Source organism: Theropithecus gelada, chromosome 5 (assembly GCF_003255815.1).
Source record: "Theropithecus gelada isolate Dixy chromosome 5, Tgel_1.0, whole genome shotgun sequence".
NCBI lineage: Eukaryota > Metazoa > Chordata > Mammalia > Primates > Cercopithecidae > Theropithecus > Theropithecus gelada.
In genome coordinates, this window is record NC_037672.1 from 55,022,215 (window position 1) to 55,310,572 (window position 288,358).

General features: G+C 36.9%; 2 protein-coding genes and 1 pseudogene across 6 annotated transcripts in view; 2 read left to right on the forward strand and 1 right to left on the reverse strand.

The window, feature by feature from the left end:
• SLC10A6 (solute carrier family 10 member 6) overlaps window positions 1–3,845 on the forward strand; it is a 32,785-nt gene extending 28,940 nt beyond the window's left edge. The window contains exons 5-6 of the mRNA XM_025386496.1: window positions 1,484–1,641; window positions 3,631–3,845. Of these exons, the coding sequence (XP_025242281.1) occupies window positions 1,484–1,641; window positions 3,631–3,845 (373 nt within the window). The remainder of the gene's footprint in view (window positions 1–1,483; window positions 1,642–3,630) is intronic.
• An 8,819-nt stretch (window positions 3,846–12,664) lies between these two features.
• PTPN13 (protein tyrosine phosphatase, non-receptor type 13) lies at window positions 12,665–235,727 on the reverse strand. Of its 5 annotated transcripts, none has more exons than XM_025385716.1 (48): window positions 235,245–235,727; window positions 195,748–195,867; window positions 164,440–164,618; window positions 150,642–150,707; window positions 148,244–148,429; window positions 143,799–143,886; window positions 135,699–136,262; window positions 121,064–121,159; window positions 120,576–120,669; window positions 115,241–115,463; window positions 101,104–101,178; window positions 100,807–100,981; window positions 99,127–99,280; window positions 98,711–98,849; window positions 97,841–97,993; window positions 91,523–91,705; window positions 88,231–88,393; window positions 82,504–82,921; window positions 82,267–82,364; window positions 80,366–80,422; window positions 74,138–74,227; window positions 73,701–73,808; window positions 73,398–73,529; window positions 69,267–69,730; window positions 67,729–67,875; window positions 66,973–67,066; window positions 65,902–65,987; window positions 64,478–64,637; window positions 62,882–63,096; window positions 62,666–62,764; window positions 60,472–60,836; window positions 59,048–59,231; window positions 57,467–57,625; window positions 56,785–56,956; window positions 56,475–56,685; window positions 52,689–52,759; window positions 50,898–50,959; window positions 48,442–48,535; window positions 47,634–47,771; window positions 47,073–47,161; window positions 34,397–34,452; window positions 32,134–32,237; window positions 23,707–23,855; window positions 22,207–22,297; window positions 19,707–20,044; window positions 17,598–17,813; window positions 16,476–16,538; window positions 12,665–13,384 (listed from the first exon to the last, which is right to left on the reverse strand). In XM_025385716.1, exons 2-48 carry the CDS (start codon window positions 195,860–195,862, stop codon window positions 13,289–13,291), a joined length of 7,479 nt encoding a protein of 2,492 aa, XP_025241501.1. In that variant the 5' UTR covers window positions 195,863–195,867; window positions 235,245–235,727; the 3' UTR covers window positions 12,665–13,288. The 5 variants fall into 5 exon arrangements, with proteins under 5 accessions (XP_025241501.1, XP_025241502.1, XP_025241500.1 ...); XM_025385717.1 differs by having other exon boundaries at window positions 67,744–67,875; window positions 235,245–235,720; XM_025385715.1 differs by lacking the exon at window positions 235,245–235,727 and adding an exon at window positions 234,251–234,338 and having other exon boundaries at window positions 67,744–67,875.
• On the forward strand, window positions 108,788–111,566 carry LOC112624758 (annotated as a pseudogene).
• Window positions 235,728–288,358: the final 52,631 nt, after the last annotated feature.

Genomic DNA, 288,358 nt, shown 5'->3' on the forward strand with positions numbered 1-288,358 from the left:
TGTAGCTTAATCATACTGAGTTTTTGACAAAAGTCTGAAAGAAGTGAGGGTGGTTTGAGGCAAGTGTAGCACGCAATAGAGTAAGTAGAAATAAAGTATGAACACAGAGCTTGCCCTGTACCATTGACAGCAATTTCACCCCCTCATTACACACCCTTGTTACTTCCCCATTCCAGTCCAACTTAAACACAGATGCTTGTTTGTTTTCTGAAACACCTCTTTTATCTCCTCACTTCCATGTATAAACCCCTGCAGACTCCCTTTATAAATTGGAGACATGAAACTGCTTAACTCAGCCCTCAATGTCCTGCCCAGGTCTTCCCTCTGTTCCCTCCTTTGTCTTTTTCAAATGAGGTTTATTTCATTTTATGCAACCAGAAAACCAATAAAATATAGAAAAGTAGAAAGCAAAAAGAAAAATTATTACCAAACACTTTCACCAAAGACAACCATTTTAGGTATTTGGTCTTTATTTAGGGTTTTTTGTTTATTTATTTATTTATTTATTTATTTATTTATTGAGACCTTTGTTGCCCAGGCTGGAGTGCAACCTCTGCCTCCTGGGTTCAAGCGATTCTCATGCCTCAGCCTCCCAAGTAGCTGGGATTACAGAAGCGTGTACCACCATGCCTGGCTAATTTTTGTATTTTTGGTAGAGACAGGGTTTCACCATGTTGGCCAGGCTGGTCTCAAACTCCTGACTTCAGGTGATCCACCCACCTTGGTCTCCCAAAGTGCTGAGATTACAGGTATGAGCCACTGCGCCTGGCCATGTTTATTTGTTTTTAAGTGTTGTTTAGTTTATGTTGTTTCATATGTCTTTATATATATATGTTTTTCTTTTTGTAGAGACAGGGTCTTACTCTGTTGCCCAGGGTGGTCTTGAACTCCTGGCTCAAGTGATCTTCCCACTTCTGGCTCTCAGTGCTGGGATTACAGGCATGAGCCACCATGCCCTGCATCATATCTCTAACTCAACCTTCCCTTCTCATCTCCTCCAATCCTCTCCTCTGTGCAGATTGGCTTACAGTATATGCAATGCCTGCTGAATAGGCCACACTCACACCTGTCCCTGGCACTTTAATTTTTATAATATTTCCCCCTCATAAAAAGCTTCTTCTATTTTTTCCATCCTTAATCTCACTCCTCTATGAAGCCTTCTCTCACCCCTTCTGCCATTTTCTGAATTTCTACATCTGCGTGGCCTTTGGCCATACTTTGTCTTGTGTTGCTGCTGAGCCTTTCCTGTGTGTTTATTTTGTCTTTTCACTCAGATGCCTAGAGCAGGGTTTGCAAAACCCCACTCCACCGTACCTCTCAGAAGACCACCTGCAGAGTAGGAATTCAGCAAATAACTATGGAATGAGTACACATTTTCTGTGGCCTGAGGTCATAGCTTCTAATTGTTATGATGCATATGAGAAAATGTGAGAATAGTTCTTATTGCTAGTGCTTTACTCTTGAAACTTTTTCTCTTTGCTAGGTGCAGGACGATTTCCTTAGAAACTGGAGCTCAGAATATTCAGATGTGCATCACCATGCTCCAGTTATCTTTCACTGCTGAGCACTTGGTCCAGATGCTGAGTTTCCCACTGGCCTATGGACTCTTCCAGCTGATAGATGGATTTCTTATTGTTGCAGGTGGGTGAACTCCCATTGGGTAGGAAATAACTGACAGAAAATTGTTCACCCAACTTACCGACCTTTTTTTTTCAATCCAAACTTGCCTGTGCTGCCCCTGTGATGCATTTTTTTTTTTTTTTTTGGGATGGAGTCTGGCTCTGTCCCCCAGGCTGGAGTGCAGCACGTGGCGCAATCTCTGTTCACTGCAAGCTCCACCTCCCGGGTTCACACCATTCTCCTGCCTCAGCCTCCCGAGTAGCTGGGACTACACTGTGATACACTTTTTGAAAGCCTGACATTTCTGGGGACGATAAGGTGCATAGACAGGATAGTTTGGCACAAGTGGGAGTTTCATAGAAAAATATATAAAAAATCTGAAAATGAGCTTATAATTATAAACCAATATACTTCACAAAAGTGAATCCATGGCTGGGCGCGGTGGCTCATGCCTGTAATCCCAGCACTTTGGGAGGCCGAGGCGGGTGGATCACGAGGTTAGGAGATTGAGACCATCCTGGCTAACACCTGGTGAAACCCCGTCTCTACTAAAAATACAAAAAAATTAGCCGGGCGTGGTGGTGGTCACCTGTAGTCCCAGCTACTCGGGAGGCTGAGGCAGGAGAATGGCGTGAACCAGGAGGTGGAACTCGCAGTGAGCCGAGATCGCGCCACTGCACTCCAGCCTGAGCCACAGAGCGAGACTCCCTCTCAAAAAAAAAAAAAAAAAAAAAGAAAAAAAAGAAAAAAGTGAATCCACTATCAGAACTTAGACTTCGTAACTTGTTATGACAAGATCTCCATGAGCAATCATTGAGCTCCAAAGTGACATTTGCTGCTCTTAAGCGTTGGTTTGTTAGGTCTCATTAAAAGCCTTCAGGTCTCCCAAATGCCAAGTTATTTCAATGTTTCTGTGACTAAGACTTGTGCTGAATGGCTGTGAAATATTTTTCAAATATGAAATATTACACATATACAAATATTGAAATATATATGTGTATGCACATATGAGTGCAGCCAAATATACATTACTTTGGAGTTATTTATTATGTGTGTTCACAGAGGATAAATTTAAAAAATATATATAATGCAAGAACAGAAAACCAAATACCTCACTTATAAGTGGGAGCTAAACATTGAGTGCTCATGGACATAAAGATGGCAGCAATAGACACTGGCGACTACTAGAAGAGGAAGGGAGGGGGCAGAGGTTGAAAAACGAACTGTTGGGTACGGTGCTCACTACCTGGGTAATAAGATTATTTGTTTCCCAAACCTCAACATCACCGCATATACCCAGGAAGCAAACATGCACATAGACCCCCTGAATCTAAAAGTGGAAAAAGAAAAATATATATATTAATATGTTCACATACATATATATATTTTAATCTTGGGCCATGGTACGTTTTCACTGTTGTTAGGGAATTAGGTCTGAGTAAGACTCAATGATTACTGATAGAACTGATTATGTACTGATTGCTGATTGTTATTATTATGTACTGATACAGAAATAACAATCAATATAACAATATAAGGAATACCTGGGGCTTAATTTCCCCAATAGATAAGATAAATCATATTAGAGTCAAACTCTTGGTCTTAGACCCATGTTTTCATTCCTTCTCTTGGAGAGACTGAGGGAAGCATCATTTCTAGCTCATTCCCAGCTCCAGCCCAGAGCCCAGGAGTGTCCTACTCCTAGTAAGCACTTGCAGGATTTGCCAGCTGACTAAGTGAATGAGTGAATGAATGAATATATGAGTTTGTGAGCTGTCAGCAACCTGATGAATGAGCCTCAATCACAAATGGTTCACTCCAGACAAAAGAGTCATTCTGATACACCGAATCCTTCTGTTCCATAACTTTCTCTCTTCCCCCTTCTTTTTCCTGGGTGTTTATACATACATGATACCACCCAGACACCTGAAGGATTGACAAGTGTACAGTGTCACCAAATTAGACTCTTTGTTAAAGTGATTGTTAATACTTGTATGTTTTAACACTTAGCATATCAGACATACAAGAGGAGATTGAAGAACAAACACGGAAAAAAGAACTCAGGTTGTACAGATGTCTACCACATGAGGAAATTGACTTCTTCCAAAGAGACCAATGCCTTCTTGGAGGTGAATGAAGAAGGTGCCGTCACTCCTGGGCCACCAGGGCCAATGGATTGCCACAGGGCTCTCGAGCCAGTTGGCCACATCACTTCATGTGAATAGCAGGGACTTGCTGGTTGGACTGGCACCCTTCTTTTTCAGTGGCCAGTAAAGACAGTGTGCAGCTGACACATGAATCTTGTTGGTAGGGCCAGTGTGAATATTTAAGTGTTCAATGTTAGAATATTTATATGTATATTTTCTTTTCTTTTTTTTTTTTTTTGAGACAGAGTCTCGCTCTGTCACCCTGGCCGGAGTGCAGTGGCGAGATCTCGGCTCACTGCAAGCTCTGCCTCCCGGGTTCCTGCCATTCTCCTGCCTCAGCCTCCTGAGTAGCTGGGACTACAGGCACCCGCCACCACGCCCGGCTAGTTTTTTTTTTTTTTTGTATTTTTAGTAGAGATGGGGTTTCACTGTGGTCTCGATCTCCTAACCTTGTGATCCGCCCACCTTGGCCTCCCAAAGTGCTGGGATTACAGGCGTGAGCCACCGCGCCCGGCCAGAATATTTATATTTTCATGTGGATTGTGAATTGTGATAGGATCACTTTTGGAGATTCCCATTTCAGGGAGTTTCTTCTGAGGGTTAACATATCAATGAGCTGCCTTGTTTGTTCTTGTCTTCCCATGCAGCAAATAGTACCTGGCAGTAGGTAAAATCCTTCATTAGGGGAACTTATCCTTATGTTGTGGATTTTTTTTTTGAGACAGAGTCTTGCTCTGTTGCCCAGGCTGGAGTGCAGTGGCACAATCTTGGCTCACTGCAACCTCCACCTCCTGGGTTCAAGTGATTCCCCTGCCTCAGCCTCCTGAGTAGCTGGGACTACAGGTGTGTGCCACCACGCCCAGCTAATTTTTTGTATTTTAGTAGAGATGGTGTTTCACCACGTTGGCCAGGCTGGTTTCAAACTCCTGGTCTCAGGTGATCTGCCCGCCTTAGCCTCCCAAAGTGCTGGGATTACAGGCGTGAGCCACCGCGCCCAGCCATGTTGTGGATTTTAATTGAACAAGAATTAGGACTCTGAGGAGATGGCACCTCATCCTGCAGGGTGACGCAGACCTGCGTGACTTCTTGACTCTGGGCAGGTCCTCAGGTGCACTGAGAGGAGAACAAATAGCTCTTGTAATAAATGGGGCACTTTTCTCAAATGATTATTATTTTTAAGAAATTGAAAATCTTTTTTGATTATGGGTGTAATACAAGCTTGGAAAAAATTTAAAACACACATAAGGTTAAAATTGAAATGCCCTGTATTTTCACTCTCTAAAGATAGACACATATGGCTGAGCACAGTGGCTCACACCTGTAAATTCCAGCACTTTGGGAGGCTGAGGTGGGCAGATCACCTGAGGTCAGGAGTTCAAGACCAGCCTGGCCAACATGGTGAAACCCGATCTCTACTAAAAATACAAAAATTAGCCAGGCATGGTGGTGTGCACCTGTAATCCCAGCTACTTGGGAGGCTGTGGCAGGAGAATCGCTTGAACCCAGGAGGCAGAGGTTGCAGTGAGCTGAGATCATGCCACTGTGCTCCAGCCTGGGTGACAAAGTAAGACTCTGACTCAAAAAAAAAAAAAAAGACAGACACGTGTATCCTTCTAAGCTGTGTATAAACTGTATCATTTTAAAAACATTGCGATCATTCCATATATTGTTTTGTAAGTCACTTGATGACACATTATGGAACATCTTTGAGTGTCAGTCTGTGTTGACCTACCTCATTCTTTAGAATAGTAGTGATATGGAAGTATTCCATTGCATGGAAGGACTGTAATTTATTTAACCACTCCTTATTCACAGACACTTAGATAGTTTTCAGCTTAACAGTATTCAGTGCTACAAACACTTTTGCCTTTAGGTGCAAGTATTTCTGTAGGCTCACTTCCTATGACTTGAATTTCCAAGCCAATCGCTCACCGAAATGTAGGACAGATTGCTATCTGGCAATATTGTACAGCAGAGCCCGAGAGGGCCTGATTTCCTACAGTCTCACCAGTCAAATGAACGGTCAATTTTGATTGGTTAAAGCATCTCATTTAAAATTTCATTTAAAAACTGGGTGAACTAGAGCATTTTTCACAATCACTTGCCGACTTATGTCCTTTGCCTGCTTTTCTATTGTATCTTTTCCTTTTTGATGTATAGATTTTGAACCATAATGATAAGTGACAATGTGTCCTATGTCTTGTCAACATTTTGTCCACTCTTTTATCTTTTGTTATTCTATGTCTTTTGCAGTACAGAGTTTTATTTTTTAATATGTTCAGCTTATTAATCTTATTAAGAATTTTTTTTTTGGCTCTGATCTCTGCCAAATGTTAGCATATTTATATATTTGTGTGGATTGTGAATTGTGATAGAATCTTTTTTTGAGAATGTATTTGGCCCCTCTTCAGGGAATTCTTTCTGGGGGCTTACGCAACATATTTACTAGCTGCTGTGTGTACTTCTTGTCTTCCCATGCAATAAATGGTGCCTGGCAGTAGGTAACATCTGTCCTCTACTAGAAATTATTCAAAATATTTTCCCGTGTGTTTTTCTAATACTATGATGGAGCAAATACATACATATTTATTCTATTTTGAATTTATTTTTCTGTGTGGCATAATAGTCTAATTTTTTATAGTTAATTATCTAAACATCATATATTGAGTCATTATTCTTTTATCTACTGATTTGGAATGCTACCCTTATCACATCACTTCCTATATAATGTGTTTTTGTTGGGACTGTGGTTCCATTTTGTGTGTATTCCTATTTGTAAGTTTTGAAATGTGTGAGAAAGTGTTTTGAGATTTAGTGTTTATAATTTTATTTTGTAAGTATTCCCAATAACTTGTGGGTTAATGTGATGACAATGATTATTGTATTTTCCCACCAATTTAGAAAGCCTTTGTGGTAGTACAGAAGGAGCCCCATTAGGTCTTAGAGCCATGGCACTTTTATGTGGAAAAGAACTATGCAGATTTGTGACTTGTTAATTCTCAACTGTCGCTTTACTGTTCGGAGAGTCCCCTTTATCCATATGATAAATGTTTACATAATGAGAAGCTAGTCTGTGTTATGTTCAGGCACATGGGACATATACAACAGTAATGAGGCAGAAAGGGCTCCTGCCCTCACAAAGTTTATAGTCTAGTAGGGGAATAGATCACTGCAATGAACACAGTTAGGAGAGTTGCAAGTAACAGAAATTTCCAGTTCTAAGATGAGTATTTCCATGAGGTTTTTGGTTTTTTCTTTTTCTTTTTTTTTTTTTGAGACGGAGTCTTGCTTTGTCATCCAGACTGGAGTGCAGTGGCGTGATCTCAGCTCACTGCAACTTCCACCTCCCAAGTTCAAGCAATTCTTCTCCCGCCTCAGCCTCCCCAGTAGCTGGAACTACAGGCGCATGCCACCGTGCCCGGCTAATTTTTGTATTTTTAGTAGAGAAGGGGTTTCACCATATTGGCCAGGCTGGTCTTGAACTCCTGACCTCAAGTGATCCACCTGCTTTGGCCTCCCAAAGTGCCGGGATTACAGGCATGAGCCACCACACCTGGCCTCCGTGAGTTTTAAAGGATCCACAAAAATGAATTTCTAAATTGTTTCTCCACATAGACACCCAAAACAAAATGGTAAAATTCAGTGCTATTCTGAAAGCATTAACAATATGGTCAGTATTTACAACAGTTAGGACATTCCAAGGATGAGGGACACCAAAAGGATGAGGGATACCAAAGACCGTCCTTTAAGATAGAAACAACACACCAGAAGATGGCCATCTCCATAGATGGTTTGTAAACATGTTACTGACAAGAACTTGAAATAGTGAAGCTGTTCAGAAGGCCACATGTTATCTTTAGAACAAAAAATATAACTGGAAAAAAGTCCTATTTGAGTAAGCTGCATTCTAATTTATGTAAATAATCATGAGTTAATAAAACCTGGGACCTATGTGAAACTCAGAAGTGGGGCCAGAGAAATCATGTCAAGCAGAATGAGTCCATGTCTAAGAGGAAAGAGGCAGCTGGATGGTCATCGCAGCAGAGTGCAGTGGAGAGAACACAGGCTGTGTCAGGGCTACCTGCATTCTACTTTTTTTTTTTTTTTTGATATGGAGTTTTGCTCTTGTTGCCCAGGCTGGAGTGCAATGGCGTGATCTCAGCTCACTGCAACCTCTGCCTTCCAGGTTCAAGTGATTCTCCTGCCTCAGCCTCCCGAGTAGCTGGGATTATAGGCGCCCACTACCACACCTGGCTAATTTTATTTTTATTTTTCAGTAGAGATGGGGTTTTGCCCATGTTGGACAGGCTGGTCTTGAACTCCTGACCTCAGGTGATCCGCCTGCCTTGGCCTCCCAAATTGTTGGGGTTACGGGCGTGAGCCACCGCGCCTAGCGTGCATTCTACTTTAATAGCTAGGAGGCCTCTGGAGCTATCAGTTGAAGTCAGTCAGAGCTGAAATTGAATCTTTACCTCAGTTATCTGGGCAACTCTGGGCAAGTGACAATCCCTCTGGGGTTTAGTTTCCTCTCTTAAATAGGTGGATAACACATTCAATCCTGAACACCCTGAAAAGTAGGCAAGGTGAAAACACCTGGTCCAATACATAAGTGATCAATACTTGTTACATCCCCTTCTTTTTTCTTGTGTAGTCAGAAACACCCCTTGTGTAGAGGATTATTCAGCCTAACCCAGTTAATGAATCACATGTTGGTCTCTAGGCAACCTTCCCATCGGCCTTGGCATGTACTTTCCCCAGCAGGAGGAGCCCCCTCTGAATGTCCAGCCTTCCTCATTCTGCTAGACCCACCTATAGCTTCCTTGTAAGCTAATAAATCAGCAACATGGTTTATCAGTGTCCGTAGGAATATGGTTATATTTTGGTAGAGTGAATAAAACTATGTCTCTAAACCTGTAAAAATTGAAGGCCACTTTTTTCTTTTTTTGAGATGGAGTCTCGCTCTGTCGCCCAGGTTGGAGTGCAGTGGTGCAATCTTGGCTCACTGCAAGCTCCGCCTCCCGGGTTCACGCCATTCTCCTGCCTCAGCCTCCTGAGTAGCTGGGACTACAGGCGCCCGCCACCACTCCCGGCAAATTTTTTGTATTTTTAGTAGAGATGGGGTTTCACCACATTAGCCATGATGGTCTCGATCTTCTGACCTTATGATCTGCCCGCCTTGGCCTCCCAAAGTGCTGGGATTACAGGCGTGAGCCACCACGCCTGGCCTGAAGGCTACTTTTAAATACTTTTAAATACTTCCTATCAGTGAATCTCCTCAGTAGTTACAAATTCAGAAGATCCTGAATTTGTAAGATCTTGAAAAATTGGCATAGTGTTTGCTACCTTATAAGGAATGGTGGAAACTGAGGCAGAATTGGAAAGACACACACTGCTTGCTGGCACCCAGTATCAATTGCTGTCTTTGTCCTTATGAACAGAACCGAGATATTGTTCATAGCTAGACAGCAACATATCTAGGTAAAAATGACCTTCTTGAAGCTAGAGATGGGCATCTGACAGATTTTACTAAGACAGAAGAAGTCTGCCCTTGATTTCTGGGAAACTTTGCTTTCTTGCCCTAGTACTGTCTGACTCTTTCTCCTTGCCAATTCCTGCTTCTTTTCTAGAATGTGGATATAATAGGTGGAGCTGTGGCAGCCACTTCCAGGCCAAGGAAAGGCCAAGGATAATTACAGAGCTGTTGACATTCTTGAGCTATAGAATTAACTGCCTACTTCTGAGCAACTGCCTTCTTCTGAGCTTGGTTTCTTAAGGAAAGAAAATAAACTCTAAGCCCTCTAGAAAGGAAAATAAAAACTTGGGACCCCAGTTCATTCTGCCAAAAGGAAAAAAATGAAGCTGAAAGCTGAGTCATGCAAGAAACTGCATTTTCTTTTGTTCCTAAGCAGATAGCTACAGATAAAAGGTTAAATATCTCCACAGGTAGTTACTCTATGTTCACCTTATCTATGTGCTGAGTGCAAGATAAATACCTAACTATTTCCCTGCCTGCTCCTTTCCTTTTGCAACATATGGGTTCAGTAATGTGACCATACCCCTCTTCTTTCCCCTCCAGCTCACTTTTCTCCTTTAAATATTGAAGCCCTCAAATTCATCTTTGGAGAAAGGCACAGACCACAGACTGTTGCTGTGATTCTGTGTCATTTCTTCCAGGCATGTCCTTCACCTTGGCAAAATAGACTTCTAAATTGAGGCCTGTCTCACATACTTATTGATTTATAACTTGTAAGCCTGTTTGGTTGGTTTTGGTTACTTGCAGTCAAATACAATCCCAAATTGATACAGTAAAGTTTCGACTGGCTTTAAAATATTATGCAGGTCAGCCCATAATTTATTACATTTATCTCTACCATAACAATATTTCTGAATTATGAATATTTCTGAATTATGTAAAATGGAAAGACAGCCTATCATTATCAGGGTATCTATATCTGGAATATAGCTATATTAAGCTGTTTTTTAAATTTATTGGGTTTATCACATTACATATAGATAACTAGTCCTTTTTAAACCAAAAAATCTGGCAGGCTATCTGGGACCACTGATGTAAAATAATCTCTCAACAGCCATTTATTTCCTGTTTGCCATAATAATTCAGAATTATCTCTACTAATGACATGTACTAAAGTTTTGATTTTGGGATAAAATTGTTTCTAATTCTGCAATGCTCAGGACTATACTAAGATACTCAATCTTTTAGAATACGTAACTTGAGTTCAGTTTTGTAAATATATTCTACTAAATATGTGCTTCTCCTTCTATAGCATAGAGTTGTCACTGGCCATCATTTGGCCAGTTGTTGCTGATGGAATGAGTGGCAGTAATGTGTTTTGCATGTAAGCCTGGCTCATAAAACCTCTCCATAGGCAATCCTTCCTGGGGAATGGAGGCGATTCTCAACCTTGGAAGCTATGTGTTGATTATAGAACTTTCATCAGCCTGGGCTAAAAACTGAGCCAAATAGATCTGCATTGCCAAGCTGTTCACTTGTCCAGAACTGATAAACTAGAAATAAACTATTATGTTTAAACCATTCCATATCTTCAGTTTATATTTTCTAGCACTTAGCTAATACAAGGTGTCTTAAAAGCTGAATTGTACTTATTCATTAATTTGATATGAGTGTTTCCATGTGCCACCCCAGCTCCGTGGCCTCACCTTGCTTTCTAACCAGAGTAGCCCTAGCAAGTGGCTCATACCATTCCATGCTGGTGGAGCCAGATCCCAGCTGAGGGCAATAACATATTTACTATAATGAAGTTTCCATTCATAGGTCGTAAAGCTAAATCTGCATTTTCTTCCCCCCCGATTCCATTTCCTGGTGACATTCGTTCCAGAAAAAGCAACCTCCAGCTCCACCCTCTCCCATCTATGTTGACTTCGGATGGAAGCTAATCACCTCCAGCTGTACTGGCCCCCAGCACTCTGCTGGCCTAGTTTCACATGCCAGTGCAGGAAAACAAGGCCTCATGATTCCAACTCATTCAGAACAGAGATTTCCAAATGTCATTTAAAGCAATAGAAACCTTTTTTTTCAAATGAAATCTCCGGCTACAACCCAATCTATAAAACTCCTGTGATTAAAGTGGGAATGGTGGTGGTAAAGCTTCTCTTGCCGTATTCAGAGCCAATTCTGAGGTAAGACCCAAACCTGTTATCTGTTGGGGCTTTAGATAGTTACTGTGGAGCTTTATATGTTCATTGATACTGTCTTCTGCCTTCAAATAGCCCCAGATTCTCGGGAATACGTCCCAGCCAATTGCTGCACTTAAGTTTGGAAATTCAAGTCAACTAGCTCAGAACTGGTGCAGTCTTACGAGGATAAGCCAAGCAATTTCCTGGGTCTTAGAATGGTGTTGAGACAGAACAGAGTCTAGAGACAGGAAGCTCAAGGCCTTCTTGTAATTGGACTAAGAGGAAAACCCTGCCTTTCCAGGACCAAGTAATGAGGGGCCAAATGCCCACGCCCCTCTGAACCTCCCCTCCCCTGTGTCACAAATGGGTATGTCTGTAATTGGTCCATTCTGAAACTGTCATTTGCTTATACATCACAGGCAGGATGCTTCTGATTGGTTCTGGGCAGAATCCTGCCTCTGATTGGTCCTGGGCTGAATTCTTCCTTTGTGTAGGGTGTAACCTATCGAGGCCTCTAAAGGGTACTTAGGGATGTTACCATGCTCTTGTAATTCAATAAAAACCCCAGGAACATTATAATCAGGGCTCTTGAGCCACGTGCTCAAGCCCACTTCCACTCTGTGGAGTGTACTTTCACTTCAATAAATCTATGCTTTCATCTTCCACTGCTTTGTCTGAGTATTGTGTTCAATTCTTTGTTCAACATGCCAAGAACCTGGACAACTCACAGTCAAGAGCATCCATCTGGTTACAGTGTCATGGCTGAATGGAGAAATACTGTTAGAATTAGAATTTAGTGAAATGAATTTAGTACCGAGAACAGAGAACCACTAAGTTAAAGCAGCTTTGAAGTCAATCTCTTTTCCTTCCTGTTTGGCAGAACCAAATATAAACCCCCAGGTAGTATGATATGTTTTCTTCGATTAGCCCTTGGTCAGTTGAGTACTGTGGCTAGGACTTGAAAATATTCTGATTTATATATAAATTGGACTCAGTAACTGGGCACCATTCACAAAGAGGTAGAAGGAAGAAAGACTCTGAATTTCTGAGCTACTGTTAAGCCAGTACATGACGCCCACATCAGTACTTAGTGAAGATCTATCAGGATCTCTGACAACACCTCTACTCTCCACGGTTGTCATGACTGGGGCCAACTAGGGAGATGGGAAGTGGTGTCTAGAGGTCCTTGTCTTCCCGGGGGCCTAGGTGTTGTTGAAAAATAACACACTGAAAATGTCTAATTTGTCTGCACACAGTTTTGGCTTGTTCATGTTTTAAGGTGTGTTTTTATTTACAAAGTGAGATAATGCATTACAAACAGATGATACAGTAACAGATAACTGATAACTCCATTTTCATGAAAAAGTATATAAATATATTACAGGAAATTCTATATAGTAAACATTAGAAATTGATACAGTAAACATTTGCTACTTTTTTTCTATGCCAATATTATTGTCATTTAAAGCTTAAATACTGGTTTCAAGTATCCCCTATAAAATAACTACTTTATTAAAATACTGGAAAACATTTTTGCTATAAACAAGATTGGTGCATTAAAAATAGACTCAGCATGTCCTTGTAACAATGTCTGCTATCATCAAATGCTGCCTTTAATCATCCCTAAGATCTGCATTGTTTGGTTAGTGTTAAAATTTTGTAAATAATCATCATAGGTTAAAGTAGCTGTAAAAAATACAGCATTTCAATATTATTTATTGTCAAGAAGAATACCCCTCTAAGATAGAGGAGAACCTGCATGTTGTATGAGCTTGCTGCTCTGTGATCTTTCTTTTGGATAGAGAGCAGGAGTCTGCTGGAGGTTAAGGAGAGAAATGGAAATGCATCCAGAGGTTCTTTTCATGTCACTTTAGAAGCTGAGGCTGCTGTTTTTGCTCTTCTTCTGCTTGAAGACGTGTCAGGACATAAAGGATGACTTGATAGCAGAAAATATATTGATCCTATGGCCAAAAAAAAAAAAAAAGAAAAAAAGAAAAAGAGAACACAGTAGAACTTTAGATGTATAATGTAAATATTTTATATATATATATATATATATAGCTATACCACTATTGGAAGTGATATTTGATGAGTTTTGAAAAATACGGAAAAATTTTGTTAGAATGTTGAATGTAAGAAACGGGGTATAGGCCAGGCGTGGTGGCTCACACCTGTAATCCCAGCACTTGGGGAGGCTGAGGTGGGCAGATCACAAGGTCAAGAGATTGAGACCATCCTAGTGAAACTCTGTCTCTACTAAAAATACAAAAATTAGCTGTGTGTGGTGGCACACACCTGTAGTCCTAGCTACTTGGGAGTCTGGGCAGGAGAATTGCTTGACCCAGGAGGCGGAGGTTGCAGTGAGCCGAGATCGTGCCACTGCACTCCATCCTGTCAACAGAGTGAGACTCAGTCTCAAAAAAAAAAAAAAAAAAAAAAAAAAAAAAGCAGGGTATAGAATTGTGTGGTATTATAAAAATTATAAAAATATAGAAACCAGATTGGCAAAACAAAGAGAGAAGAAGCCTGACGGATAGGGGTGGAACTATCCCAGAGTGCTAACTGAAGTTGTCTTTGATTGGTGGGCTACTACAGTATTTTTTGTGCTTTGATCATACTTAGTGGTAAAATAACCTTCCTACATAATTTCTTCTGGATTTGTTGAGCTCATTTTGATGTTTTAAAACGTCAAAAAATTAATAGCTAAGAAGCGATTCAAAATAATTGTCTTGCCAGGCATGGTGGTTCATGCCTGTAATCTCACCACTTTGGGAGGCCGAGGCAGGTGGATCACCTGAGGCCAGGAGTTCAAGACCAGCCTGGTCAATGTGGTGAAATCCTGTCTCTACTAAAGTGTGGTGGCAGGCACCTGTAATCCCAACTACTCAGGAAGGTGAGGCAGGAGAATTGCTTGAACCCGGGAGGCGGAGGTTGCAGTGAGCTGAGATCACAGACTGCACTCCAACCTGGGCGACAGAGCGAGACTTCATCTCAGGAAAAAAAAAAAAAAAGTATGTATGTATGTATATATATATACACACACACACACACACACATACAGTCTTTAAATATTTTGGAACAAAAGCATGAAAATCAAAGTTTCTTTGAAAATGAACTACTTTGGTGAAATTATTTTCTATTAAGTTGATGGTGCAGAGATCTGACTTTTTTTGTTATTTGGGAAGGAACTGAGTCTGAAAATAAAAAATTCACAATATATTAAATGAAAAGTAATAAAACAACAACCACAGTTGAATCTCATTTAAAATAGCTGCATGTATGCATGTGCGAGCATGAAGGAGTGTGCACATGTGTTTAGGACAAAGAATATAAGAACATCTCCTAAAAATATTAACAGCTCTCTGAGAGTAAGAATACAAGTGGCCTTTTACGTTTCTTTTTTGCTTATCTGTATTTTCACTTTTCCACACATTCATCCTTGACTCTTTCTCTGACACCACATACAACCCATTAGCAAATCCACTTCACATCATGTTCTCTTTCTTTCACTCTGTCCACACTTACCACTCCAGCTGTAGCCACCCCTGCTTGTCACCTAATTGATCTCCTTGCTTATAATCCTGCACCTTCCTCCCCAGACTCGGTGTCATTTTAACATAGCAGGTCAGTAGTCCTTTAAAATGTGAGTCAGATCCCTGCCACTCCAGGCTCCCATTTCACTCAGAGAAAAGCCAAAGTCCTGGCTCCTGTCACCTTCCCTCTAACCTCACCTCGTCCTTCCCTCTTCCTTTCCTCATGCCCTGCCCGCCACATTGGCTGTGACCATACCTGAACACACAAGACCCTTGGACTTCCACACAGGTTGTCCCTCTGCCTGAAAGGCTCTTGTCCCCAGAGATCTACAGGACTCTCTCCTTTACCTTCAAATCTTTGCTTAAGTGTTACTTTGTCAATGGTGCTACCCTGTTTAAAATCGTACCCTCAACCTGCCATGACTGATTCCCTTTATCTATTTCACTTTTCTTTTCTCTAAAGCACTTATCACTTTCAGAGATCCTATATAATTTACATGTTTAATATGTTTATCATCTTCCGTCCTTATCAGTATCTTGCAAGAATATCTTTGTTATTCTAGCAAGGATCTTTGTTTTATTCACTGATGTGCTCCAGCACCTAGAAGAGTTCCTAATATACAGTAAGCACTCAATAAATACCTGTTGAATGAACAAATGAATTAATGACCTTCCTAGGTGTAAACGGCTGTGTATACCAATCAAAATGTTTTCCTTACCTAAAAAGTGTGATTAGAAATCAGCTTAATATTTAGAAGACAACTTGAATTTAAAAGGTTTATGAAAGGGAAGTAGGCAAATGCTAATTTTTAAAGATAGCAAATTTCCCTATTTTTCAGGAGGTAGAGAAATGTTAATTTATGGATATTTGAAAATAGCTTCTACATCCCCCACTCTCCCATTATAAACACAAAGGATTGTGGAACTCTTCAGTGAAGACAGACACTCTAAATAAGGCACTCTCTGTGAAGGACACAGTTGTGTCAGTGGGTGATGGTTTCCTCTCAGGCAAGAGAAATGAAAATCATCAACAGAGGACAAATGGACCCATGTATTCACACACTCCTTACAGAATGTCTTCTTGAAGCTAAGCAACTCCAGCCTGCCTTGCTGTGTTCCAGTCAATGCTGATGACTCCATTACCTCTCAGGGAATTTCTGTAGCAAGAATGTTACCTTCTATCTCTTTTTCAGGTTGGAAATAGGGAAGGAATGCCTTTAATTACATAGTATTTTGTACCATTCTCAAACTGTCTGCAGCATGCTATCCCATTCTCTGTAATCTCTTCAGTGCAGAGATTGCATTTTTAAATTAAAAGGCAACATTTTAAAAAGCTTGGAAGTATTTTTTTTTTCTGAATTAGTCCTCATGTTTAAAAAAAAGCCCCTCACTGCAGTAAATGTTTGGTTTTATGCTCTAACATGGGAACTCTCAAAAAAGAAAAATGGTTTAATAGGAACTTAAAAAAAAATTAGAATCTTTATAAAAATTCTCATTAGGAGGCCCAGCCATGACTCACCTCCGTCTGAACCATTCCGTGTCTTTGTAGTCTCATGCAGCGTACCAAATCAGAGATGTCAAACTGTCAGAGGAAACCACATGTGTGTTAGATTCAACGGGTAACTGGATTTGAATCTCAAAAGGATCACAGAGGGGAGGCTTATGTAAAATTCTGTATCCCACTCTTCTTCCCCTTCTGGTAGTCTTGGGAAACTCTCCTGGACAAAATGACTTGGCGAGTGGACTTTGTCATCACTTGGTATTCTTGTTTTTGATCTTTCTAAGAATTAGGAAAGGTTAATCTATTTGAAAATCTCCCAAAGAAAAGAAATTCTCTTCCCCCTGAAATGTGACTAATTTCTAATATCACAATTTAAAAAAGGTAAATTATTTTTCCTACACATTGCTCTTCCAATAAACATATTTCCAATCTGAAAAAGATCTTTTGACTTCAGCTGAGATTGAACAGTTGGAAATCAGGGAGAAAAAGACTATTTGGTTTCGTCCTACAAATTACTATAGCTACCATGTAAAGTGCTTTTAACTAAAATTCTTTAAGAGACTATGATTTTAATTACACATTACGGTAAGATATTCTAGTATTTTAAATAAGGTTTATATTAATTTGAGTTCAAAAGTAAGATTATACTCTTAGAGTAATAATTTTTTTATGTAGAGTAATTGTTTAGAGAGAAACTATTTAGCATTAATTTTATAATAAAATGTATATATTTTTACCCATAAATACAAAAATACAAGCTTTTTCATTTCAAAAAATACTTTCCTTTGTGCTTCAATTATTTCTATCTTTAACATGTGATAACAATACTATCTTACACCAGCCTAAAGACTATAAAGGGTAAAATGAAATACTGCATAAAAGGCCTCTGAGCACACAGTTAAAAAAAAACCAGTAAACAAGTATAAAACTGAAGTATTATTTTTTGTTGATCATGGCCTATGTAGTTTTGAATACCAATGTTTACAAAAATACAGTTTTCTATAATAATATAATAAGAAAATGAAGGCAGTCATATAAGTTCATAAGTTAAAAAATCCCAAGATCACAACACATTATCAAAAATTAGACTCCATCATTATTTCTGGACAAATGCTTACTCAGCCTGTATCTTGTACTCACATCAAGATCCTGACTGATTAATCCCAGAACCACATCTATGCAAATCAGGGTCCCTGAACGTCCAATGCCAGCACTGCAGTGCGTGATGATTGGGCCTGATCTGTGGATGTGTCTCATGTAGGAGATAAAAGTAAGCAGATCATCTGGTTGAGAAGGTGTATCATGGTCTGGCCAGGCAGTGAAATTCAGATGAGAAATATGGCGCACCTCTCTGGTCTGAAATTGTACAATAGAATAAGTGGATCATGACATGTTACATTGTTCACATACAATTAATTCTTTTCTTTCTTTCTTTCTTGAGATAGGGTCTCACTCTGTCTCCCAGGCTGGAGAACAGTGGTGCAATCTCAGCTCACTGCAACCTCTGCCTCCCAGGTTCAAGCAATTCTCCTGCCTCAGCCTCCAGAGTAGCTGGGATTACAGGCCCACGTTGCCACACCCAGCTAATTTTTGTATTTTTAGTAGAGATGGGGTTTTACCATGTTGTGTCAGGCTACTCTTGAATTCCTGACCTTAACTGAGCCACCCATCTTGGCCTCCCAAAGTGTTGAGATTTGGGAGGCATGAGCCACTGTGCCCGGCCACAATTAATTCTTAATATTCTATTGTGCTGTCAAATTTTGGCTTGTCTATGGGACCAGATCAAAGGAAAAGTGGAATAAACTAAATGGCTCCATTAAGAAAAACATGGAAGGCCTCTATCAAGGTTGCTAGAGCCACATTTGAAATATTGATAAAAACTACTTTATGGAAACCCTAAAAACAAATTACATTTTGATATGGATAACAACCTTTTTTGGTGATCCCATTCCAAATGCACCTCAGATAAAAGTCAGAGTCACTTCAACCCTACCTAATCTGGCCCTGTTTCCTCTTAGACCTCACCTCCTCCTCTTTTTCCCCATGGCCACTTTCGTCAAGTCAAATGATTCTCTGTGGCTTTAAATACAGTGTGCACAGTTTGGTCTCAGGACTTTTGTACTAGCTCTTTCTGACTGGAATGGTTTTCTCCTCAGATATTCCCTCCATGGCTCACTCAACTCATTCACATTTTTCTTCAAATGCCATTTTCTCATGCCTTCCCTGGCTGCTTGTTGAAAATTATGACATACTTCTCATTCTCCCCCAACCAATTGTCCTTCTCTGTTTTATTTTTTTCCCACAGCACTATCAGGACTGGTATTTCCTCTTCAAAATGTAAGCTCCATGTGGTTAGAAATTTTTTTGTCTGTGTTGCTGACTGCCAAATCTCTATAAAGGGGTTGAGTTCTATAAAAATGTGTGGATTAAGTGGATAAATCACTTGAAGAGTACTGAACAACTGTGCTAGCCTAAGTAATAGGTAAGCTAGTGTAAATCAATAAAAAATCATGAATCAAAAATTATGAAAGAAATTCTCAGGCTACATTTACATGACACCAATAGAACTGAATTGATATGCTTTGTTTCTATAAAAGTAAAATCACTGTTTCCTTAAGATAGTTAAATCTCTATGGGAAACATTACTCACACCTAGCTGGGATACTGTGCACAGGGGTGTAGTAGGGTGAGGGAGAACACAGCGTGAGGAAACAGTAGCAGCTTTACTTCAGGTATTGCCACTTATCTAATTCAAGCTATATTGATACAGTGGTTAGGTAACTGCAGTATGAATGATCTGAATAACAGTTGCTTATGCTAAAATTATCCATGTATTCCTAAATATGTTAAGTTGCCTTTATGAGGGAATATTTTCTACTTATAGATTTTAAAAATAGTTTTAATGAGTCTGCTTAGAGGTCTAACCATAAAAACACAAGTTTCCAACATGCAACTTCTGAGCCATTTTGTGCTATCACCAAGGATGATCATCACATTAAAAGTCCTGTGTTTTCATTTTCATTTTAGTACTGCACACACTGGAGGAAACTGGCAGAATTCATGAAGATGGTCACATTTAAACTTATACTACATAAAGAAAAAATAGCTAGCATTAGTTCCATTGCATGGGAACTAGGAAGTCACTGTCTTTTATCTAGAAATAACATTGGTGCAATCATGGAAAGAGTCCAGGCTTGGATTACAACTAGGAGATACACCTTGCAATATGGAAAGATTTAATTCACTTACCTGAATATCTTCAAGGGTCATTGCCCTCACCACAAAGCCCTTCAGCTGCTGCATTCTCACAAGAGCCAGTCGAAGTCTGTTGCTGACCATTGTTGTTTTGCCTAAGATGTTGGGCCAATAGCGCTGGCATTTGATTTTTTCTCCTTCTACTTCTTGAGTCATCATGGCTATCACTGTGGATTTTTGCTCCCAAATCATCTGCCAGAAGTCTCCAACAGTTGAAGGCAGTGGTCCTTGGCAGGCAATGTAAACGAACTCTTCCTTCCCAACTGGTATCTTAATGAAGCTGGCATTGATATAGCCACCTTCATCTCCAAGAGGCACTCTTGTAGCATCATCTGTGAATTTTCCACAACAAAACAGAGCCATCCACATTATGCATTTTAAACGAGTCTTACAAATTGCATGAGTCAAAGGTCATGAGAAATCCTCATAGTCATACATGAAAATCACCAACGTATTTTAATAGAAGTATATTTTAAAATTGTAGCACAGCCAAATTATATTTATTCTTTTTGCTCATGTTACAAGAATCTAAGGTGTCAGTTTAGTGAGTTTCTGACATATGAAATTTGGTATTATTTACATAGATTTAGTTGAAATTAAAATTAGTAAGTTAATAAATGCATTTAGAATTGCCTAATAAGTAACTAGAGAAACAAAGAAAAAGAACTGGTACTTCTCCATCATTATTTTAATGATGATGACAATAATAATAATAGCACTGAAAGGCAACGCCAAAAAATTTTTCATAGAACAAAATTTGGTATTACAATAACACTATTAAAGTATATATTGCAAACGTTATTGGCATAACTAACTCTCACTCACCTAATAAAATTATATTCTTAGCAGCCAAAACAATAAATTAACACAATAAATAAAATAACAGATCATTTTATTCTCCAGGCATAAAGGCCTTTATCTTTGTTTAATTATAATTTCATATAGTCAAAATGTAATTTTTTAAACCAGGCTGCCCCAGTGAAAAGTATGTATAAGCTATCATTCACTGAGGTTGTATTGTCTAAGATTTATCTAAGAGAATACATTTACATGTATTATATACCTTAGAAGTTATTTCTATTTCTATTTCAAATATCCATAAATTTAACTGGTAACTCCTGTGATTACCAAAGTAAAACCTTTTAATGATAGGTTTCAAAATCCCCTACCAATTGCCCTTTTCACTTGACTTCTATCTCTTAGTCCATTCTGGTCATTTGTTTTGTGGGAACAAATCCACTCATTAGTTTTGGATTTATGGCTTGTCCTATTCTGATTTTGAGATATTCAGCTGGCCATTTTGCTGTCTAAAATAACTCCCATATACTTTATGCCAAACAAAGATCTGATCCATTTTTTAAATGTTGTCTAAGATTCACTTTTTACAGGAAGCTTTCCAAAATGCATATGTATTTTCTATCTAGGTTAGAAAAATACAATTGCATTATTACTTATCACGTGACTTGTCACTATTGATTTTGTTTATTATTTATCTTTAGATTTATGGTTTCTTGGTAAAGACAGGGTCAGTGTATCATATGTTATAATTCAAAGTGCTAACATATATACATGTGGCTGGTAATTATAAGAATTTTCTAGAGGTATTTTGGCACATATATTCATACATAATTTTAAAAAATCACAGTGTGATTTTTTTACATGTGATTTTTACATGGGCAAAAATTACTGTTTTTCTTTTTTCTTTTTCTTTTTGAGATAGAGTCTCACTCTGTTGCCCAGGCTGGAGTGCAGTGGCATGATCTCGGCTTGCTGCAACCTCCACCTCCCGGGTTCAAGCAATTCTCCTGTCTCAGCCTCCCAAGCAGCTGGGATTATAAGCATGAACCACCACTCTGGCTAATTCCTGTATTTTACAGTAGAGATGGGGTTTCACCATGTTGGCCAGGCTGGTCTTGAATTCCTGATCTCAAGTGATCTGCCTCGCTCGGCCTCCCAAAGTGCTGGGATTACAGGTGTGAGCCACTGCACTGGGCCAAAATGATTGTTTTTATTCCCTTCTGGTATCTGAAATTCTAATGTAGGCTGGTAGTACCACTGTAGTCATATGCATGTACACAGCTATTCATTACTAGAGATATTTCTCTAAACTAAAAATAAGGGGAATAAATTGATGGTGGTTGTGATAAATGAATCCAACCAAGAAAATCCTCATCTAGAAGCCAGTTCCTATTTTTAAAAAGATTTTAAAATTAATGATTTGGCATCACTGACTAATTTCTAATACTGTATACTAGTAAAAATTCAGGTATTCTAACAAATATTTCAGGTTCCTCTAACTGATTTTCAGAATATGTACGTAACTTAAAAGGGAATTCACATGGAATATTTCAATGTATTTTCTACTGATATAAATCTGTGAATGTATGTATATGCACATGGTTATGTGAGAGATAGGTAAGTTAAACACAAAAAATTTTAATCCATTCAAATTATAATAATCACATATTAAATCTGAAGCCAAACTGGAACTTACAGGGAAGTATATTTTTATATCTGTTCTTCCTTCTGTTTTCCTTAGTTTGCCCAATTAGACACTGATCCAAAGGTTTTAATTCTTGAAGATTCTGTAAGCAAAAAATGGAAATAAATTTGTTGAGATAAGCAGTAAATTCAGTAATAACTGCAAATACTTTAAATGTGTAGGGTGCAAAATTGGTTGATGAGGGCTGATTCTAGTGTTAAATACAGATGTCCTAAATAAGCCTAAAGTCAACAGTGATTTGTTAAGTCAGCATTGAAATATATTGTTACAAGTATCTTCAATTGAACATGTTGCACTCAACTTTATGAGACAGAACTTTGTGTCTTAATTTTTAACTTCTGTTTAAAAGTGTTTATATTTTAGAAAAAAATACAATTTAAAAAACCCAACGCTGCCACAAAGTGATGAGTTAGAGCACAATTTATTGACAGTATTGTCTGTGAGGGTTATAGAATATTCCATGTGGGGTATTGTTGTGGTCAGATAGTCCTAGGTTCTAAAGTCAATTCTTGCTCACTTTTCATTCATTCACTCATTCAAAAAATATAATTGCATGCCCACTATATGCAAGGTACTGTAATAAGTGATGGGAATACAGTGGGTGAGCAAGAAGATAAGATTTTGGCTCTCCTGGCCTTTACAGCTTATTGGGAGAAAGACACAATAAAGAAGTAAACAAATATTGTAGTATATGTCTTGAAGAAACCAAAAAGCTGCTGTGGTAGATAAATCCTTATAAACACTGCTTTAGAAGGGTTGTGATGGAAGTTTTCCGATGGTGACATTTAAATCTAAGAACTTAAAGAAGAAATTATTCCATAGCATGGCAATGAGGAGAGGAAAATACCTTAACTACTGAGCCTCGGTTTCACAATCTATAATGGAATTAATATTTTGAGGAATATGTACAAAGCAACAAGCACATAGCGGAAGCTCTTATTAAAGTTAACTCCTTTTAGTGGCTACAAAGCTTAGGAGGTAGGCAAATAAGCAGATGGTTTGAGGAAGAGGGGCAAGGTCAACCTCAAAACCACTCTCTTTTCTAGTGCTAAATATGGACGGTGCCATGAGACCACAGGAGCTAGGGCTCTGAGCCATTGCTGCTTTGAACTAGGACACACATTCTTGGAGCTGTATTCAGTTAGAACCTACTGTTAATGATGAAACACGTCTACAATACACTAATTATAAAGTGGATGGCTGAAATTTATACTTGGCCTTTTTTTTTTTTTTAACATTTTTACCTTAACTATGAGGCAGGAAGGATAATCTTCAGGGAAATGTATCAAGTTCCAAGTAGTTAACATTTTAAATCACTATTATTGGAATCCTAATCAGAAAAATTAATTTTCTGCTAGATGTGATAAGGTGGTGCTTTTAGAGTTGGAAAATTTTCAAAATTTCTTCTAATCTTGGGCTAGTAAAGATACATTTTCCTTACAAACTAAGTGCATACACCTTGGGAGAGAATCATTGGCAGAAGCCACTTACCTCCAGCTCCTTAGAAGGAATTCCTTGATCTAGCAAACCCCGCAGGACTTGAATGACTGATTTTAAGTTGGCACCCGTGTATTTACCAGAGGGAAGCACTTTGACGACAGGGAGTACAGCGAGCTCCTCGTTTGTCAGAAAGGAATGATCTAATAGGAAGGACAGCAATTTAAAAACAGTTCCTCCAGAACAGATTTAACTAAGTGAACTAATTTCAGCCTATGTTCACCTCATCTTACAAAAGGGAAAGTCTATTTATTTATTTAGAGATAGAATCTTGTTCTATCTCTTTATGAGACAGAACTTTGTGTCTTAAATTTTAACTTCTGTTTAAAAGTGTTTATATTTTAGAAAAAAATACAATTTAAAAAACCCAACTCTGCCACAAAGTGATGAGTTAGAGCACAATTTATTGACAGTATTGTCTGTGAGGGTTATAGAATATTCCATGTGGGGTGTTGTTGGGGTCAGATAGTCCTAGGTTCTAAAGTCAATTCTAAAGTCAAATGTCGCCTAGGATGGAGTACAGTTCTGTAATCACAGCTCACTGCAGCCTTGATCTCCCAGGCTCAAGGGATCCTCCTGCCTCAGTCTCCCAAGTAGCTGGGACCACAGTCATGTACCACTCTGTGCCTGGCTAATCTTTAAATGTTTTTGAAGAGATGGGGTCTCCCTATGTTGTCCAAGCTGGTCTTGAACTCCTGGCCTCAAGTGATCCTCCTGTCTTGGCTTCCCCAAGTGCTGGGACAAGAGACGCGAGCCACTGCATCTGGCTAGGAAGGTCTTTATGTTACTTTATTTTATTTATTTTATATATTTATATATGTGTGTATGTATATACACATAATAAATATATATGTATATATGTGTATATATAAAAATGTGTGTGTGTGTGTGTGTGTGTGTGTGTGTGTATATATATATAGCCACTCTACCTGGCTAGGAAGGTCTTTATTTTATTTATTTTATACACACACACACACGGTCTGATTCTGTAGCCCAGGCTGGAGTGCAATGGCACAATCACAGCTCAATGCAGCTTCAACCACCTGGCTCAGGTGGTCCTCCCACCTCAGCCTTCCTGGTGGCTGGGACTACAGGTAAGCACCACCACGCCTGGGTCACCTTTTGTATTTTTTTGTAGAGATAGGGTTTTGCCATGTTACCCAAGCTGGTCCTGAACTCCTGGGCTCAAGCGATCCGCCCGCCTTGGCCTCCCAAAGTGCTGGGATTCCAGGCATGGGCCATTGTGCCTGGCCAGGAAAGTCTTTAAATACGCAACAACTAATAATATTTCCCCCAGAACAGATTTAATTAACAAATGAACTAATTTCAGCCTATTCTTACCTCATCATACAAAAGGGAAAGTCTTTAAATATGAGAGAATAAATAAGGTAATAGAATTAATAGGTAGGCTGATAACTACAATTAACACAGGGAAGTCTGCCCTAGCACACTCTCACACCCAGCTTTTAAGGAGATACCTCACTGACGTTCAGAAGTGTTTAAGGCTCTTGGCTCTCATTCATCTACAGTTTCTAAAGGAGTTTATGTTGTTTCTTTTTGCTTCTCTTGACTCAAATGGCACTTTAAAAACATTTTTGATAAGGGATTTATCATGGGCAGCCTGGGGACAGCTTGTTTCTTTTCCCTGCAAAACCAGCCATAAAAAGGTAATTGTACTTAGTTCTCAGAATTTCAGAAACAACATAATAGGTAGGCAATTTTTTAAAAGAAGTATTCTAGATAACAGTAAATGGGATTCTTTCAACAACAGAACTCTGTTACAATAAGAGAAGATGAATTTTTCTGAAGAATCCCAAACTTCACAATATTCTCTATTTTATGCTCCCCTGACTCCTTACACACATCACACAGACACACACACTAAAATCTTGATCTCATATATAGAGAAAGGCTTTATAAATGATGGGAAAAGATGAAAAAAATCAAAGCACATCAAACAAATACAAAATTGGTATGTGTTAAGACTAACAGACTAATATGTTTTATTTTAAAAAACAAACTTTTAGTTAAATAAATACCTTTAAATTGTTACAACAGAGTCAATGGAACCATCATTTTAGCAGATAATTGAGAATTATAATGACAATATCCTTTGCTTCAGTACTTTTACTCTAAAATGTGACCATAAGTAAAATATATGTATATACATTCTTTTTATGAACAGCTTGATTGCAGAAAATCAAACGTATTTTAGATATTTCTTAGCCTAGTTTTTCTTAAATTGGGCTCTGCTGACCCATGGAGGCAAGTATTTCTACATAAGCATTTAAAAATTTTGTTTTAATTTCAAGATAATATAAAAAGCACATTCTAGATCACCTGAATAACCAACTCATAACTAAACACTGAATTATTTCAGTGCCTTGAGTTGCAATGTGTTGCTCACCCTGGCACCAGTAGAGAATGATAATCTAAAATAATGGCATTAAATGTTATTCAAACTGTTCCATAAACATTCTCAGTGCTTCTTATGTTCTCAAATTTGAGAAATGCTGTCCTAAAGTTTTACAAGTATGCTTAGCTGTAATTGAAACTCTAATCTGCATAACATATGCAGCTTAAACTGTTACCCGCTCCCTCCCCACCCAAAAAACCCCAGGAACTCATTACAAAAAATTACCAAATTTAGTTCTATTACTACTTTTCATTTAAATTAGCTTCTAAGAACATGGGGAAAGTAAGAGAGACACTTCAGAAATTCCTTACTATGGGAGATTACTCTAGGAACACTGTTTTCTCTCTTCACCATCCATCCTTGGCACAAAGAACTCAAGGGAATTCTTTATTTGCATGGAGAAAGCTATCAGATCCCTGGTGTTTGATAGCTTTCTCCATGCAAATAAAGAATTCCCTTGAGTTCTTTGGGAGTTGAGTCAACTATCATAGAAGAGCTATGGGTCTGATTTAGTACCTGCTGTATGGAAATTATTTATAATTGAAGGCAACTGTTATCCTAGAAAAAGCAAGGGGAAACTTCTTGCTATAGACTGCACAAGTGTAGCTTTAATTATGTCAATCAGCTGACTAAAGCATTTTGATGATGCAGCTAAGATACAGGCAACAATGATGCTGGCACTGTGAGGGATACAAAACTAAAGACACCTCAAAAAGGTTAACATTTAGCTGGGGCAGAGGTTGGCTGGGAATACAAAATTTACTCATATCAAATAACAACCCTTACAGAACTGCATGTCAATGCAACAGGAACTTAAAGGCTGGGTGGATGAGCAAGGGCTACAGTGCTGGACATGCATGTTGTACACATACCAACAGTCTAGCCAAGTCAAGAAAGTGTTAATTAAACTGTTAATATCATTCATTCTTTCTTTTTTCTTTTCTTTTCTTTCTTTCTTTTTTTTTTTTGAGACAACCTCTTGCTCTATCACCCAGGCTGGAGTGCAGTGACACAATCTCGGCTCATTGCAACCTCTGCCTCCTGGGTTCAAGCGATTCTCCTGTTTCAGCTTCCTGAGTAGCTGGGATCACAGGTGCCTGCCACCATGACCAGCTAATTTTTGTATTTTTAGAAGAGACGGGGTTTCGCCTGTTGGTCAGGCTGGTCCAACTCCTGACCTCAGGTGATTAGCCTGCTTCGGCCTTCCAAAGTGCTGGGGTTATAGGCGTGGGCCAGCACACCCAGCCTAAGCTGTTAATTTCTTTAAAAAAAACTAAGACTTTGCTTTGAATGACAAAACCATGTTCTTTCATTATAGTAACACTTCCTGACATGAAATAAGAGGAATGAAACACTGGATAGAATTTCATTTCTCTATTGGCTCAGTAATAACATGCAAAGGCAGTAATAGTGAAACAGACCAATTGATTCCCGATCATAAAAGATAAGGTTGGGATTCTAGGATAATAATAATTATTGGCCAGGTGCAGTGGCTCATGCCTGTAATCCCAGCACTTTGGGAGGCCCAGGTGGGTGGATCACCTGAGGTCAGGAGTTAGAGACCAGCCTGGCCAACATGATGAAACCCCATCTCTACTAAAAAGAGAAAAAAATAGCCAGGCGTGGTGGCATGCACCTGTAATCCCAGCTACTCGGGAGGCTGAGGCAGGAGAATTGCTTGAATTCAGGAGATGGAGGTTGCAGTGAGCCAAGATTGTGCCACTGTATTCACCGGCCTGGGCGATGAGCAAGACTCTGTCTCAAAAAAAAAAAAAAAAGGGCCCCTTGACTTCTCCTTCCAGAATGGCAAAATTATGACTTCATATTTCCACTTAAAGTATGTATACATGGTCAAACTGAGGGGGCATGCCGAAGATGGCCTAATAGGAACAGCTCCAGCCTCCAGCTCCCAGCGTGAGTGACACGGAAGATGGGTGATTTCTGCATTTTCAACTGAGGTACCGGGTTCATCTCACTGGGGAGTGCTGGACAATCGGTGCTGGTCAGCTGGTGCAGCCCGACCAGTGAGAGCTGAAGCAGGGTGAGGCATCACCTCACCTGGGAAGCACAAGGGGGAAGGGAATCCCTTTTCCTAGCCAAGGGAAACTGAGACATACAACACCTGGAAAATCAGGTAACTCCTACCCTAATACTGTGCTTTACCAAGGGTCTTGGCAAACGGCACATCAGGAGATTATATCCCACACCTGGCCCGGAGGGTCCCACACCCACGGAGCCTCCCTCATTGCTAGCACAGCAGTTGGAGATCTAACTGCAAGGAGGCAGCGAGGCTGGGGGAGGGGCGCCCACCATTGCTGAGGCTTAAGTAGGTAAACAAAGCTGCCCAGAAGCTTGAACTGGGTGGAGCCCACTGCAGCTCAAGGAGGCCTGCCTGCCTCTGTAGACTCCTCCTCTGGGGACAGGGCATAGCTAAACAAAAAGAAGCAGAAACCTCGGCAGAGGTTAATGCCCCTGTCTGATAGCTTTGAAGAGAGCAGTGGATCTCCCAGCACGGAAGTTGAGATATGAGAACAGACAGACTGCCTGCACAAGTGGGTCCCTGACCCCTGAGTAGCCTAACTGGGAGACATCCCCGACTAGGTGCAGACCTACACCTCACACCTCACACAGCGGGGTACACCCCTGAGACGAAGCTTCCAGAGCAAGAATCAGACAGCAACACTCGCTGTTCAGCAACATTCTATCTTCTGTAGCCTCTGCTGCTGATACCCAGGCAAATAGGGTCTGGAGTGGACCTCAAGCAAATTCCAACAGACCTACAGCTGAGGGTCCTGACTGTTAGAAGGAAAACTAACAAACAGAAAGGACACCCACATCAAAACCCCATCAGTACATCACCATCATCAAAGACCAAAGGCAGATAAAACCACAAAGATGGGGAAAAAGCAGTGCAGAAAAGCTGGAAATTAAAAAAATCAGAGCGCATCTCCCCCTCCAAAAGAACACAGCTCATCGCCAGCAACGGAACAAAGCTGGACGGAGAATGACTTTGATGAGTTGAGAGAAGAAGGTTTCAGTCGATCAAACTTCTTAGAGCTAAAGGAGGAGCTACGTAACCAGTGCAAAGAAACTAAAAACCTTGAATAAAGAATGGATGAATGGATAACTAGAATAATCAATGCAGAGAAGACCTTAAAAGAACTGATATAGACAAAACCATAACATGAAAACTACGTGACAAATGCACAAGCTTCAGTAACCGACTCGATCAACTGGAAGAAAGAGTATCAGCGATTGAAGATCAAATGAATGAAATGAGACGAGAAGAGAAGCATGGAGAAAAAAGAGTAAAAAGAAACGAACGAAGCCTCCAAGAAGTATGGGATTATGTGAAAAGATCAAATCTACATCTGATTGGTGTGCCTGAAAGTGAGGGAGAAAATGGAACCAAGTTGGAAAACACTCTGCAGGATATCATCCAGGAGAACTTCCCCAACCTAGTAAGGCAGGCCAACATTCAAATTCAGTAAATACAGAGAATGCCACAACGATACTCCTCGAGAAGAGCAACTCCAAGACACATAATTGTCAGATTGATCAAAGTTGAAATGAAGGAAAAAATGTTAAGGGCAGCCAGAGAGAAAGGTCAGGTTACACATAAAGGAAAGCCCATCAGACTAACAGCAGATTTCTCAGCAGAAAGCCTACAAGCCAGAAGAGAGTGCGGGCCAATATTCAACATTCTTAAAGAAAATAATTTTCAATCCAGAATTTCATATCCAGCCAAACTAAGCTTCATAAGTTAAGGAGAAATAAAATTCTTTACAGATAAGCAAATGCTTAGAGATTTTGTCACCACCAGGCCTGCCCTACAAGAGATCCTAAAGGAAGCACTAAACATGGAAAGGAACAACAGGTAACAGCCATTGCAAAAACATGTCAAAATGTAAAGTCCATCAATGCTAGGAAGAAACTGCATCAACTAGCGAGCAAAATAACCAGCTAATATCATAATGACAGGATCAAGTTCACACATAACAATATTAACCTTAAATGTAAATGGACTAAATGGTCCAATTAAAAGACACAGACTAGCAAATTGGATAAAGAGTCAAGACCCATCAGTATGCTGTATTCAGGAGACCCATCTCACATGCAGAGATACACATAGGCTCAAAATAAAGGGATGGAGGAAGATCTACCAAGCAAATGGAAAATGAAAAAAAAGGAGGGGTTGCAATCCTAGACTCTGATAAAACAGACTTTAAACCATCAAAGATCAAAAGAGACAAAGAAGGCCATTACATAATGGTAAAGGGATCAATTCAACAGGAAGAGCTAACTATCCTAAATATATATGCACCCAATACAGGAGCACCCAGATACATACAGCAAGTCCTCAGAGACTTACAAAGAGACTTAGACTCCCATACAATAATAATGGGAGACTTCAACACCCCACTGTCAACATTAGACAGATCAACGAGACAGAAAGTTAATAAGGATATCCAGCAATTGAACTCAATTCTGCACCAAGTGGACCTAATAAACATCTACAGAACTCTCCACCCCAAATCAATAGAATATACATTCTTCTCAGCACCACATCGCACTTATTCCAAAATTGACCACATAGTTGGAAGTAAAGCACTCCTCAGCAAATGTAAAAGAACAGAAATTATAACAAACTGTCTCTCAGACCACAGTGCAATCAAACTAGAACTCAGGACTAAGAAACTCAATCAAAACTGCTCAACTACATGGAAACCGAACAACCTGCTCCTGAATGACTATTGGGTACATAATGAAATGAAGGCAGAAATAAAGATGTTTTTTGAAACCAATGAGAACAAAGATACAATATACCAGAATCACTGGGACACATTTAAAGCAGTATGTAGAGGGAAATTTATAACACTAAATGCCCACAAGAGAAAGCAGGAAAGATCTAAAATTGACACTCTAACATCACAAATAAAAGAACTACAGAAGCAAGAGCAAACACATTCAAAAGCTAGCAGAAGGCAAGAAATAAGTAAGATCAGAGGAGAACTGAAGGAGATAGAGACACAAAAAACCCTCCAAAAAATCAATGAATCCAGGAGCTGGTTTTTTGAAAGATCAACAAAATTGATAGACCGCTAGCAAGACTAATAAAGAAGAAAAGAAAGAAGAATCAAAGAGTTGCAATAAAAAATGATAAAGGGGATATCACCACCGATCCTACAGAAATACAAACTACCATCAGAGAATACTATAAACACCTCTACGCAAATAAACTAGAAAACCTAGAAGAAATGGATAATTTTCTGGACACTTACACTCTCCCAAGACTAAACCAGGAAGAAGTTGAATCCCTGAATAGACCAATAGCAGGCTCTGAAATTGAGGCAATAATTAATAGCCTACCAACCAAAAAAAGTCCAGGACCAGATGATTCACAGCCGAATTCTACCAGAGGTACAACGAGGAGTTGGTACCATTCCTTCTGAAACTATTCCAATCAATAGAAAAAGAGGGAATCCTCCCTAACTCATTTTATGAGGCTAGCATCATCCTGATACCAAAGCCTGGCAATAAACGTAATCCAGCATATAAACAGAACCAAAGACAAAAACCACATGATTATCTCAATAGATGCAGAAAAGGCCTTTGACAAAATTCAACAGCCCTTCGTGCTAAAAACTCTCAATAAATTCGGTATTGATGGAACGTATCTCAAAAGAATAAGAGCTATTTATGACAAACCCACAGCCAGTATCAGAATGGGTAAAAACTGCAAGCATTCCCTTTGAATGCCCGCCTGTAATCCCAGCTACTCGGGAGGCTGAGGCAGGAGAATTGCTTGAACAGGGGAGGTGGAGGTTGCAGTGAGCCAAGATCGTGCCACTGCACTCCCAGTTTCCGTTTCAAAAAAAAAAAAAAGCAAAAAATGTATACATATGGTAAAATAGCATATCCATATAGTCTGAAAATCATCACTTAAAAACAACTTATTTTCCCAATTCATTATTTTTGAGGAAAAAACTCATTACAATTCTTGCCTTTATCAGAATCTTCATAGTTTGTTCTCTCTGTTGGCAACTCATCACTTCCCCATGTTATTGCATCATCATCAGTCTTCTTTTCTTGTGACTTCTGAATTAAGCTATGAAAACAAAACACATTTGTAACCTTTTCTTCATTTTTGTACTCAAATTAAACATTACAGCCCTGAATGATTTTCTCTACAATTATTACAGTATTTTAAAATAGAATGTCTGATTAAGAAAACCAAATCCACAATTCTTAAAATTTATTGGTAGATGTAAACAACTGAGACGTAGAATGGTTTAATACAGTTTTAAAATTTATCCTTGGACAGATCCCAAGTCTTTGAACTTCAGACTGAAGGAGTCCATTTGAGGATGTAGAAGGTGGTGGTTTTATTTCTATCCTTCAACATGGATGAGTGATTACAATTGTATCAGCGTATAGCTTTCTCCTTCTTTTCAGCAGCTGCCCACTACTGCAAAATATCAATGTATCTTAATTTATTTAAAGAAGTCTCTGTTGACGGGTATAGCCTTTTGCTACAACAGGAGGCCAGAAGGACACTCCTGTACCTGGGCACTCACTTAATGTAATGAAACCCAGTACAAGTTCTCAATATTTTGGGAGTGCAAAACAGATGGTAAGGTGGATGGCTTTGGTAAGGTGGATGGCTAGGAGAGAGAAACTAGGTAGGAGAATGGTGTTTAGTGCTAAGGTGAGGTGAAAAAGGATACATAAAAGCCTGAATACATTTTGAACTTTCTGATATTTAGGGGGAACAAAGCAGAGTACTTTTATCCGATGACATTAGTATACACCAGGACATGGACTAATGCTCCCAAGATGTCAACAGGGCAGCAATTATGCTGCTTTTATGACAGATGTTTCCCCCTGTTCTAACTCACTGTGGGTGACAACACTTATTTTGCTGGGTTAAAAAGCTCTATATCCATGAAATGTCTGGGAAAGCTTCAGTAGAGAGTTCTCCTCTTGTGTGACAATGTTCCTGCTCATTCCTCTCATCAAACAAGGCAATTTTGTGAGCTTCAGTGGAAAATTACAAGGAATCCATCTTAGAGCCCTTATTTGGCTCCTTCTGACTTTTTGTTCCTCAATCTCAAAAAATCTGTAAAGGGCATGCATTTTTCTTCAGTTAATAATGTAAAAAAGACTGCATTGATATGGTTAAATTGGCAGGATCTTCTGTTTTTTAGGGATGAATTAAATGGCTAGTATCGTCACCTACAAAAGTGTGCTAAACTTGATGGAGCTTATGTTAATAAAGTTTATATTTTACATTTTTATCTTTTAACTCTATTTTTTCATGAACTTTCTGAAGTCCCCTCATATATATGAAGCCTTTCCCTCACATATATTTTGGTTAAAAAAGACCTTATTTTATAATTAGAAATTGTTTAAAACATATTTTTGTGGGTTTTAAAAAACTTTCTTACTTTTTTTTGTTTCATATTCTCTTTAAAAATTTGTAAATTTTTAAAGTATAGAAAAATAAAGAAACTGAAAAATAAATGACCCATAACCCAACATGAGAAGACAGTCACTATCATGATTGTTGGCACATTTCCATTAGTTCACTCTTTCATTCATTTTTTCCCATGGTTAAGAGAATATCGCTTTTTTGAAGCAATGGTATAATAAACACATTTTCACATGTCACTAGAATCTCCTAGTAACAAAAATTTTAAAACTTTTTTTTTTTTTTTTTAGACAGTGTCTCGCTCTGTTGCCCAGGCTGGAGTGCAGTGGCGTGATCTCGGCTCACTGTAACATCCACCTCCCGGGTTCCAGTAATTCTCCTGCCTTAGCCTCCTGAGTAGCTGGGATTACAGACACACGTCACCACACCCAGCTAATTTTTATATTTTTAGTAGAGACGGGGTTTCACCATGTTGGCCAGACTGGTCTCCAACTCCTGGCCTCAAGTGATCCGCCCATCTCAGCCTCCCAAAGTTCTGGGATTACAAGCATGAGACACTATGCCTGGGTTTTTGTCTTTTTAGTAGAGAACGGGGTTTCACCATGTTGGCCAGGCTAGTCTTGAACTCCTGACCTCAGGTGATCCGCCAGCCTCAGCCTCCCAAAGCACTGGGATTACAGGCATGAGCCACTGCACCTGGCCTGAAAAATTTAAAGCATTCTTAATATTCAACCATAGTTTCATAATTTACTCAACAATGCTTATTTTACTCAGAGCATTTATAGACAGACAGACAGATAGAAGCATTATGGATACTTTGCAAATTATTTTCTTACCTTTCACTTTTTACTTTTTCTTCACAATATTCTTCACAGCCATTCATTTTGGTGGGCTACAATAAAAATAAATAAGAATCAAATCAGCCCATTGTAACAAAAAAATCAATCTCATACTATTTTTTTCCTGTTAGTTATTTCCTATATTTACTGTTATTGCTCATCTTTATATTACAAAGACACATATGACATTCAATTAATACACTCCAAATAGTGGCTGAGACATCAGTGGCCCAACAGTCTTTGCTGTTCCCACTTAGTTATCTTCACACTCATCTTGGCTTTTCATTTTTTTAAAGAGATGGAGTCTGTTGCCTGGGCTGGAGTCCAGTAGTACAATCATGACTCATTGTAACCTCAAACTCTTGGGCTCAAGCAATCCTCCCCCCTCAGCCTCCTGAGTACTAGGGACTACAGGTGTATGCCACCATGCCTGGTTAATTTAAAAATTTTTTTTTTCTGTAGAGATGGGATCTCACTATGTTGCCCAGGCTGGTCTTAAACTCCTAGCCTTGAGTCACTCTCCTGCCTCAGCCTCCCAAAGTGTTGGGATTACAGGTGTCAGCCATTGCAGCCAGCTTGGCCTTCATTTCTTATCTTAAAAATATCAATAGGAAAGAGGTAAAGAGGAAAAAAGATGAAAGTGTGAATTAATGATTATTTAGATATGCACATTTGCATATGCTTTTCTACTACTTCAATTTTAAAATCTGAAGAAAGCTTTGAGAAAATCTTAGTAGTTTCAAATATGTTAAATTATAATATATTGCCCCTTTATCATTAAAGATTAATCAACTCATACTTTAACTGAGTATGGTATGTTTCAAAGATCCAAATACTGCAGCAGGAGCAGTTTGCTGCAATTAGAAAGAGACGCCAAATTGTATCCTTTTTTTGTTATACTTCGAGTTCTGGGGTACATGTGCATACCATGCAGGTTTGTTACATAGGTATACATGTGCCTTGTTGGTGTGGTGTACCCATCAACTCATCATTTACACTAGGTATTTCTCCTAATGCTATCCCTCCCCTAATCCCCACACCCGTGACAGGCCCTGGTGTGTGACGTTCCCCACCCTGTGTCCACGTGTTCTCATTGTTCAGCTCCCACCTATGAGTGAGAACATGTGGTGGTTGGTTTTCTGTCCTTGTGTGATAGTTTGCTTAGAATGATGGTTCCTAGCTTCATCCATGTCCCTGCAAAGGACATGAACTCATCCTGTTTTAAGGCTGCATAGTATTCCATGGTGTATATGTGCCACATTATCTTTATTCAGTCTATCATTGATGGACATTTGGGTTGGTTCCAAGTCTTTGCTACTGTGAACAGTGATGCAAAAAACATACGTGTGCATGTGTCTTTATGGTAGCATGATTTATAATTCTTTGGGTATATACCCAGTAATGGGATCGCTGGGTCAAAGGGTATTTCTAGTTCTAGATCCTTGAGGAATCACCACACTGTCTTCCATAAACGTTGAACTACTTTACACTCCCACCAACAGTGTAAAAGCGTTCCTATTTCTCCACATCCTCTCCAGCTTCTGCTGTTCCCTGACTTTTTAATGATAACCATTTTATTTTTTTTTACAGACTATTTCTTTATTGAAATAAAGATGGAATATATATGGAAAACTCCTCAACAAAGTACTAGCAACACAAATCAAGCAACATACAAAAAGAATAAGACACTATAACCAAGTGGGATTTATTCCAGGAATGCAAAGTTGGTTTAATATATGAAAATAAATTAATATAATACATCATATCAATGGGATAAAGGATGAAAAACCATGGTAATCTCAATTAATGCAGGAAAAGCATTTGACAAAATTTAATACCTTTCATGATAAGAAAACATTCAATAAACTAGGAACAGAAGGGAACTTCAGGCTGAGTGTGGTGGCTCATGCCTGTTATCCCAGCACTTTGGGAGGCCAGGGTGGGCAGATCACCTGAGGTCAGGAGTTTGAGACCAGCCTGGCCAACATGGTGAAATACTTTCTCTACTAAAAAATTTAAAAAATTAGCCAGGTGTGGTGGTGCGCACCTGTAATCCCAGCTATTCAGGAGGCTGAGGCAGGAAAATAATTTGAATTCATAGGGCAGAGGTGCAGTGAGATGAGATCATATCACTGTACTCCAACCTGGGTGATAGAGAGCCAGACTCTGTCTCAAATTAAAGAAAGAAGGGCACTTACTCGATCTGATAAAGGCTATCTTAAAAAAACCCACACCCAACATATTTAATGTAACTAAAGGCATTTTTCTCCTGAAATCAGGAACAAGACAAGGATGTTTCTCTCATCACTTCTATTTAAGACTGTATGGCAGGTCCTAGTCATAGCAATCAAGAAAAAGAAATAACAGGCATCTGGACTGGAAAGGAAGAAGTAAAACTATCTGTATTTGCAGGTGACATGAATGATCGCCATTCTAACTGGCATGAGATGGTATCTCATTGTGGTTTTGATTTGCATTTCTCTGATGACTAGTGACAATCAGAATTTTTTCACATGTCTGTTGGCTGCATAAATGTCTTCTTTTGAGAAGTGTCTGTTCATATCCTTTGCCCACTTTTTGATGGGATTGTTTTTTCCTTGTAAATTTATTTAAGTTGTTTGTAGATTCTGGATACTAGTCCTTTGTCAGATGGGTAGATTGCAAAACCTGTTCACTCTAATGATCGTTTCTTTTGCTGTGCAGAAGCTCTTTAGTTTAATTAGATCCCATTTGTCTGTTTTGGCTTTTGTTGCCATGGCTTTTGTTTTAGTCATGAAGTCTTTGCCCATGCCTATGTCCTGAATGGTATTGCCTAGGTTTTCTTCTAGGGTTTTTATGGTGTTAGGTCTTACATTTAAGTCTGTAATCCATCTTGAGTTAATTTTTGTATATGGTGTAAGGAAGAAATCCAGTTTCAGCTTTCTACATATGGCTATCCAGTTTTCCCAGCTCCATTTATTAGATAGGGAATCCTTTCCCCATTGATTGTTTTTGTCAGGTTTGTCAAAGATCAGATGGTTGTAGATGTGTGGTACTATTTCTAAGGCCTCAGTTCTGTTCCATTGGTCTATATATCTGTTTTGGTACCAGTACCACGCTGTTTTGGTTACTGTAGCCTTGTAGTGTAGTTTGAAGTCAGGTAGTGTGATGCCTCCAGTTTTGTTCTTTTTGCTTAGGATTGTCTTCGCTATGTGGGCTCTTTTTGGGTTCCATATGAACTTTAGTTTTTTCCAATTCTGTGAAGAAAGTCAGTGGTAGCTTGATGGGGATAGCATTGGATCAATATATTACCTTGGGCAGTATAGCCATTTTCACAATATTGATTCTTCCTATCCATAAGCATGGAATGTTCTTCCATTTGTTTGTGTCCTCTTTTATTTCATTGAGCAGTGGTTTGTAGTTCTGCTTGAAGAGGTCCTTCACATCCGTTGTAAGTTGGATTCCTAGGTATTTTATTCTCTTTGTAGTAATTGTGAATGGGAGTTCATGCATGATTTGGCTCTCTGTCTACTATTGGTGTACAGGAATGCTTGTGATTTTTGCACATTGATTTTGTATCCTGAGAGTTTGCTGAAGTTGCTTATCAGTTTAAGGAGATTTTGGGCTGAGACAATGGGGTTTTCTAAATATACAATCATGTCATCTGCAAACAGAGACAATCTGACTTCCTCTTTTTGTAATTGAACACCCTTTATTTCTCTCTCTCACCTGATTTTCCTAGCCAGAACTTCCAATACTGTATTGAATAGGAGTGGTGAGAGAGGGCATCCTTGTCTTGTGCTGGTTTTCAAAGGGAATGCTTCCAGTTTTTGCCCATTCAGTATATTGGCTGTGAATATGTCATAAATAGCTGTTATTATTTTGAGATACATTCCATCAATACCTAGTTTATTGAGAGTTTTTAGCATGAAGGGCTGTTGAATTTTGTCAAAGGCCTTTTCTGCACCTATTGAGATAATCATGTGGTTTTTGTCGATGGTTCTGTTTAATGTTTACTGATTTGTAGATGTTGAACCAGCCTTGTATCCTAGGGATGAAGCTGAGTTGATTGTGATGGATAAGCTTTTTGATGTGCTGCTGGATTCAGTTTGCCAGTATTTTATTGAGGATTTTTGCATCAATGTTCACCAGGGATATTGGCCTAAAATTCTCTTTGCTGTGTCTCTGCCAGGCTTTGGTATCAGGATGATGCTAGCCTCATAAAATGAGTTAGGGAGGATTCTCTCTTTTTTTATTGATTGGATTAGTTTCAGAAGGAATGGTACCAGCTCCCTTTTGTACCTCTGGTAGAATTCAGCTGTGAATCCATCCGGTCTTGGACTCTTTTTGGTTGGTAGGCTATTAATTTTTGCCTCAATTTCAGAGCCTGTTATTGGTCTATTCAGAGATTCAATTTCTTCTTGGTTTAGTCTTGGGAGGGTGTATGTGTCCAGGAATTTATCCATTTCTTCTAGATTTTGTAGTTTATTTGCATAAAGGTGTTTATGGCATTCTCTGATGACAGTTTGTATTTCCGTGGGATCAGTGGTGATATCCCCTTTATCATTTTTTATTGCATCTATTTGATTCTTCTCTCTTTTCTCCTTATTAGTCTTGCTAGCGGTGTATTTTGTTGATCTTTTCAAAAAAGTAGCTCCTGGATTCATTGATTTTTCGAAGGATTTTTTGTGTCTCTGTCTCCTTCAGTTCTGCTCTGATCTTAGTTATTTCTTGCCTTCTGCTAGCTTTTGAATGTGTTTCCTCTTGCTTCTCTAGTTCTTTTAATTGTGATGTTAGGGTGTCAATTTTAGATCTTTTCTGCTTTCTCTTGTGGGCATTTAGTGCTATAAATTTCCCTCTACACACTGCTTTATATGTGCCCCAGAGATTCAGGTACATTGTGTCTTTGTTCTCATTGGTTTCAAAGAACATCTTTATTTCTGCCTTCATTTCGTTATGTACCCAGTAGTCATTCAGGAGCAGGTTGTTCAGTTTCCATGTAGTTGTTTGGTTCTGAGTGAGTTTATTAATCCTAAATTCTAATATGATTGCACTGTGGTCTGAGAGACAGTTTGTTACAATTTCTGTTCTTTTACATTTGCTGAGTAGTGTTTTACTTCCAATTATGTGTTCAATTTTAGAATAAGTGTGATGTGGTACTGAGAAGAATGTATATTCTGTTGATTTGGAGTGGAGAGTTCTGTAAATATCTATTAAGTCCACTTGGTACAGGGCTGAGTTCAAGTCCTGGATATCCTTGTTAACCTTCTGTCTCGCTGATCTGTCTAATATTGACAGTGGGGTGTTAAAGTCTCCCATTATTATTGTATAGGAGTATAAGTCTCTTTGTAGGTCTCTAAAGACTTGCTTTATGAATCTGGGTGCTCCTGTATTGGGTGCATATATATTTAGGATATTTAGCTCTTCTTGTTGAATTGATCCCTTCACCATTATGTAATGGATTTCTTCGTCTTTTTTGATCTTTGTTGGTTTAAAGTCTGTTTTATCAGAGACTAGGATTGCAACCCCTGCTTTTTTTTTTGGTTTCCATTTGCTTGGTAGATCTTCCTCCATCCCTTTATTTTGAGGTTATGCACATCACTGCATGTGAGATGGGTCTCCTGAATACAGCACACCGATGGGTCTTGACTCTTTATCCTATTTGCCAATCTGTGTCTTTAATTGGGGCATTTAGTCCATTTACATTTAAGGTTAATATTGTTATGTGTGAATGTGATCCTGTCATTATGATGTTATCTGGTTATTTTGCCTGTTAATTGATACAGTTTCTTCATCGCGTCGATAGTCTTTACCATTTGGGGTGTTTTTGCAGCGGCTGTTACCTGTTGTTCCTTTCCATGTTTAGTGCTTCCTTCAGGAACTCTTGTAAGGCAGGCCTGGTGGTGACAAAATCTCTCAGCATTTGCGTGTCTGTAAAGGATTTTATTTCTCCTTCACTTATGAAGCATAGTTTGGCTGGATATGAGATTCTGAGTTGAAAATCATTTTCTTTAAGAATGTTGAATATTGGCCCCCACTCTCTTCTGGCTTGTAGGCTTTCTGCTGAGAGATCCATTGTTATTCTGATGGGCTTCCCTTTGTGGGTAACCTGACCTTTCTCTCTGGCTGCCTTAACATTTTTTCCTTAGTTTCAACCTTGGTGAATCTGACAATTACGTGTCTTGGGGTTGCTCTTCTCTAGGAGTATCTTTGTGGTGTTCTCTGTATTTCCTGAATTTGAATGTTGGCCTGCCTTGCTAGGTTGGGGAAGTTCTCCTGAGTAATATCCTGAAGAGTGTTTTCCAACTTGGTTCCATTCTCCCTGTCCTTTCCAGTACACCAATCAAATATAGATTTGGTCTTTTCACATAGTCCCATATTTCTATGAGTGTGTGTTTGTTTCTTTTCACTCTTTTTTCTCTAATCTTCTTGCTTTATTTCATTAATTTGATCTTCAAACACTGATATCCTTTATTTTACTTGATTGAATCGGCTACTGAAGCTCATGCATGCGTCATGAAATTCTCGTGCCATGGTTTTCAGCTCCATCAGGTCATGTAAGGTCTTATCTACACTGTTTATTCTAGTTAGCCATTTGTCTAACCTTTTTTCAAGGTTTTTAGCTTTCTTGTGATGGGTTAGAACATGCTCCTTTAGTTTGGAGTAGTTTGTTATTACCAACCTTCTGAAGCCTTTTCTGTCAACTTGTCAAACTCATTCTCTGTTCAGTTTTGTTCCCTTGCTGGCAAGGGGCTGTGATCCTTTGAAGGAGAAGAGGTGCTCTGGTTTTTGGAATTTTCCACTTTTGTGCTCTGGTTTCTCCCCATCTTTGTGGTTTTCTTTACCTTTGGTCTTAGATGTTGGTGACCTACAGATAGGGTTTTGGAGTGGATGACCTTTTTGTTGATATTGATGCTATTCCTTTCTGTTTGCTAGTTTTCCTTCAGTCAGGCCCCTCAGCTGCAGGTCTGTTGGAGTTTGCTGGAGGTCCACTCCAGACCCTGTTTGCCTGAGTATCACCAGCAGAGGCTGTAGAACAGCAAATATTGCTGCCTGATCTTTCCTCTGGAAGTTTCGTCCCAGAGGGGCACCCGCTTGTTTGAGGTGTCTGTCGACCCCTACTGTGAGGTGTCTCACAGTCAGGCTACATGGGGATCAGGGACCCGCTTGGGGAGGCAGTCTGTCTGTTCTCAGAGTTCAAATGGCGTGCTGAGAGAACCACTGCTCTCTTCAGAGCTGTCAAACAGGGACATTTAAGTCTGGAGAAGCTGTCTGCTGCCTTTTGTTCTGCTCTGCCCTGCCCCCAGAGGTGGAATCTAGAGAGGCAGTAGGCCTTGCTGAGCTGCGGTGGGCTCCGTCCCATTTGAACTTCCCAGCAGCTTTGTTTACACTGTGAGCTACTCAAGCCTCAGCAATGGTGGATGCCCCCCACTGGTCAAGCTGCAGTGTTGCAGGTTGATCTCAGAGGGCTGCACTAACAGTGAGCAAGGCTCAGTGGGCATGGGACCTGCTGAGCCAGACATCGGAGGGTATCTTCTGGTCTGTTGGTTGCTGGGTCTGTGGGAAACACGCAGTATATGGTCAGGGGTGTACCGTTTCTCCAGGTACAGTCTGTCACAGCTTTCCTTGGCTAGGAAAGGGAAATCCCCTGACCCCTTGCGCTTCCTGGGTGAGGTGATGCCGCACCCTGCTTCAGCTCACCCTCCATAGGCTGCACCCACTGTCCAATGAGTCCCATTGAGATGAACCAGCTACCTCAGTTGGAAACGCAGAAATCACCCATCTTCTGCATCGATCTTTCTAGGAGCTGCAGACTGGAGCTGTTCCTATTCGGCCATTTTGGAAGCGATCACCCCCAAATTGTATTCTTAAATGGTTAGTAAATTATACGATTGAACCTTTATCAGGACAAATTTTCTTAACAAATAGGAAATTCCCTTGAAGACTCTGAAGTATCTGGCCCCTGTCTACTTTTATAATCTCCCCTTTACCCACTAGGCTTCAAATTCATGGGTCTTTTAGTTCTTCAAAATCACTCATCCCTTCTTACCACAAAGCCCTTCTGATGGTGTCTTCTCCTCTTGAAGATGTTTTCTATCCACCCAATCTAAAGCAGGTTTCCTTGGTTATTCTTTTGTGTGTGTGTGTGTGTGTGTGTGTGGCACTTAAAAACAACAAACAAACTTCACAGACCTTAACGCAACTTGTAATTACATATTTATTTGTGTGTTTGATTTTTTCCTCCTTTCCTCTCCATTAGTAAGCTCTACCAAGGCAGGAATCATGTTGGTCTGTTCACCACTGTGTGCCCACACACGCTTATGTCTGAGACCTAGTTTATTACATCCATTTAATAAAAATGACACCTGTAATATGACCTTTCAGTTACAGACTTTGTAGAGTTAAAAAGTACCATAATTAAATTACCCTGATAATAATTTCAATTTAGTTGATGTAAATGTAGAACTTCTACAGTAGAAGGAAAAAGGTTTTAATCCACTGTCAACTAAAAGGAAATTTCCTAGACCTCATCTGTTTTAAGAAGCTGCTCATTTTAGTCTGGATTAAATTTTTTTTCCAACTAAAGTCATTTGCATTTCTTATTTCCCATTACAATCCTGGTCTAAGAATATAGCATGTGTATAATGATTTTAGAAAGTACAAAGCCTTTTATAAGAGTCAAATGCTGTTATAAATATGAAAATTTTAATAATACTATTATTAAATGAAAATGGTGAGGTAAAACTCAATTAGAAATAAGCTACAGTGATACCTGTGTTAACCAATTACCACTATTTTTGTAAAGTTCACTTGTGTATGGGGGAGGGTTGGTTAAGAAGATTGGCCTTCAGTTTCTTGTCAGTATGGACTGAGGGACCTTTGGAAGAGGAGGCAGCTGTGGTACTGCCTCACCGAATATATTTAAGAGTTTTTAAAAGAGTGGTCAGCCCATTTGAAGGTTATTTTACAATCCTAGTGCTCAAGGAATCCAGATCCAGTAACTTGAGTAGAGGAGATATCTCCTGGATCTAGGATGAACTACATAATTTGCAGTGCCAGGAGCCACATGCAAATAAGAGATCTCTTGTTAAAAACTTATTAAGAACTTCAAGTTGGTGACGGTACAGCACTATAGCATATTTGAAGTAGGAGGCTCTTATAAGCACAGGGTTCTGTGTGATTGCACTGGCTGAATGCCCATAAAGCCAGTCCTTCTGAGATCCAACAGTCAAGCAGGATTATCCTCAGGTGCCAGAGAGTCACTAAAAGTTTTTGCCTTGTTTTTGCTTAAGAAATTAAAAACACTACATAAGAAGAATATGTTTGAAGAAATTAAAACCATTAAAAAATAACCAGAATTAGAAAGCATATTGATTCATTTCAGTGGCAAGAGATGTGGAAAGAGCAAATTCCTTGGCATGGCATGTAAGTCACTTCATGAACTAACACCTTGCCTATCTTTTTAGGCTTAGCTTTCAAGACACCCTGTGATACCCTACTTGCAATGACTTAGTGTCCTGAATGTTCCAGGCTCATCTATACCTTCATTCCTCTGCTAAAGCAGCTCCACAGTATGTATAGAATGCTCTTTCCTAGCCTATCTTAACTATCAAACACCTTTAAGATGCTAATTCTCTAGAAAGCTTTAATAACTTTAATAACTCCTGTGTAGCCCCAACCATTTTCCCCCTTCTTTGTAGCTCCCGCTGAACTCCATATAAACATTTAATAGAATACGTTTCTACAACTTTTTAAAAATTACATTTACTTATTTACATGTGTACTTCTCTCAAGTTGACTACCAGAGTGGACAAGCAAATTTAGGACAGAAACCCTAACACCTCTTCTTACCCCATCATCTCCAGCAAAATTAGTCAAATAAGTTCAATAGCTAAATGGTTTTGAAACTGTAGACAATAATTTATAGTAATGTATATGATTAGCATTCATTCTTTCATTCTTAAATAAGACATAGGCATTGACCTAAAGTACTTCACTGAGAGGTACTAAAGAGTACAGACAATTACAATACTGAATGAGAAACACAATGAATGTATAAATAGATATCATGTATAATCTTTCTTCTATAAGAAGATATTTCTATATTCCTATACTTTTTAATACCAATGGTTAGCATCTTAACTTTTGGTACATGATAAAACTTTCAAAGTTACAGAATATACTGTTAGAACCAATTCAGTAAATAATACACAATTTGTTTAGGGTGATTTCAAGCACTTATAAAAGACTATTATTAGAAGTTCTAAATAATTCTTAAAACTAGCCAGTTCTAAAATATAGGTAATATTCTAGAAATATAAGATGAAACAGAAAACTTTTCCAGAATGCTAGCTCGGTCTTCTTTCAGCTAGGGGAGATTAGTCATATTTGCAAATTTTGTCTGCTTATGAATACAATTGTCATAGTGATTTAAACATGTTCCTAGAATTAGATACAAATAAAAATTTAAATGTTTTAATCTAAGATCCCTGTTACTCCTTTCCTAAATTTGTTCCCTCACTTTCTTTGCTTTGTTTACCATTATTTAAAATAGATTCTAAAGCAGAAGTCCCATTTATTCAGGAAGTACTAATTTAATATATCTAGCCCAAAATGTATTCTCAATGCATGTATTTGCAGGATCTATCTGTACTTCAGTGGCAAGACAATTATATAGTTCCTAATAATTTGTGTCCTCTTACTGACAAAAAGGAAATCTAAAATTCATCAATAGATGGCCAATTTAATAAATTATGGTATAACCTTACAATAAAATAATAGGAAGTCATTAAAATGTATGAGGCAAATTTATACATCTCACATGGAAAGAGGGTAATGATCAATTCTTAAGTGAAAACCAAATTCAGAACCATGTGATAAAATGTATATTAAAAAATTATGTATGTATACAAATATTTATGTTTTGATATGCACAGTGGAAAGGTAGAAATCAAAATTTTTAACAATAGCTACCTCAGATGAATAAGATAAATATGTTTTTAAAAAGGGACCTACTTTTTTTTTTTTGAGATGGAGTCTCACTCTTATTGCCCAGGCTGGAGTGCAGTGGCGTGATTTTAGCTCACTGCAACCTCTGCCTCCCAGGTTCAAGCGATTCTCCTGCCTCAGCCTCCCAAGTAGCTGGGATTACAGGCATGCACCACCTTGCCCAGCTAATTTTGTATTTTTAGTAGAGATGGGGTTTCTCCATGTTGGTCAGGCTGGTCTTGAACTCCCAACCTCAGGTGATCAGCCCACCTCGGCCTCCCAGAATGTTGAGATTACAGGCGTGAGCCACCATACCTGGCTGGGACTCACATTTTTGAAGATTCTGTTGGAAACTTTTTTACAATAAGGATGTAATATATTTTCATAATGAAAATAATAAAAAAAGATAACTTGAAAGAAGTTTTCTGCCATAAAACAGTCATAGCTCAGTATAAATGAGAATCTATATTATGTTAACAAGCTTTCTTTACTCTTTTAAAAGAAAAAGCATGTGACATGACTTTTCTTTTTTTTTGGGGGGGACTGAGTCTCGATCTATTGCACAGGCTGGAGTGCAGTGGCATGATCTCTGCTCACTGCAACCTCTGCCTCCCAGGTTCAAGTGGTTCTCCTGCCTCAGACTCCTGAAGGGCTGGGATTACAGGTGTGCACCACAACATCTGGCTAATTTTTTATATTTTTGGCAGAGACAGGGTTTCACCATGTTGGCCAGGCTGGTCTTGAACTCCTGACCTCAAGTGATCTGCCCTCCTCGGCCTTTCAAAAGTGCTGGGATTACCGCCATGAGCCAATGCGCTCAGCCTACATCACATTTCTGAAATGGCAATTACAGATTTTTACTTTCTTAGTTAAAAGACATTACAACATACATTTTAAGGGGCATTTTAATGTTACTATTAAATATTAATAAAAATGTGATAAAGTCATGATTTAAAATGTTCAGAAAACCTTTTCTAAAGAGCCTATTTTTACTGTAATTATTAATATTCTGATTATGTGAAAGTGCATCTTAAGAAAAACCACTAGCGACTGTCATATTTTGAGATATCTAATATTTGTATGATTATTTTTGTAGCTTGAGAAATATATACTTATCAGTCATAAGCTTCTGTGTATATATATACACTATTTGTAAATATTTAATGAACAGTTATGTATGTATGAGATTGTGTGTAAGTACAAGCATGCATGATAACTAGTGTAAGAACATTCAAACCAGCACAGTTTTAATTTTGAAGATATGAAGTAGGAAGATTAAGAAGGATAATGAGAAGAATTATCCCAGAATATTAAGCAAGGTCAGATTTGTATACATAGGGTGATGCTGAGTTTGAAGAATCTTAAATATAATTTATCCACTATTTCATGCTTTTCCTTAGTCTAATGTCCTAGAAGATCCTAAGTTTTAAGGTTTTAAAGAATAATTTAGAAAGTTTAGCATTACATTTTTGAAAACCAATTGTTTTTTTTCCTATTTTTTTTATTTTGAGAAAATGTGTATAATGATTCTTTCACTAGGATAGGATGACACTTTAATGTAACACATGAAATTAATCTCTGTTTTCCTCCTAAATTTAATTTTTGAGTAAAACAGGAAATAATCTCTGATTATTTCACCTTCTGGGTTAAAACCCATAATTCTAACAAGTTGACATATCCTAGGTTGTTTAGGTATTACTGTTACCTCAGTAAGATACTCAGGTAAAGGTGAACCATCGCAGTCTGTATCTTCTGTTCTCTCTGCTGATAACTTCCCATTCATCTTTAATGTACCTGAGAGAGGAATATAAAGGCCAAGATGAATTAATAAAACTATTGAGGAGGTAGAAAAGTTTTCATTTGCCTGCAAAAGAAGGCAGTGTATAAACCAATATCGATAAATAGTTTCAATGTTTTAACTAGAAAAATTAGGAAGAAATGATCAAGTATATATCAGTATAAAATTTCTGGTTATAATTATCTACTAAAATTAAAATGAGAATGGCTGGGGGAAAATGTTTGGACTAACACTTCTAGAAGTAAAATTCATGATATAAATGATACATTTGGAGATCTCACTAATAAGGTAACCCACTTATAAATATGGAAAATAAAAAAAAGGAGATAACAAATTCTGTTTCTGAAATATTACACACTAATGAGGAATAGAGGAAGAACTAATGCATTACATATTTACTCAAAAAATGCTCCCTAGAGATGTTCTTGTACTCCATAGTATACCAATTTATTCATCTGGTTCATGTACCTGGAACACAGGAGTTTCCTGCTGCATTATTTTGGTTTAAAATATTCTGGGCTTCCTCATCCACAACATCCAGCAGAGACTGGATAACTTCAGCTTCTTGGGGATCATCATAAATGTCATCTTCTTGTATACAGGATTCTTGAAAAATAATAATTTACATGGGGTTTTACTTTAAAAATATTGACACGAGAAAGGGACAGGGCATTAAATAGAATTTGCTAGGTGCTTTCAAATTTTAAGCAACCAATTTTAAAAGTAGCAATGACTGGAAAAGTAGTTTACACTAATGTGATCCAGTCATTTTTAGTTCTAAAACTACCCTGGCTGCTATGATGAAAGACCACACAAATGTAAATTACAAAGAATAAACCAAAATCAATGTTGGTGATATGGCTTTTCACAAGGCATTAATAATTTAATGTTTATTTTCTTAAATGACTCTCAATGTATTAATTCATGAAAGAAACAAAGTTATGTTACAAAGATTAAGGATATAATAGATCAGACAAAACATCCTGAAGACATTTTTTCTAAACTATTAGGTAGCCTGTGAATTGCTACTTCACAAAATATAAGAAACACTGTAGAACACAGCAGCTATCTTTTCAATCACTTAAAAAAATTAGTCTCAGAGATGAGAATGAATACTGGGACTTTCGTATATTGTTCTTTTGTTTATTTGAGCAATAATCTTTCCCTTTAAAGCTACAATAATATATAAAGCAAAGAAAAGAGGATACCTATTTTTTTTAATTACCTGAGTTATTAGGGCATTTAGAGTAATTAGATGACTGATTTGGAAAACTACCTTTGGACAGAGCCAAGTTTGGTGATCCCTTTATCTGATAAGTAGAACATTTTCCTTTGGGGTACGAGATTTCATTTATTTCTTCCCCATCAACCTAAAGCATAAAACCAAAGCAAATCATCAGACAGTATTTTACTAACTTCCAGGATTGGGGGACTGCACATTGTCTCTCTCCTCTTCTTTCTTAGTACAAGATCCATCTTATGTCTCTCCACCTTAGATCAGTGTTTGAAGGAAATATCAGTGCAATGAAATGTGCATAGGGCATGGGGCTTCCCATCATTAAATATATCTGGAAACACTAGGTGAAACAACATTAACTCAAAATTTTATTCCAGGAATTTTCACAGTCCTTGCTAATATAAACTTTGAGTTGCTAAAAGAGAACTCTATTATGTAGTACATCTTAAAATATCTGACTGAAGACATCTCTTTTTTGAAGCAATTTTGTAAGACTTGTTTTTCATACAATTTAAAAAAAGTTTAATAGGACTATTAAAGCTTAGAAGTTGAGGGAAAGAGAAAATACCAACTTTTCAAGTACTTCTGAATCTATTACATGGATATAGTCTCCAATTTAGTGACCTGATAATCTATTAGGTACAAAGATCTTCAAATCTAGTCTAAGTCTCAAATAAATTTAAGAAAAACAATGAATTCATAACAATAAAATAATTATTGAATAGAATGTAAATTTTGAATGCAATGTTCAACGGTCTATTACATGGATATAGTCTCCAATTTAGTGACCTGATAATCTATTAGGTATAAAGATTTTCAAATCTAGTCTAAGTCTCATATAAATTTAAGACAATTTTCAAAACAATAGAATAATTATTGAATAGAGTGTACATTTTGAATGCAATGTTCAACTGTGAAGCACTTCATGGAGCATACTCTATCAAAAGAAAAATGACTTGAAAAAAATGCAAAAATAAATGCTTGGAATAAATTAAAATAATTTTATACAAATAAAAGGTTGTGCTTTATTCTAAAGGTTTCACTCATTCTATTAAGATAAAAAGTATACATGGTAGATGCAATAGAATTTTAAAAAATAAATAATGGTAATATAATATCAAAAAGCTTCACTGGATTATGAAACTCCATTCTCAATGAGAAATTAATAGTATAGATATTAGCATTCAACGACAGAGTATTGTCTGGGAGATTTCCTGGAAGATTTTAACAAAAAAATGCTGACAGCCATGAACAGCAAAAGTCCTGGTTTCTAGGGTTTTATGTTAATTTAACAAAAACTCTACTCTTCTTTCTTTCAACAACATGCTGATTATTTAAAAAGAAGAGCACTATACAGTGTGAATACTACTAGAAACACATGAAAATTCAGTTGCTTTGCTATGTGAAATTGAAGACATTCTGAATAATGTCTTCATAGTGAGTGAATAGTGAGTGTTGCTGTAGCTCAATTTCAACACATACAAACAACAAAAAATTTTTGTTTTTGTGTCTCAGTCATTACTGCCTTAAAGTGTTCTGCTGTAATTATCTTTTCATGGCTTGCTAGACCAAGTCACAAGTGTGAGACAACATAATGAAATGAAAGGTGTAGAATTTTGGAATTCTGGTCATGAAATTATTTTTCTCCTTCCACACTAAAGCCAGCTCATGTTGACATAATAAGACTTTCAGGTTAATAAAAGAGCAATCCCTCAGTGCTGCATTTTACACGGCAAGCCATTCCATACTGAAGTTCAGAACATATTGTATGGGATGCATGTGGAATAAAACAATTCCATGAAATGAAGATCCAGCTGTGATCATTGTAGAAATGTAATTACATACCAGGAGGAAAATCACAAAAAGGGATGTTAGCCACATAAATGGGCAGATAAGTAGACTTAAAGAGGGCATGAAATGGAATTTAACTATGTATTAGTTTTGTTAAGTCACCCCTAGATTTCTCTGTGCTAATCTTAAATGATTAAAGCTGTCTCATTTAATCATTTGGTAAAGCATTTTCTAAGTCTTTCAAAAGCAAGTAAACCTATTATTTTTTTATTTATTTGCTACTTCTGTTTTTTCCTCACTGGCTGCACGGATTTGAACTTGAAGGTTACTGCTCGCCAAAACTAGCCCAAAGGAACAATTCCACTCTTAATTACATTATTCTGCTCTTTCCATGGTCTAAGAGACAATCAAAAGAATTTTACATATTAGTAAGAAAAATCTCCGCACTAAAGTTATCTATTTAACTGGTTAGTGTATTTAAAAGCTGAGTGTGTGCCAAATGACGTACGGTTACTTATGTGAGGCTCTATGTTGTATGATTTACTTAGCAAGGCCTATCAGTTCAGTAAAATATAGCCTTACTATTAATATGAATATCTAAAGAAGACAAATATTTAAATATGAAATCAATTTGGTTCAAAACACAAACATGCTGTTATTTAGATAAGGAGGTATGACATGAAAGAGGGTGGACTTTTTCTTACCGTGGAGAGTGAATCATTAGGAGTGAGGGCAGGCTGGCTGCAAGATCCCACACTGTAGGAACCTGAAAGGACAATATAGGAAGTAAGGGGATGAGCCAATCCAAACCACAAGAGGGTTATCAAAATAATTAAAGAAAACTCACATTTCTGGGATGTTGTTATTTTTATTAGTATACTAAAATAATTCATATTACAAAATGATTAAAAACCAAATAAATGGAATATTATTTGATTCCAAAGCTTTAATATTTTGGGGGTTTATCCCAAGGAAAAAGCTAATTTCTTTTCTTTTCTTTTTTTTTTTTTTTTCAGACAGAGTCACGCTCTGTTGCCAGGCGCGATCTCAGCTCACTGCAACCTCCGACTCCCTGGTTCAAGTGATTCTCCTGCCTCAGCCTCCCAAGTATCTGGGATTACAGGCATGCACCACCATGCCCAGCTAATTTTTGTATTTTTAGCAGAGATGGGATTTCACCATATTGGCCAGGATGGTCTCGATCTCCTGACCTTGTGATCCGCCCGCCTCAGCCTTGCAAAGTGCTGGGATTACAGGCGTGAGGAAAAAGCTAATTTCTTAAAAGAAAATAGTTCACATAAAAGCTAGTTTGGGCTGAATGATTTGTGTGAGACACTGATTATAATTTCTCCCTTTGAACGGGTGAGCCATCACAGGTGCTTAACTATGTTCAGTTTACTATTTAAAAGAAGGTAGTAAGCTTTTTAAAGTCTGATTTCAAAAAGACTATCAATTCAATACAGGAAAATAAATTATGGATAAAACAGAAAAGAACTTTTAATATATTTTTAAGTCAAATGTTAATTTTAATCCTTAGCTATCATTACAACAATTCAATATATTAAAAAAGGAGATTATGTTTCACTTACAGCTAAAACATCACATATTTAAACATAACTTCATTCATTAAATTATATTTTCAAGAGACTGAGAAAAATATGGTAGAGTTTGGAAAACTTTATAAGAAAACAAAGAAAGAAACAAATATAGGTAAGTACATTTAAGAACCTCTATTTGGGAATGACCCTAAAATAATTCTGCCTAGAAAGATAAAAACTGAGATGGAATTTTTATAGACAAATCTTTAGAATTCTGTGGATGATGTTACATAGAGTCCAAGAATGGGTTTTAATATTCCTTGCAAGAAAAATATTATTAAACTTCTAAGAAAAAATAAAAAATATAGCAATAATACACCACTGGTTCAAAATAATCATATTGGCATAGTACAAAACATAATAGTTTATTATTTGTAATCTCTCTCTCCTGTTTCCCTAAATGCTTCCTTCCCTGTTTGCCCTACATAACCACCGAGCTGCTGTCACTATAATTTGCATTGTCTACAACTCTGTAATAGAATCATATAGTATGAACTATTTTTTTTGCTCTGGCTTATTTAACTCAGAACATTTATTATGAGGTTATTTTAATTACTTTTTTTGCTTGTATCAATAGTTCATTCCTTTTTATTGCTGTGTGGTTTTTCATTGTTTGGATATACTACAATTGGTTTATCACTTCAATAGATTTTGGACATTTGAGTTGTTTCAAATTTTGGCTATTACAAGTAACCTCTAGAAACATTTCTGTACCAGTTTTTATGTAGAATATAGGCTTACTTTCTTCAAGTGAATAGCTGGCAGTGGAAAAGCTGGATTATATTTTAGGTGTAAGTTAAAATTTTTAAGAAATTGTCAAGCTGTTTTCCAAAATGGATGTGCCATTTTACATTCCCATTACCGTAGTAGAGTACAGTAAAATGAATATATCCTTACCATTGCCTTTGGTTGGCTTTGGAGCTGAAACAGCAGACCTCTTTGAACTGGGGACCACTGGAAGATCATTTCTGTGTTGTAAAAAAAGACAACTGCAAATTATCTTGGCACATTGTAGCCTCGACCCCCCAGGCCCAAGCAATCCTCGTGGCCTCAAGCAATGCTCCCACCTCAGCCTCCCAAGTAGCTGGGACCACAGGCATGTGCCACCATGCTCAGCTATTTTTTTGTATTTTTTGTAGAGATGGGGTTTTGTCATGTTGCCCAGGCTGGTCTCGAACTCCTGAGTTCAAGCAATCCACCTGCCTAGGCCTCCCCAAGTGCTGAGATTACAGGTGTGAGCCACCACGCCTGGCCCGGGAGATATTCTTGACCCAAAAAAGGTTAAGAATCACTTCTTTATGTAGTTTTTCTCTGGGCTTCAGTTTAACATATCACCCTATTTCCCCTTCTATTGAAAACACTGCTAATATTCATTATCTAATAACTCAGTTCACTGTCACTTAGTCAATAGTTCAAAGATAACTTAGAAGTCACAGATCATTAAGTTTTATATATCTAAAGCCCTTGATACATGTTTTTCTTTTAAATTAAAGTGAAAATCTAGATGAAATATTTCTCTTCAAAGGACTATAAGAAGAATTGTGCCACCCAAAGTACAAAACAGCCAAAAAGATAGCACCTTAGAAATAGAAGATTAGTATGCAATCTTATTGTTGCTGATAATTGAGAGAAAAGGGGAGTTGCCTAAGGTGTACAGTATTGGCAGAGGCAATATATTTCAAGTTCTGAGTACCCTTGTATGTTCTTGCTGACTAGCCCCAAAATGCAAGGTCCTGACCTTTTTTTTATCTGGGCCACTTCTTAAGGTTGTATCTGCAGTGAGCAACCATGAAGGATGTGGTAACTTCTCTCCCCCAACAAAAAACAGGCTTTCTTACAGACTGCTATAAAATGGTGGGTTCCCAAGGCTCTTCTTAAAGCATTCCTCTCCTATAATACAACCCATTGCATGTGTACAAATCCACAGGCCCACATATGTCATTTTTATAGGACCTAGAAGACATGTGGAACTGACACGGATGCCATGCTCACGCTGCTTGCTATGCATTAGTAATAGTCTTTTATCTCTGATTCAGGAGTTTTATGTCTTCTACCAGCATCCATGTAACAAAGACAGGCTAGCTTATTAGCTTGCAAGTACAGTAAAATTCCAAACCCTTTATAGTTCCCTTTATGGAAGGAGGTCATAAACCAAGGAGTATGAGGAGTCTCTAGAAAGTGGACATACAGATAATTACTACAAATATACATCCCTCCATTATTGCTACCCTATGGGCTTTAATAAAAGAGGGCAGACACACACAATGAAGAGAGAGCTAGACGAAGAATGAAGGAGAAAGTAATTATGACTACCATGACTGTATTTTTGGTGACTACAGCTAAGATAAAAGCAGAAGGACAAAAGAAAATTACTTCAAGGCTGGGCTGCTCTACTAATTTTGAGGCAAAATATTCAGTTGGACTTAAAGTTAGCAAAAATATTAATTTTCACAGAAATACTTTCCAGGTTGTTTGAAGAATTCCCTCCCTAATTAACATTCAAGTAGACCTATGAAAACAATTGTATGCCAATCCAATTTTTAGATAATATATGAAGGAATCAAGTCAAAGACTATGTTCAAGGGGAAAAAAAGTACACAATCTAATTTACAGGTTCAGAAGGAATAAATAAGTCTATAATCAATGATTTGATCAACAAGTCCCCATACATTAAAAGAAATAATTCACAAACAAAAATGTGAATTTCCCTTTATATAATTTAAGTCTGTAATCTAGAAAGCCTGGATTCCTGTAAATTGTGGTAGGCAGAATAATACCCTTCCAAGAAGTTTATGTTCTAATGATTCTGTTCTAATCCTCAGAACCTCTGAAGATATTACTATTTATATGGCAAAAGAAACTATAGATGTGATTAGGTTCAGATTTTGATATGGGGAGGTTATTTTGGATTATCTGGGTGGGCCCGTTATAATCACAGGGGTCCGAATAAGTGAAAGAGGGAGGCAGGAAAGTCTGAGTCAGAGAAAGAGATATGGCAGCAGAAGCAGAGGGTGCTGCAGTTGCTGGCTTTGAAGATGGAAGTGAGCCATAAACCAAGGTGTATGGGGAGTTTCTAGAGGGTGGAAAATAGATTTTCTCCTGGGACCTACAGAAGGAATGCAGCCCTGCTGACACCTTGATTTTACCACAGGAAGGCCCATTTTGTATTTCAGACCTTCAGAAGGTTAATATAATAAACTTGTGTTATTTTAAGCCACTAAACTTACAGTAATTTTTTACAATAGTAATAGGAAACTAATACATTTTCTCAATCTATTTCCATAGTAAGTGAAAGCAAAGTTGCTATTAGCATTTTTTTACAATGTGAAACTGTATAAGGTTGAGTAGATGTGGTAGTTCTATGCCTCAGGGGTAGCAGGCATGAGGTTCCAGTAGGATTAATCCTATCCCAGCTCTGGGAATGAGCCAGGACTGGCTTAAGCCAATCAATACTGATGGTCCCCAACTTACAATGGTGCAGCTTTATGACGCTGTAAAAGTGACACGCATTTGGTAGAAACCATACCTGGAATATCCATACAATCATCCTGTGTTTCATTTCCAGTACAGTATTCAATAAATTACATGAGATATTCAACATTTAAGCTTTGTGTTAGATGATATCCTATCCAACTGTAGGATAATGTAATGTAAGTAATGTAAAACTGTTTATAGTAGGCTAGCCTAGGCTAATAAGCTGTGATGTTTGGTAGGCTAGGTATTTTAAATGCGGTTTTGACTTATGATATTTTCAATTTACCATGAGTTTACGGGGATGTAACTCCACTGTATGAGGAGCACCTGTATATTCTTATCCCTTGCTTCCAACTTAGAGATTGACCTTAATTTAGGCAAAATGCTACTTCCTTGAATAGCAGTGATTGGTGAGAGTTCTGTTTGAAGACTGCTCTAGGTGATGTGATGTGGTATATAGGTGGGAAGTATGAAAATCATGTAGTCATTTGATTATCATAAAGAAAACTGATACAGGGAGGAGGAAATAACTAAAAGTAGCAAATAAGATAGAGCCCTGATCAGATTTCACCTGATGACCACCTTATCTCTAGAATTTTAAAAGTCCAATATAAACCAATAAATCTGGGGCTGGGCAGGGTGGCTCAGGCCTATAATCCCAGCACTTTGGGAGGCCAAGGCGGGGGGATCACCTGAGATCAGGAGTTCGTGACCAGCCTGGCCAACATGGTGAAACCACGTCTCTACTAAAAATACAAAAATTAGCCAGGTGTGGTGGCGGGTACCTCTAGTCCCAGCTACTCGGGAGGCTGAGGCAGGAGAACCGCTTGAACCTGGGAGGTGGAGGTTGCAGTGAGCCAAGATTGCTCCACTGCACTCCAGCCTGGGCAATAAGAGTGAAACTCTGTCTAAGAAAGAAAAAGAAAAATTCCCAATAAATTCCCTCTCTTTAAACAAAAGTTGAGTTCTATTTTCTATTACTTGCAAGTGAAAACATCCTAACTGATAAATGTGGTAACCATTCTATTATTCCCTTAGTGTTCTCAAAATCACCTATGAAGAAGTCTGTTTTAAATAATTTATTAAGTCCTGCCAATGTAGTCTATGAATTACTAATTCAGTAATATAATTTCGGAGAATGTAAGTATAATCAATGACCTGATATGCACACACATGCACAATCAAAACTCATAAATAATTGCAGAGTACCTTGTTGCTTTCAATACCAATGAAGGAAATGACATGTCTAATGCTCTGTTAACTTCCTCCAAGGTCATTCCTTGTGTGCTGACTCCATTCACATAATGGATGACATCTAATAGCTGGAGATTACCCTCAATGGCTGCGATGGACCTTGGATTAATATCACTAATATATACCACTTGATAAAGGCTGTCATGACCTCCAGATAAGGAAAAACCTTGAAAGAATAGAAAATGTTTGTTTTCTCAGTCATAAGAGTACTTACTCTTAAGCTAACCAAGAAAATCATATTGTACAAAGTTTGACTTTTCATTACCCAACTCCTCTTTGTTGCACGTTAGTGTTATGTCCGGTAGCAAATGAGGCAACATTGGTATTCTGGGTAATTCCAGAACTCGTCCAATAAGTAATCTGACTGTTTTGGATGCAGCTCTGAGCAGATTAACTGCATCTGTGTGAGTCATATTAGTAACATCCGTATCATTAACCTACAAAACCAAGAAAGGAGCAAGTGAGAATCACAATGTTTAGAAAAGAGAAGCTAAATTGCCAAGAAAATATAATAATCTTCCTAATTTATAATATATATTGGCTAGTAAGAGATTCACAACAGTGATCTCTAATTTATTGGTAATCCTCTTTATTATGGAAATCATAGGCACAACGATCAAGCCATTACAATGAAATAATAATGTTAAATCCCTAACAAATGCATCATTATTTTGCAAATCCAGGAAATTCATCCTCTAAGTAATTTAAACTCTTTCTGGCCCTGAGACCTAAGATTGCTTGTTTTATGCCATAACTGAGATTAAAGGGACTTTCAAATTAAAAATAATTTCCCAAACTGTTAACGATATAAAGGCCTTTACTTTTAAGTGGTGGAAATAGCATAAACCGAATAGAGAAATACAGTATTACAATAATTCAACCTTCTTTTTTTGGCTTGGTCTTTGTCTACATTTACACAAATAATCCATTCCTCTTAAATGTCTCACCTTTATGAGCCGGTCCCCAGGTTTTAGCCTTCCATCACTTTTGGCTGGATCCTGTATGACATCATGAACATAACAACCAATTCTCTGATTGCCTTTGGTTACTGTAAAACCCAGGCTTCCTTTTTCTGATTTAATTAAGGTAATGAGGAGTTCTACTTCCTAAGGGAAGAAAACAATACTTTCAGGTTGTGTATTCTGCACTATAGACAAACAGAAAGATGACTATTATTTCACTTAACAGAGGAGAAAGTCAAACCTTAAAAGGTTACTTAACTTGTCCAAGTGGAGAAGTCAAGTCTGTCTGACTCTAGACAGTCTGTCTGATTCTAGACAGACTGTCCCCCGACTGCATCCCATGTAAAAGTTAAGTTTAAGTACAACATTATGTGTTTGTCTAGAGACAGCAGAGACAGAATTTACTCATGCTTTCATTCTTATATTTTTAGGATAAATAAGGACACAATAGTGGTTATACTTTGATGATCACAGAATACTTTTTGGAGGAAAGGTTCAGAAAAAAAATTCATATATTTCTAAAATGCAAAGAGCCACATATTTCTAAACAGATGCAAAGAGTCACAAAAAGATTTTTTTTTTTTTGGTAAAAATATGAAGTCTTTTGGTGATTATCACAATCTTATTAATTTTGTTGTATAAATAAAATATACTTTTAAAAGATTTCAAATGAGACACAGAGGTTGCTTACAAGGGTGAAAGATTTCTAAGAAAAATTAAAGATTATTTTTACTTCATTGCTAAGAATGAAACTGAAGATGTAGATGCTGCACACCCCTCATCTCCAATACACACATGCACAATTATAGGCCAAAAAAAAAAAAAAAAGTACCTGGAAACTTAGCTCCAAAACGTTAACAGTTTTGGGGTAATAAGATTATAGTGGCTTTAATCTTCTCTGTTTAATAATTTTTCTACAATAAACATTTATTACTTGGATAATAAAAGCAGTATTTAAAAAGGCCAACTTTCAATCAATGTAAAGGATATTATACTTGGAAATTTTGTTTCCAGATCTTATTTGTAGGTTTAGAAGTTCTAGGATTATTATTACAACGTAAGGGATGCCATCTGAGCACACAAAAAAAGTGTGGAGGAGAAAAAAACTTACATTCAAACTTGGTTAAAAATTAAATAGGTAACTCATCAGAATTTGAGAAGCAGACAAAACTAATATTTACTAAGGGTCTCCTCTGTAGCAGATACTATAGTAGGTGCTTTACATATGTTATTTCATTTAATCTTCACCACAGTTCTGTGAGGTAACTTGCTCCATTTTATAGTCAAAGCTACCAAGACTCAGAAGAATTAAGCGATTGGTCCATAGGAGTCTGCCAAATTGTCGCAAGTCAGTGGTAGAATCAGGATTTATACTCAGGTCGTTTTGCCTTATTTCTTAATTTCTCAGCATAGAAACATACCAGATATGTTATCCATTTATTAGACACAAATATGAAGCTATTTTAAAAGATAGCTTTTTCCCTAAAGGGAAACTTTATGAACACACCTTCTTTTAAAAAATATGGATTTTTTTTTTTTTTTTTTAATATAGAGAAAACAACTTACCAGCTCAAAGTCTTCAAGGTGATTTTCCAAATCATTTTTCAAAGGCGTCCAGTTTTCTTGTCTAGTTGGTTCAGAAATGTGATGTATATGATACTTATCCATCGAATTAGAGGAAGCAGATTCTGATTGGGGTTGATAACTCTGCCCAGGAGCCATATCCGGTGGTAGAGGGGAAGAAGGATTACTACAGAGACAAAGAAGTAAGACTATTTTCAGATACATTTCAATGTCAATATGGTAAGTTTGTGCCAGAAACAGAAAATGCTTAACAAATATTCATGTCTGATTTGAACTGAGATCCCAGTTACTTTTTGTATGACTCTGGACTATGAATTTACTCCATATCTGTTAAATGCTAAAATAACAATAATTTATTCCCTGTCTAGGTTCTTTTTTTTTTTTTTTTTTGAGACAGGGTCTCACTCTCTTGCCCTGGCTGGAGTGCAGTGGTGAAATCGCGGTTCACTGCAACCTCTGCCTCCCAGGGTCAAGTGATTCTCCTGCCACAGCCATCCGCGTAGCTGGGATTACAGGTGTGTGTCACTATACCCAACTAATTTTTGTATTTTTAGTAGAGATGGAGTTTTGCCATGTTGCCCAGGCTGGTCTCAAACTCCTGAGCTCAAGCAAGCTGCCTGCCTTGGCCTCCCAAAATGCTGGGATTACAGATGTGAGCCATTGCACCGGCCTAGGTTCTATTTTGACGAAGCTCTTTAAGTTGCATAAAGTCAGCAAGATAGGTTAAATAGAATTCTTTGATTTCTAGTTGTTAATTCAAAGCTGAAGCTAATGTTATCAGAAGCTTAATGTGTGTTTCAACATAATAAGGAAAAGAAGAAAGAAGAATAAAAGTCTGACTCCTGTGGTTATTTTGGATAAAATATGAAGGAAAAAAACTTGAACAAATATGGTTGGATGTGGATAGATACAAAGACATAAACAAAGAGTAAAATGTATGAATAATTATGTGATGTATTGATGTAGTCTTTCTCCTTGTATGCTTCTATGTTTTCAATCATTTCTTCTTTTCCCCATCTTCTTTGTCTTACCTTTTGCAAACTCTCTGCCCTTATCTCCCCTCTATATTTCTGTTCCCTACTCTCCCACTGTGTTACTGCCTAAATAAGTCTCTTCTGTTTCTGTTTAAGTAGTATGATTAATGGTGCAATACAAATAACTTTCTTAGTTACCAGTAAATATGCTCAAGAGGGAAGAAAGACTCAGGCTGACTGACTAGAGAGCTTATTGGTTTGCTAACTAAAACAATCAGTCACAATAGCTAGACATCCAATAGAGTCATCCTCTGCCTAACCACTGTGAAGGTCACAGATGCATACATTTCATTCTTAGAGAAATGCATGTTGCTGCTACTGCTAATAAAAACAACCAGTTGCTTTGAGCTGTTCCCATTATATTGATGATACCTGTCCTCAAACTCTGGTTTACTGGGAATTTTCTGAGGATAGTAAAACATGGTACAAATGGTATCTTCTTGACTCTTGGGTGCTTCATGATGACTCTGTGCCTGTGATACCATGCTGCTTAGAGTCTGATGCAAAGCTGAACTCCAGGTCGAATTTGATATGTTTGCTGGAGCTGTCACTAAGTCATCTTCTCCACTCCCACTGCTGTCACTGTAACTGTCTCTTCTGGATGGGGACTTGCAGTGTTTCTTGCTTTTGTCAGACATTTCATTTTCATCTGAGCTGGTGCTTTGCTCCACACACGATGGTTGAGAAGAGTCTTTACTGCTGTTTGGAAGTACTTGTGCTGGAGACTGAAGTGGGGTCTGTAATGGACACATTTAAAGAGATTCGTGACCATTCTATGAATTTTAGAAGCATTTATTTGAAAATAAACCATTGAACAACTTTCTACTAAAATATGCATTGAATTTTCTGATAATAAAAGTAATTTATGTTCACTAGAGAAAATAATATATAAAACAGTTAATATTGTACAATTTATATCTTGAGTTAGAACTAGAGTAATATGTATTTTGTCTCATATTTTCAAAAATTAGGGTTCTATCATAAATATTTTCTTAAGTCCTTAAATATACTTTAAAACAATTTTAATACCTGTATAATGGTCCAGTGGATGGCTATACCTTTATTTCTGCCTTCTCCTTTTATTGGACATAGAGTTGTTTCTAGCTTTTCATTATTAATAGGAATCTAGAAGAACCTCTTTGTATGTAAATTTTTACCCGAGTTTCTATTACTTTGTAATTTTCTATACTGCCAGAATATAGCACATTTTTAATAGGTTATTTAAGTATTTCCAAATTGTTTTCTAAAAACTGATACCAACTTATATGCACATCAAGAGAGTTCCATTCACTTTTTCCTATCTGGTGCCTCAAATCAATGTAGTTTTTTAAAATGCTATTTATAATGCATCTCATAGAAATGTTATTTTCCTATTAATGTTCTCCTAATAATATTATTTTCCTCTTCCCCCATAATAAGGGTTAAAACTTCTGGCCCAGATAATCCTGCCTTTCATACCCAGGAGTCACTATTCACTGGTAGCAGAAGGCTATTTTAAGTAGACAGGCCAAAAGCAGTCTTTCTTTAATGAGAACAGTATCATCTATGTCTATGTAACACTGAAACAGCAATAATGAACATAACTAACTCCACTTTTGTTTAAGAGGCCTTTATCCATTTCTGCACGTAGACAAGGATAATTTTAGAGCACTGAGATAATATGCAAAAACAGCAATCATGTAGTTTTAAAAAGTAACTCTGGGATCAAAGAAGAAGTATGTAAACAACTATCTGTGTTATGTTAAAGATTTATAGGAGCTTTGTCACCTGACTAAGGACAAAGAGGTTCCCAACCTCCTCGGGCCTTTGCTGGCACCCAGATGTCTGTGGTCTTCGGTCACCTCTTGATCTCAATCCCCTTCTCTTCCTCTTGCCCTTAACTTAAAAAGAGACTGAAATCTATACTGACTTGAGATAGTATTTTAGGATGACCATCTTCTCAGTTTGCTGGCTTTCCAAATAAACCTGCTTCTCTTCCTACCAACCCTTGTTTCTTGTGTACGGCTTCTGAGCCGTGAGCAGTCAAATCTAAATTCGGTTACATTCAGATTCCTACCTGTCAGTAAATAATTTATAAGTCACCATTTTGGATCCCTCAGCTATTCTTTGATGTAAAAAAGGGAAATGGATAAACATATCCCTTTCTCTGTGACTTTGTGTTAAAAAAGGCTAAAATTCTGAAGAATTCTCATTTTAATCCAAACTAGCTCAGAATAAGAATCACTTTTCCTTGTTTGGTTCAATGGAGAAATAGACAAAAGGTTTTTGTAACATTACTTTATGTATTTTTCTGTTTCTATTTATGCTTAGGAAACAAATCCCCAAAATCTTAGAATTGCGGAATTGGAAAGGGGAGAAGAGAAGGTGAAGTAAATTACTTTATATTATTATACAAATATGGAATACATTCAAAGAAGTTGTCACATACAAGATAACATGCCTACCTAAAACAAGTAGCCAGGTATGAAACCCAGGAGAACAATTCATGATGAAACCACACAGCTGAATTAGCTAGTTGCTAAGTTGATATGCTATAAAAATGTAAATTACTTTTCATAAGTCTCACCAAAAGCGCAGTATCAATTTCCGGTAGCACACCAGGTGGAGGTCTGCAGAGAAGCAAGAACACTTCTGGAGCAGTTCCCCTGAGAGCAGATATAACTTCCTGGGGATACCATGAATGACAAATGAAGGTACAGTTAAACCAGCATTATGAAACCATTTTGAAAGGCCAACCCATCTCATCATTAAAAATGCTATACTCCACATGCTAGGGGCTCACCTGCTGTGATAGTCCTTTCAAAGAGGCTCCATTCACTTTCAAGATAACATCTCCTACATCAATTTTTCCACTTTCTGCTGCTGGCTGTCCAGGAAAGAGCTTTTTAACCCTTACAATGCTGGCATTAATTTGCTCCGGTATAAGATTATCTTCTCGAGAGAAACTGAATCCTAGACCTGAGCTATTTTTAAACAATTTTACCTCAAATGTATTTTCTGGAGAAAAATATATAAAAAAATTGAGATATTGTTAACATGCTGTGTTTACATATGAACATACAAACATATATACTTCTAGACACATTTTAAAAAGTCTATTTTCCCATATTTACAGCTCTGTATGTACTTACTGCACTCTTATAGTATACTGAAGCCGTATTCTACAGTCTATTTCCATCATTAAGAAATCTTATCAACTAACTGCATGAACTAAGCTGTTTGATTAGGAAGGAGAATTCTGAAAGTAGGATTCTGAAAATGGAATTATGCATCAAACTCATGTATTTTAAAAGACACTATGGTTGGGCACAGCGTCTCATGCCTATAACCCCAGTACTTTGGGAGGCTGAAGAAGGAGGGTTGCTTGAACCCAGGAGTTTGAGACCAGCCTGGGCAATACAGTGAGATCCAATCTCTACAAAAGCAAAACAAAACAAAGTATGACAATAGATTAAAAAAAAAAAAGGGGAAATTCCACGGAAGGACAGATATGGGAGAAATTCAGGTATACAGTGTGAGAAAGATGAAAAGAAGAACAAAATAAACGTTAGAGGAGGTTATGTGGAAATAAACTGACATTGTAATATTCTGGGGAGGTGTAATTTAACTTAGATAAATTGCAATATTTCAATAAATTTCTTATCAGTTAAATAAATTAAAAGAACAATAACCAGAAAATAATTTAAAAACATATTTAAAGTCTTTGCTCATGGTTGATTTGGGTGTTTAAAAAAAAACCAAACTGATTTAAAGAAAGAATGATGGGGCTAGATGTGGTGGCTCATGCCTGTAATCCTAGCATTTTGGGAGGTTGAGGAGGGTGGATCACCTGAGGTCAGGAGTTCAAGACCAGTTTGGCCAACATGGCGAAACCCTGTCTTTACTAAAAATACAAAAATTAGCCAGGTGTGGTGGTGTGTGCCTATAATCCCAGCTACTCGGGAAGCTGAGCCGGAGAATAGCTTGAACCCAGGGGTGGAGGTTGCAGTGAGCCAAGATTGCACCACTGCACTCTAGCCTGGGCAACAGAACGAGACTCCGTCTCCAAAAAAAAAAAAAAAAAATCTAAGGGTCAAGGTTTCACATGGGTTTGAAGGCATCTTTTCACTTACTAAATTTCATTTCGAATTTTACAACAATTTAAAGGATTTTTAAAAGACCATAATCATGCATGACTTCATTATCCAAAGTCTTTCAGACTATGAGCTGCAAATATGTTTGTCTTTATTCAGTATGGTGCTATGTCAGATTATTATTTGCCCTTGGCAAGAATAATGAACAAAACTAGGGCATTAACTGTAATCCAAAATGTAAAAATCAAATTTTGAATAAGCGAGGAATAATTTCAAGGTGAGATTGTAGTCTCCCAAGGCCTGACCTTCAGTGACAAAGCTGTAGTCTTTGACCTGAGTTGTTTTCTTCACTTTTTCTGGGCCTTGACCTTGGGCATTCTGATCTGAAAGGGTACACTGTGGGGTCACCGGGATGTGTTCTTTAGATGTTGGAGATTGTCCCTTTTCTAATAACAGATGAACCACCTGGATAAAATAGCATTTCATTAATTAAGAAGAATGTTAAGAAAATAGATACATTTTCAGGACTTAACAGTATAAAATCATTTAAAGTAACTACCAAATTTGGTCCACCAAATGAAGAGGGAGAAAAAAAATACAGAGGAACAAAAGCAAGGGGTTAAAGGTTCCAAAATCAAGTTTTTATTACATTTCTGTATAGAAAGATAAATGATTAAAAATAATCTATTATAAATATAATACATGTTAGAAATGTATGATAATGGCCAGGTGCAGTGGCTCATGCTAGTAATCCCAGCACTTTGGGAGGCCAAGGTGGGCAGATCACCTGAGCTTGGAAGTTGGAGACCAGCCTGGCCAAAATGGTGAAACCCCATCTCTACTAAAAATACAAAAATTAGCCAGGTGTGGTGATGGGTGCCTGTAATCCCAGCTACGTGATAGGCTGAGGCAGGAGAATTGCTTGACTCTGGGAGGCAGAGGTTGCAATGAGCCGAGATCATGCCATTGCATTCCAGCCTGGGTGACAAGAGCAAAACTCCATCTCAAAAAAAAAAAAAAAAAAAAAGCCAGGTGCCATGGCTCCTGCCTGTAATCCCAGCACTTTGGTAGGCTGGGGCAAGCAGATCACTTCTTGCCTAGGAGTTCGAGACCAGCATGGGCAACATAGGGAGACCCGCGTCTCTACAAGAAATAAAAAATAAACTAGCGAGGCATAGTGGCACGCGCCTGTAGTCCCAGCTACTTGGGAGACTGAGGCAGGAGGATCACTTGAGCCAGGGAAGTCAACGTTGCAGTGAGCCGCGATTGCACCACTGCACTCCAGCCTGGGCCTCACAGCAAGACCCTGTCTCAAAACAACAACAAAAACTTCCAAAGACCATTATAGATAATTTGGTAGACTCCCTGACTCAAAATGCACTTCAACAAAATAAATGTTATGTTCAGGCTAAAGAATAAGAGTGAAAATCACTAGAAATCAGATGTTTATACAACAAATTTAAAACGCAATTTCCACCCCTCCCCCATCAGATCTCTTTGGTAATGTAAACGCTAAATATGACATAGAAAGTCAGCTTCCTCAGTAAAAAATGTCTTGTAATACTTGCATTTCAATTTGGAAGGAAAAAACAACTCAGATAGTTATATACATCAGACTTGGTTTCTGGATTAGCTAACAAATTTAGAGATCTCAGTGAGAACTGATTTTATTCACACATTGTTTTGCTCTTCTAAGGTACTGTAAAAGGTTGGTGTAATGATCTGTTACCTGTCCTGTATTTCTCAGTGTTTCCACAGCTTGCTTATGGGTGGCTCCTTCTAGACTAACTCCATTGACAGCTAGGACGCGATCACCTAAAAATTAGGCAGTTATTTTGAAAGAAACAAATCATAAATAAAAATCCTACATGTTCTTTTAAATCTTATGGCCTTATTTCTTATTACTTAAATCTTATGGCCTTATTTCATATTAATTTGTTTGAGGAGAGACTCAGGCAAACTCTGGAAGAAACTGTGTTACAGAGTTTCTTTAATATGTTATTTAATTTATTCCCTAATTTTATGGCTAATGTTAAGTATATTTTAGAAAAATAACTTTACAAAAATAAATTTAAATCAAGAGAAAAGATAAGTTGAACTATAAATATTTAGAGATTGGAGGAAAGTTCCTAGTTAGTTCTTACTAGAACTGTAGACATCAGGCTGGGTTCAGAGGCTCACGCTTGTAATCCCAACACTTTGGGAGGCCAAGGTGGGGGGATCGCCTGAGGCCAGGAGCTCAAGACCAGCCTGGCCAACATGGTGAAAACCTGTCTTTACTAAAAACACAAAAATTAGTTGGTGGTGTGTGCCTGTAGTCCCAGCTACTTGGGCGGCTGAGGCACAAGAATCACTTGAACCCAGGAGGCGGAGGTTGCAGTGAGCCGAGATTGCACCACTGCACTCCAGCCTGGGTGACAGAGCAAGACTCTGTCTTGAAAAAACAAAACAAAATAAACAAACAAAAAAACAAGTGTAGATGTCAGTGTTTTTACAGCAATTTGCTTCATAGTACATGTAAAATATGAATGAAAGCACTGTCTAGATATTTTCTTTCCTTTTTAAGTTTTTTAACTTCCCACACAATGTTGATGTATAGATATCTTCTGATACTAGAAAATAAGCTGGGAAGAATAGTTTTTGAAATGGCATCAAAGAGTTTCTTAATGCTACAGTTTTATAATTGAGTATGTTCTTATTTCATATTATAAATTTGAAGATCAGTTATCAACTTTATAATTCCTTATCTATTTGCTATAATATTCATGTACATAATTCCTACATAATGTAAACACTATACCTTTGTGAATTCTACCATCAGACTCTGCTGCTCCCTTGGGAATAACAGCTTTCACATAAATGCCACCATGTCTGACACTTGTATTCACACCTCCCTAAAGAGAAAAAGACAAAATAGTATTTTATAATATGAAAAATTTTGCACTCTCTTTCAATTCTCAGGCCTAGAAAGGATTCAATTCATCAGCCAAAGCAGTGGCATCCCATCAGCACATGCTGATGTACAGTATATTCATTAGTATACTAATGAGGGATAGTATCTTCATCTATAATTCAAAAATAATTTTATCAAATAGCCTATACTCACATTCTAACTACCTTAAAGATATATATATATATTCCTTGGGAACTTCTAATTTTAAGATACTAACATGTTTACAAGGTATTATATATTATGGAGAGTATATAGAAATATACAGTCTTTAATTACTAATAATGTAGTTTAGAGATATATAATCTATGCTCATGTAGAAACTGTCAAATATCTAAAAAGCATTGCATTAATTTTATAATTTGCAAGTTTTATATTCAGATAAAGCAAGTATTAAATCTATGGAGAAAAAAGTAGTGTTTGTCTAATTTTTTTAAAATCACAGGAGAAAGTGACTAACAAAATTTTTAAAAAAGTTTTAAGATATAATTCAATTTTAGGATTCTGGAAATATTTGATGTGTCCCTTTTGATGCAAAATAATTCAATTAAAAAGTTGACATACAATAGGCTGCTGGAAATTAAAGAAGAGAAAACATTTGAAAACCTTGTCAAACAGTACCGTGACACTTATCCCCAAGCTGTTATCATTTTTAGCCAGTTCAACCTCAAAGATATCTCCAGGCTTAGGAGGTGATGAAGAAAAAGTTTTAAAATTCATTTTATTGGATGTATTCACTGAAGAGGAAGATTCCTTAACAAAAAAACAAACAAACAAAGATTTCTTGTTAGAGTCAAAATGAATTATAATTTTTTTAAAATTTATTTTTTAAACCTAGCTCAGGACAAAGCTGACTAGAGTCAAAATGAATTATTACCGAAAGACAAATATGTGTTTTTGGAAAAATTAAGAAAAAGCAAGATATTAAAGGATACAGTATAGTCAAAGAACATAAAGGTTGGAAGAGATCTTAGAGATCTTCTAGTCCAATGTATTCATATTTTATGGTTGAGGAAACTGAGTCTAGAGATTAAAGAGCTTGCTTCAGGTCAAACTGCTAGATATGGTAGATGGAAGTCTATACAGAACGCAGTTCAAACTTGGCTTTTATATAATCCTGGTCCAATGCTTTTTATATTCCTAAATTTACAAATTAGTTTTATTTCCTTTAATAATCAATATATATCAAGCAGTAGCTTTTAACCCGAGCCTCTAAAATGAGGTTTCATGTTTACATTACTTATATTAATCCAATAATATAAACATGGGAACAACAGCTAAGCCCATTTAATAAGAGTATAACTCTTATGAGGAAGGTTGATTTTTCAGTAAACGAAAGGCGTAAGATTTTTTTCTAAAACTGCTTGTGAATTTGGGTTTAAATTTATATCATTTCTAGGAATAAGCTACTTTCTTTCTTCCCTTCCTTCCTTATCTCTCTCCCTCCTCTCCTCCTTTCCTTCCCTTCTTTCTGTTAGGGTCTGGCTCGATCACCTGGGCTTGTGGGCTCAAGCAATCCTCCCACCCAGCCTCCCAAGGAGCTAGGACTACAGATACATGCCACCTTGCCTGGATAATTTTTTAAGAAATGTTTTGTAGAGATAGGATCTCCCTATATTGCCCAGGCTGATCTTGAACTCCTGGCCTCAAGCAATCCTCCCACCTCTGCTTCCCAAAGTGTTGGGATTATAGATGTGGGTAACTGTGCCCAGCCAGAATGAGCTGTTTTCAATGTCGTTATTATCATTCATTCAGAACTTCAGAATAATTTAGACTATAAATAGTAAATTCAAATGTCCATTATATGAAATATTTAGAAACAATTTTCAGATATTAAAACTCTCTTATTAATATAAACATTAATATACCAGAGACAACTGGTAAGAAAACAATCATAATCTGCATATTCCTTCTTTGGGTTATTAGACAGCAACTTTGCAGAGTCATAGCCATTTAAAGTTATCATCCAAAGCTGTGGATTTCTCTGAAAGTTAGCATCAAATGCAGTAGCAATTAGAAGATATAAACTATTTCTTTTTTCCAGAATAATGAAAGTATCTTGTAGATTATTGTGCTCTGTAATGTATTTGCTGCTATTTTGCTTTGTTAAATGAGAAAACCAAAATATTAAAATTAAACTATGCCTTTTTTGGTGTTTGATGATCCTGACTGCTGGAGTAAGTGGCTTCATCCATGTCTGAATCTCCACGGTCCGAGTAATCAGTTGCATCAGAAATGCCTGGCTTTTTAGTTTTGCTTTGGTTACTATCAGTGGAAGTCTTTTTCTCAGTGGCTTTGGATATTATAGATGGGGAAGGGCTGCCATGCTGTGATTCCTGCCAGGTTTGGTCACCTAAATGGCTGACAAAGAAACCATTGACCTGGCTCTGAGATAAGCTGGCACTCTCGGTCCTGGAATCTTGAGAACTCAGGCTTCCTTCCCGAAGGCCCCCAGACAGCCCAAAGGAGTTCTCGGAGATGTGCCTCAGGGTACCACGTGACCAGTGGTGATCCTTGGAAGAAGAATCTGTAGCACTGTCTTGCATGTAGGAAGACTTCTTCATGTAGTTTTTCATCCCATTGGTGAGATGCACAGGAGTAGAAGGCACTAAAAGTCAAAATCCATCAATGAGAGTAACAAGTTAGTGACACACATGCTTGTGCTTACACACATACACAATGTTTCCTGAAGGTTGTTGGAAGGATTTTATAAGGATAGCACATGCAAAACACCATCAGGTCATGTGTTTGGTAGACTTTCTTTGTCTCTCTCCTTCGGTCATTCTTGTGACAACCTCTATTGAAATGCATACCCTTTTCACCTTAACTGCCCATTTCCATTCTCCAAGACCCACTTCAAACCAGTATCCTCTGTGAAGACTCTACTGATTCCATAGATAATTTCTATTTTCTTAGTATCCAACATACTTTGTCCTTATTAAATAGTTATTTGCACACTTACTTTATATTGACCTACTAGATTGCATTTTTTTGGACTCCAAGTGATTATCATGGAAGGCAACTCCAAATTGCTTATATATAGTTCTTATCAAAAGCCACTTTAGGCCAGGCGCAGTGGCTCATGCCTGTAATCCTGTAATCCCAGCACTTTGGGAGGTCGAGGTAGGCAGATCACTTGAGGCCAGGAGTTCGAGACCAGCCTGCCCAACATGGTGAAACCCTGTCTGTACCAAAAACACAAAAATTAGCTGGGCATGATGGTGTGCACCTGTAGTCCCAGCTGCTCAGGAAGCTGATGCAGAAGAATCACTTGAACCCGGGAGGCAGAGCCTGAAGTGAGCAGTGATTGTGCCACTGCACTTCAGCCTGGGTGACAGAGCAAGACTGTCTCAAAGAACAAACAAACAAAAAGCCACTTTAGAAAGCTTTCTGAAAACACAAACCACCGAAGGCACATGTAAGGGAATTAAAGATGGGAATTTATAAGAAATTAAAAATTTTATGTAGTAATTGACGACAAGGGAAAAATTAAGAGTAATGAGCAACTAGAGAGAAAATATTTCTGACAACAAACAATAAACAAAGAATTAGTATCCCTAATATACAAAGAGTTGCTAAAATTCAACAAAAAAGAGGTTTTCAAAACTCCCATGGAACAAGGGATATGTAGACTGGAAATTCAGAGTAAAATACAAATAGTAAATATATGAAAAGTCATTCTCACTATTGCTCAGGGGTCTGCAGTTTAATGCAGTTCTCTACTTATTTGTCTGACAAAAATGAGAATGACTGATAATTTCAAGCACCACTGATGGTATGAGGAGAAAAGCACTGCTATATCTACTTGGTTAGTCTATAAATTGGTAAAACTTTTTGTAGTCCAATTTGGTGGCACTTGTCAAAATTTTAATGTACATACTCTTTTATCTAGTTCCAGGCAACTAACCTCTAGAAATACGTACATTTTCAATGGTGTGTTAAAAAGCGTATTTATTGGAGTAACATTTATAATAGAATTATAGCTAACTTGGATACATAACAATAGAAGAAAAGTTAAATAAGTTTTGATATGTCTATAACATAAATATAATGTTGCATTAAAAAGATATGCATGCACATGGATAGCAACAGAATATGTTAAGTAAGCAGTTACAGAATGGCATTTAGAGTATAAGACAGATTTTAAAAAATAAATAGTGTACATATATGTTGTTTTATATATACACACACACACACACATACATCACATATATATCTATTCTACACAGAAGGCTACATGTACGCCAAAAAGTTTCCCTAGGAAATGGGGTAAGGGGACTTTGACTTCTTATTTCATACGTTTTGTATATATTGGATTTATTTTTAATAAATGAGTATGTATTCTGTAACTTTAAAAATTAGCAAACAAAAACAAAACTAAAAACCTTCCTCTTTGGTGCCTAACAATTAACAGGGGTAGCTAGAATACACATTGGTAATTTTCTAAGTTCTTTTGGGTTTTAACTCTTTTCAAAGTGACACTACAAAATAGTTACATACCATGATAAGATTCACCTAGCTTTCTGAAGAAACAATTTCACAGATGTATACTTTTAACGTTATGCTTTTAATTTTTATTTAACATTGACAGAAAAAACAAACCACACAAAACTCTGCTGATAAGAAAAGCCTCCTCTGATCCTCACAATAGGTAAAGTTCCTCTGTTATATGCCCTCTTGGCACCTTGGGCTTCTTGTTAACACTTACCATAGTTACGATTAAAAATCTGTCTAGTCAGACAAGAATACTTGCCTCCCCTGATAAAGAGTAAGTTCCATTAGGGCAGAGTTTTTTTATCTTGCACATTACAGGCACTGAAGAAATGAATGTTGAACATTCAAATGTTGAACAAATGAATAAATTTTCTATAAACATCTATTGAAAGCATGAGTAAGATGGAAATCCCTTAGAGCTTTATTCAGGGGGCAATACATTTATTCTTAATTCCTATGATCCTTTTGGTTAAAAAATGGTCAATAATGGGACCCAATGAAAAATTTCTCGTCTTGGCTGCTTTAAACTTAGAAGTATGTTACAACATTTCCAACTGCAGTTGTCTTCCTTTGCCTAATGTGACTAAATTATAATTAGATTATATAAGGCTCCTGTGGGCAGTGGTGGTGTCTTCTATTTCCCGTCTATCCATTGTGTTTGCTCACAGTAAACAAGTGTGTAACATATTATTTACATATGTACATATACAGACATACAAAATGCATATAATATTCAGTAAGAAGAAACCATAGTCAAAATGACTTATCTATATTTTAATAAGATTTTGTCACAACATACAATATGCTCATGTTTTTCATCTTCTATTTTATCGTAAGAATCCAAAGCTATGTCTAAAATTCACTATCTAAAATTGTTTTTTGGCTAATTTTTTTTTACTAATTCTTTTATGTATTTCACAGTATCTTTGGCATGAAGGTAACTTACTTGTATCTAGCACTTCAACGTTTTTGAAGAACAATATTAATGACAGCTAAAATTCACATTTAAATGCTTCATATGCACCAGGCAATGTGCTCATTCTTTACATGCATTATCTCAATTAATTTTCATAATCTATAGGATAAGCATGTTTATAGTCACCATTTGATATATGAGCACAGTGAGACTTAGAAGGTTCATGTGATTTGCTCGAGGTGTACAGTTTTAGGTGGTAGAGACAGAATCTGACCCTGGATTCTGTAACCCTCTCTGTTTCCCACTGCACTGTTCTATGCCACAGGGGCTATGTGTGCTTCTTCCACAAACACTGTGCTACCGCTTGATCCTCATAACAAATAACTCTGTGCAAGGCAGACAAAGCAGGACAAAGATCACTGTCTACTCTTTAAGTAAAAACAAAAGAAAACTATGGCTCAAGAAGACTTAAGTCATACACCTAATAAAAGGCACAGGTGAAGCTCAAATGCTGGTCATCTGATCTTCATCAAGTGCTTTGTCTCTAAACTGCTAAAGACTGGCATAATGAGACAAAATGATATATTCTTGTTTTAAAATTTCTGGGTTTTGGTGATTGTTCTTTCCTTTTCATAATCTGGTTCAGGACAGGACTTTAGATATAACTGTTATGTAATATTAACTACACAATGATAAATGACTCTATCTCTGATTTGAGAAAGGAGATGGAATACACGAAATAATCAGAGTTTACTTAAGTTGCATCAATTTTGTACACAATGAATCCACTTTTGTGCAAATACCACTAAAAAGGAATGAGACAGAAAAGTGACATAGAATACATAAGAGACATTCACAACATTACCTTTGGATATCTTTTCTTTTGGCTGAGAGATAACAAGTGTCACATCTTCAGGTGCATTTTGCAAAATTTCAATTGCAGCATGGTGGCTGACTCCCTCCAGACTCACACTATTCACAGATATCAAACGGTCTCCTGTACAAATAGAGAATCCAGTATTTTCAACAACAAAGATACATTTATTCTGAATCTTAGAAATATCATCTCTTTCTCAATGTTTTTGTTTGGCCTAAGTTCCATTTTCTCCACCCATGCAAATTTATGCCTGTCAGAAAATACTTAGAAAATTACCAAAATGTAAAGTACCTGGCTTCAAGCATCCATCCAAGTCAGCTGGTCCTCCAGGGGTAATTGAACTGATAAATATGCCTAGGTCCAGTCTTCCCATCTTCTCCCCACCAATAATTTGAAATCCTGTAAAACAACACATTTAAAAAAGAGTTTCATATTGCTGCTTGCAAAGACTAATGATTAGCCTGCCTGAAACACAGAAATGTGGGGACTGTTGATACCAAATGATTAATAGGTAACACATATTAAATTTGGTGGAAGTATTTCTTGTAGGCATCTCATATTTGGCATTTGGTGGACTGGGTGGGTAGGGTGATGGGCTTGTGAGTGGGCAGCCAGTCAGTATCTTGAGATCAGAAGTGAGCTGGTGCTGCAATGCCAATGCTATGCTATAGACTTTTCCTCTGAATCCTCAAGAATCATAGACCTTCAAGAATCTCACAGTGACTTACCCAAGCCATACTTTGCATCTTTTTTCAGGTTCACCAGGGTGATCTCCCTTTCTGGTGAAGATACTATGCTCCATCTTTTGTGTAGCACATCTATTGGGAATTTATAATTTAAAAATAAATATAACATGCTCAGGCATTAAGACTGTCAGTTTGTTTTAACAATTTAAATGTTAACAAAGTATGTTAATTGCTCAGTCACTTAAACATATATTTTAAGTTTACTGATACTGTTAACATTTTATATTTTTATAGTGATTTATAATTTATAAAATGACTACGTATTACATTTATTCTTCATAAGCTATCCTTTTGAAATAAGTGTATTTCAGTTACAAATGATTAAATAAACCTCAATAGGTTAAATGATTTGCACAAATTTAGTCAGCTAGTACAGGAAAGAGCTGAACTTTTCAATTTAGGTTTTCTGTCTGTTACACCACAATCGACTCCCTGAATTTGACAGTGCTCAATATATTAAAACATTCCTTCTAATTAATGGTTGACATTTAAATTTATAATTAGTAAAATATTCTTAATAGGTTCTTGAGTCAAATAGCAAGAAGAAACTAGATTTTTTTTTTTCTTTTTTTTTGAGACAGAGTCTTGCTCTGCTGCTCAGGGTAAGTGTAGTGGCACAGTCACAGCTCACTGTAGCCTCGACTACTGGGCTCAAGCAGATCCTCCCACCCCAGCTTCTTGAATAGCTAGTATGACAGGCACGTGCCATCACACCTAGCTAATTTTTTATTTTTGTAGAAATGGAGTCTCTCTATGTTGCCCAGGCTGGTCTTGAACTCCTGGCCTCCAGTGATCCTCCTGTCTAGGCCTCCAAAAGAGCTGGAATTTCAGGTTTGAGCCACGGCACCTGGTCAGAAACTGGATCTATTTTTAATAGTCCTGTTAATAATTCCTTGTCTAGCACATGTACTCTCAAAGGATCTTCATTCATTTCAAATTCTATTTGTGAAACAATCTTGCAAGTAAAGGGATTTTTAACCATTGTTTTGCAGATGAGGAGTAACACTTTGTGACCTGCTCAACATAATAACTAGTATCAGTGCCCATTAAAATGCCTGAAGTCAGTACTTGATAAATCCTAGTTAAATAAATTGAATGAATGTCATCATGAGAACTAGAATTTATTTTTTCTTATTTCCACTAGGTTTTTTAAAGTAGGCTAATCATTCACAAATAACTTCTTAAACCAATAAATATGACACTTAATTGACATGCTTATCAAATTAATTCATCCACTTTGCAATTCAAGCATTTACACAAACACACACACACTTCCTAACATCAATTACAATGACAGTTCAAATTGGTCTGTGTGTGAAGGTGTTGGCGATGGTGAGTTTGTTCAACACATTCCTAAGGATATTTTTGTAAAGTGAATCTTCAAATTCAACTCTACATACTTCTCAAGTATATTGAAGCTTTCTAAAAATGAGAGGTTTTGGTTTCACTAAACTGTAAGCCAGAATTTCCTTAAACCTTGGTATGCATTTTTGTAACAACCAAATCAGTATGAAAACAGACTTTATTTCTGTATGTGCAACATATAACAACCCACGGACTTAACACTATATTAATATGTCACAAAACAAATAGTAATTTTGTCACAAAACTTGTATTGATGCTTAAATGATGTAATGTGATACTTCATATTGTATAAATAAATTCTTTTAATTTCAAAAGACAGTAACAACAATAATTTCCTCTCAGGAGTGAATTAGCCTTCTATCTCAATACTGTTTTGGTGCAAGTTTGCTAGCTCTCTGTAGAGTATATATTCCTATTCTGTTGTTTCTTTTTGACCCAAAGTTAGTTATTAGCAATAAGAGTAGTGGTAATTCGGCATTTCTAATGATTTTATTAATTAAATTACAAAAAGTATCATTGGACAATGGTGTGAAATACTTTACATATTAGGTAATCCTAAGCAAAAGCCCATCCATTATTTAATGCCTTGCTCAATGAGTTTAAGTATCCAAGATCCTTTTATAAAAAAATAGGCAATTAGCTCTATTTTTTAGCTAGAACGAATACAAAACAACACAGAACAAAACCCATACGATTAAATAAAACAAATAAGGGGGTGAGGTCACATTAGGAATTGAAATCAGTATAGCCTTTAAGTGACCACACTGATGAGGTGGTAAGAGAGAACATGTTAAATCAAAGTGCTTTGTAAAATGATTAAATGATGATCATTGCTTTAAATTTCCATTTCCTCCTTCAAGTTTCACATTTAATCACCCACTGTTCAGGAATTGGGATACTTGGACACTGATGAAATCCATTATTCTATGATAGATACTTAATATGTCCATTAGGCATACAGTTCCCAGAAAACAAAATTCCAAGCAGTAAAGACAGAATAAAATGAAAGAAGAAAGAGAAAATGGCTTAAGGAGACTAATGGCTGAGTTGCTCTGGTTCTCATCCCAACTAAGAATAAAAAGGCACTAAACTGTGGTAGGTTTTAAACATCCCGACAAAGTCATCAAAAGTTGAAAATACCCTAAGTCAAAAATGCATTTAATACATCTAACCTACTAAATGTCCTAGCTTTAGCCTAGTCTAACTTAAATATGCTCAGAACACTTGTGTTAACTTATAGTTGGACAAAATCATCTAAAACAAAGCTTATTTTTAGAATAAAGTGGTTACTATCTCATGTAATTTATTGAATACTGTACTGAAAGTGAAAAACAGAAGGGTTGTAAGGGTACTCAAAAGACAATTTTTACTGACTGCTTATTTGTTTTGCACCACTGTAAAGTCAAACCATGATAAGTTTGTGACCATCTACAGTTTGTGGTTTGGACACTTCAGGAAGCAACATGACAAACTTAGCTAAAAGTTACTTTTCAATTGCTGTATAATAATTACAGTAAAACAAGAAACATTAAAATCAATTTTACGTAATTCTTGGAAAAGTTTTACATAGTTTTGTTTTTACTCTTATAAAGGAAAATAACGACTGTTATTTTTTAAGTTGAGCAACTTTTGTTTTTGAAATCACAATTAATCAAGGGATTAGAATCCTTTCCTTTTTTTTTTTTTTTTTTTTTTTTTTTGAGACTGAGTCTGGCTCTGTCGCCCAGGCTGGAGTGCGGTGGCCGGATCTCAGCTCACTGCAAGCTCCGCCTCCCGGGTTCACGCCATTCTCCTGACTCAGCCTCCCGAGTAGCTGGGACCACAGGCGCCCGCCACTTCGCCCGGCTAGTTTTTTGTATTTTTTAGTAGAGACGGGGTTTCACCGTGTTAGCCAGGATGGTCTCGATCTCCTGACCTCGTGATCCGCCCGTCTCGGCCTCCCAAAGTGCTGGGATTACAGGCTTGAGCCACCGCGCCCGGCCAAAAAAAAAAAAAGAATCCTTTCCATATTACCTTTTCAAAGCGTGAGATTGGACGAATCATGACTTTTTTATCTTTTCTTTCAAATTTCAGGCCGGGCGCGGTGGCTCAAGCCTGTAATCCCAGCACTTTGGGAGGCTGAGACGGGCGGATCACGAGGTCAGGAGATCGAGACCATCCTGGCTAACACGGTGAAACCCCGTCTCTGCTAAAAACTACAAAAAACTAGCCGGGCGAGGTGGCGGGCGCCTGTAGTCCCAGCTACTCGGGAGCCTGAGGCAGGAGAATGGCGTGAACCCGGGAAGCGGAGCTTGCAGTGAGGTGAGATCCGGCCACTGCACTCCAGCCCGGGCAACAGAGCGAGACTCCGTCTCAAAAAAAAAAAAAAAAAAAAAAAAAAGGTAAGAGTGAATATAATACCTTCATCCTTGTTCTAAGTGATGAATGATTTAATATTAACTGATGTTGATTTATAATTTTCATCTAATAATCCTGACCAGCAGGAAAAACACTGAAATTAGAGTAAGAGGTCCCATATTTGACACATGGGCAAGTAATTTTACTTTTTGATCCTTAGTTACACTATTTGCAAAAACATGTTTGCCATGCTTTATTATGTGAAAACTTGATTCTCAACAGAGTACTAATTCAGGCTACTTGGCCAGATTCAAAGAGAGTTTTGAGGAAAATATAGCCTTGTTTGCAAGCTAACTGAGGCATACCTCTATATGAAGGTGGATTGGCCCTACTGTCCAGGGCAGGTGAGATTTTAAGGCTTCTGAAGGTTTAAATAGAGAAACTACCCAATGTAAATTCATGCTCTTTGGCTATCCAATGTACATTCATATTCTTTTTCACCATAACCTAAGCTAAAACACATTAAAAATTCTCATACTTGAATAGGTTATTATCTAGCTTCTTTCAAAAGTTTAGCAGGGAGAAATAATACTTAGGCATGATCACATTATGAGGAGGTCTAAAGAGTAGATTAGAGCGTAGACTCTAGAAACAGATTGCCTTTGTTCAAATCACAGCTCTACTACCTGCTAACTTTGTGACCTTTTGCACAACTTAACTCTCTATGCTTTGGTTTCTCATTTGTGGAAAAAAAAAAAATAACATTAACGCTCACCTCATAGGATTGTTGTGGGCATTAAATAAGAAATAATAAAAAATGCTCAGAACAGTGCTTGGCACACAGTATGTACTAAATAACTGTTACGCAATAATTACTACCATATGGACATGTTAATAACCAAGGTATTTCAGGTACGCAGGCATTCTACTACCATATGGACATGTTCATAACTAAGGCATTTCACGTATATAGGCATTCTACTACCATATGGACGTGTTTAACTAAGGTATTTCACATATACAGGCATTCTACTACCATACGGACATGTTAATAACTAAGGTATTTCAGGTATACGGGCATTCTATTACCATATGGATGTGTTAATAACTAAGGTATTTCAGGTATACGGGCATTCTATTACCATATGGATGTGTTAATAACTAAGGTATTTCAGGTATACAGGCATTCTACTACCATATGAACATGTTAATAACTGAGGTATTTGAGGTATACAGGTATAAATTCAGTTCATGTAAGGAGTTTGATCACTAGAAAGCTATATAACAGGATTACCAATTTAGGTCCAAGCATAAGTTAAATAATTTTTTCTTTAATGATAGGCCCTCATATTGAGGACTGATACATTCAAAAATAAAATGAGAAGGAAAGAAACCTTACCTTCATTTGCTATGAGTATTTAAGACATTGTGTGTAGTTTTACTTTTAAAAGCAATTTTAATTCCAAGAAAATTTTTTCTCTCTTAAAGAATTAGTATGTGTATTTTAATTAGAGAATGAGAATTATACAAAATAGCACTCTGGTGTTTGACAGTTTTGACCTAAAAAACCCCAGTAATTCTATATAGTTCAGTCTTATGCCTTCTGTTTTACCCTGGCTATAGGAATATTGAAACTAAATTTACAACTTCATCAAGTTTAGATGTATTAGTAATTTTAATTAACAGAATGGCTTCTTTCTTCATCAGGCTTTTAATTATTTCAACTTTAGGAGTCTAAGACTGAAACATTTTTGGAGGAAAGTAGTGTACAGATAGTAGTAAAACATTTTCTACTCATGAAGTTGTCAGAAAGATCAAATAAGATAATGTATATGAAAATACTTTGCAATTTAAATTCTAAAAATTTTGAAGCCAGTGATGTTCAAGTCACTGGACATTTCTGGTCTTCTCCCTACGATTTTGTTTCTTAGATTCCTTCTAAACTATAATCTCAGCATTTAAAGTCTTCAAAGTCTCCTCATAATATTTAGCATAAGATTAAAAACTGGTCCTACTTAGTTCTCAAACTTCACCCTGGCCCCCACATGCCACCATACTGAGACTCCTGCAGTTCCCTAAATCTCTTTTCTCATGATTCCATGTCTCTGACCATGCTATGCCCTTGATCTGGAATGCTTATCTTTATTGTTCTGTCTGAATAAATCCTCCTTTCCCCCCAAGATTCAGCTCAAGCATCCCTTTAAAATAACTGCCTCAGTTAAAACTCTTTTTAATAGAAATTATCTCTCACCTGAACTATTATCTTAGCTTCCCAATTAGTGTCCTTATATCTAATTTGTCATTTCATCAACATTAGCCTCAGTCAGAGGTCCCATTACATCACCATGATGCTGAAAAATACAACTCTCCTTTAACTTCAATGTAAGATTAAATCCTTGGCATGGAACTCAAGACTCTTCATTGTTAGGTCCAAGACTATCTCATTAAGGTACAAGAAAAGAGAAAAGAAATGATGGAAATGAGGGGAAAAATGTTTTGTAAACCTACCATTTTCTTTTAAGGGTACTTGGGATGAAGAATTTCCAGAACTATGCATAGTCATTCCTGTGGCAAAATTAAATTATTAGACATTTCATAAGATGGTCAGATGCTAGATATCGAAGTAATTTCTTCTGATAAGTTCATAAAAATCAATAAAACAATAAGGCAGCAACATTTTGTATTTACATTGAGAAAACATCCTCCAATGGGCATTTTCACTATTTTAAATAGTAGCTAAGAATAATAACTTATTTTGCAGCATAAATTTAAACACAAACATATTGTTTCTGAAAATATTTTGATATATCAAACATGAAAATGATGAAACTGGAATGAGTTTTTCATTTGTTCAAGTGTTAAAAGAAAATTCATTATTCAAATAGTAAGAATGAATAAATACAAAATGCAGAAAAATTTCCTTTTAAGAGTGTTTTATGTTTTCTGTAGAATATTTACTATCTTCCTTCTGATATGTAATGAATTTTCATGTAGACCAAAGCCTTCTTAATGAAAATAGTTTAGAATGTATGAGGTCCCGTTATATGTGAATATACTTCGAAAAATATTTCCTAAAAGATCAATCTCTTAGCCTATTTTCAACACATAGTTACCTATAGAATGAAATCTTGCCTTTTATCTAAGTTTTTTAAAACTGACTGAAATTAAATTGATGATAGTATAATCTCTGAAAGCTGCGAAAGCCTACATTAATAAAGTAATGTTGCTTCCATAAATATTTATGTATTATAATGCAGAGTTCTCTTTTGTCTTCATTTACTCCACATACCCTGAATCCAATTATAGAATATAAAAAGGAAACTGTGGTTAATTAGAGATAAATTAACAAACCTTGGGCCTAAGAAGAGAGTTTAGTAGTATTTCGTAAGACAACAGAAGGGAAACAATCCTCGTTTCCCTTTCGTTTCCCATGCTGTTTCATATTTTGAGTAGTAGTTCAGATCTCTGTGCTTAAAAGATCGACTCCAGTGCATTTCCCTTTTAAGGTGCACAAGACAACAGGAAACCTGAACTATTTATCTTAAAAGGTAGCGTGTGTATGTGCATATATATAGATATATATGCACACATGCATGCACACACACACACACACACACACACAACCTCACTTAAATAATATGCCCTGCTATCTGGGAGAATTTGAAGAAACTGAAATCAACTTAAGCATTTCTACCTATACATCATAGCATATTTCATAAAATTATCTAAGGTTTTAGAGACAATTTTGTTCCTGCTAAGCTGAAAGCATCCTAAGTAAGTGTTTCTCCAAAACTATAGCATTACCAGAGTTCATTCACATTGGCTTGAAAGGAAAAGCCAAAAAAGGTAAAGTAATGGCACACGACAGTCTTAGTAAGACTGTCACGGCTACTGTGACCAAGAGAAGCTAACAGACTGGGCGCGGTGGCTCAAGCCTGTAATCTCAGCACCCTGGGAGGCCAAGGTAGGCAGATCCCTTGAGTCCAGCAGTTCAAGACCAACCTGGGCAACATGGTGAAACCCTGTCTCTGTAAAAAAAGTATAAAAAGCCAGGTGTGGTACTGCATGCCTGTAGTCACAGCTATTCAGCAGGCTGAGGTGGGAGGATTACTTGGGCCCAGGAATTCGCGGCTGCAGTGAGCCATGATCACTCCACTCCATCCTGGGTGACAGAGTAAGACCCTGTCTGAGGGGGAAAAAAAGAGAAGCTAATAGTCTGTACCATGAAGCAATCACTTGTTAAATCACGTGTTAATTTGATTTGGTGCGTTTTAAGTAGCCTAAAATTTATATTCAGTTTTGGCAATTAGGACATGGAACCCAAAATAATTTGATAATTAAGATGATCTTGTTCACTTCCCTCTGAGCATGAGGTACGGGACAAAGAAGGTAAGCTTGTTTTTGCTGACCTAGAACATATGCTTGCCCAGGGTCTTCAATGGATGAGGAGTCTGATTCATGTTTCCTCCTTTCAGGACTTCTATTTAAACTCGCAACAGACTTTGAACTGAAGAGGGAAAAGGAAGGTAGGAGGGAAGTGTTAATGTAAAAAAATATGGTGAAAATAATAAAACGTCAAAACAAAAAGAAATGTATGAAATGTAGAATTTACAAATATGTAATTGGCTTAGTTAATATGTTCTTACTTATTAAGTTTTGTGACTCCTGCCAAAGATTCTGCATCAGATCTTGACATCTGGTGAGAAGGTTTTCCCACCAACTCTGCAACGGTTTGTGGTGGGGGTTCCATGTTAACAATGACATTTTTCCAATGTGGATAGAGAGAGGCCTGACTGAGATCATGGTATGATTTACTCATCTCTCTAGGCTTTTCCTCCCATGAAGCTTTGTCATTCTTCTCTTTTGAACTGTTCTGCAATGGCTGGTAAAGCGACAGCTCTGAGCAGGATAGCCTCTTCAGAATCTCAGCTTGAACTGATAAAGGTCGAACAGCAAGTTTGTTGAGGGTGCTGCTGGCCAGACTGCCAGTGCTGATTGCTCGTCCCATATTAAATCCTCTAACAGACTCTGCTTGGAGATTCAGGCTCCTAAACGAAGCTCTCTCTACAAGGAAATAGGATTGCTTTACATGATGGAAACGCCACAGTACCTTTATGAGAATAATTATGTTAATAAAAAAGCAGCATGTAGTTTTTAATCATTTTGATTGCCAGCATAAGTAGGTAGCTTTCAAAGTGTGGCAATCAGGGTTTTAAAAAGGAGGGTTGAAGATCTGGTTTTCATACCATATCTTCATCTCATTAGCTTTCTCTTAGTTGCAGCCTACTCAACATTTCCTGCTTCATCTAATGATTTTCTTGGACTCAACAATGTTTGGGGGTCAGGCTTGCTGACACCAAATTCCTTATAGGTTTCATTCAGAAATAAGAATGACATTTAACACAGAAATTTTCAATGCTAGTACTGTCTCTGCTAAAATATCAGCACCCAAGAAAAGGGAGAGGGAGAGGCAGAAATGAAACCTGGATGGGCTGACATGGTGAACACACACCTGTAAAAGCTATGCAGAGGAGTTTTGCCCAGAGAGTTTTTAAAGCTTAAGGCAGATTGTGGTGATGGTGAATTGCATAAATGGGTGAACTGTATGGTATTGAATTATATCTCAATAATGCTGCTACAAAAAAAAAAAGCATTTATGGCAAATTATTCCTTTTGTTATTTCACTATTATGCCAAACCCACCTTCTCACTGGGCTGACTTAATGATTTATCTGAGGCAACAGAGGAATGGGAGAATCAAACAGTACTAATCTGTCTGTTTTAGTATCTGTAAATTAACATGATCAGGAAGCAGGGCACCTCTTTATGCTTCAATTTCTTTCACTCCCAAATACACATCCAAAGTTGTCTTATAGAGGCTAAATTTACAGATACTTTATAACAAGTGTTTGGCTATTCTATTTTGTAAGAACCAGTGTCACAGTGATATTTTAATATTTGAGGCTAATAACAAAAGCATTGCAGTATATGTAAATGAAGAATAGGAGCGCAGGATTTCAAATGATTTAGTTTTTCATGCAGTTAGTGACCCACATCACAAGGCACTACCTTTGATCCCCTCTGGAAAGCAGCAATTCTATGTTGTTGCATTCTACATGGAATTAAGTTTGACTGCTACATACAACAACTGGGAACTTCCTTTTATAAAGAAAATGTCTCCCTTGAAGAAAAAGGAGGAGGAGAAAGAGGAGACAGAGGAGGAGAGAGGGAGGGGAGGAGGAAGAAAGAAAGAAAATATCAAATGATTACTGACTTAGATTCTTGGATTGTTTCATTTATCTTCTACTTCCTAGGAAGATTAATAATTGATATTTTCTCTCAGGCACAAAGAGGTAGGAAAACATTAAAGGTTTTTAATCTTCATGCATCAGAATTAAGTTTAAAGAAACATGCCTTATTGTCACTAGGAAAATTCAATTATCTCTCTCTGAAATGGAAGTGGGCACCAAGTTACAACAAGACCTTAAAAAACCAAAGATTTTTAAAAATACACCTTCATTAAAAATTCCCATAATCAAGCCGGGCGCAGTGACTCAAGCCTGTAATCCCAGCACTTTGAGAGGCTGAGGCGAGCAGATCACGAGGTCAGGAGATTGAGATCATCCTGGCTAACACGGTGAAACCCCGTCTCTACTAAAAATACAAAAAATTAGCCGGCCGTGGTGGCGGGCGCCTGTAGTCCCAGCTACTCGGGAGGCTGAGGCAGGAGAATGGCGTGAACCCGGGAGGTGGAGCTTGCAGTGAGGGAGATCCGGCCACTGCACTCCAGCCCGGGCGACAGAGCGAGACTCCGTCTCAAAAAAAAAAAAAAAAATTCCCATTGTCCCATTGTCATATTTACCTCAAAATATAAAGTATTTATTACAGCAAACAACACTATTCTATTTTCATTTACTTTATGAGTTGCCTGTAATCAAACAAGCAAAATGAAGTCTTCAGAAGGAAATGCCTTTACACCCAACAGATTTCTCCATCCTTAAAGAAAATATAGACCAAATTTTGGCAGGAATAAGGATAGCTGGCTCAGTTTAGTCAGCTTTGTGAACATATTAGGGAATAAAAATATATTCAAATCCATTTGTAGCCTACTCTTGGATATGGGATGGGATCATAAACCAACCATTTATCTGGTGTTTCCTACTGCCTTTTACCTGGAAAGAACTGCAACATGGATTAGAATGAACTTGTATCCTAATATTAATGTTTAAAATTTGAACACAAAGGCTTGCTAGCTCCATACTTAGTCTGCAATTCATACTTCCTAATCTGTTTCTGCTCAGTCCCTGCTACCATTTTGTGATTCCTTATATCATCAGCTTAATCATATTCTCTTTTTAGGAGAGGGACTTCATTTATTCTCTTATCCCATAGTACTGTGCACTTACAAACAGTAAATGCTCAATAACTGATTAATCTTAAATCCATGCAAATCAGTTCTTGGGAAATTCATCAAACAGAAAGTGTACTGGATTAGGAATTAAGAGATATGACCTCTATATATGACATGAGGGCAAAACACTATCTTCTCTGAACCTGTTTTGCCATTAGTAAAATTTTGAACTTAATGACCTGTAAGGTTCTAGCACCAATATTCTATGACTCTAAAGAAGCAGCATACATTTGTTAGCCCATTAACCTCCCACAGATAACACCAGTTGTTTTCACTTGTAGTACAAATAAATAGGCAGACAGTTACTTATAAGCCAAGGGGAAAGATACAGATCACACCATCTTAAAGTGCTTTCACATATGAGAGCAAGGATACATAGCTGTTGTGATCCTGGGGGTAAACCTGTGATACATATATATATACACAACAGTATCCCCAGCCCCCACTCCATGGATGAAGAAATTGAGATTCCAAAAAGTCACTTACTTTGCTAAGGTCATTCATTCATCTACTACTACTGCTGCTGCTCCTGCTGCTACTATTACCGCTATTACATAGTGTAGCAGCATATAGTATAGTAGTAGTACTGTCTTCTAGTGGTAAAACAATGTTGATGATGGTGATGACAATAATGATAATGAATACTTCAGTAAATATTTACTGAATATTTTTTTGCCAGGTAGTTTTAAAGGGCTCTACATGTATGAATTCATTTTCATTTCACAACTTTCTGATATAGGTATTATCTTACGGTAATCATTTTATAGATGAAGTAACTAAGGCAAAGAGTTTAAGTAGCTTGCCCAAGGTTTTAGGGCTTGTAAGTAACACAGCCTAGTTTACCACTGGCAATTTGGCTCCTGAGCTCATGCTCTTAACTGCTATACTATATTGTTCTTCAGTATAAGAAATGTTGAGGATGAGAGACTAACTTCAAACTTCTGTCTTCTGATTCTGTTCACTATACTACAACCATAACGAAGTAACCTTCAGTTGTTATGGATTGTACTGAATAGAATATTAGTCAAAGTAAGAACGGTGATGGCTCTAATAGGTCTGATATTTCACTATACTTTGAAAATATATAAGAGCATATAAACTTTCTAGCAGAGCAAAGCAGAAAGAGAATAATGAGATTACTTTATAGCAGTGGTTATTGTATTTTAGCATGTGTAAAAATCATTACTGAGTTGGGAGGCCAAGGCGGGCAGATCACGGTCAGGAGTTTGAGACCATCCTGGCCAACATGGTGAAATCCTGTCTCTCCTAAAAATACAAAAATTAGCCGGGCATGGTGGCAGGTGCCTGTAATCCCAGCTACTCTGGAGGGTGAGGCAGGAAAATCGCTTGAACCAGAAGGCAAAGGTTGCAGTGAGCCGAGACTGCACCAAAACAAGATTTCGACAAGAGAAAAACTCTGTCTTAAAAAAATAATAATAAAATAAAGTAATAATTACTGAGGAAAGCCTGTTAAAAGTACATATTCTAGGGTCCAAATTCCCAAAGACTATAGCTCTCTGAGTTTTATGTAAGTTCCCGGAATCTTCATTTTAAATCAGCATACAACCTCTACCCCCATCATGATTCTGAAAGGTTGAGAAACATCTAGTCATAGGTTGCCATTGCCCTAGTCTGCTCTTATGGGGAAAATATTTTCTGAATATGAAACAGTTTGGGTAAAGAATTCATAGGACCCTGCTGCACAAGGTCATCAGTGCTATTCCATTAAATTTTTAAATCACATACTTCTGACTGTTTCACTTATACCTGTAATAATTTACTATGCAGAATTAAATTTTGTATAATTTTAATCTCTAATTGCAGAAATCACCAAATCAGTTTTATCTCTCTGAAATTTAAACATTTCAGTTCTGATTGAGATATTTTTTCAGAGTCAGATTAGTTTCTTCTGCTGACTCTTTTTCAAAAGAAAGTAAAACCATTCTCCTGACCATTTATATTAGGCACTATGATTATCCATCTCAATCTCAGAACAGGGATGCACCCAAGTAAAACAAATAGGTGGTAAATCTGCCACCCAGAAAACTATCCAGTGTGTCTCTTCACTGTCCTGTTCTGGATGCATACTTCCCCCATCGTCTGCCTTGTTTCCTATATTCTTTTCCTCATCTCTAAAGCCTTTCCATTTATTTTCAAACTACTTGCATTATTTTTATCCTTCATATCCAATTCAAGTGCCACCTGTCCAGTACTCTAGTCTCTGATTTCCCTGTTCTAACAGTATAGGTCATAAAGTCTGTACAATATAATCTGTTATTGAAATCCTGAACTTTTATTTTATTTATTTATTTTTTTGAGACGGAGTCTGGCACTGTCACCTGGATTGGAGTGCAGTGATGCGATCTCAGCTCACTGTAACCTCTGCCTCCCAGGTTCAAATGATTCTTCTGCCTCGGCCTCCCAAGTAGGTGGGATTACAGGTGCCCACTACCACACCTGGCTAATTTTTTGTATTGTTAGTAGAGACGGGGTTTCACCACGTTTGCCAGACTGGTCTCAAACTCCTGACCTCGTGATCCACCTGCCTCGCCCTCCCAAAGTGCTGGGATTACAGGCGTAAGCCACCATGCCTGGCTGAAATCCTGAACTTCTACTGTGTATTACTGTTTCAAGCATGTTGGTCTTACCTTTCGAAATATTGGATAAGTTTACTGAGGGTAGAGAACATGGCCCAAACTTTTATAATGTTTATATCAACTAGCCTTTCATTGCTAAGCACAAAATGGACATTTCAACAGGTACTCCCGAGGAGTCTTCTCTCAGGGTGAACATGAAGCTGAAATAGTGGTTTCATCTGTGACACCTTTGTAGACTTGATTTAGCCATTTAACATGTATATACACTGTAAGTTTTCATCCTAAACATGGCAGTTCTTTTAAAACTTGATGGCAAAAATTCTGCATATTCCCAGGAGTCATCTGAAATAGTCTGTTTCTCCTTACCAATATCTTGGGCATCTTGGTTGCTCTGTCTTGCTCTCATCTGTAGCTGGAACTTATGCTGGGAAGAGCAGAGGTGCAGCAGGTACTGGCATACCTTACCGTTGTCTGTCTGGAAGGCATGTTTTATTCCATCTGATGTATTTTGCAATGTGATTTTCTTTTTCTACAATATTAACCAAGGGTATTCATAATTACAATAAGTAGAGATATTATTTATATTTCCTGTTATTAGGCACTGGGTGTTGACTTACATCTAATATAAATATAATCCTATATAGTCATGTATCACTTAACAATAAAGATATGTTCCAAGAAATACATCATTAGGTGATTTCGTCATTGTGCAAACATCCTGAAGTGCACTTATACAAACTTAGATGGGATAGCTTACTACTACACACCTAGACCATATAGTGTAGCCTATTGCTCCTAGGCTTCAAACCTGTATAGCCTACTAAATACTGTGGCAACTGCTTGTGTAGTATATATCTAAACACAGAAAAGGTATGGTAAAGGTACAACATTATAATCTTATGGGACCACCATTGCTCATGGTCAGTTGTTGACCGAAAAGTCATTACATGGCACATGACTGTATTATTATAAACAAATGCAAGAAATAAATTAATTTTGTTTGCCACTTTCAGAAATTGTAGCCTAAATCTAGATTGTATATATCAGTCATCAACAAAGGAAACTGATTCCTTTGAGAAGATTATTGATATTTTGAATTTATGGTAATGTTTACAAACACCAAAACTGTTTGGAAAGGAAATAATAAATATGTGTTCTACTCTATTGGGTAAAGAAAATGAAAGTTTAACAAGATTTTTTTTATTAATATATAACGATAAGAGCTGTGATTCAGTCAAGTAGAGGCTGGGTGGCACAAAGGCTGAATAGAAGTTGTGGAAAATTAAAGAAAATGTGAGATGGAGAGGTACTGGTAACATAACTGCTGGGTTGAGAGATAAAACACATTCATATTTAGAGATAGTGATTTGTGCCAAATATAGGGAAAGCAGGAGTATCACCAAATCAGTTTCATCTCTCTGAAATTTCTTGAGAAATGAACATCTCTTGTGGAAGAGAGCATACTCAAATTTGTGACCTATATGGTGAGGCTTGCTGGTGACCCATGCCTTAAGAGACCAGTGTTCAACATGTCGGGGATCTAAGACTAGTATCACTGGAGAATCACTTAAGTTCAGTTAGACTGTACTCTAGCTCTTGGCCACTGTGCAGATTATTCTACTTCATGTCCTTTGTCTTTATTTCAAATGTGGAAATAGGCATGGAAAAGCCAAATTTAGTAGGCTTACAAGAGTTGTAATAATAAGAGTATTACCCAGACTTCAATCATGTCATCTTTACAATTTCTAGCCTTGGTTATTTATAAATTTTTCAATGGACTTTTCTTACTTGTATAAATTCAAAGAAACTTTAGAAATAAAACAATGTTGCTAAATTCTAGCTAGATATTGTTGCCAATTAAAGCTCCAGGATTAAATCTGTTTTCTTTGTTAGAAACAGAAATCAGTAAGTATTAGAGAGGAGCTAAAGATACAGTAGCAACAAACTAGTATCTTGATTATCAGTAGTATACCAAGTAACTCTTCAAATACTTGGAGAACATTTTTTCTTTCCTAACAAACAAACCACTTAACCACTGTCAAGGAATTTGCAAAGACACTGAACTCCATAGTTGTAAAACTCTCTCACTGATTCAAGCATTAACATGAAAGAATCTTCTTAATTGATCAGTCAAAAGAACTACAGAACCAGTACCTATAATAAAACACCCAAAGGCAGCAAAGATCACACACACAAAAATGCAGAGATAGGTTAGAGGTTCATATTAATTATGAAAAGTGATAGTATAGATGATTTAATATCTAAGAAAGATGTATAGTTTTGAAACACATACGAAGAATATTTGATTCTCTCCAAGTGTTAATGGATGGACTGGATAAGAAATGTGCTTGAGAGAACTCAGTTGTGAGATATGAGAAGACAAATGGTAACTTTTCCACTTCTCCAGAGGTTAGCAGAAATAAAAAGGAGGGTTAAAAAAATAGAGTTCTGTGTTAGAGAAAGAACTTCAGGATAAATGAATGCTATTAAATATAGGAATACTTTGAGTGGGAATGTGAACCATTCTCTATTCCTGCAGATCTTTAAAAATGAACGAATCATGGCTAGTTCTATATATGGGCGTCAGTGTGGTAGCTTGGCAAATTACATAGAGCTGAATGCTGTGTGATTATCTGACTTGTCGCCTTTTCAAAACGGTCCAAACTGGATTTCTACTTAATTAATCTAAGGTTTCCTTCAGACGTGGGCTCTGCCAGCATTTCCACTGGGGGAAGGTAAATTAAACCCAGGTAATTTCCTGGTCCTGACAATCTTGAGAAGATGTGGGTGGTCCGGAGAACATATTATTTGGCAATCTTGTGATATCTCTTGGTTTCAATCAACTAACTATTAGGTCTAGAAATGGTCTCAGTGTTGAAGATTATCCAGATTCATCCGGACCTTGGTAATTATATAAACACTGTTTTGCTAAGACTATACTTTAGCCTAAATATGAACTAAAGGTATCAGTAGTTCCTGAATACCACTAGGAAAACAAACATCTGAACATATTAATATTTTTTATTCATCTCTGAAGTTGGCCAATGGAACTGTAATGTTCAGGTATCCCAACTAGGTCCAAAATCAAAATATGCCTTTATCGCTAACTATCTTCCATAAGCATATTATTTTCTAAAAATCATTTTCTAACTTTATCTCTATAGAGAGCTCTACACCAAAAATCTAAAACTGCAGAAAGTCCTGGGACTAATTCATAAAATCCAGTAAGTCTCTGTACCTCTGAGATTCAAATAACAGTTGCTATGAGGGGGTTTACTATTGGGCCAGACAAGGTTCACTAGGGTTAAGATAATTATCTATCTTAAAAATATTAGGAGGATTTCTCCATGTGAGACGTTACAACCCTAAAATAAGTTCTGACTTATTCAGAGAATTCAACCTGGTGTAATTTAACTAAAGTTAATTGAGTATATAACCAGTCAGGAATGTGTAATAATCTTAAAAATCACCTGTTGATAAAACAGACATAAATAAAATCTCAATAATACTTTCTACAACTACAAAGGAAGAGTTAAATAGTATTAAGATGTATTATCCCCATTGAATGGCAGAGTCTAAGGAAAGTCTGTTAATATGTTATACTGGAAGTTGGTAATAACATTTGAAAATATAATGAAAAGAGGTTAAATGGACATACAGAAAAAGATATTTTCTTGGTTTCCCTCCATGGAAAGCGAAGGACCAATGTGCGCACTCCATTGTGAACTTCAAACACAAGGACACCTTTAGAACAGACTCCAAGCAATATTCCTGTTTGTGACTTTTTCTCAGGGTGCACTCGGTGAAAATGAACTCCATATTCTGTCAGTCTTTGGCAGACCTGTTGGAATAATACCATACCATAGCAACACACTTTGGTAAATGGTGACATAAAGCTGTATGATATGGTTTAGCTGTGTCCCCACCCAAATCTCATCTTGAATTCCCATGTGTTATAGGAGGGACCCATTGGGAGGTAATTGAATCATGGGGGCAGGTCTTTCCTGTGTTGTTCTCATGATAGTGAATAAGTCTTATGAGATCTGATTTTAAAAAGGGGAATTTCCCTGTACAAGCTCTCTTCTCTTGTCTGCCTCCATGGGAGACATGCCTTTCACCTTCTGCCATGAGTGTGAGGCCTCCTCAGTCACATGGAACTGTAAGTCCATTAAATCTCTTTCTTTTGTAAATTGCATTCTCTCAGGTATGTCTTTATCAGCAGTGTGAAAATGAATTAATACAGCAGATGGGTACCAGTAGAGTGGGGCATGGCTGAAAAGATACCTGAAGATGTGGAAGTGACTTTGGAACTGGGTAACAGGTAGAGGCTGGAACAGTTTGGAGGGCTCAGAAGAAGACAGGAAAATGTGGGAAAGTTTGGAACTTTCTAAAGACTAGTTGAATGGCTTTGACAAAAATGCTGATGGTGATATGAACAATAAGGTCCAGGCTGAGGTGGTCTCAGATGGAGATGAGGAACTTGTTGGGAACCCATTGGGAACTGGAGCAGAGGTGACTCTTGTTATTTTATTTTATTTTTTTCAGCAAAGAGATTGGCAGCATTTTGCCCTTTCCCTAGAGATTTGTGGAACTTTGAACTTGAGAGAGATGATTTAGAGTATCTGGCAGAACAAATTTCTAAGCAGCAAAGCATTCAATATGTGACTTGGGTGCTGTTAAAGGCATTCAGTTTTAAAAGGGAAACAGGACATAAAAGTTTGGAAAATTTGCAGCCTGACAATGTGATAGAAAGAAAATTCCATTTTCTGAGGAGAAATTCAAGCTGGCTGCAGAAATTTGCATAAGTAGCAAGAAGCCAAATGTTAATTACCAAGACAATGGGGAAAAGGTCTCCAAGGCATGTCAGAGACCTTTGTGGCAGCCCCTCCCATCGCAGGCCTGGAGGTTTAGAAGAAAAAAATGGTTTTGTGGGCCAGGCCCAGGGTCCCTCTGCTGCATAGAATCTAGGGACTTGGTGCCCTGCATCCTAGTCACTCCAGCTGTGACTAAAAGGGGCCAAGGTACAGCTCGGCCTGTTGTTTCAGAGGCTGGAAGCCCCAAGCCTTGGCAGCTTCCACATGGTGTTAAGCCCGTGGGTGCAGAGAAGTCAAGAACTGAGGTTTGGGAACCTTCGCCTAGATTTCAGAGGATGTATGGAAACTCCTGGATCCCAGGGAGACATTTGCTGCAGGGGCGGGGCCCTCATGGTGAACCTCTGCTAGGGCAGTAGGGAAGGGAAATGTGGGGCTGGAGCCTGCACAGAGAGTCCCAATTGGAGCACCACCTAGTGGAGCTGTGAGAAGAAGGCCACTGTCCTCCAGATTCCAGAATGGTAGATCAACGACAGTTTGCACCATGCATCTGGAAAAGCCACAGATACTCAACACCAGCCCATGAAAGCAGCCAGGAGGGGGGCTATACCCTGCAAAGCCACAGGGGCAAAGCTGCCCAAGACCTTGGGAGCCCACCTCTTGCATCAGTGTGACCCAGATGTTAGACATGCAGTCTAAGGAGATCATTTTGCAGCTTTAAGGTTTGACTGCCTTGCTGGATTTTGGACTTGCATGGGACCTGTAGCCCTTTTGTTTTGGCCAATATCTCCCATTTGGAATGGCTGTATTTACCCAATGCCTGTACCTCCATTGTACCTAGGAAGTAACTAACTTGCTTTTGATTTCACAGGCTCATAGGCAAAAGGGACTTGCCTTATCTCAGATGAGACTTTGGACTATGGACTTTTGAGTTAATGCTGAAACGAATTAAGACTTTGGAGAACTGTTGGCAAGGCATGATTGGTTTTGAAATGTGAGGACATGAGATTTGGGAGGGGCCAGAAGTGGAACATGGTTTGGCTGTGTCCCCACACAAATCTCATCTTGAATTTCCACATGTTGTAGGAGGGACCCAGTGGGAGGTAAGTGGATCACGGGGACAGGTCTTTCCCATGCTGTTCTCATAATAGTGAGTAAGTCTCACAAGATCTGATGGTTTTAAAAGAGGGAGTTTCCCTGTACAAGCTATCTTCTCTTGTCTGCCACCATGTGAGACCTTCCACCATGATTGTGAGGCCTCCCCAGCCATGTGGAACTGTAAGTCTATTAAACCTGTTTCTTTTTAAATTGCCCAGTCTTGGGTATATGTCTTTATCAGCAGTGTGAAAAAGGACTAACACACTGTATCAATGTAGTTTAATGTGGAAAGGATAATCTTTTCAACAAAGGTTACTGGAACAACTGTATATCCACATGCCAAAAAAGTGAATTTCAACCCTTACTTCACCCTACATACGAAATGTAACCAAAAATGGATCACAGACCTAAATACAGGCACTAAAAGCATAAAACTTAGGAAGTATTTGTGACCCTGGGTTGGGCAAAAATTTCTTAGATGGAACATAAAAACCATAAACTAGAAAATAAAAAAACTGGAAACTTCATTAACATTGAAAACTTGCTCATCAAGAGTTAATGTTGGCCGGCGCAGTGGCTCACGCCTGTAATCCCAGCACTTTGGGAGGCCAAGGCAGGCAGATTACTTGAGGCTAGGAGTTTGAGACCAGCCTGGCCATCATGACAAAATCCTATCCCTATGAAAAATACAAAAATTAGCCAGGGGTGGTGGTGCACGCCTGTAATCCAAGCTACTCAGGAGGCTGAGGCAGAAGCATCACTTGAACCTGGGAGGTAGAGGCTGCAGTGAGCCAAGATTGCACCACTGCATTCCAGCCTGGGCAACCGAGTGAGACTCTTAAAAATAAAAAAGAAGAGTCAACGTTAAGAAAATGTAAGGCAAGCCACAGACTAGGAGTAAATATATGTAAAACATATATCTGATAAAAGACTTGTATGCAGAATATTTAAAGAACATGTACTTCTCAACAGTAAGGAAACATATAACCAGTTACAAAAGGGGGTAAAAGGTTTCATTCGACACATCAATAAAGATGGTATATAAATAGCAAATAAACACATGAAAAGATTGGTCAACATAAATAGTAATGAGGCAAGTACAAATTAAAACCATAATAATATACCACTACTCACCTATTTCAAATGTTAAAGTGAAAAAGACTGAAACTACCAAGTGTTGTCAAGGATGTGGAGCAACTGAAATTCACACACTATTGGTAGGACTGTAAAACTGTACAACGATTTTGGAAAACAGTTTGGAAGTTTCTTACAAAGTTAAACATGTACTTACCATAGGTCCCAGCAATCCTATTGCTAGATATTTACTCAGGAGAAATAAAAATTGTGTTCACAGAAAAATGTGAACTGGAATGTTTATAACAGCTTTATATCTATCAACTAATGAAAAGAATAAACAAATTATACATTTGCACAAATAAAAACTACTCAGAAAAAAAAGAAAAGAAACTACTGATATATACCACACCATGTATGAATCTTAAAAGTATTATTCTAGGCCAGGCACAGTGGCTCACGCCTGTAATCCCAGCACTTTGGGAGGCCGAGGCAGGCAGATCACAAGGTCAAGAGATCGAGACCATCCTGGCCAACATGGTGAAACCATGTTTCTACTAAAAACAAAAAAAATTAGCCGGGCGTGGTGACACGTGCCTGTAGTCCCAGCTACTCAAGAGGCTGAGGCAGGAGAATGTTTGAACCCGGGAGACGGAGGTTGCAGTGAGCTGAGATCATGCCATTGCACTCCTGCCTGGCGACAGAGTGAGACTCCGTCTCAAAAACAGAAACAAAAAGAAGTATTATTCTAAGTGAAAGAAGCCAGACATGAAAGACTGTATATTATTTTTTACATGACATTCTAGAAAAAAAAAATACTACGGTAATAGTAGATCAGTAGTTGCTAAGGGTTAGAGGTAGGGGGAGGGGACTGACTATAAAGAGACATGAGAGAACTTTATGTATTCGAAATGTGCTATATCAGGAGTTGGTAAGCTTTTTCTGTAAAGGGTCAGATAGTAAATATTTCAGGCTTTGTGGATCATATGATCTTTATTGTAATGACTGGACTTTGTGGTTGTAGTATGAATGCAGATACAGATGATATATAAAAAAATGAGTATGGACTAGTTCCAATAAAACTATTTATAGAACAGGCAGGCCACAGTTTGCTAACCCTTGTTCTCAAGATTGTGGTGCTGAACTGTATATATATTTTTATATTTTATTTTACTTTACTGTTTTATTTTATTTTGAGATGGGGTCTCATTCTGTTGCTTAGACTGGAACCCAGTGACAAGATCAAAGCATACTGCAGCCTCAAACTCCCAGGCTCAAGTGATCCTACATCAGCCTCTCAACCAGCTGGGATTATAGACATGCATAACTATGCCCAAGCTCAATGGCATATATATTTTAAAAACTCACCGAACACATAAAAATGGTAAATTTTATTGTATATAAATTATACTTCAGTAAAGCAGATTTAGAAAAGAGATTTCAAAAGCAACATAATATATAGCAAAAGTGAAGCCTTAGAAGGTTGTGTTAACAAGATAAAACTTCTTAAGTTAGAAGAAAGATGCTGAAGTTAAAGGGAAATGAAGTAACAGAATATATTATTAGGCCGGGCGCGGTGGCTCAACCCTGTAATCCCAGCACTTTGGGAGGCCGAGGCGGGTGGATCACGAGGTCAGGAGATCGAGACCATCCTGGCTAACATGGTGAAACCCCGTCTCTACTAAAAATACAAAAAACTAGCCGGGCGTGGTGGCGGGCGCCTGTAGTCCCAGCTACTCGGAGGCTGAGGCAGGAGAATGGCATAAACCCAGGCTGGAGTGCAGTGGCGCGATCTCGGCTCACTGCAAGCTCCGCCTCCCGGATTTATGAAGACTCCGTATCAAAAAAAAAAAAAAAAAAAAAAAAAAAAAAAGAATATATTATTAGAAGGAATAGGGCAACCTAATATTCATTAGGCATGCTAATTACAGGGAGAAAACTGAAACTTAGAGAAGTTAAATACATTGTCCAAGGTCACTCAGCTAGTTGAAATAAGAATTCAAATGCAAGACTGTCTGCCTGCAAATCCTCATGCAAATTCTTTTCACTGCGCCAATCTGCCTTCTACCTTTATTAATAAAATTATAATGTAACTTCTTACTTTCTACAAGTATAAAAATGTAATAACTAAGAAAAGTGTAGGTCCATAATTTAATATCTTTAAATTTAGACTCAAACAGAACAAACCATCTTGCCTTTCTTTCTTTCCATGAACACTAGATGAAAGGTAATGTAACTCTGTGAATAAAATCCTGTCATAAATTTTCACAGGGCTGGGAAACTTGGTTTCTTTCTATATGTAGCAGCAAATGGAAGGCATACTGTTACATCCTAGGAAGCTAAAACAGAAGAATGTTCTGAAAATTTGTCTTTTCAATAGAACACTATCTTATATTTGCTATTTGCATTGGAAGTTTACATGGTACTATTTTTCTTGATCATAAATGCACTATTTATCTGAGGTCATATAGAAGCTGGTTATAGGTCTAATAGAACTGTAACCTAATAAGTCATTTTTTTTCTGACTCTCTACCCCCATCTACATTAATTGGCATTTAGTGGGAAGACCATTTTTAAAGGATGTAACTGAATTTTAAGCCTTTTGAGAAAAAGCAAAACAAATAATTCTAGAATCAGTAAGAACTTGCCTCTCTTATCAAGCCATTCACCAAATTCATTTGCTTCTTCTGTATAATGTATTTTGATTTTGAGTATGGAATAAGATAAAAGCATAGGATTAACAGCCAGATAGAGATGGGTTCAAATCATATTTGCCCCATGTCTCTGGGAACATTACATTTCCTCTTTGAGCCTCATTTCCCTTTTTTACAAAATGGGAATTAAAATATCATGATTTTAGTCAGCAATAAATGAGATGAGATTATGCACAGTATCAGTTTTTGGCACTTGAACTCTTAGATATGTGTCCTCTAACACTTCTTGCCTACTTGAAAAAGATATAAAGCTTATCATTTGTAATCTTGCATGCTTACCTTTAAAAATTCTAACTCTGTCTCTTTTTCAGAAGCTCCTACATAGGTATTATGCAATTTGGGTAACTCTTCTTTGATAAAGGATAAATCTAGTTTCTCCATCACTCTGGCGGGCAAATAGTGCTCCATTCTAAAGTAAGACACACCATGAACCTAGAAAAAAGAATGTTTTCATAAGCAATTGCTTGCCCTTTATTGGAATAAATCCTCCTCTATCTTAAAGAAGTTCTTGCTTTGGCTAAGAGATGAAGTACTTCTATTTCTACATCTCTCTCTGAGGAATGAGTTTTAGAAGAAATGCGTCAGTCTTTCTTTTTTTATTCACTGAGATAAAATGACTGAACTGATTAGCAAGCTTGACGAGTGTGACATTCAAGGGCCTCATATCACTATAGTTTAGGATGAACGTTGTGAAGGATACTGCTCCAGTGGCACAGCTTCTAGCCCCTTGCCTCCTCTTAGATCACTTTTATTTAGAAACATCAGGCTTTAAGTATACTGTGAGTTCTCCATACAGTAAGCTCTGCCAGGCTGCCAGCCCATTATGTGGAAGGCAGAAGATCCTTTTAATTTATATTTAACTAATAACTCCTGTGTCTAGTCTCTGTAGGTTAGAACTTGGGAGAAGGAGTAAGTGGTAGATATTCCTAAACTCCAAAACAGGATAACTTTAAACAGGAAAAAAAAATCCCACACTTCATGATTTTATATAATTGATATACATGGAGTGCTTGGTCATTTTGAGGTACCAAAGAAGCCTCTAAATCTTCAGATCTAAACATCAAACACGTGAATTATGTTTAGTTATTAACTATGTTAAAGGTAAGAACACCAAACAAAAATGGGCCTGGAAAAAAACATAAATCCTACCTCTGGTTGATAATCTCCATACTCAGCCTGGAGAGCCAAGGATGCCAGCAATAAGGAAGTCTCATCATCACAGTGCATCCTTTCCTCCAAAATATCTTTTCGAAGCTGAAGGTAATACTGATGACATGTCAGAGTATGTCTAAAAAAACAAATACACAGACATCTTGGTCTTTGATTTTGAATACTACGGTGATTTTTATTATAGGCATGTAAGGTTAGTTTCCATGAGTTTATTATTAAGCTTATTATTAAGCTTTTAAGGCATAAGGATTAAAGAAACTGTGTTGAAGGAAATATTACTTTTATGATAAAGCAGACATTATCATTGATTGGAATCAAGTAATTCAGTATCAGTAAGCAAAGGGCCAAAAGACCAGTGTCCAAAAGGAGCAAAAGAGAAACCCTTGTGTACTCACTGTATTAGACTAACATCATCCACAAAAAATTTAATTCTGAAAAACAAAGTAAAATTAACAGTGGCTTTGGTCTTTTTCTTTGGTTCTTCTTTCCATCCCTCTGGGGCCACTTTGGTTAATTTTAAGTCAGGATCAACAAAGAAATATTCATTATCTAAAACAGAATGAAAAATATTCAGATAAAATAAAAACTACTTTAGTGTTTTCTTCTGATTTCTTCACTTTTTGGTCAGACTTGCATAAAAGAGTATCATATGAGAATATAAATACAAGACTGTTAAAAATGTGGCAGGCAGGGAGCTCTGAGACACTCCATTTAGATGGGAGCCAATATGGCCCACTCTTTCAAGAATGGCGGCTCTAAAGACATACAGTCCTAGATTCAACACCTGGCTACAACATTTACTATCTGTATGATACTGGATATATTATTTTACCTCTCTAGACATCAGTTCTCTTGTCTTTAAGATCAGGATAGTGGTAATCCTCGCTTTACAGCATTGTTATAAGGATCAAATGACATAATGAATAAAAACCCTTGTTAAAGCACACAGTATATGGTAAACATTTAATAAATATTAGCTAGTACTTATTATTATTGAGCTACCAGCTGAAACCTGGGAGGAATGACATTCATCATTTTATTTTTTAATGTCATTAGTTAACTATTATTTACTCTCTCCAAATAAAAGAATTACTCAATACAATTTGATTTGAGCAGAATCTATAAGAAATTAGGTATAGTATAAACAGAAATTTGGATGAACTGAATCAGCTTCATGTAGACAATACTGACTGATTAGTCTAAAAGTAAAATTAATAGTGATAGAACATCAGTAGGTACTAATTGACTATTTATTGGATGAGTCTACAGCATAAATTATTCATTTTTAAGGCACAATAATTCAATAATCTATATTGAGGGAAATATTTCTTTTAGGATACAGAAGATATTATGAGCTTATAGAGTTTTAGGATCCTTTAACCTGTCAGTTGTCATTTATGGTACTTTGCTGTCTAAGCTTTCCAAGTTAAATTCTGAGGTAAAGAGGAATCTGAAATATTAAAGAGTAACTTACAAATATAATGATTTATTTAAAAAGGAGACGAATTCCAAAAAGTTTCTTACTGCTCTGGCAACTCTAACTAGTAAGTAGGAGAGGCTTCTACTGAACCTGTGTCTTAGACCACCGTGGTTGTGAACATCATGGAGTTAAGTGGATACAATATTTAAAAGATATGTTAAATAACTAATTATAATTGACATTTTAAAAAGTCACTATGATTTTAGGATAGTAGGCTAAATAAATTGATGTGGAAATTCAGAAATAGGGTCTTGCTATATATTCAGACTCATATTAGGATACTAATTTCTAGAGTATACATGTAGGCCATTAACATAGAAAATGGTCCCTGAAATATAATTAAAACCTATTTTTATATAACCATAGCAAAAAATTAAAAAAAACTTCCCAGTCAGATACAGAAGGTGCCTAACAAACACAGCTATTAAAACAATGAAAGTATCTGAGAGAAGAAAGGGAGTTCATAACTCACTTCTACTGACTAGTTCATTTAGTTACTAATTGTCAAAATGAGGTCAGGCATGGTAACAAACATAGGAAGTCAGCTTGTTGCTAAGTTTCTATACTGTACTCTGAATACAAAATGTCTTGGTACCTTTGAGGGTAGCTAAAGCAAACAAATGATGCTCTACTAAGCCAATATGCGCCACAACCATATCAAACACATCTTTACATATAGTTTTGGTATCACAGGTCAGTTCCAGTCTCTGCCCGTTCAGAAGCATTATGTTTACTTTCCTTCGGTTATCCTCATTCTTCCCTTTCTTAGTCTACAATTGAAAAAATAAATGGCATTCATGAAAATAAGCATTATTAAAATTTTAACTGTTTTTTAGCATTAAATTACTGAAATTATTTTCTAAGTGTGACACAAATTGGTTTTATTACTTACAAGAATAGACCGTGGCAAATCCAAAGATATAAATGGTTCAATTGTCATTTTCACAAACTCAGGGCCAAAGAAATTCTGCAAATCACATAAGCAGAATCAATAGTTTTTACTATTTATTCTAGTTTTTTCCTTGAAAGGAAAAATAATGTAACAATAATAAATTACTTATGAAACTATAAAATCACCACATTAGAACTAGGTGATCTAAAAAAAATGTTGAAGCTTTCATGAAGACGTATACCGGAATTTACCAAGAACAGAAATAAATGGAGTATGCTTTACATTAACTTTAAACAAGTTTTTCCCCATCTTTGTTTTCTACTATTGATGCCGATGTCAAAAATAATGCCTGACTTTTATACTGTTTTACAGCGTTTTCACTATTTGGCATCCAGATAGACTCAGACTCAAAAAAAAAAAATAGTATTCAAGAAGTAATAAAGAGTTATTAAGCTCATATAAGGATTTGGTTTAATATTGCTAATGTATGAAGTGATTGAACAGAATCTCATTGTCTTAGAAAGTGACATTCAGCCTAAAATAGATCGTAGGGTAGGTGTGGTGGCTCACAACTAATCCCAGTGCTTTGGGAGGCTGAGGCAGGAGGATCACTTGAGGCCAGGAGTTTGAGACCAACCTGGGCAACACAGTTAGAACCTGTTTCTACAAAAAATAAAAAAGTAGCTGGGCACTGTCGTGCATGCCTGTAGTTCAGCTACTTAGGAGGCTGAGGCCAGAGGATAACTTGAGCCCAGGAGTTCCAGGCTGCTGTGAGGTATAATCATACCACCACACTCCAGCCTCGCCAACAAAGTAAGACCCTGCCTCTAAAAAAATTAAAAGCAAACAGACAAAAACAAAAAAAAACTGGTAATAGTTAAAAGACGTCTACTTTGTGTCTATATATATTTACCTGTAATCAATATCTTGGAACCCTATGACACTGTACTTTTTGTTTTAAATAGTGGCAACTAGGGATAGTATCAGTCACGTAGTCTCTGACCCCTGTTAATGTCACCAGCAAGAAAATATCTCAGGAAATAAAGGACCCATGAGATGGGGAAAGTGGAGTGCAAACTCTGTACTTACTGCTTCTCAATCTATGATTTCCCTTTTCTCCTCTTGTATATTCTGGGGTTTTGGCCAAAGGGGAGAACTAGTTTAGGAGACAGCTTAAAACAAGTTAGACTCTGGGTGGGAGAAGGTTTGAGAAAAGACTTAAAGATTATATCTTAATGGGCAAAAGGTAGAATGAAACCAGGGCTAATCTTAAGGCCAGAGGCAGGTGGTTTGCGTGTATGTGTAGGTGTGTGCTTGAACTAATGGATGTTACCAGAGTTTCATTTTTGTTGGTTTCTTCTTTGCATTTGGTTGTACAGCGCATTGATTGTTTGCTGTAGGAATTCTATTCAATTTAATTGACTGTGTAACATGTGACAGATAACATTTATGTAAAAGTAAAAGTTTAACATAAGGGGCTTATTAATATTCAATGAACCAATAGGACACATTTTAAGCAAGAATAGAAATAGAGTAGAAAGAATGAAAGTGGAAGACGGCTGAATAGGAAGAGCTCCAGTCTGCAGCTCCCAGAGTGATCGACACAGAAGATGGGTGATTTCTGCATTTCCAACTGAGGCACCTGGTACATCTCATAGGGATTGGTTGGACAGTGGGTGCAGCCCTTGGGGGGCAAGCTGAAGCCAGTGGGGAGTGGGGTGTTGCCTCACCCAGGAAGCCCAAGTGGTAGGGGGATTTCCTTTTCCTAACCAAGGGAAGCTGAGACAAACTGCACCTGGAACAACAGAACACTCCCACCCAAATACTGCACTTTGCCCACAGTCTTAGCAACCAGCAGACCAGGAGATTTTCTCCCGTTCCTGGCTCGACAGGTCCCACAACCATGGAGCCTTGCTCACTGCTGGCGCAGCAGTCTGAGATCAACTTGCAAGGCTGCAGCCTGGTGAGGGAAGGGATGTCCGCCATTGCTGAGACTTGGGTAGGTAAACAAAACGGCCGGGAAGCTCGAACTGGGTAGAGCCCACTGCAGCTCAGCAAGGCCTGCTGCCTCTATAGACTCCACCTCTGTGGGCAGGGCATAGCTGAACAAAAGGCAGCAGAAAATTCTGCAGACTTAAACATTCCTGTCTGACTGCTCTGAAGAGAGCAGTGGTTCTCTCAGCATGGCATTTGAGCTCTGAGAATGGGTCCTTGACCCCCCCCCCAGCCATAGCCTAACTGGGAGACACCTCCCAGTAGGGGCTGACAGACACCTCATACAGTTGGGTGCCCCTCTGGGACAAAACTTCCAGAGGAAGGATCAGGCAGCAATATTTGCTGTTCTGCAGCATCCACTGGTGATACCCAGGCAAACAGGGTCTGGAGTGGACCTCCAGCAAACTCCAAAAGACCTGCAGCTGAGGGATCTGACTATTAGAAGAAAAACTAGCAAACAGAAAGGAATAGCATCAATATCAACAAAAAAGGACATCTACAACAAACCCCATCTGTAGGTCACCAACATCAAAGACCAAAGGTAGATAAAACCACAAAGATGGGGAGAAACCAGAGCAGAAAAGCTGAAAATTCTAAAAACCAGAGTGCCTCTTCTCCTCCAAAGGATCGCAGCTCCTCACCAGCAACAGAACAAAGCTGGATGGAGAATGACTTTGACAAGTTGACAGAAGTAGGTTTCAGAAGCTTGGTAATAACAAACTTTGAGCTAAAGGAGCATGTTCAAACCCATTGCAAGGGAGCTAAAAACCTTGCAAAATGGTTAGATGAATGGCTAACTAGAATAAACAGTGTAGAGAAGACCTTAAAAGACCTGATGGAGCTGAAAACCATGGCACAAGAACTTTGTGACACATGCACAAGCTTCAATAGCTGATTTGATCAAGTGGAAGAAAGGGTATCACTGATTGAAGATCAAATTAATGAAATAAAGCGAGAAGGCAAGTTTACAGAAAAAAAGAGTAAAAAGAAACGAACAAAGCCTCCAGGAAATATAGGACTATGTGAAAAGATCAAATCTACATATGACTGTGTACCGGAAAGTGACGGGGAGAATGGAAGCAAGCTGGAAAACACTCTTTAGGATACTATTCAGGAGAACTTCCCCAACCTAGTAAGGCAGGCCAACATTCAAATTCAGGAAATACAGAGAACACCACAAAGATACTCCTTGAGAAGAACAATCCCAAGACACATAATTGTCACATTCACCAAGGTTGAAATGAAGGAAAAAATGTTAAGGGCAGACAGAGAGAAAGGTCAGGTTACCCACAAAGGGAAGCCCAACAGACTAACAGCAGATCTCTCTGCAGAAACCCGACAAGCCAGAAGAGAGTGGTGGCCAATATTCAATATTCTTAAAGAAAAGAATTTTCAACCCAGAATTTCATATCCAGCCAAACGAAGCTTCATAAGTTAAGGAGAAATAAATTCCTTTACAGACAAGCAAATGCTGAGAGATTTTTGTCACCACCAGGCCTGCCTTACAAGAGCTCCTGAAGGAAGCACTAAACATGGAAAGGAACAACAGGTAACAGCCATTGCAAAAACATGTCAAAATGTAAAGTCCATCAACGCTAGGAAGAAACTGCATCAACTAGTGAGCAAAATAACCAGCTAATATCATAATGACAGGATCAAGTTCACACATAACAATATTAACCTTAAATGTAAATGGACTAAATGGTCCAATTAAAAGACACAGACTGGCAAATTGGATAAAGAGTTAAGACCCATCGGTGTGCTGTATTCAGGAGACCCATCTCACATGCAGAGATACACATAGGCTCAAAATAAAGGGATGGAGGAAGATCTACCAAGCAAATGGAAACCAAAAAAAAAAAAAAAAAAAAAAAAAAAAAAAAGTGGGGGTTGCAATTCTAGTCTCTGATAAAACAGACTTTAAACCAACAAAGATCAAAAGAGACAAAGAAGGCCATTACATAATGGTAAAGGGATCAATTCAACAAGAAGAGCTAAATATCCTAAATATATATGCACCCAAGACAGGAGCACCCAGATTCATAAAGCAAGTCTTTAGAGACCTACAAAGAGACTTAGACACCCACACAACAATAATGGGAGACTTTAATACCCCACTGTCAATATTAGATCAACGAGACAGAAGGTTTACAAGGATATCCAGGACTTAAACTCAGCTCTGCAACAAGTGGACCTAATAGACATCTACAGAACTCTCGACCCCAAATCAACAGAATATACATTCTTCTCAGCACCACATCACACTTATTCTAAAATTGACCACACAATTGGAAGTAAAGCACTCTTCAGCAAATGTAAAAGAACAGAAATCACAACAAACTGTCTCTCAGACCACAGTGTGATCAAATTAGAACTCAGGATTAAGAAACTCACCCAAAACCACACAACTGCATGGAAACTGAACAACCTGCTCCTGAATGACTACTGCGTACATAACGAAATGAAGGCAGAAATAAAGATGTTCTTTGAAACCAATGAGAACAAAGACACAATGTAACAGAATCTCTGGGACACATTTAAAGCAGTGTGTAGAGGGAAATTTATAGCACTAAATGCCCACAAGAAAAAGCAGAAAAGATCTAAAACCGACACCCTAACATCACTAAAAGAACTACAGAAGCAAGAGGAAACACATTCAAAAGCTAGCAGAAGGCAAGAAATAACTAAGATCAGAGGAGAACTGAAGGAGACAGAGACACAAAAAACCCTTCAAAAAACTCAATGAATCTAGAAGCTAGTTGTTTGAAAAGATCAACAAAATATACCGCTAGCAAGACTAATAAAGAGAAAAGAGAGAAGAATCAAATAGATGCAATAAAAAATGATAAAGGGATATCACCACTGACCCCACAGAAATACAAACTACCATCAGAGAATACTATAAACACTTTGATGCAAATAAGCTAGAAAACCTAGAAGAAATGGATAAATTCCTGCACACATACACTCTCCCAAGACTAAGCCAGGAAGAACTTGAATCCCTGTATAGACTAATAACAGGCTCTGAAATCGAGGCAATAATTAACAGCCTACCAACCAAAAAAAGTTCAGGACCAGATGGATTTACAGCCAAATTCTACCAGAGGTACAAGAAGGAGCTGGTACCATTCCTTCTGAAACTATTCCAATCAACAGAAAAAGAGGTAATCCTCCCTAGCTCATTTTATGAGGCCAACATCATGCTGATACCAAAGCCTTGCAGAGACACAACAAAAAAAGAGAATTTTAGACCAATATCCCTGATGAACATCGATGCAAAAATCCTCAGTAAAATACTAGCAAACCGAATCCAGCAGCACATCAAAAAGCTTATCCACCATGATGATCAAGTTGGCTTCATCCCTGGGATACAAGGCTGGTTCAACATATGCAAATCAATAAATGTAATCCATCACATAAACAGAATCAATGACAAAAACCACATAATTATCTCAATAGATGCAGAAAAGGCCTTCAACACAATAAATCAGCCCTTCATTCTAAAAACTCTCTATAAACTAGGTATTGATGGAACCTACTTCAAAATAATAAATGCTATTTATGACAAACCCACAGCCAGTATCACACTAAATGAGCAAAAACTGGAAGCATTCCCTTTGAAAACTGGCACAAGACAGGGATGCCCTCTCTCTCCACTCCTATTCAACATAGTGTTGGAAGTTCTGGCCAGGGCAATCAGGCAAGAGAAGGAAATAAAGGGTATTCAACTAGGAAAAGAGGAAGTCAAATAGTCCCTGTTTGCAGATGATATAATTGTATATTTAGAAAACCCACTGTCTCAGCCCAAAATCTCCTGAAGCTGATAAACAACTTCAGCAAAGTCTCAGGATACAAAATCAATGTGCAAAAATCACAAACATTCCTATACACCAATAACAGACAAACAAAGAGCCAAATCATGAGTGAACTCCCATTCACAATAGCTACAAAGAGAATAAAATACCTTTACAAGGGATGTGAAGGACCTCTTCAAGCAGAACAACAAACCACTCCTCAATGACATAAAAGAGGACACAAACAAATGGAAGAACATTCCATGCTCATGAATAGGAAGAATCAATATCGTGAAAATGGCCATACTGCCCAAGGCAATTTGTAGATTCAATGCCATCCCCATCAGGCTGCCAATGACTTTCTTCACAGAATTGGAAAAAACTACTTTAAAGTTCATATGGAACCAAAAAAGAGCCCACGTAGTGAAGACAATCCTAAGCAAAAAGAACAAAGCTGGAGGCATCATGCTACCTGACTTCAAACTATACTACAAGGCTACAGTAACCAAAACAGCATGGTACTGGTACCAAAACAGATATATAGACCAATGGAACAGAAGAGAGGTCTCAGAAATAATACCACACATCTACAACCATCTGATCTTTGACAAACCTGACAAAAACAAGAAATGGGGAAAGGATTCCCTATTTAATAAATGGTGCTGGGAAAACTGGCTAGCCATATGTAGAAAGTTGAAACTGGATCCCTTCCTTACACCTTATACAAAAATTAATTCAAGATAGATTAAAGAGTTAAATGTTAGACCTAAAGCCATAAAAATCCCAGAAGAAAACCTAGGCAATACCATTCAGGACATAGGGATGGGTAAGGACTTCATGACTAAAACACCAAAAGCAATAGCAACAAAAGCCAAAATTGACAAATGGGATCTAATTAAACTAAAGAGCTTCTGCACAGCAAAAGAAACTAGCATCAGAGTAAACAGGCAATCTACTGAATGGGAGAAAATTTTTGCAATCTACCCATCTGACAAAAGGCTAATATCCAGAATCTACAGAGAACTTCAACAAATTTACAAGAAAACAAACAACCCCATCAAAAGTGGGCAAAGGATATAAAGAGACACTTCTCAAAAGAAGACATTTGTCTTCGCCCTCTCTTGCGGGTCGGGGTTACATGGCGGTGACTGTGGCAAAGCGAGAGCCTCGGAGACACCTCTGCCGCCAGCACAGCCGGAGACCTGAGCCGACACTGGGGGCTCTCTGCAAGCCCCACACTCTCTCGATGAGTCAGAGAAGTCTCGTTGTATCAGAGTAAGATGGATGGGAGCTTTGATTGTGATTGTGGTGAGCTGGAGCCACCTGATCACGAACAAAAGACATCTTCTGTTAACCAACAGCTGCCACAGCTTCCTGTTGAAATAAATATATAGCAACAAAGGAAGAAAAGCAGCAAAACAGAAATAGTGCTTATCAGCACCTTAGAATGATGCTGCTCAGGACCAATCCAACACTGAATGTATCTTCACTGTGAGGAGAATGTTCATAGAAGCCTGTTGTGTGCATATTTATTTACATTTTTGTTAAATGTTAAATTGTTTAGCATGGTAATTTGAGTGTACAGTATGTCATTTCATTCCGTTTGAGTTTCTTGTTTTCTTTAAATGTCTGCAGAGTTTCTGCCGCTTTCTTGAGCTATGAGTACTGCAATCTTTTTAATTCTCAATATGAGTAGAGCTTTTTGAGCTTTAAATCTAAGGGGAACTCAACAGGCCTGTCTGGCATATGCAATGAACATCAAGAAACCATCTTGCTGCGGAAGCATAATTATTTTTCTTCTCACTTTTTGAAAGATCTTTCCTTTTGATGCCAGTTTTCTTCCTTGTTTACACAAGTTCAATTCGAAGGGAAAAGGCAATAGTAAGGGTTTCAAAATGACAGAGAAATTTGAAAGTCTCATGAACATTCATGGTTTTGATCTGGGTTCTAGGTATATGGACTTAAAACCATTGGTTGTGAAGGCAATGGCTTAGTTTCTTCTGCTGTAGACAATGCCTGTGACAGAAGAGTAGCCATCAAGAAAACTGCCCTTACTGATCCCTAGAGTATCAAACATGCTCTACGTGAAATCAAAATTATTAGAAGACTTGACCATAGTAACACTGTGAAAGTGTTTGAAATTCTTGGTCCCAGTAGAAGCCAATAAACAGATGATATGGGCTCTCTTATGGAACTGAACAGTGTTTACATTGCTCAGGAGTACATGGAGACTTGGCTAATGTGCTGGAGCAGGGCCCTGTACTGGAAGAGCATGCCAGGCTGTTCATGTATCAGCTGCTACAGGGGCTCAAGTATATTCACTCTGCAAATGTACTGCACAGAGATCTCAAACCAGCTAATCTTTTCATCAATACTGAAGACTTGGTGCTGAAGATAGGTGACTTTGGTCTTGCATGGATCATGGATCCTCATTATTCCCAAAAGGGTCATCTTTCTGAAGGATTGGTTACTAATTGGTACAGATCTCCACGTCTTTTACTTTCTCCTAATAATTACACTAAAGCCATTGACATGTGGGCTGCAGGCTGCATTCTTTGCTGAAATGCTGACTGGTAAAACCTTTTTGCAGGTGCACATGAACTTGAACAGATGCAGCTGATTTTAAAATCTATTCCTGTTGTACATGAGGAAGATCATCAGGAGCTTCTCAGCATAATTCCAGTTTACATTAGAAATGACATGACTGAGTCACACAAACCTTTAACTCAGCTGCTTCCAGGAATCAGTCGAGAAGCACTGGATTTCCTGGAACAAATTTTGATATTTAGCCCCATGGATCGGTTAACAGCAGAAGAAGCGCTCTCCCATCCTTACATGAGCATATATTCTTTTCCAATGGATGAGCCAACTTCAAGCCATCCTTTTCATATTGAAGATGAAGTTGATGATATTTTGCTTCTGGATGAAACTCACAGTCACATTTATAACTGGGAAAGGTACCATGATTGTCAGTTTTCAGAGCATGATTGGCCTATACATAACAACTTTGATATTGATGAAGTTCAGCTTGATCCAAGAGCTCTTCCCGATGTCACTGATGAAGAAGAAGTAGAAGTTGATCCCTGAAAATATTTGGAGGGAGATCGGGAAAAGTATCTGGAGGATCCTGCTTTTGATACCAATTACTCTACTGAGGCTTGTTGGCAATACTCAGATCATCATGAAAACAAATATTGTTATCTGGAGTGTAGCCATACTTGTAACTACAAAACGAGCTCATCATCATATTTAGATAACTTAGTTTGGAGAGAGAGTGAAGTTAACCATTACTATGAACCCAAGCTTATTATAGATCTTTCCAGTTGGAAAGCACAAAGCAAAGAAAAATCTGATAAGAAAGGCAAATCAAAATGTGAAAGGAATGCATTGGTTAAAGCCCAGATAGCACTAGAGGAAGCATCACAGCAAATGGCTGGAAAAGAAAGGGAAAAGAATCAGGGATTTGAATTTGATTCCTTTATTGCAGGAACTATTCAACTTAGTTCCCAAGATGAGCCTGCTGATGTTATTGATAAATTAAATGACTTGAAGAGCTCAGTGTCCCAACTAGAATAGAAAAGTTTGATATCAAAGTCAGTAAGCTGAGAAAAACAGGAAAAAGGAATGGCAAATCTGGCTCAATTAGAAGCCTTGTACCACTCTTCTTGGGACAGCCAGTTTGTGAGTGGTGGGGAGGACTGTTATCTCATCAATCAGTTGTGTGAGGTAAGGAAGGATGAACAACTTGAGAAGGAAAACACACTAGTTACTTGGACAAGTTCTCTAGCAGGAAAGAAGATACTGAAATGCTAGAAACTGAGCCAGTAGAAGATGGGAGGCTTGGGGAGAAAGGACATGAGGAAGGATTTCTGAACAACAGTGGGGAGTTCCTCTTTAACAAGCAGCTCGAGTCCACAGACATCCCACAGTTTCACAGTCCAGTTGGGTCACCACTTAAGTCAATACAGTCCACATACCTTCTGCTATGAAATCTTCCCCTCAAATTCCTCGTAAAACATACAGCAGCATTCTGATACATCTGAACTAAAACACTCAGCAGACATTTGTCTTTGTATTCTTCAGGAAATGTGTTTTGTCTTCTTTTATTACTAGTGTTTAAGTCATTTTTTACTTGAATCAGATGGTGTCATTTAGTAAGGATTTTATGAGTTATTGGTTTTTAAAATCCAAACTTTCTTTTTCTACATGTGAGACAGTTTTCATTTTAACTGGCATGTCATTTGCACACAAAAATACAGATTAGAGCAAAATAACGTAACGCAGGAGGAGAAAAGAAATGCACTAAGTAAAGAACATTCTCTCATAGAACAATGATCCGTTTTACAGGAAACAAACCTTGCCTTGAAATTTATACAGTGAGACTGTACATAATTGCATGAAAGTAGCTATTTTTTCTAAGACATTTTGCATTCATGAGTATTTTCAAGTTGTTCATACTGTACACATTTCTTAAAACACATGATACCGGCAACAAGTGAAAATGAATGCCGAATTAGGTACACATGTGTTATCTACCTCAAGGTAACAAGAGTATGTGGCAAAACATATACCACTCTTAGTGCTTCACAAAATGCACTTCTATTTAGCCAGTGTTTATTGTAGTAAACTATTCTTAATAAAACTCATTCATTGTTTATAAATGTTCTGGTATGCATTCTTCATAGTAAAGTGTTAATACATCACATCTTATTTATTTTAGCAAATCAGTATATTTTCTGTATTTAATTATAAAAATTGGCTTAGTTTTAAAAACTTATTTGCAAATACACTTTTTCCATTTGTCACTATGGTTTGTTGCCTACCTAGCTGAATCTATAATGTCAGCTTATCCTAAGGCTGTCCACGTACTTAATTTACTTAAGTGTTCATTTCAAGTAACATACTCACTGTGTATAGGAATTTGTATTTTGGAGGTGCTTGATCTATCTACAAAGAAAAATTAATTAGGAATTACTTTATTATAAAATGCTCCTAGAAGTCTTAATTGTGTTTGTTTTTTTTAAAAAAAAGAATGTTAGACTTGTGTGCATCATTATTGTAGTTTAAAAGTTGTACATGACAAGATATTTTGTTTTTACTGTGTGTTTTTACTGAATGATCTATTCCCCATCCCAAGGCAAGCATCAATAAAATTAGGTTAAATGTGAAAAAAAAAGAAGACATTTATGCAGCCAACAGACACACGAAAAAATGCTCATCATCACTGGTTATCAGAGAAATGCAAATCAAAAACACAATGAGATACCATCTCATGCCAGTTAGAATGGTGATCATTAAAAAGTCAGGGAACAACAGATGCTGGAGAGGATGTGGAGAAATAGAAACACTTTTACACTGTTGGTGGGAGTGTAAAGTAGTTCAACCTTTGTGGAAGACTGTGGCGATTACTCAGGAATCTAGAACTAGAAATACCATTTGACCCAGCAATCCCAATCCTGGGTCTATACCCAAAGGATTATAAATCATGCTACTATAAAGACACATGCATACGTATGTTTATTGCAGCACTATTCACGATAGCAAAGACTTGGAACCAACCCAAATGTCCAACTGGATAAAGAAAATGTGGCACATATACACTATGGAATACTATGCAGCTATAAAAAAGGATGAGTTAATGTCCTTTGCAGGGACATGGATGAAGCTGGAAACCATCATTCTCAGGAAAGTATCACAAGAACAGAAAACCAAACACCACATGTTCTCACTCATGGGTGGGAACTGAACAATAAGAACACTTGGATACAGGGCGGAGAACCTCACACACCAGGGCCTTTCAGGGGGTGGGGAGCTGGGGAAGGGATAGCATTAGGAGAAACACCTAATGTAAAATGACGAGTTGATAGCTGCAGCAAACCAACATGACACATGTACACCTATGTAACAAACCTGCACATTGTGCACATGTCCCCTAGAACTTAAAGTATATATATAAAAGAAGAATAAACTGGTCTGCCATGGGAAACACAGAATCTAATAAAGATCAACTATGGCAATAGGGTATGAAGAAGTTAAGATGAGTCTGCACCAAAAGAAAAAAAAATCCTAAAAATTTATGTTTTGGGAAAGAATATTAATTTAAAGCGTACTTCCAAACCCCATTACCCTTTTCAGCCTCAGAAATATAACCTCCAGCTCTTTTCAGAAAAAACACTATGTAGTCCTTTAATGACCAGTAGTTCAAATTATCTAATCACTGACACAGAACATCTCTGATGAAGAAATGTTTTGTTTGAAATAGCTAGAAATTGACTGCCTAAGAAAGGAAACAGGATTTTAGCAAAATGACATATAACAGTGGCATGCTATAAAGGTACGATCTGTAATTTATGAATTGTGAATGAACCAAAGTCTAGCTTAGCTATCTAAAACTAAGGTTTAGGAAAAAGGGGTGTATATGTATGTGCCATTTGTGCTGCTCACTGAATTATTATATTGGAAGCCCATACTATATTGTATGACATCCTACCTATTACTTAGTTTTGATGTAGATATTGGTAATAAATTGATGAAGCCTTATTGAATTTCTTCCTTTTGCCTGAAATATGTTCAGTTACATTTTATTGGAATCTAAAAACTTCAAAAATTGGGTAGTGTTTCATAAACTACAATCCAATTCCACATTTTAAAAATTAGCACAATGAGGAATAAAGAGGTTTTAAAATTTACATAAAGTCATATAACAGCATCATAAGGAATAGAATACATGTCTTCCAATTTGTAGTTCAATGCAATTTTCACCACCGAACAGTGGTGAAAAAAAGGAAATTTTTTTCCTTTCTTAAGGAAATTTGAATTCTATTAACTTCAGAGCATACAAATGTGCTTTTAAGATAATTCTCTGAAGCAAAGAACAGAAAATGAAAATAGTATAGGGTAATATAATTTCTTAGTGCAGAACTAAAAAGAAAAAATCATTCTAGATTTTACCAGGTTTGCTATTATTTATTTTGCTTTTGAAGAATTATTTTAAACTAACATTACAAATAAAATATTGCTTCACCTTTCAAGTTGGTGATAGTAAAAAAGAATGATAATATCCAGAATAGGTAAGAATATGAAGAAACAGGCATGATCATAGGAAGAAAAAACTGGCACAAACTTTTGGAAGGGTAATTTGACAATATGTATCAAATGTCTTAAACGGTGTCTGCCTTTGACTAGGCTATTTTACTTGGAGAAAGTTATCTGCAATGAGTTAGCTACAGGGATGTTCATTAAAGCATCTGTCCCCAATCTTTTTGGCACCAGGAACCGGTTTTGTGGAAGAAAATTTTTCCACAGATAGGTAGGAGTGGACGGTTTTGGGATGAAACTGTTCCACTTCAGATCATCAGGCATTAGATTCTCATAAGGAACATGTAACGCAGTTCACAACAGGGCTCATGCTCCTATGAGAATCTAACGTTGACGCTGATCTGACAGGAGGTGGAGCTCAGGTGGCAATGCTAGCTCCTTGCTCACTTCCTGCTATGACCAGGCCATGGACCAATGCTGACTTGTGGAGCCCTGCTTTAGAGCATTACTTTCAACAGCAAATTAGAAACATTTAAAATGTCAATAATTGGAACTGACTAAAGAAATTATAGTACACAGTAAAGTCACATAATAAAGTATTTTATAACACTAACAATAATATAGAAGTTGTAAAATGTTTAAGATAGTTTACATGAGAAAAGAACCGTTCATTTTGATTTTATGTTTATAAAAATATATTTAAAGTCAGGTTGAAAGAAAAATATACCAACTAGAAGAACAGACACATAAAAATATCCTTCCACATGATACAAGACACAGACTTGTTCCTTTCTGTCTTTGGATACTGTAAATGTGAGGATATGATGTCTGGAGCTAATGGAGTCCTCTTTTAACTATAAAGTCAATTATTACTAAAATTCTGAGAATGATGGAGCAGCAAGATGAAATGCACTTGATAACACTCTTGAACTTTGGAACTAATCTTGAACTTTCCATGTCTGATCTTCTCAACATATGGAATAATAAATTTCTTAATATTAAAAAATAATCTCCCACAATACCAAATACAGCCAGTTAACTTTAAGGATTATGAATATACTTTTAAAGTATATAGTTAGGACACTCTAAATTCATCTAAGTTATTTTTTAAATGAAATAATGAAAATAGCTAAATGTTTATTTTAATATCAACCAAAAGATATTTCATCCCAGTGTAAATGAATATGAGATTTCAGTTTCATCTACAGGTAACTTTAGATGGATACCTATAGCAATTTTTAAAAGTACTTTGCCCAAGAGTTCCCTGTGAGAGCAGGTTTAGATGTGTAGTGACCTGAGAATCAACTTACCCTCAGTTTTCTTTGGGTCATGGCCGTTTCTAGGGCAATTTCTCTTAATGGATCCCTGGTGATGTCAAGCATGGATGCTTTGATTGTGTCTCCCGGATATAGGCTCAACCGAGACTGCCTAAGGGCCATTTTGGCTTGCAGCTGCATCAGTTCTTCTTCTTGCCGTTTTAGCATGATCTCTTGATTAATTAAGTTGCCTTCAAAGGGTGTTTCATATTGTCTGCTATATAGAAAAGAGGAGACAGGTGAGGATTGGGAGGAAAACAATTGTTTTAAGGCTAATCAAGCAAACTTCATTTTAAGTAAGGTTGCAAGAGCTTAAACAAATTTTATTTTCCCATCTCAGAAGAATCTTTGCATTACATAGTATAGTATGAAGAAATATATAGGCCGGGTGTGGTGGCTCATGCCTGTAATCCCAGCACTTTGGGAGGTGAGGCGGTTGGATCACTTCAGTCCAGGAGTTTGAGACTAGCCTGGGCAACATGGTGAAACCCTGTCTCTACAAAAAATACAAAAAATTAGCTGGCCAAGGTGGCACACACCCGTAGTCCTGGCTACTCAGGAGGCTGAGGCGTAGAATTGATTGAGCCTGGGGGTGAGGGGGTTGAGACTGCAGTGAGCTGGGATGGTACTACTGCACTCCACCCTGGGTGACAGAAAAAAGGAGAGGAGAGGAGACTGAGAGGGGGAGGGGAAGGAGGAAAGAGAGGGGAAAGGGGGTATGGGGGAGGGGGAAGGGGGAAAGGGAAGGAAATATGTATTTGATCTTTGTCCCCAGTTCTTGACAAAGAGCTCCTAAAACCCTTGAAGTCTCTTGGGTGTTAGGAGCCTCTTGTTGTAGTAATGAAACTCTGATCACACTACCTATATCAAACAGAATTTGGACATTACTCCCTGCTCTCCCTATTCCCTTAGGTAGCTTTATCTTTCTTCAAGGCACCATCATTATATGGCAGTATTATTATTTACTTGCTTTTTCATAGTTATTGGCTATCTCTCATTTCCCTCAAGGGACCTTCTATGTTGTTCACAACTCTATCTCCAGTATCTAAAAGCACCTAGTACATGGCAGGTGCTTAATGACTACTTGTAAAGTCAATAACTGAATGTAATTTTATGGCTCACTCTCACTTAAGGGGAGGGTCAAAGATAATAATAAGACCTTGAATGCACACATTTACACTCAAATCTGTTATTTTCATAAAATATTACAGTCTTCTAGCTAAAATTATTTCACATCAGAGCTACTAAAAGGTAGCAAAAATAATTATCACTGTTATCTCTCCAAATATGATATCTAACCAAAACTTCTATAAAAACTGAAAAGTTTGAGACAAAAGTCAAAAACAAAAACAGCTCTGTTTGGAGTGGAAACAAAGGTTACCTCAACAAGCAGAGAGGCACAGAGGCAGTGGGAACGTACTATGTATAAACTTACTTCAAAAGCTAATATATAAAAAGGCTTAGAAATTCTCTTTGGAAACCACTTTGAATGCCCTTTTTGGTCACTGAAAGACACTTTTGATAGCTCAGAATAAAAAAATTACTCATTCTGCTGCATCTGACTCATAATTTCCTGTTAATCTCCCCCCACCCCACTATGATACAAATCAATAGCACTCTCTGGATCTGTTTTGCCATTTTATTCCAGCTAAAGGGAACGGGAACTTTTGTAAAGAAGCATGCAACATGTACAAATACAGCACTATTTATAGATTTTTACAAATGTGTGACCTAAAGAAGAAAACAGGACTCCTGACTACGTACCAGCATGTTAAGGATATTATCAGAGTGTATTCTGCAAGTGAACAGGAATTTGGACAGTATTTTAAGCTAATGTGTATTTAAGTGGGCAGAAAAAAGATGGAACTAGTAAAAAGAAATAGAGTTTAGCAACGTAACATTAGACAATACATACATACAGCTAACAATCTATTTCCTGAAACATTTTTCTTTCACCTAAACCTATATCTATCTCAGATGCTATGAACACCACATGGGCTTTTTCTCCCCATAAAGTATGAAAAAAAAATACAGTTTACCCCTTAAACATAGATTTGACAAATACGGTGGCCTTAATGTTTCCTTAAATAAAATATGGAAACAATCAAAATTAAGATTCTCTCATAACCTTGACACTTTTGAGGTTCCTTATCAAGAAAATTAACATAAGCCTCCCAAAATGATTTAATTTTGCTTCAATGAGTATGTTTTAAAATTTAAAAACCCAAACCAAATTGGCTATAAATCAATTGTTAACACATATCCCAATGCTTCTTCAGGTGTTATCTCTATTTCTATTGTTTATATTAAAAGCAAGAGTTTTCAATTGGCTAAAGTGGGCATAATAGTAACTATTCATAGGTTCCAAATTAGATGCATAGAGAAAAGTCACTTCTAAAACACATTCTCCCTCAATTCAACACTGAGCTTTGTGCAATTCAATATTGGTTTCTTATTGTTGTTATTCCCACATGCTTTTGCTTCATTAGAAAACCAGAGTAAACAGACAACCTACAAAATGGGAGAAGATATTTGCAAACTATGCATCTGACAAAGGTCTAATAGCCAGCATCTATAGGGAACTTAAATTTACAAAAGAAAAACAAACAACTCCATTAAAAAGTGGGCAAAGCACATGAAAAGACACCCTCAAAATACGTGCAGCCTACAAGCACTGAAAAAAGCTTCATATCACTGATCATTACAGAAATGCAAATCAGAACCACAATGAGATACCATCTCACACCAGTCAGAATGGCTATTACTAAAAAGTCAAAAAATAATATATGCTGGTGAGGTTGCAGAGAAAAGGGAACACTTACACAGTGTTGGGAGTGTAAATTAGTTCAACCATTGTGGAAAACGATATGGAGATACCTCAAAGCTAAAAGCAGAATGACCATCAGACTCAGCAATCCCATTACTGGGTATATACCCATAGGAATATAAATCATTCTACCATAAAGACACATACACACGAATGTTCACTGCAGCACTATTTACAACAGCAAAGACATGGAATCAACCTAAATGTTCTAAATGTTCATGAATGACAGATTGTATGAAGAAAATGTGGTACATATACACAATGGAATACTATCTAGCCATGAAAAAGAATGAGATCATGTCTTTTGTGGGAACATGGATAGAGCTGGAGGCTATTATCCTTAGCAAACTAATGCAGGAACAGAAAACCAAATACCACATGTTCTCACTTGTAAGTTGGAGCTAAATGACAAGAACTTCTGAACACAAAGAAGGAAACAATAGATACTGGGGTCTAATTGGGTGGGGAGAGTGGGAGGAGGGAGAGGAACAGAAAAGATAACTGTTGGGTACTGGGCTTAATACCTACTTGACAAAATGGTATGTACACAAACCCCCGTGACAAGTGTTTATATAACAAACCTTCACATGTACCCCCAAACCGAAAATAAATATTAAAAAATAAAAATAAAAAGAATACTGTGTAACATAAAGCATAGATCTTTGTCTCCTACCTCTTTGTCCAAAATTATCAAAATGGGGTCATCACAAGGGCACAGTAATATAAAATGCTATTATGCAAATATAGATTGCTTTACGTAAATGAATACTTACCAGAGTTTTCCTCAAAGAAAAAAAATTAGACTATTTTAAAAAGTACAAGAAACAAAAGAAACAACTTTAATTAAAAGTGGACCATTAGCCCAGGCGCAGTGGCTCCCACCTGTAATCCCAGCACTTTGGGAGGCTGAGGTGGGTGGATAACTTGAGGTCAGGAGTTCAAGACCAGCCTGGCCAAAATGGCGAAACCCCATCTCTACTAAAAATACAAAAGTTAGCTGGGCGTGGTGGCAGGCTCCTGCAATCCTAGCTACTTGGGAGGCTGAGGCAGGAGAATTGCTTGAACCTGGGAGGCAGAGGTTGCAGTGAACCGAGATAGCGCCACTACATTCCATCTGGGCAGCAAAGCGAGACTCCGTCTCAAAAAAATAAAAAAAAAGTGGACCATTAACTAAAGAATAATTTTAGTATAAAGTATTTAATTATGTAGACTCTGAACTGTGAATAGTCTGTTTTAATCACATGGCTAGGGTTACCTGACCTATTAATAGTTTACAAGTGTGAAACAGTGTCTGGCAGAATTAATTAGCTAAGGGGCAAGTTTCTGTTTATTTCCAAGTGATTCTTTTCTATTTGGTGGCACCTGAATTAAACAAACTGAAATTTAGAATTAGAAAGGATTCCCACATTTTAGAAGTAAATTCTGAAGCAACCTCTGGTTCTCTAATATATTACAAATTTGAAATTAATGCTTAGCATTAACTACATCTTTTGTTCATATAAGGGACCTGGGCATACATGACAAAGACACACATCACTGCTGACTTGACACCTTTCAGTTTAAACAACATAAATCAACACACAGCTATAATACCACCATCCTAAGCTGAGCACAAACATAATACTGACACTTTATAAGAAATTCACTAAGTACATCACTATGAAAATGAACTCTAAATAGCCTAAATCACGCTTTAAAAAAAATACCGCATAACCTCTTTTAAGCCAGGAAAGATACAGTGAATAATTAACTTTTTACATAATAGGTTACTTAGTGGTAACCTACTCACTATTCATTCAATAAATAAATACTCACTGAAAGCTTGCTGGCTGAGCCTATTCCAACTTTTCAAGACAGGTATTATTCTCTTAGAAATCAAGGTTTACTATCTTCTCACAGATTTTTAATCCCATGCCTTCAACTTCCTGTTATTTTATATTCATATTGATAATTTTAAAAATTAAGCACAACTATAAATAATTAGAGCAAATCATCATGATTTGAAAAGATTCCAATACTCTGTCTTTCATACAATTGATGAATTTCTGAGAACTTTTATAAAAACAAAGAGAGCTAAGGGAAAGGAAGAGAAAAGGAAAATACAAAAAATAAAGGGAGAAGGATAATAATAAAAAAAATTATACTTGATTCACGCCTGTAATCCCAGCACTTTGGGAGGCTGAGGCAGGTGGATTATTTGAGGTCAGGAGTTTGAGACCAGCCTCCCCAATATGGTGAAACCCCATCTCTACTAAAAATTCAAAAACTAGCCAGGCGCAGTGGCGCATACCTGTAATCCCAGCTACTTGGGAGACTAAGGCAGGAGAATTGCTTGAACCTGGGAGATGGAGGTTGCAGTGAGCCGAGATTGCGCCACTGCACTCCAGCTTATGTGACAAAGCAAGACTCCGTCTCAAAAAAAAAAAAAAATTTTATTTAATTCAAATAAAAAACAAACACTGGTCACTGGAAATGTATCATCACTACTTTTTCATGACATACCTTGGTCTCTGTGACTGGCTTTGACTTAAGGTTTCATCTACCTCTGGGAGACCACTGCTGGATTCAAACCTCTTTGAGGCTTCACTTCTTTTCACTAATTATGAATGAAAAAGAAATAATGGCAAAGGTGATACAAACATGAGAGTAATTTTATTTAAAACTCAAACACTTAGCAGACAGAGTTGTACAAATCAAATTCACAGAACAAAATTAATGACATAATGTTACTAAACTCTTTTGAGATAAATCATGTTACTTTTAAAGACAATGAATTATTATCTCTGTAATGAAAAGGACTACATCATTATTTGATGAAACTGCTATCTAGTTCTTATACTACTACTAAGCAACCAGCAGTTTTTTTTAAATTTTGCAATTTTAGACAGTATTATTCTTTCTGACAATTTATATTAATATTTCAACACTATTGAAAATAATAATAATCGTGGTTTCTTACAAACAGTTTGCTTGTTTCAGATGTCTCCTACCTTGTCTGAAATCTGATTCAGAGGAAATAACAGATGGACTTTCACTGGAGGTACTAAAGACATCACCATGGTAAGTTTTGTATCTTCGAACTGGTTCTAAAAGGATGAAAACACACAGATTAGAAAACAAACTCATTAGCTATTCCACATAAATCAAAATATTACTTTTAATCTTGTGGGACTAAAACATTTTATACATTGCTTTAAATTTACCAATTGCTGGAGTGTATTCAAATAATGGGTTCCAATTTTTGAGTTGGTTATGAGCATGGACTCTGGAGTCAGACTGCCTCAGTTTGAATCTCAGTTCCACCACTTTCTAGTGTGTGACCTTAGGAAAGTAATTTAACCTCCCCATGACTCTTCTTTTAATTCAGCCAGAAATGGGGTATAATAATAGTGCACGTCTCATAAGACTGTGAGAATTAACTGAATTAACATACGCAAAGCTTTTAGAGCGGATACTATGTAAGCATCATTATTACAGTTTTTGAATGTTTACTATGTGTAATTCTGTTAGATTCTATGAGGAATAGACACTCCAAAGACAAAACAATCTCAAAGAATTTGAAATGTGGAAGATAAATAACCCAATACTTAATTTGACACAGAATGCTTAGTTCCACCAGAATAAGATAAGCATTTGGAAGGGGTTACTGCGTAGGTTTGTGCAGAGTGTGCGCTGTACAAGGGGGCTGGGCCCAGGGGCAAGTGTGGACTAAAATCTAAATCCTACCATCTAAGTATTTCTGAAGCATCCCCTCTCCTTCAGCCCCACTGTTTATATCATTGAACACTATTCATGTCACTCCTGAACTACTACCTGTCTCCTAAATCCCCTTTCTGCAGTTTTGCTCCTTTGCATAATTCACATTACAGAAAGTAAACTTCCCAGAAATGAAAACCTGAGCTATTATATTTCTTAAAATCCTTGAAACTAGAGTCTTCAACATACAGTTTAAAAACTTCTTAGCTTGGTATTCAAAGCCTTTTATAAGCTGGTCCTCAACTAGATTTATTTTATTCTTTAGAGACAGGGTCTCACTTTGTTGCCTAGGCTGGAGTGCAGTGGTGCAATCTAGCAAGTACCTGGTACATAGCAAGCACAAAATTAATATTTTCTGAGAGAATAAATGTATATAAGTGGTACATAAAGGTCACTGGTGATCTTTAGGAGAACTATTTTCATTGCATGAATAGGTCAGAGGCCAAATCAGAGAGAGTTAAAGAATAACTAGATGGTAAGAATTTGAGAAAATGAGTACACAGTATTCTTTCAAGAATTTTTGAGGATTTGGGAAAGAAAAAAAGATTTAAAAAAATAGAGAGGTTTTTTTTTTTTTTTTTTTTTTTTTTTTCCACAGAGGAATGAATGTCTGTGCTTGATTTCAGGTGGTGGATAATAGGCCCGTTGAGTGGGAGAGACTGAAGTTGCAAATGGTAGTGGGAAAAACTGATAAAAAATGTGTTGAAGAAAACAGGAGATGGAAAAAAGAACACATGTGGGATGAGTAGACTGGCAAGGAGGAAAAATCTTTCCTTCTTAAAAGAAGTAACTAACAGACAAGGGAAAAGGTGAAAATACAGAGGCAATCCCAGGATATTCATGTCAGAAAGTTGCCTGGAAATAAAAAGTCAATCACCTCTTGGGAGCCTGTTTGGCTGAAGCTTGAGAAGATTAAAGAAATTCTGCTGTGAACAATGTTGATGAAAGTCAGCAAAACGTACATGAAAGCTTTCATGTAGCCATGAAGATGTAGGATAGGCTAGAATATCTAAGTTTTAGTGGAACCAATCAGAATTTTCTTGTGTCTTTTTTTTTTTTTTTTTTTTTTTTTGGACATTGAAGAAAAGAGACCTTGGGAAGTAGCTAAAACTGGGGAGTGACACGAAGTGCATGGCAGTAGAGAATCAAGGTTGGTGCGGAATTGTTTTTTGCTAGTCTGCAAACCTGAGGACAGTCTTCATTCACATGATGAAATTATTCCTTATGTTAGAAGGTGTTTAATAGACATTCTTAACAGAAAAAGAAGAAAAAATGAAATAGTTAAATGGTACCATAGAAACCAGGTTTGTGGAACCAGAATAGGGATGATGAACTGGAAATTGAGAGGTTATGCCCCAGAAAGGATAAGTCATGTTGAGACAAAGCTTTAAATAAATGCGAGAAGTATAGATGACTGGCCACAGACTCCATGGAGAGAAAGTTCTGCACTGCTTCTAGGATAACGTTTACTTGGAGAACTAGGAATAATATTGCATACTTGACTTTGTCTAGCTTTGGGTATGGTGAACAGAAATATCAATAATACAACAATTGAGTTTTAAAACTGAAAAATCAAGGTATTTACCAGTACTTTTTTTCCTAAATGATTGAATCCTATCACAGGAAAGTCTTATGGTAAACTAAACAATTTAAAATAATCCTCTGGCTTACTATGAATGTAATCTGAAAGGACTATAGAAGATGGAAAACAATAATTTTATTTAATACTAATTTAAATTGAATGAATATGGTACATTATATACAAGTTATATTTTTACTTAGGAAGAACTGCTATTTTCAAGGAACACCAAAGTACATTTGTTTTATTGTTACAGAATCCTCATGCTAAATTTTTAAGGAAATTTTCCAAAAAAACTTAACCAAACTGCAAACCTGGAATTGCAACACACAGGACAGTAAGACCAATAAGGCCATGGATAAGAACCAAATCTAAACAGGCAGTATGGTTTTAATATCTTACAGAGAAAAGTAGAAGTCACAATAAACCTATTCAATAAACTGAGTAAATAACTTTTAGTCAATTGGATGTTACGCCTTGTTACAATTTCACACCCCATATTAAGTAATAAATGAATTTATTGTTTCACAACTATTTTTGCAAAGTGGCTATAAAATCATAAATAAATTTTAATCTGAATTTCCATTCTTTGGTGATACTTTATAATTGTTCTCATATTGTTTCACATATCCATATTTCCTCACCCTTACTACTACCCTATGTTTTATTTTCTTTTATCTTCAGTGTACTCTGACACTACTAATACACTTTTTTCAATCTCTGGGTTCCTTCTGTAAAACAAATAAACGAAACTTTGACTAACCATTCTTAAAAACATAATAAATCATTTTCCCTTGATGAACTATTGGTCTGTAAATGTTTTCAGTAATATACCTTCGGGGAGGAGGTTATTACCTTATGATACTTTACTGTTTTATAATAATAGAGCACTGGTACTCCAAAACACAAACGGGATAACTCGCTTTGCCTATTAGGGGTAGAAAGACTTTTTTCTTTTTCTTCTAATACTGAGGTAGGGGTGGGTGTATCTATGTTAACTGAAGTAGTAAGAATCTTTTTTGTGAGCTTCTTATGTTCTGAAGTGTGTCTTGAAAAATTTCTGAATAATAAATTTAACGTTTTCAGGTGTTGTTATAAAATTACATATTCTTTACCAAGAGAATCTTGCAGTGGTATATATGGAGAGGCACATTTTCCATGTTTACAGGTCATCTGAGCAGAAACATTTCTTGGTTCTCTGAGATGACCTGCACATAAAGGTATCTAGTAGGCACTAACCAGATAAAAGTGGTTTTCTTCTTCTGTTCCGGTCTGCTGAAGAGAGGTAATATCTAATTATCAATGAGGTATGCTAACATTATTAACTATTTTTCTTTTTAGAGGATTCAGACACACAAACATGTTTTCTATTTTTGAGTGTATAATTCCAGCACTTTAGATTTGGTACAGATCCCAGGAATGTGGTATTAATCGGGTGATTTTCAAAAAATTGTGTATGTGGAAACTTCCAAACAGACACAAAAATAAAGAGTATGATGAATCTTCATGTACCCATTTCCCAGTACCAACAAAACCTGGCTGGTAGTTAAACTAGAAAGTATCAGGTTATTATGATTTTTTTAAACCAAAAGGATGCTTCTACATACTTACAGAATATTACAAAGTTTTCTTTTTCTTTTTTTTGACACGGAGTCTCGCTGTCACCCAGGCTGGAGTGCAGTGGCGCAAGCTCCGCCCCCCAGGTTCATGCCATTCTCCTGCCTCAGCCTCCCGAGTAGCTGGGACTACAGGCGCCCGCCAGCACGCCTGGCTACTTTTTTTTTTTTTTTTTTGTAATTTTAGTAGACATGGAGTTTCACCATGTTTGCCGGGATGGTCTTGATCTCCTGGCCTCATGATCCGCCCGCCTCGGCCTCCCAAAGTGCTGGGATTACAGGCGTAAGCCACCGCGCCTGGCCAGAATATTACAAAGTTTTCTGAATGCCAAAATTCTTGAATCATGTGCAATGGACCTATTAGAATAACCAATACATATTTTATAAAATGCACATGTAGCCACCTTCATTGCAATGTTATAACTGTAATGGCAAAATTTTAAGCTTTCACCATTACAGTTGTCAAACTGAATTTATTTGCCTTTTGTGGGGTTGAAATTAGTCTCAATATCTAATTTGTTGGTTTGCAAATTTCTTTTCTCAGCTAGTAAATATCTAAATGAAGCCTACAATGTAAAAATTAGTGTACTAGGGTCCATTCAGAATCATAATTATTCCTTATTTTACTAGACAATTTCCTTCTTTTTGACTTCCTATGAGTACTTAGTTTTGAGTTACAGAAAATGAAGTTTCAGCAAAAGATCACAGTGTTAGAAATATTAATGAGAAGAAAAGAGCAAATGGGAGGGTAAAATCAGCCTAGGTTTTATGTCACCAAATGTGATGTCCCCAAAAAAGAAGTACCAAATAGGGTGTGTGTAAATAAATGTACACAAACACATAAAACTTATATCAATATATTCTCTCCAAAACCATTTTGTAGAATAGTCATGAAAGAATGAAAAGAATAAGGACTAATGAAGAATGGCTTAAAGAATTAAGATTTGGGCCATCATGTTGGGTTATGCCTGTAATCCCAGCACTTTGGGAGGCTGAGGCAGGTGGACTGATCGAGCCCAGGAGTTTGAGACCAGCCTGGGCAACATGGTGAAACTTCATCTCTCCAAAAAAAAAAAAAAAAAAAAAGGCAACCAGGCGTGGTGGCACATGCTTGTAGTCCTAGCTACTTGGGAGGCTGAGGCAAGAGAATTGCTTGAGCCCAGGAGGCAGAGGTTGCAGTGAGCTTAGACGATGCCACTGCACTCTAGCCTAGGAAACAGAGCGAGACCCTGTCTCAAGAAAATACAGAAAACAAAGAATTGAAATTTGGACAGCAGTCTAGTTATACAGATTCTATAATCATATATACTCTGAAATTAGAAGATACCCTTTCATCTCTAGCACTATTTTACCATAATTAAAAGTATACTTTTTGTCAGAATATGAGGTATAAAAACTTAACAAATATTTTATTAGCCTTTACTTGTAATCTTGTCCTCTGAACAAAGTTCACAGTGACTCTATTATATTGATGCCATTTATACAGCAACAATGAAAAGCAGTTTTTCAACAGGCAAGTGTGTTTTGCCATAAGTTCTTGACAACTAAGAGTGTCAATTTCTGCCACCACTTAACACAATTAGCACTTTTATCATACAAAGTTGTGGCATGTGATCATGTACACTAGAGTTTAAATGTTTAGGAGATCAGACTTGGATTATGAAGACCTGCATAATATTCCCGGATTATATAAAGCTATTTCAAATGAAACATTCAAGTCTACAATTTTCACATTAAAATGAATCTAAGCCAGCATAAATTGTAATCTAGAAACACCATTTACAAGTGATACATATTCAAGCTCAGACAAGTAATATGCAGAAAGTGAGACTCAGCCAATTGCAACAAGAATTAAATAACCACTTTTACCTTGACATTTCTTTACCTTTAATACATGACCCTAATTACAGATACAAGTTTCGAAGAGAAATAAAATGACTGCTTTTGTAGTGCAGAACTATAAAACAGTTTTTAAAATCCCACATTTTTAAGGATATGGGTCCTAACAAAATATTTCAATTTCCAAACAAAGCAAAAAACACAGTAATAATATTATGTACTCATACATTAAGTGTTATTTTCTATGCTTCCTTTATGGGAGAATAATTTTGGGAGATTAGCGACTGTCTTTTTTATGTGTTTACTAGTCTACTGTATTCCATATTACACCACACTGCAATCAGTAGAATATGTTCTAAATCCCTTGAGAGCTAGACATAATGAATAAAATTTTTAACCTGGGTGAACAAAGCTCATACAAGTGTGAATGTATGTAAGGAATGAAAGATGTATGGAGAAATGCTCCGTAAACTGCTGGTCACTCTATAGATCCAAAATATATGCAGAGTAGGGATATCAAAAAGAATGAACAGTTTCCACCTCCTTCTCTAGGGGTCTTGTGTGATACAGTAGCCGCATAGCTGGGCTGTGATGTGGGCTAGGCTCACTGTATCATTCTTCCAGAATCTTCAAGAATTCACTGTGACTTCATTGTCCTTTTCAAAACTTTCAAAGAGTACAGAGTTCAACAGGAAATCAATTACATTCTCTGTTGGTTGTTCAGGTTATATGTGAAAAGTATGTGAGTTTACTCTTAGAGTTGGACAAAACAGAGGAAGAGGAGGTATGATTTCTTCTCACTATATGTGTAACTTGCCAGAGAATATTGTCGTAACCCATTATCTGAAATAGCACCACTGCATATATTAAAATACTTTAATTGCCACATTGTAACACTCCGTTTATATTAACACTTACTGAGTACCTATTATATGTCAGGTGTAGTGGCAGATGCTAAGGATACAGCTATGAATTAGACCAGGCCAAATTTTCCAGGTCTGTAGGAGGAAAGACAAGTTCCTGAAAGAAAAACAGCCCATCATCATCCTAAACTGGGAAGGTGAGAGAAAGATTCCTGAAACACCAATGTCCGAAAGCTTTGAGTCTTAAGGCAGATTGCTGTGTGAATAAAGGCAAGGAAATATAAAATGGTCTATAAATAGGTAGGTAGGTAAGTAGGTAGGTAGATCAATCAATCAATCAATCAATCATCCATCCATCCACATACATGTGTGTTTGTGTATGTATGTGTGTGTGTGTATTTCTTTTCTCTACATACACACAAATTCAGAGCTGGGGAGGCAAGGAGGGAGGAAAAGAGGGTAAAAGAGTAAGAAGGAAGGGAGTGGGGAGGAGAGAAAGAAAAAGGGAGGGAGGGAGAGACAGAGAAAGGGAGAGAATGATAGTGTGAGGTCTGATATGGGAAATGCTAAAAGATGATGTGAGAGACATAATCATGGGGAACCTTAAGTATGATGATCCAAGGAGCTAGAATTTTATCCTGTTCAGGTGATGGAACATTGGTAAATGGCTGACAGCAGAGAATAAACATATTCAAACTTGCATGGCAGAGAGACAAATGGAGAGACAAGGGGACTGCGATGAAATGAGGAAACACTTAAGTTTAAAATTGCTGGGTCTTAAAAAATGTGATGATGTCCATTGTTAGTAAGATCAATTTTCAATCTTTCTTAAGACATATCAATCTGTCCTTAGAGTGCATGTCAAAGCCAAACTGGGTCTATGTGAACCATGCTATGGGTAGATTTAAATTAGGTCTCTCATTTCCAATAAAGGAGCGTATTATTTCTGTGAACTCTGATCTCACGTTATCATGAATACAGACACTGGAAAGTCTGTATTGGTTTGACCTTCAATTTTCTCTAGTATTTAAAAAATGTAATTTTATTTTTCCACTTGGATAATCCAAAAGAAGAGAAGTAAATATATATTCTCAGTTGTATTCTTAAACTAAATAACAATTTATTGCTCAACTTCTCCCAAATGGTTCTAAAACCGGTCTTTTCTCAACTGATTGTTGGTATTTTATATTGACCTAATGTCATAAGGGAATAGTCTAAAGATGCACTGTCCAATATGGTGACTACTAGCCACATGTAACTATGTAAGTTTAAATAAAATATTCAGTTCCTCAGCTGCACTACCTACATTGCAAGTGCTCCATAGTCACACGTAGCTAGTAGCTACTGAGTTGGACTGTGCAAATATAGAATATTTCCTCCATTGAAGAAATTCTGTTGGACAATACTGGTCTAAATTACAAATCTCTTTAAAATCCAGCCATAGAAACACAGTAGACACTTCTTTTCTAAGTCATTGATTCTATCTACATTATAATTCAGAGACACAAAATATATTTGCATCTCATTTATAATCTAATACTTCAGTTTTCTTAATCTAGTAATTAAGTCATTAATGCCTGAAATACATGTGATATTTGACCAATATTACAGAAAATCCCTGCTTCTCATTTACTTCTGTGGAACTGATATAAATCAAATAAAAACTGAATATTAAAATTATTTATTTTAGCTCATGGAGTAACTTAAATAATAATCATTTTTTTCTTGCTATTCAAAGGGAAATACAGTAAAGTAGTAAAAATTAAAATAGTTCATCCTTACTAGTTTTGGAATTTAAAAAAGAAAAATAAGTTTTGGAAAAATATATAACTCTCCATGAAATTATAAATACTAAAAGTACCACATATAATACTTGAACTCACACACTTATAAATTCATCCCTTTGCTTTTGTTAAGGTTCCTCAAATGAGAATGGGTTCCCATACTTGAGTGTTTACATATTCTAGTTGCACAACACAGAGTCTAAGCTGTGTTCACAGGGCAGTCACAGGATAGCAAAACTAGACTAGGACCAGAGATCACACTACTAGAAGGAAGAAAACAATATTTCATTTTGATGTGAACTAAGTTGATTAACAACCCATTAAACAAATAACACTTAACCATAACCACTTTTGTAGAAATTAGTTGTATCTGTTCTTCATACTTTCCTTTCTAGTATTGTGCAGAATGCAGAGGAGTTGCAACTGTTGGAAGCCAAATGCTATTCATGATCCCCACCCAGGGTGTGGGAGTACTGCTCATACTATACTCACAGTACTGGTTCCAAGTCAATCTCTCATAATCAGGAATCTACTGCCAACCCACAGAGCAATGGATAGGGCGTGTATGGTAATCACATTACAAGAAAGAGAGAAAGAGACATTTGTCAGATACTCTTATTAGAAAACAAACAACTACTCAGATCTTGGGAGGGAGTTGAAGAGGTAGAAAATAAAATACTGAGAAAAAAGAAGAGAATTAGATAGTCCTGTGCTGAGGTGAAAAAAAGTAGAATTAAAAGAATGAAGTAAAAAAGAACAACATCAAATTTTAAAACTAGTTTTCACAAGAGAAAACTAAGTTATGTTTCTTCCTGCCCCTTTCGTACTGCTTTACATATGTGGAGAACTATCTGAAAAGTTGTTAACTTAATAATCACAGTAATAATCTTCTACTTATATGTTTTCAATTTCAACTACAATTTCTTTCTTGAGATCTTCTTTGTTCCTATCTCATTTTGTTCCCAAAGAAATCAGACCACTTAATGTCAATTACTGCTTTTTGATAATTTATAGTCTATCTGGTCAGTCATAGGATTAGCTGCCTTAAAGATCCGACAATAGTAGAATCCCACCAAAATACTATCTACTACAATAGATGACATAATGGAGTTCCAGCTTAACTCCTGCACTGTATGGTTTAATGAAGAACCAAAAGTGCCTCATTTTTAGCCTTTCTTTCATAACACTATCTTGTTTTGCTGTATTAAAAAGTATATAATTTTGTTAAGGAGAGACTTAAGGTACTCGGTAGGCAGTTAGTTGAATGTCCAATGTCCCAGGCAGTAACAACATCTTTTTAATCATGTATCTGACATGTATCTGGTCTCTTCTCTAAATCAGGACAGCAGAGTGGAAGAATCCTATAATTGGGCTCTAGAGACTTGGATTCAAAATACAGCTCTGTTATGAATTATGAATTATGTATCTCCTTTGGCAAACTAGTCTACTTCTCTGGACCTCTGAAAATGAGATGTTTGGTTTAAATGGTATCCAGATTCCTTCCACTTCGAAATCTCATGATTTGAAGGTCTGGTGTCTCCTGTGCTAGTTAGCTGGTTGATGTTGTTAGCTGAGGAAATGCTGAGGAGATTATCTGGGTAAAGGATCCTTTGAAGAGAATGGGGCATAGGTTAAGGAAAAAGCTATGTATCAGAGGTTGGAGGACAAAACTTTCTTATTAACTCAATAACCCTCCTTGTACACCCAAAGAAAAAAATTAAAATTTAGCAATTTGTTTCTTCCAATTATTGTATCAGCTCAAGGAATGTGGGAATACATTTTTTTTTTTTTTTTAAGTCACATGTAGTGGGAAATCCTTAAGACTGATATTCTGAAAATCCATGATGAAAATCTACAATCTCTGAAATAATAAAACTCTATCATTAACTCATTATGTGATCTTGGGTATGTTATTAAATCTCCACAAGCCCAAGAATATGTTTGGATAACATGTGCTCTAAGACTTCTTCTAATTCTATAATTACTGAAACCCATTAGCAGCTGCCAAATTTAAAGATCACAAAAATTGTAGAAAACATTTAACTTTTAAAACACAAATATTTTAAGAAAGAAATGTGTACAATAAAATGTGTACATTAATATTTACAGTTCTGCTTGATTTATCACATATAAAAGGGATCTGTGAAGCCTGTCTCTCATGAGAATTAAATGAGAAAAATGGGATTTATATGATTTTCTATTTTTTTTTTGTATAGTAGCTAAAATCTTCCTATTACCAATCTGCACGTTTGCTTGCATATCTTTGTTTTTTTTTTGCTTTTTCTGAGATGGAGTCTTGCTCTGTCACCCGGGCTGCAGTGCAATGGCACAACCTCGGCTCACTGCAACCTCCACCTCCTGGGTTCAAGTGATTCTCCTGCCTCAGCCTCCTGAGTAGCTGGGACTACAGGCATGTACCACCACACCCGGCTAATTTTTGTATTTTTAGTAGAGACGGGGTTTCACCATGTTAGCCAGGATGGTCTTGATCTCCTGACCTGTGATCCGCCCGCCTTGGCCTCCCAAAGTGTTGGGATTACAGGCGTGAGCCACCGCGCCTGGCCTTGTTTGCAACATAAATTACCTCACCTTTAGAAAAATGAAAGCATAAGACCAGCAGGTTACTCAACTAAATAACTAGTAAGAATTAGTGCTTTTGAATTCTAAACCTCTAACATTCCTTTTGATTAATGCTTGTAGTCTAAAGCAAACATAATTTATTGCTGCTTTCAAGTTACTATATAATAGTGGAGATTTAAGGTAGTGTATTTCCATAATAATCCAACATTTTTAGGTGTTTGTTTAACTGGGTTGTAAAATAACCTCTGGGAGAATAATGGGTAGGTTCTTCATGAGAGCAAATGCTTTTGAAAACCCTGGTTAAAAAGATTTCAGGATTGTCGTATATCAAACAATTCAAAGCACATTTTTTTTTTAAAAAGCTGTTCTTGCCGGGCGCGATGGCTCAAGCCTGTAATCCCAGCACTTTGGGAGGCCGAGACGGGCGGATCACGAGGTCAGGAGACCGAGACCATCCTGGCTAACACGGTGAAACCCCGTCTCTACTAAAAATACAAAAAACTAGCCGGGCGAGGTGGCGGGCGCCTGTAGTCCCAGCTACTCAGGAGGCTGAGTCAGGAGAATGGCGTGAACCCGGGAGGCGGAGCTTGCAGTGAGCTGAGATCTGGCTACTGCACTCCAGCCTGGGCGACAGAGCGAGACTCCGTCTCAAAAAAAAAAAAAAAAAAAAAAAAAAACTTTTCTTTTGTTTGTGCATCCTATAACAAATACAAAATTTCTAAATCTGAAAATGATGTATCAAATACGTAATTACCTTTTGAACAAATAAGGCTCTACAAGAATTATGTATCATCTTTGCAGATATAAAAGTATATGTAGAAATAAGATGGTCTGAGTTTCCTTAACACTTACACACATGTGCATACACATGATCTGAGAAGATAATAGAATCATATGGTACAATAGTCTAATACATTTTGTTATTGGTAATGAAAAATAAATGAAATATATTAAATAGACTATTATGGTATAATTTAACAGATTAAATACGTTTCCATTAATGTTTGATGTTTTTCTTGTTTAACTCTCAAAGCAAGGTTCAAGTGTAAAAAAAAAAAAATCTCAAGCTTTGCTAATTCACATTACTACTAATTTACCAAATATTAAGACAAGGAATATTCTGAAACTTAGATCACACAGAAAAAAATTAGAAATTACAATAATTATTTTTATTTGAGACAGAGTTTCGCTCTTGTTGCCCAGGCTGGAGTGCAATGGTGTGATCTTGGCTCACCGCAACCTCTGCCTCCTGGGTGCAAATGATTCTCCTGTCTCAGCCTCCCAAGTAGCTGGGATTACAGGCATGTGCCACCATGCCTGGCTAATTTTTGTATTTTTTTTTTTTGTAGTGACGGGGTTTCTCCATGTTTTGAGGCTGGTTTCGAACTCCTGACCTCAGGTGATCCACTCGCCTCAGCCTGCCAAAGTGCTGGGATTACAGGCATGAGCCACTGTGCCTGGCCAATTTTATTATTACTATCATTAGAGACAGGGTCTCATTTTGTTGACCTGTCTGGAGTGCAGTGGCATGAGGACACAACACTGCAGCTTTGAACTTCTCGGCTCAAGTGATCCTCCCACCTCAGCCTCCTGAGTAGCTGGAACTACAGGTGTGCACCACCACACCTGGATAATTTAAAAATTTTTTTGTAGATATGAGGTCTTGCTATGTTGCCCAGGCTGGTCTTAAACTTCTGACTTCAAGCAGTTCTCCAACCTTGACCTCCAAAAGTGCTAGGATTACAGGTGTGACTCACCACGCCTGGCCTATAATTTCATTTTTAATATTCACAATAAAAAAAAGATACTACTCAGCCTTTCAAATGTTAGAAATATTCATCTAGATTGGTACATACCTTCATTATTTCTATTTCAAAACTATAATGGTTTTATTTAATTGAATCATTGAAGGGTTTTTTTTCCCCACAATGGACAAGATTTCTTCATATAATTGTTTCCATGATGACATGTTCGACAGAAGGTCAGACTAAATTAATGTTCATATACTAGCTGTTGTACAACATAAAAAAGGAGATTTTTCTTTTAAACCATAGAAAGTGCCTAATCTCTTTGCTATCACAATTCCAAAAGTTGTGAAGTGGTGTATAATACACATTTCTAAAATTTTACTTTCTATCCTTGAAAGTTTTTGATCAAGATTATATGTAACCATCTCATAAAGTTGGCTAATGTTTTTAAAAAATTCATGTTATATAGGAACCCATATAAATTAAGTATTCAATAATTTCCTCCATAATTTCAAACTCTTTACTAATTTTCAATTCCTGAAATTGAAAAAAAAAATGCAAAGCTTCTTTTACTCGAAGTAAAGCAAAACTCAGAAAGTATATTCAGCTTCCTTTACTCGAAGTAAAGCAAAACTCAGAAAGTATGTTCAGCTCCAGAGCTATGCTTAAAACTTAAGTAACAGGGCAACAGACCTTTAGAGTACTTTAAAGAAAATGTATGAATAAAAAAATTACACTAGAACAATGACCTTAAAAATAAATATGACCCTTAATTATGTCATTCTTTTCTTTGAACTAGAAAGCATCTTAAAGTTGTCTTTAATCAGCTATGTCCTAGGATTTGTCTAGGAAGCAAGGGCAGTTATAAAACTCAAATCTTAAAAAATGTACAGAATTAGATTAAAAATTCTCTCTTCTTTTCTCTTGCTTATAGTCATACTAAAAATAGCCTCTATCTATATGTCACAACTATTTATACTGAAAATAGCCTCTATCCATGTGTCTTGGACATAACTTTACTCCAATCAACATATTGAGTTTTGTGTGTGAAATCAAGTATTTTTGAAACAGAGTTTTCCCCTAGAATAAGAATTTACCATTTATAAAGTTATTTTTATATTACTCACACTAATAATGTAATATTAATCACTTTACATTCATTACCTAATTAACCTACTTTGAGAAGCCCATTTTGTAGATAGGGTAATTTAGACTTGGAGAGATGAAGCCCAAGTAAACACCACATAGTTACCAATGGAGGAACTAATTCAAACCTAGGCTGACTCTGTAAACCTAAAATGTACTATGATTCAAAACATATAGATTCAAAACTTTATTCCAGACAAAGTAAACTATAATCTTCTACAGTTGCACCCCAAAATTTGCAATTTGAAGCTGGTGGTTTGAGAAGCAATGCACCATAACCATGCTATTCAGGTTCTCTAGCACTGCTGACTTTGATGAACTGCTTTCTATTTCCACAAACCAGTTATTTACTGAAGCTTCCCATGAGATAGTGCATGGTAGATGGTACGGTGGAGAACTTAAGCAAAAAGAAGTAGAAAATATGCCCCCTGCCTTTGAGAAGCTTACAATCTAAAAATATGGTACCCCAAATATTGAGAGACTATAACATGACTGGGCATGTTTATTAGGGATGACTTTGTGGAAGCAGAGTACTTCAGTTAGGGTTTTGATGGAAGGGAGAACAGAAATTGACAGAGAAGTACGAGATTAACCAGGGTACAAATGTTTGGCAGTGAAAATAAGACTTGTGGAATAATTTAATAACCCTTCTTTATTTTGAAAAAACATTTAAAATACTTCAATTCTCTCTCAAACATGCACAAAATTACTAACCTTCTGCATTCATGGCTTCTCTCAGAACCTGAAGTTTCTTTTGTCGCTCTCGGATTCGGTCCAAAGCACTTGATATTGCTGAGGAGGTGGGCAATTCTCGAGTGTGATATATTGGATCCATTTTCTGAGGGCCAAAGATATCCAAGGCTATACTTCCATCTGAGTATCTTGCCTCCTTTTTTCTAGGAGTGGTTGAAGTCCGCACTGTTACTGCCTCAGGGTGACAACGACGATATGTGGCAGTCTCTCCTGAAGAGAAGTCTCTGTCAGCTGTACAAAGCAAGTCCATGGATGAAGCCCAGATCTTCTTCTTAGGAAGCACATCAATGCCAGGGATGGGTTTTTTTTCTGGGCCACTAGTTTTGAACTGGTAAGGGGAGCATGTATTTTCAGAATCTTCATGTCCAGAATTATCTGATAAAATGTCCTTGAAATAATCCTCCTCATCTTGTGTATCTCTGATGGACAGAAATCCCATAGATTTACTAAGCCCTTTGTTAAGAAAGGTCTGATGAGAGAGTGGAGCCTTTTGTATGTCTAGTACATCAGAAGTAGAGCTTCTCCCTGGAATGATAAGAATCTATCATGTATGCACAGAATTTTTAGAAAATAAATGGAAATGTAATCCACTATTGACAATGAAAGTGGTGGCAATTTCCTAAATGTTCCAAATGGAAGACCAGAGATGAAATGGTATGGTGGTGATGGTGATAATGGAAGAGGAAAGAGATGCTATGTTTGCATAACTTTTCATAGTTCATCGTCTCTTATCTAATAAAATCAATATACTGAACTGACATTTTTGAGTGGTATTATTTTCTATTCATCAAATGTGAATTATTTGGTTTTAAAAAGCAGACAACTATCCAGTTTGGAAGAATGTTCACTATCCAAGAAATGATTTGAGGCAATAATGGAATGTATAGTGAACTACTTGAACTTCTACAGGTATAACTCAAACATTATGTCATATCACTATGAAGCCCAGGTATATTCCAATCTTTTAAATAAATACATTTAAGGAAGAAACAAAGAATACTTGCTATATTCTGGATGGAAACAGGATTGTAGCATTTGGAATTCTTAAGTATCACAATTTTACTATAATTAGATACGTTTTCAGAAAACTTTATTGTGTTTGAAATCCAAATAATTTGATTGTGTTTAAGTTATGAAAGAAACTTAATGTTTCCATGGCAGACCTTCATGCACTAAAAAAGTTTTTTCCTCTAGAACATAATTTACCATTATTTGCCATTTGTAATAAAGTACCAACTCTTATTCTTTAGTTCCTGAGGTAGTTAAAATCAGTAGTCATTTTACTTTTTTTTAAAGGCAGTGGTCTATAAATGTGACACATATCAAAAATGTCCATCCAGTAATTTTGTGAATCCATAGATTCAACAAAAAATCATATATATGTCCACTACTGAAAAAAGAAATGTGGGTAAATACTTTATAGTTACTAACTCAATAGCCCATAAACACTGAAGATTTCCTGTGCTACCTTCTGTGATCTTTTTGATAATCTATCTGCTATACAATATAAAATAACGACTAAAACCTTCTTAGTAATAATAAATTGCTTAATTTATTTAAAGACATCAATTGCCTCTGTAGTGTAACAACTATAAGCTTTAATTCTCTGAACACAAATTTTACCTTAAAAAATCTTTAAAAAGTGAATTCATTTCAGAATGGCAGCAAATAATTGCTTAGGCATAAGATTAAAACATCGTGCTTTTATTGTACCTCATCCTCCCATGAATCTACTGAAGTGTAAATAAGGATAACATCTATATTTTGGGCACATCAAATAAAGAACACCAAGAAATATACCATACCACATCCAAATACATATTGTCACAGACTCCAGCTTCTAACTTAAGATAATTTGAAAACTGATAAACATATGTCTGTGTTACATTATTTTAGCGGTAAGTTATATTCTTAAACCACATTCGGAACTCATTAATTTAAAAATTTTATTGAATAGAGAACAGACATATTCTTGAAAATTGATAGAACACATTATATTTTAAAAAAAAAAGAATGGAAAGGATTCAAGGACCATAAACCAGATAGATGAACTCAACCATCTGCCTTATTCTGCTACCTTGACTACCAAAAAGTAGTTAAAACTTGGAAAAACATCAAACAAGTGGGTATGTGGCAACACCATAAATTCATACTCAATCACTTTGTACACGCAACACCACGTGTTAATAGTAAGTCTGTTTACTTTCCACAATGACTGTTTCACTTTTCCTCATTCTTCACATTTTCTTCCTTAACTCCCTACTCTTTTAGCTGATGCTGTTGTCATAACTCCAAGAAAACCAGAGCTGTTGGAGGAGGGCTTTCTCATCTTTCCATGAGTAATTCTATACTACCTATGTCTACTCTTTTTTTTTTTTGAGTCTTGCTCTGTCACCCAGGCTCGAGTACAGTGGCGCGATCTCGGCTCACTGCAAGCTCCACCTCCCAGGTTCACGCCATTCTCCCTCAGTCTCCCGAGTAGCTGGGGCTACAGGCACCCGCCGCCGTGTTAATTTTGCTTTTGTATTTTGAGTAGAGACAGCATTTCACTGTGTTGGCCAGGATGGTCTCCATCTCCTGACCTCGTGATCCTCCCGCCTCAGCCTCCCAAAGTGCTGAGATCTCAGGCGTGAGCTACCTATGTCTACTCTTCTCTTTGCCATCTTAAAAGATGAAATTTCCTACCAGCTGAAGGCCAATCCCCAATATGTATCCTGGATTCTCCCCTCACAATTTTGCTTTATCAAAGTCTTTACTTCTATGGTTAATTCTCTGTTGCTATCTCCTCATATTTTCATTATTCTTCCTCTCTATTGAATATTCCCATTAGTATGTGAACATAATCTAATATCTCCCATAGTCAAACCAAACCAAACAAAACTCTTCCTCTGTTAACCACATTTCCCCCTAGCTACTGCTGTCTCCCATTTCTTACTTCCCATTCATTATTCTACCCATTTTAATCAGCTTCCAACTACTCCATACATTAGCAACTCTCATTAGTTATGACCAATGATCTCTGCTTGCCAAATCAGATGGACATTTTGGTATACATATTGTACTTCTCAGTAACAACTGGTTATGATGACCATTCTTTACTCAATCTTTTCCTCTTTATATACCTATATATCCTACCTGTCAGACTGCTCATTCTTAGTCTTTGGTTTTTCTTCCCTTATTAGATATCCAAATGTTGGATTTCCTCAGGTGTCAGTTTTAGAATTCCATCTACTCACTTTGTCTTTATGTAATTTCTTCCATTAACAAGGCAGTAATATCATCTATACCTTGACAACTCCCAATTGATACGCTTAGCACTGACCTCCTCTGGGAGTTCCAATCACATGTAATGAAACTTCTACTTACATTTCAGAAGACCCTCAAATGCAACATGCTCAAAACTGATCTTTTGCTTCCCACATCCAGAACTGTCCATTTTCCCCCAGTCTTTCCTATTACAATAAATGGCCCAATTACTCAACTGATTGTTCAAAACAGAAATATGGGCACCATCCTTAAATCTTTTACCTTATTTAATCCCCATATCAAATCCATCAGTAAATGATGGCTATTTAAATTCTCAAAGATATCTTATTATTTCATGTATTCTAATTCTGCTGCTATCACCCTATTTTCAATTAACATTATTGCTTGACTATAACACTGCAGTGGCCCTAAGCATTTTCCTTCTGGAGAATGCATAGCTTGCTAAAAGCTAAATGGGAAACAATAAATAGACTTTATTTACAAATAAAAGATTTCATACTTGTATTCCTTGGGTAAGATTTCAAGAGTATAAAAAGTCTTTGTAATAGAACATATCCCATTTATTTAAGTTGAAAAAAACTTCCTTGTAAATTACACTGTGTTTTAACTATTTTTGTTATATGTGATTAACATTATCCCACACTGGATACCATCATTCACCTTTCACTTCACCCAGACTCAAACATTCACATCTCTTAGAAGTAAAGTTCGAAATGACATTTCAATATTGAAAGAGGCTCCCCAAGTCCCCATGTGTCCTCACAAATGTGTACAAGTGCATTTTAAAAGAAAAAAACATGATATTATTAATATGCCTAAGTTCTGAAGCACCACCATGTTGATCTGAATAATAGTTTAAGTTTCCACCTTAAGCTTGGCAGGAAATGTTTGATTTCTTTCTGCTCAGTGAAGCTATTTTATCAGCATTGGCAGTATTAGGTAACAAAGCAGGGGCAGATAGCCCACTAGTTTAGGCCTTAGCTTCTGTGACAGATCTCGGAGGTAAGATATAAGAAGAGACCTTTTAAGGTCATTTACTTATAGATAAAAAATTTTATTGTATTTGAGCTGAACAATTAAATCACTAGGTATAAGGCATTATCCCCAAATTTGCATACTTCTTTCCATCTAATTCTGTATCTCACTGTCCATCTTAACATTTTCTTTATTAAAGACTGTAGTCAAGAGCCTAATAAACTAATGCTATCACCACATATAGATTTTGGGTTGGTGCACGTTGAAGAAAATGTTTTACTAATAATGTATCATAAGGTTGCTTTGCTGCATTTGACCATTGACAGTTAAGAACTGGCACTGCCAAGTGTCCTAGGTGTCTTAGAAGAATTACTTCTTCAAGAGATAATTTTTTTTCAATCTTAAACTTTTAAAATTAGTGTATGCAGTTGACTATTAGCTGCTGAATACTTCTGCCTGGTAATGGCTATAACTAATATATTTATATTGATTTTGTCCTTAAAATAAGGTTTTACAAATTTGTAAAAGGTAAATGAAAAGAACACTTGTGCAATACTACTGTGCAAAGCAATGATGGCTAAGAAGGTCTGAGGAATACTCTTCCCTTATATTTTATCCAAATAAGACTATTATTTCAGTATTAGGACTTTTAACTCTACTAAAAAATAGAAACATTAAACAAAATTTGGTTTATCCTGAGTGACTAATTGTAATCACTCACAAATTCTCTTGAGTTTAGATATAAGGGAGATTTTATTCTCCAATATGACTATTAGAGGATAAAATCAACAAACAATCTACTTAAGGATTTGATTTCTCTGTTAATTTTGTAAAGTCCTGACAGTCAATGCTTCCTTATCTGTATTAGAACAGTATATTAATAATAAGAATTCTAAGGAACTATTAGACAGTAATACTAAATCTTTCTTAGTATTATAAAAACAAAATTACAAATAAAAGGTATTAAAATCTGAATGAAAACTTCTGATGTTTTTATTGTTATAATAAGAAAATGGTCTAATAATATGAGCCAAGATGTTTTCTTTTTCTTTTACATACAACTTATTGTTTAAAATAGGCTAAATAAATAAACCATAGTTTCACATATTTCTTTATGGAACTATTAAATAATTATAGTACAAATATATTACACTTCAAAATCTAGTATTTCCATAAAACCTTTTCTTGTTCAATTAACAAATAGACACTGAACACCTATAAAAACTAATGTACTTAAGATAGTAGGTTTTCCCTATCCCCAGCATCTACATGTCCAGAAAGCTTAACTTTTATGAATGTCCTTTATGAAACAAATATATGTATATATGTAAATGACAAATAACCTGCTATTTAAAATATGTTACCAAGTCGGTATAGACTCAGTAAAATCTCTTAATTGCTATCTTTAAAATACTCTGTAACAATTAATTTCTGAAACATTAAGCCTCTGAATCATTGAAAGTAATAAAATCTAAACGATGTTAGCATTTGATAATCCTTAATTTGATAAATATTTCAAGGCTCCCCTTTTTCTTTCTACAGACCCACAATGGAAAGGGAGATAGAATGGGAGTCATATATACATAAATAAATATATATGAATATTTTTTATTCTTAGAAAAAATACACTGTCTGCAAAAATTAATAATACAACATTACAGTTATTAAATCAAGAAGTAACAAATAAACAAATAAATTTCAATTACATAACATGGCCACTTAATGGTAGTAGGAAATGATAGTAGGGAACTGCTGAAAGAGGTCAGAGAAATAACAAGAAAGACAAATAAAAAGGAGGGAGGGAGAGAGGAAAGAAAAGAGGGAAGTGGAGAGAGGAAAGAGAGGGAGAAAATAGAAAAAGATAAATAAGAAAAACAACAATGTCTTTTAAATCTAACGTTCCACTTATTAAAATGTTCATTATATCTCCCAAAAGATTCTTTCAGCTTGCTATTGACATTCATTTATAAGTTTCTGTTATTATTCGATTCTAAAATAGGAGACTGACCGAAAATTTGATCAATTAACAAATTGCTGCTACTGTTAGTGCCAAAGTTTACACTATATACTATCTCAAATCCTAGAATACTATAAAAATAAACAGATTTTTACCTACAGAAACAAAGTGACAAAAGTACAGTATGGGCATACAAGTATCGGAAGGAAATATTTGCAAGAAAGGATTAAAAATACTTTCAAAGTTGTCACCACACTGTATTTTTTTTGGCCCACATATAAACTAATCACGTATGTATTAGAAAAAAAACCCTGATCTAACCAGAAATAAATTACTATACCAATGAAAGGAAAGCTAAAATATCTTTTCAGAAAGATAATCTTTATTCACAATAATTACAATGGAAGCACCAAAACAGATACTTAACTAACTGTACCATTACAAAATCACTCCCTTAGAAACAATTTTACTGCTTTTCTTTGACTTACACACTCCTTCCTCTCAGATATGAGAGTTCTGACTCTGCAAAACATTTGGTCCAGATAGTTAAGGTCTACGTTTAGTTTTCACAACCAGAGTTGCTCATAGGTTTTAAATAAGACAGCTTTCTCTGATGTTCTGATTAAATTAAACTCTTAACTTTTTCATCTATTTTATTAAAGTATATAAATTAGAATATATTTAAGTAACCTGTACATTTACTTCTACCTAGCCCCAAGATCTAAGACAAGATCTAAAAAGTATTTTTGTTAATGTTTAGATTATCGTGATTCTCAATATTGCTTGATAAGAAGAGAACAAAGATAATCAGCAAAATCAAAAGTTTATTTTATAAATAAGCCATGCCTGAAACTTAACAGTGAAAAATAAATTGTCACATAAAATTATATTTACTTTTATTTCAAGTGTTTGAAATTTCTATTCACCTCTTTTCTTTTCTTTCTTTCTTTTTTTTTTTTTTTGAGACAGAGTTTCACTCTTTGTTGCCCAGGCTGGAGCGCAGTGGTGCAATCTCAGCTTACTGCAATCTCTGCCTCCAGGGTTCAAGCGATTCTCCTCCCTCAGCCTCCCGAGTAGCTGGGATCACAGGCACCTGCCACCATGCCCAGCTAATTTTTGTATTTTTAGTAGAGATGGGGTTTCACCATGTTGGCCAGGCTGGTCTCGAACTCCTGATCTAAGGTGATCCACCCGCCTCAGCCTCCCAAAGTGCTGGGATTACAGGCATGAGCCACCTCGCTTGGCCTGAAATTTCCATTCATTTCTTTTTAAAAATTAAATTTAATTATCATAGGATACATAATTATATAATGTTACTGACAAATAGGAAAACCACTATTCATCATTAGTTTGTATTTACTAAGTATCACACATGACCTAAGGTAGTATTTGATAACTCCATGGTAATATCTATTTAGTGGGTTATTACTAGCATTAAAAAAAAAAGAAATATGATACAAAATATCACAGTGCAGTAAGAAAAACTTTCTGAAACTTGTTTTAGTGTTTATGTTCATAAACATATGCATGTGTTTATTTAGTCATGCTTTATAAAATATTTTTAATATGAAATACCATGATAAAGTAAATAAATAATATTATTATTGATATACCAATACTGGAAAGGGAAATAATTTACTCTGGGAATTCTAACTATATTAATAATATTTTCTGTATAAGTTTAATGAAGCTATTTTTTAATGTAGCTAGTATTCTTGTCCATTCCCTAACTCCACTTTGTACGTTTATGTTCTAATCATCGTCTCAATTACCAGATTTCAAAGCCAGGTAAGTATAATTTTTGTAAAGAAAACAATGGGATAAGGTTAAAGCCTAGAAATTTCCTATTAATATACCCTTACCTGTTGGTAATCCTTTTCCTCGCAATCGATCTCGAATAGCCTGGCTTCGATCAGGTTTTTGTTCACTGTTACAGGAAAGCTGGTCTGTCTGCACACAGGTAATAACAAATCAAGTTTGACAAAAGGATCTCCCTTTTGTTTTCACAGTAACTGTTTACAGAATGACACTAGTTACACAGTTTTTGGAGGATATAATATTAAATAATGAGACTCTATGTCCTATTGTATTTGTAGGGTAATTTGTATTCTTGGATAAGATTTATGTAGCCCAGTGCTGGCCAATTCATTACAGAAAATTAAAAGGGAAGAAGCAGTGACTGAAGAGTAACCTACTAACTAGAAAATACCATCAGATTAAACTTGTTAAAACGAGTTCTATTTGAAAACAGTAAACTTGAAGTCGTCTTCTTTCCCCAACCAATAACTACTCTTGTTAGATTATAATTTAAAAATCACATTAATTTGGGTATAATAAAGCTTTCTCCTGGTTATAACTATGAATTCAGGAATTTAAATTACTTTCAGAAATAATTTTATAGATCTTGCCCTTCAGAAATTACATTTGAGAAATGCTAAGTCTTTTTTTTGGAGATGGAGTCTCACTCTGTCACCCAGGTTGAAGGACCTCGGTTCACTGCCACCTCTGCCTCCCAGGTTCAGGTGATTCTCATGCCTCAGCCTCCAGAGTAGCTAGGACTACTGGTGCACACCACCATGCCTAGCTAATTTTTGTATTTTTAGTAGAGACAGGGTTTCACCATGTTGGCCAGGCTGGTCTTGAATTCCTGACCTCAAGTGATCTGCCTGCCTTGACCCCCCTAAGTGCTAGGATTACAGGTGTGATCCACTATGCCTGGCCGAGAAATGCTAGGTCTTTATAAATGGACCCTCTGAGGGATAACACATTTAAATCAATGCTCTTTGAAGTTCCCATTAAAACAAAATGTAGTCTTAAAGTTTAATAGCTTTAGCCAAGGGTATTTGCTTGAAATAAAGTATGTCAAATTAGGCCAAACTCCATATTATAAGGGATAAAAAATTGAACAGATCACTGTTTCATTCTGGTGGCCAATTAGAAGAGAAATGTCAATATAAATGGAAGAAGAGAGAATGGTGAAAATAAATTACTTAAATCTAGCACCAAGAGCATGCATACATATTTGTTTACACACACACACTCGCACATACTACAGAAATGTTTTAATATTGCTCCATTAGGGAATCTTGCTGGAGTATGGATTAAAAACCTATTTAAGGTAGTATATTCAAGGCTCAAGCATTATGTTTTCTACCTATAAGAAGACTTGTAAATGGAAGTATTGCTGAAATAATGTTATCATTTAAGTTGCATGAATGATATTAGTCCAGATTATACTGTACTGTCAGTGACTGAAAAGACAGTAAACATCCCACATCTTTGAAAATTCCTGCATTGAAGTTAGTTACTATTAATACTAACTATTATTTATTGAATATATATGCTAGGCACATACTTTGTGCTATCTAATCCTCAAACAACCTCATATGGTAGACAATATTATCCTCATATTACAAATAAAAGGAGAAATAGCGAAGAAACTTCTAAGGACCACAAAGCAGCTCATTAATATGGAAATAATTACTTTTACAACAGTTTGATAATATGGGTGATTGATACATATTATTCCTATTTTGCAGATAAGTAAAACTGTGGCCCAAATATTGTAACATTAAATCAGTGGAAAAACCTAGACAAGTAAGCTGGCTTGCTGACTTTTACCCCATGCTAATTAATTTTAAGTAAGAATGATGCTCACTTACAATGAATTTCATACCAGTGAAAGACTAACTCACTCTATCAGCTACTGGAGACAACAAAAGCTTTAAGGAATACATTGGGGTCAGAAACACCCCAGTTCCAATGATGTCTTCATCATTTACCATATCTGTGGCTATGTGTAAGTTATTTAATCTTTCTCAGCCCTAGTTTTATGCCCTCTAAAATGAGGATAAAAGTATCTCTATTAAATTGAGGTTGTTTTGATGAATAATGTGATAATGCACATAAACCCTTTAGCATAGTGTCTGGTACAAAGTAAACAAACACTTAAAAAACAGTAGCTGTTGGAGTTACTTCTACCCAGTGATGTCTAGGAGATGAGGAAGAGCAACAGAAAGGTAAGGGGAGCATGATTATACTTAGTAAAAATTTGTCTTTGTGAAGAGAGGCTATCTACATGCTGATTCCAACTGATCCTTCTATTTTTCTCTCCCATTAAATAACCCCACGATACACCCCCATGCCATACTGTTCCCCAAACATCCCTGTTTTCCCATTTCACAGCCTTTATCCAGGTTCACTTCCCTCTGCCAAGATTACTCTATCTAGCCTACAGGATATAGTTCGAAGTACTATTTTTAATTTTAATTTTTTTTTTTTGAGGTAGGGCGTTACTCTGTTGCCTAGGTTGGACTGCAGTGGTGCAATCATGGCTCACCATAGCCTTGACCTCCCAGGCTCAAGTGGTCCTCCCACCTCAGCCTCCTGAGTAGCTGGGACTAAAGGCATGCACCATTATGCTCGGCTACAAAGTGCTATTTTTCAGTGCAACCATAATTTGTATCCTTTTCCTTTAAACTCTCATAGCTGTTAAAATTTTTACTATGTATCTTTTTATAGCCTTCTTTCATTTTATAATTAAGCAAATGGTTATGGCATTTTAGATAAGAGCACCTAGATCAAATACTTTATTCCAATTTTTATCTTCTACAATCCTTAGCACAGGTTTCATACATAAATGAGCAACAAAGATCCACTATAATAACGAGAACTAAATGCTAAACCTTAAAGGGATGAAGATTTTATGTGTAATATGGGCAATTATTGATAGGTAATAGAATTTCTATGGAGACAGAAAAAATATTCATTCAAAGACAGAAAAAAACATCTCTCACAATTTTACTATAGGAGTAAAATTAGCAAACAGCACAAGAGTCTTAGAGAAAGTGTGGTATAATAAAAAAGTCCCTGGACTGACTAATAGAGAACTCAAATCCCATAGTTGTTTGGGTATCAGTTTCCTTAACCATAAAGTGAAGTTTTAAAGAATATTAGCCTTATGAGAATGTCTGTGAAAAAAAGACCTCAAAGACCAAGTAAGTTTGGGAAATGCTTCATTTACATGTCTATTCTTCTTGAAGGTTAGTAATATAGTCTAGTACATTAAAGGCTCTAAGAAGTTCTCCAGTGAAAATACATTGAATTTCCTTTAAATAATTTTTTCTCAAGCTTCTTTGGTCATAGAGGAATTTTTAAAACAAAAATATTGAAAACAATGTGAGAAATGTTGGTCTGGACAGAGGGTTTTCAAAGATTTTTTAATAGCTTTACCTTTGTCCAAAAAAATCATATGCAGAAACATAAACAGATCAAATAAAACTGGAGCTGCTCCAGTTAAAGAGGGAAAATGGGCAACCAAGAACTCCATTTATTCAGCCTCTACTTCCTACACTTCCCTTCACTATAGAACCACAAAGGTTTCTTGGGGGAGAGTTTACAAACCATTTGTCTAGAAGATCTCTGGGCCTGTCATCAACTGAAAAATTGTGCAGAATTTGAATATATTCCTGGCAGCCATCTGACATCCTGGTTAAGATGGGAACTAAATCCCTACTGATAAGGAATTCTGAGGAAGCTAACAAGAACACTGTGTGGCAGTGGTCAATTTGTAACCTGTACAAGGAAGAGGGACCAACACTCTGGGACTATAACCCTAAGGATAAGAGCAGATAAAATATAGATCCAGATCAGATAGGGCAAACAAGATAAAATACAGCCTTAGAAATGCAGAACAAAGGTGGGACTTTCAGGTAAGATATGGCATTTGTTATTCTTGGGATTCTTCATATCCAAAACAAGAGAAAAACCAGAAGAGTCCGGGTCTTGGGGAAATCTGGCAGGGATACAAGCATGGATTTCCTGTATACACTAGGTAGCAGTGTTCAGAGAAGAAAGTAGAGAAGGTTTGGGAAATACCTAGAAGATCCAGAAAAACGAGTGGTCATGAAATAGGTATAAAGCAACAGAAAGTACATTTAAATATTTCTAAAACCCATTTTCATGTTAATACATTTTTTCTGGGTGTACACAGTATAACCATTTGCTAAAAGCTCCTTAGGAAAAGATCTAAGAAAGAAAACAAGAGGAGATACTTTCAGCTCAAACATGCTATTATTCTATGATATTTTTGGGAATAACTCTCACAAAATCTAGACTCATTGCAATGAGCTTCTAAATTTTAAGTATTGTTTCAAATAAACAATTTATATTAGAAGAAGAAATTCAATTTTCCATTTCTAGTCTTCATTGAGAAAATGCTACCTACACAGTATCCTTAAAGAAAATTTTGAGATATCTACTCAATTTTTAAAATATGACTATATTTACCATTGTAACTGTAGCTTACCCCAGAAAGATTTCCCAGAACCAGTTTTACCAAGTGTTTCACATAGGAAAATGAGGGTGCACAGTTGCTATTCCTAATGTGGGCACTGCAAGCATCCAGCACAGTCCGAACAGAAACTCGAGCATAAATAACATCCTCACACATTCCAAGCAGTATGCTGTTGAGATGATCTCCAAGCTTGATAGGCTGAATATAAATAAAGGAAAAGCCACATTAATAAATGTGAGTAAATATTCTTTCTAATGAGACAAATCATTCTAGGAATCACAGGAACCACACTAAAACACGCTTCACATACTTGGAGGAAATAAATTCCATAAGCATATGCATCTTACTGTGTTTTACCTTTTTATGGTCTAAAAAATATTAGCAGAAGATAGTTAACTTATACTTCCCTATACAGGAAGTACAGAAAAACTCTGGGCATTTTAAAATACAAAGTAAAGTAGTGAAATTCTTGGCTTATTCAAATGTTTTGATCAACAGTTACTACACGTACACACACACACACACAAACATACACACCATTTGGGGGAATAAACTGTTTTCTAATATTATATAAAATGTAATACAGTCAATGTGTATAAATATAATTTGATAACTTAAAGGAGATTTAAAATATTGCAATGCCTCAAGACCATTTAAATATAAATTATAATTATGTTGGTCAAACAGACAAGCCAGAATGTGAGGTTTTTTTATTCGTTAACGTATTTTGTAGAATATTATATCTGAATGGCCAAAGAGCATATGAAAGGGTGGCCAATATCATTAATAAGAAATGTAAATTAAAACCACTACAAAAAGAAGCTACTACACACCCAATAAAATAGTGAAAAATAAAAATACTAACAATACAAGAATTGGTAAGGAGTGGAGCAATTAAAACTCACATCCAAGCTGATGGGAGTTTAAACTGGTATATCCACCTTGGTCCAAACAAACGCCTTTCTTATGACCCTTCCACTTCTCATCCATTTGGGTATTATTAATATATCATCCTTTAGGGTTAGCTTAGATGCAATGTCCTTTAAGAAATCTGTCCTGATCCTCCAAACCTAACCAGAAGTCCCAACTCTGTTTTCCATAGCGTCCTCCATTTTCTCTAACATAGCATTTATTGCATTATGTTGTAATTGGCCGTTTAGCTGTCTATTCCTTCCAAAAAACTGCGTAGGCATGGGTCACTACAGTCCTAGTGTCTAACAGTCTCTGACACAAGGTAGGTACTTAATAAATACTTTTAAATTAGTATTAAATATTTCTAAAATATTCTGACTTCTGATCCTAAAACACTAGCTTATATTTCCCTTTTAATTTATATTTATTGATATTGACTCTCTATTTATATTTGATACTGACTTTATTTCCAGTTATCGGAAAAGAACATAAAATGTTATAGACTGTGATCACATTTTACAAGTTAGGTTGCATAATACCTGACACCAATATTTCCAGTAATATTTTAACTTTCTCATTTATATTTACAGAATTGAAACTGAAGAGAGAAAGAAAATATACATTATTTTTCATGACATAAAATAAAACCAAATGAAGTAAAGAATATAATTTATCTTTTATGGATCTTAAGATGTTTGTATTTTAGAGTAAAAGGCTAAAATGCTTGTTACTTCTTTTATTTAATAAGAAAAAAACACACCTGGTTATTTTTGGTTTATACTTATAAATGCCTAAAATAAAACCTAATTCTATATGTTATATCTTGCCTTGATGAAATATAGCTATTTTTAAATTTTCAATTACTATTTACTACTATGTTTATATTGGTCTTTAGGAATCAGAATTATTTTAGAAAATAATGATTAGAAGCGGCCCAATGGCAAACATGGCCCAGGACCTCAGCAAGTGTTACTTTAATACCTGTGTCTGCTGCTATAGGGGTGGTGAAGTATGATGTATGATTTGAAGTGCCAAGAGAAAAAGCTACATGACATTCTCTAATACAATACTCAGAGACATAGGGCTACTATTCCTAGAGTTTTTGCATCAAAAAAGCTATCACATTCAGTAGAATGAATCATCAAAGACAAGAGATTTCCAATCTCTCTTAACAGTCACTAAATTAGATAAAATAAAGTCTACTCCCATTTATCTTGCTATAATTTTGAAGAGGCCAGCTCCATCTCACAGATTGAGTTGTTGAAACCTGGGTAGTAATTGCTACAGTTCTAGGAATACCTTAAAAATAGTGTCTTTAGTACTTTATTGTAAGTTCATCCTGAAAGTATGACATTATTAGTATAAACAACCTCCATAGGAATGCTGGTACACCTGACAGCATGCTGTGGAACACATATAAATACGCTGAAGAGCTATGATAAAAGGTATAAAATTGAACACATGTAAAAAGTGTAACAACTGTAAACACTTAACTTACTTGGCTCTGAGGCACTTCATGATCAGCCCCCCAATACAGTGTCATTCCAAGAGAATAAATGTAGATCTAGGAATAGAATTTTTAAGAAATAATTTTATGATAAAATGCAATAGAAAATTTAGCAAGTGCTATAAATACAGATTATTTTGTTCCAAAGAAAATATAATACACAATTTGAGAAAATCATCATTTTATATTTTACATAAAAGTATATGAGAGCTTAAAAGAGATAGTAAGACTGGAAATTATTACAACAGATTTTTTCTAATTCCCCAGCCCATCCTTTATCAATAATCATTTCTGTTAGCTTTTAAAGTTTCCTTATGCAAATTCAAGCAAATATGAATATATATTCTTATTTCCTCCTTTTACAAAAGATCAAAAACCTTAAAAATTACTAGGCACTTTGCTTTTTTTTTTTTTTTTTTTTTTTTTTGAGGCAGAGTCTGGCTCTGTCGCCCAGGTTGGAGTGCAGTGGCACAATCTCGGCTCACTGCAACCTCCATTCCCTGGCGATTCTCCTTCTCAGCCTCCTGAGTAGCTGGGGTTAGAGATGCCCGCCACCATGCCTGACTAATTTTTCTATTTTAAGTAGAGAAGGGGTTTCGCCATGTTGGCCAGGCTGGTCTTGAATTCCTGACCTCAGGTGATCTGTCCACCTCGACCTCCCAAAGTGCTGGGATTACAGGTGTGAGCCACTGCGCCCGGCAGGTACCTTGCATTTTAAACTTATCAATAGATATTTCCATATCAATGCTTAGAGATCTTATTTTTTAAAAATGGTACATAGAATTCCATTAGTGGTTGTATCACTGTTTATATAACCAATCTGTTATTAACAGAGAATTAAAAAATTTTTTTCAAACCTTTGCTACTATAAATGATGTTTCAGCAAATAGCCTTGTATGTATTTCTCTTAAATTGATTCTCTGAGATAATGGCTGAGAAAGTAAATCATCTGTAGTTTTTATACAGATTGTCAGATTCCCTTACATAACAGTTGTACCATTTTGTACTTCTACCAGCAAAATGTAAGAGTTTTTCCACAAGCTTTGTCCATAGAGGTATTACGAAGACTTGGGGTTTTGCCAATCTAAAAATTGACCAATAAATCTCACTGCATCACTGCAGTTTTTGTTTTGTTTTGTTTTTTGACAGGATCTTTCTCTGTTGCCCAGCCTGGAGTGAGGTGGTGCAATCATAGCTCACTGTTGCCTCAAACTCCTGGGCTCAAGTGATCCTCCTGTCTCAGCTTCTCAAGTAGCTGGGACTACAGGCATGTAAAACTATTCCTGGCTAATTTTTAAAATTTTTTGTAGAGATGGGGATCTCTCTATATTGCCAAGGCTGTTCTCAAACTCCTGATGTCAAGGGATCCTCCTGCCTTGGCCTCTCAGTGTGCTGGGATTATAGGCAAGAACCACCTCACTTGGCTGCACTGCAGTTTTTTGGTTTTTGTCTTTCCTCAGTGCAGTTTTGATTAACATTTTCTCACAATGAATGGGTAGCGTAGTACAAGGAGAAGGAAGATGAATCAAAGGAGTTTTCTTTAGGTTGTTTGCTTCTTTTGTTTCTTAAAGATTAAAAAAACAACATATTTTTATGCTGATAGAAATGATTCAACAGGGAAAACTGGAAATGCAGGAGAGAATGGAGATTGCTAGAGGAACACTGTTAAGTAGATAAGGAGATTGATGCTAAAGCACGAATGGAAGAGTTGGCTTTATAGAAGAGCATGGACAGTTCATCTGTAGTAAGATGGCAGAGCATATGGGAATTCACATGGGGAGACTGCTAGAGGAATGCTAGGAAAAGTCTTGATTGCTTCTATTTTTTTCTGTGACACAAGAAGCAAGATCTCAGTAATAATAATCATCTTTCCTATTTCCTTCTGTTAAGAGGTTCAGAGCTAATCTTCTGGGCCACTTCTATCAACACTGAATTCTTGCCATGCGCTTTTGTTGTTGTTTCATTTTGTTTCATTACTACAGCTTCATCTTATTTTCTTGCCTTTATTTACTCGGCTCCTATTTTTTTCACCTTTATTTTTCAATGCTATAAACTGTCTCAAATTCTCTTTAGAAATCAGTCAGATATATGTAATAAAAGTGGGTACCCTTCTTACAATCGCACAACACTTTATCCCTTAAATTGCTTCCTAAGTTATTTCTCAATTACAGATTAGAAAAGTTGTTCCACTTTTCAAATATGTTCATGGCTCTCAATTTTTAAACATTCAAATTTTAAAATAACGACATTCAGGGCTCACTTTGACCTGCCTCTATTTCCATTCTGCAAGCAGGTTTTTAAGTTTTCTTCTGTCATCGTTCCTTCCCTTATCACAACCTAAACACTCAGCACATCTAGATAATTTTCTGTTGGCAAAATACATCCTTTTCTTTCTCAGCTTTTCGTGAGCTTTCTTTCCATCAAGAATATTCTTTCTTTGTCTCTGGCCATTACTGATAGGCCAGAGATGATGTTTCCCCTTATATATGCTGTATAAATACTTCCAAACAAGTTAAAGCATTATCTCATATATGATACAGTTATATTCCTGCATCACACTTCAATAGTATCTCTGATGATGTAGTTAACTAATATTATCTTGTTGTATAGTTAGATGAGTCCTTCTTTGTCTTCCTTGAGGGGAACAGCTTTTTGTTTTAGTGTCCCTCTTAGCAAGTAACACAGAACTTTACATAGTAGATATTCAATACATGTCTGCTGAATTAAATTAAATGTGCAAGAAGTTTAAGACAGGCTAGTGCAGACTATTTTTATTCTATTTCTCTTTAAGTTCCTTTCCAAAGAGTCTTAAATGTAAATACCTTTTCAAAGAGCCTCTTATATGAAAAACATTTTTCATAGCTTTAGCATAAAGGACTAATTGAATGCTCTATTAATTTTGGTTTATGACTCTTTGAGATGTGGCCCATGCTTTAAGATTCTTTATTATATTTACTTCTCAATATGCCAAAGTGAGTTACTATATGTTAATAATTTTTATACATGACTATAATAAAACATTCTTAAAACTAGGTTATAAAATTGTACATTTGCTGATCACCTATGTATATTGTATAATGGTTAGTCGTATGTGTCAACCTGATTGGACCAAAGGATGCCCAGATATTTGGTCAAATCTCATTCTGCGTGTTTCTGTGGAAGTGTTTTTGGGTGAAATTAACATTTACATCAGTAGACTGAGGAAAGCAGACTGCCCTCCCTATCACGGGCGGGCCCTTTCCAGTCAGTTGAAGGCTTGAAAAGAACAGAAAGGTTAACTCTCCTCTGAGTAAGATAATTCTTTCTGCCTAACTGCCCTAGAACCGGGATATCAGCATTTTCCTCCTTTGGACCCAAACCAAAACCCTCTTGGGTCTTGAGCCTGCCAGTCTTTGAACTAGAACTACACCAGCAATTCTACTGTTTCTCTGACCTTCAGACTCAGACTTGAACTACACCATTGGCTCTCCTGAATCTCCAGTTTACAAACTCATCCTGAGGATCTTGGAGCTTGTGAGCCTTCATAATTGCATGAGCCAACCCTTTATAATAAATCTCTCTCTATATACAAATACACACACACACACACACACACACACACACACACACACCCCATTGGTTCTGTTTCTCTGCAGAACCTTGACTAATACATATAGGTATGAAATACCTCTATAGAAAAAATAAAATATGCAAAATTATAATTGCTACTTTACTAAGATGATATTTTATATGGGTTCCACACTTTTAGTAACATTTTAAATCATAATTAAAAATACATTGTTGAGTTGTTAGATAACTCCAGGTATGCCAGATCTTTGTTAAAATAACATGGTAATACCACCTGGTATCTAATATTAGAAAAATATTTCTTACAGAATACAAAGAAAAATGCTTTTACATCTATTCCAAACAGTCGGTACAGGGTCAGTGAATGATGCTTCCATATACATTATTCATAAATTAAAAGAGTTTTTACTGTTGATGCAGCCTGAAAAGACACAGGGATAAAGATCACTGATACAAAGATGTAACTAAATTAATTCAGTAGCACTGACACCACTGACAGTGCTTAGTTCATCTGGTTAATAAATAGCAGCAGTAGATGGGTTACAGACTGCATATATGTATATTGTGTAGAAAGGAGGAAGGTCACACACAGGAAGGATTACTCAAAAACAGGCAAGTATTTGATATACATACTTTCCTTTGTTTTTTACGTAATGAGAAAAAAGGGGAATCCACAATCCAGCTGACAAATATCTTCTACTAAAGATATCAACAAGTCCAGGGCCAAAAAAGAATTAGGCAGTATAAGTTTAAAAAAGTTTTGATCTGCTTCTCACTTGTATTGCTTATTTAGCTTCTCAGGGAATTTGTGGTTTCGTGACCTTTGTTGGTCCATCTGTACCTTACAGACAGCACAGAGATGCTCTATTTCCCTTCCTTAGTATAGCAGTATAGCAGGCCAGGACACAGTCCTATAGAGGTGGGCGCCTTGATAGTGATGATTTGTATATACAGGATTCAGTGAAAAGATGGAAGAGCTGATTCTAGATGACATGCATGTATAGAAGAGCTAGACAACTACCCATTCAGTCAACATTTTTTCTGAAAGTCACTAAACTAGGGAGTGTGATAAGATACAAATATTTCATCCTGGTGTCTATAACATCACTATCATAAGCTAATATATATTATTATATGTATTAAAACATAAACAGCTAGCATGCACATAATGCTTACTGTGTGCCAAGCTTACATTACATATTTCTTTTTCTTTCCTTTCTTCTTTTTTTTAGACAGAGTCTTACTCTGCCGCCCAGGCTGGAGTGCAGTGGCACGATATTGGCTCACTGCAACCTTCACCTCCTGGGTTCAAGTGATTCTCCCTGCCTCAGCCTCTTGAGTAGCTGGGATTACAGGCACCTACCACCATGCACAGCTAATTTTTGTATTTTTAGTAGAGATAGGGTTTAGCCATGTTGGCCAGGCTGGTCTCGAACTCCTGACCTCAGGTGATCTGCCTTCCTTGGTCTCCCAAAGTGCTGGAATTACAGGTGTGAGCCACCACGCCTGGCCTACATTATATACATTAGCTCATTCAATCTTGCAGAGGGAAGGTAACTTGCCCAGGGTCACACAGCTATTTAATTGACAGAGGCAAAATTCTAACTCTGGCTTCAGTTTCTTACCCTCAGCACTACTGATGTTCGGGACTGGATAATTCTTTGCAGTGGGGAGCTGCCCTGTAAATTGTAGGATATTGAGCAGGATCCACGGCTTCTACCCATTAGATGCCAATAGTACTATCTACTCCTACCCTCTCAGTTATGACAACCAAAATTGTCTCCAGTTATTGCCAAATGTTCCATAGAAGGGAAAACTGCCTCTGGCTGAAAACCAATAATTTAATCTATATATCCTTTTCCAGAATTAGAAGTCTAACAGGAGAGAGATATAAATATATATGTATGCACCTATGTATTAAACAAAGTAGTAGTAAATTTGTGCTAAGGAAACTCAAGGAGACAAGAAAAGGTTCCTTTTGACTACAGAGGAATTAGAAGAAACTTAAAGTAGAGATGAGTTAAGCTGAGACTTGGAACATAGATTATGTGTCCCTCTCTTTGTTCTTAATATTCTGTATACATCTATTATCATTGTGTATATTCCCTGCATATCATCATCATCATCACCATCACCACCATTTATTTGTCTCTCAGCCTCCTGGCCCTTTGAGAGTAAGGTCTACTCCTTATTCATCTTTGTATCTCCTTGACCTCTTATAGTGTTGGACATATTATAAGTCCTCAGGAGATGCTCACTGAAAGAATGGATGGTACACAGGATGGGGAAACATGAAAACAGGGAAGAAAGGCATTGCCATGCAAAGAAGTGAATCCCAGAAACACAAGATCTGCCTAAAAACCACTGGCTACAGCTTGTGCATCTAAAAAGAGGAGTGAGAAGGTAGTTGGGACCAGACTCTGGAGAGATTTTCATGTTTGGTTAAGGAATCTGTACTTCATTGGGCAAAAAAGGAGCAACACAATGAAGGTTTTGGAGGGGAAAAATCCCTCATGATCAGGGGTATGACATATCAGGGGTATTAATCTGACAGTGGCAAAGAGAACAGTCAAGAAGCAGGAATAAGAGTTAGGAGACACGACAAAAGTCCAAGAGAAGAGAAATGAGAACTTCACCATAGTGCCAGCAATAGGGCTGAAGAGGAAAGAACTGGAATGGCTAAACTTAGAAAGCACACTTGAGAAATTCAGGCAATTAAGTATAGATATGAAAGGGAGGAACCAGAGATAGGGATACAAAGAAAATGTGATATGGAAAGATGAGAGTCAAGGAGGCTCATTAATATAACTCTTGTAGGATAGAAATACATTTCTGTCTGCACAGTTATAATGTACTGGAATATAAACTCCATGCACAGCGGGATTTTGTCCCGTTCACCACTGTATCCCTAGACCTAGCACAGCATTTGACATACAATAGTGATAGTCACTATTTCTTGGATGCTTACCACATGCTGGGTACTGTCCCAAGCACTTTGTAAGTATTACCTTATTTCATTTTCTAACAACCCTACAAGGTAAGTATTATTATTAACACCATAGACATAAGGCACTTGAGGCATGGAGTGGTTAAGCAAATTGCCTGAGTTCATATATCCCTTAGGTGACAAAGCCAGAATTCAACCCAGAGTCCACACATGATCTTTGTTGAAATATAAAATGGGATAATTAAATTATCATCATTGGGAAGGCTAACAGAATACTTTCTACCTCTTGATCCATTCTCTAAAGAGGAGATGAAAAGCCTTCAAAGATTTGCCTCACTGACCACAAGAGACAGGCTGGGTGAGACACTGCAGTCTGATGTGCAGATACCTCTCATCCAGCCATCTCTGGATCTCTGTGAAGAAATATGACCTGCTTTACATGTGCTACATAGCTCCTTTTAGCAACACACCCCTGGGACTGTGTGGCAACAAATCATAGATACCTCTGGGTTAAAAAATTTTTACTCATTACCAAATATGGCATAGAGGAACTGTTCTCAAACTATGTTATGCATCAGAATCACCTGAAGGGCCTGATAAAACACAGGTGGCTGTGTCATACCTCCAGGATGTCTGATTCAGTAGGTCTGGAGTAGAGCCTGAGAACTTGCTTTTCTAAAAAATTCCCAGGTGATAGTGATGCTGATTGGAAGGAGCAGACTTTGAGGACCACTAGTAGAGAGGATAGGGGATACAATAATGAGGACAAACAGGGTCCCTTCCATATCAAATCTTCACTGCTGTATACAAGATAAGATAATGTGACATATGAGAAGTACACAGAGAGAACAATAGAGCATAAGAGAAAGCTTCACATCTATAGTAAAAGTTAGCCGGACAGTGAGGGGATGAATCGAGAGTCAAAATAGCATCAGTCTGGGTGAAAAGAGTTTTCGAAGCTGAAAGAAGAGAATGCACAAAGGTTGAGAAGAAAGAAAGTATGTAGCATATCTCAGACACTGAAGTAAATTCAGAATGACTGAAGCACAGAGCTTGATACAAAGACGGCTCAGACAAGGCCGATACAGTACGACCTTGAAGGCCATGCTCAGGAGTCAAGAGTTCATTCACGGGACATGGAGAATCTGAATAATTTTAAACAGGAATAGAACAAGATCATACATGGGCTTTCAAAACTGCACTGACTGCACTTTAAAGAATGGACTAGCCATGGGCAAGACTGGAGTTGGGAGATTATGAGAAGTGTTTGCAGCACTGGTCATTTGTGATGGACTGAACTGAGGTGGAAGCAGTGAAATCTAATATATGTAGACATATATGAGATATACTAAAAAGGTAGACTCAAAAGAAATTACTCATAGGATTTAGGAAATGGGGCCAGAGGTGAATGACAAATTAAGAATGACACCTTAGATTTTTCCTTGGAAATTGGGGAAATGATGGTCCATTCATTTATAGGAAACACAATGGAAGGGAGAAAAGTTTCAGGGTATGAGAAGAAACAATGAGTTTAATTTCAGATCTATTGAGTCTCAGATGCCTGTGGCACATTCCAGTGAAGATATCTAATAAGTAGCTTTACATAAAAGTCAAGAGCATGGTGCTAGAGATATATACATTTGGGATCTGTCAGCAAATAGTCAATGATTTTTTAGCCCTTTAGAAAGAAGCAAGAATAAAAGTTACGATCCCTCTATCCAGAAGAATATATGAAGACACATTTTTTTGGTATGCATACAATTTTTAAACTTTTAATGGCCTCTTGAACTTATTCCTTTGACCTCTGAGGGTATGATGGAACTTAGGTTAAGATCTGATATATAAAGCAATTGTACAAATTTACTTACTCATGACTCTTTTCTTTCAATATTTCCTAAAAGTCACCTCCAAAATTATTTTTAAAGCTCAAAACAGCAGGTTGTTATTTTCTTATTTTAAAATTAACTCTTTTCCCACAACATATTACCTTCCACATTTCGTCACACTTTACATACTGAGTGTGATGGTTAGTTTCTAAGATATAATAGCTTAATAATATATCTGACAACTTATTTAACTCTAGGCTACTTACTGTAGGACTAGGAACACCAGTATCATATATTGCAAACCAAAACATGTTCTAGTGCTTTAGAGGAGACCCACCAACTGCAGAATGGCCACAGGGATCCGCTGAAATAGAATTATTTTAGGATCCATTTTGGTGCCCTAAATCCTCTCTCATCGGGCTAAATTTCCATCTTAAGAGTTATTCCTTTAAGTTAAGATGATATAGACTTAAAGACTAATAAGATGGAAATGTGTTATCTGAATAGAGCAAAATATTAAGCCATTAACACTACAATAACATGACCAGAAATTAGTTTTTTAGCTAGTGGAACATAGTATGGTGAAGTGACATTTAAAGACCTAACTTTCTATGAGGCTTTTGCACCTATTAAAACTCTAGGATTTGGTGTCATCTTTTATTGTGGTTAAAAAAAAAAAAAAAACAAAACCCATACAAGATTAAATTTACCAGCCAGGCACGGTGGCTCACACTTGTAATCCCAGCACTGTGGGAGGCTGAGGCGGATGGATCACGAGGTCAAACGATCGAGACCATCCTGGCCAACATGGTGAGACCCTGTCTCTACTAAAAATACAAAACTTAGCTGGGCATGGTGGCATGCGCCTGTAGTCCTAGCTACTTGGGAGGCTGATGCAGGAGAACTGCTTGAACTTGGGAGGTGGAGGTTGCAGTGAGCTGAGACTGTGCCACTGCACTCCAGCCTGGTGATACAGCTAGACTCCGTCTCAAAAAAAAAAAAAAAAAAGATTAAATTTACCATCTAAGTATATATTTTAGTTGCATTAAGCATATTTACACTGTTGTGCAACAATCTCTGGAACTTTTTCACCTTGTAAAACTAAAACTCTATACTCATTAAACACTAATTCTTCCCTCTACCCTCTCTGCCCAGTCCTTGGCAATCACCTTTCACCTTTTTGTTTCTATGATTTTGACTACTTTAGATACTTCATATGAGTGGAATCACATAGTATTTGTTAAGATTGGCTTATTTCACTTAGCATAACGTCTTCCAGGTTCATCCATGTTGTAGCACGTGACAAGATTGCCTTTTACTTAAGCCTGCATGATATTCATTGTATGTATATTCCACAGTTTTTTTATCCACTCATCTGCCAATGAACATTTGGGTTGCTTCCAGCTTTTGGCTATTGTGAATAACACTGCTATGAACATGGGTGTGCAAATATCTCTTTGAGTTCCTACTGTGAATTGTTTTGGATATATATACTCAAAAGTGAAGTTGCTGGACCATATGGTAACTCTATTTTTAATTTTTTAAGAAACCTTTATACTGCTTTCCATAGTGACTGTACAATTTCACATTCTCACCAACAACACACAAGGGTTCCAATTTCTCTGCATCCTCACCAACAGTTGTTATGTCCTGTTCTTTTGATAGTAGCCATCCTAATGGATGTGAGATGGTACCTCTACAACCCCAACATTTAACATTTTCAATTTAATTATATGATTACATGTTGAACTCTGTCACCAGACAATCCTAGAGTGTCTTCTTCAGTGGCACAGGGTCCTGGTATACAACAAACATTTGTCAAATTTATGAATGAATGAAAACAGGACAGAGAATGGATTAACAAGATTTAACACAAAGTATGTACGGTAAAGTGTGATTAAGGGCATTTGGTTGTTTTTTGGTCAAGTTCGGTTGAGGCTTCTGCTAAGCTTGGGTAAGTAGATTTACTGTTATTGTCCTTCTAAAGATGATCCTTGATTTTCAAAAAGCACAGAGAGCAATAATTTTTGATATTTAGACTACAAATTAGTGGCAATAAACAAGATTAATTTATCAGAGACATTGTACAAATCTCTGGTGCACATCAATATTTTTGAACAGAAAGCACAACAGGAACTTGATTCAAGTTCCATTCCATCAAACCGATTTCAAAAGAATTGTCAAATAAATACACCTTCTGCCAAGCAAGCAGGAAGTAGAAAATTACCCAATAAAAGGGAAAAGCCAGAGGATAAAAAGCTTACTGTGGCCTGTATAAACCTGTCTACTCATTTAAAGGGATGTTATCTTGAAAAGTAAAGTTTTAAGGTAAATAAACGAAAATGCCTATTTACATAGTTGATATAGTAAGAGAGTTTTTTCATACAAATGTGTACAGTTTACAAAACACTTTTAAGTGTAAGTCTCTCTGAATGAAGAGAACATTTGCATGTATCAAGAGTGCTAGGCACTGAGCATTATAAAAATATTTATATGTCATCAACTGCAAACATTTATTGAGTGCTAGTTAATAGCATATTCTTAACTCATGGAAGTCATTAAGTGCAGCTACTTTCCTCGTTTTCAAAATGCCCTTGCCATTTTAAAACCAGAATACTGTGCTAGAATATATGGCTACTCTTCTGACCTTTGCTTCCTGTTATGAATAGGATCAAGAAACTTGATTTTCTTTGTATTTAAAATTACACTTAAGATTTTGAGGCATGGGGAAGCTAGAAGTTCCAATTAGACAGACTAAGAAATCAACTTTAACATGATAATGGCAACAATCCCACACCCATTTCATCCCCAACATTGCTTCTAAACACTTGGTAAAATAATAGAGTGGCTTTAGTCATTTTCCCAAACATGTGGTCTAACAGCTATTCCTAAACATAGGGTTAACTTGTTTGGGGGTCTAGACATCACAAGGCAAATTGGGAAACCTCTCAGAAAATCAGAAAAGCACGTGTGCATCTCAAATTTCTACTAAGCACTTTTTAAATTGTACTGTGGATTTTAAATGCTTACAGAAAGAATTCATAATACCTATGCACACATACCATACCTATTTCCAATGTTCTAATCCCTCTTTTAAAAGATTATTAAATGAATCATACAGGGTACAGAATGACTGCATCCTGTTTAAATAATAAAAATGAATAACTCTATATATACTATCCAGCTTAATAAAACATTACTGCTACACTTGAATACTTTCATGATACATAACAATGACCAAGACCATATCTACTCTGTAATATACAAAAAGTTCTTTTCAAATACTTCATCTTATGTAATGGGAAATTTTTTAGTCTAATGCCTTAAGCATTACCCCTACCTCATAGCTACCATCTCCTTTCAATGCTTGCTTGTACCTCTCAAAATTCTTAAGTAGCTCATGGAATATCAAAGGTAGATAAACTGAAATCAGAATTCACTCTACCAATTCTTGTCAGTCTTTTTTCAGATACATAATTGATGGCTCAAATCAAGATGCCTTCCTTTAGCTTAGTCATCATGCACACACTCACACACATTCAATCTCTGAAAAGAAAAATAGGATTGTCGGTAGAAAGAAATTGGTAGAATTCCTTTAGATGGCAATTAGACAATGTATATTGAAGTTTAACATGTGTATATTTTTGATTTAACGATTTTGTTATTAGGAAATTACTAGGTTAATTTTTACACTTACATGGAATGATATATAGGAAAGAATGTTCATAGCCAATTCTGAATTATCTGGAGTACCCCATAGCACTAAATTACCCACAGCCTGCTATATAATACAATTACCCAATGTCTGCTATAAAACACAATATATATGCCTAAATTTTTTTCATAACTTTGACAATAAAATTAGGTCTTAGTCTGAAGTCAGTTATATCACTATAGTCATACTGGATACTTCTATTATAAACCTTTACTTCTTCATTATGCCATCAAAAAAATCATTATGCCATTTTCAGTTCTTTTCCACAGAGTATCAAAACTCCCTGGCCAGGCACGGTGGCTCACACCTGTAATCCCAGCACTTTGGGAGGCCGAGGCAGGCGGATCACTTGAAGTCAGGAGTGTAAGATCAGCCTGGTCAACATGGTGAGACCCCGTCTCTACTAAAAATACAAAAATTAGCCAGGTGTGCTGGTATGTGCCTGTAATCCCACCTACTTGGGAGTCTGAGGCAGGAGAATTGCTTGAAACCAGGAGGTGGAGGTTGCAGTGAGCCAAGATTACGCCACTGCACTCTGACCTGGGCAAAGAAGCGACACTCCATCTCAAAACAAAACAAAACAAAACAACTTCCCAATTAGAGTCTCACAAAATCTTCCTTCTCCCATAGTTATCTACTTTTATCAAATTTAACCTCCAAAATCACAAATTACATCAGTCATGCTCCTAAAAATATGATAGATCCCCACTGCCTAAGAAGAAAGCCTCAAGTTCTGGCATTCAAAAATCGCCCTCCTTCTAACCTAGAATCTTTCTTCCTTCCTTTACCCACATCCCTCTAGGTAGTAATGTTCTAGCCTAGCCAGTCTAACCAACCATTCCCCAATCACAGTGGACAATTTCTTACCTCTTGTCATTATCCATACCAATTACTCTGAGTAGAACGCCCTTTCTACCTATTTTTATTTATCTGAAGTCTATTCATTCTTCATAGCCTAACACAAATGCTACCCCTTCTCTGTGATATCATTCTACACTAAAAATTAATTGCTTATCTTCTACATTCTCAAAATACTATCACACTCCATAGCATTTATTTCATCCTGCCACATATTAGAGATCAGGGGTCTCCAACCCCCACCTCCAGCCCCATACCAGTCCCACGGCCTATTAGGAAGCGGGCTGCACAGCAGGAGGTGAGTGGTAGGCAAGTGAACATTACCACCTGAGCTCTGCCTCCTGTCAGATCAATGCTGGCATTAGATTCTCATAGGAATGCGAACCCTATTATGAACTGCACGTGTGAGGGACTGAGGGCGCTTCTTATGAGAATCTAGTTCCTGATGATCTGAGTGGAACAGTTTCATGTTACAACCATTCCCCCACCACCCCATCCTTGGATAAACTGTCTTCCATGAAACCAGTCCCTGGTGCCAAAAAGGATGAGGATCACTGTTACAGATTGTTCTGTACATGTTAATCAGGGTCAACTTTCTAGTTATTTCTATATCTTTCTCGGGCACGGTGTTTTATACATAGCAGGTATTTAATAAGTATTTGTAAACATGCACTTAAACAATGGCTAACTTTTTTCATATATTTCTCAGAGCTATAAATCTTTATAAAACTATTTTGGATTCTTCAATAAAATAACGGAACTTCTTGGAATACATGATCATTTAAAACTCAATAGATTTTTCAGAGGGTTGAAACAGGGTAGCCCATTATCTTTATTTGACCTATCCCCACCCAAATAAAAAAATTAAACAGTTACCTTTTCAACATCTGAGAGAGAACTTAGTGATTGATTTTGAAGAACCTCTGGTGCAGTGAATGCTCGAAGATCCTGATTGGAAATATTTTCATCTGTAAATGATACACTACCAGATGGCAGCAACAGCAGAGACCACGGAGAAATGATGAAGCCAACAGCAGCAGGATCAGCTAGGCTTACTGGTTTGTAATTGCACCAAAATAAAAAAAAGAACAAGAAGAAAATTGCTTAAAATTATAATCACAGGAAACAGTAATCACTTCAATGGATAATCCAGCCTATTTGTATAGATGTTAATGAGTAGTTAACATATACCAAATCAACATGCTACAAAAAGATTGGGTTTCATATAAATACAACAGGTAGCATTATTAACAGCAATGCCTTGATTTGGCTTAATTTTTCAAAATCTGGATAGCAGATCCTAGAAACTAGAAATAGAGCCCTTTCATTGTTCGTCTTAAGAATTAAACTTGGTTCAAATGTTTTATCACAGGGATATATAGATATAGGATAAGGATTAATAGCTCTTTAACTTTTTATGAATTATGCATTCCTTTAAGAAACTGGTGAAAGGTGTGGTTTCTCTCTCAAGGACATTGCCCATAAATATAAAGCTCTGTATAGATTCTGAAGTTTTATGGATCTACTTATAACCCATTTATAGATTCCCAAGTTAGGATTCCGATTTAGACTATAGTGTCCTGAAATTGATAGAAATCAATTCCTTTTAAAATTCCTATTAGGCATTCACAAGGTTTCTAACTACAATGAAATGTCTTGAGTCAAAGTATATATTTTGCTTGAATTTAGATTTTATCTTATTTACATTTGCTCATTATTTCACTAGCATTTCAGGCAGCTTGTTTTGTACTACCAAATATGATCAATGAGGTCTCTTAACTTTTTGTTTTAATGCTTGGCTGTATAGACGTCCAAGAGCTCACACCTAAGAGTATTAACAAAAATACATTCCCTAGACACCAGCAGGCCTCCACCTAAAAGTAAAGCTGTACTTTAGGCTCAACAAAACAGACTGATTAGAATAAACTTCATTTTGTCCCTCATCTCAAAAGTAAGTTAATACAGGTTTTAGGAAAACTGCTAGGTGAACTTGGTTACAGACTCAAGATAACAGCTATAGAAAAATCACAAAAGGCCTATGACTGAAATTCCATTATTCAATCTGAATAAGTTATACTGATATCACTCTGTCAAATGATAAGACATTGACAGAAGTTTATGCAAAAGTTTATCATACAGTATCTATACTTTCCTGAAAACAATCAGAACTGAATTTTTTTAAATCAGAACTGAATCATTCTGACTTTTTAACCTCTATCTACCATCAACATGATCAGAATATGACTTATGATTAAAAAGTAAACTACTAAGAGTCATTCTTACTTTGAAGGTTAAAAATCTGCTTTTTTATGAATCTGAGACATGTCTTTAATAATGGTGTCAAAGAAGAAAAATGTGTTTGAATGCATCTTTTAATCAGTCACCACATCGTAGGTTGCACTGAAGTGGTGTTATAGACCAATGGTCCTCAAAGCCTTAACCAATCATACATCAGACTTCTGAAACTTAGTTCACAATTGTTATTGCCAAATACATTTCAATGAATCATTTCAATTAATCATCACAGCTCACAATCTTAGGTGTATGCTGTTGTATTTTACAGTCACTGTACAAGTTTTCTGTTAAAAGCCGCCTCTTAGTTATTTCATACACAGAGAACACACCATCTAGCTAGAAAAGAACTGACAAAGCAAAACAATATCTCCCTTGCCAAAAGATACCATTCAAAACCGTGAGATTTCATGTCGCAGATATTATAAAACAATCTAAAATCAATTTATGTCAAATTATCAACTAAGGGGAACAAACACTAGGAGGCCAATTGGGAAGGCAATGCGCTAATAATCTGGTGTGAGATGATGATGGCCTATAAGCACAGTGGTGGCGATAGAGGTGGTGAGAAACTGCTGGAAACTGAAGATATTTTAGAGGTAGTGACAACAGAATTTCCTGACAGATTGGATGTGGAATGACAGAAAAAGAAGACTCTGGATGACATCGAAGTTTTGATCTGAGTAATTGGAAGGACAGAGTGCCATCAACAGAGATTGTCTGAAATAGTGCAGGCTGCTGAGGTGGGGGTTAGGAGGTGGTGGCAGGAATTAGAACTTTGGGACCTATTACATTTAAGATATCTGTTACATATTCAAATGAGGATGTCAATTAGGCAATTTGATCTGAAATGTGAGATAAAAATCAGAATTACAGATATATTTTGGGAGTTGCTGGCCTACTGGATGCTATTTAAAGCCATGTGACTTGATGAGGTCATTAAAAAAAAAAAAAAACAAAAAACAAAAAACACAAGAGTTAAGATAGAAAAGAAATGAAGACCAAGGGGACTGAGCCCTGGAGTACTCCAACATGCAGACTGCTCCTTCTCAGTCTGTTTTTTTTTTTTTTTTTCCCAGATTCTTCCTCTTCTCTTGGGGACTGATGCATGTATGGTGCTGTAACTTCCCTCTAATACTACTTTCACTCACCACTGCCAATCTCCATCCCACTATTTTAATTAATTCTACTTACTAGACTTTCTGTCCAGTTCTCCAGTACCTAAATCCTGAATCTAAGTTAGGAAGCTGGGATTCTAACTGTCATGGCTAATTCCAGATTGTCTTTCTTTTGGAGGCAAAAGTATGATTTTGGGTGTAACTGTTACCACTTCAAATTTATAAATGATTGCGGATCACAGCTAACACAGAGGCCTGAATGCCACCTAAAAGCCTAAATGCTATGCCCTGTCCTGTCACTGTGGATTCTGGTATCCACCTAGACCAGAAAAGGGCTTGCTACATTCCTCCTCTTCATCCTTGGCTACAGACTGATGCTCTCCCCTCCTCAGCATGGGAGCACCAATCAGAAACTGCCAAAGGTGAAAGCAATTCATAATTCCTTATCACTATAAAATGAAGAGATTTATTCACTTACCAGCACAACCAAGGTCAGTAAACTGATTATTACTCAGTTAAGAACTATATATATCTCTCCTTTTTTATTAAGTTGTATTTTGTTTTTAAGGGACACATGATCATACTTATTTATAGGGTATAGTGTAATGTTTTGGTACATATGTACAATGTGTAATGATGAAACTGTATATTTCAACTTTTATACAATATATTGTTTGCTTTTATTGAACATTTAAAGTATATCTGTATTTTAAGCACTATATATATACACACACACACACACACACACACATTTTCTTCTCAACATTACAGGTCATTTGCTAATAGAGTCTAAAGTATTATTGGGGAGATAATATGTACATAAATACAAGATAGAAAGTATTAAGTATCTAAGAAAAAAAAGAGTTTGGAGGATAGCAAAATTACTTCAACTACAATAAAGAATTAATTTCTTTTTTTATATGTGGCCCTTTAATAGGTATGACTTGACCATGGCTAAGATTAGGATTCTAAAAAGAAGAAATGGCCAAAGCAAAGGCATGTGGGTAAGGAAATTCCTAAGTTTGTACAAGGAACAGCAAGACTTTTGGGCAGAGAAATGGTGAAGAGCAGTGAGAAACAGAATTACCAAGAAGGATCACACTTTTGCTTGTTAAAAATAATACACACAGGCCGGGCGCAGTAGCTCATGCCTGTAATCCCAGCACTTCGGCAGGCTGAGGTGGGTGGATCACCTGAGGTCAGGGTTCAAGACCAGCCTGGCCAACATAGAGAAACCCTGTCTCTACTAAAAAAAAAAAAGAAAAAAAAAATTACCGGGTGAGGTGGAGGGTACCTGTAATCCCAGCTACTCAGGAGGCTGAGGCAGAATCACTTGAACCTGAGAGGCAGAGGTTGCAGTGAGCCGAGATCACACCACTGCACTCCAGCCTGGGTGACAGAGTGAGACTCTGTCTCAAAAAAAAAAAAAAAAAAAAGAAAAAGAAAAAAAAAGAAAAAAAGAAAAGAAAAGAAAGAAAGAAAAAAATGAGAAATTACACAAATATTTTCAAATGTGATTTTTAAATGGCTTGTAATAAAGTTAAAGCAACTGTGATAACAAACTGCTGTCAAATTCTCTAAACACACACATGACATTTAAGTACTGGACTCTTGAGAAAACATAGTGAAACCACAGAAAATATTTTTAAATAATTTTAAAGGGTTATGCAAACCTGAAAGTAAGGGAATTTAGAGTTGTGGCTAGAATCAGTCTTCAATTCACTCATCTTGTCTAACTAAAAAGAAGAAATTTAAAGCAATGTATTTAAAATCCTTCAAAAAATGCTAACAAAAGAATATTTAAAAATGGATTCTAGAAGCTTGTAATTCCATTCACTGTGTTTTAATTGTGTGCTAACTGCATTCAAGAATGCTATTATGAAAGAGTAAATCTGATATGAATTGATTCCAGTAGTCTAACGATTATAGATTTTACCAATATTCCACAGAAAAGTTGCTTAAACAGAATTTCAAGCAGCTAGAGGCAAGGTTAAGGATAAGCAGAAATTTGATACGCAAAGAAACACCTTAGAGCTTCTTTCCAATGTTCTTTTAAACTAAGATCATTTTATATTCATCCATTTTTTTTCCCTAAGGGTTCTTGCCGTTTCCTTTGGATTGTCCCCTTATTTTTCATCTTCCACATATACTATTAAAAATTAGGGAAATAATCTTAACGAGGCAACAAACATGGTAAGGAAACACTCATCAAAAGTATCAGGAAATCATTTTGAGACTTAGAACAATAATGACACCATTTTGATCGGAAAAATCCCTTTGCCTATTCAAGCACAAGAAATTAGTCTTCCCATTTTATATGTTCTGTTAGGGTGTCTGGCAAAAATGTATGCAGAGGCCACTGTTCCAAACTCTGAAGGATTTGATAAAGTCCCTCTACAATATGGAATTCTCTCAAAAATTTAGTCCATATGTTCATACAATATATACATTGTTAAATCAATAATCTGGTATAACAATGCACAAACAGAAAATAAATGATTTAGAATAGTTTCCCTATATCTTAACGTTTTCTTGATAGTAAGTTTTGTGATAAATTATTTAAGGTTCACTGGAAATTATAGTATATGCTAGAAGTAGATTACAAAATAAAGCTGTATTAATTCCTCAAAAGTTTTGTTACTACTTTAAAAAAACTTCTGTTTGTCTAATACCATACAGGATAGAATAGCAACCCCTTATTGAAAATAAAATTGCGTAAACGATTGAAATTGATATCTACAATAAGGTAAATTGATAATCATAGTCTCTTTAAAGACATTTTACATGTAAGTTTTCTTGGTATAGCTAATCATGCAACATCATTTACTAAACTCCTATGAGCCTTTGGTTCTCAGGAATTTATATTCTGGTGGTAGTTGGTCAGACCTTGCTAATCACCCAAATCCCTAAACTCACCTAGAAGATTTGGAAAGATACTGATATAGGAGTTAAAAAGGAATTATTTAGGCAGATAGTGAGAGTAAGGAAGTCCTCAGTAAGGTTTTCCTTTAATGAAAAGCAGTACCAAAATCATTTTCTTTTCTAACAGAGCAGCCTGTACAATTGAGCTGCAGACAGACAAACAAGCTGGAAGCTTGCACGGGTGAATACTGGCAGCTGTGCCAATAGGAAAATGTTACCTGGGACTAGGCATGTTCAAAATGGCGGCTCCATCTTCCCTTCTCTTTGCTAGCCACCTGCACAGCAAGTAGCAGATAATATGGTGCAGGTCAAGTGGAAAGTACATTTGCATAATAAGATTAGGACGGGGTGGCCAGACTTCACCATGCACCATGTAAACATCACACCTGGTCCAGCCAATCTGTGGGCCCTATGTAGATCAGATACCGCCTCCTCAAGCCTGCCTATAAAATTTGGTACACTCCCATTCCAGGCTAGAATTCCAATTCGGGAGTCTCTTTTTCTTCTCTCACTCTCTCTCTCTAGCAGAAAAGAAAATGTTTTTGTAACCCTGTTTTGACATGTTTCTCCTAGAATAAAAGTGGTTTAAGGATACAAATTATAATTTCCCTAAAGATCAGGTACAATGCCATTATAATTATCTAATTGAAATATTTGCAAAAATTAATTTGCTTCCCATTTTAAATCTATACCACAGGTCCACAACCTTTTTAAGTTGCTCTTCTAGAGAGAGAGAGAGAGAGAAACAGAGAGAGAAGAGAGAGGAGAGAGAAGAGAGAAGAGAGAGCTGTTCTCCTTTCTCTTTCTTTTGCCTATTAAAACCTCTGCTCCTAAACTCACTCCTTATGTGTGTCCCTGTCCTTAATCTTCTTGGTGCGAGTCTACGAACCTCTGGTATTTACCCCAGAAAATGACGCCGCTTCAATATCAGAGAAACTGTCAGCTTCATTTCATTCTTTTTATAGTAGCTGACTTCAGTAATTTAGTATGTAGTCTCATTTTACTGAGAGACAGTACAGTGTAAGCCAGAATCCCTGGGTTCAAATCCCAAGTTTGATATTTAGGGTTTATACAGTGATCTTCAGTAAGTTATTTAGCACCTCTGTGCCTGAATTTCCTTATTGATAAAAATCATTGTCACATCATAGATAAGGCTGCTGTGAGGATTAATGAAAAAACCAAAACCAAAACCAAAGACTTAGAACAGTTCCTGGCATACAGCAGTAAGTGCCATATAAAAGTGGTGACTATTATTATTTAATAAACCTTTTCTCAAAGATACCAGTTGTAGACTACACAGCTAAGAAAATTCACTCCTTGAATTTGTCCTCAATCACCTACTTAGCATTTTCCCCCCACAGAAGACAAAGAGCGTATCATCCATGACAAGTACTGTAGTTTCAGAATAATAGATTTAATTCTCAAACTGTTATATTCTAGATCTTTGGGAAATTTTGTTGGCATCTTTTACGTAGAAAAAAATGTGAGAAATACAAATGATTTAAGGTACAAAGTATCCCAAAGTATCAATTTGTTCTTTAATTAAAATTAATTTCTTGGGGAATATCCTTTTTTGTAAGTAGTCTGTTTATTACTTATTACATGGTATTCCTAGTTAGTATAGATCCTCAATTTAGAACAATTGCTTTAAGATTTGATGATCAAACCAATTAGTACTCATCGAGTAACTACATTTGTCAAATTGGTATTTTACTATACATAGTCATTAACTTTAGGTAAAACTTTAGGTAAAAATGAAGACATTTATTTGAATGCACATTATCAGTACAGTATCAGTATAGTTTTAGAAATGTTTGTTTGTAATACAAGTTGCAGTATTCTAATAACATGAAATCATACAAACTTGTTACTCCAAATTGGTCTGTTTCATGAATAGGAGATAAAAGATATTTTTGTTTCTTAATGATGACATTAGCCACACAAACACACACATTTTCTCTCTTTTTAAAATGACTAAACACAAGCAAGCTGTTTGCCCAAACCACAACCACTGGAATCTTGGTATGGCTACTGATCAATTAGGCTTCCAGTAGTTGTGTTTTGTTATGTACTTCCAGAACTATGCTACTTGGCAACAAAACACTAATGAAACAAGTGATATACAATCTATATTAGTAAAACCAAATTGGTTATTATTAAAAGTAACAAGGCTTAAGTGATTGGACAATGTGGATAGAGGGAAGCAGGTTTCTTGCTTTCTTCTTCAGCAAGCCTGCCTGGCCACTTGATTCAAGCAGCATGAAAGAAATAGTAGCAGTTCCTTTCATTCCTCCTTCCTTTCTTATCATATGCTGAGGAGCTGCTTACTTTATTCCTTTGAAATACTATGTTCTTCCTCTTTGATTTCCCTTTCACTTCCACCTTTTCCACCAACTGCTTTATGCTTACCATCAATAAAAACTGTATCTCCCAAAATTACATGCCAAAATACTGAAAAAAGTTTTTGTAACTCTGTTTTCACATATTTCTTCTAGAATAAAAGTGGTTTAAGGATACAAATTATAATTTTCCTAAAGATCAGGTACAACGCCATTATAATTACCTAACTGAAATATTTGCAAGAAAAAGATTTTGTTTCCCATTTAAAATCTATACCACACAGATCCACAACCTTTTAAAGTTGCCCTTCTGCCCTGCCTGAGAATAACTTACTAATTTAGACTTTGCTGACCACACACACACAACTATTTTGGAGTTCCACTATCAAGAAAAGCAAAGTTTTCTTTCAACTTTCAAATACCAGAAACTCTAAATTATTCACCCAGAGAATACTCTTGATCTTTATTCTCCAATCTCTTTTAGTTACATTTGCAAGTATGATTTAAGATAAGAGTCAACTTGGCTTATTTGAATACTGAAACAAACTTATTTACAATGTCTGACTTTGGGAGTTTAAGGTAATTAAGAAACTATGCAGGCTTTCTGTTTCCTGATCCACTGAGGACTTTGTGTGAATTCTGGAGACAGAGTACAGGAATCTACACAGTATTTTAAAATAACTTCCTGGAGATTCCAATATGTGTATCAACCTACCCTACACACAAATAAAAACCACTGCTCTCATTACGGACATTAAAATGGTATCACTAATTAAGTTGCTTCTTGACCTTGTACTTGCTCCAATTATATGTCAATTAACTGGTATTAAATATATAATAAGATGAGGTATGTATAACTTTATATCCTTTCCTGATGCTTTTTGTTTGTTTGTTTTGCAGCTTACAAAGCTGTAAGTAAGGCATTTTACAGGAGATACAGCAAGCTGGAAAGTGTTACAAGTAACTATTTTATCCAAATTATAGTTACGTCATTTTATTAGAAAGGCAGAATAACTATCAGTAATTTCAGACTACAAATGAGACCTAAATAGCTCTTCTCTATTTATAATATGGAAGCTGATTAAAGAGTACCAAATTGAGACTGCCACTGACATTTAGAAATAAATTGCCTTATCCACTGATGGGGTTCAGAACATACTGCCCCAAATTATGGCACCTTGGTATTTGAGAAAACCACAGAAGCAGGAAGGTCACTCTCTGACCTTCTCCCACCCTTTCCTCTGAACCTTCATGCAAGACGTGCCCTTTGTATAGCTAGAGGAAAGAAACATCCTCATCTCTGAACACACAAGGACACAAAGAAGAATCTGATCAAAAAGGCTGTGCTAAGTTTCCCCCAGTTTATTACCATTAGATCACACTTTATTATCAAATTATACTCTCAATCCCATCCACTTCTCCATCAAACAGCGCAAAATCCCCCACAGGTTTAATTATTACTTTGGGTTTTCAATTCCAAAGGCTCTTGTGTTACATAAAACTTATATACCATAAATTTGTATGCTTTTCTCTTGTTAATCTGTCTTTTTTTACAGGGTCCTCAGCCATGAACCTAGCAATGGATAAGAAAAAGATATTTCTTTTCCCCTACACCACTTAATTAAACATTAACTTCATTTGGCTTTTTCTATCTCATTCCCAAAGTAAAACAAACTACAAATGAACTTCCTAAGCATTTTGTTTCTTCTGTAACACTTTCTATATTTACTTATTTATTTTTAAGAGTTGGGGTCTCACTCTATCACCCAGGCTGGAGAGCAGTGGTGCAATCATAGCTGGCTGCATCCCCAAACTTCTGGGCTCAAGCAGTCCTCCTGCTTCTGCTTCCAAGTAGCTGTGGTAAGTGCCTGTAATCCAACACTTTCTATAAATCCAATAAATATCCATAGTGTATGAGGTGAGCACCTTTAATCTCTTACCCTGTCTGATACACAAATGCATTAGGCATACAACCAGTACCTCAAGGTCATGGAATTCATATCAATTTTTTTATTTCCCTGAAGAGTACCCAAACTTTGAGAGCAAAATTACTCTATGTATGTGTAATATTTTAGCTGCAGACTTCTAAAAGACAGTTTGCTTAAAAGTGGTTTCTTTTTAAAAATATAACAGCTGGGCGCGGTGGCTCATGCCTGTAATCCCAGCACTTTGAGAGGCCAAGGCAGGTGGATCACGAAGTCAAGAGATCAAGACCATCCTGGCCAACATGGTAAAATCCCATCTCTACTACAATTACAAAACTTAGCTGGGCATGGTGGTGCGCGCTTGTAGTCCCAGCTACTTGGGAGGCTGAGGCAGGAGCTACTTGAACCTGGGAGGCAAAGGTTGCAGTGAGCCGAGATTGCGCCACTATACTCCAGTCTGGTGACAGAGTGAGATTCTGTTTCAAATAAATAAATAAATAAGAAATAAAAATATAACAATCATATCTTATTTGACCATCTTGTTAAAGCAGCTATAAAAATGTTAACCATGAATGGTAAATTGTATTTAAAAACTTGATCTTATTGTTAGCTTAACAATTTTGTCAAAGCAATTTTGGAATGATATGCTAAGTCTTTTAAAATGCTAGTATTTCTGTTGCCACCTAACAATTTCATTATAGCCTCTGTAGATTTTACAGCTGCCACATTACATTTTGCCAGACAAAATAAACTACAACAGAGATAATTACCAGTAAAAAAAAAAGTTTTACAGTGAAGGACTTTTATAAAGCAACAGGTTTTTGATTTTTTTTTTTTTTTTGCAAGTGCAGACAAAGTTTCAAAAGAGATCTTTTTTCTTCCACCTCTGCAATCTGCATAAATCTTGGGGGCGGGGGTGTAAGAGGAGCAGATACAGAATTTAAAGAATAAACTCAGTGATTTCATTTTACTTTCAAGGGCCTGAAATTTATACAAAGACAGAAACATGAATAATATCAAAGGTGACTGGCATTTATTTCATTTTTGGAGAATTGGATGAAAAGGTCAATGAAGAATAGTATATTTTTAGTTTCCAGAGGAAAAAAAAATATATCTTTCCAGAAAGGAACTGGCTTTGTCTTGTGTTTTCATGGAACCACGTTCTCTGTAGGTACTCACAAAAAATATTTTTCTGATCACTAATGCCATTCTCTGTTGCTACTGACATATCTCCCTCACCGCCCTCTGCCCTGACACGTTGTAAAGACATTTTCCTTCTCAAAAAGAAAAGGAAGAAGGAAGATTATTTGAATGGTAAACTATTCAATTTTTAAAAAAATAGTATACATTTCTTATAAAAATGGTAACTATGGCTGATACACATCACCCCAAGAAAGTAAAATTTTAACTTGTTACTAAATGATACAAGGTGTAAAGTTCTCTTTTAATTTCTATATTGGAGAAAAGATATTGAGAAATACCTGTAAAATGTTTTCTGTAAAAACCTTAGTTACATAATCTGAATGTCTCACAGAATGTTGAGTAAAAGAAGTCAGACACCCAAGAGTTCACATTGTATGATTCTATTTTTATGATGTTCAAAACCAGGCAAACATTACCTGTGTGATATGTCATAGTAGTGATTACCCTTGGTAAACAACAATTGACTAGGAGGGAACATGGAGTCTTCCAGGTACTGAAAATACTCTGTATCTGAATCTGAGTGGTGACTGTATGAGTGTGTACATTCATAAAATTAATCAGGCTGTACAATTAAGACTAATGTTGTTTGCAATATATGTTATACCTCAACAATAATAAAACCTCTGTTAAGTATAAAAATTTAAACAATAAATATAGTGAGTAAAAGTAACATTTATCACCAAGGATAGGACTAGAGAAGATGAACTGTAGCAACTCTCCTATCTAACTGTATGGCTATTTAAATTTATAAAACTGGCTGTTTAGAACATCTGAAGTCAAAATAATTTTAAATTAAAACACAGGGTATTGACTGTGTTTGTGGGGAAGGGGTTGTTTGCTACAAGCGTGTCATATACTTATCAAATAACCTACATTATTCATATTAAGCATCTTAGATATTAAATTTAATTTTGTGTTTTATAGTTTGTTTCCAGGGAACAAATGGGTAATTTCATACAGTTCAAACACTTTAACTTGAAGGACCTGTTAATTCCAGAGTTACGAATGCAGGGCAAGATGTAGCATGTCAAAGACACCTGATACACCCTCTTAATCAACAAAATTATGGCTACAGATAATAAGGAATATAATATTAAGGCACTCGTTAGAATTTGATCTTTTAAAAGCTGCATACCCTGTACAAAGATTTACTTTAAAACTTTTAACCCATAAACTTTTCTATATTTACTATAAAGTCCTTTTTTAAAAAAAAGGAAATCAATTTGAAGTTCATGCTTTGGCTGTCTTCTTATGATTTAATTGTGTTACTTATTCTCCTTTGTTTCTACCAGATTGGAAGTTCTACATTTTCTTTTTTATTTTGTGATTATTGCCAAAAACTTTAACGATATTTGAACTATGCAAACTCTAAGGCTAATTATAGATATTATTCTCATAAACAGATCAACCCTTAGACTGCTTTAACTCCTATCACCTACATCGGTCTCCCATACTACTGTTTTACTTATAATTTTAAATTTGAGATGATTGCTGTTGATGTTTTATACAGCCATTGTTTGCTTAGATTGATCATCAAGTTGACTGATTCTTTTGCTTACTGTTCCTTCTTGAACCTTTTTCTTCCTTCTGGGTTTTATTTCCTTCTTCCTGAAATACATAAGTACGCACAGTTTTCATATGAAAATGTTTTGTTTTGACCTTAATCTTGAACCAAAGTTTAGAAAGACATCAAATTCTATCTGTACATTCCAATGCAGTGGCTATCAGCCACGTGTGGCTTCTAAGTTTTTGTTTTGTTTTGTTTTGTTTTTGAGACAGAGTCTTACTCTGTCACCCAGGCTGGAGTGCGGTGTCTCGATCTCGGCTCGCTGCAACTTCTGCCTCCCAGGTTCAAGTAATTCTCCTGCTTCAGCCTCCTGAGTAGCTGGGACTACAGGCATGCACCACCACGCCCAGCTAATTTTTGTATTTGTAGTAGATTGGGGTTTCACCACGTTGGCCAGGCTGGTCTTGAACTCCTGACATCAGGTGATCCACCCACCTTGGCTTCCAAAAGTGCAGGGATTACAGGTGTGAGCCACTACGCCTGGTCACTTTTAAAAATTTGAAATGTGGCTTCTGAAACTGAGGAATTGAGTTTTTAATTTATTTAAAATTTAATTTTCAGATGAATACTTAATCAGATATTAGAAAACTTCTAAGTATGATTATAACAACTTAGGCATGTAAATTACTTTTTCATCTGTATATTTTATGAAATATAAATATTTTTTATAAAATTTAGAGTCTGAATTGGCATACGCTATGAGTGTTAGATTTTGATGATGACTTAATACAAATAAAGTGTACAACATCTTACTAATACTTTTTCATACCAGTTACATATGAAAATGATATTTTTAATATATTGGATTAAATAAAACATAGAAATTAATTTCATCTATCTCTTTTCATCCTTCTAATGCAGGTCATAGAGAACATTAAATTATATACGATGTTTATGATATTTCTATTAGAAAATGTTATTGTAAGTTGTTATAGTGATATTTTCTTTTTTCTTAAAATAATTATGATGTATCCTCACAGCAGTTTTAAGATTTTCTTAGTGAAATTAAGCAGTTTTAAGAATTTATTTAATTCTACCAAATTCTGACCTTATTTTTACTGTTCAGTCTGCTCTTAAGCTAATTCTTTTTCCTTTGTAGATAATTCAGCTTTCTTTTTCTCTCTGACTGCTTTAAAAACCTTCTGCTTGTTTATGGTGTCCTATATTTCCAATCCCATTAATCTATGTGTAGAATTTTAAAAAAAATTTTGACTGTGACTTAAGCTTCTAGAATTTGAAGATCTATATATTTTATCAGCTCTCAAAAATTATCAACTATTATATCTTCATTAATTGTTCTGTTTCCTATCCTCTTGGTTTTCCTTCTGGAACTCAGAGGTATGCTGGACCTTCTCATTCAATGCCCCATAAACCTGAACTCTCTCCTGTTTTTAGTATTAGGGTGATCTCTTCAGCCCTATTTTCTAGTTTACTAATTTTGTCTTTGAAAAGAAAATAGAAGTTTTAAAAAATAACCAGGAAGAAGAAGACAGAGCAAGATGGCCAAATAGAACCCTGAGCAATAATCCCCCATCAGGAACAGTAAATTGAACAACCATCCACGCAAGAAAGCACCTTCATAAGAACAAAAATGTCAGGTGAGTGATAAAAGTACCTATGTTCAAACCAGGCACTTTTTATCAAGGAAAGAGGCACTCAAGAGTGTAGGAGAGACAGTCTTGCATTGACTACACCAATTCCAGGCAGTGAAGTGAGGAGAGTCTATGTGCTTGGAGGAGACAGTGAAGTCAGCGGGGGACTTTACAATGGAGCTTAGTGCTGCTCTGTCACAGCAAAACACAACACAGGTAGGAATTCTGTCAATGCCTATGAGGGAGCATTCAGACCACCAGTGGGCTAGAGGGGAATCCCCAACTCCAGCGAGAAGAACCCAGTTTCAGGCCAGTGGGGCTTCACTACCAGCTGACTAAAGTGGCCTGGATCACAGAATAAATTTGAGTGGCAGTCAGACCACAAGGACTGCAGTCCTAGGGCAAACCCTGGTGCTGCACTAGTCTCAGAGGCAGTGGACTTGGGATGCAACCCAGTGCAAAACCAACTGTGGCAGCTAAGGGAGTGCCTGTATCACCCCTCTCCAACTCCAGGCAGTGCAGCTCTTGGGGAGACACCTTCCATGTGGAGGATAGAGTGGGAAGAGCACAGAGGACTTTGTCTCACAACTTGGGCACCAACTTAGCAGATTCCTGAAGCCCCCAATTCCAAGCCTTTGCTCCTAGATGGTGTTTCTAGACCCATTCTGGGCCAGAAGAAAATGCACTGTCCTGACGGAACAGACTCAGTCCCAGTCAGATTCACCACCTGCTGACTAAAGTGGTCATGGTCCTTGAATAAATATCAGCAGCAGCTAGGCAGTAGTGGCCATGTGTCTTGGGTGAACCCCAGTACTGTGCTGGTCTGCAAGCCTTCAGGTGAGGCTCTGCAGTGTCAGCTGTGGTGATCACAGGAAAGTCTGTGTCACCTCTCCCCCCACTCCAGGCAGCCTAGTACAGAGAGAGGTTCCTTCTGACTGGGGAAAAGAGAGAAAAGAGAGCAAGCGGCTGTGCCTGCTAACCTAGGGAATCTTCCTTATCTTATCCAAGTTTACCAAGGCAGCGTATTTAGCGGTCTGCAAGAGTTGCAGTGCTCCTGGGCTTAGGGCGCTCCCTAGTGCTGAAATGGCTGCAGTAATTGCAGGCTTAGATCACAATACTCAATCCCCTCTGAATTCATGGAAAGTCTTGTCAAGAAAGTTGGATACAAACAAGACTAGACTGCAAAGACGGGAATATATACTTAACTCTTCAATGCCCAGACATCAATGAATGTCCGAAAGCATCAGGGACACACAAGGAAACATGACTTCACCAAATGGACTAAATAAGACACTAGTGACCAATCTTGGAGTGATGAAGATACTCCTTTCAGAAAGGAAATTCAAAAAAGCTCTCTGGAGGAAACTCAATGAATATCAAGAAAACAAGAAAAAGAATTCAGATTTCTATCAGAGAAATTTAACAAAGAGATTAAAATTTAAAAAATCAAGCAGAAAATCTGGAACTGAAAAATTCAAACAACAAACTGAAAAATGCATCAGAGAATCTCAACAGCAGAACTGATCAAGCAGAAGAAAAAACTGATGAGCTCAACAACAGGCTATATGGAAATACACAGTTGGGGGAAAAATAAGAAAGAAAAAAAAAAAGAATAAAGTTTGGCTACAAGAGCTGGAAAATAACCTCAAAAGGGCAAATATAAGAATTATTGGCCTTAAAGAGGATATAAAGAGAGAGTGCAATAGAAAGTTTAATAACAGAAAACTTCTCAAACCTACAGTATGAATATCCAAGTACAAAAAGATCAAAGAACACCAAGAAGATTTAACTCAAATAAAACTACCTCAAGGTATATAATAATCAACTCAAAAGAGAAGGATAAAGAAAGGGTCCTAAAAGCAGCAAGAGAAAAGATAAAAATAACATACAAAGGAGCTCTGACATGTCTGACAGCAGAATTCCTACTGGACACCTACCTCATAGGCCAGGAGGGAATGGAATGACACATTCAAAATGCTGAAGGAAAAATCTGTTCCAACCTAGAATATTATATCTAGCAAAATTATCCTTCAAACATGAAGGAGAGATAAAGACTTTCCCAGACAAACAAAAGCTGATGGATTTTGTAGCACCAGATGTGTCTTACAAAAAATGCTAAAGAGAGGTCTTTAATATGGAAGAATAAACATGAGCAACAAGAAATTATCTCACAGAATAAAATACACTGGTGATAATAAGTACACAAAAAAATACAGAATACTCTAACACTGTAATTGTTGTGTATAAATCATGCATATTTTAGTAGACGAAAAGAAAAACCCATCAAAAATAATAACTACAATAACTTTTAAAGAGAAAGCATTAGCAAACCAAACCCAAAATTAGTAGAATAAAAGAAAGATCAGAGCAAAAATAATTAAAATTGAGATTTAAAAAAAATACAAAAGATCAACCAAACAAAAAAATTGGATTTCTTTGGGGTTTTTTTGCTTTTTGTTTTTTAACAGATGGTCCAACACTATGTTGCCCAAGCTAGAATACAGTGGCTATTCACAGGTGTGATCATAGTGCACTGAAGCCTCAAACTCCCAGTCTCAGCTGATCCAATTCTTCTGCATCAGCCTCCTGTGTAGCTTGGACCACAGATGTGTGCCACTGCACCTGGCTAATTGGTTTTTTGAAAAGATAAACAAAATTGACAAACTTTTAGCCAAGGTAAGAAAAAAAAGGGACAAGACCCAATTAAATAAAAGCAGAGATGAAAAAGGAGGCATTACAACTGATATCACAGAAATTCAAAGGATCATTAGAGACTACTAGGAGAAACAATATCCCAATAAATTGGAAAACCTAGAAGAAATGGATCAATTCCTAGAAACATACACCCAAGACTGAACCATGAAGAAATCCAAGTAACAATAGACCAATAACAAGTAATGAGATAAGAGCAGTAATAAAAAGTCTCCCATCAAAGAAAAGCCCAGGACCTGATGGCTTCACTGCTGAATTCTACTAAACATTTAAAAAGGTAATACAAACCCTACTCAAATGATTCCAATAAATCAAGGAGGTAGGAATACTTCCAAACTCATTCTCTGAAGCTAGTATTACCCTGATATTAAAACCAGACAAAAATACATCAGAAAGGAAGGAAGGGAGGGAGGGAGGGAGGGAGGGAGGGAGGGAGGGATGGAGGGAGAGAGGGACGGAGACTAACTACAGGCCAGTATTACTGATAAATAGAAATGCAAAAATCCTCAAGAAAATACTAGCAATCTGAATTAAACAACACAGCAAAAAGATCATTCATTATGTTCAAGTGGGATTCATCCCAGGGATGGAAGGATAGTTCAACATGGGCAAATCAATAAATGGGAGATATCATATCAACAGAATAAAAGACAAAAACCATATGATTATTTCAATACATGCTGTAAGAGCATTCAATAAAATTAAACATCTCTTCATGATAAAAACTCTCGGCAAACAGTACAGAAGGAACATACCTCAACATGATCAAGGCCATATATGACAAACCCACAGCTAGTACTGAACGGGGAAAAACTGAAAGCTTTTCCTCTAAGATCCCTAACAAGATAAGGATGCCTACTTCCACTTTTATTCAAAATAGAACTAGAAGTTCTAGCCACAGCAATTAGATAAGAGAAGTAATAAAGGACATCCAAATTGGAAAAGAAGAAGTCAAATTATTCTTACTAGCAAATGATATAATCTTGTATTTAGAAAAACCTAAACACTCTACCAGAAAACTTTTGGAACTGATAAACAAATTCAGTAAAGCTAAGGGATACAAAACTCAACATACAAAAATCAGTAGCATTTCTATACCATTAGCAAACAATATGACAAAGAAATTAAGAAAGTAATTCCATTTACAAGTGCTACAAATAAAATAAAATACCTAGGAATAAACTTAACCAAAGAAGTAGAAGATCTCTACAATTAAAACTATAAAACAGGCCGGGTGCAATGGCTTATACCTATAATTCCAGCTCTTTGGGAGGCTGAGGCAGGTGGATAGTCTGAGTTCAGGAATTTGAGACCAGCCTGGGCAACGTGGTGAAACCCCTTCTCTACAAACAAATACAAAACTTAGCCAGGCATGACGCATGTCTGCAGTCCCAGCTCCTCAGGAGGCTGAGATGGGAGGATCACTTGAGCCTGTCTTGCTGGGTGTGGTGGTGGGTGCCTGTAATCCCAGCTACTTGGGAAGCTGAGGCAGGGAGAATCACTTGAACCCAGGAGACAGAGGCTGCAGTGAGCCAAGATCGTGCCTTTGGACCCCAGCCTGGGTGACAGAGCAAGATTCCACCACAAAACAAAACAAAATAAAACAAAACAATGATGAAAATACATTGAAGAGGATACACAAAAATGGATGGATACTCCATGTTCGTGGATTGGACTAATCAATATTGTTTAAATGTGGCCGGGCGCGGTGGCTCAAGCCTGTAATCCCAGCACTTCAGGAGGCCGAGATGGGCGGATCACGAGGTCAGGAGATCGAGACCATCCTGGCTAACACGGTGAAACCCCGTCTCTACTAAAAAAATACAAAAAAAAAAAAAAAAAAAAAACAAAACTAGCCGGGCGTGGTGGCAGGCACCTGTAGTCCCAGCTACTCAGGAGGCTGAGGCAGGAGAATGGCGTAAACTGGGGAGGCGGAGCTTGCAGTGAGCTGAGATCTGGCCACTGCACTCCAGCCTGGGTGACAGAGCGAGACTCTGTCTCAAAAAAAAAATTGTTTAAATGTTTAAATAAAAATTAACCAAGCATGACACATGTCTGTAGTTGACATGCGTTTAGATATGACACATGTTTAGACATGATGCATGTCTAAAGCAATCTACAGATTCAATACAATCACTACTAGGATATCAATGAAATTCTTCACAGAAATAGAACAAAATCTTAAAATTTATATGGAACCACAAAAGACCCAGAATAGCCAAAGCAATCTTGAGCAAAAAGAACAAAGCTGGAAACATCACATTACCTGACTTCAAATTATACTACAACGCTATAGATACCAAAACAGCATGGTACTAGCATAGAAACAGACACATAGGCAAAGGAAAAAGAATAGAGAACCCAGAAATAAATTCGTACATTCACAGTGAACTGACTTTTGACCAAGGTGCCAGGAACATATATTAGAGAAAGGACAGTCTCTTCGATAAATGATGCTGGGAAAACAATATCCATATGTCAAAGAATGAAGACAGACCCCTATCTCTTGCCATATACAAAAATCAAATCAAAATAGATTAAAAACTTAAATCTAAGACCTGGAACAATGAAACTACTAGGAAAAAACATTGAGGAAAAACCCTAGGGCACTGGTGTGCACAAAGACTTCTTGTGTAAGATCTCAGAAGTACAGGCAACCAAACCATTTTTGTTCACAGCAAAATTGAACAAATAGGATCACATCAAGCTAAAAAGCTTCTGCGTAGGAAGGGAAACAACAAAAAAAAAAACCCACAGAATGGGAGAAATATTTGTAAACTATCCATCTGATAGATTAATAACCAGAATATATAAGGAACACAACTTAAGAGAAAAAAACAAATAATCCCATTAAAAAGTGGGCAAAGGATCTGAACAGACATTTCTGAAAGGAAGACATACAAACAGCCAAGTATATAAAAAAGGCTCAAAATCATTAATCAGAGAAATTTAAAGCTACAATGAAATATCATCTCACTCTAGTTAAAATGACTTGTATAAAATAGAAAGGCAATCATAAATGATGGTGAGGATGAGGAGAAAGGGGAACCCTTGTATACTGTTGGTGGGAATGTAAATTACTACAGCCACTATGGAGGATAGTGTGGAGGTTCCTCGAAAAAAAAAAAAAAAAAATGCAACTACCATATGATTCAGCAATCCCACTGCTAGGCATCTATCCCAAACAAAGGAAATGAGTGTATCAAAGAGATATCTTCACTCCCATGTTTATGGCAGCACTACTCACCATAGCCAAGTTATAGAATCATCTCAAGTATCTATCAACAGATGAATGGGTATAGAAAATGTGGCATATATACACAACAGATATTATTCAGCCATATTAAAATAATAAAATTATTTCATTTGCAACATGGATGGAACTGTAGGATATTATGTTAAGTGAAATAAGCCAGGTACAGGAAGACAAATTTCACATGTTCTCACTCATAGGTGAGAGCTTCAAAAATAAAATTGAACTCATGGAGATAGAGAGTAGAATGATGGTTACCAGAAACTGGGAAGGTTAGTAGGGAATGGGGATAAAGAGAGGATGGTTAATGGGTATAAAAATAGTTAGAAAAAATAAGATGTAATGTTCAGTAGTACAATAGGGCAACTACAATTAACAATTTATTGCATATTTCAAAATAACTAAAAGAGTAGAATTTGAATGTTCTTAATACAAAGAAATGATAAATGCTTGAGGTGATGAATACCCCAGCTACCCTGATTTGACCATTATACACTGTATGCTTTTTTCAAAATATCACATGTACCTCAAAAATAACTAGTATGTAGGCATAATAATTAAAAATAAAAATGGCCCAGTGCGGTGGCTCATGCCTGTAATCCCAGCACTTTGGGAGGCCAAGGCGGCCGGATCATGAGGTCAGGAGATCGAGACCATCCTGGCTAAGAAGGTGAAACCCCGTCTCTACTAAAAGTACAAAAATTAAACGGGTGTGGTGGCGGGTGCCTGTGGTCCCAGCTACTCGGCAGGCTGAGGCAGGAGAATGGCGTAAACCTGGGAGGCGGAGCTTGCAGTGAGCCAAGATTGCACCACTGCACTCCAGCCTGGGCAACAGAGCAAGACTCCATCTCAAAAAAAATTAAGAAATACAAATAAATAAATAAATAAATAAATAAATAATGATAATCTGTTTAATCTGTTGAAGATCTCCACTGAGGTTTTAAATTTAGTCACCATATATTTTATTTCTAGATGTTTTATTAATTTTTTTCATTCTGCCTGTATTCATTTTTTGGGGTTGCTATAACAAAGTACCACAGAATGGATGACTTAAGTTAGAGAAATTTATTTTCTCACAATTCTTTACTTTCGTAAAAGTGCAAAATCAAGGTGCTGGCAGGGTTGGTTTCTTCTGAGGACTCTCTTCTTGGCTTATAGGTGGCCATCTTCTCCCTGTATCTTCTCATAGTTTTCCTTCTGTATGTGTTTATGTCCTAATTTCCTCTTCTTATACGGACACTAGTCATATTGCATTAGGCCCCACCTTAATAACTGTATTTTAACATTATTAGCTCTTTGAAAACCCTATCTTCGATATAGTCCTATTTTGAGGTATTAGGGGTTAGGACTTCATGAATTTTTGAGGAACACAATCCCATAACATTGTCTATTTTTAATGTTTTCAGCGTTCTGAATTTTTTTCATTTTAAAAAATGTTTTTAGTCATTTTAAAAACTAAATTCAATAAACTAATTTAAATACACTTATTAGAAAATTCTATTATACATATATTTTAAAGGTGGGTAGTCTACTCCTGCTGATCTACAAAGAGAAAAAATGAACATTTGGCTCAAAAAAGTCAGGTATAGCATTTGACTGAAAACCATTTTTCTTTTAAAAACACAGTTTAAAATTAATAAGAAAAAACATCAAGCTCTAAATTTAAACAATTTTTGAAAAAATATTTGATGATACTCCTTTTGGTTGAGCATATTTGTTAGGGAATAACTGACATACAATAATTGTACATACTAAAAGAGTACAATTTGATGTTCTGACATATGAATATGCCTGTGAAACTATTATGGCAATCAAATCAAGATAATTAATATGTCCATCACCTCTAAAAGTTTCCTCATGATCTTTTATAATTCCCTGCTTCATCCCCATCATTATCTCTCATCCCTGAACAACCACTCATCTGCTTTGTCACTACAGCTTAGTTTGTATGTTTTAGAGTTTTAGATTAGAATCATATAGAACGTACTACTTTTTGTCTGACTTCCTTCACTCAACATAATTATTTTGAGATTAATCGATGTTGTTGCATGTATCAATAGTTCACTCCTTTTTATTGATGTGTGGCGTTTCATTATATGAATATATCACAATGTGTTTATCTATTCACTTGTTGATAGACATTTGTATTGTTTCCAGCTTTTGGTTACTACAAAGAAATGTGCTATGAACATTCATGTACAAGTCTTTGTGTGGACATACGGTTTCATCTCTTTTAAGTAACTAGGAATGTATGTGGCAGGTTTATTTAACTTTTAAAGAAACTGTCCGTTTCCCAAATGTAAAGCTGTATCATTTTACATTTTCACTGGCAGTCTATGAAACTTCCAGTAGCTGGCTGGGCACAGTGGCTTATGCCTATAATCCCAGCTCTTTGGGAGGCCGAGGTGGGCAGAAGATGATTTGAGGCCAGGAGTTCCAGACCAGCCTGGCCAAGATGGCAAAATCCCATCTTTACTAAAATATGAGAAAATAGCCAGCTGGGTATGGTGGCACACTCCTATGATCCCAGCTACTTGAGAGGCTGAGGTGGGAGGATCACTTGAACCTGGGATGCGGAGGTTGCAGTGAGCCAAGATCTCACCACTGTTCTCCAGCCTGGGCAACAGAGGGAAACTCTGTCTTAAAAAAAAAAAAAAAAAAAAAAAATTGCAAATATTTTCTCCCAGTGTAGGTCTTTTCCTTTCATTCTCTTAACCATATGTTTAGAAGAGTGGATGTTTTTGATTCTGATGAAGTCCACTGTATCTTTTTTTCTTTTATGGACCATACATTTGTCTTATTTAAGACATCTCTGCCTAACTCAGGGACACAACTACTGTCTCATTTTTTTTAAGAACTTTAATTTTTGGTATATGGATATCCAATTATTACAGCACCATTCATCGAAAAGAGCATCCTTTCTTTCTTGAAAATCAATTGACCATATAGGTGTGGATTTATTTCTGGATGCTATTATGTTCAAATGATCTAGTTGTTTATTTTGATTACTGTAGCTTTATAATAAATCTTGAGATCAGGATTTTACAATCCACTTGTCATTTTCTACAAAAAAATATAGCCTGTTGGAATTGCACTGAATCTAGAGATCAGTTTAGAGAAAATTGACATCTGAACAATACTGAGTCTTTCAATACAGGAACACACTGTAGCTCTCTATCTATTTAGGTGTTCTTTAATTTCTCTCAGCACTGTATTTTAGTTTTGTTACATAGGACTTCATATCTCTTGTCAGGTTTATTCCTAATTTTTTCATATTGTTAAATTTTGTATTCCATGTTTTACATTTTTTTTAACTATTTCTAAATAGTAAAAGAGTTGTTTTTTGCATATTGATCTTGTATCTTTCAACTTGTTAAACATTTATGAGTTCAAGTGGCTTTTTTGGATTCTATCAAATTTTCTATATAGAACATGTCATATTCAAATACATACAGTTTTACTTTTTTCTAATCTGGATGCCTTTTGTCTTGTTTTATTTGCACTAGTTGGAACTTAGAATACAATGTTCAATATAAGTAATGAGAGCAGATACGCTTGATCTATTCCTGATCTTAGGGGAAGAGTCAATGATTTACCAGTAAGTATGATGTGAAGATACCTGTTATTAGGTTGAGGTAGTTCCTTTCTACTCCTATATGAGAGTTTTGTTTTTTTTCTTTTCTTTTTTTTTTTGAGACAGGGCCTCATTCTGTTGCCCAGGCTGGAGTGCAGTGGTGCTATCTTGGCTCACTGCAACCTCCTGAGCTCAAGCCATCCTCTTGAATAGCTGGGACTACAGGTGTATGTCACCACACCTGACTAATTTTTGTATTTTTTGTAGAGACGAGGTTTCACCATGTTTTGCAGGCTGGTCACGAACTCCCGAACTCAAGCAGTCCCTCCTGCCTCAGTCTCCCAAAGTGCTGGGATTACAGGTGTGAGCTGCCACACCTGGCCCCTAGTTGAGAGCTTTTTAAGATTGAAATGGATATTAGAAGTTACCAAATGTTTTTTCTGTATCTATTAAAAAGATAATATAGTTTTCCTTTTTTTAGCCATTACTATGGTCAATTATATTGATTGATTTGTGAATGTTAAACCAATCTTGCATTCCTAGGATCCATTTGATCATGATGTGCTATCATTTTTATATATCGTTGGATTTAATTTATTAAAGTTTTCTTAAGAATTTCTGCATCTATGTTTGTAAGACATATTGGTTTGTAGTTTTATTTTCTGTAATGTATTTGTCTGATTTTGAAATCACAGTAATGCTGCCCTCATAGAATGAGTTGGTAAGTATATACCCTTCTCTTCAATGTTCTAATAGTGTTTGTATAGAATTGCTATTATTTTTTCCTTACATTTTTAGTAGAATTCCCTAGTGAAACAACATGGGGCTGGAATTTTCTTTGTGGAGTATTTTAAACTATAAATTAAATCATCTTGGCCAGGTGTGGTGGCTCACGCCTGTAATCCTAACACCTTGCGAGGCTGATGCGAACGGGTCACTTGAGGGTAGGAGTTCAAGACCAGCCTGGCAAACATGGTGAAACTATGTCTCTACTAAAAATACAAAAAAAAAAAAAAAAAAAAATTAGCTAAACGTGGTAGCACACAGCTGTAGTCCCAGCTACTCGGGAGGCTGAGGCAGGAGAAGAGCCTGAACCTGGGAGCAGAGGTTATAGTGAGCCAAGATCATACCACTGCACTTCAGCCTGAGTGGCAGAGTGAGACTCTGTCTCCAAAAAGAAAAAAATCAATCATCTTAATAGATATAGGGCAATTCAGGCTGTCTTTTTTTTTCTTGAGTGAGCTTTGGAAGTTTGTGTCTTTTAAGGTGTCCATTTCATGTAAGTTGTTGAATACTTCCAACAATTTTGTTCATCATTTTCCTTTATTTTTTAAAATAACTACAGAATCTGAAATCATGTCACCTGATACTGTTTTTGTAAACCTCCTGTTGCTGTATTCATGAGTGCTATATCAATTTTTAAACTTTATTGTTTTGTATACATGAAGTGATTTTATAGCTCTAAATAGGTGTAAGTTCATAATGACTTGCTTTAAAATAGTTATTTCTTCTCTGCCAATACTAACTCCCGTAAGTCATTTAAACTGGGCTTTGTTTCCTTATCTCTAAGATAATTAGTTAGACTGAACAGATTAAAATCTTTTCAGCTCTAAGAGTTTGATTCCATAAATTAAAAAATATGTGTGTGGTTCTGAGTTTATGTAGGTACTTCTTATATATACTTTTTCCTTTTAGTAGCAAGAGAATTTTCCTGAAAGTATTTATGCAATAAAAGTAATTGTATAAAAATAGAACATAATATTCACTAAATTGTGCTGATATTATTTAATAGGTTTATTCCCTATTAAGATTTTTTAAAGTTATCTATAAATTCTAATTTTTAAGCACTTTTTTAGGAGTGAAGAGAAGTCTGATATTTGTCTTAGCTTTCTATAGAAATTTGTCATTTTCACTATAATAAGACTTTATAAAAATGAAATACAGCCAAATAATTATATATGCTCTGTTCTCTACAATCTGATCCAAATTTGTCTTTCAAAGAATATAAGAAACACAACGTGGTCTTTCAATGTTCCCAGGGCACTTGCTGGTATCTGTTGGAACTTTTTAATGCAGACAATGAACCTGGCTTGTTTTTAATATTTCTCTTTATCAAATGCTTTATTCTATTATTTTTTTGTTTTTGTTTTTTGTTTTTTTGAGATGGAGTCTCGCTCTGTCGCCTAGGCTGGAGTGTAGTGGCGGGATCTCGGCTCATTGCAAGCTCCGCCTCCCGGGTTCACGCCATTCTCCAGCCTCCCGAGTAGCTGGGCCTACAGGCGCCCTCCCCTACGCCCGGCTAATTTTTTTTTTTTTTGAGACGAAGTCTCGCTCTGTCGCCCAGGCTGGAGTGCAGTGGCCGGATCTCAGCTCACTGCAAGCTCCGCCTCCTGGGTTCACACCATTCTCCTGCCTCAGCCTCCCGAGTAGCTGGGACTACAGGCGCCCGCTACCTCGCCCGGCTACTTTTTTTGTATTTTTTAGTAGAGATGGGGTTTCACCGTGTTAGCCAGGATGGTCTAGATCTCCTGACCTCGTGATCCGCCCGTCTCGGCCTCCCAAAGTGCTGGGATTACAGGCTTGAGCCACCGCGCCCGGCCGCCCGGCTAATTTTTGTATTTTTTAGTAGAGACAGCGTTTCACCGTGGTCTCAATCTCCTGACCTCGTGATCCGCCCGCCTCGGCCTCCCAAAGTGCTGGGATTACAGGTGTGAGCCACCGCGCCCAGCCTATTCTATTATCTTTTTAACTGTTTATTGAAATTACTCATTTCATTAATTATTCTTTTATTTATTAAATACGGAATCAGAAGTGACTACTTATAAAGGGATTTATATCCTTGCCTGAGTGAGGGAAATTCAGTCTCTTCTTCTGACTAATCAATCAGTCTAACACCTTAAAACCTCAAGATTCGAAAGAGCTGTTTTCTGCAGAAAGCAACAGTTCCATAACAACAACAACAACAACAACAAAATACTGTTTTGGACAATTACTACAGGTGTAAGCTAAGTTTTTCAAGGTAGCAATAACCTCACTTCTAAAGATTATTCATAAAAAGCAAGAGAATAGCATTTTTTTAATTATGTAGGAACACTGAGCTCCTACATGAATTCATCCATGATATAAAAGTTAAAATCTTAAATGTATATATGTTTTGCTGACATAAGCTAGGATTCTCAATCGGTTAAAAAGATGAAGTGGGCCAGGCCCGGTGGCTCCCGTTTGTAATCCCAGCACTTGAAGAGGTTGAGGCAGGTGGATCACCTCAGGTCAGGAGTTCAAGACCAGTCTGGCCAACATGGTGAAACCCCGTCTCTACTAAAATTAGCTGGGTGTGGTGGCACATGCCTGTAATCTCAGCTACTCAGGAGGCTGAGACACAAAAATCACTTGAGCCCGGGAGGTGGAGGTTGCAGTGAGCTGAGATTGCACTACTGCACTCCAGCCTGAGTGACGGAGTGAGACTTCATCTCAAAAAAAAAAAAAAAAAAAAAGAAAAGAGAAGATAAACTGAAAGGCATACAACTGAGAAATCATAACACAGGAAGATTCTTAGTAAAAGTTTCCCAGAACTTTTATTTCAATAACTACAATTAACTTCCTAATTAAAGAACAGCAACTCCTCAGCTAGGTAAAAATAAAATCTAGCTATCTACTATTCACAAAAAGTATCTAAATTACAGCACAGAGGATGTGAAAATAAAGGAAGGAGGAAAGCTATACTAGAGATAGGAAAGGTGGGTAAATGTCAACAAAAATGACGCAAAGGTGGCAATATTAAGAGCAGATAACAGAATTTATTGCAATGACTTGTAGAAAGAAAAAAACTTTATATTAATAAAATATCTTGTCCATTTATATTAATTATTAGCCATCACATGTATCACACAAAATTGCATGAAAATAAGTAACTACAGAAGAAGACAGACAAAAACAATCATAGTGGGAAGTTTTGACTATCCCTAGCAATTTGACAGATGAAGAATACAGACTAATAAAGTTTAAAAAAAGTGTAAGCACAAACATTAACGAGCTTAGGCTATAGCCTAGGAATAGACAGTACGATTCTTTTCAAACCACAGAATATTTACAAAGATCGATCATGTGTAAGATCACAAGAAAATCTCAAAAAATACTATCTTATGATTTCTCAGGGTAGTCATATAGAATGCATGTTTTAGTAACCACAAGGCAACAAAACTAAGAATCTTACACCAAAAGAAGAACCAGTTTTCATCATCACCTTCATCTACATGTTTAGAAGTGCATGAATATTAAAAGTTTTACATTTTCCCTCCTCTGAAGAGAGGTTCATTTGAAGATGGTGTCTTTCAACAAGGTCATGCTTAGATATCATTATCCTATGAATAATAACCATAGCAATTTTGCTTTTAAAAATGGAGAGCCTTCAATTGCTGGGAGGCTCAAAAATATGAAGAAACAGATAATTTTCTTGACCTTTGTTCAATAATACCCCAATAGAAATGCTTATTTCCAGCTCCCTCTTATAGGAATGTCAATAGCATGCTTGCACTCATATTCTGAAAAAGAAATGGGAACAACGTGCAAGTTCAAGATGATATGGGGGAAAAGTCATTGACAAGAAAGCATTTTTAAAAAACAAATAAATTTCTTGGACACCGTTATATTTTACCCGCTTTTTTTCCCCCGCCACTCCCAGTGTTACGCATAAGGACTCTACGAGAGAACTAAGACAACCACCATTCATTCATAAAATAAAAAAACTAATAATTATTTTATTTCAATTCGTTACAAGAGTCAGGAGAAGAACTTGTGACAAAAAGATATTGTGTGATCAAATATATGAAAAGATACTGTGTAATCAAATACAAAGAATGAAAACTGATAAATTTCTGATAAATTAAATCAAATAAGAATTTGTTTCCTCCAAATACATAGAAATTTCCAATTGGCAATCATGACAATTGGTAATCTTCAAACTGCCAAAGAAACCAAATTCAATCTCTCTGTATTACTGATAATACTCTGTGAATCAGACTGGAGGCCTTATGCTAACCAGCTCCTATTGCACAGCATTTAAGACACAGCTACCTCATAATTAATTTTATAATACATCTGGTAAGTCTTTTAATTATAATGTGCCAATATGTTATGCAATAATTGCCTCTCAATGACAACACCTTTATATTCATTTGATCTCTATTAACATTATGAAATGTGAAAACAAGGAAAAACCCTTAGGTACTTACAGTATGCAAGATGCTTTATATTCTATGAGTCATGGCCTGGGCAATAATCCTGCCATTAGTATAAAAAAAAGAGGTATTCTCTCTTCCTCCTCTGAATATCTGTAGTACTTATTGTCTATGTCACTCATTTGGCACATTGTTTTGAAGTGGTAAATTTGCAGTTGTGTCTTTTATCTGAATAAATTCCTTAAAGGCAAAAGTGACACCTACTTATTCAGATCTTCCACACAATACCTCACAAGTAGAAAGTATTTCTTAAATATTAATTGACAATTATTAATTGACTAAATAATGCCATCAACATATCTTTCCTTCAATAACACCTTTGGAGTACAGCTACATTCTGAATACTCTGGAGTGTCTATACTTTCCAATTTTCTGAAAATTTTCTGGAAAATAAAGTAAAGCAAACAAAGCAATAATGTTTATTTAAAATAGCCAGATTTTTGGTTGTGATATTAGATCAAATGAATAAATGTTCTTTAAATTAATACTAACTGTTTTTTTTTGTTTGTTTGTTTTGTTTTTTTTGTTTTTTTTGTTTTTTTGAGGCGGAGTCTTCACTCTGTCCCCCAGGCTGGAGTGCAGTGGCACCATCTCGGCTCACTGCAAGCTCCGCCTCCCGGGTTCGCGCCATTCTCCTGCCTCAGCCTCCCGAGTAGCTGGGACTACAGGCGCCGCCACCGCGCCCGGCTAATTCTTTGTATTTTAGTAGAGACGGGGTTTCACCTTGTTAACCAGGATGGTCTCGATCTCCTGACCTCGTGATCCGCCCGCCTCGGCCTCCCAAAGTGCAGGGATTACAGGCGTGAGCCACCGCGCCCGGCCAATTAATACTAACTTTAATTAAAGATCATCAGACATAAAGGTTATAGCACCAATGCATGGGCCCTAACCCTGTTTCTTCACAATCCTGTCTCTGAATTAAAAAACAACAACAAAAACAACAAAGCTTTACTACCTGTCCCCAAACACTCTTCCCCTGTCTCTATACTTTCCTGTACTCAATCAGTAATTATCCCTGCATCTTTCCAAAAGGTTCCCATGGCTCCTGGTCTTTAGCAACTCTATCCTATAAATGGTTCTCAAACTTTAGCATGCATCGGAATGTCCTTGAGGGCTTGTTAAAACACAAATTGCTGGGCTGTACCCCCAGAGTTCCTTATTCAGTAGGTCTCTAATGTATGTTTTATTGTTGCATTTCTAACAAGTTTTCAAAAGATGCTAATGTTGCTGGTACCACGCTTTCAGAACTATCACTACCCTCAATCCTTACTTATTTCTGTCAGGCTTTTTTTGTGCCTGATATATGCATTCAAATCAATTTTAGAGACTGATTCTTTAGATGAAGCTTGGTTTTTCCACCTACTATTCTAAATAAGTTTTGGTCACGTGCTGTGAATGGCAAACACCATCTTCATGTGCAACTTCTGGCATGATATCAAATATTTCTGGACAACCAAAGGATGACTCTAACTTTTCTAACTCCACAATGCCACACAACCATCTGGACCAAGAGATCCCCTCTACAGGGAAACACCAAAATACTTGTTGACCCTATATTATTCCAATTTAGAGTAACAGGGATGCCTATATTATTCTCTCTACCAGATCTTTTTCCCCTCCCTCTCACCTGGTTAACTTTTCTTTCGGGTCTTAGCACAGGAATGACTTGTGTAGGAGAGCCTTCCTTTTCTGCCTCATGACCAAGTCAAATCCTCCTATTATGACTTCTCAGAGAGTCACTGAATCCCTCCCTTTTAGCCCTTGTCATGGCGGCATTTTTACATTTGTTTATACAGTACAAATGTGTGCGTGTGTGTGTATATATATAACTTTTATTTATTTATTTTATTTATTTATTTTTTGAGATGGAGTCTCACTCTGTCACCCAGGCTGGAGTGCAGTGGTATAATCTGGGCTCACTGCAACCTCTGCCTCCTGGATTCAAGTGATTCTCCTGCTTCAGCCTCCTGAGTAGCTGGTATTACAGGCGCCCACCACTACACCGGCTAAATTTTGTAATTTTAGTAGAGATGGGGTTTTACCATGTTGGCCAGGCTGGTCTCAAACCCCTGACCTCAAGTGACCCCCCAACCTCAGCCTCCCAAAGTGCTGGGACTACAGGTGTGAGCCACCATGCCTGGTCCAAATATTTTATTAATAGCTATTTTCCACATTGAACTGTGAGCTCTAAACTGAGAGGAACTGTTTTGGTTGCAATCACCATTACACTTTTGCTGCCTGGTGCAATGTTGGGCACATAGAAGATATTCTAAAGAATATAGATAATAGCTGAGCTTTTTCAGCCCTAAAAGAGATAAGGAAAGTATTCCTTTCATACTCTGCCAAAGGCACAGGAATAATGAAACAAAAATCTAATCTCTGACCCTGTATCTGTATTTTAGCTACCGAATACTGAAACAACAGCAACAGCAGCAGCAGCAGCAGCTTACCTTTTCTGAATAATTCTTGGAGACTTTCGGCACTTTGATTTAATACAGCCCATATTTCTTCCTCCTGAAGTGGTCCACCCCGAACCTCCAGGGCCTCAGCTAGTGACACGTGCATATTACCTGGGAAACAAAGGTAACAGATGGTTGATGCATCAGCAACTTAACTGTACTTGCAGTAGTGAAAGCTCTACATCAGTGATGACAGACTATAAGCCCCCTGTCTGCCTAATTTCTCAATATGGCTATCAATCTAAATGTTACCTTAAACTCATAGAAGGTAAAGGAATTGGAGGGAAAAATCCTCAAACAACCACTTGCCCAAGCCCAACATGGTCAACTTCAGAGACAGAACTGGAGAATGGGGGTGGTGACTATTTCATGGAAAAAGGCAGAGACCCCAGGGTACTAGGAGGCACAAAAATACAGATCATAAACCAAAGCAGTCAGACTGAACTGAATGAAGGCCTTTCAGATTTCTGTTCCAGGTTTCATCCTATCCATCCCAGATATAAAAGTAGAGAGAAATAGAGAGGAGAACCTATAGCCATGGTAGGGGAAGTTGGGAATAAGATGGAACACATTTCTTCCATTCTTTAGTTGATTTCTATTATCTCCTATATATACTGTAACTGTATATCTTGCACTAAATGCAATTAAATATTTCCAGACCCAGTTTTGTTGGCAACTCACCATTTTCCCTGGGAAAGTCACTTTTCCGTTAAACCTCTGTTTCCCTATTGTAACATAGGAATGATAGTAACAATAAAAATGTCCTTTTGGGTGGTTATGACAAGGGAAGTGGTTATGCTTGTGAACATGCTTGGATATATGATTCTACAGACGGTGAATTAATAAAAGATCAGAAAAGTGTCTGTCCTGAAATTTTTGTCAGGTCAATTTTTCCAATGGCGTTCAATTAAGTAGATGATATACTGATAAAACTTAAGATTTTCTATGGAGGCCGGGCGCGGTGGCTCAAGCCTGTAATCCCAGCACTTTGGGAGGCCGAGACGGGCGGATCACGAGGTCAGGAGATCGAGACCATCCTGGCTAACACGGTGAAACCCCATCTCTACTAAAAAATACAAAAACTAGCCGGGCGAAGTGGCGGGTGCCTGTGGTCCCAGCTACTCGGGAGGCTGAGGCAGGAGAATGGCGTGAACCCGGGAGGCGGAGCTTGCAGTGAGCTGAGATCCGGCCACCGCACTCCAGCCTGGGCGACAGAGCCAGACTCAGTCTCAAAAAAAAAAAAAAAAAAAAAAAGATTTTCTATGGAGCTTAATAAACCTATTTTTACGTTAAAAGAGGAAAATGTAACTAGTTAAAATCCTTCTATATAAATTTTTCTAAATTGACACAACTTGAAAATTGTTCTTTAGAGTGATTCGTAAGATTTCTACCCAGACAAAACCAATTTACGCATAACGTATATAGTATATTTCTATTGTAAGGGAGAAGCAGATTTGGAAAAGAAGCCAAATAAGGAGTTTAAAAGTTAACCTATAAAAACATCTGTTTTAGATAAAAGTTGACTTTGTTTACTCAACTAACAAGACAAGCTACTATTTTCTTTTAATTTAGATTTATGATACTTAATCCTGACTGAAAAAAGCAATTCCAACTATAAATGAGGCCAGTCTTGTCCTTTCACTTTCCTTTTTAAATGTTTACTAAAACATTTTATGCTTAAAGTCTGCCTCCAGGGTGTCTACTTATATACACAATGTGATAGTTAAAAGGAAAATGTAAGATACTACTTTAAAAAAGCCAAAAGTGCTTTTACTTAGGTTGTACAAGAAGTGCGATTATTTATTTAGATCCCCTGCCCACGCCAAAGTCTCTAGGTTCTCATTGACTTTATGATATAATAGCATATTTATTCAAGAGAAAAAAGTAGAAGCTTCATTCCTTTCTAAAGATATGTGAGTTATCTTCTACATGAAAAGTATTAATAAACTGGAAGTTTCAACAGAGGGATCAGATACTATTAGCAATCAGATACCAACATGACTTGTAAGAAGGACTACCTTGTAGCAAATTTCCAAAGTAATATGTCTGAGAACTGGTTAGATAGCTCTAAAGCCTATATACTCAGGGTATAAAGAGCAGAGCAAAGATTGCACAAGAATTTCTTTGAAGAGAGTTGTGTGCTGATTTTCATGTCTCCTCCAAAGTGGGAGGGATGTGGAAAGGTGCCTTCCTTTCACCTCAAGCCAGTGAAAGAAGCTTCAATGGGACCCCTGGGAGTCCTTGATACATGTTCCCCAGAGTTAGTGGAGGGCACAGCAGACAGTGCCTAATACACACTTTAGGAATCTAAAGGTGTTGTCTATCACTCTGAGGCAGCAACAAGAGGTAGACAGGCGAGGGCACACAAGAGTGAGGAGGCGTACTGTATCAGGAGCCAGCTATACTTCCACTGCTCAGGATAAGAGAGCGGAAAGGAAGCACGGCCACACAGAGGGCCAGTCTGGACCCATACGAAATCCTACCCAGAGGATTAAAATGTCCTAAAATTTAGATAGTGGCAGTGGTTGCACAAAAATTCTAAAAATCACTAAAGATACACTTTATAAGGGTGAAGGCTGAGCATAGTGGCTTACGCCTGTAATCCCAGCAATTTGGGAGGCTAAGGCAGGAGGACTGCTTCAGGCCAGAAGTTCAAAACCAGCCTGGACAACACAGGGAGACCCACATCTCTACAAAATATAAAATTAGCTGGGCATGGTGGTGCCTGTTGTAGTCCTAGCTATTAGGAGGCTGAAAAGGGAGGCTCACTTGAACCCAGGAGTCTGAGGTTACAGTTAGCTATGATCATGCTTCTGTACTCCAGCCTGGTTGACAGAGTGAGACTGTTTCTAAAAAACTAAAAATAATTTTTTTAAAGGGTAAGTTTTATTGTATGTGAAGTATATCTCGAAAAGCTGTTTAAAAAATTCTACCCAGAGTTCCACCCAGAACTCTGGTTGGAAGTACCCAGACCACCACCAAGAAAAAGGAAGAAGGGAGGATGAGCAGAGAAAGGAGGGGAAAAGAAGAGAAGGGAAAGAAGAGGAGAAAGAGAAAGAAGAAGGATTCAAATTAGAATTATTTCTACTGTGGAATGGCCTGAAAGAAAACTAGGCTGAGGGCTAGAAGGGTTAGGGGTTACTGGCTAGCTGGAGGGAAAAATTTCTGTAGTGTCACATGTAGTATAGTTCCAGTGAAGGACTGTGAAGAACCCACAAAAGTACACACAAGGAAAAAGGGCCAGCCTTAAACACATATGAAGTTCAAAAACAGTAAAGCAATTTCACAACAGGAGTCTGGTAAAAATAACAACAAAAACTGTTTGCCTCGCTTTCTCTCTTCTTTAGATCCTGTTGGGGTGAGATGTAGCAACTTGCCAGTGAGTGAGGAGAAAAGTAACAAAAAGAGAAGCTAATCACACTGTCTTCCATCTATAGATAATATTAGCTAGGGAAGGGAAAAGTTTTAGCTCTGAATGGACATTGAAATGTTGGTTAATATACTGACTAGGTACTTTTTTTTTTTTTTTTTTTTTTGAGACAGAGTCTAGCTCTGCCGCCCAGGCTGGAGTGCAGTGGCCGGATCTCAGCTCACTGCAAGCTCCGCCTCCCGGGTTCACGCCATTCTCCTGCCTCAGCCTCCCGAGTAGCTGGGACTACAGGCGCCCGCCACCTCGCCCAGCTAGTTTTTTGTATTTTTTAGTAGAGACGGGGTTTCACCGGGTTAGCCAGGATGGTCTCGATCTCCTGACCTTGTGATCCGCCCGTCTCGGCCTCCCAAAGTGCTGGGATTACAGGCTTGAGCCACCGCGCCCGGCCAGACTAGGTACTTTTAATTATGGAGTTTAAGTGACTGTAGTCATTAGTATTACCAAAGGGCAAGGAGGGAATTATGGACCTGGGTTTTTATATAGAGGCAGAACTTCCTCTGGTGAAATAAGGGAGGAAGGAACGAAGGAAGGAAAAAAGGAGAACAAAATAACTTGCTTATGATGATATCTTATGTATCCCATTGTAAAACCAATATGTTGGCTTTATATATACATACACACACACACATATATATGTGTATATATAGAGAGCACAAGAGACAGACTAGGTTTTAAATCCTAAGATACTGTTTTTACTTACTTTTTAAAAATAAATTGGATTTTAAGATATAATTATTCCCTATAAATAAAAAAATGAAAAGGTTAAAAGTAACTTCTCACACAATAAAATTTTTTCAGCAATTAATTTTTCTAGCTACAAAGATTACTAATTATATGTCTGTTGTTTGATTGAATAGGGTATAAATTATAACCATACCCTGTTAATTTTTATTTAAACTTTTTTTTGTATATTCAATATAGGATCTTTATGAACATTTCTGGTTAGAACTTCTTAGAACTCCAAAACATAGACAGGAACATTTGTTTTTCAAAGTTATCATCAAGCTATCAGAATAGATTTAATATTTTTAATTTACAGCTTTGCTAAACAAGAACTTAAAGACTTTTTTTTTAAACTGCCTCACTCTGATCACCCAATGTCAGAATTTAATGTAGTATTACAGCAGCTTTCTAGAAAACAAACAACAAAGCTATCAGCTTATAAATTGCCTACTAGCACCATCTTTCTCTCTTACATATGTTTATTTACCGTTATTATAGCACTTCAGATCATTAGCTCCAAAGATAACAAGGGAATGAAGGAAATGCAGAAGTTGAAGAGGAATGCAAAAAAGAAAAAAGAAACTGGAGGAAAAAAGCTTGAAGTCAACCAACAGATGAGGACAGAATTAGTTACGAAAATTTTTTAAAGCCTGTTGCTTCAATTGTTTCCTTTAGACACAGTACTAGATAACTTGGGAGTACAGATATATGACAGGCGTTATCACATTAATCTATGACAAAGGCTAAATTTTACGATAAACATAGCCATATTATTTACTTTTATTCTCTTGAAAGTTATATGCTACATGATAACTAGAAAGTTTTTGGAAAAAATTTCAAATAAGAAAAACTATTTCTATCACATAACCAGAATCATTATTATGTTTTTGGTTAACACAGGTATTACTGACATGACCTTAAAACTGCTCACAGAGACAAAGCCACAAAGAGATTCTAACAGATGTCATTTTAATCCTGAAGGATTGTGGCACTCACAGGAAGCACATACGAGTGATTGAGAACAGAATGAATAGTAAACAGATTAACTAAATCCAATCAAGTGATAAAATAACCTGTCTGGAGACAGATTAATTAGGAATATTTAACTTGAATCTAAAGAAATAGGGCTATAGAAACATGCTGTTTCAAGAACAAAGCAGCTATAAAATAGAGCTCTGTGTATGCCACTAGTTTTGAGCAAGGATTCACTCAGCATCCTGGCTAAGGACATCTTTGGTCATTAAGAAACCACAGTGAGTTGAGAAGGCAACCCCAAAATTGTAAGCATCTTTTCATTCAGGAAGATTCAGAATTAAGTAGAGAAAAGTTTGAGACACAAGCCCATATATTAGTATTTTTTAAATTTAAAGAATCTGTACATACATAGTATCTTAGCTAAGAGAAATAGGTGAGTTAGAACAACAGTTTAGCATGGTGATTCCAATTTAAATACTGTAATGAGAAAATGGTTGAGGCTTGTATTTTAAAACATACAAAATGCCACTGGAACATACAAGAGACCCTTAAAGGCTTGCCATACATAAGTCTTACTATGTAAGTTTTCATTCATTAGAAGACTTATTTGGGTACTTGGGAAGGTTTTTTTGTCAGTCAGATACATGACATACTTTTAAATTGGCTTTTAATTGTATTAATGCAGTTGAAAGTGTTTATGGGATGTTAATTGAGTAGATTTGAAAATGGGATTATATACTCAAAGGGTCCCTTGAAACTTTCTGCATGTATACATAGAAAATATAATTAAATTGATGTTAAAAGCTTAAGAACTATGGCCAGGTGCAGTGGCTTACGCCTGTAATCCCAGCACTTTGGGAGGCCAAGGTGGGAGGATCACTTGAGTCCAGGAGTTCAAGGCCGCCTGGGCAATACAGCAATACCTCATCTCTACATATAATACTTTTTTAAAAAATTAGCTGAACATGGTGGTGCATACCTGTAGTCCCAGCTACTTGAGAGGTTGAGTTGGGAGGATTGCTTGAGCCTGGGAGGTGGAGACTGCAATGAGCTATAATCACACCACTCCACGCCAGCCTGGGCAACAGAGCAAAACCCCATTAAAAACAAAACAAAACAAAACAACTTAAGACCTAGGTTTTAGAATTTTTAATGTAATAAGAATGTTCATTTAAAAATAATTTTCACTAAGCTTTTCTGTGCACAATAAGGTCTTGAAGGCCATTAAAAAGTTATGAGAAAATCATTGTGACTTCAGTTAGCCAATGTTTTTGTAGATATGAAAACAAATGCATGACCCAGAATAGAAAAACAAAATTGATAAACTGGAATTCATCAAAATTAAACATCTTTGCTATCTGAAAATAAAGAACTGTTAAAAAATGAATCACAAACTAAGGAAAAATACTGCAAATCACATAACTGATAAAGGGCTTATATCCAGGATATATAATAAAAAAAAAATCCAGTATTTTTAGATTTGAATGGACATCAGAGAAGATATATGGCTAGCAAATGAGCACATGAAACAATTCTCAACATCATTAGTCATTAGGAAAATAAAAATAAAACAATGAGATATGGCTGCATAGCTATAAGGATATCTAAAATTAAAAAGATTAACCACAATGTGTTGACAAAGCATACTAAGTGTTGACAAAGATGTAGAGAAACTGGAATTTTCATACATTGCTATTGGGAATGTAAAATGGTAGGCTTTGAAAACTGTTAATAGTTTCTTAAAAAGTTAAATACACACTTAACATATGACCTAGCCATTCCATGCCAAGCTGCTTACCCAATAGAAATTAAAGCATATGTCCACACAAAGACCTGTACACAAATGTTCATAGCAGTTTTAATTGTAACAGCTAAAAACTGGAAACAAGCAAATATCTATCAACAGGTGAATGGATTAAAAAAAAATCTTAGTATATCCTCACAATGGAATACTAATCAGCAATAAAAATTATTACTGGTACATGTGACAACATGGATAAATCTAAAATAATTATGCTAAATGAAGAAAGCAAGACAGAAACAAGTGTACCTTGTATGATTACATTTATACAAAATTATGGAAAATGCAAACTAATTTACAGTTCCAGAAAGCAGATCAGTGGTTGCCTAAAGATGGTATTGCCCTACGGAGAGGCATGTGGGAAAGATTAAAAAGTGGCATGAGGAAATGTGAAAACGTTTGGAGGTGATAAATATGTCCATTATTTTGATTCTGATAATGATCTCATAGGTGCATACATATGGCAAAACTTAACCAATTACACACTTTAAATATGTACAGTTAAATATGTCAAACATGCCTCAATAAAGCTGTTAAAAAGAGAAGAAAAAACAAAACAAAACAAAAACTAAACCCAACCAAAGGTGAAATAGCAATCCTTTTCTTTGTTCCATGAAGCTGCCTGGAATTTTTTTATTGTTAGAAGAAACTAAGCACAACTTCAAGTAACACTTGCTTTTTAAGAAATAATAATAAATGGTAAATTTGTTGTCTAAAAGTTAACTTTCCCATTTTTTTTTATTGTGGTAAAAAATATGTAATGTTAAATTTACTATTTTAACCCATTTTTAAGTGTATAGTTCAGTAGTGTTAAATATATTCACATCATAATTGAACAGACCTCTGGAACTTTACCTTGTAAAACTGAAACTCTATACCCATTAAACACCAACTTATGGTGTTTAATGCCCTTGGTAACCAACTTTGTACTTTCTGTTTCTATGATTTTGACTATTTTAGATATTTCATATGAGTGGAATCATTTAGTATTTGTCCTTTTGTGACTAGCTTATTTTGCTGCACATAATGTCCTTAAGGTTCATCCATGTTGTAGCATGTGACAGGATTTCCTTCTTTTTTAAGGCTGCAAAATATTTTACCGTATATGTATATACCACATTTTCTGTATCCATTCACCTGTGTAGAACATTTGTGTTGTTTCCAGTTCTTGGCTATTACACATAATGCTGTGATGAACATGGGTATGCAAATATCCCTTTGAGATCCTGCTTTGAATTCTTTTGGATATACAGTTCACCCTTGAATAATGCAGGCATTAGGGGAACCGACCCTCTGCACAGCTGAAAATCAACATATAACTTTTGACTCACCCAAAACTTAAGGTTCAACTGTATACTCAAAAGTGGAGTTGCTAAATCATATGGTAATTCTATTTTTAATTTATTCCAGAATACTGTTTTTCATAGTAGCTGTACCATTTTACATCCCCACCAACAATGCAAAGGGTTCAAATTATCTTTGCAGTCTCACTAATAAAAGCACTATTAGAGGTGTAAAAGATTAAGGGTTCATCTCCCTAATAAAAAATACATGAATATTTATTTCCATTAGGAGTAGTTATAGATCAGGTAGTAGAGAAAAAAAATTATTGCCTATATGTTAGAAAAAACTAAGAAAGAATTGGAATTTTAAGGAGAAAAGGGGATAAAGCTCAGTGAAGTTTTAATTGGATGTTGCCACAAGGTAGAAACAGCATGTATCTAAATATTTTTGTTGCAGTTGGAGCAATGTTTAGTATTTGTCAACTTTTCCATTATGCTTTCCGTGTGAAAGAAGATAAATTAAAATCAACACAAGTCTAAATTGCCTTTCTGGGCCTCTGGTTCATGTCAACTACTTATCTAAATAGAAATCATGTATGCCTATTCCTTGCTTTCAAAGGACAGCTTCAAAGAATAAGAAGAAAAACTCTAGAATTCTTCAGTCCCTCTCTGCATCATTTAAACTTAGGAGAGAAGTAAAACTAGGGGGAAAATCTCTAATTTCACATTTGCTCTTTCTCTTCACCAACTGGAAGGCACCAACAGAAAACAATGCAATGGTAGAATTTTGATGTTGACTATTGTCTTTCTATATCACCTTTCCTTGCTACCCACAGACTTATGTTAAGATCATTGCTTTAGGATACTGCTGATCTTCCTAAATTACATAGACTTAAAATGTCTAGTGGACAGCAACCAAAGGAAACAAATATGGATAAAACACAAAAGATCAAGTAAAAATTCATATTTGTCCTTTACATTGTAAAAAACAGTGTGCTAAGCAGCATTCTGAGATTGCCCTCAATATTCCTTTCATGTTGTAAACTCCACACGTAGTGAGGCATATGGCAAAGACCTAAGGGTAGCTTCTAGGAGCCAAAAGTGTATCCCAGCCAATGACCAGGAAGAAAAGATCCTACAATCACAAGGACTGAATTCTACCAACAAGCCTTTAGACTTCAGGACCATGAGTCTTGGACTAAAAGTTGAATAGGTGTGGTGTGGTACCAGACATTAAACACACACATATACATATACAAAAACAAACAACAACAACAACAACAACAAAAACCAAAAACATCTAGCAGGTGAGAGGATAAATCAATTATTACAATTTATATTGTGTTAAATGTCATAATGGTTCAAACTGCCATGGGATTCCAAAAAGGGCATTTAATTAGACCAGAAAGAAAGATTTTAGAAATGATTCTGAGGTTGGGATGAGGGAGGAGGGTATAAGCAGGAAGAAGGTAGATAAAGAAGATATAAGGGGGGTATAGTTAAGGCCTTCCAGGTAGAGGAAATAACCTGTATTAAGAGAGAGACAAGAAACAGTAGGAGGTATTCAAATTCTGTAGATTATCTAGAGAAGGGGAAGAGAAGACAACAGATGAAGCTAAGTGGTAAATACCAGTCAGATCATGAAAGTTTCAAGGTACAGGAGGAGGTGGGTAAGCAATAGGTAAAGTCACAAAGATTAGAGAGTGATTATCTTTCCAATGACACTTCATCTGATCTGCTGAAGTCAAAGGGAAAGAAGCATGTGTAGAGATGGAAATAAGTTAGGTGGAGGACTTCTTGTCTAATGGCCTCATTCATTGGCTTAGTGAGGTAGTCCTCATGACCTATTTCAAATGCTTTATATACCTGCCCATTTGCTTATATATATCCTCAAAGAATGGCTTTCAGTGTGTATTCAGGAATCTGTAGCTCCCCAGGTAAGTCCCATACACAGAAATGTTAAAGAACCATTGCATCTTTGGATAAAGCTTTTTTGTTGCTTTTTAGAGTCAGGTTCTCATTATGTTAACCAGATTGGAGTACAGTGGCTATTCACAGGCATGATCATGGCACACTGCATCCTCAAACTCTTGGCCTTAAGCAATCCCGCCTCAACCTCCCAAGTAGCTGCAACTATAGGCACACCACTGCACTCAGCTTTTGGATAAAGCTTTAACCCTCAATTTCAATAACTCCTGTGATGTTAATTCTAAGAGGAGCAGTCAATGCCAGACTTTCCTAATTACTCAGAGGTCAGCTGGTTGAATACTTCCTTACCATGCTCATCCTTGATTTTAGCAACTGAACTAACTGTTCAACAAAGAGCTATTTTAAGTCTACAAAACTAGAAAACTAAACAAAGCAAAGGGACTATTAGAGCTGCAGAGCTCAGGTACCACAGAATCATATATCATCTTATAATGAGAGCACCGGTCCCTGGGTATTCTCTTTTTGGCTGTCCCTTGAGCCAGAGATCAGATCCTCAGCTTTTTCTTGGTTGCATTTAGCAACCAACAAATAAGTACAGAGAAGTCAAAGATTTGCTTGGAGGATACTGCAGCAAGAGAGTTGAGAGTTGTAGCAGGAGTTATTGTGAGGAAGATTACGGGGTCTATGCAGTATAAAAAAGAAAATAAAGCTACAAGAGAGTCAAATAAATTGGAAGAGAATGGGATGATCCACCAATTAGATTATTAATTCCTTCATTTATTTAAATATTTATTACAACTATTATGTGCTATGTGTTGATAGGTGCTAGGTTTTTATTTAATCAATTAACAAATATTTATTATTTACTATGAGCCAGGCACTGTTTTAAACACTGAGGATTTACGAGTGAATAAACCAGACAAAAATAACTGGTCCTATGGAGAAGACAGACAGTAAATAAATAAGTACAACAACTAGAATATCATATGCTAATACATGTGATGGAGGAAAATAACTAAGAAGGAGGCCTAGGGAATAGCAGGAAAGTCAGAAAGTAGACATTTAAAATAAAACGATCAAGGAAGGCCTCAATGAGAGTCTGTCATCTGAGCAAAGATCTAAAGGAGGTGAGAGAGTGAGATGTGCATATACACAGGAAAGAACATTCTGGGCAGCAAGTAAAGAATTTGGATCATAATTCCAAAAGACACAATCCTGAAAGTCATAATCCCAAATGTTGAAATTTCAAAAGATCAAAATCTCTAAATTCTAAAATTCTGAAAATCACAATCACAGGATAGTTACATCATGTTAGGTGAAACTATTACCTTGTTATCGTCTTTATTTGGAAATGAATTATGGTTTGAGGAGATGCATATGAGTGCCAAGTTGACAAGGAGTAGACTTGTGGATTTAATTTTAGGTGTCAGCTTGATTGGATTAAGAAATACCTAGAAACCTGGTAAAGCATTATTTCGGGTGTGTCTGTGAGGGGGTTTCCAGAGATTAGTATATGAGTCTGAGGGGAGTTGGTAGAGAAAACCTTCCCTCAATATTGGCAGGCACCATTCAATTAGTCAGGGGTCTGGATAGGACACACACAGAAGGTGAACTGGTGTCTCTCTGAGAGCTGGAACAAACTTTTCTTCCACTGCCTTGGACATCAGAACTGCATACCTGCCGGTCTTCAGACTCCATGACTTATACCAGCAGACCCCTGGGAGGTTTTCAGCCTCTGACTGAGTTACAGCATCAGCTTCCCTGGTTCTTAACATAAAAACATTTGGGACATTGAGCTCCCAAACTGGTAGTGGTGGGACAGGTGGGAAGTGATCAGACTCTGGAAATTATCTTGAAGGAAGGGCCAAAAGTTTTTGTTGATATTGATGCTCTTTGCCCTAAGAAATTGGCAGGAGGGAGTTACCATTAACTAAGACAGGAAGGCTGTGAAAGGAGTTGGTTTGGAGGGAAAGTTTCAGAGTTTGATTTTCTATGTTATGTTTGCAATGCTGATTAGACATTCAAGTGAAGATGCTAAGTAGATAACTGAATATATGCAGTGGGCATAAACATTTAGAATAGTCAACATACAGATTGTATTTTAACGCCCTGAAATTTCATGAGACTCTAAAGTAGTACACACAGATAGAAGAGACATCCAAGGACAGAGAGATGAAGACTAACAAGAAAAGGAGACTAAGTGGCTTTGCCCAAAAACCACCTCTTCTAGAGAACCCTGATTATCTCAGAATAGGTTTGGCTTTTAAATTACATTTGTTGAAATGAGGATCCAAACAAGATCCATACACTGTGTATCTCTTTCCATGTAAAACAGTAAACCCTTCATTATTGGTGATAAAGTTCAATTTTTTTTTCTTTCATTTTAAGACCTAGAGTCCCATCATTAGAAACAAATGAAGTAAATTCATAGCAAATAGGTAAGGTTTTACTAACCTTCGTTAACCTATATTAAAAAGGGCTTTATGTAATTAGTTATTACCAAAGACTCTCCATAAGCTTGTATTCTTGTAATTATCTCTCTCAAAACTACAGTATGTTTTTAAGAATTAGCCTTTATTAAATTAACAGAAAAATCTAAGTTACAGTAAATATTAAAAAGTCAAATTTATAATCTATGTTCATGCTGATTCACAGAGCACAAAATAAGGGCAATGGTCTTATTCTCCATATGCTATTAGTCTGAAGATAAATGTAACATAATTTTACTAATTTGTGTGGTAATTACTCAGTGTGCGATTCAGAAGGAAGAAAATACATGCGGTTGCAATGATAACTCAAATGACCTTTTGGAGACACAAAGAGATAAGTTGTTTAGGAAAGAATAATGTTTATTTAACTGGTATGGATTCTATTATAAACAATGAACTATAGATCTTATTGAGGTCATTTAAAATGTATTAAGGACAGAACACGACACATTTGATATTGCTTATTGGGTTATTGCTACTGACTTTTATTAGGAAGGAGAATGAGGAGGAGAGAAGAAGGAAAAGGAAGAGACAAAGAAGAATATGACTGACAAAAAAGGAAAAGAATAAAAAAAAAGAAAAATATCTAGCCTTACTTTATCTCTTATGCATATTCTTATTTACACATGGGTTTCCAACTACTTATGAGAAATTCTGGACCAGCTGTGTTATTTTTAAAAAAGTAATGCAGTGCTTATACTCTATATTCTGAAACACCCCCAGCAAAGGTCTGGGGCAACACCCAGTAATCTAACACATCAACATTTCTGCAGTAAACCTATGAATATTTACACTAAGTGGGATAAATAAAAACTGTAAATAGCTTCATGGCAGTTCAGTCAGGTTTTGCCACCAAAAAAGCTCAAGGACAGTTTTGCATTCAAATGAGTTGTAAAAAACACTTTTGCTTTTTCAGACATTTTTGGATTTTGAATTGCAGATAAGAAATTGCGGATACATATTTCACTAAGGAGGCTGGTTAACTTTATAAGAAAGTCTGCTATCTTTGAGAGCATTTTACCATAATTCTAGGGACTTGAGAGTGGAACTGAACTTAATTAAAATTTATACGGTAAAGTCTAAATACATGAGGGCTGCATTTTTAAATGGAGATAAAAACTTTTTAAATATGCAATTGCTTATTGTGAATACAAGAGATTTTTATCCACTAATTGTTAAAGTGATCACACCCACAACAAAGGATTTTTGTATACATTTACAGCCTGCAGTGTGATCCCCATATGTGTACCCCAGCCCAGGCTTTGTGTACCTTCTAAGCGTACAGAATTCATTAAACAAGTGAGAAACTGGAAGCACAAGATCCAAATGGAGGTAATAGGTGTCCTACATGACAGAGAATTAAGTCATAAATCTGTGTTTTAGGGAGAAACAGATGGTGCTGCAAGAGAAAAATAGCAGAGTGAGTCTTCTTGCGACAACAGATACCTAAACAAAAATATAAAAATCTTTAGCTATGCCTATTAGTTGTAAACACTTGGCTAATTAGAGGGAAATAGAGCAGGAGTAATCGTTATTTGACATTTATTTCTAAAATCACTTCTATAATTCCCAGGGGTAAAGCTAGCTAGCCCAAAATTAGACCCACTAGAAAAAGAGAGTAATGCACTGATTTAGGGAGGAGCACTTGGTAGAAATATCATTTCCTTTGTTAAACTGGAAAACATAAACTATACAAAAATAAGTACATTTTGTGATATAATTTGAAAATTAAATTTAATTGCAGTGTAGTATTTATGTTTCATTATATCAGTAATGTTGGCTATGTAGACATGATGTTCTAGTACAGTTCTAGGTCATGAAACTTGGAGAAAGAGGTCCTAGAATGTTTTTGCTCTATTCCCCTTTACAAATAACCCATATGTGTACTGCATTAATGAACCATCTTGCTAAGTCACCTATTTTCTCTTAAGAATAAAATTTCTGTGGGTGCAGTGGCTTACACCTATAATCCCAGCACTTTGGGGAGGCCAGGGTGGACAGACTGCTTGAGCTCAGGAGTCCAGCCTCGACAACATGATGAAACCCCATCTCTAAAAAAAATACAAAAATTAGCTGGCCATAGTGGTGTGTGCCTGTGGTCCCAGCTACTTGGGCGGCTATGGTGGGAGGATTGCTTGAGCTGGGGAAGTCAAGGTTGCAGTGAACCGGGCCTGCGCCACTGCACTCTAGCCCAGGCAACAGAGCAAGACCTTGTCTCAAAAATAATAATAATTAATAATAATAAAATTTATTTAAGATTTATTTCCTCCCCTTATAAACTTACCATACCCAAATGCCCTTACTTAATATTTTTTAAATGTCTTTTTTACATTTGAATATATTTAAAAAGGAAATCTTAGATCAATATTATGTTCTTAAATGGAAAACCAGTAAAATGTTCCATAAATAGAAGGTAAGTACAAAAGTCACTACCAATATGATACATGAGAACACAGTAATGTTATTGAATACAAGCCACAAGAGTGTGGCCTGCCTGTGCAGCAATACTCCAAGCTTGGGACATGTCTCCATTTGTTAAAAAGGGAGATTAGCAAGTCAAACAAACAAACTAGCACCAGACTGGGACTTTCTCCATGACCTCATCATGGAGACAAGTATTGGGGGGGAAAAAAAGAAAGAAAGAAAAGAAAAGACAGTAACTTGCTTATTGCAGGATTTGATTTTCTGAAATTCAGCTGCAGAAATGACCTCTCTTACCATAATACTACTCTTAGAAAAGCTCTACCTTGAGCCAGATGTAATAATCAGAGATGTTAGAGAAAACATTCAGAAATATAGAAACGTGGTATGGTGACAGGAGTTGAAATCCGGACTCTTCCCTCCCTCCACCACCTTTTCCACTTCTCCTAAGAAATGAAAGGCCTCAATATTTGGAAAGATTCAGGATAAAATCTCATGTCACTGCTCAGATATAAAAATTAGATGTTTTAAAAACTGGAATGTGTAAAATATTTCAAAGTGGAAACTGGTAATGTCAAAATCACTTTTAGAATGGAGCAATTTGAATAGAATTTTTGACAATTTCCAAACATTAAGTGGAAATTGTTGTAATTACTGGAATACACATAGATTTATAATGTTTCATCTGTGATTTGAGAAGTTATCTGGGCTTACTCTTCTATTTATTTTCTCTAGAATCAAACTCATTTCTACTCCTGATTCATATACCTAACCTTCTGAACACCATAGCTTAGCCTGGCCTAATGTGCTCAGAACACTTATATTAGCTTATGTAGGGCAAAATTATCAAACACAAAGCTTATTTTATAATAAAGTGTTAAATATCTCAGGTAATTTGTTGAATACAGTACACTGTAGGGTACCGTGTCAGCTGTTCACCCTTGTGATCGTGTGGCTGACTGGGAGCTGTAGCTCTCTGCCACTGATTGGCATTGTGAGAGAGTGTCCTACTGCATATCACTATCCCAAGAAAAGATCAAAATTCAAAATTCCAAGTACTGTTTCAACTCAATGCCTACTGTTTTTGCACCATCATAAAGTAAAAAAGTCATTAAGTTGAACCCTTGTAAGTCGAGGACTGTCTGTAGACATATAATTTGAAATCTGGTCAGTGCAACAGAAGAACTGAATTTTTAATTATTTAATTTTAATTAATGTAAATTTAAATGGCCACATGGGACTTGTGGCTACCACACTAAATAGTAAAGCCCTAGAAAATTATGACAATAGGATTATAACAGGTTGCTTTGCTTCCCCTCTTGTCCCTCAGTAGTCTATTCTCACCAGTGACTCTTCAATGTAGATCTAATCACGTAATTCCAATGCTTCATGGCTTCTCATCACACTTAGAATAAAAATTTAAATTCATACTCAAGCTCACAGCTCCCTACAAGATTTTTTCCTCAAACTATCTCATCTCAACTATTCACTCTCTCCCCTTCAGTCCTGACACTCAACTCCAGTCTTGGTGACTCTTAATTAAGCCCTTGCATTTGTCTAGAACACTCTTGTATTAGGCTGTTCTTGCACTGCTATAAATACCTGAGGCTAGCTAATCCATAATGAAAAGAGGTTTAATTGACTCATGGTTCTGTAGGCTTTATAGAAAGCATGGTGTTGGGAGGCTTCTAGGGAGATCTCAGGAAGTTGAGAAGGAGAAGGGGTAGTAGGCACGTCACATGGTGAAAGCAGGAGCAAGGGACAGAAAAAGTGGGTGGGGAGGTGTCATATACTTTTAAACAACCTGATCTCGTATGAACCCAGAGCAAGAGCTTATTTATCACCAAGGGGATGATCCAAGCCATTCATGAGAAATCTGCCCACCCATCCACCATGGCCCCACGATCTAAATACCTCCCAACCAGGCCCCACCTCTAACATTGGGGATTACATGTCAGGATGAGATTTGGGCAGGGACAAATATCTAACCTATATTAACTTCTGTCTGAAATATCCACATGTCTGAGCTGCCTCACTTCATTCAGTTCATTGATCAATTCTTACCTCATCTCTCTGAGGTAACATCTCTATGAGGCCTTCCTTGACCACTTCAATCTAAAATACCAGCATCACCCACTCCCTCACTCTCTCATACCATTAACCAATTACGTAACACTTCATGACATTTACAACACTTGATATTATAGAATTAATCTTTATTGAATGTATTTGACATCAAAATGTAAAACTAATGAGGACAGAGATTTTGTCTCTTTTGTTAACTGGTGTATCCCCAAATGTCTAGGACAACTGCCAGTACACAACAGATTCTCAATAAGTACACAACAGATTCTCAATAAATATTTACTGAATGACAATAAACTCAAATCTCATTTGCCCTCTCAGTCTTATAGTCACATAACAAATATCTATTCAGTGCTCATTATTTACAAGGCACTGCATCAGACAATGCAGGGAATTCGAACTGAAAGTAGCTTAGACCCTATAAATCAGATTACTGCTGGAATAATCCTTAAAGTTCTTTAAATCCTAAGTTTTGAGCCTATGACTTGGAAATAGCTGGAACTGTTTCTCTTGGGGAAGAGAGTAGGAGATATGATGTCTATCTTTTAATGTTAAAACATTTGCCATCTGTAAGAAGTAGTCTTTTTATGGTATTTCTAACAGAATGCAGAACTGAGGGCAGTGAGTTAAAATTGGGTAGTTTTCAGTATCGTATATGTATGTTCTAATAATATAGAAAAACTCTTGAGATAATGTCCTTAAGTGGTTAAGCAGAGGGAAATAACCATCTGCAGAGGATGTCATAGGGATTTTCCTCTATTAGGTGACTGGGGTGGCCTCAGAGGACCTCTAACATGTTTTCCAAGTCTAACACTATATTGTCTGTAAAATGCTATAATGAACGCAAATTAATATATGTTATTTTCTAACAAGTTGCTTCCTGCTTGTTACAAGTAATAACTTTCAGGGTTGACAGACAGTAGGGAATGAAAATGAGGATCAAAACAGAATTAACACACAAATATTCTACTGAATAATTAACAACACTATATACCTGTGCTTGCAGAAATACACTCATATAAATATCAGATTGAACCATATGAAACTAATAATATTTGATCATCTTTATGGTTCAGCTTAAAAATAGCTTGTCAGGTTTTATTGGCATAGTCACTATGTAATTTCTGTATCTGCATTATTAGAAAGTCATTCTTAAAAGTATTTAGCTAACAGAAAACAAAATCAATTCAATAGCATATGCCGTCTTCTAAAATTTCACTTGGACTAACAAAACATGATAAATCCTTAGTTCCAATCAATAGACCGTGAAAGAGTTACTCTTAAAACCTACAACTAATAGGTCCATTAATTCCTAGGAACTTGAAAAATCTGCTAAAAACAAATTGTGTACTATAATATATGCTAGGACTAGACATGTAGTTCAGTAGCAGATTCAAACTTGTTAGTTAATACTCAGAATCTGGATGACAATCCCTTAACTTCAATTACTAATTACATCTTAGGTAATCAGTACAATTATAATACAATCAGGTTTTTTTCTTAATTCAAAAACCAAGTATAATTTTTAGGTCTGAGGTTTATGAAAGGCATTTCAGGTTTCTTAAATCTAAATCTACATCTTAGCAGTCTAATGTTAGAAGTTATTTCCAAAATCAACAATACTTTACTGGAATTGGTAGCATTCCTTTAGTACTGAGATTTTCGGGTATGCAAGCTTTACATTTTCCATTACAGGACTGCTTTGTTTTAGTCCATGGCAAGACAACGCAACCTTATTATCAGGAAATATATCTTGATGGTTTTTGTTTCACTGTAAAAACCCATTTACATTTATCTGATCATTCCAACTGGTTTTTTGGCATGAATTGGCTATTTGTTTAATTGACCACGTCAAAAGTATTCTGTCAGAAGTAAAGGAAATTTTTAAAAGTCAAACCAAGAAATAATAGCTTTACTGAGAAATGATTAAACTTCTTATAGTAAAAAAAAAAAAAAAAAAATTATCCTTTTTGAAGAATAGTATCTTATCAATTTGTAAAATCAACCATACAATAGTGTTGACAAAAACTTTTGTGTGCAAACAAAATTGCAGTATTACAGTTTTAGTAAAAACAATTCATTTAAACTAATAAATCAAACAGAGTAATTTAGAGTGGGGTTATTTTGTTCTGTTTATAAATAGGGGTAATTTTTGGGTTTTCTGTTCAGTTTACTGACACATATTTTGTCTTAAACACTTTGTCTACAAATGTGTCTTGCATATTACAACAAAAGCTAACCTATGTAATGAAAAATTTGCTAATAAATTCGATTGTATTTTATATAAAAAGTAAATGCCATGGTGCTTATTTTTCCTAGCCATGTATCTCTGAGTCCCTTACCCTTAAAAACAATAGGATTGACAATTATGAGTTAGAAAAACACACAACTCCTAACAGATATTCTTCTTCCATTTCCACTGCCCTTCCTCCTTGTTGGCAGAATCTGTCTTCCAATACAGAGGTCAGAAATTCTATGTATTTAACTTCCCAGTCTTACTGCAGTGAGGATATAAGCAACCCAGCCTATCTAATGGTATTGAGATAGAATGTAGTGAGAGAGAAACCAGGAAAGATTTTCCTTCCTAACAAAAAGATACATGACGGGAAAAGTCTTTATTCTTCGTCTAGCAATGCAAAAAAGAATTAACATAGCAGGCCTGCTCGCAAGGTTAACCTTTGGCTGGCATCTGAGAACTCTGATTTCAGGACGGCTCTCACTACTCCCCAAACTCTTTTTTTTTTGAGGTGGAGTCTCACCTTGTTGCCTAGGCTGTAGTGCAGTGGTGTGATCTCGGCTCATGGCAAGTGCTGCCTCCCGGGTTCTCGCCATTCCCTTGCGTCAGCCTCTCTAGTAGCCGGGATTACAGGCACCGTCACCACGACCAGCTAGTTTTTTGTAATTTTAGTAGACACGGGGTTTCACCGTGTTAGCCAGGATGGTCTCGATCTCCTAACCTCGTGATCCGCCCGCCTCAGCCTCCCAAAGTGCTGGGATTACAGGCGTGAGCCACCGTGCCCGGCCACTACTCCCCAAACTCTTAAAAGTGGCACATGGTGCGTCTAAATTATTTGTGCAAACAATATGGTTTATGCTGAACACCTGCTTTCCTTATGGGAATTTGGAATTCTGGTAAGTGCTTGGCAGAGGTTACCCACATGATCGGCCCCCAAGGTAATATTCCCTGCCCATAGTAAGTAGTCAAAATGTTAGCCATTATTATTTCATTACTGCAGTTTAAAAGTCTTATAAAGTGGGCCAATTTACTTTTCTCAGCCTATTATCAATTTCAATAATTAGGAAAGTATCAGATACATTTATCGATGTAGTTAGCATTTCCAGTGTTCTTCATTTAGTTGTGTAAATCCATTTGGTATCATTACCCTACTGCCTGAACAACTGTCTTTAACATTGCTGGTAATGCAGATCTGCTGGTTATCAATTCTTTCAGCTACTGTACATCGGGGGGGGGGGGGGGAAACCACTTTATTTCACCTTTGTTTTTGAAAGATATTTTCTTTGGGTAGAAATTTTAGGTTGACAGTTTCAGCACTTTAAAGATGTCACTGTGCCTTCTTGTTTGCATTGTTTTTGACAAGTAATGTACTGTAATCCTCATCTGTGTTCCTCTGTACATAACCCAATTTCCTCTCTCTGCCCCACATGCTCGCTTGCCTTTTCCTCTGGCTTTTTCTTTGACTACTTCTAAGATTTTCTCTTTATCAGAGGTGTTGAACAGTTTGAATACAATGTGCCTTGGTGTAATGTTCTTCATGTTTCCTATGCTTTGTGTTCACAGAGATTCTGAAGGTGTGGGTTTATAGTTTTCATCAAATCCAGAAAAATCTCAGCCATTATTTCTTCCAATATTTTTTCTATCATGCTTCTTCTCTCCTCTGCTTCAGGGACTCAAATTTCATATATTGAGCTATTTAAAGTTCCCACAGCTCAGATATTCTGTTCATTTTCTGAGTCTTTAGAGGTTTAATATGTTCCTACTTAACTTTTGAACATATGAAATATAGTTACATAAAACTTCTAAAGTATTTATCTGCTAATTCTAAGCTGTGTCAGTTTTGAGATAGTTATGATTATTGATTTATCTTCTCATTATAGATCATATTTTCCTGCTTCTTTGTGTGCCTGAAAATTACCGGTTGCTATATATCATAAATTTTATCTTGTTGGGTGCCAAATATTTGTAAATATTTTTGAGTTTTGCTCAGGCTTGAAGTTAAATTATTTGAAAACTTTAACGTTTGATCTTTTCAGGACTTATTTTAAAGATTTGTTGGACTTGTCCAGAGCAGTACTCAGTCTAGGGCTAATTATTCCTCATTACTGAGCAAGATTCCTCTGTGTGCTCTACCCAGTGCCTCATAAATCTTGAACATTTGTAGCCCAGTTTGTGGGAAGAGGCACTATTCCTAGCCCTGTGTGAGCACAAGTAAGGTTTCCTTGAATCCTTTTGTGTGGTTCCTTGTCAGGCCTCTGGTTGTTTCCTGACATGCATGTAATATTGAATACTCAGCTGAATACTCAAAGGGGACCATCTGTAGATCTCCAGGGATTTTTCTCTGCAGTTCTCACTTCTCTAGTAGTCTTTCCTGTTAACTCTAATTGCCTTGGTCTCCTCAGACTTTCAGCTCCATCTCCTGAACTCAGGGAGTCTACCATTCTCCATCTGGTTTCTCCCACTATATGCCACAGCCTGGAAACTCTCTCAAGGTAGTAAGTAGAGGTAGTAATAAGGCTTATCTTGTTTCCATCTCTCACGGATCACTGCCCTTTATTATCTGATATACAGTGTCCTGAAAATTGTTGTTTCACATATTTTGTCCTTATTCCAGTTTTTTGCAGGCAGGAGGGTAAATCTTATCCCTGTTATTCCATCTTGGCTACAAGTTTCACTAACTTATGCTTATTTCTCTGTATTGAACCACTGTAAATGGCATCTCAGTTCAATCATCCCTGATGGAGTGGGGTCAAATCTTACATAGTTATGAGATCATCCCTCTAGATTGTTTCTGTGGGTCTTTTCACTAACTGCCTTAAAGGCAGTCCATTCTTCTGCTTAAAAAGCAATTTTAAAAGAAGTAATATTAAGACTAAGTAAGGAATTGTAATGCTATGAGGAAGAATGTCTGAAAGTTTGTGCAGCTAAATAAATCACAAAGTGATTGACTTTCTATAGAGTTTCTACAAGAGGATTTTTCTTTTATAACTCTTGCAAATGAAAATAACAATCGTGGGAGAAGCAGGGAGATACTGAATGTGAAAGTAGGAAAAAGGAACAGCAGAACTTGAGAATAAAAGGGGCTCAGAATAAAATTTTTCTAAGAAAAATAATGGAAATCAAGTCATATATTTACATATGACATCATCTTCTATACATTTTAGGAACTAGTCTTTTGCTCTCTCTTCCTACATAAAAAAATCCAAGTTTTTACTTCATTAATATGTTAAGGTAAAATACTAATCAAAACATACAGCGGGAATCATTATCACCATTATCCCTTAATAAGTGTCAAAACAAAATAGGCAAGTTCATGCAAGTGTAAGGTTGTTAAGATAATCTATGGCATAAACTCCATATAGGTGGCCCATGGGCTTTATTTGGCTTGCTGACATGTTTTATTTGGCCTATAGGACAACGGCCTACACCATATTTGCAAAAGTGTAACTTTGCAGCCCAACATTTACAAATTAGAAGACTTCACAAATTAGAGAGATTTCATATAAAAATGGGGGGGGGAATATGTGGCAGCACTCAAGGTGGGTAGTAGCTTCCCACTTTACCTAGTCTGAGCTCTTTAGTTCACTACAGTTTCCATCACTCACTATTGTTTTCCTCCTCACTTAACTGCCCTGGCCCCTTTTTTGCCCCTGCAGGCATTTAGGCTAGTGACACTTGATTTAGGCTACGTACAATAATATTCTAAGAAACTAACATTTTTTGACTTTGAGAGTAACTGCATAAAAGCATGACCAAAATTTCTAATTTCTCTAAAGGGGAGATAGATTCCTAGAAAGATACTTTGAAAAGAGTTCTTATTTTCTACCAATAGTAGGAAAGCTGTCTTTGGGGCACATTTTTAAACTACAGATTACTGGGCTGCAGGAAGTACCCCCATAATTTTTCTTATCTTATCTTTGAGATGGAGTCTCCTCTGTCGCCTGGCTGGAGTGCAGTGGCACGAGCTTGGCTCACTGCAACCTCTGCCTCCCGGGTTCAAGTGATTCTCCTGCCTCAGCCTCCTGAGTAGCTGGTACTACAAGTGTGTGCCACCACACCCGGCTAATTTTTGTATTTTTAGTAGACACGGGGTTTCACCATGTTGAATCTAAACTTTAGGTACATAATAAGACTAACTCCATATTTAGTCTTAGTATTCATACTTAAGCCAAGGAAAGAAAACTAGAAAAACAAACATGTTTTAAAAAATTTCTATGTATCTAGCTTCTTTGCACCCCAATGCTCTATAAGATAACTGAAATAGATGTAAGTCCTCCTTCCAACTATAAAATAATCCAACTTCAGTTGTATCCAATATTTGTCAAACTCAATTAAAAGAAAATTTTCAACTTAAACAACACTGTAAAATTAGTACTGCTAAGACATCCACGTTTGCTTTTACTACTAACTGATATTTAAGTGCTAACAAAAGAAAGGGATTAAGAGGTCAAAAGTGTGAAACATGTTTGACTAATGAGGTAATCTGAGAAAAAAAAGAAAAGCAGAAAAAAGAAGTTATGCCATTTAATATATAAAAGATGAATACTACTGCACTCCAGCCTGGGCGACAGAGCGAGATTCTGTCTCAAAAAAAAAAAAAAAAAAAAAAAAAGATGAATATTTTATTTGTATAAATTCTTTTAAAAAGCCAAGAGCTTTATAGCGTACTATGAGGGTACATACAAAGTTTCACACTGAGGGAGACTAAAACACCAGTTTAGTGCAACATTAATGTCTCCTCCTGGTTTCAGTGACATTACTGACAAGGAAGGATACAGAAAAGCACCCCAGGAAGGAGACTTGGAAGCAAAAGAAAGATGACTTACTTTTCAATCTTTGTACATTTTCAACCTTATATAAATACAAATTTTACCTATTCTATAAAATAACATACTTAATAATAAGCTTTATCAGTTATAACTAAAGTCTGCACAACTCATCCTCTTCACAGGACAACAAAACTGTTTACTTAATAAAAGAACTACATGATCATCTAAACTATTGGCATCGGGATAGTAGTACATAACTCTTAAGAAAAAAAATAGATGTGAAGACAGCCAGTTGAGGGAAAGGATTAATAGTGATTCCAATTTTATGTCTTAAAGAACTCTAGGCTACAAAGTCCACTTCTCCAACTAAGAGCAAATGGCAACCAACTGTGAATGAATTCTAAAACTATGTGATAAACTAAAATTTAGAAACTTTTGTAGTTCTCCTCAGACACTTTTTACATCACCACATACAAAGCATCCAGTCCTACTGAAAGAGTCAATTCAAAGGAGAAGAAAAGAAACTTTGTTAGCAGTCACCAACAGTTTGGGGCTCTGTAAATAACTGCCATTAACCAAACCAAAGGATGATTTTTAAAACTATTCTTCATTGTAACACGGAAATACAATGTTAAATAGATAAAAGGTAAAACCTGTCAAATAAAGCACGATCATAACTATTGTTTTTGTATTGCCTTATTTTTTAATAAAAACTTTCATTTTAAAAAGGCCATTACCTTATTACCTTAATAAGATAATTATTTCCAACTCTGAACTAAAAGTTATAAATGATTTTCACTATTAAATTACCTAGTGTGTAGTGTTTAGGCATACAGGCTTCGGAACCAGATTGCCGAGATGCAAAATGCTGGCTCTCCCACTTACCATCTATATTTGGGCAGATTAATCAATCTAAGCGCATCTCTGTTTCCATTATCTATAAAAAGGAAGCTAATAGTAGTATTTACCATAAGGTTGTTTTGAGGAATTAAATTTTTATTACACAGTATATTTTCTAAGCATGTAGTATCATTATTATTACCTAACCATCTTTGTAAAGCAGCAACCCCGCCTAATTTTATAAGCATGTACTATCATTATTATTACCTAATCATCTTTGTAAAGCAGCAAACCAGACTCAAGTAAATCTTCCAAGAATTGACTAGAATAACATAATGCATTAGAATCAGTAAGCTTCCTCCATATTTAGAAGAAAAAAATCTTCAGGCAAAATACCATAATTTGTTTCTCAACTTAACAAATCAGATTCTATACATAATGAATTCTTCACAATCTAATCTTTCTACTCCTAAAATAGGTTGTTTCTCCTTATAAAAATCTTTATAATGTCCCTCATTGTTTTTTTCTGGCCTTTTTAAATTGAAAGTTTTTATTAAAAAATAAGGTGATACAAAAACGATAGCTATGATTATGCTTTATTAGCCAGGTTTTACCTTATCTATTTAACATTATATTTCCATGTTACAAAAAGCTCCTTATCAATCTAATTTTTGACGACCACAAAATTCTATTGTAAGGATTTAGAATAAATCATTCCTATTCTCTAACCTATTTGTTTCCAATTTTATATTACTACAAACGATGAGCATCTAAACATTGTTAAAAGATTTTCAAAAAGGCACTTCATTATCTTTACTTTACTCAACAGTTTTATAGGAACTCAGCACTGTGAAGACCAAAAGTGACAAGTTAGTAGAGGAAGACCTTGAAAAAAGAAAAGCTAAAAGGAAAATATATCATTGCAAGAACTGTTTTGAAAGCTCATAAAAAATCTCATGAATTTAGATGCCAAATTAGACTGCCAAGGTTTCTTTCATCTTTTCTAAGGAAATTGAGGTGATTTTTTGCCCCACCTTAATACTGCTCATGTTAAAAGACACTATTGATATGAGAAGTTATAGTTATGATAACTGACTGCAGTAGGACAGACTTGGATTCAAGTGTGTGCTCCACTACCTCTCATTAAGCCTCTCTAAGCCCCAGTTTTCTCATCTGTAAAATAATAATAGCATTTACTTCACAGAATTGCATGTACCTCAATAGGACTGTAAAGATAAACAATATACTATGTGTCAATTTCTTAAAATACAGTGCCTAGCACACAATAATATCCAAATAGTACCTTATCATTGGAATCATTTTCAGTGTTCATTTAGATGATGTGAAAGACAATATAAACATACACATACGAATTATTGGCTTAATCTACAGATTATAATGGCATAGAATCCTATTTACAGACAGCATAGATATATTTTTTAAAATATTTTCATGTAGTACAAACAGGTTGTGAAATGTAGATGGATATATAAACATCTTTCTAATATCCCTCATTAGGGTAGTAAGGGTATTTAAAGACTTTTTTTTTTTTTTAAATTAATAGTTTTGAAGGAATCATAAACATGAATTTTGCTGTTTATAGCACATACAATTATAGTTTTTATCTTGAGACAGAATCAAATTTTTAAGTCTTATTCTATATGATTAAGAACTTTAATGAATTTAAAAGAACGCTAAGTGCTCCAGGATTAATTTATCATCTGGAATAACATTATTTCCTCTTGAGTTATTTTTCTTAGAAATACAAAAAGCAGCAGAAAATGTACTGGCCACCATTATGGACAGTTACCAATCAAGGCAAAGACAATCCTTCAGATGATACGGCTAGCTAAGATAGTACTTTTAGAGGTCTACACTGAATTTTGCTCTTATTTAACAAGCAACTAGGTGACTTTACGCAATCAACCAAGTATTTGTAGAGTCAAGGATTTTCATAATGTTATTTCAAGAATTAAGAAAAAATATCTAGTCTTGAGTGGGTAAAAGACTAAACCTATTTATTGAATTGCATTGCACTTGATAGTACACCAAATAAAACATTTATGTGATTTTCAGATGGACAGATGCCATTCATTTAGAAACTTTTTAGGAACGGATATCTGCCAAGTATACTGCTAACTTGTAAGAGGAGAATAGTGTTATTTTTATTATTTCATTCATTCATTTCTATTTCTATAGAAAGTAGTCAATTAATTTTAAATTATAAATCCTAGTGATTATCATAATAAATAAGCATAAAGGCTAACAGTAAAGCCACACTAGGGGCAAATATAAAACCAACTAGTATAGAAGAATATTAAAAAACAGAATGAGATTTTTATTTAAACAGTTTTTCTAAATGTATAGTGTAGGTGGCTCATTTTAAATACAATTCCCAATCCCCAATCCCAGGTTAAGTGAACCAAGCAATAACTAATCCACACAGTATATTCAATTAAACAAACATCACATACTTGTTTTAGCATCAAGATCCTTTGTCGGCTTGTTCTAAAAAAGTGGCAGATAGAGGAAAATGATAAATAGCTTTAATTCAATTAATAGTTGGCTTATTGAGCAAATTTAGAAAGTGCTAAAAAAATCACTTTCCATTTCACCCAGTCCTCCCAGCCTCAGTGGGATTTCCTCATTACTACAAGCCCCATATTTTACTTGACCATTATAGACTGCAATAATTTCTTCACTTTACTCTTCATTTTCTGCAAATGTGGACTGAGGCCATCACTGTTCAAATTATTCAACTTCAAACTCACAAAGCCTCTATAAATCCTTTATCAACCTCTCATTACTTTCCCAATAGCAATGATTCCCAACTTTACCTATCTCTCTTTATTTTCACCACTACCCAAATAATACCTGGCGATAATCTTGCCTCCTATGATAGCACCTTCTGAAGATACTATCATTAAGTGTAAATTATCTATAAAATTTTATTTTTATTTCTATTCATCAATAGGTCCACATCTATCTTTGTAGCCTTCTCTTAAATCTTATAGAAAAAAGTTGTTTCCCCCTGACTAAAATGAATACCTCTACCTAGGACTCATCCTTTACCATCCAGACAATCTTCATAAAAGGAGATGATTCTCACTCTTTCTGCCATTTTAAATCTGTTAATCTCATAGAATCAATCTGTACTTTCACCACCTTTAATCTTAAAAAGGAAAAATGTTCTGACCCTATAAAATCTCATAGATCAGATCATCCAACTCTCAACTATTTTGAAACCAAGTATCATCCCCCATTTCAATTTCCTTTCTATCCCTGCAATATTCAACTGATCACAGTGTTCTACTTTTCTTTAGCCTTCTCTCTTAGGCTCCCTGTGGCATCTGAAACTATTGGTCCTTTACTCTCGACTCTCCTAAGGCACTTTCTTTAACATAACATTTTCCTAGTTTCTTAGGCACTCCCTTCTCTGTCCTCATCCTTTTCTCACTTTGACAGGGCATCTTCAGCATTTCTTTGTAAGCACTTCCCTCATGAATTCACTTACTCATATCTTTTGTTTTGCTCCATGACATACCATTCTCATCTACAGACATTTAATGTCTTCAAGACTCAGCTCACGCTCTACTCCCCAAGTGAATCCTGATTAAATCAGATCACACTTTCTTAAAACTTTCATTGCAGTTAATCATTATTTTACAATATATAATGGTTTCCTGTCTTTGTGTGTTTTAAGCAAGATTTTAAGTTTTTTGGTAGGAACCACTTTCTTTTATTTTTCAGTATTTCTCAAACTATGGAAAATAATTCTGATCATAGAGTGGTCAAATATGTTACAGTAGTATAATTAGTTTACACAAGAGACAAAGGACATTCAAAAAAATTAAATGTATTTATAAGACATTTATAATTGTTGCTATTTTTTTAAATGGTCAAATAATGCTGTGGTATTTTTTTCTGTCAATTTCTGTATTTTTCACATATTCAAGGGGACATGGCAGATTTACCTATTTTGTTTCCTTTAAAATGTCAACCATTTTAGTCTTAAAGTAGCTTATATGTAGCTACTCTGCCTAAAAAGATCTTACATATAAAACAATCTGATAACCAAAGCAATAGCAGTGGCCTAATCAAACCAATGTAAACTAAAGAGGCTAAAATCTGAGTGATAAAGCGATAAACTGCTTTTATCTCAGCATTATTAATCAGATTTACTAGGCGACTATTTCTCTCAGTAACACAGTTGAAGAGGGAAGTAAAGGTAAAGAATTCCTGTAAACAGAATCAGTAGGCTATGCTCAATCATTTTATATGTGTATAATTCAGGAATAAAGCTCACAAAACCTTTTGAGATACATATTATTATTTCCATTTTACAGATCAGATATAGATTAAATTTATCCAAAGTCATTCTAATTACTAAAAGAGCTAAAACTCAAACCGAGGACTACCCAAATTCAACATGTTTGCTCTTTCTATTATACTGTGCTTCCTAATTTAGGTCTAACCATGAATAAACAAGTCATAACACTACCTGAGTTCAGTTTTCACAAAAGTTAAATACTTAAGAATGAATATAAATAGACATTAATTTTGTCTTGTTAAAAGGTTAACAATAAACTCAATTTAGTATTTCAATAGTAGCTCAAATACTGATTTTTTAATTATATAAATTAATCACATTATTACAAATAATTAAATGTCAAACAATGCAAAGCACAAAAGTACCAAATGATCTTAATGGCCATGAACTAGTCTCCCTGAAGAGTAAATCCAGTTTCTTAAATATCCACTAGGTCAAAGTACTTTATTAGCATCATCTGAGTGATGCTAATTATCTGAGTTCATGCTGAATAAATAAATTTATTGGCAGGGTATATTGCAGAGAATAGCTGTGAAGACAAAATGACATGTAAAACATATATATGTAATGACTCATTTTGTATAGTTAAAAAAGGAAACTGTGTGTAAGAGGTGCTAAGAGATGTGTTATGATTTCTGTAGTTAATAAATGAAAAATCATACATATCATATCTTGGGGATTCATAACATACATTAGAGCATATTTAAAGTTCTGTGAGAAATACCAAATAATTTTAAACAGAAAAACTACTAAAAGCATGCACAATATCAGCTCAGAAATGAGATCACAAACACTTTCTGAAGAATTTTAGGTTATATTACATAGTACGTAGCCTCAGAAGCATCGCAACGTAAGATTCACAAATATTAAGTAATAATTCTGTGTGAGACTGTGAACATGTACATTTTAACAACTACAATTTATATATCTGAGAGTGTCACCTTTCTAAATAGACACTTCAGAAGGGTAAAGTACACTTGTCCTCAAAGACAATGTTATCAAAAATATTTCTGGAATCTTCTTTTCTAATTATGTTTAGATATTTTTAAAATATTCATTTTTACTTTATACTCCATTTTTCATTTTAATGCAAATTACACTTATCACTCACCTTTCTAAAGCATGAAAAAATATATTATTTAATTAAATCAAACCTACTCTCAAAGAAGAGATATGCCACCAAAAAGGATGTTTAAAACAATATGCCATATGGCCTAAAGGTGATTCCCAAACAGGAAATACAGTGTTCTTAACATGAGTAGTTTGAGGCCGGGTATGGCAGCTCATCCTGTAATCCCAACACCTTGAGAGGCCGAGGCAGGAGGATTCCTTGAGTCCAGTAGTTTGAGACCAGCCTGGGCAACATAAGGAGACCCCATTTCTACAAATAAATACAAATAAAATTAGCCGGGTGTGTGTGGCAGCAGGTGCCTGTAATCCCAGTGCTTTGCGGGGCTGAAGTAGGAGGATCAGTTGAGCATGGGAGGTTGAGGTGCTGCAGTGACCTGTGAATTGGGCCACTACACTCCAGCCTGAGTGACAGAGACCTTGTCTCAAAAAAAAAAAAAGAAAACACCAGAAAAATAATTATAGTAGTTTGAAAAAGATGACATTCATTTCACAAGTTCTAGTAAGTGTGTAAAAATCAGGCACACATCACATATATCAACAAGCCCAAGCAATGAGTGGAAGGAACATGTGGCCCAAGGAACAAAGTAGGCCTATAAACTTTGAAACAAGAACTCACATTTAAGTTCATATATTACCTGTACCCAATGTTTAAAAAAACTGTTATAAATCAAATATAAGTATACTAAAAATGATAATAGCTAATATTTATTAAATACATAGTATGTATTAAGCACTATTCTAAGTGCTTTACATGTTATAACTCATTTGGTTCTCACAACAATCCCATAAAGTAGGCTTGGTTATCATCCTCATTTTGAAGATGAGGAAAATAAAGTACAGCAAGGTTAAGCAACTTGGGCAAGGTCACAGAGCTTCTAAACCACAGAGTCAGATCAAAACCCAGGCATTCTGGCTCCTAGTCTATGCTTTAAATACCATACTATACTGTTTCTCTAAATCAAACAGAAGTGGTCAACACCATGCACAGCAACATCTAAAAACAAATCACCTGTATATATATTCAGATAGGTACCCACATGTTTGTAAAGTTTTACAAGGCCATTTGCATGTTATTTAATCTTATCTTCACAGCTACTCTGTGCAATACATCCTGCCAATACATTGATTTATTCAGCATGAACTCAGATGATTAAAGCTATGTGGCCTCAGACTATTCCACTAAGTTGCCTGTCTTGGAAACGCCTTGGAAATGTCTCGGAAACTGCACCACCAGTGCCTAGTAGAGTGTCTGGCAAAGAATAGGAATTAATGAATAAGGAACAATTAGAAAGGGAACTAGGTATACAAATGTTGCATAAGCCCAGATTTATCATTACAGAGTCACCTAGAAAAATACTCAAACATTGTGGTTCATAGACAGTGATTCTTAAGCATCCCCGCAGGTGGAAGAACAGTAGTACTCATTTTTTCAATTGAATCTTAGTATCTCAATACAATCTTAAAACCCCTTTAAAGTTAGAAAGTTTGATGTACTAACGTAAACCTGAAAAAAATTCAGATAAAATTTTACCTTAAAAACAGAGCTCAATTTGGTCTTCACACCAATGAGTGTGATGTATTATGCAACCATATTCAAATATTTTCTTTCGTTTAAAAATTGAAGGAAATTTCCATTAAATATTAAGTTTTAATATTAGAGAATAATATATTCTAAATTTTTCATTGTAACTCTAAGAATCATATGCCCCAAACTGTGAACATAGAGGAATATGTTACCTTGAATTATAACTGAAGTTACAGTATCTCTGGGTACTATGTAATAACACATATCCCGTTTTTCATTTCTATACTCCTTAAGGCAGTGCCAGAATTTAAGCTCCAATAGAACTCAAGTGAATAGTATAGCTACAATAGTTTTATCTGGTGTAGATTTGATAACCGAACATTCTGGAACTAAAGTTTCTATTATGTTATTGTAGTGATTTATTATTTAATTTTTAGGTTTTTGTTTGTTTTTAAACACCTGTCACAGCTTTCATGAAGTACAGCTACAAAAATACATTTCAGTCTTGGTAAATTTTCATACAGTACTAGAAAATTGACATATGTTACACATTGCTTTAAGCTCATTCCTTGAACCAGGCAGAGAAACCAGCATGAAAATAAAATTAGAACAGATTGTGTAAAGAATGAATTTAATCAATATGGTGTTCAAATAATTTCATGAAATTACATCTCAGCTAAAGACAGAAATATAAAAGACACTGACAAGGGAATTTATCATTAAAAACTGAAATTCCTGTTCTAAAATACTAATTATTTTTGCTTCAAAAACTGAATTACATGTTCCAGAAGAAATATTTAACTACACTAAGACCTAAAATAATCATCCCCTAAATAATTTAAATGTTTATTTTAAAAATTACACTTTTTTAGAAGAAGCAAAAATACATAAATAGCGCTAAAAGAATTTTTAGAAATTCCCGGGCTATACCTTTCCTCAAAAAACAAAATAGAATATAACTTTGAATATCTTTAACACAATCTCAGGTTACATAATCATTCTAACCTTAATTTAAGTTCAACAAGAATGTTTCACTTTTGTTCCACAGACTCTATTACAACTAAGTGGGGAAGCATTAAAACATGAAAATGATATTGTACACAAAACATTCCATCAAGCATTCTTTCAACAATATAACTCCCAATGTTCTGTATACAAATCTACCTGATCAGAGCAGGTAAAAAAACGTGGTTATGTAAAAAAAAAAAATAAATAAATAAAATAAAAATACCATCTACCAAGAAGGAATATTTTTAATTTAAATTAATTATTGTTCCTCTTCTACTCAGAGCATACTAAACCAATAAAACTTTGATTAGGAAACATCTTTTTTAGGTGTGTAAGGAGCAGGTATAGGATGAACCATACAGCAGTTTCTTCTAAGCTGTGGATCAGTAGTTACCTAGTGTCAAATACCACTAAGTTTGATGACACAGTCTTAGCTTCCAAACACTGGGAATTCTTTAGGAATCTCATTTTTTTCAAGGAGATGCCTTCCCCTGTAGGAAAAAAATTTTCTCTCACACCTTTATGCTCATGTTAAAACTAATAAAACAGTTTTCTGTTGAAAACTCAATGACATGATTTGATAATTCAGAATTTCTGTATGCAAAAGAAAAAAGATCTTTATCAAAAAGGAAAACTTTCAATCAAATCCTAACATTTGTGTTGAAATGAGACTATTTTCAGTGTTTTGGGACATCACATTTCCAGACCTGAAACTTTTGCAGTACACAAGCGCAATTAAGCCATTAGTTAGGTTTAGAGCATACTGATATAAGCATTAAAAACAAGGACACAGGCCGGGCGCGGTGGCTCAAGCCTGTAATCCCAGCACTTTGGGAGGCCGAGACAGGCGGATCATGAGGTCAGGAGATCGAGACCATCCTGGCTAACACAGTGAAACCCTGTCTCTACTAAAAATACAAAAAATTAGCCAGGCGAGGTGGCGGGTGCCTGTAATCCCAGCTACTCGGCAGGCTGAGGCAGGAGAATGGCATGAACCCGGGAGGCGGAGCTTGCAGTGAGCTGAGATCTGGCCACTGCACTCCAGCCTGGGCGACAGAGCGAGACTCCGTCTCAAAAAAAAAAAAAAACCCAAAAAAAACAAGGACACTAAATTTCCTCTTCTTGGTTAACTTTGAAAAGAAAAACCTTTAACTAGGTACAAAAGACTGAGGAAAGAGGAAATGTATAAAAAATGTGGTATTTCTCCTGACTTAAAAAAAAAAAAAGTAACTTTACAAAAAAACACAATATATTTTTAAATTATAAATCTGAAGGAAATAACATAGGAATTATACATATGCCACTTCAGATGATAACAAACATATACAAATTTCAAAATCTCTAAGCAGTACAGGACTTTCTGTGATGAGGAAATGTTCCATATCTGAGCTGTCTGCTACAGTAGCTACTAGCTGCAAGTGGCTCCTGAGCACTTAAAATATGGCTAGTTGTAATAAGCAGAATTTTAAATTGTATCTCATTTAATTAAAATATAAATTTACATAACATATATGGCCAGGGAAACTACATTTGACAGTATAGCTCTAGGGAAATATTTGTACCTTAAATTCTCATCCAAATAGTAAAAAGTCCTGTAGACAGGCATATATATAGATGCTTCTGAGACATTTTTGTGTTTTAAATTCTTAAGATTTATATAGAAGAAATACATAAATATAAAATACAATCCAACACAAAAAATGTTGCTGCATTTGTGGGAACCAAATTTTCTACACTAAATTCTAGTAGAGTCTTATATTGGTTCCAAAGTTGACTACAGTTTCTTAAGGAGTTTCTAAAAATATGGATGCCAGGGTCTCTCGTCTGCAAAGATTCTGGTTTAATTAGTCTGAGTTGAGGCCGGGGCATGGAGATTATTAAAAGCTATCCAGACCTGGGGCAGTGACTCACACCTGGAATCCCTGTGCTTTGGGAGGCCAAGGAGGGAGAACTGCTTCAAGCCAGGGAGTTTGAGACAAGGCTGGGCAACATAGGAAGACCATTATCTCTACAAAAAATAAAAAATTAGCTGAGTAGCGCATGCCTGTAGTATCAGTTATTCAGGATGCTGAGGCAGAGGGATCACTTGAGCCCAGCAATTTAAGGTTGCAGTGAGGTATGATCACACCACTGTATTCCAGCCTGGTTGACAAAGTGAGATCCTGTCTCTTAAAAAAAAATTTAACAAACTTAAAAAAGCTACCCAGGTGATTCTAAGGTACAGGCAGAGTTGAATAGTACTAAACTAGAAAAAAAGAAAAAAGAAAAAGAAAGAAAGAAACTGTTTATTAAGCATAGATGAAGTATGCAACCAAAGACATTTATTGGTTAGTAGGTAAAGAGGGCCTTTTGCTCAGCCAGATTCAAGTTACACATTCAAGAATGATTTGAGTAGTCATACGTGTTTGTGATTATTTAATTTTAATTTTTTAAAGAAAATTTGCAAGGAAGCAAGCAACCTAAATATTGAGTGTTAGCTTGCACTTAAACCACGTTTGCATATATTAATTTCACCCTCAAAATACCCTTGAGAGGGACCAGGCATGGTGGCTCACACCTGTAATCCTTGCACTTTGAGAGGCTGAGGTGGGCGGATCACTTGAGGTCAGGAGTTCAAGACCAGCCTGGCCAACATGGCAAAACCCCGTCTCTACTAAAAGTACAGAAATTAGCCAGGCATGGTAGCGCATGCCTGTAATCCCAGCTTACTAGGGAGGCTGAGGCAGGAGAATTGCTTGAACCCAGGATTGGGGGCAGAGATTGCAGTGAGCTGAGATTGCGCCACTGCACTCCAGCCTGCACGACAGAGTGAGATTCCATCTCAAAAAAAAAGAAAACACACACACACACACAACAAAATAAAAAAGACTTGAGAGGTATATATTATTAAATTATTAAAAATAAACTTTAATAGTCTCTAGGATTTGGACACATATTTGTCAGACAGCAGAGTCCTCCACACTCTTTATACTATGGCAGAAGGATTTTCTTTGAGACAGTTTGTTTCAGAGAATTTTCATACTTTTCCAGTGTGAAAACAAATCAAAACAAAACAAAAATTAAAAAAGCAGGATTCAATGGCAGAGCACAGGATAAGGCAAACACATCTAAACAAGCACTTAAACCAGACTCTATTCCTGTATTTCCTATGCATTTGGAAAAAACATGTGAAGTTTATCTGGAAAAAAACATGTGAAGTTTATGGTTTAACTCTATACAAGATTATGTAGGAATTGCTATCTTTTTATCGTGAGAAATTAACCAATGGCCCACCTACTGCCTTACTACTAGTGACAGTCACACATTCTTGGGAACAGGGTTGGGCAGGATAGAGCAGGGTGCTTAGTCACAGTGCCTGACACTAAACAAGAATAATGGTCTTAAAGATGTTTTCATTTTCTCCCCAAACTCAAAGGATTATTAGAATTCCATCTCCCAAAGCAGTTTACAGACGGAGTTTTGATGGGACATTTACAGCTAGTATGAAACTTTCGGTTGGGCACGGTGGCTCACACCTGTAATCCCAGCACTTTGGGAGGCTGAGGTGGGTGGATCACGAGGTCAGGAGATCGAGACCATCCTGGCTAACACGGTGAAACCCCGTCTCTACTAAAAATACAAAAAATTAGCCGGGCGTGGTGGCGGGCGCCTGTAGTCCCAGCTACTCGGGAGGCTGAGGCAGGAGAATGGCGTGAACCCGGGAGGCGGAGCTTGCAGTGAGCCGGGATTGCGCCACTGCACTCCAGCCTGGGCAACAGAGCCAGACTCCATCTCAAACAAAAAAAAAAAAAAAAGAAACTTTCAACTTTAACTTAAGCCGTCAAAAGTCCTACATTAATGTACTCATTAAAAGCTATCTTTTAGCCTTGGTCAACACAGCGAGACCTTGTCTCTATTTAAAACAAATAAAATAAAATTAGCTGGGTGTGGTGGTGTACACCTGTGGTACCAGCTACTTTGGGGGCTGAGTTGGGAGGATTGCTTGAGCCTGGGAAGCTGAGGCAGCAGTGAGCCATGATTCGAAACTGAGCAACAGAGAGAGACCCTATCTTAAAAGCTATCTCTAAAAAGTTTAGTTCCTGAGTTGTTTGACTCATTTTAATTTTCAAATTAAAAGAGAGTTTTTCAGGGATTAAAAAAAAAAAAAAAGGAAGTCCAGACCAAAAAATTCTTATCATTCCCATCAGCACTGATTTTTCTATCCTGAGACCCATTATCTATTCTCCTTTTTCAGGCCCCTACCTTGTAAAGTGATACTCAAATGAGTCATACTTGGTTGCATCAGAGGCCAATGGGAGAACACTTTGAACCACACAGAGTTCTCTCAAAGCATATTCCAAAACAAGTATATGTTGACAGGAGTAACTACTAAATGCACTGGCTTGGAGTATGGTTGTGTGTCTTTTCCATTTCAAATGGTGTTAATTATAATTTAATTATACATAAAAATGTTTTGGGGTTTATTTAAAAATTACACCCTTTGTCAAAAGAAGAGGGTGAAGAGGAAAAAGAAAGAAGTCATAGTTTATCCCTTATAGTCCTTCTCTCCAGTACATTTGGGGCTGGGCACTAAGATGAGCTGGAAAAACATACACTCAATTGACATGGGAGAAGCTACAACATTTCTCCATCCAACCCTTAACATATTAAAGACAGAACAAATCAACACCTGTTTTTCTCAATAACGAAGAATACATAAATTTCATTCATTCAAAGATGATCACCTACCATCTTCTACTCCAAAACAAATGATTAGCTAATTCCCACATTCACATACTGTATTTAGGAGGCAGCCCTCAAAAACAACAACAAAAAGATAATTTAAGTTTTATAACGTGACCCCTATCATAGTATTAAAATTTGACTTTTAAATTGACACTGGTTTTAATGGTGTGCGTGTATGTAACTTGTGACATGAAAAACCATTTATATTTTTGGATGCTGGTAATCACCCTTAAAAATATAAGTAGGCTTAACATGCAAGTAAAAATGGTGAGACAAATATAAATTCAAAGATAAACCTACATAATGGTAAAGCAAGCTATAATTCTCTAATTGTAAAAGTGAAAAACACTATGAAATCAGACCTTTTCTTAACAACTAACCTCAAATATTTTTCTATTTTTAGTTCTAATTTCCATCCTATCCTCTCCCCACACATACTCCCACAAAGCCTCTAGAACATCAAGTAGAACACAATGTTATGAACAAAGTATAATAAACAAGATTGGACATCAATGAGCCTCTGTATAAATTTACTAAATCAATGTATGTATGAATTTACTAAAAAATGCTCCTAGTGATATTAAAACTAGAAATAATTTGTATCTTGGCACCATTACAAGCAGCCAATGAGCATGAAGCAAGTTTTCACCTGGACGCTGCCAACACAGTCATCAAGACTTTGGGAAAATACCAAAGCTTGTTTCATAATACATCCACTTTTACTTTTTTTCCCCCATCCTTTAGTAAACTTTCTAGATATAAATTTTAAAATCTTAAAATTTATAATTAGTTACCAGCGCCCTTCATCCCACAGATCAGGTGTCCTACATTTTGTTCAGGTCCTGCCTTGAAAACAAACCCGATTGCCCCATTTTCTGAGAGGGAGCTCAGCTCCAGGCAGCTCCCTATGAAGTCACCGCGTTTGTTGTTTCAAAGATGCAATTAAATGAAAATGACACAAGGCTGTCGAATAGATTAGTTGGAAGTGTGCGGTGGTGTCGATCATATACGTGTATGGCCAATGAAAACTGTATTGCTGTAAATCTCTTAGTGATATTTCTCCCCATCTTCCTCTCTCCATTATATTCACAACACAAGGAAATTAAACTTTTTAAGAATTTTCTTGACTTTGGTTTAACTTTAGCTTCCCAGCTGTCTGCTCTTACAGTATCACGTAATGAGCAAAGCGGCGGGGCTAGGGGGCCGGAGGGTAGAGTGTTAATTTTAGCGAGCAGAAGAAAAGCAATAAAAGAGCTTGCATCAGACAGTGTCTCTCTCTCTCTCTCTCTGCCCCCTCTTCCTCCGCTTCCCCGCCATCCCACCCCCTTCTCGAGCCCTTACACATACACATTCTTCTGGGCGGCCTCTAACCACACCATCTCCACAATCATTTGCAGAAATTAGAAACAGACTCCGGGAGCCCTTCCCTTAAGCACGCACAGAGCGGAGCTGTGCAAGCACGACGGGGCAATGTCACTCCCTGTTACCCCACAATCTCGTACTCCCCCTGTGAGATCCGGCTTTCTTCCGCTGAGGAGATGGATCTACCTACTCCGCAATGGAGTTTCATCTCATTCTTCCCCACTCCAGTCACCCCACCCCCACTCTAAAGTACAAAAACACCCCACCACCACAACCAAAGAAAAGTTCCTTCTACCAGGGCAACAGAGGAGTTGGGTTTAGGGACTGGAGCAAAAGCAGAGACAGGAGGAAGAGAGCTAGCGCAATGTACTTTGTTTTGCACTTCTGCACATGCAGCGCAGAGCCCAGGGCGGCTCTCTTCCTTACCGGCTGGTCCCGAGACCAGGTCCTGCTACTGGAGCGCCGGGCTAGGGCTGCGGGGACGCGGCGTCGGGGCGGGCCGCCGGCAGCCGCCGCGGGCGCCGAGAGCCACCACCTCTTCTCCCACAAGCGGCTGCGGGCGTGGGCTGAAGGAGCTGGAGAAGGAGCCTGGGGAGGGGGAGAAGAGGAGCAGCATCTCCTCCTCCTCCTCCTTGCCTCGGAAACGCCCCTCCAGCGGCGATCCCAGCCGACTGCCGGACCCCCGAGCGCTCAACGCACCCCCGCCGCCCTACTGTGCTCGACGCCCCTCCAAGAGCTTCGCCAGAACCTTCCGGCGCGGGCAGCTCAACTCCTGTAGGCGACTCTGACCGCTGCCGAGGCGGACCGGGGAGCTACGGAGCGCGGCTCGCCAGCACGACGGTCTCTAGGGACCGTGAGCATGGTGTGTCACCCTCGCCTCAGCGCGGCCGCCGGAGCTACTCGCACTACCCGGGCTCCACCTCGGGCAGCCGCGCCGGCTCCGCCCCCCCGGTCCTGTCACTCAACCATTCCCCGGCTCTGGGAGGACCGCAGATGTCCGACCCCGAACTCCCCTCGACCTCATTGGCTCGCCTGGCCTTCAGCTCCGCCTCCTCCCTAGGGACGAGGTCGCCGGGGAGACCAGCGCCCCGGTTGCCATGACAACCGGTGCCTTGGGCCTGGCTTTTCGCGTTCTTCGGACTAGCCGGAGGCTCAGGTTGGTGACCAAGCGGCAAAGTTCCTAGCGCCTGTAGTGTGAACTCCAACTTTTAGGCCAAGTTGAAAATGCAGCCGACGGCCCCCACATTTCTAACTTCAGAAGCAGAACTTCATGACCCTAGGGAGTGAGGAGGAGAGTGAAAAATGCATAAGTGCTGGCTCCTCCCTTACCCTTCGCTGCCTCGCAGCCTTGTTTCTATATTCTCACCGGGAGCTTTGGACTTTGAAAGGATGAGGAGAATGGGGGAGAGGAAGAGCGTGGCTTTGCCAGCTCCCTGCAGCAATACAGCAACTTAGAAATGGCGGGGTCAACGAAAAAAACCCGGTGAGTTTTCCCACGGTTGTAAAGCGATCTTCAAAGGTGTGGTGACAGCACAACGCCAAATGCCCTAGGGAAAACTCAAATTCTCATATTTTTGAAAAAAGTTTGTAAATACTTGCCTTGTTATTTTCTCTGTGAGACTAAAATAATCCCGAAGTTTGAAAATTTAAGGAAAAGGTTTAACATAGTCGATAACTTCCAGCTTTTTTGTATACACTAAAACTTGGCCAAGGTATATCCAGACAGCTATACCCCTCCTTGCTGCAAGCCGAAATATTTGAGTTTCAATAGTTAAACAAGAGAGTCTTGCTGAATTCATGAACAAATAATATCCTGTGATTTGAGTTTTGAAAGTTTTGGTTTATTCTCAGAGGTATAAGGTAAACTGGTCCAGTCTGGAAAGGGTACCTGAAGATAAATTTAGTCTGAGACCGTTAATGTTGAGCCCTAGGTAAATCTGAATTTCATGCCTGGCTCCAAAGTGGAGGGATCTGAGGCTTATTTGGCTTCCCCAAGAAAGTCAAAGCAGCAATTCTACGTTCCCTAGCCCCTGAGGCTGCCATACATGTATGATAAATGAGGGAATTAATAGTAATGATTTATCTTTGGCGAGCACTTGCGTTTTCATTATATCATTTACTAAATGAATAACTATGATAGATATCTTCAGTCACATATGCCTCGCAAGTATGCATTGAATGTGATTACTCACAGGGCTAAACACAACGGAAAATGCACAGCAGAATTTTAAGATTAAGTCCCTGCTCCCAAGGAGCTAACCTGGGGCCTAAGAAAGAAAACTAGCACTCTTGAAACAATTTGAGAATAATAATAGCTAAAATGTGCAGCCAAACTTTGAGTAGGTAGCAGGTAAGAGAAAGTCTGCTATGTAAAATGGGCTAGATTCCTCAGTTTATGGAAGAGGGGAATTTACCCTGGGCTTTGATGAATGCAGCAAAGATGAGGAAAGTCAGTTGAGGGAAACAACAAAAACTAAGAAGCAGCAGCAGGGATGAGTGGTGAAAGTAAATAACAGGCCAGGCTCCCTGGACTGCAGACACAAGTGAATGAATTCTTCCCCCATTTTTAAATGTTCTGGTTCATCTCTTAGGGAGGTGGGAAAGGCAGGTTGGGAAGAACAGAAACTTTCATGAAACATCTGCCTCTGTTTGCCTCTGAAAGAAAGCTCATGTATTTATTGGAAAGAAAAGCAATATCCTTAATTAATGGCTGCAATAGATTGTGAATTCACATCAGAAAGAAGGTATAGCAAGTATAGTGTTGTAAATTTCCACAAAGTAGACAAACCACAGTGTTGTTAGCTTTTTTCCTTTTCTTTCTCTTCTTATTTATTTATTTATTTATTTATTTATTTGCGTTAAGGCCATTTCAGGTGGTTGCCCTCAAGGCATTTTCACCAGTAATCCCTCTGTTTTGGATGAGCTGAAAGACTGGTTTTAAAATACAATCTGATAAAAAGTACACACAAGGGAAATCTACAGGTTAAATTCCTTTTGGATATAATGTAAGTCACTACTAACAAATGGAACCCAACACTACATTACAAATGATATACCAAAATTAAGAGAAATTATTTCATGTATATAGTATGGCAATAATCCAAGAATAGAAAATTTTCTCATCTGCTTGATTATATTAATAAGTCAAAGGAGGAAAACATTATGAGGATCTCAGTTGATGCTGAAAAGGATTTTGTAAAGTCCAGCATCATTCCCAATAAAAATTAGATTTTGGAATAATTTAAATATACATGTGGTATACTAAAGCCAGCAACTTCCTTTATAACATAACATTGTAATTATTCCTATTGAAGTCAAGTACAGGCAAGAATGTTCACTATCACATTGTAACAATAGAAATGATAGCCAATGCAATTAGATATAAAATAGAAATAAGAAATTAAGTACTGTAAATAAGTCAGGATTGTCATTTGTTTGCAAATAATATGAAAACTCCAAAGCATCAACTGAAAAACTCTTAGAGGCAACAAAAGATGAATTAAGATAACTAGTTATAAAATTAGCATACAGGGAGTGGGGCACAGTGGCTTATGCCTGTAATTCCAACACTCTAGGAGGCCGAAGTGGACAGATCACTTGAGCCCAGGAGTTCAATACCAGTCTGGGCAACATGGTGAAACCCTTTCTCTATAAACAATAAAAAAATTAGCCAAGCATGGTGGGATGCACCTGTAGTCCCAGGTACTCTGGAGGCTGAGGTGGGAACATTGCTTGAGGCCAGGATGTTGGGGCTGAAGTGAGCCATGATCACACCACTGCACTACAGCCTGGGCAACAGAGTGAGATCCTGCCTCAAAAATAACAATAACAATAATAATAATATAATAAAAACATACGAAAAGAACTTTCTCATGTATTATCATAACCAATTTGAAAATACAATATAAAAAGAATCCGTCCCACTTACAGTAGCCGCAAAAATTTAAGTAGCTAAAAATAAACACTAAAATAAATTTATAAAACTGGCTGGGCATGGTGGCTCATACCTGTAATCCTAGCACTTTAGAAGGCTGAGACAGGAGGGTTGTTTGAGCCCAGGAATTCAAGACCAGCCTGGGCAACATAGTAAAACCCCATATTTATTTAAAATAAATAAATAAATAAATAAAGTAAAATATAAACAAAAGTTATAAGACGTACTTTAAAAATGATATAATTTGTAGTGGACTATGATTGTGCCTATGAATAGGCACTGCATGCTAGCCTGGGCAAAACAGCAAGATCCCATCTCTAAAAAAAATTTTAGAATCATGACAGACTTATGACAAATAACAATGTTTGAAATAAAAAAGAAATATACTTTTAAATACCGAGGCTGAAACAATGTATAATTATCTTTTAAAAGTAAGTTATATATCAGGTATAATTCTTTTGGTTTTTCTGTTGTTGGTTTTTTTTGAGACAGGGTCTTGCTCTATTACCCAGGCTGGAGTGCAGTAGTGCAGTCACAGCTCACTGCAGCCTCGACCTCCTATGCTCAAGCTATCCTCCTGCCTCAGCCTCCTAAGTAGCTGGGACTACAGGTGCACACCACCATGCCCAGCTAATTTTTAAAAAAAGTTTTGTAGAGAGGGGTCTTGCTATGTTGCCCAGATTAGTCTCAAACTCCTGGGCTCAAGCAATCCTCCCTCCTTGGCCTCCCAAACTGCTGGAATTACAGGTGTGAACCACCACACCCGGCCTATCCAGTATAATTCTAATCAAATGTCCAACAGAATACTTTTAGGAATTTGATAAAATAATTTAAATATTCATTTGGAAGAGTACCATTCAAAAATAAGAAGAGTCTTGAAAAGAAAATAAATGAGTGGGAGTTACATAAAAACTATTAAAATAAATTATAAATTAGCATGATTAGCAGCAGACTCAAGCAGTCAACTAGGTACAGGTAAAGGGCAGGATGATGTGTAACATTCAGGTTACAGTGTTGAGAAACCTAGTTATTTCTTGTGTATCTTTTCAGACACACACACCTAAATATCCTTTTCCAAAGGATATTACTCATCTAATATATTGATTTTTTAAACTTCATAATATCTATTTGACTTTAGCTTCCCAGCTGTTATTTCTATTATCAGATGCTTTAGATGAGCCTAGTTCTTTTGAAAGGCTGTGTAGTATTCTGTTGCTTAGATGTAGCATGATTTACCTCCTCACTTTTCAACGAGTATATACGTTATTTCCAAGCCTTTGCTATTCCTTTTTTTTTTTTTTTTTTTTTTTTTTTGAGATGGAGTCCCGCTCTGTCGCCCAGGCTGGAGTGCAGTGGCCTGATCTCGGCTCACTGTAAGCTCCGCCTCCCGGGTTCACACCATTCTTCTGCCTCAGCCTCCCCAGTAGCTGGGACTACAGGCGCCTGCCACCACGCCCAGCTGATTTTTTGTATTTTTAGTGGAGATGAGGTTTCAAGTTGAAATATGTCTCTTTGTATCCGATTCTGGCTTACATGTAGTGTACATCTGTAGGTTTAGCTTCTAGAAGTAAAATTGCTGGGTTAAAGAACATTTTCCTTTTTTTTTTTTTTTGAGATGGAGTTTTGCTCTTGTCACCCAGGCTGGAGTGCAGTGACGCAATCTCCGCCCACTACAACCTCGCCTCCCGGGTTCAAGCGATTCTCCTGTCTCAGTCTCCCATGTAGCTGGGATTACAGGCGCGAGCCACCATGCCCGGCTAATTTTTGTATCTTTAGTAAAGATGAGGTTTTACTGTGCTGGCCAGGCTGGTCTCCAACTCCTGACCTTAGGTGATCCACCCGCCTCGGCCTCCCAAAGTGCTGGGATTACAGGCGTGGGCCATCGTGCCCACCCACGTTTTACATTTTGATAGACAAAACCAGGCTGCCTTCCAGATAAGTGATACAAGTTCCAGGCATCCTAACAAAGATGGAAAGTTTGGTAGCACACCATGTTTCCCCACATCTTCACCAATACAGCATTATCAAACTGTTTTTATCTTTCCCAGTCTAATAGATATAAATTGATATCTCATTACAGGTATAATTTTCGATTCTATTTGAGGATTTTTTCTATGCTTACAAGCCATTTTTGTTGTTGTTGTTGTTACCAAAAATATTCTCCCATATTTTCTTTTAAAAGTTTTATGGCTGTTTTTCACATTATATTTTTTCATCCATATGGAATTTATTTTGGTGATAGCAGCAGCGACCCAGTTGTCCCCACATCTTTACCTAATAATTCAGCTTTACCCCCACAGAAACGAAATCCTCTCTGTATCATATACAAATTCCTGTATGTTCTAGGGTCTACTTCCAAGCTCTTTTCTGTTTAATAACATTTAGATTTCCATATAAAAATCTGAGTCATAACATACTAGAAGGAGGTATGAGTGAATTCATTTAGAGCATTTGAGTCTTGTTTCCACACGTGATAAAAACCAAAAACTTAAAAGAATTTGTACATTTTACTACATAAAATATAATAAAAAGTTTCTGTAAGTAATAGAAAGATCATGTTACTTTGTTCCATTTGGAAATACAATTTCAATGTCTTTCACAATTTATGTTTATATCCTGTAATTTATTCTACTTCAGAAATGTATCCTATATATATTTATATACATGACCAGATATATGATCAAGGATATTCATTGCCTTATTGTTGATAGTTATAAAATCAAAAACAAAATAAATGTCCATACTAACAGAATGATTAAACCCTGGTAAACCAATATATATGATCTAGCAACAGAATCAAGTTGCCATATAATATGATCTGATTTCTGTTTAAAAATACCTATATCTATAAATACATAGATATTATACATATCTATAAATACAGAGATATTTTTCTATTAACAATGAGGATTATAATTACAGAAAACATTGCATTTCTGAAATTAAAAAAAATCTTTACAGCAAGCATATGTTACTTTTGTTATAAAAGATCCACATCAATTATTGCTACTCCTACTAAGGAAATTAGAAAACTGGCCATAACAAATATTGGGCTTTTAATGGCATATGGGGCCTCAGGTTGTTCATCACTTAGGGACTGTACTCATGACACACTCTAAATCAAGAATATTTTATGTTGGACCCATGAACAACCACATAATGGACCCCCCAGACTATTCCAGGTATGTATGATGGTGCTTTTTTCTAGGGAAAATGTCCATACTTTTTTTTCTCCTTTTAAAAAATGGGTCTTGTTCTCTTGCTCAGGCTGGAGTGCAGTGGCTGTTCACAGGCACAGTCATACTGTGTGGTGGCCTCAAACTCCTGGGCTGAAATGAATCTACAGCCTCAGCCTACCAAGTAACTGGGAGTAGAGGCATGCATCACCACACCCAGCTTCATCCATAATTTTTTGACAAATTCACAAAGGGGTCTATATCTCTCCAAAGTGTTAAGAGTGTGTGTTTTAAATGCCAGTGATTTTTAAATGCCACCTTTTACCTCAAAGGCTGAAATGAATTCTGGGCTAATCTAAATCTGTAAATAGCAGTGTTTTCCCAGCTGGCTTCTTGTGTTCATCTCAATGTGCAATATTTGTATTCTGACTTGCCAACTATGTTAGTGTTTTTCCCTACTTTAAGCCCAGAAGCATATTATCCTTTCTTGCTTACAGAGTAAGAGCTGTGATGGGAACGTTGCCCAGGTGAGAAGCAGAAGCGCGATAAGTAATCCACCAAAACATGAGCAGGTAATTGAAGCACAGACTCTGACAGTGCTTAAGGAAGACTTTGTGAGGCAATGCTAACACTTCCAAGTGAACCAAGAATTAGCTAGGGGAAAAAAATGCAGTGATAGAAACCAGATAGGACTACAATTACCTTCAGGTCCGTTGAATACACAAGTTATTTTCTTTTGGTAGTAGCTGAACCCTCTTTAAAATTTGAGAATTCCCCTAGGATGCAGAGTCACATGACTGAAATGACATAGATAACTAAACACTGGGACAAAGTACATTGAAAAGAACACAGCGTTTGCACTCAGAAAACCTAAGTACAAATCTTGGAAAGTCACTTAATTTTTTTTTTTTTTTTTTTTTTTGAGACAGAGTCTTGCTCTGTTGCCCAGTATCTTCCTCATTTACAAAGTGAAGGAAATAAGAGTAGCGAATATGTTCCACACGATAGCCTGTACTGTTTTTTCAATATTCAGCAGGAGCAAATACAATATATGCATGAAAACTGTAAGCTTTAGTTCACTATTTTTTTAAAAGCCGAACAACAAAAAGCTTTACAGGTTTTGGGAATTACTGAATATTTTAGGCTTGAGATAATTTTTGGACATAATTTTTTCATTCTGAAGAGAAACTTTGGAAAATATTTACAGGCACCAGGACTCGCGAGATCTATGAAATACTAAGACAGAAAAATTTAATTGTGGTGCTCCTGTAACTTCCACTTTTCTTTGCAAATTAACTTCTTTTGTATATTTAGCCTATTTCCAGTTTTCCCCTACTGGCCCCAAACTGACCAGGGCTACTTAGTTATGCTTAGTAGAGCTGGCTACACCATGAAAGCAACCATCTATTCTTATTGGATTTTCCAGGTGCTTCAAGGCTCTACCTGAACCAAAACATTTCCCTCACCTAAATTTATTGGCTAGAAATTCTCACTTTTAGTCATTAATGAGTTAAACTGCAAAGGTGTTATCTTTAGAAAGTCATAGTTAAAATTCATTTTATTTTCTAGCTTTCTCTCTTCACACCTTAATGTGGATTAGTTTATCAGATTAGTTAGTTGTCATTTTAAACCCTGAGGGAGAGAGATACTGGAGCTGCACATTCTAATTAATGAAGGGGAAGTGGGAAAGAGGGGAAGACAGTTTTGATGATGAGTGGAAGAGAGAGAGAGGAATTTGGTGGGGGAGAGGTATGTGGTATGAGGGTGGCCCTCGGGGCTAATGATACCAAGGGAGGGGATGAAGGAAGTATATGTAGTACTAAAGGGGTGTGACACTGAAGTCAAACTGCATAATTCACAATTTTTACTAGGGTTGGTCCTGTCTCTGACTCATTTCTACTACTTGTCCTGGCAAGTTATGTAACTGCCTATTCAGTTTGGTTGAAGGGAATATGGCAAATAAGCATAACCCTTCTGTTTTTTTGAAACTTAGCCATGTTAGAACATATACTAAGTAATTTAATGTGAATATGCTCTAATCCTGACCCATAGGGACTTGCCTTAGGGTTCATGGCTGCTAATCTTGATTTGTAAAAGTATTCCCAGAAATGAAGACCAAGACAGAAGTTAAGCTTTCTAGTTTATCTTCTGGCTTAAAGAGTGTGATTTCATATTGTCTGATGGGAGGGAGCTGCTGTGCAAGAGAATTGATCATTAAGGGCTTTGTTAGGTGGAATTAGAGCATTTAATTTAAACAGGTATCACTTGAAAATAATTTTTTTTAAGTTGATTGTCTTGCTTTTTACATCTCCCCCTATAATGACCAGTAGAAAACTTAGGAGGAAAATGGTCATATCTACAGAGACTAGTTGTTAGTTTAGGGCCAAACCCAGACTTTTGATATTCATATTAAAAGGGGAACTTGCCACATTCAACAACATGAAGAGGGGAAATTTGTCTTAGAGCGCTGAATCGGTTAGGATAAGTAGTTCTTCAGCTGTTCTAAAAAGTTAAAGAACTATAAAATATTACACACATATGATGTAAGCATTGTATTTTCACTAACAACCTACCATTATGCATTCATTAGCCAATCTTTTGATGCTAGGCCAAGGCCTCTTGACCATGGATCTACTGTTGGGAGTTCTAGATTGTCTTATTTACATAAACACTTTCCATAAGGCAAAACCTACGGTTTTTTGTTTTAGTTTTTGTTAAAGGGAACATATAACTTGAGGACACTTGTGAAATAATATGAGTTTAGAATGCTTCCATTAAATTTATTTTTGCAATTTATTCTGGTTTTCTTGCCCATAGTAATTTATTGCAATGATTAGTCTTTCCATAACATTCAATTTCATTTTTACAAAATGAAGAGATATTAATACTGCATACAAAGTCTTCGAGTGTGGAGAGGGAAAAAAAAAGACTTTTTTACCCTTCTAATGATATGGTTATTACAGTATACCATTAATATGAACCTGAAGAAGTATAAACTCTACTGCCTTTAATCAAAGAATATACTCCAATTACTCAGCTTTCAATAAGCGTTCTCTTGCTTTCTTGTTTGAATAATCTTCCTTTCTCTGGTCCAGTTCTCTTAATGGGAAAGTCTTCTTAATAGCAGCTTGAATTGGATTAAAAGTTGGATAAAAGTGTTAGGTAAAAGTCCTGGGTTGGATATTGTTGAGCTACTGTCTTGGACTTTTAATCCAAGACTTTTATTGGATAAAAGTCTTCTCAATAGCAGCTTCAAGCTTCTCTTCACCAATAGCAACTTGAATTGGGTGAAGAGTTAAAGTATCTGTAAACCAAACATCACCTTCTTCATAACCCCATCAGTTTGTCTACAGACTAGATTCCAGTTATATTAATAATGCAAATTTAGGCCAAGCAAGGTGGATCATACTTGTAAACCCAGCACTTTGGGAGGCTAAGTAGGAGGATCACTTGAGCCCAGGAGTTTGAGATCAGCCTGGGCAACAGTCTGTAGACCCCATCTCTACAAAAAAATTTAAAAATTAGCCAAGTGTAGTGGGGTGCACCTATAGTCCCAGCAACTTGGGAGGCTGAGATGGGAGGATTGCTTCAGCCTGAAAGGTAGAGGCTGCTGTGATCTGTGATGATGCCACTGCACTCCAGCCTGGGTGACAGAGTGAGACCCTCTCATAAGAACTCCAGACTCCCAAAAATTTCTTACCACTTCCAACATTTCCAGGATTTTTCAAGAGATATTCATATGTGCTCTGTAAACTTTATCTTTGTTTTTCCACTTAGACCTCCTAAAAGTTTAATACCTGAATGTCACTTACTGTAGAGTTTTCTGACATGTCTACTGCTGCTCTTATGCCCTCTGTGACAGAATTAATGTTGATGTCATAGGGATTATCTCTCAGTGATTCCCAAACTGCCTACCAAAGAGCTAGAACTGGGCTGGGCTTAACTACAGAAGAGATGCCACCACTGTGCCATACTTTGTCACTTGGTTCTTGAAGCAGCACCAATTGTGTTCACTGTATCACAAAGTCTCTGATGAAATTAACTATTTTATATGGATTATCACCCTACACACACCCATGCATGCACACACACACACATTCATACATTCATTACCTATCTTTTAACCAAAAGTAACACACATCTATGCATAAACTCATCCACCAGCCCTTTGAGAAATCACCAGCCCTTTCTTTCAGTAAATAGCTAGACTCTGATAATCAGAATATTGCAAAGGGGTGGAAGGGGGATACCTTAATTTAGATAAGATAAAAGAGATATCTTTTTATTTAAAGCACTGTCACCTACTTTGGGCATGTGATCATATTTTTCTCAGAATATGAACTCTTTTAGGGCAGTGCATCAGAATGACTAGTGGCCCCAAGTAACAGAGTATCTGATAAGAAGTGGCTTAAACAGAAAGAGTTATTTTCTCACATTAGAAACCAGGTAGTAGGCAACTGCTTCTGACAGTGCAGTAGCTCAACAATATCCAATCCAGGATCACTTCAATTATCTTTACCTTCCTCCTAAAGTCATAACAGGACTGCAGCAATTCCAGACATTCAATCCTCTTTCAAGACCAAAAGAATGATGGAAAACTGTGTGTCTAGCCTTGGCTGTTCCTTTTCCTTTTTTTAAATGTAGAAAAACTAAGACTTTCCCCCAAAAGACTTCTCTCCAGTATTCTTTCACCTACATATTAATGTCATATTATGTCATATGACCAGAATTATGTCATATGACCACTTCTGATTGCAAGGAAAGCAAGCAAGCAAGTATATAGCCTTTCTAGCCTCTAGGAAAGGTAGGCACGAGAAGAAGGGATTGAAAATATATGTTAGTTTACTTAGGTAACTGTAAGTCTCTGCCACTTTAGTATCCCCAGCACGGGGATACTAGGCAGAGTTAATGTTCACTGAGTGGTGAGGGTAGGGTGAACAGGTTATTTGGATATAGTAACAGTAAGTTTTTCCATTAATCACTAATTAAATAAACAAGAAAGATCTTTATGAACTATTTCAATTTAACAAACAATTTTAAATGATTCTTTGGTTTTTGAATAATAAAATAAGATTTTCATAAAATAATGTGTCAATTTTATTTATATCACCTAATAATATTAATAACACATTCAACTATAACCACAGTAGGAAGATAAAAATATAAATGTTATCAACTAAAATGCAAAAATCTTATAAAAGATTAAATTTTATGTAATGTATCATTGTTTTCTCAGCTACTATAGAAAGTTTCCTATCAAATTACTAGTCTTTCAGGGCTCATTCGTTTAGTTCCCAATTCTTGTTTGACCGTCATCAGTGCCAGGCCACTGCCTCTCTCTTTTCCCACAGTGTCGTTCGTGTAAGTGGTTTTTTTAGATGACAGATGATTATTTCAGTCTTGCTCTAGCTATAGATTAAGCCAAATAAAATGGAATAGCTTTAAGGAAAAGGAGGCCTGTTTGGGGAGAGCAAAGAGCCAAGGTACTTATTTGATATGATCATGAATAAAGATAAGGTTCATTTAATTTTGGTAAAACCAAGGTTCTAAGTTTATATTTGCAAAATATGTGTGCAAAAACCCTTGCTTGATTTTGTCTGTTTCAAACTACTATAGTAATCACTCTCTAAATGGCATGTATTTATATTAGTAATATGGCATCTAGTCCTTGAAAATTATGCTAATTTTATACTGTACTTATAACAAAGTAAACAAAAATGTATTAGCAAATTTGCTTGTACTTATAAATTTCTTCTTCCCAAAAGGGATTTTTAATTTTGAAAGACCTAGAGATTACATTTGACTTACTTTTTCTATGTTTTCCTAAATGCGTTTTATATTTGCTATTACTTTCATATTTACAGATGACACTAAATGATTTCTTGTACTTTTGAAGACAAAGAAAAAAGCCTATAGATTCAGTATGAAGCTCTTGAGAATTCCTATACCTGATAAATAATATTTTAACAAAAAATAAGTTCCTATTTGGACATCAATTGTGCAAACCACTTGATTCACATGCCTCTGCAGTATTAGAATATATATATATATATGACTTAAAGTGTTTTCTAATTTCCAGAAACTTATCAGTGCCTGCAAATAACACATAAGAACATACAGCTCGGTTGGTGTGTCCAATTAATAATGTTATTAAAAATTGATAGTCTAGGCTGGGCGCGGTGGCTCACACCTGTAATCCCAGCACTTTGGGAGGCCGAGGCCGGCGGATCACGAGGTCAGGAGATCAAGACCATCCTGGCTAACACCTGGTGAAACTCCGTCTCTACTAAGAATACAAAAAAATTAGCCGGGCGCGCTTGCAGGCGCCTGTAGTCCCAGCTACTCAGGAGGTTGAGGCAGGAGAATGGTGTGAACCCGGGAGGCGGAGCTTGCAATGAGCCGAGATTGCGCCACTGCACTCCAGCCTGGGTGACAGAGCGAGACTCCGTCTCAAAAAAAAAAAAAAATTGATAGTCTATTCAAAGATACATAGAAGTTGTATAAAGAATTTAGAGTTCTTATACTTCATCTTCACCAAAATAACACACACACACACACACACACACAAAATAACTGGAAAAAAAAAAAGATAGCTCAGTTACACAAAACAACCAGAATAAACATAACAAAATTCTGCTGGGGAAATGTGGCATGATTGAAATATCATTGATTGCATTTTGACAACATGCTTACCATTTTTCTTTGTTATTTTTGTGCTTGTGAACATACATAATTTTGAAAACTCTCGACTTAATTTTCTTTATTACAACACTAATATAATCTGTATTTGACATTGTTATTGTATTTCTAGTAACACATTACTAATTTCAACCTTTGGAAGGTTGGATTGCTTTGCCTATGGTAGTTATTCGATAGATATTGAATTTCCTTTTATTATATGTGTTGAAATTGTTTCTCTTCCTGTTTTAGGGAGTAGAGCTGATCTTTCCACTTTTTTCTGTAGTTTTTCTTTTTTTTATTTCAGACAAGAGTATGTCCATATGCCATAAGAAATTCAAATAGACATGGTACAATACCCTCTGATTGTCTGCTAGTACAATTCTAGCAGTTCTGGGAATAAGTTGAATCCATAAAATGCAAAGTAATTTTTCACTTGAAATAGAAGAGGGGCAGCTAATTTAATATGTACCCAAAAGATAATATTAATTTAGAACTGAAGCAAAACACCGTTTACTGAAAGACAACTGACTATGAAATAGGATTCTATTGTGGCATTATAATAGGCTTTGCACTCTGGGAGAATCTTGGAAGGGCCACAGAGAAACTCTCACCTTCCTTTGATTTCACAATTCTAGGTCAAATTAAGCTGTTTATCCCCAGGAAGCAGGGATATTTTGGGGTTAACTTGGTGTATGGTTGTCATGTGTTACATTTTTCTTTCTCTCTCCTACCAACTTCACATTCTGAGCTCCATTCAAAGAAATGTGTGTCCACCTGAGTTGTTGTCCATGTTGCATGGAGTGGGGGGGGGGGGGTTTAATTATTTATACAATCTCAAACCCCTTAGCTCCCATTAAAATCTTGTTAGAAAAAAATTGATTTCAATGTGATTATTTAGGTTTTTAGCATTTTAAAAATGATCTTTGACTATCTCAGGATTTTTTAAATAGAGAAATTAAAATATTTGATAAAGTTGCATATTTAAAATTTTAGTAATTACAATTTAGAAGAAGTACAGAAAACGATGCAAAATTAAGGCAAATTAAGAACATTAAGACCACTGATTTACTTTTTTTTTTACATGGAGTCTCGCTCTGTCATGCAGGCTGGAATGCAGTGGCCTGATCTCAGCTGACTGCAACCTCTGCCTCCTGGGTTCAAGCAATTCTCCTGCCTCAGCCTCCCGAGTAGCTGGGACTACAGATATGTGCCATCACACCTGGCTAATTTTTGTATGTTTAGTAGAAACGGGGTTTCGCCATGTTGACCAGGCTGGTCTCAAACTCCTGACCTCAAGTGATCCGCTCACCTTGACCTCCCAAAGTGCTGGGATTACAGGTGTGAGCCACAGTGTCTGCCCAACTTTTATGCAAAGGATATTTAGTCTAATTATGAATTTGTTTCCAAACATACTGCTTGCTAAAAGTACACATTTTCTTTAAGTTGGCTTAACTAGTAACTCATAAAAACAGGCCACGGACAGTGTCTCACACTGGTAATCCCAGCACTTTGGGAGGCAGGCGGATCACTTGAGGCGCAGAGTTCAAGAGCAACCTGGGCAACATAGCAAGACCTCTATCTACAAAAAATAAAAATAATGAGTCCGCGTGGTGGCAGGCATTGGTAGTCCCACTACTTGGGAGGCTGAGGCGGGAGGATCACTTGAGCCTAGGAGTTTGAGGTTACAGTGAGCTATGATCATGCCAATGAACTCCAGCCTGGGTGACAGAGCAAGACCCTGTCTCTTAAAAAAAAAAAATCCAAAACATAGAAAATATACATCTGATTTAAAAAATATTTTTCTTTTAGTGTATCTGAGAACTGAAAAACTTAAAAATTGTACAGTAATTATTATGGTAGTTAATATTTTTAATGGAAATATAATCTCTGGAATTAAATTTTCTCATTTGTTAAATGATAAGTATCTTCAAGGTGGCCAGACTTCGCTATATTAAATTGTATCCCAAAACATTGTTATGTGAAATAAAACAAGACATAGAAGAGTGCATATGGGAAATATAAGAAAAATGTGTGTCTGTTTGTGTGTGTGTACACATATCCATATTTGCTTTTATTTATATAAAGAATTACTGAGAGGATTCAGACTATAAAAATGGTTATTTGTAGAGAACTGGGAAGAATGAGGTAAATGTGCCTGGCAGCAGGTTCAAGACTTCTTACTGTATGCTGATATCTTTTGCTTTTTGAAACATGTGAAATTACCTAGTCATGGAAAACAAAAACAAAAACAAAAACAAGCACCTTAGACAGGAGGAGAAACACCTGAGAAAGGAAAATGGAGATGTGTGGAAGGAAATAGAGATGGGAGAGTTTCTTGTAGATCGCTTGTGTTTTCTGTGAGGCTAAAGAGTGGGATAATCTGCTGATCCAATGTACTACTGTAGTAGTAACGTAAACTTTCTATCTTTCTTCCTATTCTTTGCCATGTATCTTGTTGAATTAAAGATACATTCTTACTGGCAGAAAATATTGGGTGAATTTCCAAGTTAGATTTGTATTTTCCATATGGCTTTTTTAGATTATATCACATTTATTAACTTAGAAATAATTATTAAGAATAAAAGTGTCATCCTTATTTCACTCACTTTCAGTGTTTTTTTGAGTGACTTCACTGTTCCTCTAATGTTGATGTTTTAATATATATAATGATAGAATTGGTAATCTATCATTATCTAGTAAAGCCATTGTTTTTTGTTTGCCTATAAGGTCTGAATAGCTTTTTCCGTAACAAATCTGGATCCTTAGGATTTTCTGTTTAAAATGCTTCATTATGTAACAGGTTGGAACTTGAAGTGCAAGATGTCAATCAAGACAAAAGTTCTCTTATTTTCTCCTCCATGAACCTTTTTCCCTCTTTTCATTCATTACAAATATTTGCTGCTAGAAAACTCTTATAAATTGCATTTTAATAAATACTCTCAAATATGGAAAACAATAATTAAGCTGAAAATTGTCTATGATTTGAATGTTCACAAATATTTTAACCTTTGAAAATAAGCATATTACAATTCAAATAGTGCTTCAGGCCTTTAAGAGAACAGTGAAAAACAACACACAGAAACACAATCATAGTTTACGGCCTTTATTCTCCGTCTCAGGTTATCTCTTTGTAGAAGCAACCACTTTAATTCTTCCAGCTCTTTCTTCTGATTTTTATCTTCATGTTTCTAAACAACATCATTAGACTGCTATTGAAAGGCAGAGTAGCAAGGTGGTCAAGAGCTGCTGGTATTTAAATCCCAGCTCTCCCACTGCCATTCCTTTTCATTCTGGATATTATTTCTTAACCAAAGCACAATTGATATTTTGTGCCAGATAATGATTTGTGGTAGGGAGCTGTACTTTGCATTATAGGATGTTTAGCAGCATCCCTGGCCTCTACCCACTAGATGCCAGCAGCACTGCCACCCCAGCTATCACAACTAAAAATGTCTCTAGGTATTGTCAAATGTCCCCTGGGGTCGGGAGCAGCATCACCCCCAGTTGAAAACCACCGATCTTGGGGAAATTAACTAAGTTTCCTGTGCTTTTGCTCACTCATCAGCAAACTTGGAATTAGTAATTCCAACCTTATAGATTACTACCTTATTAATATAGGTATTAATAATACCAACCTTAATTCCAATTAACTTGGAATTAATACCAACCTTAATCCTAATATCATGGATAGTATTTGTGAAGCACTTACTGCCTAGACCACGAAAAATATTCTATATTTACTCAATACAATGGCATTGAACATTTTTCATCTCTATGTTTTATCTATTAGACTTCCATGCCCCTGTTTTTCCAATTCAATGATCTCAGTTTCAATTTTGTCAATATTCAGCCTTTATAACCATTGCAACCATGTAATTACTCAAAACTGAGTTGCATAGTGTACTCGTATTATATTAATTATCTTGTGCTATTTTATTTTCCTTCTAGAGTAAATAACTGTCCTTTTTTGTTTGCTTGCTTGGTTTTCTGTGTACCTAAATATCCCTAAACTATCAGAAACATTAATCTCCTCTCAAGAAGGTTGGCAAACAAACAAGTTTTTCCATTTCAGGGACTTTCTTATTAGAGCTTTGCATTCTCCTACTCCAATATGTACTTGTTCTTTAGGCCTGCTGCATAGATGTCATTCTGGAATTTCTTTGTACCCTTGTTCTGGGGATTCTCTTTACCTTTATCGTGTGTTTGATCCTTTATTTCTGAGTCTTATGTCCTTTTCCTTCTAGTTTGCTCTTTTGATTTAATGGAATACATCTTTCATTTTAATTAAAAAAAAAATTTTTTTTGAGACAGGGTTTTACTCTGTCACCCAGGCTAGAGTGGAGTGTCACCATCACAGCTCACTTCAGTGAGCTCAGGCTCAAGCAATCCTCCTACCTCAGCCTCCCAAGCAGCTGGTATTACAACTGTGCACCATCACGTCCAGCCAATTATTTTCTGTAGAGATGGGTGGTTGCAGGGGTTCTCACTACGTTGCTCAGCTTGTCTCAAATTCTGGGCTCAAACACAAACCTCCCACCTCTGCATCCCAAACAACTGGGATTACATGTGTAAGCCACTATACTGGGCCTAAAAATGCATTTTTACTACATATAATATTGGAAATTATTTTCCCTCAAAATATTAAAAGGAGCGCTCTATTGTCTCTGGACTTTCAGAATTGTAGCTGAGAAGTCTAGTTTCTGAGTTTTTTTAATGTAAATTGTTTTCCCTCAGTGGAAGGTTTGGGATCTTTATCCTAAAACTTTTGTCTGGTGCTTAGACATTTCATAATAATTAACCTAGTATAGGTCTTTTAAAATCATGCTGGGCACTGGAAATTCAGGTCTTTCAGTTTAAGAAATGTTCTTGCATTATAACTCCATTAACTACCTGCCTCACCCCCACCCTAGTATAGTATCTCTGTTCTGTCTCTGTGGTGCTACCATTAATCAGATGCTAAATCTCTAATTTGCTTATGCTTCTTCTTGCTAATTTTATCTTATTGTGTTCCCCCTTGCATTTTCTGCGAAATATCTTAGATGTCATCCTTCCTTTTTCCACTGAATTTTTATGTCCTATTTTTAATATACAGGAGCTCTTTTTGGTTCTTTGAATGATTCTTTTAAAAACACACAGTATTACCTGGGCATGATGGCTTGTGCCTTTAATCACAGCTACTCAGGAGGCTGAGGTGAGAAGATCACTTGAGCCCAGGAGTTTGAGGTAGCAGTGAGCTATGAGCGTCACTGCACTCCAGCCTGGGCAATATATAATACACACACACACACGCATACACACAATATTATGTTATGTTACCTAGCATACATCTTCTTTCATCTCTTTGAAGGTGACAGTGATACTTTATTTACTTCAAATGCTATTTTTTTCTGTTTATTGTTATCTTCTCTCTCATGTTAGAAGTTTCCCTCAAATGACTTGTGATCTTTGTCTACCCTTTTGTGCTTAAGAATGAGTTACTACATCGTAACCCCATCATATATTATGGAGTGTATTTGGTTACGATGTAGTAACTCATTCTTAAACACAAATGCAAGGTTGCTTTACCATTTAAAAAGTAATCAGTGTAACTCAGCTTATCAACAGACTAAAAACAAAACAAAAACAACATATGATCTTTTGTGTCATCCCCTCCCAAAGCATTTGAAATAAATGTAATAACCATTCAAGATTCAAAAAAAAAGAAATAAAACTCAGCAAATTAGGAGTAGAAGATAACGTCCTCAACCTGATAAAGGATATCTACAAAAAAACTAGAGCTAACATACTTAATAATGAAAGATGTTTATTTTCTTTTAAAAATCAGAAACAAAGAAAATACATTTGTTCTAACAACTTCCGTGTATTAGTCAGGGTTCTCCAGAGAAACAGAACCAATAGGATGGATCTCTCTCCCATCTGACTCCATAATCCATATTGTAATATCAAATAACCATAATACCTGAGATATTAGAGGAATTGGCTGACATGATTATGGAGGCTGAAAAGACCCACAACCTGCCATCTGCAAGTTGGAGACCCATGAAAGAAAGTGGTATAATTTCAGTCCGAGTCCGAAGGCCTGAGAATCAGGGGAGAATCAGTACAAATCTTAGTCCAAGGGCAAGAGAAGTCCAATGTCCCAGCTCAAACAGGCAGACAGGAAGAAAAGGAGGGAGTTTATCTTTCCTCTGTCGTTTTGTTCTATTCAGGCCCTCAACAGATTGGATGATGCCCACCCACACTGAATCCACTGATTCAAATGCTCATCTCATTCAAATACATCCTCATAGACACATGCAGAAATAATGGTGAATTTGTGCACACTTTGGCACAATCAAGTTGACACATTAACCATCATATTTCGTTAAATCATATATTAACTGCCCTGTTCAGAGCAATGAGGCAAGAAAAAGAAATAAGAGATATACAGATTATAAAGGAAGAAATAAAACTATCAGCATTCTCAGATGGTATAATTTTTCCCCCTTCCCCTCCCAAAGATTATTTAAAATTCTACTAAAATTAATAAGTGAGTTTAGCCAGGTCACAGAACATATGATTAACATACAAAAGTAAGTTGTATTTCTTAGCCATAGGTCTGACTTAAAAAAATTGCATTTCTCTATATACTTGTAATTAAACAATTAGAAATTGACATTTAAAAAATATGACAATAGCATCAAAAAGGATGAATAATAAGGGATAAATCTAAGAAAATGTGTAAAATTTCTATATTGAAACCTATAAGACATTGGTGAGAGAAATGAAAGAAGACTTAATAAGTGGAGAAACATATCATGTTTATGAATTCAAAGACTCTTTTTAATGGGTAAATTTATCTCACATGTATCTATAGAATCTGTGCAATTTCAATCAAGATCTAAGCAGCTTTTTGAGTGGAAATTGATAGGCATATTCTAAACTTTGTTTGGAAATTCAAAGGACCTGGTACAATAAGCAAAATGATTTTAAAACAGAAAAGAAAGGCCTCACACTGTCTGATTTCAGTACTTATTCAGCTGCAGTATTCAAGACAGTGTTGTATTGGGAGTAAGGATAGATATATAGATAAAGATAGTGCAGAAAGATGCCCACGTATATACAATTAAATGATCCCAACAAAGATGACAGAGTAATTTCATGAGGTAAAACATTGTTGGTAAAAGGTACTGGAACATCCATATGCAGAAAATTGAAGCTAAAACCTATCTCCACCATATAAAGAAATTAACTTGAAATTTTACATAGACAAAAATGTGAAACCTAAAGCTATATAAATTTCTAGGGGAAATTCTTTGGGACCTTTGATAGTAAAACTTTCTTAGGACATAAAAAGCATGAACTATTAAAAAATTGGAAAATTAGAGTTTATAAAAATTAAGACCTTGTGCTCTTCAAAAGATTCCTGCAAAAGCAAAAATAAATAAATAAATAAATGAATAAAACCAGCCACAGATTGCGACAAAATATGTGTGAAGAATACATCTGATTAAGAATTTATATCCAGAATATATGAAGAACTTTCAAAACTAAAGAAAACAATTCATTTTTTTTAATTGGGCAAAAGATTTAAATATTTTACTAAAGAAGATATCCGGGTAGCAAATAAACACATGATATTCACCAAAATCATTAATTAGGAAAATGCAAATTAAGATGAATATCACTCTATACCTACTAGAATGGCTATATTTTAAAAGTTTGACACTGCCAATTACTGGTAAAGATGCAAATCAGCGATTACTTTCAAATGCTGCTGGTGGGAATGCAATATGGCACAGCCATTTGGCATTTTCTTATAAATTCAGACCCAGATTCATGAGAATGAGACCTGTGCAATTGAACAGGGTCTCATGCTCAAAGGAGTCCCATGCTCAACTTAATATTCCAGTTAGTATCTTGAAATTCTAATAATTTTATCTCTAAACCTGTGTTTTATAAATAAGCCTGTTGGAACACTGGAATATGAAATACGTCTGCCAGTACTTGCTGCCCTGTTTGCATGTAGTGTTGGAGATACCCCATGAACACAGAATTCCAAGAGACCCAGTGGTGCCTAGAAGTTTAATGAGACTCACAGCTAGCACAAGGTAAGCATGTTACAGCTAAGTCTGAGTAAACATAAATACTGATAACCTCTTGAGGGTATGTTTTTTATTTGAATGAGGGTTGTTTCTAATGCAAAAAGAAGACAATGGCATTCTAAGAAACACAAATGAGCAAGGAATCCTGTGATATCCTTTCTTATTCCCGTTGTTTCCTGGTATTACACAGCTGGTTTTGCTGAAAGTAATGATGCCATAAGTCAAAGGTAGAGAGTGTTGGTAGAATGTGTTGGTAGACTTGAAATAAAAAATTGAGTGAATTTTGTGTAGTGTGTCCACTGTTCTGGTAAGAATAAAATATATATGCATGTATGAACCACAAAATAAGACTTTTGTGATTTTGGTGATTCTACATAGGAGTTAAATGTACATGTTTCTATTTAAAGCTAGCATTATGCAATATAAAGACAAATGGCAAAATTCAGCCTAATAATTTAAAATTTTTCCTTCCTTAGAAAAAATTTTAACTAGCAAATAAAAAATAAAAAAACATGACAAGCTGAAAAAAAGACTAAGGAAGAAAGGAAAAAGCTTTATATTTTGTATTTTTAATGATACTTTTTTTCTGCTTTTTGAACAAGGGGCTCATTACATAATGTAGCTGACCCCGTATAAATTAAACATACATTTATCATAGACAAGTTAATCCAATTATTGGGCTTCCGTGTAAGGTTGTCAGGAGATAGCCAACCATATCTTTGGCAACCCAACAATTTTTAGTGTGAAGTCTTTTCTCTCCTTGATTTCTCTAGGAAGGAAACCTCCATTCATTCCTTTTCAGGAATGAATTAGTTTGCTTCTTGATTTTCCCAGCTACAGATACTTAACTTTTAACTTCCTCTGTTCAGCTGAGAAGTCAGTTATTACTTGATCATATGCTTTCTGGTTTTTAACCTATTTTTGACAGTTCTCACTGTTGTTATTTTATCTCTAGTTCTCACTGTTGTTATTTTATCTCTAGTTCTCCTTTTCTTTAAGGTTCTAAATTTTTAAAAATTTATTTCCTGCCATCATTTTTGTGATGTTTGGGAAGGAGAATTGATAAGCTCATATAGGTGTTCTATTCACTGTCTTTTACTGGAGATACACACACACACACACACACACACACATATATATATCCAGTAAATATATATATATATATGTTTATCTATCCAGTAAAAAAAAAAAAAATCTATATTTAAATTTTGGATGTCATTGCAAAGATTTTTAAAATTAATTTTATTTTCTACAGATTCCTATCACTAAAAAAAAAAAACCCTAAGTATTTTATTAAGTATCTTTTATATAAAACAATACAACTTTACAAAATAAACAGGACAGGCCCACAGAGATAATAGAACCTGAAAGAAGGATCCATGTCTATAGGAAGAGTAGAGATTATGGCATCTTCTCAGCAGGGAATTCTGCACACCCCACCTCCCTTAGTGGGTTAAAAATGCTGTCAGGTAACTGGTTATAACTGGAACTGAGTCTGTGGTAGAGATATAAAGTTGGGTGTCATTAACAACTGAAACTAATCAGATTCAATTCCACCCTGGCGTCTGCTTATCTCAAGACTCAAACTGACCTGGGGCAACTAAAGACCCTCCTCCAACCTCTTGGTGACTCTTCTGCCCATCCCCCTTATTTCGTTAACTCATGTTTAGTTTTTCAGACTAAATGTCACCTACTCCAGGAAGTCTTTCCTGAAACCATTCTACTAAGCTAATTTAGGTGTTCTTCCTTACCTCAAGTTTTTATTTTCATAATAACTTCAGTTCTCAGGTTATAGGTATATTCTTTATCACTGTATTTACCATATTATAATTATTCATAAATATTTCAGGGATCAGCAAACTTTTCTGTGAGGTTTACAGTAAGTAAATATTTTAGAACTTGTAGGCCAAGAGGCAAAATCAAGGATATTCTGTAGGTACTTATATAACAAAAGAGAAAACAATTTCCCACAATTTTTTTTTGGCAAAATTAAAAATATAATATTGAGTATTATTTTTATAATTCCAGTATACTAATCAGAAGAATGGAATTATTTCGGTGGGGATAACATTTTTCTTAATTGGGGTTGAAAGCTAGTGTTCCCTGTCATCACATTTATCTGTAATATTTACCTGTATATATTTAGCTGTAAAAATAAGTTTACCTGTATCTATTCATCTGTAAAAACCATTCTTAGGTCACAAGTCTTACAAAAACATGCAGTGTAGTTTGCTGAGCCTGGATCTATTTAACTATTTGTCTCTACCATATTTTGAGTTATGGGATTTGTTTTGGGTCTTAGTCATCTTTGAATTCCCAGGCAACACACTACCTGGCACATTATAGGTGCTAAGTAACTTTAAACAAGTTTTGTTTTGTTTTGTTTTAAGCAATGAAGAGATTTGAGTCTTGGATATCTCAGACTTTTATCTTGATGGATAGTACTTTGACTTTTTTTCTGAGCTGAAATAAACAGTTTTCGCCTTTTATTTTTGAAATTAAATACTTTATTTTTGTGGATTTAGGGGTACAAGTATAGTTGTGTTACATGGATATGTTGTGTAGTGGGGATATCTGGGCTTTTAGTGTATCCATCATCTGAATAGTGTGCATTGTACTGAACAGGTAGTATTTCATTCCTCACCCTTTCTCCCACCCACCTACCTTTTGGAATCCCCAATGTCTGTGAATCCATTCTGAATGTCCATGTGTACCTACTGTTTAGCTCTCACTTATAAGTGAGAACATGTGGTTTTTGATTTTCTGTTTCTGAGTCATTTCACTAAGGATAATGGTCTTCAGTTCCATCTATGTTGCTGCAAAAGACATGGTTTTATTCCTTTTTATAGCTGAGCATATTCTATGGTGTATATAATACCACATTTTTTTTTAACCCCACAGGTAGGTAGGTTGATTCCATGACCTTGCTGTTGTGAATAGTGCTGTGATAAGCATACAAGTGCAGCTGTCTTTTTAAAAAAAATACGATTTAATTTTCTTTGGGTAGATACCCAGTACTGGAATTACTGGATCAAATGGTAGTTCTGTTTTCAGTTCTTTGAGAATTTTCTGTACTGTTTTTCACAGGAGCTGACTTAATTTACATTCCCACCAACAGTGTATAAGTGTTCCCTTTTCTCTGCATCCTCATCAACACCTGTTGTTTTTTTACTTTTAATAATAGTCATTCTGACTGGTATAAGGTGATACCTCATTGTGGTTTTAATATGCATTTCTTTGATGATTGGTGATGTTGAGCATATTTTCATATGTTTATTGGCTGCTTGTATGTCTTTTTTTGATAAGTATCTGTTCATATCTTCTGCCTACTTTTTAGTGGAGTTATTTTTGTTGTTGTTGAGTTGTTTGTATTCCTTGTAGATTCTGGATATTAGTCCTTTGTCAAATGCATTGTTTGTGAATATTTTCTCTGATTCTGTAGGTTGTCTGTTTACACTGTTGATTGTTTGTTTTGCTGTGCAGAAGCTTTTCAGTTTAATGAAGTCCCATTTGTCTATATTGTTGTTGTCGTTGTTGGATTTTCTTTTGAAGGCTTAGTCATAAATTGTTAGCCTAGACCAATGTCCAGAAGAGCTATTCCTAGGTTTTCTTTTGGATTTTTATAGTTTCAGGTGTTACATTTAAGTTTTTAATTCATCTTGAGTTAATTTTTGTATATGGTGAGAGAGAGCAGTCCAATTTAATTCTTCTGCATATTACTCTTTAATTATCCCAGCACCATTTAGTGAATGGAGTATGCTTTCCCCAGTGTATATTTTTGTCAACTTCGTTGAAGACCTGTTGGTTGTAGGTGTGTGACTTTATTTCTGGGTTCTCTATTCCGTCTCATTGATCCGTGTGTCTATTTTTATACTAGTACCACACTGTTTCAATTATTATAGCCTTGGTTATAGTATAATTTGAAATCAGGTGATGTGATACCTCCAGCTTTACTGTTTTTGCTTAGGATTGCTTGGGCTACTTGAGCGGTTTTTTTTTTTTGGTTCCATATGAATTTTAGGATTATTTTTTCTAATTCTGTGAAGAATGACATTGGTAGTTTAAAGGGAATTGTGTTGAATCTGTAGATTGCTTTGGGCAGATTTGGTTCCTCTAATCCATGACCATGTGATATTTTTCCATTTGTTGGTGTTATCTATGATTTCTTTCAGCAGTGTTTTGTAGTTTTCCTTGTAGAGACTTTTCACCTCATTGGTTAAATATTTTCCTGGGTATTTGGTTTATTTGCAGCTATTGTAAATGGAATTGAGTTCTGACTTGGTTCTCAGCTTGATACTTATTGGTATATAGAAATGCTACTGATTTTTATGTGTTGATTTTATATCCTGTACCTTTACTGAAGTCGTTTGTCACATCTAGGAGTCTTTTGGAGGAGTCTTCAGGGTTCTCTATGTGTAAGATTATATCATCAGTGAACAGAGATATTTGACTGTCACTTTTTCAGTTTGGATGCCTTTTATTTCTCCCTCTTGCCTGATAGCTCTAGCTAGAACTTCCTGTCTTCTCATTTTTATTGCAAAGGTTTACTTTCTGTTATAATAATAATACTTTACATATATTTTAGGAGATGTTGACTATTTTTTCCTTTATGCTGTCTTCTTGAGAATCTAACCTTCCCTGAGAAAAAATAAATCACCTTGATATAAACTTCTTTACTGATCTAATTTCGTTCTATAATACATTTCTCTTTTAAATTTCTCCATATGTCAGTAGATCTATTAAGCATCAAATGAAATTCAAGATTTTAATAAGTAAATATTTATTTGTATAAATTTAAGGGGTACAAGTGCAGTTTTGTTACATAGATGTATTACATAGTGGTGAAGTCTGGGCTTTCAGTCATACCATTACCCAATTAGTAGGATTAAGTACTACTTTGACATTATGACTACCTTTCCTTTAAGAATTTTCGGCCAGGCACGGTGGTTTACGCCCGTAATCCCAGCACTTTGGGAGGCTGAGGCGGGTGGATAACCTGAGGTTAGGAGTTCCAGAACAGCCTGACCAACATAGTGAAACCCCGTCTCTACTAAAAATACAAAATTAGCAAAGTGTGGTGGTGCATGCCTGTAATTCCAGCTACTTGGGAGGCTGAGGCAGGAGAATCGCTTGAACCAGGGAGGCAGAGGTTGCAGAACCAGGGAGGCAGAGGTTGCAGTGAGCTGAAATTGTGCCATTATACTCCAGCCTGGGCCACAAGAGCAAAACTCCGTCTCAAAAAAAAAAAAAAAAAGAAAAGAAAAGAAAAGAAAATTTAGAACTAATATTTCATACTGAGTTTTCAAGTATGAAAAATTATACTTTTGAGTAAGATATTTATGTACAGTATACAATCTAGGTAATTTTAAAATGCAGTCTTGAAAGATGTACACCAAACCGAATATGATTACCATGGTTTTTTGTTTTTGTTTTGAGGCAGTCTCATTCTTCCATCCAGGCTGGAGCGATCACAGCTCACTGCAGCCTCGACTTCCCAGGCGAAGGTGATCCTCCCACCCCAGCTGCCTGGGTAGCTAAGACTACTAAGGTATGCACCAGCATGCCAGGTTAATTTTTGTATTTCTAGTAGAGACGGGGTTTCACCATGTTGCCTAGGCGGATCTTGAACTTCCGGGCTCAAATTATTCTCCCCGCCTGACCTCCCAAAGTGCCGGGATTGTAGGTGAGAGTCACTGCATCCAGCCTGATTACCATGCTTAAATGAAAAAATAAGGACATTGGTGATGATTAGCTACAATATAGAGTACTTTTTTTTTTAGATGGAGTCTCACCCTGTCACCCAGGTTGGAGTGCAGCAGCACTGTGTCGGCTCACTGCAACCTCCGTCGCCTGGGTTCAAGCAATTCTTCTGCCTTAGGCTCCCGAGTAGCTGGGAATAAAGGTGCCCACCACCACGCCCGGCTAATTTTTGTATTTTTAGTAGAGATAGGGTTTCACCGTGTTGGCCAGGCTGGTCTCGAATTCCTGACCTCAGGTGATCAGCCTGCCTCGGCCTCCCAAAGTGCTGGAATTACAGGCGTGAGTCACCGCTCCCGGCCTAGACGACTTTTCTATTTGGTGAATATAGGAAGGAAACAGGATGCCTCTCTGAAATGAACTCGTATTTTTTTTGTGCCCAGTAATTTCCTAAGAGATTCCATCCTAGTCTTTGTTTTCCATAGATCCACTATCATGACATCAACATTATTATCAGGGGTAGTATTTGAGTACTTTTTGGTTCTAATTTCTAGGGATAAAAATAGTAGACATGATCCTTGACCTTGGGAAGAGGGAATTAATATGTGCCGTATAGCAAGTGAATGGATGGAGGAACAAAGTCAATACCAAATGATAGTACAGACAATACTTGCCAAAAGAGTGCAAGGAAGAGGATGTTCCACAAGGACGTTAATATATGCAAATCTTTTGATAGGGAGATGGTTGGAAAAGACTTCCTGAAGAGGTGGAAGTTAAACTATAACTTCAAGAAAGGATACCGTCTAGGCAATGAAGAGGTTATAAGACACTTGGGGGAAGGGCTTGAGCAAAACCATGCAGGTAGAAAGAATGTGAGTGTGTTCAGGAAACAATGAATAGGCCAGTCTGTGGTGAGCAGGAGTTTTATTTAAGCAAGTAGTTGAAGATACATTTTCAGTGTTAGGAAGGAATGTGATGAGGAAGGACAATTATAGGAGTTTGATAGTTTACTGCAAAAAAAAAAAAAAAGATAAGCTGTCAAAGAAATTTAAATAGGAAGATGGAGTTGAGATAAGCACAAAATATTGTATGCAAGCTAAATCTAATCTATTCCTGGGCTGAAGCGTTGAATATTGTTAATTATCTTTGCTAATAAATGTGTGCTTCATCTGCTATATCTGCATACTTCTTCATTGTGCTCTATTTCCCTTAGCATTATCAAAAAACTAAATACAATTTCATCACTGATGTTTTAGAGGGACCTTGAAGATCTTTCTGTGACTCAACTATTTGTCCTTTTGTTGGATCAATTATTATATTTTGGATGAATGGAAATGCTAGCTTTTAGAGAAAAATTGTGTGTCTGAGAGTATCTTTATAGACTACAATGGTGTAAGAAGATATTCTATTAATATTCTATAAATTTAAGATGTGTTCCTGTTTACTCTTAAATTACAAAGTAATACAATGCTGGAATTGGAAATTTTTAGTTCATTTTTAAATGAATTTATTCTTTTGTGCAAAGTAGGAAATAAGGATATGTATGGTGTGAGAATATACTCAGTATTTCACCAATTAAAAATATATTGTTCTGAGCTGTTTTTAAAAGTAAATTCATGTATAGATAAGTTTGATTTGCTTAATGTGTTGTTAGTGTACAGTAGGAGGCAGAGTCATCTTCCTTCTCCCCCGCACCTCACATTCTGAGTGAACATGGGAGCCATCTGGCTGCCACATTTGCACCCAGGTGCACTCTCAACAGGAGTGGTATATGTAAGAAGTCTCACAGAAGCCCATTTGTAGGGTTAGACTTCCTCCTGCTAGTCTAGATAAGTTCTCGAGATGCCAAATCATTAAGCACAGTTTCCAGTGTGGGAGGCCCTTGAACTTCCTCCACCATCTCAGGTTTGAATAAATGCAGATTGTTCCACAAGCCTAAGCGAATACTTGCATTACTCTCCAGAGTAATTTGAGATTGTACACTTGAAGAATTCCTCCTCAAGACTATCTTGCTATACTGAAAATGCACCCTTTTCAGAGCTTTGAGATCTAAATCTAGCCTAAAGAATATTTGCCGGTTTCACCTCCTTAAAAAGGTGGTAGAAAAGGAGGAAGGAGTATCTCCCCATGGCTCTATACGTGCATGGGATCACACAGATTTCTCTCCATTGCAGAGTGGAGAGTGCAAGAATTGGATTAATTTGGTGGTGTCTCCGCATTTCTTCATTCATAGGCAAATAAATGTTTTACACAACTGTTCCTTATCTTCTTTCTTTGATTGGCTTGCATTCCTTTTCAGTTGTGTACTATATCTTGAAGAGGAGAGAGGGAAAGATGTCAATGAGGACGCAAGCAAGAGGTTCTGAAACAAGCTGCTTTTGGAGAGGCAACTTCTGTACTACTAACGGTTTTGGTTCTTTTCCTCTTCTCTTGCATTTCTTTTTTAAAACACCATACATCCAACACCTTTCCATGGCCAGGAGACTGCTCATCTCAAAAGCCATACAAACCTAGGCAAAGCTATGCAAAAAAGAAGTAGTTTAGATGTACAGTAGTCCCTGTTATCAACAGTTTTGCTTTCCATGGTTTTAATTACCCATGGTCAACTGTGGTCCTAAATTAGTAAGTGGAAAATTCCAGAAATAAGCAATTCATAAGTTTTGGGCCAGGTGTGGTGGCTTATACCTGTAATCCCAGAACTTTGGGAGGCTGAGGCGGACTGATCATCTGAGGTCAGGAGTTTGAGACAAGCCTGGAGAAAATGGTGAAACCCTGTCCCTACTAAAAATACAAAACTTAGCTGGGCGTGCTGGCGTGCACCTGTAGTCCCAGCTACTCAGGAGGCTGAGGCAGGAGAATCGCTTGAACCCGGGAGGTGGAGGTTGCAGTGAGCTGAGATCACGCCACTGCACTCCAGCCTGGGTGACAGAATGAGACTCCATCTCAAAAAATAAAAAATAAAAAAAAATAAATTCCCATAATCATATTTACCTTGGCCAAGCATTACCTTGGCCAAAACTTGGAGGCCAAGTTTTAAACTGTGCATTCTTAGTAGCATGATGAAATTGCATGCTGTCCAGCTCCATCTGGTCTGGGATGTGAATGTCCCCTTGTCCAGTGTATCCACACTGTATATACTACCCTCCCATTAGTCACTTAGTAGGTCTCTTGATTATAAGAAAACAAAAAGATGCTATATATATGGTTCAGTACTATCTGTGGTTTCAGGCATCTACTGGAGGTCTTGGAACGTATCTCCCAAGGACAAATGGGGAGCACTACTATATTAGGTAATCAGAAAAATTACTCCAATCCTAAATGGGCCTAGATACCACAAACATAAAAGATGAAAAGTAAATAGATACTTCAGCCCATAAATCTGGTAATTTAATTATCTGGGCATAAATAATGCTGCTACTTTGAACAAATTCTTTTTCAAAATATTCTGATTTCTTTTCTCTCCTGGAATTTTCACAATGATTTCACCTGCTAACCTCAGCACCATTTATTTTTTTACCTCCCTCATATTTTGTAAATGAATGGTTATGTTGGCAATCAAAAGTTTCCTGTAAGTAAACTATAAATCAAGATACTATTATGATTAAAATTCCTTTCTTCCATATTGAATTTAAGCCCCACTTCTTTCAGTTTACAAAGGTTTCCATGACTTTTATCTCCGCCTACATATTTGCTCTCTTCTCATGCACACTTGCTTGTTCCTCTCATTGTAATTATTCAACACGCACAAATATTTACTAAGTGCTCAATATATATAAGACACATACCAAGAGTTATGTAGGAGTTTTTATGTGCTTGTAAGGAGGAAAGAAATAAACATAACAATACAAGGTAGTATTTGACTTAACCTTAAGAGTTATACAAAGAAGGAGCTTAAAGCATTTAGATGACAGAGAGCAGTTTCAGCTGGAGGAATTCTGGTTAGGCTTTATGGAAGAAGTGGCATATAAATGTTACCTTAGATGGGTAGGATGGGTGGGATTTCAACAGAGAACATTCTAAATACAGGCAGCCGTGTAATCCAATGTAGAAATATGGGGAAGTGTGTAGTGTATATTAGGCAATGATCTGCAACATAGTTTAACTTACAGTGTGTGGGGGGATAGTGCAGCGGGTAAAGTTGTTTATTTTTTTATTTTTATTTTTTTTGAGACAGGGTCTTGTCCTGTCACCCAGGGTGGAGTATAGTGGCTGGATCACAGCTCACTGCAGCCTTGACTTCCCAGGCTCAAGCAATCTTCCCACCTCAGCCTCCCAAGTAGCTGGGACTACAGTGTCGGATACCATTCCTGGCTTAATTAATTAATTAATTGATTTATTGAGACAAGGTCTCCTTATGTTGCCCAGGCTGGTCTCGAACTCCTGGGTTCAAACAGTCTTTCTGCCTTGGCCTCCCAATGTGCTGGGATTATAGGTATGAGCCACTGTGCCCAGCCTAGCAGCAGGTAAAATTGATGAGTAGATTGATATCTGATGTTAGAAGCATTGATGCTGAGGCTAGATTAACAATTAAAACTTTATTCCAAAAGTATTAACCCTTGAACTATTTTATTTATTCATTTTTTGATAGGCTCTTGCTCTGTCACCCAGGCTGGAGTGTAGTGGCATGATCACAGCTCACTGTAGCCTCCACCTCCTGGGCTCAAATAATCTTCTTGGGGTTTCCCTATGTTTCCAAGGCTGGTTTTGAACTCCAAGGCCCCAGGGATCCTTCTGCCTTGGCCTCCCATAGTACTAGGATTACAGGCATGAGTCACTGCGCCTGGCCCAACTCTTGAGCTTTTTGAACAGGATAGTTATGCAATCAAAGTAGAAGTTAGAAGGAAGAGTCAATTTAGAAAGGATCAGGTGGGGATATTTACCAGACATGGGAAGGCCTTTCAGGGCAGAACTGTAGTGATCCAAGAAGGAAGTGGTAAATGTCCAAATTAAGATGATAAAAATTAGAATAGGGAAAAATGAATGATCCAACAAGAATTGCAAAAGAAGAAACAGTTTATATTTCCTCCAACTAGATTGTTTTCTGAGAGCAAGTACTATGTCTGCTTCTTGTCTCCCCAATACACTGTACATTGCTTGACAAAGAAAAGTGTCTTATAATGAATAAATATCCTCCTTAATTATCTGTTTCATCTACTTTCATATTGTCTGCTTTAAAGTAATTAAGTCTTAACTATTAGACTATTAATCAATCACCTTCTCTTCTCATTTCTCCCTCATATATATAGAGAGAGAGCCAGCACAGCTAATTTTTCATAAGAAACAGATCTCAATAACACCAAACTAGTTCTTCATTCACTGAAAATCAACAAGGGAAGCAAGAATGAAGAGTTGATTGTAGATAAGAGGAAGGAGGTTTTGGAGAATTGCTCTCAGTAAAAACTGAAAGAGCTTTTGAAACTAGGTTCAAATATGTCAAAAACACATAAGAATCTGGGCTATTAACACATTATAGCATAATTTTTTGAAATACTACTGCTACTTCTAATAAGCATTATATTGCTCACATTTTAGCATAAGAACTCATAATACACAGCTACTGACAGTTGTGCAGGGCAGGAGTCCCCAGCCCCCTGGCCATGGATCATTATTGGTCCATGGCCTGTTAGGAACCAGGCTGTGCAGCAGGAGGTGAGCTGTAGGCGAGTGAGCATTACCACCTGAGCTCTGCCTCCTGTCACATCAGCAGTGGCATTAGATTCTCATAGGAGCATGAACCCTACTGTGAACAGTGCATGCGAGCAATCTAGGTTGTACACTCCTTATGATAATCTAATGCCTGATGGTCTGACATGGAATAGTTTCATTCCCCCTACTCTCGCATTCATGGAAAAAATTATTTTCCACAAAACTGGTTTTGGCACCTCACTGGTGCCAAAAAGGTTGGGAACTGTTAACCTAGGAGACTGAACAGGGATTGTACTATATGTGAGCAGAATTTCCTATGCTTTGCTCTATTTCTGACACGGACTCTATAGTGGCAAACAGGCTTCATTCCTTGCACAGTTCATTAAATATATTTCATCATGTCCTAGGACTGCGCGGGAAAGAATCCATTAACTGTATGAAAATGATTTTAAGTCTCTTTATTTTGAACTGAGAATAATTTCCCAAGATTCCTATCCTAAGGTCAGTAAGGATTATTGCATAGTTTTTTCCTCTGTTTTGCAATGCTAAGTTTATAGCTTACTGCATTACTTAAAAAAGGGAATTGCCAATGTATTACTACTTAACTACTTTAGATTAGCTGTTAGAGAGATAAGGGTGATGAATGGTGCTTAGCCCCAGTGGCGAAATTGACCTAGTTTCACGCTTTCAGATGGAACCAGCAGGTTTATCAACTACTCCCTAAAATAAATATTTGGGAGTATATGACGAAGGAGTGTAACTAATTCTATACAAACCTTTAAACAAAAATTCCATTATAAGTTGCAATAAATATTGAAAGAAGATGGATCTCTTATTTGAAAACTGTCTTTTAAGGCAAATACAACGTATTTCCATTTTAAAAGGAAAAGATTATTTTGTAACATCCAACCTATAGGGGCACACACTGGTAGACTTTGGAAAATACTGAAAATATCTACCTATTAAGGTTTGCTAACAACAAGTATCACTCTGACTCTGAACCTTGGAGTAAACTATTTTTCTATATTGAAAAGTCTCGTCATTTTTGTTAAAGTGTGTTTGTGTGTTTACATATAATATGTGTAACATTTAACCACTTTAAGTTCACCATGATTTAATTTAGCAGAATTTTGAAGCAAAATGGTTACTGCTGAAATTACATGATTAGTAATATTCTATTTTTATTTTATTTTTTGTCTTTATAATACAACATGATATTCAATTATTAGTAATATCCTAAATTTAAAAAAAATTGACTGGTTTTGTAAGGAAGGTGAGTGGCTTTTCTTTTTTCTTTTTTTTTTTGGAGACAAAGTCTCACTCTGTTGCCAGGCTGGAGTGCAGTGGTGTGATCTAGGCTCACTGCAATCTCTGCCTCCCAGGTTCAAGCGATTCTCCCGCCTCAGCCTCATGAGTAGCTGGGATTACAGGCACGTGCCACCACACCTATCTAATTTTTGTATTTTTAGTAGAGACGGGGTTTCACCATGTTGGCCAGGATGGTCTCTATCTCCTGACCTCGTGATCCTCCTGCCTTGGCCTCCCAAAGTGCTGGGATTACAGGCGTGAGCCACCACGCCTGGCTGGTGAGTGACTATTAAGACTAAAACAAAATATTTGAGCAGTATAGTTTGAAAACTCAAGGTATATTTTTGCCTTTCCTCTCTTCACCCTTTCCTGAAAGGTCATCTTTGCATTGCATTTTATACAAATTATCCAAAATAGAGCAGGGGAAACAAGAAACTTCACTGTGGAGAAAGACAGACTATTTGCTGGTATTATGATTGGGTACAATTTAATAGAGTAAGGTATCATAAGAAAACCAAACAGCATAAGGAATCCAAGCTTGCAATAAATCTTAAAACAGAGATATCTCTCAATGGCATTTTCACTAAGACAAGGCAAATTAAACATAATTTTTAAAGTTATGGGATTTTTATATATATTTTTTGAAAGATAGCCTTATCTCCTCCAAAAAAGTTACTAGTCACGTAGGGAATAGAACAGCAAAACCATTGTATTTGGTTAAACCTAAACATAAATTTTTGTGGATGTCTCAACAAGAAAAGGAAAAACAGTGTTTCTTATTTTTCATTTTGCTTCAGTAGCAGACATTTGCCATTGAATTCTAATAGAAAAAAATATGCAGGTTTACTTTAGCCATTAACATGAGGTATAATGCAATAACAGAGAAACTAGTTGTAACTGGGTTTATAGCAGGTCTTCAGTTCACAAAGAACACAAGCCTGAACAAGTCATCATGAGTCACTTCATGAAGTGGTATCATAATAATATTACCATCAAGATTTCTAGGTGAATGGCCTCCGTGGACCCTAAAATGTCCCCATAAATGATCTGGTACAGCATGCTACACATTTCTGGAAAGTTTTTTTTTTTCCTGAAAGTTTTATATCTCATTGCAAGTAATGCATACTCTAATTTCTTCTGGGTACCAACCTGTACATTTAGTTGCAACATGTCAAAATTATATCAAAAATTCATTCTGTAGCAAAGAAGAAAACAATAAAATAAATTCTCACAGAGGCAATATAAACTTCTCAGAGTGAAAAAGTAATTCAACTTAGCAATGTTGCTAAACAAGAAACATTTTCTGTTGAGAATGTTGAAACATTGATACTGATAGGAGAGAGAAATGAAGAGGCCAACAACATGTTTATCTGTGAGCCATTTGGAAGCTCACACTAAATGTGTCTCTGATTTATTCTACGTCATTGGGCAGATCTCATACTAATCTCTTTTTGTCTCCATTTCCTCAACTATAAAGAGAGAGTAATAATGCCATCCTGCCTCAGAGGGGTGTGGTGAGAATTAATCAAGGCCCATAAAGAGTTTCGAAGGCCAAAGATGAAAGACAGCACACTAAGTACAAAGCCTCATCTTTAGCACTGAATTTGATGGAATATAAAAACTTGTCTATTGATGGAAAATTTCTCAAATATCAAATAAGAATATACTATCTTGAATTTTTGTGACTTAAATTTATGAATTGGTTCATAAATGTGTTTTATTTAGGTATCCTATATTTAATTTTTCAGCCTGGGCTAATAGAAGAAGAGAACACTAATTTGAAAATTAAAATTATGGCCAGTTAAAATTGAAAATATATATTTTTAATTTACTTTTTGTTTCACCTCTGTATGTCTTAGTAAACTAATCAAGTGTTTGTTTCAGAAGAACAACTGAGACTAGAATTGCTTCTTGGGGGTACATAAAAGAATAAACCATTTAATTTGTTGCAACCATTTAGCATCAATATAGCAATGATTCAGTTTAGAATAAAGATATTATTAATTTCTACCTAAGTCAGGGCACTAAATGTGGGAAAGTATGTTTCTCTAAACTACCTAAATTTAGGAGCCAACAGGAGTGTATATAAAAACAGAAATTTCATTTTCAGAAATATGACTCCTGTTGCACTCCCAATGCCATATTGAGTTTCTTGAGTGCTAACTGACTAATATGAAAACAGAAAATATTATTATTCAGTCACCTCTACACTGTATATTAGGAAAAAATATTAATTGCCTATTTTTGGCTGAAACTAAACAGTATTTTGGTGTCATTAAATACAACATCTAGTGCTGAGGAAATGAACAATTTACCCTTCAAAATATTATTAAATTTATCGGTAATTTATAAATGATTACAACTAGAGCCAATAAGATTCTTGATATATTACTTCCTAATTGATTGCTCAGTTGGGCAAAATCTTGGATGACATAAATTAACAATGAAACTGTTGTGCCTTAGAGTTCTACTTTTCTTAGATTTTATAAAAATACACTAGTTTTTAGTGACAGTCAACAGTCTTTCCTTATGTCAGTACATGGGAACAATTCATTACTGATGTTTATTTTGCCTTGGGTTGGGCTGTAAAAGTACTCTATAATAACATAATTTGGGAGGTTGTTATTTTATTATATCTTATACTGGTTGTGGTCAAGAAAAAGACAGACTGGAAAACAGGAAGCACTATATCTTTACAACATTTACCATTGCCATTTAACAAAAGATTTAGTTTCACTTCAGTTAGAATTTCACTAATGGTCCACTTCATATTTTTTTTTACTCATTTTTCTTTTATCCCAAATTTTGAATGTAAACATTAAATGTTAAGATTGATAGCCATGGAATTAACCAGCTTAATTTTGGTTAGAAGATGAATGATTCACTGCTTTCTTGTCTGAAGAGTAGGAAGAGCACTGTATTTAAAATGGCTGTGTCCCAGAGGGCAAATCTTATGGGTTTCACTGCCCAGCCCACTCAGAAAAATAAAACTTGGGGAAGTTACGACAGAATATAAACTGAGCATGGAATTGTAAGGACATCTTAGAACCTGTTTTCTTGCCAGTGCTATGAAAATGGTTCTCATTTTTCACATTATTAAATTTAAAGTTTTAAGGATTTTAAGATTCTAGGAGATATTTTCCAAGTTATCATTTGGTTTAGTTACCCTTTTTCATCTAAGACTTGAAAGGGCTCCATGAATAAATAAACATATTTTTCTTTGCTCAGCATTTAATTCTTTTTGCAATCACAGCTCTGTATTGTGTGAAACAAAAATATTTCTTTTTTCTCTGGTATTTGTTTTATGTATTATTTCTTTTAGTTGACAGAAATAACTGTTTTCTCCCCAGTGAGTGAATCAGCAATTAGTTTGCAGGTTCCTCTGCCTCAAGATGGTCTAAAAACATTTCTCTATTTGTGCTAAATATTACATAAAGGTAATTTTTTTATTCCTTTAGGTGCACGTGTGTTATATTTTCATATGTGAAACAATAAATGAGTGAGGCTTATTACGATATCTAGAATTTTGTAAAAAAAAAATAAAGCATTTCATTTAATGAAATTCAACAAAGATGTATTTTATTCGGAGAGATGTACTCCTTCCCAGGTAAAACATTCTGAATACATCTTTGTACTCAGGAAACTTGATATACTAGGGTACCTGATATAGATAACTCATATTTTCTCAAATTGCATCAACCTATAGATATAGAACAGGTTCTATTAAATTAAAAACATATATTACATTGCTAGCATGACTTGTTCTCATCCTTCTTCAGGAATTGTTTATTGCCCCTCATTTCCCACCTATTTCTGAAACGGCACAGAAGGTGTTTGGTCAGTTTGATTAAATGACCAGATAAAATACAATGGACTGTAAAATGTTATGACTCAAACCATTGAAATTCATACTCTAAATAGATTATAATCTTAACAGCTAAAAGTCATTCCTGAGGATCTTCAAATTAAACCACTTTATTAATGAGCTTCCTAATGTTCGAAGGAATGGTGTGGATGGTAATATATTTAAATCTAATCAAATGGTCACATTCTTTATTTTCCTGACTCTGAGGGATGCAAGAACAAATCATAGGTGCTCCTCAACCTTAATTTAGCTAATTGTTTCAATATTCTCCTTTACCCAATTTCTTTTTTTTTTTTTTTTTTTTTTTTGAGACGGAGTCTCGCTCTGTTCCCCTGGCTGGAGTGCAGTGGCGCGATCTCGGCTCACTGCAAGCTCCGCCTCCCGGGTTCCTGCCATTCTCCTGCCTCAGCCTCCCAAGTAGCTGGGACTACAGGCGCCCGCCACTGCGCCCGGCTAATTTTTTTTGTATTTTTAGTAGAGACGGGGTTTCACCGTGGTCTCGAACTCCTGACCTTGTGATCCGCCCGCCTCGGCCTCCCAAAGTGCTGGGATTACAGGCGTGAGCCACCGCGCCCGGCCCTACCCAATTTCTTAAACTTTTAATAAGGAGCAAATTTAAAGTTGTTTTCTTTCCTATGCTATAGTTCATCATATTTACTTAAACAACCAAAATGAAGGTAATCAAGGAAAGAAAGATTCAAATAATAAAATGTGTATACTATACAATATACAAAACATGCAGAATACCAGCATTTGGTTGCTCAAGAATTTATTTCAGGCTAAAGCATCCAATGAATCTTGACTTGATATAAGAAATAAGTTATTCAGCCAATAAGCATTTATTCAGCCATATTCAAGACATTCTGCTAGGCACCCCAAATAGAAAAAACCTATGATCCCTACTTCTCTTTTTTTCAAGACAGAGTCTCTGTCACCCAGGCTGGAGTCCAATGGTGCGAACTTGGCTCACTGCAACCTCCGCCTCCTGGGTTCAAGCGATTCTCCTGCCTCACCCTCCAGAGTAGCTGGGACTATAGGTGCGCACCACCACACCCGGCTAATTTTTGTGTTTTTAGTAGAGACAGGGTTTTACCATATTGGTCAGGCTGGTCTTGAGCTCCTGACCTCGTGATTCACCCACCTGGGCCTCCCAAAGTGCTGGGATTACAGGCATGAGCCACTGTGCCCAGCAGATCCCTACTTTTAAGGAACTTAGTTCAATGGAAAAGGCAAACACATGAATAAACAAATTAAATACACAGAAATAAGTGCTATTGTCAAGTCTAGGAAAATTAGGGATGGCTTGACAGAGAAGATGAACTTTGGATAGTCTTGAAGACAGAATGAGAATTTGTTATATACAGAAGAGGAAGAAAGGGCATCTGAAGAAAAGAAGACAAAATGTGCAAAGGCATAGAGTTTTGAAACGATATGTGAGAAGTTCATTGTGGTTTGGAGCTTAGGGCTGTGGTGGGGAGTGGAAGGAAATGAAATTGGAACACTAAATTGGGGTTACATCATGAAGGGCATTGTACCCATACAAAAGAGCTTGGCTTTTATAGGGCAGCTAGTGGAAAATCAGGGGAAATTATTAAATAAAGGGGAGGGTGTAATCATATTTGCTTGGTAAGAAAATAATGATGTTAGGAATGTAAAAGATGGATTACAGGAGAGATTGATGGGGGAGGGACCAGATAGGACAATGTGGCAATAATTTAGGACAGAAATCGTAGGAGCCTGAACTGAATTAGTGGCTGAGGAAATAGGGAAGAATGGTCAGATTTTTTATACATTTCTGAAATAAAATTGACACAATTTGGGTGTGGGTGGTAAGAGGGACTCCAGATGAATTTTTTACTTGGGAAACTTGAGGACGTTGATTCCATTAACCTTGATGGGAAAGTTCGGAATAATTCGGAGTATAATTACTTCAGTCTTCTTTTTTAAAAAATGTATTAGGTTCAAGTGCCCTTGTGATAGACAAATTAACTAGCATTTGAAAAAGCTGGTCTGGAACTTGAAGATAGTTTAGAATTGGAGATACAGTCTTGGGAACTATAAGCAATAGCTTCTAGAATGTGAATGAAACAATATATCTAAAAATGTGGAACGAACCACCAAGGATGAAACCCTGGAAGAATCAGCATTTAAGAGAGTGTCCCTTATTTATTTTCAACCCATGCCTCATTTTGAAAATATAAAAATCTCAGCCCACCTCTAATCATGTCAGTTCAAATCTTTCCCTTTAAAGGCCCATGACTACTCCCACTTCCTGCTTTCTCCTCCCCTTTCTTTCTTTTAAGAATTTCTGTCACTGGACATGGTGGAATGTGCCTGTAATCCTAGGTACTTGGGAGGCTGAGGTAAGAGAATCTCTTGAGCCTAAGAGTTTGAAGCCGGCCTGGGCAACATAATAAGACTGTCTCTTAATTAAAAAATAATAATAATAATAATTCTAATTTAAGAAGTGGTCTGAAGAGATGGAACCATTAAAGAAAACTGAGGGGCACTTAGAGAAGTAGAAGGAAAATAAGGGGTGGATGACATCCTGGAAAACAAGGTCATGTTAACATCACATCGCTACTCCAAACCCTGACCAAATCCTACAAATTGAATGTAAGCACTTCCTCTCCTCACATAACTGGGTAGAATGGGTGACTTGGATGTCTGTATTCAACAGAGCATCTAAGTTTGAGTCCTTCACTTCCCTTAAGTTCCCCCAGCACACCTGGAAGTGCACACGTAGCTTTTGTTCCCCCTTGGGGACAGGGAGAACCTGACCCCACCTTCCTCTTTTAAGCAGCTGAGATCAGGGTAAGAGCAATGGTGGGAGGAATCTGGGGCTGTGTAAGGAGAGAGTGGCTTCATGTCAGTAAGCAAAGCATATTTTCTTTCCACTTTGAGTGACCCAGAGGCTGTTCTTGGTACAACCAAAACTAATTTTCAAAGTTTTCAGATTATCCAAGCCCTCTCTCAGTTTTGGGCGCCCTTGATCCTTTCTCCTCCCTTCCAGAGGAGAGTGAACAACAACTAAAACACCATTTAGATGATTTATTTCAATCTTATCTCTTGCTGCTTAGACTCTAGACATTCAAGAACAGGTAGAACAGTGGGAGACCCTCACTCTTCCTAACTGCCCTTGCCTACCACTACTAGGTATTTACTACTGGGTAAATACCTCCGTGGGGAGTTGTCTCATAAATTCTAACTCAGTCCTTATTCTTTCTCTTTCAAAAAGCCATGTCTGTCAGCATCCTATTTTTGTTGCCAAAAGCTTTCAAGTAAGCTGCAACAGTTTTATGGATGCCGGCAGAAGACATGAAGACTCCTGGGTCAGGAGGACTTAATTACTCACATGACAACAGGCAGCATGAACTTCATGTTCATACCGTTCATGCCCCCACAAGTCTCATGGATGTGATGTGTGGAAGCCCCCGTGAAAGCTGCACATGCAGTGGGTTAGTATCACTGCTGAGGGACCCTGAGCATAGGAAACCTTAATAAATCATCAGGGAGCTGCAAGCAAACCTATCTAAACTTTGCCTTGGAGGGAAACATTATCTTAATTATACTGGGCAGCAAACAAACCTGCCCTCTGCTCTAAAGAGAAACACTCTCTTCTTCCAAAATTGTTCTCTATAAAAATATCCTTGAAAAAATAATCCAGAAAAAAAGCTAATACTTCTTTTCACACAATGTGCAGAAATGCAAGAGACCCATAGAGGATTGTCTCCCCACAAGTAGGTTCTGCATATTCTTTCCTATTTTTTTTTCTTTTCTCCTTCCTTCCTTCCTTCCTTCCTTCCTTCCCTTCCTCCCTCCCTCCCTCCCTCCCTCCCTCCCTCCCTCCCTCCCTTCCTTCCTTCCTTCCTTCCTTCCTTCCTTCCTTCCTTCCTTCCTTCCTTCCTTCCTTCCTTCCTTCCTTCCCTCCCTCCCTCCCTCCCTCCCTCCCTCCCTCCCTCCCTCCCTCCCTCCCTTCCTTCCTTCCTTCCTTCCTTCCTTCCTTCCTTCCTTCCTTCCTTCCTTTGTCCCTCCCTCCCTCCCTCCCTTCCTTTTTCTCTTTGAGACAGGGTCTTGCTCTGTTCCTGGGCTGGAGTACAGTGGTGCAATCTTGGCTCACTGCAGCCTGCACCTCGTAGGCTCGAGCAATCCTCCCACCTTAGCCTCCTGAGTAGCTCAGACTACAGGGATGCACCTCCACGCCTGACTAATTTTTTTTTATTTTTTGTAAAGATGAGGTCTTTCTATGTTGCCCAGGCTGTTCTTGAATTCCTAAGCTCAAGAGATCCTCCTGCCTTGGCCTCCCAAAGTGCTGGGATTACAGGCAAGAGTTACCTCTTTCTCCCTCTCTTAACTGGCCCCCTTTTATATTTTTCATTTTCTCATCTTTGTTTCTTTTTAAAATATAATTTAATCCATTCAAATTATTTTTAATAATAGGCATTCTCTAATGAAAAATATCAGAAATAAATATCTACCTTTAATCCTATGAAAACAAAATTCGGGTTCAGACTGTCATGGCAACAAATAGTTGCAAGAAAATATTTACAAAAAAGAAAACTCATGACTGGGTGCGGTGGCTTACGTCTGTAATCCCAGCGCTTTGGGAGGCTGAGGCAGGTGGATCACTTGAGGTCAGGTGTTCGAGACCAGCCTGGCCAACATGGGGAAGCCTTGTCTCTACTAAAAATACAAAAATTAGCCAGGTGTGATGGTGCACTCCTGTGATCCCAGCTACTGGAGAGGTTGAGGCAGGAGAATCACTTGAACCTGGGAGGCGGAGGTTGCATGACCGAAGATCTCAGTACTGCACTCCAATCTGGGCAATAGAGCAAGACTCCATCTCGAAAAGAAAGAAAGAGAGAAAGAGAGAAAGAGAAAGAGAACAAGAGAGCAAGAAAGCAAGCAAGGAAGGAAACTCATGTTATTCTTTGAAGAGTATACTTTATCAGCTTTAATGAAAATTCAAAATCAGGAATGATCCTGACAAAATTTTACTCACTAGTTATGATTAGTTAAAATTACGCATCGAGTAAAAGCAGTTTCTAAAATCACAGCCAAAATTCTTTCATCTCATTTTGCCTAGTTAGAAAATTCATAGGCAAAGAGCAAAACAAAATTTAAAAACTTGACGTTACTGCATTCAGCATATATGATGTGATCATTAAATAGTAGAAAACACATTTCTTTAAAGTAATGTAAATGAAGTAGTTTCATTTAAGGGGCTAACACATATAACATACGCAGTTTGGTTTAACTACCCATCCTTTTTACTATAAATATTAGAAGAGTGAGGTCAGACTATACAGATTGCCACAAATCTGGATGTCTGTAATGCACTATGGGTGGCATTATTGTGTTCATAGGGTTCTTCTCTATTTTCAGGCAAACAAGAGGATTTTACTTATCTGTCTCCTTGTAGTTAGACTAGCTTTAGCTCATGAAATGTGTGCCCAAGTGATGTATGTCACTTTCAGAAGAATGCATTTATTACCAATGTTTACTTGCCCAGCCTATTCTTCCCCTGCCAGGGTTCTTGTGGAAACATGTGCTGATGAGGAGGTGCCATAATACCAAAGTAGCCTAGAAGGTGGACCAACGCACAGAGGACTATGAGCCTCAAGGGACTTTATGTGAACAAGAATTAAATTTTGGTTAAGCCCATGACATTTGGAGGTTTTTTTGTGTGTGTGTTTTGTATTTACTTTTTGTTTTGAGACAGAGTCTTGTTGTGTTGCCCAGGCTGAGGTGCAATGGCATGATCTTGGCTTACGGCAACCTCTGCCTCCCAGGTTCAAGTGATTCTCGTGCTTCAGCCTCCTGAGTAGCTGGGATTTCAGGCATGCACCACCACACCTGACTAATTTTTGTATTTTTAGTAGAGATGGCGTTTCAACATGTTGCCCAGGCTGGTCTCGAACTCTTAACCTCAAGTGATCTGCCCTCCTCAACCTCCCAAAGTGCTGGGATTACAGGCATGAGCCACTGTGCCTGGCCTGGAGTTTTTTTTTTTTTTTTTTTTTTTTTTTTCTGAAGCTCTGCTTAGCCTATCCTGATTAATATAATGGTGCTGCTGCAGCTTTTTAATTCTGTTGCAAACTGAATGCCAAATTAGCCCTGTGGATCTAGCACACCAACAAAATACAACTGTTCATTGTCATACTTTAAGGCCATTGAATCTCCCTGTGAGATCCAGAGTTCTCAGGGAGTATGGCTAGTAGTTCTATATGTATGTGTTTCCATGTCCTGAATGAAGTAGTTCACTCTTGGGTATAGGCCCTGAAGGTCTGAGAGTAAGACGTCTCTTAATATAAAGAGTAAGACGTCTCTTAATATAAATTTGCATGGAGAAGTTTCTTGTCTTTGAAGCAGATGGTAAATCTATACACCTGGAAGTCATGGTTACTTGAAAGCTATCCTTAAAATGTATCGATACATAACAACTTATAAATCACTTGTAAGACTTATTTTCTGCCCTGAAAAATTCCTAGAAACCTGACTTTTAAGGTATAATGTGACTTATGTTGTCTTTCTCCTTTCCTTTCATCCCTTATTTTTTTGTTGTTGTTTATTCTTAGAAACAGGGCCTTGAGCTGTCACCCAGGCTGGAGTACAATGGCACAATCATAGCTCACTATAACCTCAAACTTCTGAACTCAAGTGAGCCTCACACCTTGGCCTCCTAAAGTGTTGGGATTAAAGGCGTGAGCCACCGTGCCTGGCCTAACATGCTCTTCATTAATGGGAAAGTATGTTTAGGGAAATTATTTTGTTTCAATAAACAGCCTAAGTGTTTATAAAGTCTACAGTAGTGTACAGTAATGCCCTAGGCCTTCACATTTACTCACCACTCACTTACTGACTCACTCAGAGCAACTTCCAGTCCTATAAGCTCCATTCACGGTAAGTGCCCAATACAGGTATACCCTTTCTTATCTTTTTATGTGGTGTTTTTACTGTATCTTTTCTATGTCTAGATACACAACTACTTACCATTGTGTAACAATTCTGTACCATATTCAGTTAACATACTGTACAGGTTTGTAGCGTAGGAGCAATGGACTATACCATACAGCCTAGGTGTATAGTGGGTTACACCATTTGGATTTGTGTAAGTACTCTATGATGTTCAGACAAGGACAAATTGTTTAACAATGCATTTGGAAGGATATATCCCTGTCATTAAGTGATGCCGGATTGTATTTTGAATACTTTATTTTTAATAATTGAAACTTTGGATAATTTCTATCACAATGGTAAGATATGGTTAAAATTACAGTTTTTATTTTTATTTGATGTTTAATAATATATTTATAAGCTTTTATATTTTACATATATTAAATATTTTTACTGGCCTTTTAAAATTAAAATACTGCATTAATATTGGTATTTTAGTATTCCATGAAATAAACAGTGAATTATCAGTAATATTTTCATTTTGCTCTAGAATGGAAATCACTAAATCATAACAGTGAAAACATATATTTAGTTGGGCCTCACAGTGTTACAAAAATATAAAGGCATTTTAAAGGAACCAAATCTATTCAGAATGTGTTTTTTAGCCTTTCCACATCAGAGAACTATATGAGATGTCCTTCTAAGCTGTCTCATTGTTCATAGTCTGCAAGTTGTGGTCTAGTGGACTCTCAAAATCATTAGGGTCAGAGTGATACTGAGAGTACCTGTATTAGTCTGAGAAGCACCTGAGGAATGCTTCTCCTCAGGTATGAGGAGCTCCTCAGGTATGAGGAGCACCTGAGGAGCTCAGGTGCTATGAGGAAGCACCTGAGACAGGGTAATTTATAAAGAAAAGAAGTTTAATTAGCTCATGGTTCCATGGGCTATACAGGAAGCATGATGGCTTCTAGGGAGGCCTCAGGAAACTTCCAATCATGGTGGAAGGCAAAGGGGAAGCAAGCATGTCTTACATGGCTGGAGCAGTTGGAAGAGAAAGAGAGAGAGAGAGAGAGGACGTGCTACACACTTTTAAACAACCAGATCTTGTGAGAACTCTATTACAAGAATAGCACTAGGAGGATGGTGATAAACCATTAGAAACTACCCCAATGATCCAGTCACCTCCCACCAGACCCCACCTCCAGCCCTGGAGATTACAATTCAACATGAAATTTAGTGGGGACAGAGATGCAAACCATATCAGTATCTACTAGCGCTACTAGAAAAGTATAGGATAACTAGTCTTCTGACTTCAATAATCAGCCTCTCCCTTTTGAACTTTTTTAATTTTAATTTTAATTTCATTTTTATTTTTTTTTTGAGACGGAGTCTCGCTCTGTTGCCCAGGCTGGAGTGCAGCGGCATGATCTCGGCTTATTGCAAGCTCTGCCTCCTGGGTTCACGCCATTCTCCTGCCTCAGCCTCCCGAGTAGCTGGGACTACAGGTGCCCGCCACCACGCCCGGCTAATTTTTTGTATTTTTAGTAGAGACGGGGTTTCACCGTGTTAGCCAGGATGGTCTTGATCTCCTGATCTCGTGATCCGCCCTCCCCGGCCTCTGAAAGTGTTGGGATTACAGGTGTGAGCCACCGCGCCCAACCCCTTTTGAACTTTCACAGTGAGAGTTTACATCTGGGATTTCCCCCTCCAAACACTGCGTGAAACCCTTTCAAATCTGATCTTAATTTTAAAGTAGGGCTAGCTTCATGGGCATATGACTTGTGCAGTCACATAGGACCTATACTCAGAAGGGCCCCTTGCTTGGTTTAATGTCATTTTTGCCACCTTGAAATTCTTCGTTCTCCTTCCCCTTCCCTTTCCCCTTCTCCTCCTTTTTTTTGGAGTTTCGCTCTTGTACCCCAGGCTGGAATGTAATGGCGCGATCTTGGCGCACTGCAACCTCCGCTTCCCGGGTTCAAGCGATTCTCCGGCCTCAGCTTCCTGAGTAAGTGGGATTACAGGCACACGCCACTATGACCTGCTAATTTTTTTTTTTTTTGTATTTTTGGTGGAGATGGGGTTTCGCCATGTTCTCCAGTCTTGTCTCGAGCTCCTAACCTCAGGTGATCTGCCCGTCTGAGCCTCCCAAAGTGCTGGGATTACAGGCATGATCCCCCGCGCCCAGCCGCCACCCTGAAATTCTTAGTAATTTTTTATTTTTATTTTTTATTTTTGGAGACAGAGTCTTGCTCTGTTGCCCAAGCTGGAGTGCAATGGCGCCATCTCGGCTTACTGCAGCCTCCGCCTCCCAGGTTCAAACGATTCTCCTGCCTCAGCCTCCCGAGTAGCTGGAACTATAGGCACCCTCCACCGTGCCCGGCTAAACTTTTTGTTGTCCAGGCTGGTCTTGAACTCCTGAGCTCAGGCAATCCGCCTGCCTCGGCCTCCCAAAGTGCTGGGATTACAGGCGTGAGCCACTGCACCTGGCCCGTAGTAATTTTTGAACAAGGAGCCCTGCATTTTTATTTTGGAGTGAGCCCTGAAAATTATGTAGCCACTGTTGTTCCGTGGTTTGCTTTAACAATATCAGGAAGAATGATAGGTATGTCTAATGCATGGCTAATTTTTTAAAATGTGAGATTCGTGCTTATTCTACTTGGATATACTTAGGCACTAAGACAAAATGTCCCTGGGCAGAGTTGAAGTCACACAAGTATTTAAAGTGCTAAAATGTATTCCTTCTTCCCATTAACACCTCTCTTCTCCTTCCTGTCCATTAAGATCTTTATGCTGCTTCTGGACTTCTCTCAGTCCTTCTCCCCGAAGTCCCACTATTTGCCCACCATGAAAAATACAATACGCATGTATACTGTTCATTTAAAGACAATGCTATCAATACATGCCCCTTTTCTTTTCCATTTCCTGCATCGTGCCATTGGAAAGCAACCTCAGAAGCTATTTTAGTATTTCTTCTGAGGTCTTTTTATCACCGCCTTCACCACCATGGAAAGGGTGTGGGTTTTTGAGAAAGTTCTCAGAAGAGAGCACACCTGCCTCAGGCTTCTCCCATCCTCACTAAAATGCCCTCTTAATTCTGTCTTACCAAAGATCCTCTCCTCGCCACGGATGAGGGGAAAGAAAGGAATGACAAAAAAGATAAAGTATCACATTTTTTCATGCACTCATTCTTCAGACTCAACCCTTTAACCTGATACATTGATTCTACCTTTGAACATTTTCATGTAAACAAGTCCTTGCACTCATTTCAAAACCCTGACTCCTTGGCCATCCATGCCTTGTCATGCGTTCTTAGCCTTATGTTGATACACACATGGGCCTTGTTGATACGCACATGAGCCATGTGACACTATTTGGCTCCTTTATTATCCAATATCTTAAAATTTTGTAGTAGAAAAAAAACCACAGAAATATGGCCATGCCATTGTTTTCTTCCTTCCTCTCTTCTTTCCTTCTTGCCTTCCCTCCCTTCCTCTCTTTCTCCCTTCCATTTCAAACTTCTCCTTTGGAAGCAAGTCTGAAGATTTTGTTTCCTGTTGAAATAGTGAGAAAAAAAAAAAAAAAAAAGAGGGATATTACGGGTTGTGTGTGCAACCATGAAGCTGCTATGTCAGCAAAAGCCCTTTGTTCACCACAGGAAGCAATCTGATCATAACAACTTCCTTTCAATATTCAATACAACTATTGTCCCTGAAGCTTATCAGATAGACATACTAACAGAAGTCTGCATTGGCGACAAAATATAAATGATATTTTCTGTAATCAATAAACTATACTTCTCTCAAAGTGACTCTATTTAGTTTTTAAAAATTTTCTCTGTTTATTAAATTAGCATGTATTGCTCACTAATTTTGGTGAAAGATTTGAAAGTGGAGATTGTAAACAGGTGACACTTTGATTTGTTGAATTGAAACTGCATTTGTGACTTGAAGCAACTGACAAGAAAGAGAGAGAAATGACTATTTAGATGTTTGTGGCTTCCTACACTGCTGCATTTCCAGTAAGAATAGTATGTAGGCAGTAACTATAATGTATCTGTAATGTCAGCTTCATCTGCAGAGTCAGCATTGTTTTATTCCCCCAAAAAAGTTTTTTTGAAACCACAAATCATGTCGATGCCCTTTTTGTTTTTAATTTGAGGGATTTTTATCCTTTCTATGTTATCTCCTGCTCCCCTACTTCACATTAGAAAATTATTTTCTGCTTAGGGATTATACTAGTAAGCACCAGAAAGACAATCCATCACCTCTTGGGTTAAGAATAATGACTTAATCTCTTGTGGAATAAAAACCTGTCTCTGGCATTCTTTGTGGGTGATAACCTTCTTATTGGAATTCCTCAACCCTTCCCACATTCCCCATTCTCTCCCTCCACATGAGCAACACTATATTGGACAAAGAGACAAACCACTGTTTCTCCTTTTTTGCTTTTCTTCAGTCTTAGTTTAAATGACATTTCTACTGAAGGGATCCAGAATATACCCAGTATGCAGAGTCATTAAACTTCCTCACTGCTAGTTACGGTGAGGTTTTGTTGTTGTTTTTTAGTGGAATGACTTTTTCTTCCAGTGTTTTCTGTTCTCCTTTCCGGTCTTCACTTTGTGACTCACTGTATCTCTTCAGATCCCATCTTGAAACATTCCCGTTCCTGTTTTCTTTGGACCCAGCTTGACTCCCACACAGTCGAATTCCCTTTACACTCCTCTTCATGTACTTGCCAAGATTGCAAATGTGTTTAATTGTATCTTTTCTGCATTCAAATTTCAGTTCTTCTCTTTTTTGTGTTTAAAACATTCAAGCTTTTCTTAGAATAGATTACCCAGTCTGTTCCATTCTACTTTTCTCTCATAGGTTAGAAATAAAGGTAAACAGAATAAAGGACAGTAGATTTTTACGACACAGAGCGAAAGGGTTTAGGGCTCACATTTTCCTTAGAGCCCTGTGAGTTAGGTGCCTCTTCAGCCATCGTGTAGAGTCTCAGGCTATGTGTCACTCTGGTGTATGGAAAATTTTGTTCCCAACAAGCCAGGGAGGATTTTTAGACATCATATACTACAGGGAGAGGAAGAAGATCCCAGAGGAAGTTGCACGACATGGATACAAGAATGGAAGAAGAAAAAAAAATAGCTGAGAAATTAGTTTGATAAGGTCATAGTTAGTTTGGAACATATGCAAAATTGCTAGTTTGGTCTCTGTTATTCCTATAGCTCAATTCCTGGTGTACTCTTCTCAATGCACCTACTTCTTTGGGTATCTAGGTCCCCCCACCTGGACGGATCAAGTATCTGGTGTAAAATATTGCACCACATCCCTTTGGCTTCCTTGGCTTTGCAGTTTCACAGATTGAAGCAGCAGTAATAAATTTGCCTTTCACTGGTTCGCTCTGTACGTGAACCTTCTTTGCCCTCTGAGGCTCTGATGACCAACTGCATGATGAGGTGTGCTCAAGGTGCCTCCCAGCATGATGGTATTTGGGTTCTTAGGCTGGATCTGGGGCTGATGCCAGCGATAAGCACTAGCTGCACTTTCATGCTGGTGACAGGCAATGCTAGTTTGTAAAGTGTCCCTTCAGACAGAGATTGCATGAAAACAAGATGAAAAACATTAGTGATATTGCTAAGTTTCAGTCTCAAAAGCAAAGCAAACAGTGTCTGTAGTGTTCCCTTGACAGTTCTCTAAGACTTTGGCTAGCGTACTGGGAAATTTTGTCTTGTCGTGCATAGATCTGAGAAATGTTGAGAGCTGGAACCTGAGCTAGGATATGGTTGACAGGTCAGTGACCTCTGTGATATCACAGGGAGTTTCTTTTTTTTAGAGAGAAAGTCTGGCGTTGCCCAGGCTAGAGTGCAGTGGCTATTCACACGTGCGATCATGGATCACTTGAGGCCAAGAGCTCAAGGCTGTAGCGTACACAGCTACATTAGGTTTAGGGCTCACATTTTCCTTAGAGCCCTGTGAGTTAGGTGCCTCTTCAGCCATCGTGTAGAGTCTCAGGGTATGTGTCACTCTGGTGTATGGCCTCAAGTGATCCCTGTCCCAGCCTCCTGAGTAGCTGGGACTACAGGTACACACCACTGTGTCCAGCTAGGGAGTTGAAGCCTTCATTTTACAGATAAAGAAATTTGGGGCTCTAGGAAGTTGAAAGACTTATTAAACATCACACAACTTGTTAGTGGCAGAGCCAGAGCTAAAACTCTGGTCTCTGGGCTCCTGGCCTAGTATTCTTTACATTATAACACACTGCCCTACAGTGCTTGTGCCTGCCTCTGCTGGCTGGCCCAGGGTGCCAAGAGACAAAGGTCTATGACATGATATGCCTTTTTAATGTAATTGGACTTGTTAATGTTGTTTTTCTGGACATTATGGATAATACTTCTCTCTCTCTCAATATTCTGAATAAAATTACAATGCATACTCATTATGGAGAATAGAAAATTTGGAAACATAGAAGAAAATAACGATATTTTATAACTTGATTATCGAGATAGGATCACTATTAATATTTTATTTCTTTCTACTTTTTCCTCACGTAGGGTGTGTGTGTGTGTGTGTGCTGGTGTATTCATGTGCATTTACAAAATTGGGATTATATATTTTGTATCAGCTGGGCTTCCTTCTTTAGTGCAAATAACAGAAACTGACCCAGTTACAAACTTAAGGAAGGAAAGGAATTTCTTGGCGGTCTACAGAATAAAAAAACACCCAGGCTTTGGAAGAATGGGACCCAGGAAGCTTCAGGGAGCTCTGTAGCAGAAACTCAGAGCTGTTTTTCTCAGAATAGAGAATAATTACTGGGTAGGCCAAAATAGCACTGTAGATAGATGTCCCAGCTTTGAAATTCACAATCATATCTTGGATGAGTATAGAGTTTCTTAAAATTTCTCAGTAACTGAATTTATTTTGTCACTAGTTCAGTGCAAGTCTGTCTCTTCGTGGTTATTATCACATTTGAAGTTCAGCCTTCCTCTCGGGGCTGTTTTTCCCTCTCAAGATTTTTCCTTTCCACCCCTTTTTCTCCCCTCCCTGGTGGAGGTCTTTGGGAATAGAGAAAGCTCACACTAGCACCCTGCTGCTAGGAAGGCATATCTGGTCTTTGTGTGACTCTCCATTCCTTCCTGGCTGTGGAGTCTTGTTTACATGGATTTTGCCTGTGGGTTTGTTCTGGACACTGGGCAGTGCAGTGCAGAGCAATTACTCCCAGGAGTTTGGTTATCTTCTCCTGCTGCTGCTGAGAACCAACTGCCCCTGGCGTTAGTGTGGGGCCTCCCAATTCTCTGCTGTGTTCCTCCCCCTACTCCCCGCTTTCTCCATAAGCCAGCTGCTGCATTGTTCCCAGATCTCTCCCATGACCCTTTCAAGAAACCATGGGGGTTGTGGAGGTTGATAGGGTAGGAACCTCTCTCAGCCCCCACCCCACCCCAGTCCTGACTTAGTGCCATTCATACTCTTTGCAGCCACCCTGCATTATCAGTGGACATTCTGAAAGTGGCTCCTCCCTGATTTCATGTAAGAAATCTAACAAAAGTACCTCTGCTTTTGTTGTTCAAGATAGGGTCTTGCCATGTTGCCCAGGCTGGTCTCAAACTTCTGGGCTCAAGTGATCCTCCCACCTCGTCCTCCCAAAGTGCTAGGATTACAGGAGTGAGCCACCACACTCAGCCAAAAGTACCTTCTTTTCTCATGTCAAGAAACCTATTTGGAAAGAGGCCAGTCCCCTCAGGGACTTTTCCTACATCTGACTTTCTTCTCTTTTTTCCCCTCTTTCTCCATGCTCTTCCCTGCAGCCCAGGAGGGGAATTTTTCTTCTTTCTTGCTATCAGGTAAGAATATATTGAGTACTGCATTATTTTTATTCTGTGATTAACTTTTGTAATCTCTGTGCTCTAGTCTTCTAGATTCTGCATCAGTTTTCCAATCATGTTCATTTTTATTAATTCAAAAGAAAACCCTTCTCTTTCAATGACCCAGTTTGTTTGTTTGTTTATTTGTTTGAGACAGGGTCTCACTCTGTTGCCTAGGCTGGAGTGTGGTGATGTGATCCCGGCTCACTGCGACCTCCGCCTCCTGGGCTCAAGCGATCCTCCCACCTTAGCCCCCTGAGTAGTTGGGACCACAGGTGTGCGACACCATGCCCAGCTAATTTGTTGTATTTTTCATACAGACAGAGTTTTGCTATGTTGCCCAAGCTGGTCTAACTCCTGAGCTCAAGGGATCTGCCCAACTTGGCCTTCCAAA

Excerpts from the sequence above, each read along its gene's own strand:
- PTPN13 (XM_025385715.1), bottom strand. Across the intron at positions 143,887-148,243 it reads TTCTGGGAAATCTTTCTGGG|ACAGACCAGCTTTCCTGTAA; the intron begins GTAAGCTACAGT and ends ACCTGTGTGCAG. Across the intron at positions 73,530-73,700 it reads GGATGGATGCTTGAAGCCAG|GAGACCGTTTGATATCTGTG; the intron begins GTACTTTACATT and ends CTATTTGTACAG.